At 44.8% G+C, this 288,358-nt stretch overlaps 1 protein-coding gene across 1 annotated transcript; it reads left to right on the top strand.

The window, feature by feature from the left end:
* The first annotated feature begins 104,593 nt into the window (after positions 1 to 104,593).
* Positions 104,594 to 283,434, top strand: PAPPA (pappalysin 1). Its single transcript, XM_005145618.3, has 22 exons — positions 104,594 to 104,990; positions 130,889 to 131,957; positions 158,549 to 158,694; positions 163,074 to 163,367; positions 167,342 to 167,534; positions 174,259 to 174,380; positions 180,123 to 180,630; positions 197,133 to 197,261; positions 198,846 to 198,937; positions 211,208 to 211,404; positions 230,181 to 230,294; positions 230,664 to 230,799; positions 234,342 to 234,555; positions 244,321 to 244,489; positions 251,082 to 251,265; positions 253,831 to 254,041; positions 254,832 to 255,003; positions 258,300 to 258,447; positions 261,053 to 261,162; positions 267,780 to 267,851; positions 271,668 to 271,766; positions 283,181 to 283,434. The coding sequence occupies exons 1-22, from the start codon at positions 104,594 to 104,596 to the stop codon at positions 283,286 to 283,288; spliced, it is 4,884 nt and encodes a 1,627-aa protein (XP_005145675.2). The 3' UTR covers positions 283,289 to 283,434.
* Positions 283,435 to 288,358: the final 4,924 nt, after the last annotated feature.

Here is a 288,358-nt window from a genome sequence, read left to right as displayed (position 1 = left end):
TTGTAGGGCTCTTTCAGTCGCGTTTCCTAACGAGCAGCGCGAAGGCAAAGGGTGCAAGTGATTCTGAATTGACCCTGTTGGCCTGCGTTCACGTTAGCTGGAGATGCTGGAGCAGCCCAGTCCTCTGTTTCATTTCAGGAACTGCTCAAGAACAGTTTTAGTCATTCGCTGCTGTGAAAAGATGATTTAGTGTTTCAAATCTAAACACTTTGTCCTTAAAATGCATTGGATGCCTGTTTTTTTTGGACAGTGTGTGATTCCAGGGCTCAAGGGCCTGCTTCAGGAAGCAAGGGATTTTTACACAAGGGATTACATACCTAAAAGACCTTATGTCTTGAGAGTCTCAGCTCAGACATCTGCTGGCATTCATATATAGCCAGGAGAAAATGTATTCTGTTCTGCCTAGCCTAGCTTACATGTGAGCCTGAAGCACAGCCAGTGGACAACTTGGATAGGAGATGTTTGCAAAATAAACTATGGGTGGGATGATGGGAGCAGAAGTTAATGAGCAGCAGGACAGTCTTCTATCATGGCTTGCTGCTGCTTGATTCCCCATTCCTGGCAGCATTCAAGGCCACGTTGGATGGGGCTTGGAGCAATCTGGTCTAGTGGAAGGTGTCTCTGCCCGTGGCAGGGGATTGGAACTGGATGAGCCTTAAGGTCCCTCCCAACCTAAACCATTCTATGGACAGTACATGATGCTGTTTCTCAGGAGAGATCTCATGGTAGGAGTTATACTGGAAATCTTGTAGATAAAAGTTCTACCTCTGGGTTGCAAAAAAGTCTTTACAAATATTAAAGACCTAGTCCCAGTGTCCTGGCTAAATTCCAGAAGGCATAAACTCTATTTGTACTATTCTTCCTTTGTGCAAGTTCCAATGGATGCAATAAACTTGATCTATTTTGCTGTACCTGAGGAGCTGCTATGCTCGACCTTTGTGGTGACTATGTTTTGATGGCAGGTAAAGTGCTGAGTATGTTCCATTGGGGTCCTTCCAGATAAGAATGCCATGCAAATTTATTCTTTACATTAGATTTATTTATATCCCAGCTGACATAATAGCAAAGGAGAAGTGGATCCTCAGGAGATGTAAATTAGTGACTGCACCTTTCTTTTTGCCAAGAACCTGTCTAGGATGTCCTCAATCATACTGTTCAAGCTGTAATCAGATGGGGCATATCTCCATCTTCCAAGGTCTCTTCATCAAGCACTTAGTTCTTCATTTAAACCATCTTCTGAGTCTGGAAAGGGTTTTCTTTGCTGGCCTGAGAGCTCCCCATTCTCCTCCACCTGCCCTTGAGTGCTCTTCCTATCCCCCCTGCTACTGCTGTGTGCTATTCCACCAGGCACAGAGTGTGTGCTGTGTGGGGAAGCTGAGACATCCTTGTGTTAGGAGACAGCCTGGCAGCATCCCACAGCAAAGCTGTTTGTCATCCTTGTGAGACAGCAATAGAGGAATCAGCACTGGCTGGTTGGAGCTTTCCCAGTGTCAATGCACATCTCCACCCCTGCAGGTGAGCCTGCAAACAGGCCCTCCCCCACAATCCTTTGGGAATGTTTTATCGATAGGCTACTGGTTTACACTATTTGTATAACTTAATGCAAATACAAATCCATGAGAGCTGAAAGGTCATGTAGGCTACAAAACTGAAAGTAGGATCTGAAACAGAGGGAGAGCTTTCCCTCTGCATAAAGAGGCAGAGCTGGCTTGGAAAATATTCAGTAAAAATATTAATATCTTCATGGACAGAACTCATCTGGATTTTTCCAAATTTCTCATGAGAAAGGCTCTGTTTTCTTAGTAGCTATTCTTTTATCCACCAAGAAAGAATTCTGAATTGTATAACAGCTAAAATTAAGCTAAATTTAGAGGGAAAAAAAAAACAAAACATCAAATCAAGTCAATCTAAAGCAAAACAGGGTATCTTTAAAGTTTCAAAGGAGAGCATTCCACTTCACCCAAGCCATTTTTTCTCCCTGTCCTCATTGGCTCCAAACACAGTTTCTGTGACTTTTTTGTCTGGTTTGGCCGTAAAGGGAGGAAGAATCTTCAAAATCCTGGAAACCTTCTTTGCTTGGAGTTTAGCAGCTTAATAACCCTTTAGGCTACCAAGAAGAAGCAAATCCAATATGCCCACTACCGAAAGCACTCAACAAAGTCCAGCCTGTTTTGCATCAGTACAAAGGGAACAGCTTCCCTCTTTTACCCCTAATGCTGGTTCCTGGTGTGTATTTCTCACACCTGCTATTTAATTCACATTTTAGGGAGATGGAGTACCTTTACAATGAAGTTCTTAATGCTTCTTATGGCAGTTCCTTCATTCTGGGGTCAGGAGAGCTTCGCTGTGCTGCAAAGTATGAGGGAAGAGGAGGCAGCAGAGCAGGGAGCTTGTTAACAAAGCTGCTCTCTGCTTGGGATTGATTCTGGTGTCTCTAATGGCTTGATCTTAACAATTGCACTCTAATTTTTGTACGGGGTTGTGCACATTTCAAGCAATGTAAATATATACATTGGCATGCTTATTAGCTCTGCTGTTGAAGTTAGGGATATTTGATAGTGTATAATAAAACCAAGTGGTCCTGTATACCATTTGTCATGCTGAGCTTGGACTCATCCCTTTGTACTCCCACTCCACCCTTTCCAACTTCATTATATTCCTCCCTGCTTGGAGCAAAATCAATCCTCGTTTTGCATTGGGTGGAAGAGGGGGAATGTGTGCTGGGATCTCTCTCAATGCACAGAGCAGTGTGCAGACTTAATGCTTGCTTAAACGATAAGCATGGGGCTTCCCTGGGGGGGAACATTGTAAGACAGCTGAGGTCATGGTCAGAGCCTCAGCCCCTATGCATTAAACTGCAGAAACAAGTGGAAATATGAGAGGGCCCTTTCCACTTATCAGGAAGGAATACTACTGTGAATGCTGCTTCCTTGAGTCCCCATATGCTACAGGCAAAAGAGTGAGTTCCTGCAGCTCTGGGAAGTGATTTCTGTTTAATCATCTCTTCTTCTTGAAACCCTCTTTTCCCCCTATTAGCCCAGTCTGTGTTTCCTTTGCCAAGGGGCTCATGTCAATAGCTCAATGCATCAGGCCTGTGTGGAAGTGGTGTTAGAGGACTCAAGGCACTAGGTGAGGCTTAGGGGATGGTATTTATGCCTATAGGACCTCAGACAGGTTCAAAAATATGGGTTTCTAGTTCTGATTGGAGTCAGGTGTTGATCTACCTGTATAGCTTGCTATGGTGAGATGCCAGTGGTTAAGCAAAGAAAGACACAGGCTGAGAGCTGGGCTTGCTCAGCCTGGAGAAGAGAAGGGTCCAGGGACACCTTAGAGCAGCTCCAGTGCCTAAAGGGGCTGCAGGAAAGCTGGAGAGGGGCTTGGGACAAGGGCCTGTAGGGACAGGCCAAGGGGAATGGCTTGAACCTGCCCAAGGGGAGACTGAGATGAGCTCTTAGGCAGAAGCTCTTCCCTGGGAGGGTGCTGAGGCGCTGGCACAAGGTGCCCAGAGAAGCTGTGGCTGCCCCATCCCTAGCAGTGTTCAAGGCCAGGTTGGACACAGGGGCTTGGAGCAAGCTGCTCCAGTGGAAGGGGTCCCTGCCCATGGCAGGGGTTGGAGCTGGATGAGCTTTAAGGTCCCTTCCAACACAAACCATTCTATAATGCTATGATATGGTACAGTGTGAATGTCGGATGGTCCCTAGACTGTGTCCTGTCTTGCATGAGTCAATTCTCCACAGCTTATGTCAATCAGGGGGAAGAAAAGCCCTGGAGACCTTTTCCCTGCCATGGCACTCCCAGTGTGAGTAGGTGAGTGGGGTGTACATTGTTTTCAGGGATGTCCTTGGCACTCTCTCCCTTCTCTTCTCACAAAGACCAATAGCTGAGGCAAACCCTCAGAGTTTTATGCTGAAGCTCTTGAAATTATCCAGCATTGCCAAAAGGCAGGATTTGCTGACAGTCAGAATCCTATTGGCAAACCTGTGTGGATTTATGATCTTGGGTGGAAACCAATTTGAACTCTAATTTTACATGAATCTGATCCCTCTCCTGAGCCAGGCAAAACTTCATGATTCTGGCTGATTTTCACACTTGGGTTTTGAGCACTTCTGCTCACATTTGGGCTGAAGATAGAATCCTGGGCCTGTGATCGTGTGCAAACCAAGGAAACAGCTACAGCTCTGTTCCCTGCTTCTTGATGTCTTTAGCTGTAGGTTGCATTTCTTGATGTCTCCTGCTTGGTTGCTTTTTCCCCAGAGGAGTACATCAGGAGGTACACATGTGTTCCCGAATATAAACTGAGGAACATGTTGTAAGCATGTGCCACCATCTCATATTACTACAACAATCGTTATAATTATTACAAGCACTGCAGTGTTACCTAACCATCTCCTAGCTCCTTCCACTATTTACTCCTCACACAAACTCAGTGTTATTTGGAGAACAGCAGTTTTGGGTATTTGGGGTTTAGTTTCTGTTTCTGTTGCAGACACTTGGTGCGCACATGGGGAGTTATTTCAGGGTTGCCTCCATGCAGGCGTAAGGGTTAAATGGGTGCAGTCGAGTCCCCTGCAGATCTTCATGCTGCAGCCACTGTTTGTAAACAGAGAATAGGTTGAGAAATCAGCTCCAAAACAAGAGGCATTGTTTGTGTGCTGAGTAACTCGAGTGATCAGTTAGGATCTGGAGGAGACATGTTGTGTCCAGATGAATGTAAAATCGGAGTGCCAAAACCACCAACCAGTACCTTGGCAAGGTCTGGGAACCTTAGTTAAATAATGGACTAGCAAGGGAACTCTGGTGAGGTGCACCTCATCCTGCACCTCATCTCTCATGGCAGGGATGCACCAGAGTTGTGTTCGCACTCCTCAGAGTTGAAGCCTTCTGAGCTGAGCTGGTGACATTTACATTGAGCAAAGATGTGTTATGAAGGTGGTGTCATGATCCACCTGAATAAGTGGTGTTTTACCATCCTGTCAAGGTCTGTACTGTGTGAGCTGTGAAGATGTGTGTGAGGTGGAGTAGTGTTAGAAGATGAAAAAAGGACAATTTACAGCATGTCTCCTTATTAGCAGGTGATACATGTGTTCTGACTTTGAGACCCAGAAATAAGCAGTGATGACTGGGGGTGCAAGAGAAGCCTGCTAATGCCTTGTAGCTCTCTGGGCACTCATTGAAATGAGGCTTCAGTGAACCTGGCTGGGTACAGATCAGCTATGCTGAAAATGCAGGATCATACAAACCACTTGATTTTCATTTCTTTATTCCCTGTAATAAAAGGGAACAATAAGAGAACATGAGGGAGGAGAAGGGAAGGTTCCTGAAAGGATGACCTTAGAGCAGCTTCTGATGCCTTAAGGGACTGATAAGAAATCTGGAGAGGAGCTTTGGACAAGGGCCTGTAGGGACAGGCCAAGGGGAACGGCTTGAACCTGACAGAACAGGGGAGACTGAGATGAGCTCTTAGGCAGAAGCTCTTCCCTGGGAGGGTGCTGAGGCGCTGGCACAGGGTGCCCAGAGAAGCTGTGGCTGCCCCATCCCTGGCAGTGTTCAAGGCCAGGTTGGACACAGGGGCTTGGAGCAAGCTGCTCCAGTGGAAGGTGTCCCTGCCCGTGGCAGAGGTTGGAACTGGATGAGTTTTAAGGTCCTTTCCACCCAAACCAGTTTGTGATTCTTCCCTATCCATAACACCTGTGGGCATTAGGGCTCTGTCCATAACTTGCCCCCACTTTGCTTAACACAGCAGTTGTTTTCTGAGTTATACCTGTGACAGCTCTTTCCTAAGCTACACTGGTGACTTCAGAGCCACTCAAGGTCAGTGACCATGCAAGGACAGCAGCAGCATTGTTTGTGATCCGAGGAAAGTGCTTCAGTTGCTAAATGGATTTGCGTTGAATTTGGTTTCTATCATCCTGCAATAACCACTGCTCCGACAATTGTAACGCTTCTGATGTCTTTCTGGAAAACATTTGGCTTGTTTGGCAGTGCAGTGTTGTGTAAACAAATCTGTACCGAACATCAAAGTCAAGGAGGGGAGGGTGAGTTCTCAAATCATTATGTAAATAACTTCACAGAGTGTTCTCTAATATTGGCTACTACGTGCATTTATATTAATCAGCACGGACATTACTGACAAGTGAATCTCTTCTGCTTCCTTCTCCCCAAGGTTTCAAAATGAATGCTGCTTTTTGCTCCTTGTGTAGCTGCAGAGGATGCAGGGAATGCCAGGGCTGTCTCAGCATCCCCTTCAGGTGTCTCTGGGAGGCTGAGACCAATCAGACTTTGCATAAATAAGAGTACTCCTCATCAGAGTTTACAGCCTTGACCCAGCACTTAAAAATACATTGGGAAGAAACAAATCCACTCAGTAGCTGGAATGGCATTGATTTGTCAATCTCGACCTCTTCAGAGAGGCTAGAGGACATTCAGTGACTGTAAAGTGCAGACTTCTGTATCTATCCCCACATGAACTTTTTCGATGCTCCATTGACAACATCTGTAATGGAGCCAAGTTGAGTGGCTCTCCATTTTCCTTTACCCAAAGAACTCGTCTGTTTGTCCAGGATTTGGCACCCATGTGTAATCACGGAGTAAATGAGAAAAGGTAGTTGCTTTTACCACTTCAGTGATATTTTCTCCCTCAATTATTAAGCCACTGAGATTCTGGCTTGGTGGTACCACGGGCTACCTAAACTGTAAAGGTGGGTCCTGGGACTGGTAATTGGTTAGCCCTGTCCATAAGGAAAAAGAGGGCATGAAGGATGTGGCAGGAGGGGACTAAGGTAGAAAGCAGGAAAATAATGAATATAGTAGTTGGAAGTGATGTTTGCTGTTTGAGGTTTGAGTTAGGTGGCAATCAGCCTGCTTGTTATAGTGGTAAGGGGAGGAGTGAGCAAGAGGGGATGAAGGAAGAAAGGGTTGTTCCCATCTCTTAATTCAGCATTGAAGAAGATAGGAACTTAACTCATGACTAGGGCACAAAATCATGGCAAATGAGGAAAAAGCTTTTCAGTTCTTCAAGGTGATGTGCTGCTTTCTTGGAGCACCAGCTTTCTTGACTTCAGCACCAGAAGGGGTGAATGCCTGGGTGATGGCAGAGGGAGGAAATCCGTGGGCAGAGAAGGCACACTTGGGACCACAGAAGTCTCTGACCTGTTTGCTAGAATTTGCCAAGGTTTTACTTTTTCCTTTGCAGCTTTAAGGCAGGACCCAAGTAATGTGATTGCTGCTTACTGATGGCTACGAGCTTATTTGCATTAGGGTAGTGCAAGTGTAATGAGCCTTCACACCAGAACAGTATTGTGGCTGCTTGGGTTTCACTTCTTAATTAGTGCAGAGTAGTTTGAGAGAGCCCATATATTATTTTCAGTTCTTGGTGTGAAAGTATCATACAGATCTCACTGTATTGATGCTCTTGGCTTCTTTCATTGCTGTGGATGGGGAGCTGTGTTTCCATTGTACCCTGAAGGGGAGCAAACATGTGCTGCATGTACTGTTCAAACTCCCTGCAGCTCTAGCTGTGAAGATGCTCAGTGAGAGAAGCATTGGGAAATTGATTGATTAAATCAATTACTTAAGGTTTTCTTTCCCCCTTCTATGCTTGCACAGTTTGCTTCAAGTAGCAGTGTTCAAAATAGCTAGCTTCAGTTAAAGGTGTGAGTGATTACTTCTGCAGCTCTGTATCTCCTCTGGCCAAAACAGAGCTTGCTGTCAATGGGAAGCTGTTCAGTGTGTACTGCCTAATGAATGGCTTTGGCAAATATTGGCTTTGTACAGTGCAATATATTGGTAACTAAAGTCCTTGGGTGTTCACAGGATCTGCTCTTCCTCCAGCTCACTCCTATTTTTCTGCTACTTGCTGCATTTTATTAAGCCTGTGTTATGTGTCAATCGCTTGTTTATTGATGGGTTCATTGCCTGCCTTTTACTTAGACTGTAAAGGTAAAGTGAGTGTATTTTATACAATGAAAAACCACAGCAAAACTACAAATAGCTTTCAGGAAAGCAAGGTAACTGGAATAGACTTCCAGAATTGGGAGACAAGCTCTCCTGAGAGGCTGAGCTAAGGGAGAAGTGACTTAAGGAAAGCTGGAAGACCTTTAGGGAGTTTTAAGGCCACAAGTTCAAGCTATCCCATTCAGCAAGTATAGCAGGGGACTAAATTAGTTTAATCATGAGCTCATCGTTGACCTCAAATGCGAGAGAGAAATATGCAATAAGAGGAAAGTAGGTCAGGCTTCCGGAATGAGAACAGGAGTGGAGCGGGAGCAGAGACAAAATCAGAAAGGCCAAAGAACTAAATAAAGATGTAACGTTGAAGAGCCATTGGCAGTAACTAAATACCATTCTGTATGGCTGTTACAAGAGGTCCCCCTATACAATAGGGAAAGAAAGCTATCAACATACTAGCACTGAAGGTAATTGTGTAATGTCTTGTCTTCATATGATGTTCAACACTAATTAGGACCAGTTAGAAAGCAGTGAGGTCCCAACCTAGATATGTGAAAATGGGTTGGGGCCAACCTGGATAATTCAGGTGTTTTCAAATTAGTTGGAATTATTACTTCAACTTCAGAATACTAAATATATATGTGTTTAAGATCTGCAACTGGGGTTAACTTGCAAAGGAGAGAATCAGAAGCCTGCAAACAGAGTAGCACAGGGCATATTTTTAAAGAAGAAGAAAGAGGAGGAGTTGAGGTGCTAGAGATCCACCGACTTAACACTGACTTTTGGAAAAGTACATGAACAAGTGATCTAACAGCTGTTTTTAAACACCTACAAGATAACAGGAATAACATGCCAAAAGTGTCATCAAAGCTGCCCAACTTCTTTGTGCAGTGTGGCAATAAGTGTTGTGGATGGAGAAGCAGCAACAGGTTTGCGTATTCACATTTCAGTTGGATCTCTGGCTGTGTCTCAGGGACATTGTAAGTCATTGTCTTAGTCCATCTAAGATCTTCATTACTTTCAGGAGGGCAGTTGTTTCATGTAGAAGACCTACCCTAAGCTTTACCTCCTGCACTTCCTACTTAAAAGCTTCAGATGTGTAGAAAGTAAGGTGGGATAAATCTAGGCCAGCGTTCAGTGCTGTCACCTAAATGTACTCTGGCTCCATGGAGTTTCCAGCAGAGCCATGAATGGAGATTTTTCCATGCTCAATCCCATAGGTAATGTGCTGAACACCCCCCAAGGTGAGAGGACACCTCTCTGCAGGAGATCGATGTTTGCTTTGCTGAGAGGGATGGAGAAAGGCACCATGTAGAGTAGATTTCAGTGTATTACTATAAGCAGTCTGTACCAGCTTGTGCCTGGGTGCAAACAGCTCTACAGGGTGCAAGGAGCAGGGAATGAACCCACTGTTGTATTAGGGATTGGAGGTGACATCAAGTTGAGAACTCCTCCATCTAGCTTCAGCAAACACCCTGACTTACACTGTTGCTGGATTTAGCCTTGTACTACCTCTCGTGTCCCAGCAACCCAGAGCAATAGCCTGGTTATTCAGTCTTAAATTCAGGCCTAATTGCAAACCAGGCCCAGTGGCCAAAGGACAAGAGGATTCTAAATGCCAGATACTTGTGAACAGCCAGCATGACCCAGGGAGGCACAGCTGCTCCTAATTTGCCTGAGAAGCCTATTTTAATGCTTAAAAATACAATGATTTTTGTGCATAGCAGGGCAGCTACTCCCTACCCAGAAGGGTTTAGTATTTGTGTGCCTTGGCCTGCCAGCTGCGAGATGGGAAGAATACTTGTCTGCTCAAGGGGCGACTTGGAGACGTGCGAAATGATTTCAAAATACATCTTTTGAGATCTTCAGAAGAAAACTGCTGAATTGTAGGAAGCTTTTAGATACTGGACCTGAGCCAGGTTAAGTGTTCAACTTGAATTAAACATGGGCTTCCAGTCCAGAGGGACCTCAGTGCATCTCCAAAAGCACAAGAAGGTAAAGGGCCATGAGGATGATCAGGGGCTGGAGCACCTCCCCTATGGAGACAGGCTGAGAACATTGGGGCTGTTCAACCTGGAGAAGAGAAGCTGCGTGGAGACCTCAGAGCAGCTTCCAGTGTCTGAAGGGGGCCTACAGGGATGCTGGAGAGGGACTATTCATCAGGGACTGTAGTGACAGGACAAAGATTCAAACTGAAACAGGGGAAGTTCAGGTTAGAAATAAGGAAGAAGTTCTTTACTGTGGGGGTGGTGAGGCTCTGGCACAGGGTGCCAAAAGGAGTGATAAATGCCCCATTCCTGGTAGTGTTCAAGGCCAGGTTGGACAGAGCCTTGGGTGACATGGTGAGGCATGTGAGGTGAGGCATCCCTGCCTGTGGCAGGGGGTTGGAACTGGATGATATTGAGGTCTTTTCCAGCCCAAACCATTCTATGATTCTGTGACTGTGGATGTTTTGCTCAGTCTTGGACTAATGGAACTATTGCAGGCACATGTTTGTAAAGAATGAGCTTGTCTTGAAGAGGCAAGGGAGGAAGGATGGGTCCAATTGGCTGTTGATATAGCCTACATCCAGGAATGTTGGAAGGACCAGAACCTTTTTGTAGCGCACAGCTAAAAGCTATGGCTGCAGTTGCTTCTCTTACAAATGGGATATCCTCTCTCAGCATCAGTCTTTGTTCTACATGGGACAAAGCCCGTTTGCCTGAGGAAGTCATTGTCACTGCTGTTCTTGAGGGGTTGTAAATCCTTGGTAGGAAGGAGCCTCACTGTTGCAAGGAGTGACTAATGGGCAAGTTGGAAAGCGATAGCTGCACATGCCCAAGATATCAGGCAATGCCAGTGCTAGGGGCTGGGAATGTTGTTTATGGCTTGGCTGCACAGTCTGGCTGTGAGCTTCAGCTGCTGCTGCTTCACTGGTGGCATTAGAATCATAGAATCAACTAGGTTGGAAAAGACCTTTGAGATCATCGAGTCCAGCCTTTAACCCAGCACTGTTAATTCCACCACTAAACCATGCCACTATGTGATGTGTCTTGTATGAAAGGGTGGCAGGAGATCAGAGACAAGGGATCTGGAGAGAACCTCCATCCCTCTCGCAAGGAGACCCTTGATCCACCTGCCTCCTGACAGCAATAGGGAAGGGATACAGTGAAACTAGCTGCTGCTGGACCTATATAAGCTTCTTGCCCATGTTCTGCTTGTGGATTTGGATCACTGAAGCCCACACAAGCCCAAACACCAGCTTCAAGAAAATGCAAGCACCCCCACACACCTTTTGTCCTCTGGCATCAGCTTCCTCATGCAGGTGTGGTCCTTCCATCTCTGGCCAGCGACCTAGAATTTTGTTTTAAATGTTGGTGTCTTTTAAATGTCCTCATTGTTCATAGCCACAAGGTGGCATTGCAGATTAAAGGGAAAACAGCTCTTGTTCACTGAGAGATGAAGGAGGCTAGGCTGGAAAACAGTTGTCCAGCCACCCTGAAATTCCTTCCAAGTCTTGGAGATGCGAGGAAGCTTTTCCTGTCAGCTCACAGGCCCCCAGTTTAGCGAGAAGTGAGCATGATGCTAACTGTTTTATCATCATGGAGAGTTTCAACTGATTGAGCATCTGCAATTATGTTTGAGCTGTTCAGAGCTGCTGCTTTGCTCTCCTCCTGCCTTTGGGATGGGATGTAGTTTTAGAGCTGTGAGAAGGGTGATGGTGTCACCTCACAGGCTCTTCTGTTTCAGTTTGTGTTCACATCCTGAGGAAAACTTTCTTTCTCCCTGCTCCTACTTGTACCTTCCCCTCACATTTCCCTTGGTTTCTATGCAGGCTCAAACCTGGACTCTCTGAAAGGATGGTGAGCTTCAAGAGAAGCTAAACCCTCAAACAGAGGCTTGAGATGAAAGTCTTATTTGCTCACTTATAAAGAGGAAGGTGAATTGAACATGCTGTATCTGGACCTTCTCTGTATATGCCAGGTTTTACTGTGATCCAGGGCTCAGCTTTTTATGATAAAGGTAAGAAGGCTCACAGCAGGTTGCTCAAAGGTGTTTGTTTCTCTGTCATCTGGATGAAATAACAAGGCATTAGGGAGATCTGAGTGCATCTTTCAGACACCCAAAGAATGGTACCAAGTTTCTTACTCTGGAAATACTGACCAGTACCAGAATGTACTTCATTATTATTTCCTTCTCTTATTACAACGGGGTTATGGGGATGCTGGGAATGGACTATACATCAGGACTGTAGTGACAGGACAAGGGGTAACAGGTTAAAACTTAAACAGGGGAGGTTTAGATTGGATATAAGGAAGAAATTCTTTCCTGTGAGGGTGGTGAGGTACTGGAATGGGTTGCCCAGGGAGGTTGTGAAGGCTCCATCCCTGGCAGTGTTCAAGGCCAGGTTGGACAGAGCCTTGGGTGCCATGGTTTAGTGTGAGGTGTCCCTGTCCACGGCAGGGGGGTTGGAACTGGATGATCTTAAGGTCCTTTCCAACCCGGACTATTCTGTGACTCTATGATTACAAGTCCCTGTCCCAAGGAGTGTGTCATTCTTGTGTCTGAGTCCAGCTCTAATACAGTGAAGGGGCCTGATTTTTTCTTTGTCCCCACTATGTTGCTGTAATAAAACTGATGTGTTGCTTCTAGTCCTGACTGTTCTTATCGGTGCTTATTGCTTTTGTCTAGATATACTTTCCATGTAAACCAGGAAAAGCAGCTCTGCTGAAAGATGGATCTTCCCAGCAGTGGAAAGAAGTGCTAAATGGAGCTGGGGCAGCACCAGGCCAGGAAAGGAAAATCTTACCTGTTTTGGAAAGAAAGTGAAAATAGCTATATTTTTACCTCTGCTTGGGAGAAGGACTGAAAAGCAGATGAAATGAAGTGAGTTTTTGCTCAAAACCCACTGAAGGGGGTCTGTTAGGGATTTTTGCAGATAAATGAAAGATAACTGACAGTGTTTCAGCAGGCGAGAGAAATACCCTTGTTCTGCCTCTCTTTGGAGAAGGAGGAAAGCAGTGAAAATTCTTCATCAACATTAACAGGCACATGACAGCAGAGAAAAACATCATGTAGTTTTGCTTGGACAATTTTCACCTGGGTGAGAAAGCCAGGGCATATAAATCCTTACAGACCCACACTTAGAGATGTATTTATATACATGCACATATGGATAGGAGTTTCTTGATATATTGGACATGTCTGATTCCTTTTGTGACCACTTTTTTTTTTTCAGGATCATTGCTGAAAAATATTCCCTGTTTGCTTTACCAGTTGTCCATAAACTTATCCTGGTTTTCCCTGTGTGTCTGCCTTGAGGTTGCTGCTCTGACTGAGGAGACTCTTGAACAGACCAGTTGTCCCCCAGCTGTGAAACTGGCTTCCTCTATGATCCAAAAGACCATAGTGAGTCAGGCCTGGAAGCATGCAGGAGTATCATTCTAGGTACTGTGGGAAACACTGATTTTGCTCTATTTCTTTGTCCTTTTTGAGGGTGCTGAGGTGTTGACACAGGGTGCCCAGAGAAGCTGTGGTTGCCCCATCCTTGGCAGTGTTTAAAGGCCAAGTTGGAAGGGGCTTAGAGCAACCTGCTCTAGTAGAAGGTGTCCCTGCCTGTGGTAGGGAATTGGAACTGGATGAGCTTTAAGTTCCCTTCCAACACAAAACAGGCTGGGATTCTGGGTTTCTTTTACAGACTTCACAGCTAACTTTACCCAGCATTCAACTGCCTCTATTCAGAAGGGGTGATGCTGCCCAGCAGCTCGGGCTGAACAGTTTATATTCATGCTTGAGCAGGCACTGCCTCTTGCTATGTACAAAGCACGGTCAGACTTGGACCGGGAGGCCTGATGGAATATAAACATCAAGTATTTCTTAAATATTGTGACTATTCTGCTCCTGACATGTAAATAAGCAGTTGGCATTACAATTTATGGGATGCTTGACGATGGGTGAAATACGTAAAGCTGATGATAACATCCAATTATGTTAGGATCATTTAAAAAGGTCTATATGCATCCTTCTGGGTGCTGTGTACTTTTGGGTGTAAGCCAAGCTACTGACTGATAGGGGTTAGGATGAGGCTAGCAAGAAACCTCCTCTTACCAAGGTTATTTCATAAGTGCCTACTGCAGAGTTTCATATGTACCACTGGAGCAGCTGGTGCTGGCTCAACTCCTCTGTCAGGCAGGGTGCTGAAAGAGATGTATTGCTGGGCTGACCCGAATAGGGAATCTGATGTTCTTGGCTTTTTTTGCAGTCTCTGACCTGAAGGGAGAAGTGAACCTTTTGAAAGAGAAAAGTTAGACAGAAAGAATCCTGCCTGGTGCACATTTCCAGGTGAATGTTCAGGTCAGCATTACCTAATGCTGGAATCAAAGCTTTGGGGATTCATGGGCATTTCCAAAGCTGCTGTGATATCGCAACCCCTGTGTATGACCTGTGCTTAACACAGGCCTTTTATTCACCTTGAAAGTGTCTTCTGCTCTTCAGTCAGCTCTGATCTGGCAGGGAGAGTGGGAGAAGAAGTAATATGATTTAGCAGGATCTCTGGAGATGAGCAGATGCAAGTCCAGCTTCCCTGGAATAAAGAACTTTATTACAGTGATGGCTGTTGGTTGTGTTCCAGAGGAGTTTGTCAAAGAAAGTTTGGGACAGTATGAAGTTTTTTTCTGGGGAAAAGATGCAGTTTAAACTCCCACCTGTGTGTAACTGTTGAGTAGTATGCATCACAGTAGGAAAAAAAATCCCTATTTGCTGCATCTGGTAAAGCACTGTGTGCACATAGAATCATGCAATGGTTTGATACGGAAAGAACCTTAAAGCTCATACAGTTCCACCCCCCCTGCACGGTCCAACACCTTCCACTAGAGCAGCTTGCTCCAAGGCCCATCCAACCTTGTCTCGAACACTGCTGGGGATGTGGTCTAGTAAAGGTGGGATCTCTCTCGTGCCTATCGCTGCTGACCAATGAGCACTTTGGGGTGGTCTCAGCCTTGCTGAGTTCTCACCGAGTGTCCTGTTAATGGGAAAGTTGTGTTTCTGCCCGAGGGGCTTGCTGAGCCACTCATGGTCTAGCTTGGGGACACAGCTTCAGCCCTGTGTTCTGCTACAGAATGAAGTCACAAACCAGATTTCTTCTATGAAGAACCCCAACCCAATGAACTCCCTGGTGGGTTTGGGGGCATTTACATCATGTGGTGAGTACCTGACTCCAGGTGCTTTCTGTAAAGCAGACAGGTCTTCAACCTGCACAGATTTCAGTATCGTGTCACTTGGCTCTTGCTGCTTAGTTTGCATTAAGGGCAGGCAGTAACATCTCTCTGCTTTTGCTGAAACAAATGCATGTCTGCAGTGTACCTTTGTTTCTGACAAATCAGCATTTAAAGCATTTCTAGTGTGTGTTGCTGTGTTCAAATGCTGAGGCCTTCATTGGGAATGGCATTGAATTTGAAATACTTAATTTGGTCTTCAAGTCCATAATCTGACATGCTCCAAAGGTCTGAGATGGCTGCCAGCACCTAAGCACATTTTCAAAGCACAAGCAGTGGCTTTGGTAGTAGTTCAGTTGCATGAATCAGACAATGGTCTTGGACAGTCCTTCTGAAGAGGAAATCTGTTTAAATTTGTCTATTGTGCATCTGCACTTCATGCTTTCATATGGGAACAATTTTTTGGTGTGCCTCAGGGAGGGATGAGTAAGGAAACAGCGAAACACTGACCTCAGAAGCCCTCAGAGAACTTTCTAGAGCCTTGTGCTATCTGTCTGGAGGTGTGGATGTGCTTACTCCAGTCTGTCCTTGTTCCTCTGGTTATCCTGCGTACACCTCCCACTGATGCACATCCCTGCCAGGGGGTGTGAAGACACCAACAAGCAGCAAAAAGCCCACAGGTATATTGAAGGTGGGTGCTGAGAAGTGAGTTGGTGAGAAGTTGTTCATACTACTCCTATTTTTTGCTACCCACTGTGTAGATGCAGAGGAATATACTCTCATCAACTGCCAAGTTAGCAACTTGTATTCTCGGTGGATTCATTTCAAGGTTAGAGGAGGAGCAACTATTGCCCTTGATTTCCATATCATGAAACCAGAAGTCTCAAAGGCCTTGCTGATGCCCACTTGAGAAAGTTCTATTTCTATGGTTTGAAATTACACCAAGGCATGTGGGCATCAGTGAGCAAGGGATGCTGGCATTTCAGAGGTGTCTCTGATCAGGCACTTGTTCTTAACACAGATATATCATCCTTTCTGTGCAAGATTCAGGGGGCTAAGAAGACTTTATTCCCATTTGTTCTTGTGGAAATTAGGGCAGAACCAGACCAGGGCAGATCCATGTGTGCACGCATCTGGCTGTGAAAACATTCAGGAATGGGGATGAGGGGAGCATGTATAAGCAGCTCTCTTTGAGTAACAGCAGGTTAGGTTCCAGAACCTGAGATTAAGGTTTATGGCTAAGAGTTACTCAGAGGTTAATATTTATGTTCTATGGAAAAGCCTTAGTGGAGGGGAAAAGGTTTTTGGCTGTTTTGGACCAAAAAATGAAATGTTCCATTGAAAAGAATTATTCCTTTTTTAAATTTCCCCCCACCCCTCCTAGTGCATGTAAATACTGGAATGAAATGGAAACAAGCTTGAAGATTCCTAACTGATCCTTGAAAAACTAACCAAGAAGCCGATAGCACAGGAATCATGGGGTGATAACAGAGTAGAAGACTAAAAGCAATTACTCTTGAGCTCAGCAATGTGCTCTGTGCTAAGCAGGACCCAGCTGTGGAGGAGCATGACATCTCTTCTTTGATGTTTACCTTGGTTTTTGACCATATCATTTAAAAGTTACTATTAGGAAACACAATAACAGTTCTCATGTACTTAACTGTGTTATTGCATTAGTTTAATATCACTCATTTGCTTTGTATTTTATGCACCACTCCTTTAGAGTGCCTTTCTGTGGAGACCTTTAAGCTCTCTTCCTTTTTCTCTTTCCATCCCTCTCCTACCTGCTATATTGTTGGTGGCTCATCTGGGACAGGCAGAAGCGTGTTGTCCTTTCTAGTCTCATAGCCCAGAAGCAGAATTTTTGGTGAGACAGTAACTCAAACCTTGAAACATCCAAATAACCCTATTTGTAGTCCAGGTCTGTTGTGTTCTCATAAATTCCTAGGCCATGAGACACCCAAATACATCCCTAACTTGATGACTGCCTGGTGGGTGGCTGCTGGTTGATAACCGAGTTCACCCTCACAGCTCTGCCTGTAGGAATATCGAGTTGTTCATATGTATGACTAGCTCTTGTGGTTGAGCAGGGCTCTGTCTGGGGTGGCCAATGCAGTAGAAGATGGTTTTCTCTCCTCTGTCTTCACTCCTACTGACCTTCCCCAATATGTCCTTGACTAAATATGTAGTTCTGCACACGAAAGGAAGGAATTTAGAAGTGTGTGAAGTACTTGCAATTAAATGTCATGCAAGCCACATGTGGTTTTGTTGCTCCAAATTCAGCTCAAATAAGTGGAAAGGATTACAAAATGAGGGAACAACTTGGGTCAACCTGGACTCTAAAACAAAATATGTTTTCCTTTGTAGCACCTAGGAGTACGTGATGCATTTTACCAAATGAAGACAGCAATGTGGAATCCAAGACAGGGGCTCAGGCAAGGTATAATTGTCACGAAGAATGCTGGACAGTGTTGCTTCATGAGCCTTCCTAGTGCTGGTGTTTGAAATATTTGCTGCTTGCTTTGCTTGGCTTGTGCCACTGCAGAGAGGGGAATCTTTTCCATGCCTACTGTGACAGGACAAGCAGGAATGAAGGTAGGAGTTGGATGTGAGGTCAAGGCTTTTGCTAACGGGAAATCACACAAAGGAGAGGTGGGAGCTGTTCATGTTGAGTGAGCCAAAGCTTAGGGGGCTCCCAGGTCCTTATGATTAACATAGTTTTCCCTTGCTGTACCATGCAATGAATGAGAGATCCCCATATGCGAGATGTTAGCACCCACCATTCATGTACAGTTTCTCACTGAACCCACTCAAATTTCTGCTATTCCTGTGATCAGGAGACCACTTTAACCTCGTGATTAGGAAATCTCACCCTGGTTTTAACTGAGATTTTCTCCGTCCTGCTAGAACAGCTCCACTCCTTTTGGGAACCAAAAGCCTACAGCCAACATGACACAGCCCTGCTGTCTCCTGTACCCCGGGCTCTGCAAGGTTTAGTAGCATTAGCTGATGGAGGAAGGATATGTGCCTCTTCCTGAAAAACTAAGGAGGATGATTTGCTGTATGTATCAGCAATGCCATTGTCTTCCCAGTCAACTGCTCCTGCTGGGGCGGTCACATTCCCTCCTGCCAGCCTTTCATTGTGCTTTTGCAGTAGGAAGAGGGGGATAGAAGAAGGGGGGATCTTAATTGAAAAAGTAGGCCTAGGGCTTGAGGGACATAACAAAGTCAGTGGGAGTGTGTGAACAGCAATTTATTTTGTCAGTTCAAGTTACAGTCACCCTGACATGTGAAAATTGCAGATGCCAGTTTCTCAACGTGTCACTGTGACACGCAGCATCCCAAATAATGAAACTCTGGACTTGGTTTGCAGAGCTTTGGAAAGCCTAAAGAAATGGCATCTAAAAATTACCAGATAAACTGAGTTTTCTTTGACATGAGGGGCATGATCTTAGCTCAGCCTTTCACAAAATGATCTTCATACCTTTTGTTGCTTCAATTGAGCGTTCCTGTCGTTATAGTGCTCACACTGTTTATGGCCTTCACAGTCTCTTTGGGCTTTGGAAATGGAGCTATTTTCATGAGGAATGAAGCAGACCTTTTCCCTTGAAAGTGTAAAGGATTGGAAGGAGTGTGGCTGAAGTGTTGATATGAGACTGAGGAGAGCTCCGAAGCCACTTGTTAAGGCTGGGATCCAGTTAGGAAATTACCCGTTTCCCTGACTGCTTTTTGAATGTTCCATTTCTATACCCTGTTCTTCGCATGTAAAATGGGAGTAATGCTGATATTTACCTCTCCTGTCTTTTCTGACTTAGTTCAGTAAACAGCAATACTTTCCATGTATTTCTGTGGCACTTAATACAGTTTGGCTCAGCCTTTATTATGGTACCTAGGTAGCTAAGCAATAGTATATCTTGTTTTGTGCAGATCAGTTCCAATAGCATTCTTACCAATGACTGTTTGTTCATTGGCCTTACAGAAGTGGACAAATAGCCACTAATGATCGTTAATGATCTTTATTAGAAAAATGAGGAGTTTATTGAAAGTTCCATCAGAAAGATGCTGTTCTGCAGTGACCCTTCGCAGGAGTTTGAGTAGCAGCAAAGATGTTCATTGCCTTTAAAAGAGAAGTCCTTAATAACATGTCAAAGATATGAAAGGTGCTCTCTCTGATTTCCTCATTTAATCCGGGTTAGGAGTCAACAGGGTGATCAGAATGTGTGACTTCTGAGGACATCCTGAATAACTAGACTCATTTTATCTTGGAAGAGTGAGAGAGGACATGGTAAGTCTTCAGATGCATAGAAGGCCTGTGCATGCAAAAAGCAGCATGTTATCTGTGGAGAAGAATAGGATGAGAAGCTGTGAATTAAATTGCAAGGAGGTCTGTGTCCAGAAGCTGAAGCAAGTGTCTACAAGGCCAGTGAGGTCAAGAGCTTTGTGCTGTCTCCTGCAGCACACAGTCCTAGCAAGCTGGGCATGGAAGGGAGTAAAAGATACTGTAGAACCAATCCTTGCTCTGAACCAGCATCTAGAAGATTTGGGAAGCTGAAAGTCAGTGGGGACAGGAAGGTTGATGTGGTTTTGTGACTTTGGAAGGGCTGCTAAGCTGACAGGAGGGCTGTGCCTGGGAGGGTTTCAGTAGTGTAAGAGGAACCTGTGTTTGCAGGACAGTACATCACCTTTGGCTGTACTGCTCTCTCTTTTCATATAAACTTAAAAATAGAGGATGGATTCTCAGAGACTCAAAGCCAAACTGTCCTTGTGCAGCCAGGGCCAAAAGTAATCTTGGTCACATGAGGCTGAAGACAGGGATGTGCAGTGAGCCAGAGTGGGATCAGCTCCTGCTGACAGACAAGCGAGCTCGATCTGTGTGCTTACCAGGGCATGGTTACAGCTGAAGTTGTTCTTTTGCATGGAAAAGCATCCATTGCTTTTGCATCAGTGCTCCAAGGGGAAGTGCTCACACTTCCAAGAAGACTATATCTGCTTCTTTGGAATTACAGAATGAAACTGTAAGAATTAGGCTACAAATCTATGTTGGGACTTTCACTGGTTGTTCTTCATCCGCAGCTACCCTGGGCACACTCTTGTGAGTACATCCCTAAATGGACAGACTGAGAGAGAGCTGATGCAGTTACTAGACAGACACTTCACGTGATATTAGCTCTGTGCTTGTCTGTGCTCTTAAAACATGCGTCATTGTACACTGCAATTATAAGGAGAGTGAACTGGCAAGGAAGGATGATTGCATCAGTAAGCCACTGGAACAAGAATAACTAATTCTGCTCTTAACTCCTCATTTAACCCTGGCTCTGACACTGAAGATCAGTGCTCTCATCTGATAGGAAAAAATATTCCCTACCTGTTTTATCTTATTTCCTTGCATAATATCATCATGTCTACGTCATATTTTGAAGGGACAGAGACATGAAGTTGTGTCTATGTGATGAGAATCAAATTATATGTGCCCTACAATAAGAATATTAATGTTAATAGTAGTAACTATAATAAAAACATTTACAAAGAGGTAGGAAGCACAATCATAACAGCAACAGCTAAAAGGAAAGTCTGTAGTATATAATAGAATCTGGTTAATTCTTTGTGTCAATTTGCAATCCTGACATCCCTCACCAAATGTTCTGGCAAGCTCATAGAGCTTTCAAGCAAAGCTTTAACAGCCAAGTTCCAGCACTGACATCTCATGTTGCTTTTAGTTTATTATTGTTGTAAAATGCACTACAGACCACTTCCGAGTGCATCGTGCAATCAAATGCTCTAGAATCACAAATGAATTTTGCTTGCAAGGTGAATGAGCCTGTGATTTGGAGTCTTTGGTATTTATATCAGTGATAGTTCATGGAAGATGAATGCAGTCACAAGGGTTTGGGTTTTAATTTGAGAAGTTTGACATAGTTGGAAAAAGGTTAATTTTGGTGGGATTCTTTGTAAGCCTTTATCCAAATTGTTCAGCCACCCTCTGAAATAAGAGTGGCTTTGGGGTTGGTTTTGTTTTTTCCTCCTGGTTTGCTGCTTTTTCCTCTTCTAGATCCAACATCTGTTATGAAGTCAACCTTTTTCTCCCTTTGCTCCTACCTTTCAACCCCTACAAGACCCCATTGTCCCATTGGGCAACGTTTATGGGTCGATGCTGTTTGCAAGAGGCTCCTCTGTGGTCCTCATGCCTCCTTTTTTGTGTGTGTCCCATTATAAACCCATGCAAAATTCTCCCAGCTGAGGAGCCAAGTCATCACTTTGAAATGCACAGTGCCAAGTAATACTTTCTTTCCCCCTAAATATTTTAGACAATGCTTTTAGCAAAATGGGTCATTCCTCTGTCTAGTCAGCGTGCAGCTGGCAGTGACCAGTTCTAGGTACAAGAGCTGCTGCAGTGGGCAGTAATGGATTAAAAATGTCCACTGTGAAAGATTTTTCCTTAATTGCATTAGGTTGAGGTTTATTTTATACCCTCATCCGTGGCATCAAGCCAAAGAGACCACAATACACCTTCCTTTCCAAGGTCCAAGTGCCGAAAAGTATCCCTTTACAAGAAGGGTGCTTAAGTGCTTTTCTGAATCAAAGCCTGAGTCAGTGCTTTAATGTACTCTGTTCATGCTTGGAAATGGCTTATACTCTTCTGAGCAAATTTCCTTTAAAGAAGCTAAGCCTACTACAGTGTCTGAAGAATTCAATGTCACACCGAAAACTTATCCCCCAGATCTGTGTCCAAAGAGATCCTGCTTAATGGATGCTACCTATTACTTACTGCCATGCACCATTCCTCTTTCAAGCACTGAAACAGTCTGTTCTCTCTCCAGGCAATGTGTCAAATTTTTGTCTGGTCGCCCATGGTGTTTTCCATTTATATTCAAGGTTCTGGGGAAGGTCACTTCAGTGCAGCATCAACAGCACCTCCGTACCCATGATCTCATAGAGATATTTGAGGCTGGCTCAAAGGCAAAAGTATGGTAGAACTCAGACTGCCCACTGGGAAGTTTAGGCAGCCATCTTGTGGAGGCATCAGGATATCTCAAGTGGGAAGAGATCCATAAGGATCATGGAGTCCATCTCTTGTTCCCTTGTAGGACTGCGTAACACTAAGCCGTATAACTAAGACCATCCTCCAAATGCTCCTTGACCTCCAGTAGGTTTGGTGCTGTGGGGAGCCTGTCCTGATCAACCACCCTTTCAGGGAAGAACCTTTCCTTGTGTCCAGTCTGAACTCCTCTGAATGCAGCTTCACTCTATTTCCTCATGTCCTATCACTGGTCACCAGTAAGTTCAGCACCAGCTCCTCTGTGTTGTAGCCACAGGCTTCTGTGGGCCATCCCTCAGCTCACCACAGCTTCTTCCAGCATGGTGGACCATGTTGTCCTCTTAGGAGGCCTGAAGCGAGAGCTTGACCTGCCTGGACATGCTTTATTGTGGCTCATTTCAAGCTTTACTGCTGACTGCTGGTCCCTTGTCTGTTGCAGTGCTTGAGAAGGATTCATCCCATAGTCTTGCTATTTTAAGGCAGTGCTTCCGAGTGTCCATGCGAGCCCATGTGCTCCAATTAGCCTTTGTCTGGCCTGAGCTGTTTTTGTTATCACCCTCTTTTTGCTGATAAAGCAGGAACATTTTTAGAGGTGTTCTCCCCCCCCCCCCCCCCGGCCTCTGGATGGATGGGAATGAACTTTGTTAGGTGCTTAGAGTAAAAGGAATTGTCAGGATACCTGGCTCCCTGGCACTCCTGACAAAACACTCCAGGGGCCTCGTGGCTCGGGTTGCTGGATCTGCAAAGCAAGGCTAATATTTACTTCCATTATATATATTAATAGCGCTTAGTAACTTTGAACAAGGTCAGGACTTCACTGCATTACCCACTGTGCTAAGACACGCATACATTAGTTTCTGCCTCATGCCTCCTGTAAAGAAGTGACGTAAGGATGCAGTGCCGGCGAGATGCAAGGGATGATCCATAATGCATGATGTATTCTGAGGTTCCGTCCTGTCAGTCTGGCTCATCTGATGGAGTGCATTATGGGTGGGAGATGACTTGAGCTGGCCTTTCCTAACTTGATTATCTTCTTTCAGCATTAATACCCATAATAAGGATCCATGACTAAAGGGAGGCAATATCTGAAAAGCCTCTGCAGAGTTCTGGTGCTGCTGCTGACATAAACCAGTGGGAATAAAGCAGCAGTGCCAAAGTATATGTGCCTCCACCAAAGCTGACGCATGCTTTGTTTAAAGCTAAGCCTCTCATTTCCATCATTGCCTTAGGTACTGGAGTCACTCTCTAGATGATTCCATGGTCCTTCCAATGACTCCCTGAATTAATAGATCAGTGGACAGCACTCTGTCAACCCACACTATGAATTAATAAATAGACTGTTTCCAACCCAGATTTAGGGCTGCCTGACAGGCAATGTTCTGTCATGGCCACTGTGCCTTTGTTCTATACTTCAAACTTAGAAGCTACAGTTAAAATAAAGAATAAAATGGAACCTCTGGATGTTAAGTTGCTGCAAGCTCCCATGGTGGCTGCTTAAGTCTAAACCTGCTTTATGGGACCAAATTATTCTGGTGGGACCCACACTATGTTAGCGCCTTTGCAGACAGGATGAGTGTACGTGCAAGTGATGTGTTGGGGTAACGTTGCTGAGGTTACAGAGATCTGAATGTGGATCTGTGATGGGATGTGGCTTTTTTGGGTCCTTCTATAAATAGATGATATTGATAGTGGTTCTTTCTCCTAGTACCTAGTACCATCATGCCCATTTGCTCTGGTTTCATATTTGGAGGCATTAGTGGTCAGGCTGGGAATAAAGGTGACTGGATCTGCTATTGATCATATAACTGCTGGTGACAAAGAGATTGCACTTGGTCCAGGGTTGGACTGAAATAGAGTGGGTGCTTGTCTCTGAAATAATCCCAGCCTGGTTTGGATGAAAGGGACTTTAAAGCTCATTTAGTTGAACCCTCTACCACAGGCAGGGACCCCTTCCACTGGAGCAGTTTGCTCCAAGCCCCTGTGTCCAACCTGGTCTTGAACACTGCCAGGGATGGGGCAGCCACAGCTTCTCTGGGCACCCTGTGCCAGCGCCTCAGCACCCTCACAGGGAAGAGCTTCTGCCTAAGAGCTCAGCTCAGTCTCCTCTCTATTTTCTTTAAGCAGGAGCTGTGCTAGCACTTGAGGAAGGAGTGAAGTTCATTTAAACAAGACTGTAGTAAATTGTCATCCTCTGTAAGGTATAGAACTGGATCTGCAAAGCCACTTCAGCAGCAGAGCTAAAGTTTTGTATCAGTAGGACTGCAGTGAGGTGATGTACTGATATAGATGTTAGCATTATATCCTGAACTTGAAATAGTTAGAATGGAGCAAAATCAGGGTGTGTGAGCTCTGAAAGTGGGATGAATCTGAGATTAGAAATGCTGTCTGTATAGTTACAGATTTACCTTGTATGAAAAGATACATAAAATAAATGATGACCTAGTTGTGAAGTGGTAATTGGTTGCTCTGTAGTTGCTCTATTGTGTAATGCAGGATAGGTTCATAAATCATTAAAATCAACAGTGATAAAAATATTCTTTTACTTATCCATTTATATATATTTATAATAATTCCCCTTTGCAGAGTATAAAAGTGAGATACAATTAATCAAAAGCACTGAATACAGTTTGTGGGATGCTGGCTCTTCCTGTCTCATAGTCACGCAGGGAAGTGCTTGGGGGAAAAAAGGAGAAGGATCCAGAGCTGTCATTCCAAGAAAGAGTCTAGACATTAAGCCACTGCATAAAAAGCTATTGGAAATTCAAGGATTTCCTTACAAGTACTTGCATCTTTCTTTCCTGGCTTCTTTTGGAAGCTGCGAAAGAGGTCCGTTGACTTCACTGAGATTCACAGTGCCACATAAATTAGGCAAAAAGACTCCATGGGAAGGGGGCCAAAGGAAAAGACAGTTCTTAAGTATATTATCTATTTCATTCTTCTCATTTATACACTTCTCTCTAACGGCAGCTCTTCCTCTGTACTTAGTGAAATATGTTTTGAGGCAAGTTGAATTGCCAAAAAAGCAAGATAACCTGCCAAAAATAGTGAAGTTATATCTTCGTTCTCCATTCTGTATGAAATAACACAGCAGAACTAGTAAATACAAGGGTCATGTTACACCCTGTGTTGATGCAGTGGCTTCAAAAGTCACCTCAAATTGTTCTGCTGTAAGTGATGAGGTGATGACAATACCAAAGAAAGCAGAAGGTCCTACAGAGCAGTTTGAACACTGGGTCTTTTTTAGGTGGTTGGTTGGGTAAAGGAACTCATGACAATAAGCCGCAGCCATATAGCTGGTACCCACCGCCAGGCCTTTGGAGCTTGGCTAGGTGTCCATTCCTGGTAGAAGTGTCAGTGGATAGGTGACATTTTCTATCTCCTGTTTTAGGGTACAGGGTATGGAGTGTGGTTGTCTTCCAATTACTTGTGTTCCCAATTCTCAGCTGCTTTTTGAAGACACTAATTTTTGTGACTGCTGTGTTTATCAGGGTGGATTATCCAACTCTGTTGACTTCAGTGCTTTGGCAGAGGCTATAAGGAATTATTTCAGCAGTGCTGTGCCCCAGACAAAGTGCATCTAGTTTTCAAACTCTGCTCTCACTTCCAAGCAATAAGCTACTGAGGGTTTCATTTACAGTCAGACATTCAGGGGAGTTCCTATTTGCAGCTTGTTGCTGTACATTGGATTTTCCTTTGTTAAGGGACCATCTCCACCTAATGGTTTCTGGCTACCAGTAAATGGTGGCTATTCCACAAGGAGGTATAAAGCACAGTAGGATGTTTTCAGAGGAGGTAATAAATCTGCTGGGATTATCACGAGGTGTGCCAGCATCGTTTGAGAGAGAGGAACTTGTGGCATTTCCTTTGCTTCATCTCAGGCGTCATCTCCATGAAGGCTGGAATACATAGGCCAAATTCTCTGCTCAGCAGATCTATCATTTCCCAGCACCAAAAGGGCTGGGCCAATCCCTTGCAAATTGTTTAGGGTAATACCAGGCTTTATTTTCACTCTCAGTGCTTTAGGGGAACTGAAAACCCAGCCTTCTTCTTGGGTGAGCTGATTGCCCTTTGATAGTACCTTCAGGGCTGCGAAGAAGTTTGTAATGGAACATACTCACTGTAATGGTGCTCAAGGTAAGGAAGAATTTAATCTGAAGGCTGATCGTTTGAGACCTGGAAATTGAATATCCTCTCCATGCCATTATCTCCAGCAAAAAGTTCACTGATTTCCTCTCACATGACTCAGATCAATCTTTACATTCCTACGTACCTTAAAGTAAATGCGACTACTTGCTCCAGAAGGGTTCCTCACTCTGGTGAATTAGCTCCTTCTCATCATCATTCCACTTGCCTCCCCTGCGGATGAATGTCACCACAACCTCTGTGCTTCCACACTAAAACCTGATCTCGTCACTCACTTCAAAGATGCAATTCACTGCCAAATACCTCACCTTCATCCATCTCAATCTAAACTCAGTAAAATGACCTCTCAAAAAGTACTCTACAGAGGCACTCTTTAATCAACATCTGTTTAGAGCTTTCCCCCGTTAACTTCACGTAGGCAGATTGTTTTCCATAATTAGACACAGATAGGCTTTGATATAACCAGCTGACATATAGAATACATATTCATTTCTCCCTCTGACTGCTTGAAGGATCTGAGTAATGCAGAAGAAACACCTAGTGCATTTAATACTAGTCTCAAGAGCTTCAGACTTGTCTAAGAGAGTCAGTGAGGCACTTCAGGTAAAACTCAGCTCTCGTTAAAATGAGAGGCTTAGGACAGTGTGATGCTCTTGAGGAACTAAGAGGCTGATTTAGATACGAAATAGAGAAGAACTTGGAGTCCGTGTCTCTTATTTTCCTTTGCTAGATGGGATATAGGGGGCAGAGGTGTTCCCGAGGAGCAAGAAAATTATGACATTACTAAAGCTATCACTGCAAAGTTTATGGGTTTGCAATTATAGCCGTGAACAGCTACTTGGGGCTCACTGATACTCGCTGTGGTGGACTTTGCTAGATCTGGATTGTCTGGGGCCATTTGTAGAGACTTTAGTTCAGACAAACACTTCAACATATGCTTATTCATATGTAAAATACCCCTTAAGCGCTTTCTACTAAACATGACCTTGATCTCTTGGTGCTGCAGTTCCCCAGTGAAAAACAGAAATACGATAACAGCTTAATCAGGCTGAAAACTCCCAGCAGTCCCATGCTACTATTTCTCATGTAACATAACAAAACATATCTATAAACGTGATAGTATTTACTGGCTTGATTCTGCCCTTTCCCTGCAGTGAAATTAAATAACAGCTGACTCCAGAGGCAGGCTGATTGATTTCAGTGAAACTAATGCTACTGCTCAACAGGAGTAAAGGCACAAGTAGCGGAGTCAGGCACCGAGCAGGGTCTGTTACTCCCCTGTTAGTGCCACAGAGCTCTGGTTATTTTGAGAAAGCCTGTTCCTGTTTCCTCTTTCTGTCTCCTCCTGATCTTTTCTTTTTGCCTTTTCTCAGCTTCATAGAAGAGTCTCAGAAATTATCAGTTGTCTGTCAGCTTGAAAATCGCCTATTTCTGGGACTTTCAGGTTCCTCAAGTGAGTGTTTAGAGCCACTGTATCTCCGAACCATCTGCTATTATTGGAAAAAACCCCAAAACCACTTTAGAAGCTGACAGCTGACTTTGAGAAGTCTTTAGTAATTGCAGCTCCAGTTGAAATTATTGAGGACTAATAGGCTGAGATGTTCTGGAAAGTCAGGGTAAGGGAGGGTTCACTTTCTGCTGCCTCCAGCACCATCATTTTCTGCTGTGTTTCAATGTGTGATCGTTGAAGGTATCCAGGTTTGGAGGTGATTAAAACTCATAAAGTTCATTCAGTCTATAGCATATTGATTTTAAACATTACCAACAGAAGTAAATGCTTAAATCCCACTAAATTAGAGTCTAAATGCCTTAGGTTTCTTTATAAATCCTTCTGGCAGGCATTGGATATCAAACAGACAAACCAAAAAAAATTAAGCTGAAGCCAGGGTATTTTTCTTTCCCTATGGGGAAAAGGGCACCCATTATGCAATGAATCTTCTTTTGTAATGGCTTGGTGGCTTTGTCTAAATCCATTTTATTTCATTGTCCTTTTACTTTACATAATGTCTATAAAATGGCAAAACACAGGAGGTTACTGCTGATCAGAACAACTAATAGAATGTTCTTTAGTAGAATAATGTTGCAGAAAAAGCCACTTTTGAGGCCAGAGCAACGTTCTTAGGAGCCGTATTTTTGCATGAAGCTTTGTCTTGCAGTCCCCCCAGAGAAGTTAACATCTCTCGTCTTCAGATCAGGGCAACAAAAACAGGGAACGAAAGAGCTGGCTTAGTTACCCTCACATTGTAACATCCAGCACATTGTACGATACCAGAATAAATGTCACAAGACAGGTAAAGCTTAATTCTATCACAATGCCAGGGGATGCTGAAAACTAGGAAAATAGATTCTATGAAAATGACACAAATAAGCTTTTTTAATATTGGGATGGGGAAGACCTGAAACGGGATCTGTTTGGGAGCCCCTCTTCTCATATGGGCACCTCTGGAATTCAGAGAGGAGTTCTAGCTGGGTGTAGGGATGATTTTAACTGGGAGTCCATCTCTTGTTACTCTGTGTTTGAATTCTTTACTGTTAGGGTGCTGAGGCACTGGCACAGGTTGCCCAAACAAGTGGTAAATGCTCCATTCCCAGCAGTGCTCAAGGCCGGGTTGGACAGAGCCTTGGGTAACATGGTCTGGTGTGAAGTGTCCCTGCCCATGGCAGGTGACTGGAACTGGATGACCTTGAGATCCTTTCCAACCCTAACCATCCTGTTTTATTGCCATTATTGGCCCCAGTTTTCCACAACCCTATTTCCATATGCACCCTGTTATGTTCACCTGCAGGCTGTCCTCCTCTGCAATGAACCCTCATAGCAGACTTTGAGGAGCTGTGCCCAAAGCCCAGGGACAGCGGTGATGGGAAGGAGAAGAACCTTTGCCTGGCTTAATGTGGGAAACTCCAGGAGCACAGGAGGAGAGGCTAAAACTGTGATGGGAGTCCTTGTAATTGGAATACAGTTCCGTGGATGGTTATTTCAGTGGAGAGTATTCCTTAATATGGAGTCTCCAGAGCACACTTCCTCAGCTCTTTCTTCCCATTCGTCCCCTCACGTATACGTCTGTGTGCATTAATCACATCACTCTTGTGTTCTGTCTCTAAGCTGAACGCAGGGACTTGAGTTTCTTGCCAGCTTCTGCCTAAGTGAAAGCTGAGGTGTTTGATCTGTCAAAGCCGACTGAGCTGCGGCGTGCAGCGAGCAGGTCTCGCTCTCCATCCCTGATCCTTCATTTCCTCTGATGTCATCACCCCAATTTAAACAGAGGGGCCAGGCTAAAAAGGCAGAAATCTGTGTCTGGCTTCAACCTCCAGCAAGTTCGGGCCTGTTCAGACATGTCCATGGACTTGTTTCAACAAGTGGGTGTGTTCCTGCCCCCCTCCCTGGTACAAAGCTGTTGGCCATAAGTTCGTGCTTCTGAAACCTCAGTGTTTACATGGGCCCTGTGCCTGTGATTCACTTGGGCTCCAGCTGCTGATCCTGACCTTCACTTCTGTGGAGTAAAGAGTAGAAATCCAAAGCTACATGAGAGTGCTTCTGCTTGTCATGTAGTTCACAGAATCACAAACTGGTTTGGGTTGAAGGGACCTTAAAACTCACCAAGTTCCAACCTCTGTCACAGACAGGGACCCCTTCCACTGGAGCAGCTTGCTCCAAGCCCCTGTGTCCAACCTGGCCTTCAACACTGCCAGGGATGGGGCAGCCACAGCTTCTCTGGGCACCCTGTGCCAGCGCCTCAGCACCCTCCCAGGGAAGAGCTTCTGCCTAAGAGCTCAGCTCAGTCTCCCCTCAGGCAGGTTCAAGCCATTCCCCTTGGCCTGTCCCTACAGGCCCTTGTCCCAAGCCCCTCTCCAGGTTTCCTGGAGCCCTTTTAGGCATTGGGAGGTGCTCTAAAGTGTCCCCTTAAAAAGCTTTCTGTTCTCCAGTTCATCCAGCTCCATGTTAGCCTGTCTGTAGCCAGTGGGGTCTCCCAAGCTCACATCCAGCACCTTGGCATGGGATAACATCCAAAAGAGGGAAACAAAGGTGTTTGGAAGGTGTGCCACCATCCGTGTTAAAGCAGACCTCCTCTTCTCTGGAGAACTTTTGCACACAGGCATTTGGACACTGAACTTCTCTTCAGGACTGTACTTTGTGTTCAGAGAAAGCTACTGCAGTTGGCACACGTGTCCCGATGCTTTATAGGAGTGGTGGAGAGGTTCATAAGATACAGCAGGACCTGAATAGCACCGAGAGCAGCTCTTCAGTGAGAAATGAGCAAATAATTGTCATTAATGTTTCTGGTAGAAGCAGCACTGTTCTAGGTCTGTTACATTTATGAGGTCTTCTACCAACTTAAATGGAGTCTACAACCTTAAATTTTTAAGATTTTTTGTGTTTCAGCTTGGGGTGTAGAACAAGAATCACCCTCGTCACAGGTAGAGATTTTAGAAGTTGGGATTTCTTGGAAATGTAGAGTTCTAACCAAAACTCTTGAGGGATTTTCTCCAGAACAGGAAGACTTAAATAATAATGTTAATCTTCCAGATAAAAAATACATACGATTTTCAAGGAATACAATGAAAACTCTCACTGAGATGCAGAAGATTTCAGTAGTTTGGATGTCTGGTATAGTTGCTGATCTGCTCATGTTCAGTGGTCTGGTTCACCCTAAATCACAGTATATTCTGTGTGTGTTGTTGCAGACAGACTACATCCCAAAATACTTTGTACACTTAATGAAATGCAGCCTGAAATTCAAAGGAAAGAGAACAGTGAGCATGTATATGCAAGAGAGAAATGTTTTGCTTTCAGGGACAGCTTGGAAATAGATGAAAAGCCTCAGGTGTGTCAGGGAACTTTCTCAGAGCACACTCGGTACCTCCTGTAAGCACATGAGGATTGCAGCAATTTGAGGTGCTTCGCAGCTTGGTTTCTATATCTGGGGTCTGAAAGTTAATAAAGAGGAGACAGAAGGTGTTCCATCACCTTGCTATGGGCAAGCAAAGTTCAGTAATCAGATTTCTTTGGTGCTTATAGGATGATTCTTTAGTACTTACAGGAAAAATTTATTCCCTGTGAGGGTGCTGAGGCGCTGGCACAGGGTGCCCAGAGAAGCTGTAGCTGCCCCATCCCTGGCAGTGTTCAAGGCCAGGTTGGACACAGGGGCTTGGAGCAAGTTGCTCCAGTGGAAGGTGTCCCTGCCTGTGGCAGGGGATGGAGCTGGATGAGCTTTAAGGTCCCTTCCACTGCAAACCAGTTTGGGATTCTATGATGCAGCTTGTCTGATGGAATGAGCAATGCTGCCTTGGAAATCAGCAGTGTCTCCATTGTGTTCGCTCCAGCAGTGTTCATTTGCAGCAGTTAAGTTTAGGCTGAGACCTCCAAAGACATGCACTGAGCTTGCTTTGGAAATATGAGATTTTTTTTTTCCCAGATGCTTTTCAGGGATTTTGTGATTGCAGAAATCTTTCCATTTCTCAAATTCCATTTATTTTTTTTTCCTCTGTTCTTTTCTGACCTAGCCTTATCCTTTTTCTCTCTCTTGATGCCTCTAAACAGCTCCTGAACCATTTACCTGTTTCTCTGATCAAGGTATAATTTGGCCTGAGTTTGGAATGAAATTCTTCTTAATCAGCAACACTTGGCCCTGTGCTACTGGGCCACTTGGGCATTATGGTTTTTAGCCAGGTCTGTATGAATTTGCACAGAAGTCTGGTTTAAGTAGGAAATTGAGCAGAGGGAAGCCTCTGTTTCCATTCAGACCCAGCATTCCAAAGTCCTCAGTTCAAATTTCAGCCATTTCTAATTAAGAGCTTGTCAAACCTCATAAACCCCACATTAGATTTCACATTAGATTTCTTCTAATGGCTACACTTGAGGAGTAAAAGCATTTATTTTGCTTTCCAAGCGCTCTATGTTCTTTTGTCATCATCTTTGTTTTCATTCTGTGACATCTGTGGACAAACTGGATTTGGAGATGATTTGGTCAGTTAGATGAGAAATCATGTACTGAGCATTAAAAAGTTTGCTTTTCAGGATGCTTTTGCTTATCAGCCCATACACAGAGGTACGAGCATGCACACATGGTCCCATGTATACAGGTTACCTGATAAACTTTCCTAAAGGAAAGCGGAAGCATTTGCATAGGTATTGATACAATTTAGACTTCTGTTCCTTTCTCAGGGAATGTTGTCCTTTTATTTAGACGGCTCAGAGTTATTTTTGAAGCAAAAAATTATGCATAAACTTATCTGCTCAGTCTGAGTTTATAGGTAATACGGATCCTGCTCTTGCATGTACTTTACCCCCCATAAATTAGTTCATGAGTCAAATCCCCTCAAAAACATAAATGCAAACATAAACCCAGCAAGTGCTACGATAGTTAATCCATTACTTAAAAAGGAAGGAGAAGAAATAACAAATGATACAGAGAATGAAGTATTCAATGCCTTTTTCATTTGGGTCTCCCAAAAAAGGTTAGTTGTGGTTGTATACTAACACAGTAAGTTTTAACAAGGGGATCATCTGAAATAGCAAAAGACTATGCTGGCTAACATTGAGGTAATTCAGATGTTCTGCAATTCAGCAGGACCTGATGAAATCCACCCTGGAGTACTTTGGGATTGAGCTGAAACAATCCCAGAGGGATTAGAGATTATCTTTCAGAGTTCACAGATGACTGAGGTAGAGTCAGAGGCCCGGGGAAGGGTAAATGTAAGGTTTATTTTTAAATAGGGGGAAAATGAGAACCATGGGGCTTATGGAACAGTAAAACTGACTTCAATACCCCAAAAGTTTCTAGAATTAGCTGTTACAAGCACTCAGAGAATAAGAAGTTAATAAGAAACAGCAAATATGGATTTACCAAGAGCAAATCATGTCAAACCAGTGCAGTTTCTTTGCAGGGTAGATGAACTAGTAAATAAAACCCAAAAACGGAATATGACATTTGTTGATTTTTAGTAATGAATGCTGTCACTCTTGGCATTCTCATAACCAAAGAGGAGAGATGTGCTCCATTTTCATATCTCCATATTATGGGAGCACAGGTAAATTAAGGCTTAAAGAGCACATGTCTGTAGTTTGCTCTCTGGGTGGGAAAAGCATGTCAAATGGGTGCCTAAGGATTTGCCTGGCATCAGGAATTGCTCAGTGCTTGAGTGCCTGACAGTATAAAGTACATACAAATAAAACATCCTGAGGTCACATTGGGTGGGATTGCAGCATTTTGGAACAGAGAAGCAGAAGTCTGAATTATTTTTATACCTGGTAATGCAAAATTAGCCACTTGAAATGCGATAAAACCACATCAGAATGGCTAATGAGATAAATGCAAGTACAAAATGCAGAGCAGAGAATACTTTGCAAGAGAAGCAGTATTTAAAAGTTAAGACAATTAAGGATGCAGCAGGCTGGGAAATCCTACACTGAATGTGATATAACATCAGTGATACATAACTGAATGTGATATAAAAGTGCTTCAGAAAGGACAGCTCGGGCAATGGAAGGTTTTAGTGCTACTTGTGGGTGAAAAACAAGGGGTAAATTTTGGCTTTCAGGCAACCTTCGTACAGCCTTGGCTGTGTTCCGCTTCAGTTGAGCAGTTCAAGCAAAGTCTTGATAAATTGGAGAGGGACTAAAGGAGAGCTCTAGGAATGATAAGAGGTTTGGAAAACGCAGCCTATGAGGAAAGATTGAAAGAATTGGATTTGTTTAGTCTAGAGAAGGGAAGAGTGACAGGATGTGATAACATTCCTCCAATATGTAAAGCATTGCTAGAAAGAGAATGGTGATGAATTGTTCTTCAAGCAGCAGTGAGCAGGAGAAAAATAATTGGGGTAATTTTTAGCAGAGAAGGTTCAGCTTAGATATTGGAAAAAGCTTTTTAGCTTCAAGGCTCTTTCAGTATTAAAATAAGCTGTCTGAGAAGGTTACTGATCTGTTTCCTTGGAGGTCTTTAAAAACAAGTTAGTCATTTGTCAGGGATGGTCTCAGAGTGTTTTGTATTGTCCAGTGTAGGAGGGAACAGGCTAACCTACAGCTTTTGGTATCTTCTGTTTCTTGTATCTTAGTTGTAATTGTAAGTGTATTTAAAGATTAGGCTGAAACCAGCAGTGGTCAGGTAGAGGAGTTGGATTTCTGGTGTCCACTGTGGTTTTGGGATGATGCTGTTGATGCATCTAAGCTCTTACACTCATGAAAGATTTTACTCATCCAGCACATGTGTGAAGTAAGTGACTATTGCACGTCTTACAGCAGGTGAGGAGAAAGGCAGAGTAAGTAACTTCATCAAGGTCATTTGGTATACTACAAGCTGACCAGTTTAGATAACTGGACTGGGTGCCCTTTCAGCTGAAACATGCTTTAGGTTTTGAGGGAAGCATTATGTCTGTCTCATCTCCAGTTATTTGGACAGTAGACAACTGGGAAGAGTTGTTCCATAGGATCATAGTCTTCCTCGGCAGTTGTGTTGTGGTTCCACACATTTCTCTACCTTCGTTTTACTTCTTAATTGTTCTGTGATTAGTAATTAATGTGCTTAGGTTTTTAAAATGGCTTCATTTGTTACCTACATTTGACTGTGGGATAAGTGTGACTGAGTGGAAACAGTGCAATGGTACATAGACAACATTCCATTCCCACTATCAGGTGAACACTGCTTCCTGGAAACAGGGGCTCCTCTCCTTTTAAATCGCAGATGACTGTTTAATACAAAGGTCCATGGAGGCTGGGATCTTCAAAGGGCCAAAGGGGTCCAGACACCTACAGTGATCTGAGAATGATGAACATCTCATTGTTGAAACAAGGATACTTGAGGATGCAATCCCGTCTTCCCTCTTTCTTTCTAGAATTGTGACTAGAAGACTAGAAATGGTATTGTATGCTATTTGTTTTTCATACATGGACCCAGAAAAAGAGACATAAAGGTAGTGTAAGCACAGTTGATGTACGTGAGCTTTGAATAAGTGGAAGTGACCTCTGGAAAGGCCAAATGTCTAAAACCATCAGCATTTAAAATTTCATGATGCTGTTCATTAAAAAAAAAACAACCAAGAACAGAAAACCCACATTTCTGCCTTTTCAACCTGCAATGAGCAACCTGCTCTAGTGGAAGGTGTCCCTGCCCATGACAGGGGATTAGAACTGGATGAGGTTTAAGGTCCATTCCAACCCAAACCACTCTGTAATTCTATTACTGCCTTTGTAGTGTTCTCCCAGCATGTCTCTGCACTGACTTCATGGGGAGGCTCTTCCAGGTGAGGTCCAGCCGAGCAGGGGCTGGTGGTCCAGCACTGTGTTATCCCACTCCAAATTGCCTTTCCCAAGGGATCTCATGGCCTCTGTGAAGTTGTACAGTTACAGGAAACAGACACAGCAAGGCTGCCATCCCCACTAAATGCCCGTGGCCGTTTTGGCACAGCAGCATGAGTTATGCTGCATACCTGCATGTTGGAGGTTGAGTGATTTAGTTAAGAGATCACCCTGATGATGACAAGTTGAGGGAAGAAGCAGAGCTTGGCAGCTTTTCTGCCTACACAGCACCCTGTCTTCCCTTACACCACATTGCTTTGTGTGTCTGAACAGCAGGAAGTAATTGTCCAAGTAACAAGAACCGAGTCCTCACCACTGGTGTGTGTGTTTAGCATTGGGATTGCTGTTTTTCCATGCCTTGGGAGTTGTGATGCAGAATTAGGTAGCCTGATGGTAGGTTGGAGGGAGGTTGTGCAGTGGAGCTGGCTGCCCCAGTGCATGACCCTCGCTAGGGCTGGACTGATCCAGATGGGATGTTTTCCAGCTGCACTGACCGCTTCCCAAATTCCAGTTTTAAACCTGGGACTAAATAAAGCAATATCCAGAAGATTTCTTGTTTGGGGGCGGGGGGTGTATGTGTTGATGTGTGTTGTTTTTGCTGCACAGCTGCATCATCCCTGAATAAACTACCCCAACTAGAGATGGGCTGGACCAAGGAGACCTCTGGGTGCTTACAAGCAGAAAGCCTCTGTAAAATCCCATCTTCATGCTTTGCTTGGGGAACACAAAAGGTTAAAAGCCAAAGCTGGGACCCACTTTCCTGCAGTGGATTTACTTCTTTCCTGGTAAAGATAGCAGGTGAGATGTTCCCCTTTTGCACACACCTTTTGCTTTTGACTCCTTGCTGCTCCCTTCTCACCCCGCCGCTGCACACACCATTCCTCTGTGCTACATATTAGAAGTGGGGGAGATTTCTTGAACCAGGGGCCTCCTGCTTAATGCACTAAGGATTCAGTCAGGCCAAAAATGCCTGTAGCATATGGGGAGGGAAAGGGCCAGCAGTGAGCAAGCTTGGACAGATGTGCTATAGAGGGAGCGTGGTGTTGGTGGGGGTGGAGAGAGCTCCCCCCCTCATCCCAACCCATTCGGAGGGTGGCCAATCCAGAGCAACGGACCCTTTTTAGGACCCCAACAGTTAGGGAGAGCCCCCGAGGCAGTTTTGGCCAGGAGGTTGTGCACACACACACACGGAACAGTTCAGCAGCAGTCCAATCCCCAGTGACATGGAGCTTGTTCTTAATTCAGAGCATATTTCAGGCTTCAGTTTAAGGAAGGGGGTGGTGGTGGGGGAACCCCCAACAGCAAAAACCAACTCATAAACCATAAAGAATCTATTGAAACAATTGTAAAGAGAGAAAAAATATAATGTGGCTGCAGCCGAAGTTTTCTGGGAGGAGATGTCGGGGAGAGATGAAAAATAAAAGGAACAATTCCCATTTTCCTCACTGGTCAGCCTCGCAAAGCATAGATCTATTCAGGCACTTTCCCAAAACCCAAAGAGGTGTCTCCCCCCAAAACACTGCCCTCAGTTGGGCTTCTGGTGGATCTGAGCTTTGTGATAGGTGCACTCTGCTCATTCACACTTGTTTGCATGGCAGCATCTCTTGTGTTTCTTGGGTTGTTTCCAAACAGAAGCTTAAAGCTGAGTGATCACTAGTTTGTCTTCTGGGTTATTTGGTCTGATTGAACACCTTCACCTGTGAATCTTCCAGCACATTGGAAGCAAGATGCTCACAAGCTTCCTGGTGAGATGAGGTCATCTGATGAGACTCCACTTCATAGGTGCAGAAACAGCCTCTTCAAAGTGTTCCAGTGATGTTTAAAAGTGCCTGACGGGACTGGGAATGGCACCTTCATAACTCTAACCCTCCTGCTGGTATCTCTTTACAGGGTGATCTTCCCTGACACCAGTTTTCCTATTTTGTTTGTGATTAGGAATTACATGCCAAGATCTGGGCACGTAATTCCTAATAGCAGTTGAGTTGGTCCCTGCCCCAAATACCTTCCAGCCTTTGTGCTTAAGGGCAGTTTTCCTCTAAATGCAATTTAGATGCACAAGTCTCTTGGTGCAGTTTGTTCACTGCTGCCAAAGACCTGCAGTGCAGGACGCGTCTCCTCACTTAACATCTGTGTTTTTGACCAAATTGCCTCAGTTTCTGCCTAGGCCCACAGCTGATATAAAATGCTGAGAAATTACAGCTATTTCTGTTGTTTGGGTGTTTTAGTTTATTTATTTGTTTCAAATCTGCAGTTCATTTTGGCACACTGAGCTGGATTGACTTACCCGGGTGATTCTCATGTTAAAGGCAGTCACTCCCAACTTATCCCAGTGCTGGGAGGTGGGAAACCAGGGGAGGTTCGTGCATGTCTCATGAAGGGGATCTTTGTCATCAGACCAACAGAAGCAATTGGTATTTGGAGGGAAAAGATGCAACTATGTATTAAGAGGCTTGAATCTGCTGCTCCAAAAGACAAATGATGCTTTGGCAGGGTCATTCTGTGTGTGGTACTAATCTCTGTGTGCGGAGGGGTTGGGGCTGAGCAAGGTGTCTGGGAGGGAGGTTTAGCCATGCTAGCCCAGGTTTTTAGTTGGTTTTCTCTGTCAAGTGAGTCAAGAAGAAAGGCAGGCAAACAAAGTCCAATTTCAGAAGGGAACTGAGCACCTGAGCTATTTTTCACCCTCTTTCAAAATGTTTCTTATGCACTTAAAAGCTTAAGGGATTGTGTCAGTGATTTTTGACTGCTGCCTGGGATCTAATTCCAATTCAAATCAGTAAGGAGTCAATAGGAGTTGGATGCCTGGCAATTGCTTTCCTGTTGAGGACTGGAAATGGGTGGAGCAATGCTCCTGTGTGTGACAATGAAGCAGCACTTTGTCACCCAACAGTAATTGTTCCATCAGCCCTCTCTGATCCAAGGGGTTCCTGTTAAGGTTATTTCTGAGCATGGTTTATTGCTTTGCTCTTCCAGGACTATATCTATGCTCCCCAGAGTTGTCCAAGGCAGATAGGAAGACTTTGAACTAAAAGCAGTAGCAGCAACTTCCTTGGCTTTAGCGGCAGGCTTTGGGGAATCCAACACTGGTTGTTTCATCTGCAATTAAACTTTGGATCTGATAGCTTGATTTCGGAATCTAGATTCAGCTTTGTGTCACCTAAGGCAATAAACTGCCTGGCAGCCTTGAGGACTAATTATTGAGATTAAAAGGAGACAATGTGGCTTGCTGCCTTTTCCAGGGCAGGTAAGATGTGCAGCCTCGAACCCAACGTCCTTTATTGTCAGGCTCTCCAGAGAGTTTAGAAAGCTTGAATACAGGGCAGAAAGAAACTAAAGTGCAAGAGTAGGGGATCTCTTTCCCTTGTCCCTTACTTGATATTAGAGAATGAGTTGTTAATTTTTATACTCTGCATTTCCTCACACCTTTGGGCATATTACGCTTCTTTGTGTAACTCCCTTTGGCCCAACTCTGGGTTACCTGCCAGACCTCCTTGGTTTGCATTTAACTCTGTGTTGTGTGTGTATTGTGCTGAGCTCTCACTTTGCTTCAGGCCTGCCTTCCATTTGCGCACAGAAATCCAGACCATGAGGTGAGCAGAGCTGGCAGCTGAAGCCATCTGGATGATGCTGCCATATGAAGACAGGCTGAGAAAGTTGAGACTGTTCAGCCTGGAGAAGAGAAGGCTGCATGGAGACCTCATGGCAGCCTTCCACTATCTGAAGGGGGACTACAGGGATGCTGGGGAGGGACTGTTCATTAGGGACTGTAGTGATAGGACAAGGGGTAATGGGTTGAAACTTAAACAGCAGAGGTTTAGACTGGATATAAGGAAGAAATTATTTACTGTGAGGGTGGTGAGGCACTGGAACGGGTTGCCCAGGGAGGTTGTGAATGCTCCATCCCTGGCAGTGTTCAAGACCAGGTTGGATGAAGCCTTGGGTGATATGGTTTAGTGTGAGTTGTCTCTGCCCATGGCAGGGGGGAAGGAACTAGATGTTCTTGAGGTCCTTTCCAATCCTAATTATTCTATGAGTCTATGCTGGATGCAGAAAGGTTGAAGATATGCAGGAGGGAGCAGGAAGACAGCGTAGTGTGGAGAAAACAACTCAGAGGATGGCCAGCATCTTGTAGTGCTGAAGGGATGTTGTTGTGCAGTGAGGCCATCCTTACCCAAGCAGCTCATTGTGACCTAGCTGTAGTAGAGCCTAGTCTGTAGGGAAGTGGTGCTTCTCTCCATCACCTCGTGCTCCAGCCCCACATCTTCTTTGGCAGGGATAGAAGCCGAGCACATCTCTGGTGCCGGCCAGGCGCCTCAGCTCTCGGGGGCTGTGGTCATAGTGCTCTCTACAAGAGTATCTCCGTTTTCTTGGCCAAATATCGATGTGGGTAACTCCATACTTCCCTGTGAAATTCCTCTTGGAGTTTGATTTGATTTGTGTCTGTTCCTTGTGCAATATAAGGTTTTACTTTGTCTTACCTAGCACTTGCTGTAAATGCAGTTTTGTTCCCCAATAGTGGTAAAAGCCTGAGTTTGGAAAGTGAGAGCTTTTGGGAAGGTGTTGCAGAATGTTACCTTTTCCCCAGTGCTCTTAATTTTCATCTACTGTCAGGGAAGGAGATGGTGAGTAGACTAAAGAGGCCCAAAGGAGTTTAGTGAATGCAAAAGGAGTTAAAAAGCCAACGTTTTTGCAGGTTAAGGGCTGAATTTGGGATCCTCTGGGTATCCAGATATCTGGATATGCTGGTGAAATCAAAGGACTGTAAGTTCAAGTGAGTGTTTACAGGCTCCCAAATTCAGTTAATTTATGACATGTTTAATATGTTTTTACGAATGTTTGCTGTACTCAAGTAGTGACGATGCTTTATTTGGTCAGTAAAATTCCATCCTGCTTCCAGTATGCAAAGACATGAATGTTGCAAGGATATTCTGTGTCTAAGGAGAAATATTCACTCTTATTTTAAACAAATAGCCCCAATACTTCTTCTTTTTCTTTATTAGAAACTTAAACCTGTCTTTGAAACCACCAACAGGACTTTCTAATTCTCACTAATATTAAGGGATATTTCTGGGTTTTCTGGTTTTCATTCTTCCTCTTTTCCTTTTTTTTCCTCCTTTTTATTCCCTTCACCCTCTTTCCTCAGCATAACAAGATTGGAAATGAGTGCTGGCTTGAGGCCATGGCTGCATCTATGAGGCCATTTAAAGTTATTGCTCTCTATTCCCTGTGGGCCAGTAGGAAGTTCAGCTGTGATCACAGAGAGAAAAACCACCCCAAAATGCTAAAAATAATTAATAAAAATCAGCAGAATATGGAGTTGCTTTTATGCACTCAGAGCTTTGGGTGAAAGACATTGGGAAAGCAGCTGGGAATACTGAAAAGCAGCTTTTTGTGCTGAGGGGCTGTGATTGCTTGGGTGAGATATGTGGTCATGGACAGAGGAGAGAGTCTGTTCTACTTTGGGCTGGGTTTGGGCTTTTGGCCTCTGGCTTTTACAAAGGTATAATCAGGAATAGTCCTACTGAAGCTGGTGGGGTTCAGTTGCTGTGAGACTGGAGTGAGGGAAAGTTCTGAGCATCCAGGCTCAGGTGGAAAAGGAATTTGCAGCCTTATTAATGAAAGAGCCTGGCTTGGTCAACCTGGAGTAAGAGAGGCTTTGGGGAGACCTTAGAGCAGCTCCCAGTGCCTAAAGGGGCTACAAGAAACCTGTAGAGGGGCTTTGGACAAGGACCTGTAGGGAAAGGCCAAGGGGAATGGCTTTAACCTACCAGAGGGGAGACCGAGATGAGCTCTTAGGCACAAGTTCTTCCCTGTGAGGGTGCTGAGGCGCTGGCACAGGGTGCCCAGAGAAGCTGTGGCTGCCCCATCCATGGCAGTGTTGAAGGCCAGGTTGGACACAGGGGCTTGGAGCAAGCTGCTCCAGTGGAAGGTGTCCCTGCCCATGGCAAGGGTTGGAGCTGGAGGAGCTTTAAGGTCCCTTCAATACAAACCATTCTGAGTCTATGATATTGCTGGTTTACATGGGCTGGTATTTTAGCGAAAGTACCTACCTGCTTAGAAGGTATCCTTTCTTGTTAATAGAAGATGCTTTGGTCACAAACAGGGAGCTAAATGTGAAGAACTGGCCTGTACCTGTTCACACAGATAACCTTTTTGCAGGGAGAAGTCAGTAGCTTTTCAAATGGTGTGCACACATCTGAAAGCATCTGGCTTGGTCTTGTTGGTAAGAAAAGAGCATCCTGGCCTACGTGAGTGAATGGATATCCCTGAGCCCTCACCCTCTTTTTGCCTGAAATTGAACGATCTTGTCTGAAACCATGGAATGGTTTCACACATGAGGTTGATGTTCCTCCTCCCTCCCAAATGTGCAGTCAATATAGGTGAGGCAAAGAGAGTCTTACATTGCATCCTTACTTAATAGCAAATCCAGACCATTCTACTTGAAGACCATTTATCCTGAAGACCATCCCAATTCAGTGCCATTTCCGTTTCTCAGACTACTTTAAATGCATGCAGCCTCTCTCTTCACTAACTCAGATTTTACCATACATTTTAAAGTTTAGAAGAATTCCTAAAATTTCTCCCCTTGGATTTCCCATTTCTCCCATGCTCATCAGTTGGCCGATCCTGTGTAAGAAACCCCTTGATTTTTGTTTGCCAGGAAGGGTTAAAAACTAAATAGCGGCATGTGTTCTGGGGTGCCAAACTTCTTGTGCTCTGTCTTCTTTTGATTTAAAAGCTTTGTTTATCTCTCTGTAAAGTCACTGGCAGGCCATAAAGAGATATATTGCCTTGGTGCAGACAGCACAGACTCGGCTCCTGGGAAAGCAATGGACTGTGAAGTTGAGTGTGTGTGTGTGTGGGCCCGCTCATAATTCAGGAAGGGTTCTCTTTTGGGAAGCTCCCAATGGATGCTGCCTGCAGCCACTTGCGGCTTCTCATAGGAGAAGCGTGCATGTATCCGGGAGGGTTGGTCGGGCTCACTGTGTTTGATGTTCTCATAAAGCCATCACTCCAAAGCTTGGAATCACAAGGGTATTGAACTCGGTCATAATAGAGTAGATAAAGTACTCCAAATGGCTTTGTTTTAGTTGGGTTTTTTTGATAAAGGAACAGTACCATGTCAGAACATGGCTTACTGGGGCACTCCCTGTTTAGCCAGCATTGCGTAGTGAGGTTCAACATCACTACTACTGCTTTGCTTCATAGGCACTGCCATCAGCTGGACCCAGGAGCTGTGCTGTGTTGGGTGTCTGCAGACTGCACATCCCCACTGCTCCCATGGATGCTTCTGCAGGCTCAGGGAGTTGCGCTGGGATGAAAGGGAGGGTGGTTTAGTAGAAGAGATGGAGTAGGTGAGTTATTTCTATCTGGAGAAACTGCTTATTTAGCTGAGCAGAGGACACTGGGATTCAATCTTCAGTGGAATTGATTTGTAATGTCCCTTTTGCTTATCACTAGAAGAGGAATCTATGGAAAGAGAGGGCAGAGCACCAAATGCAGCTGAACCACTGCCAAAAGAAAGGTTATTGATTCCCTGCAAGGGGAGATAAGAAGCTGCCTCTATCCCCTTCTAACAGCAAGTTGTGTTTGTGGGAATCCCCTATGTGGAGTCACGGCTTTCCAAAGATCTGAATCATCTTTGTTTTGAGTCTTGAGAAAGTCTTGAGGGAGGGAGCTGGGAAGAAGCAGCCCCTGTTGTTGGAGAATTTCCTCCGTGCAGAAGCTTAGCATGAGAACAGCAGATCATTTCAGTCCCACTGCCTTTCTCAATACATTAAGTGACACCTACCCTAGAGGAGGCCCCTGAAGATTAATGCTTTCTACAGATTTAGTTTATCTTTGGAAACTCTACCAACATACGTAGCACATAGGCCATCAGCCTGCCACCTCCTCATCTCCATCAGGCCATACCCACCCCTGTCTTACCTTGTGGCTGACACAAAGGGGCTTCCAGATTCACCTTCAGTCTTGTGGCTATTAATCGCAGCCTCTGCGTAAGCTTGTCTGCCTGGGGAGAAATCATCAGTACCTTTTTATAGGATAAATCTGAGAATGGCCTGAAAATCTGCAGGAAATTACTTTTCCAGTGACCGATGATGTGACCTCTAATTTCCTAATGATCTAGGAAGAGTTCAAGTCCAAGTGCTTGTATATGCAGAATGCCAAATTTCTATATACAAAGCATCATAATTACTGTAATAGAGATTTACGGTGCTTTACAAATCATTAATAATCATAATAATAATATTTACCATAACTCTTTCTGGCAGATGAATTGCAATTTTCTTTGACCATCCTCGAATGACTTTTCTTACAACATCTTTCCCATTGGCATGATAATGAAGTACACAAAACATAATTTATTGACATAAAGAGTGGCTTTATTTGCATGTGTTTGTTTGAGACAAACCCAGATATTTGCTAGTGAAGTGAAAGCAGAAGCACCAATGAAGCAGCAGATCTTGTAAGATGCTGCTGCCTTTCAATCTGTGCTGGATTTCAGTCTGGCATTAGCAAGTGATGTGCTCTTCTGTGTTAGTGCAGGAAGGTGTGATTCTTACTGCCCATTTAAGGTCCCATTTGTGCAATAAGTGTATAAAAGACACATGTAGTCATTTGCACAAGGATCTTCTAGGTCTTTCATGCTTGTTTTGGAGGGGATTATCCACAGATGATAAATGTCATGTTAGGCTACGCTGACTGGTGTATAGTTGATGGCTGGGCTGATAGAAATTTCTCATCCTAAATACTGTCAAAGCATGAGATTTGGAGAAAGGAAAGCAAGAAAATGTTTTTCCACTTCCTTTGCTTTCCTATCCTTCAGTATTCAAACCTTGCAAGCGGTTTCAGGTGGGATAGAAATCGTTGGCGTGAGGTAGCATCTTTTAGCTTGAAATTTTGTATGTTAATGTATCTTCTTACATTGTTAGAGCAGTCTTTATAAGTTATTTTATTGTAGCAATTTTATGACTTTTCCTGCCATTTTTTGACAGCACATATTATTCCTGCCAGTGCCACTGGTATTTTTTCTCTTGTATGAATTATTCTATCTATGACTAGAAATCTGGTGCTAATAGATCTTTATCCTATGGCAGATTGATTATGTTGAAAGGGCAGTTAAATTATTGCTCATGCTTTGTGACAGCGCTCTGTTAAGTATTAAAAAAGTCAGGCAGTATGAACATTTTATATCTCATTTTCATGCTTCTCTTTGTTTATTCATTCAAAGCACATTTTGGGTGTAAAACAGTCATTCCACTTGCTGTGGCAGGCCAGCGATGGGGTAGAAGGAACCATCTGTTTAATTGTTTGTGGGAATAGTACCCACTGGTTGGTGGTGAAAGAAAGTCTGGCTCCAAGATGTACCAACAGCTCACATCATGGCTTGAAATCCTGGAGACCTGCGAGCAGCATGTATGAGTCTAAGTTGCAGAACCATTTAACCTTATATTGAAATGCTGCTTCAAATATATAATATGGTAATTTAATCATTTGTCAGACCAACAAAACCTTGAACTGCGTTCGGTGTTGCAGACTCCCTGCCAAGGTATAATAACGTGGAGATGAGGGAAACTTCCCCAGGATGACAGACAGAAATCTCTGCCACCCCTGACCTCAGCTCTGCCTCATCAAACTTTCATCTCTGTGAGACAATTACAAAAGCTCGTGTGTTAGAATGCAAAACGGTGAAGTATTAGTGCCTGCTGACATGGAGAAAGATGGTAATGGCATTTCTTCCCCACCTGCCTGTCCTTCAATTGAATTTTATGGCAGTTGTCTCATCGTTTTTTCAAGGTTCCAAAAAAAGACTTAAAGACTCTTTTTGAGAAGCAAGTGCCAAGCAAGCTGGATTGCAGGAGCTGCTGCCAGCTCTGCCTTTAATACTTTCAAAACAAATACAAATTTACAGGCACACTCATACCATAGTTCTGTGCCAAAACCCAACAGAACTAAAGACATTTAGAATATATAACATAAAGCGGGTCTGGTGATTCACCTCATTTGATGCCTGGAATCAGAATGCATTTACATGATGTTCTTCAATCTATTTCTAATTTATATGATGTTCCTTGTCTAATCTGTTGGTTCCCTGTTTCATATGTCCAGCAATAGATGGTGTTTGTGCTCACTGAGCAAGAACTGTTCTATGTTTATTTATGCATCCTCCGTTCAGTGTAATTCCAGAGACATAATTACCCATGAATGCATCCTCCTTTCTCCACTAAATTAAAGGCTTTCCCATACCACAAGGAGTTTTCTGAGAATCTTCAACAGTTCAGGTACAAGGAGACTCCCAGCTTAGCTGTAACCTTTGAGGCCCTTCCTATTTTCATCCTGACACCTACGTCATCAATCCCATTACAGAGAAATTCCCCTAATCCGAAAACCCTGCCGGTGGAAAACCTGTCCTCATCCTATGAAAAGTCCGAGGTACGGTGGGGATGTTGCTGTTGTCAGTGAATCATATCTGGTGGGAGTTTTTTCTTGTCCTTGGGCCACACCTCCAGCCCCCTCCGAGCCATTTAGCCAATTGCTCTGGCTCAAGCAGCCCATGGAAGTTACAGCGTACAGTAATTGCTTCATTTTGTTGCTTTAAGAGGAAAGGAAAACAGCTATTACTGGGAGCAAGTGCTGCTGGTGTTTTTCCCCTAGTGCTGCTGCTTTGGTTACAAAGTGAATCCTATTCTGAAACTGGTGGTTTTGAGACTTTCTCTTGCTCTGATGGAAGGCTGAGAATGGGCATCATGTGGTCAAGGAGGAAACATGGGTTTAGAGCAGTACTCTTCAGTTATGAAAAGGGAGTGAAAGTATTGCTGGTTAATTTTCCTCCTGATCTCTTTATGGAAGGTAGCAAGCAGTATAGTGTTATTCCTGGAAAGCACAGCCAGGCTAGGCATGACGCCTGTGGACTTTCATCTCATTTCCAGTTACATAAAAGTTAATGGAGATTTGACTTTTTACAGTTGCTCTCTTTACTTGTTTACCCATTTAGCTATAGATGTAAATATGGAATTTAATGGTCACTTGGTGGCTGAGATAAAACTCTTTAAGTTCAAGGTGCTGCCTGGAAAGAAGCTGTTCTTCCCTAAGGCTGTTCTGAGAAAAAACAGCCCAAAAAGCCTAGTTCCAGTAAACCCCAGATCAAACCTGCTACTAGAGATAGAGAGAGATTGAGGAGTGGAAAAATTATTAGGTTGTGACCTGGTGGTCTCCTGCTGCTGAGCCTTCAGTGGTGATTAGGAAGAAGTGATTTCATCACCATATGAAGGCTGCTGCCCTCATCTCTGGGTTTTTTCCTCATTGAGAAACTGGATGTGGTATTCAGGGCTAAGAGGAAAAAATGCCTCCCCACACATACACACGAAGCGTTATCACTGCCAGCTCCTCTCTTCAAAGACCTCTGACTACAGCTCTGTGTGACTAAGTGCACTTTAATTCCCCACCTAAGAGAAAAAAAGTAGAGTTCAGAAGTTCGGGGAACTCTTTTGCTAACCACACGCTTGTGGTTGTCTGGGCTAGGTAAGGTGTAAGGCTGTCAGGGTAAGGAGTTCGGCTGAATCACTACTCAGTGTTCTGGGTGTTCCAGACCTGCTCATGGCCATGGATCATGGTCTTTTGAGGCAATGAATGACCAAAAAGGTAAAAAGTTTCACATTCTGCTAGTGGGACTGAGAACTCTTGGAGATGTAGCCTTAGATGTCACCTTGGGAGCTGTTCGATATGAAGTATCTGGAAGTGTCATCCTAAGTTCTGGGAATGTTTAGCATATGATTGTGTATTCATAGCCTTGACAGGCTCATATATAACCCTGTACAGCATCCCCCTTTCCTTCTGACTCAAGTAACTGTTAACAGTAGTAGTCTCCTATAAAGCTTAAAGTGCAGAGACCATTTAAAGCTTGTAACATTTATAGATTGCTACAGCAGCAGGAGAATCAAGCTAATGAAAGGATTGGGTGGATGCCCTGAATTAATACAACCATAATCTAATTCATTTTAGCTTCTTTGCTGCTGCATATAAACCCTGCCTCTCTCCCCCAGCAGCACACTTGGAGCCCAATTCACAGGCTCATGGCAGATAATGGGAAGTTTCCTCCTTGGGTCTTAAACAAGAGGCCCTTCGCCAGGATAGAGCAGTGATGGTGAAGATGGCAGAGGTCTTCATGGAGGGCAGCAGGGCACCTCGGTAAAGGGGATTGGGAGTTTGAGCCTATTTGCAGCCAGAGATTATTTTACAGGCTGTTTCTTTCCATTTATGACCATTTAACACTTTACCCTCCCTTCTCTGCCCTTGCCATTCCCTGGAGAACTTGTGTTTGGAGAAAACTTCTTGTTACAGCTCCTGAGTGCAGTGCAATGAATTTGATTTTGCTGCCTACTTGTATTCTTTGTTTCATCTCCATCTCCCATCTGTTTTGTGTCGGCCAAAATGGAAGGATTACTGAGTGCTGTATAGACTATTTCTTGGAAGGATGGAAAGTGAGGACGTAGCTCAGGACCTGCAAGCAGTCAGGTTGAGGAGCTGGAGGGGAAAGAAGTGAGTTTGAGAGTGAACAAGGCATTCTGGCTTGCTCTGACAGCAATCAGAACTGTGTTGCTGGATCACTGAGTCCAAGAAACTATTACAGCCCATGTCCATGTAACAGCCAGTTCATGCTTCTGACCTTTTCACGTTCTTCTCAGAAGCTATGTATTGTGCTGCTTTCTGTGTGCATGCTTTGACAGCCTCTCCTTTCTACTGGAAAGTTGTTGAAAGCAATATAAGAAGAATATATAATGGCATAATAAAGGAATATCAAATTCTTTTTCTCAAACCTGAAACCATACATACTGTGCTAGGGCTTCACTAGCTTCTATGTGCTCATACGCTAAGGGATGGACCTGTTCTAGGATGTGGAAAATTCAGTGAAACCCAAAGCATTAAAGAAAGTAATAGCTGGAAGTGATTGAATGGGGAGCACTTTTCTTCGTGGACCTGTCCTGAACTCACACCCCAGCACAATTTGAGGACTGGTGTTGTGTTTGGAGTAAACCTAAAACCAAAGCTGAAGCCACTTGTGCCATTAAAGCACCCGTTGCAGCTTTCACTGTGCTGGGTGAGCAACACCTTGTCCTGGTAAGACACGTATTCCAGTGAGTCTTTTCTGTGTGTTGATTGTGGCTATTTACAACACCTTATTTAGGAGGCTGTCTCCATCACTTTGTTTTTCCATTGAGTCAATGAAGGAGAGTACTTCTGATTTGAATTTCTTCTCTTACTTGCCTCTGGAAGTGTGCTTTCTTCCCCTCACAAAGTATATAAAAAGTCTAGAGAGATTGATCTCATAATGTAGGCTAAGATAGGTATCTAAAAGTAAGTGGTGTTTATCCCTTCATTCTCTAAGTGTGTCCTGCATCCTCATTCAGATAAGATACACCTTGTTCCTTCCTCCTAAATTGTTATGTCATGTTAAAATGTTTCCAGGGTGGCTGCCCATTCATCCTGATCTCATGTGCTTCTGTGAACACCCAGATATATATGGGGGTGATAAAATCTATTTTATCTGAAGGGACTTGCTAGCAGCAACATACTGCTTTAAGTAGAGAAATGTTTGCCAGGATTTGCATGTAGTAAGGGAGGAGAAATACATGTAGCTGAGGAGAATCATGGTTCCTCCCTGGTAATACAAATTTTAAGTGGATGAATGTAGAGTTGCAGTACCTAGAGCTGTGGATGATGGGTTCTGCAGGGTCAGAGGTTTTTCCCTTCAAGCAAGGACCCTACAGACATGCAGTTCTCAGCAACTTCTTTAGTGTCAGGCTCCATCTGCTCCATCCTGAATCCTGCTGTGATGCTCTCGTGACAGCATCCATATCTCCTGGAGGGCTCTCAGTGCTGCCTCAAGTGCTGGTGGTTCTTCTGTAAGCCAGCCTGCAGAGCTGTGGTGCTCCCATGCACATTTGATTGACAAAGATGTGGTCCAGTCCTTCAGATCTAGGATGCAAGTCGTGAATGCCCATAATTTGTATTTGCTTTGTTAATTCCTTGTGTAATCCTACAGATAATGCAGAGACCTGACTTGCTGTCTACAGGGGGAGAGGAAATCACAGCTCTCAAAGGGTGGTGTCAGGATTCATGGCATAGTTGCCAAAAAGATGCAACATGGCATGGTGAAATATGCTCGTGCTAGGCTGAAACTTGCTCAGGTTCTTTGAGGATGAGCCAGATGAGTCTTCCCTTAAATAAAATATCTCCAGGCGAAGCCAATGAGATCCTACCCGAGGAGCACCTGCGGGGCCAGGCCCGTGTGTACTCGAAGCCATTTGAAAATGCATGGCAAAGCCGGCCAGCTTGTAAATGCAATTATTAGTTTATATACACAGAAAATCCCTCCTGTTCCTTGCACAGCCCTGAAGCCAGAGCTTCAGTGGGGAGTGCGTACAGGTATGGGAAGGCAGCATAGCCCAGAGGTACCTGACCTGGGTGAAAGGCTCTGTCTGCCTCGTCAGCTGGAAGCAGAAAGAGCTGCATGTATTTAAAGCAAAGCTCTACTTTAAAAATTAATGATCTGCAAGGGAGAGAGGAGAAACTGCTTCTCTGTAATGCAGAAAAAGGCCCTGATGACCAGAGCCTGGGTCCCTTTCCAGATGATGTCATCATCAGTCTAAATAATAAATTTTTAATGATGTGGAAAAAAGAGGAGGAGGAAATAAAAGAGGGACCTGTGTTCCAATGAGAAGCAAAAGGAGCTGGTGGCAACAGGGTCTGAGGAAAATACATGCTTGGGTGAGGTTTCTGCCCTGTGTAATTAGATTATCCCAAGTGTGGGAGTGTGCTGCAAAAGGCACATTGAAATGCCAGTAATGGACTGCTCTGTGCCTTCCTCTGCCACACAGCTGTGTAGGGTGGAAAATTGGGGTGCTGGGATACAGGAGGCAGAGGGGGCATTCTCTAAAGGGGGTGGTTAATAATAGGCAGTTAGGATTAGAAGGGAAAGGGTGGGCTCTCAGCAGCCCAGAGACTGGAGGATATTTTCCCCTCATAAATAACAGGCCATGACAAATGTATTTCAGCTCCGTGTTTGGTTGAGACATGCGTGTGGTGTATTACCCATGGAGTGCTCACCCTGGCTGTGTAATGCAGCTGAAATGAATAGCAATAGGTCCATGTTTAAATGCACTCAGTTTTATTTCATAGGAGCCCCCCTCTAGAAATGTGTTGCCTGTTACTGTGTGTTGTGAGGGTGAGGAGGGCCCAGGTAGAGCTGGGTAGGGACCAGCATGGGCTGAATGATTTTGTTTCTTCACCGGGACTTTGGGCATTCTCTGTGAGATTCCAGGATGAATTTCCACCAAAACCCCCCTCAAACAACCCAAACCTTACTTAACAGTGGAATTGTGTAGGACATCATACTGTACCTGATGTCATTATAAGCTGTATGTTAAGTCACCTGGCTTCCAGATCAGATTCAGTGCTTGAGCTCCAGTGCACTGTGCATTGGTGTAAGGATGACCCTCTCCATGAAGAACTTTCTGAGCTAAGGAGACAAGACGGCAGCAATTCCAACCTGGCAGCCTAGGGGGCTTGGGTGGCCAAAAGCAGCAAAATATTCATGTCAAACCTATGGACCAAAACTGTGTTTCTTGAGTCTCAATCTTGTAATTTCTTGACTAAATGTACTAACCCAAATCACCGTTTTCATGGACCTCAGCTACCTGAGCATCAGGCCCTGAAAGGTACAGATGTGTTTCCTGAAGTTTGGGGTTTATAATGGGAAATATCTGTGGTTTTAATACCCAAATCTACACCTTTTCAACCTGTGAGGGACAGATTTATGTCATGTTTCATAGTGGGCTGATTCTAATACCTTTGTTGTGAGACAGATTTACTGGCGGTGTCCAGACTGATTTGCTGTAGACGTCAATACCTCAGCCTGCCCGTGCCTTAAGGAAGAAATGCTTGGATGTTTAGTGCTGGAAATGTTTTATTCTTGCTCTGCTATACAAACCTTGTGTGGCCTTTCAAAAACAACCTCTATTATGCCCCACTTTCTCATAAGTTGAATAGGGATAACAGTGCTTCTGAGAGTGGAGTAAATAAAGCTGGTGAAATAAGGAAGCTTCTGACCAGGAAAAGATAAGTCTGTGCTAGGCCTTATTATTTTGTTTAGAAGAATTCCTTCCTTCTTGCTGTTTTCATTGCTTCCTACATAGTCATTTTAATCCTTCCCGTTTTCATGGTATCATAGAATGAGAGGTTGAAAGGGACCTCGAGGATCACCTGGTCCAACCTTTCTTGGACTAGATGTCCCAGCACCCTGCTGCATCTTACAAGTGTCCAACATTTAGGAATCCACCATTTCTGTGTGAGGTCATTCCAATGGCTGACTGATCTCACTGGGAAAAATATTTCCCTATGTGTCCAATGAGACTCTCCCCACAAGTAACTTGTGTCTACCATCCTTCATTCTTCCCATATGACTCCATGTAAAAAGGCAGTCTCCATCTGTCTTTGTCTCCACCATACTTTAAACACTGATGTACTTTTTTTCTGGTGCACAAAATCACACCCTTCAGCTTCCTGGGTCATTTGGTGTCTTTCCATTTTACTGCTTCCATTCCCTTAGCAGGGAAAAAGGCACCTTGGAAAGTATTGGTTTGGTTTGAGGGTGACAGTCACAGTCCCAGAGGAGATGCTGAAGTCAGCAAATTTGACATGTCTTTCTGCAGTTACCTGGTGGTGATGCAGAGGCACACAACAAATCTTGACTCTTGACTGTCAAGTACTTTTACCTGCTCTGGGTCCCCTGTGAGAATTGCTGATGCTGCTGCACTCACAGATGGGTTTCTCTTTTCTGCTGGCCAGTCAGGAGAGGACCAAACAAGACTAAAATCCTCATCTCACTGATACATCCTTTGTATTCACATCTGTCTTCCAGCACTGTAAATTATACACTGAGTTTTGTGCTGGGTTAAAGTCACTGTCATCCGTCTGAGACTGCTACAGTCTAAACTACAACTCACATTTCACTGGTCTAATGCAGACACTTACAGACCTCTGTGTGCTGTGTTGTTATATTGCCTGTTTTGGCTGTTCTTTATGAGTGAAGAGCATAGAGGGTAAACATGTGTCTGTCTCTGCAGGGTGACAGGGTCACTTGATGAACAAGATGAGCAGTTTGGACAGAGAAAGGACACCAAGTCGACAGTGAAAACTCCTAATACAAACTGACCCTCTGTGATGGAAACAATGCTGGTGAGAGGACTGGAGTCTCCTCACTGTTCCTTGCGTGTGTTGCACCGGCTGCAGCGGAGTTTTCTTGCCAGCATACTGGATGCAGACAGGGGAGCAAAAGCGATGGAGTTGCCAGGGGCTGTCTGGATGGGATGCATGTGCAGAGGAAGCAGACCCATCACGCCAGCTACTTGGCAGTGGAGGACCCCGTCTGCAGAAACCAGGCCTCCTCTGAAATGTGAGTTATACCATTTCTCAATACTGAAATGACTGGGAGGCCAGTGATTCATTCTGGGTTAATGTAAAGGTACCAGAGGGGCTAATATAAAGGAAGAAAACTGATACTGGCTTTGCAGTGGTTGTGGTGCAGAAATGTGTACAAATGTTTCCCAGGGAAAGAATGGAGTAGTCTGATGCAATATTAAAAACCAAAAAATACCCACCCAACAACAAACAAACAGCCATAGGGATGTAGGGACTGGAAACAACATTTGGATATCTGTAAACCAGCCCAGAGTGTACAGGTATTTGCTTACTGCTATAACATTTCACTGCATGGAAAGGAAAGGGCCCTTGTGAGGTGGTGGAAATTGTATGTGAAAGGTTTGCTTGGATTGTAGCGCTGTGATTATTGTGTTGAAAACACTTTGGTGTGTATCCATGGGAGTTACATGAGGGGCAGACTTTGACCCTTTGGAATAAATACTCTGGGGAAATTAAAACTAGCTATAAAAGCTATATATAGTTGAAAAGGCTATGGTAATGTTTTATATGGTATGAGCCATGTTCTATTCTTTACAGAAACCCCTATCTGTAAAAAAGCAATTATAAGTGCTTCCCTGAAAAAAAAGGCAATTGAAGGCAGTGAATGAACTGCAGGAATTGTACAGCTTCCAGAAAATGGTGGTAGTGAAGCATTTGTGGGATCCATAAAGTCACCATAAATTCCTAACTGAATATGGATTCACTCTCCAACTCTAAAACCACAAGATTTATTTCCTGCTGGCAGGGGAGGTGATGTTGGCGGAGCTGGATGCGCCTGGAGCTTGCCAGCAGGTGGTGAAAGCACCAGTACCTTCCCCAGTGGGTCATGTTCCCACCAGCACCTTCATCAGCCATGTTCTCTCAAGGTGAAAAGACAGAAGTGGGGTTGTTTCTTTGTTGAAGGCCTGTATGTGCTTTCAGCACATGTAATTGTATCTGGATAGGAAGTTTACCAGCACGCAACATGTCCTGTTGGAAAAGAAGGATAAGGTAGTGGGTACACTACTGGTTTCACTCAGGAAGATCTAGTTTTGGCTCAAGCACTGACTTTGAAGTCGCACGAGCTCTGTGTGTGTGGTGGGGATGCTGCTGGAGATACACGTGTTTTGTGGTACAGACCTAAACAATGTGGTCAAAGCTCTTTTGTTTCCGTGACAGTCGTTCCCCAGACTGCAGATGTTTCATGGACACGAGCTTGTAGGAGGTGTTGCTGGGGATGGTAGAGGGATTTGTTGGGTATTATTCCTTCTGTGCATATTCCCATTAATCTGTTCCTATGGGCCCTGGTTCCAGTGCAGTTCGCCTTCAATCACCTTCTTTTATCCATGCTGTGTTTCTGCTGCCTAACATAAGGAGGACACCACCTCCAGCAGCCAAAATTTATAGTCACTGATTGCCTGCAAGAGTGATGGAAATACACATATTAATGTGGATTTGGGGTGGGAAAACAGAAAGATAAATCACAACTTCAGGTGGGATGGAGTAAGACAGGGAGATCTGGACCAACAGCTGCTATACAAGGAAGTAGAAGTGCGTGGCTGCAGAAATGTGTAGTTATTTGACTATGTCTCCTTCCAAAGTCATCTGCATGGCTTCGTAAATGTGATTGCATTCGTTTAGTGTATCTTCATGAGTCTTTTTACAACCACAGGAGCTAGGAATGCCTTTGGTTGTTCTTGCTGTTTGAAATGAAAGCTGATGTTCTGCAGCACAAGTCAGCAGGAAGTGGGGGGGAGGTGGTTTATTGGCTGTTTTGGTGGGGCCTGGAGAATAATTCTGCCTTTCTCCTGCCTTTTGTCTATTCAGACTGTAAATTCGTTGAAGCAAGGAGTGCTTTCTACTGTATGTCTTTATAGCATTTACTGCGATGGATCTGAGCTCTCTGCTACATCCCTTAAGGCTTAACAAATTAGAAATTAGGGTAATGGTATAATACATGTTAAATGGTTGGGGAGGATGGTTTATTTACATGAATTATCACCCTAAAAAAAAATGCAAACAAAAAAATACAACAGAAAAAGTCCTGAAATGCCCTGGGAATTTTAGCTTTGTGGCAGAAACTGCATTACAGAATGGTGTTAAGAAGACAGGGCAGTCATACAGTGGTTGTACCCTGTTTTGATGGAGACAGTATGCGATGGTTTCTTATACAGCCTCCTTGTACCTAAAGGGGCTGCAGGAAACCTGGAGAGGGGCTTTGGACAAGCCTGTAGGGACAGGCCAAGGGGAATGGCTTGAACCTGCCCGAGGGGAGCCTGAGATGAGCTCTTAGGCAGAAGCTCTTCCCTGTGAGGGTGCTGAGGCGCTGGCACAGGGTGCCCAGAGAAGCTGTGGCTGCCCTTTCCCTGGCAGAGTTCAAGGCCAGGTTGGACACAGGGGTTGGAACAAGCTGCTCCAGTGGAAGGTGTCCCTGCCTGTGGCAGGAGTTGGAACTGGATGAGGTTTAATCCCTTTCAACCCAGACTGGTCTGGTATTCTATGATGGCTTCAGACTTCCTGTACCCAAAACCTCTCTAAGCTGAGTTTGCTGCTAGCAGTGGGAAATTACTCCCGGTAATTCCTTTCCACAGATGTCAGTGATAACTTTGTGTTGCACAATGCCTTGGGCAGAGCTTCAACACCCAGGGATATATCCTGGAAAGATAAAATAATTTCTCTCTCCTTCAGCTCCTGCACAGAGGGATCTTCAACATGTTCCCTGTCTGTTTTGTTAAGAGAAAATGTCGTTTAGCTGGACAGATATAACAGTGTAACAGAGCTGCAGCAAGCCAGATGTGGGGCCATGCTGGTGTAGGATTTGTCTTTCCTTCATTATGTGTGCAAGTAAGACCACAAATAGTAAGACCTTGGGATCCAGGCTGTTGTGCATGTGTGAGCTCAGGAAAGACGTGTAGAATGGTGAGATTCCTCAGAAATCCAAAAATTTGCTCATCTATATTAGTGAAAAATTGTAATCTTATTCCCACTCAGTTTCTGCTGAATCCAAGCCCTCGCCAGTATCTCATTCTGCTGCAAACCCACAGCCCATCATCTGCCTCCTTTTAGGTATTTACCTGTGGTTCTATCCATAGTTCAAGCTGATAGAAAGCTGGTCTCTAGCTCTTGTTCTTAGTGTACTAGCAGCAGAACTCTCTATTGCTCGGATACCAGAAGCCTTCATCAAAGCCAGTGGCCAGTCTATCTGTCAGTCAGTGCTGCTCTGCCTGCTCTGGGGTGACCTGCCAGCTGTATTGTCAGGTCAGCTGGAGACATCATGCTTCAGGCTTTGCAGTCTGAAGCAGCCCTGAGGCTGGCAAATTTTACTACCACCTATTTACATATTTACTACAAACCTGTTTGCAGGTTGCTCAGTGCAGGGATGTGGCGCACATTCCGCACTTGATAGTTCTTGGAGGCCAGAATACCCCAGCTGTATTCTAGCACTGTTTGAGTCAAACATTTGAATACCTGTCTCTCTGAAGCACCCGCTTCTGTGATAGATCACCCTTGTTTTTCCACGTTCAGAGCAGACAGCACAGCTCAGACACACCAGAGAGCCTTGTTCCAAACTTAGAGCAGTGTAAGAGAGCCAAGCTGAGGCCAGTGGTCTGTCAGCAGCTAGTCCAGCTCAGGAGGAGGCAGGAACAGGATTTGCTGTCAGCTTCGTGCCAGTGACAGCACCACGATGTTTCTTGCTCTAGATTAATGTGGGAGAAGGTCCTTGCCGACAACCCCTGCAAAACAGTTCAGCTTCAAGTGGAATTACAGTGGTCCTTTCAGATAAGTATATTTTTGCCAGCTGATCCCCAACAGCACTCCCAGTGGTGGGGAAAGCTGAAACTATTACTGTAAATACAAAAGGGAAGACATACTTGGCATCCCTTTACATTTGAGCTGGCTCAGAAGAACGTCTGCGTAGCTGTTCTACTGCCAAGATGGATTGTAGTCAGATAGTACACATTGCAAAGGAACCAGAGCACACACTGAGATCTGTTGGGGTTTTTTTAACAATAGTTTATTTGTGTTTCAAAGGGATAGTTACAGGAATCCAGATCAATATGCTTGTCCAGAACTGTGCCTTCCTATTTTAGGGCCTGGATGAATAGGAGGTTACTTGAGTTCACATGCATATTGAGGGATCGGGGCCGGCGGTATTGCAGCCTCTCAGGCTTGTTACTTTTCCTTTTGAAAATGAACGTGAAAGAGCTGCAGGACTGAAGTTGCCATTGTCCTGGTTCGGGGAGGTTTATTTTTCCCCAACAAAGTCCATGTGGCGTTGCCCGTTGTGAGGCTCTTTATGGACGATGAGGTCGTGTCTCAAAAGGAGAAGGGAGCATTTTCTATCCAAGGTGTTTAAATAGACTTTGGTTGAACCATTTTAGATGCGTATCTCGAGAACGTTAAGGTTTGGACCGAATCAAACCCTTCTGAACGGGAAGGAAGATTGTGTCTTTCAGTTAAATGTTCTGATTTTCTAAATGGAAGATTATAAAAGTGCAACTTTGCTTTGATAAAGTATGGTCAGCGTTTCCCAATCCGCAGTGTGGAAATCACCTGCATATTTTCATGGTCTTATGTTGGGACCAGAAAAAGTTGGATTTGGTTGCATGGGACCAAAAAAAAAGGACATCTGGTTGTTTCTCTTTGTGACATCTTCTGAAATGCTCTTTCAGACAGTAAGTGCTCAAGAATAAGACTTGTAATTGCTTAGAAAATCTTGGTTGATTACCTGTTTTTTTCTCTGTTGATCTTTGTATTTTTAAGGCACACAGGCAAAACAGGAGTTTGAATAGACATGGGTACTTAGATGCTTAGGGTAAGAGTAAGATCTTTTCCTCTATAGAATTTTAAGCCCTGATTTATAGCAAGTGATAGACTTCTGAAAGCTTTGAACAAGCGTGTACCACTGCAGCACTTGGACTTTGAGGGCAAAATTGTCCATTACTTGAGCATTTACGGTATCCAGCTGATGATGGATTGTGCTGCTCATGCTTTGAATGGTGCCACTGCATTTTTTGTGGAGTGTAGACTCAACAAAGTATATCAGCAGACAGATCCAGTTTCTTCTGAGTTTCAACCTATGACAACTCTCTCAACACACACTGGTCTCCGTTGATCCAAGGGGCTATCTTGACAGGCGCGTTCCAGAGCAGCAGTGCTTCAGAGTTCAGATTCCGGTGTCATCTGGCACATTTCTGATGTCTCTGGCTTTAGTGATGACATCCTGTTACATGAAGAATTTTGGCTGGTGCATGGTGTTCTCCTTTGAGCTGTTTCGCATAGCTGAGGAAGACACCATCCTGGCTGCGTCAGTGTAATTTGCAGCAGTGTGTCTGGTCTTTGCTGAGAGAAGGGCTTCTTTCATCTTGGCTTATTTTTATCCCTCTTTTTATTCCTTCCACCATGTGTTTGTGCAGTCGCCCAGCGCGGAAGGTGGGGAAGTCACTGATGGTGGCACTGTTGGAGGAGCAATAAGCACAACCGCTATCCCAGTGTAAGGCAAGAGAAAGAGTTGTGGTTCAGCATGGGTTTCACAGCCCTTGCTCTTAGTCACGTTAGAAGGTATATGATCTGGAAGGTTCTGAACAGGATGTGGGACATCATCTGTTTGCCACTGATTTAGTTAGTTTGTTTTTGCCTGAGCTGATGCGATGGGGGAAGACTCCTCCTGGACACCCCAGCATTACAAGGGGAAGAAATGGGTTTTACAGCCTTTCAGGCAAGATTTCCACAAATGCAGGAATTAGGAGCCAGGCATAACTGTGGGGGATGTTTTGAGAGCAGAGCTTTTCCCAGACCCAGGCCCCTTTAAAGCATGTATCTGGCCCCACAGAATGAGGGGACTGGTCCGCCACTGCTGTGATGAGAGGGACTATGAGAGTACAGTCCAGAAGACGTTTGCACAATCCTTCCTGGCCCTGGCTAGGACTTGAAGTCCCTTGTTGTCCTGAGCACAGTAGAAGACTCTGCACACTGACTTTGCTTTGCAGATAACTGGCTGGGAATGGATTTCTTCAGGGCTTACACTCCACCTCCACCCACACTTGCATTCCCAGAGTCACCAAAGAAAGTTTAAAAATATTCTGCCAAATGTTTGCTCAGTTAATTTTTGAAGCCTTTTTTCTGTTTAACCCCTGTTTTGATTCTTGATTTTGTTTTGTCTGTCATCCCTTCAGAAAGATTTCCCTTCTGGGAGATGATCCATAGGAGCTGGATATGTAGGAGACTCATACAGAGACTGCCTTAGCAGTAGTCACCTTGCAAGTACTCCCATGCAATGTTTTTCTCTGCACACATTGGTGATTTGGGAGTTTTATTTAGCACTGTTTGATGGAAATCGAATCAGGGCTGGATTTTAACGTCTCTTGTAGAGAGGGAATGCACGGCACAGACTGCATTGCAGGGGAAAACACCCAGCACATCATGTGCCTGCTTGCTCCAGGTTCTTCACTTGGTTCTTATGTTGCTCGAGTCAAGGGACCAACCTCTGTTTGCCTCTGTTGAAGAGTAAAGTCACTCAGCCCCAGTCGGGGGTGACTGAAAGTCAGAGGAGTTCTTGTTTTGGCATAGCAAGACTTACGCTTTGTACAGCTTTTGGAAGAAACAGTGGGCTTCCATGTTTATCATCTCTGCAGCATGATGCCATGAAATCCATGTGTCAAGTCTGACTACACTGCCAGTTGAAGAGTAGAAGAATGGAGGGTACAGCTTCCAGTGCAGCCCAAGTCACTTAATCAACGCCCCACCTTCAGGGGCCGAGAAACTTGGGACAAGCTTTTAGGTCAGGCTGGATGGAGCCTTGAGCAACCCGGTGTAGTAGAAAGTGTCCCTGCTCATGGCAGGGGGTTGGAACTGTATGAGCTTTAAGGTTCCTGTGAGGTCCCTTTCAACCCTAAGTATTCTATGATTTCAGCTCCCGTTAGCTCTTGGATGTAGAGGATCACAGTCTGTCCCAGCAGTGGTCCCCCACCACCAGAGTGGTGGAAATACAATAACTTTGATGTACAGTCAGCATTTCTCTTAGGAAGTTTATAACCTGTTCATTTATCAAGAATTTCAATGTGTGCACGGCTGGAGAGGAATCAAAGCAACAGATTTATTCCTTCAGGAGGTGGGTTAATCCTGTTTCAGCAGTTCCTGGGGCAGGGGTGGATACAGGAGAGCTGTTTCTGTACATCCAAAGCAGCAGCACACTGTGAGGTGCATTCAGAGGAGTTTCACCTCAGCACGCGTAGCTTCCTTAGCAGTTCTGCTCTTCAGCATCCCAGGAGAACCCCCAAACAAATTACCAATTACACTTTGTGCTTTAATTAAACAGAAAGGTGGGCATGTGCTCCAGCGGCGCTGTGAGCCACAGCGTTAAATAATGTTTTCAGTGAGTCAGTGAATTGGGGTACTGCTTGCTGCTTTTCTGCACGTTGGTGATTCCTGTGGGAAAGGTGGGCTTGGTGTTCTCCTAACCTGCTCCAAGAGAGGTTTTGAGTCTTGGGGATGGTGTGAAGAGCCTTGAGTATCTGTTGAAGTCAGAGGGAGCCCCATGCTGTTACGGGTTTGCTAGGAGATGCTCAGAATCCTACAGCATCTGAGTCCTGTGTGTAAGACCTGATATTAAAGCAAGGAGCGTATCCAAGATTTGTGCCACAGAGGGAAGCATTGGCAACATGACAGGAGCCCAAAGGTTGTGCTTCATTTGCATATGTATTTGCATAATTGCAAATGCATGAGATGCACGTTAATAATCACTCTTGCATCTTTATCATTCTCAATGAGTACAGAGACAATTTCTTGCTCTCTGAGTTCATCAGCAATAAAAACCTGCAGTGTCCTCATTCCGTAATCTTTGGGAATTAGGGACACCTTGGGAGGGATGTGGGTTTTCATTTGCTTGGATGTGCCTGCCCTTAAATCTGTAATTGATAAAATTTAACTCTGGACTAGTTCTAGGCAAGAGAAATTACCTGAAGGGAAAAGTTCTTTGACACTTTTGTACTGGTGGGGATACTAGGAGGACCTAGAAAAGCTGGCATTTGGATCCCATTGAATTTCACTGGACATTCAACTGCCTCTTTCTCTGTCCAAAGCCTCAGCAAGACCCTATGGGGCATGACCAAGGATGAGTGCAGTTCTGTTTGTGTGTTCTGTGTAAGGTCTTAGTGGGACTGACTTAGTGTGGTGTGTCAGATGAAGCTGGTTGCTCTAGATGTACAGTCAGATATTGTCCCTGCCACAAAGACTACTTCTCAAGTAGGCAGAACATAAAAGGTCTGGAAGACAGAATGCAGAATCACAGAGGTTTGCACATCAAAAAAAAAGACCAGCTTGTCTTTTTGTACCCTTATCAGCTAAAATTCTCTCATTCTCAAGCTTGTATTTGTTTTCCGGAGTCATTCCTTCTGACACCATTATGATGGCATTATTTAATCACTGAAAATTGCAGTGGTTTTAGGATGGACAGTGATGAGATTTCTGCAAGTGATTAAGGGATGCAGCTGTCTGTTGCAGGAGGAACCTGACTGTGATGGCCTTGATTTGATGGACCAGTGCTGTGTTCCAGCCTGGAAAGTCTGGGCTTTGCTCATGTTCTTCTTCAATGTTTTTGTTACAGTTGGCCTGAAAATGAGAACTCAATTCAACAGAAAACATTTTTTGACTTTCTAATGTTTGTTTTCATTTTTTCTCAGATTTAAAACTTCTAACATTTTTCAGGATGGGGGAGATGGAGGGATATGGTTACATCCATCCGAAACCATCACTGTCCAGTGGCTTGGACTGAGATGACTCAAATTCAGAGTCTTCTTTATTCAGGCTTTGAGTCAAATCTAGGTGGGTACCTCAGTCATGTTAGAGGACGTTCTGGAATAGATGATGAATCCCATCTTGATCTTCTTTTTAAACAATAGTGTGACTGAAACTCCACAGTGCTTGGGTCAACAAATCAGCATTTTCTCTAAAGCCAAATAAATATCAATAGGGATCATAGCTGTTGTTCCGTTGTCTTCTCTGCTGTATGTGAAGTAATTATGGAATATGACCGGAATTGGTAAAGACAGGATAAGATTATGTATTTTTGCTGCAGCATCTCAGTCTAATGTCTGTCTTGGGCTACTGGCTCTAGAGTTTTCTAAGTGGAAAAGGAAATCTTCATTAATTTGTCTAAGGAAAAAGGGGACAAGCTATTCACAAGCTTTGCTCTGTGTGCTGGAAGCTGTATGGCTTTGCAACAAGCGATACCATGTTCCAAGCACCTTTGCTTCATCAGCAGGATGGAATTGCCGCTGGTGATTCTGTTCTACTGTCCAGTTTCTCAGGGATCTGGGAAACTGCTGTGTTTTTCCGTAATTCCCTTTACACTTCTATTTCAGCTGTCTCCAAATGTTTCCAAACTTAACACACAGGAGGCTGAGCAGGCATCGATTGCTTTCTCTAAAGCAGAGATCTCATGTTTTTCTTCCATAGGATTTTGCTTTACCCTTCAAATAATGTCTGTGCCCTCAGAGTCATTGTGGCTTCTGCAACTCACTTTGAAATTGTATTGATCATGTAATTAAAGTGTCTTCTGACCGCCTCAGGAATCTATCAAGATTGAGACCTAGACTTTCTCAGCTGGTTTCTGAAACCTCAATCTGTCCTTCATTTTAATCTGAACTCCCAATGTGATTCTTGCAGTTACTGACAGATGTTGCAAAACTGTCTTCAGCTGCGAGGGTTTTAGTCAACTAAAAGACTCGTAAGTCCTGCACTCTGTTAATTCCAGTCTTGTGTTGCAACTGTCTCATTTTTAGTGGTAGTAAGTACCAAGGAGGACACAAGGAATTGCTGTGCAAACACATGGAAATAGGTTCCCTTGCCCTTTGATTTCCAGCAAAGCAACAGGAATGATTCTAGTAGTTTTTATTTAAACTGATGCATCTGATGGAAAGATTAATGCAATAATCACCATTCACTGTTCAAAACCATCACTTCTTCACTGTATGTTGGCTATGAATAATGACAAAGGTGCTTGCACAGAAAAAAAACACTTTGGAAAGATAAATGATGTGGATCATTTAGTTGATTGACTAAATTAAGTGCTACTACAGAGGGAGCCAATAAAAAGAAGCAAGACTGACAAAGCATTCAGTCCCTTTAAACTTCTGCAGTATCTTTCTCAGCTGCTACTTCAGAGCCCTTCAGAGCATTATCAATACCTCTAAAATATTGGGATAACTAATACAATTCCAGCTAAATTGTTTTGGGAAAGAAAGGGTTTTAAAAAGTTGTGTTAAGGAATTAAATACACGCTAGTAACAAAAGGAGTCAAGTCAGGAGTGAATGTGAGTACACTCTGGCAGAGAGCTTCCCAACTGAGGAATATAATGCAAAAAGCCTATTGGCCAAAAAGTTTTTGTCCAAGACTTCCAAAGTCCAACATACTACCTATAATCATGTCCAATTGCTTACTGGTCCAAAAGCCAATTTTTCAACTCAATTCCGGCTGAAATTAGAAACCCATGTAGAGATCTCAGATCGGTGCAAAAAGCCTGTTATCGTGCATGCCAGAGATCATTCCTGCTGCAACATTCTGGACCAAGTGCAATTTCTTCTAATAAAAACATTTCTGGCAAAGCTGTACATTAAGAGTTAGTGTAATCGAATCTGGATGTGAGGAAAGCATGCAAACTTGCTTCCAAGTCAGCAAGAGCTAGGCAGGATTTAATCCTCCATGTATTTTTATTATGATATAAAAAGCTGTTATATTGGTATTTTTAATACATTTATCAAAAGGAAACTGCAAATCCAAAGTCACTTCCAAATTTCCCACTGATATAGGAATGAGTAGCTGAGACAATTCTGAAGTGAACTAAGGCAATGGGATTTTGTAATAGGGGTTTAGCTGCCAGGAGACCAGACTCTGAGTTGACTTTTAACCACTTCACACTAGACATCCACAAGCATTTTCCCTGGACATTTGCTGTAGCATGAAGCTGAGTTTTGTTCTTTTCTCTCTGTTTGCGCACATTTTTCTGTTGGCTTCTCATGAACATTTGAGCAACCCAGAGGATCTCCTGGGATGACAAAGCCAGTCACCAGCCGTGCACCAGCAGCTCCCACCACAGCCAGCACCACTTACTTAGGGGCCTAAGAATAGGAGGCGGCAGACATTTCTATTAAACCCTGGGTTTTAAAGAGAGCTTGGCTCTCATTTACTTGCCTAAATAAGGTCCAGATTTTCAGAAGAGCTCCATAGATTGCGTGTTGAACACTTGTGAAAATAGAGTCTACATTTCACATCTACTCTGGGGCTCAAGGGTTTCAGAAAGCTGGCCTCAAATTTCTTGTTCTTGGACAAACAAGGAATGTTTGGGGATACCTTGGGGTTGATTCTGCCTTCCTTGCCTTGGGGTTTCCAGTGGTGTGATGCCATCCGGTGTGAGTGCCTGAGCTGGCGTTGACATCCTTTGTGATGTTACTGGGAGGAAGTGGTGAAAGGCCTCCTAATATGGCTCCACCGTGGATGTCCTTCAGGGTCTTTGACTAAGATTTTCAGACTCTTGAATGGATATTTGAGGGTCAAAAGGAAGTGATTCAGTTCTTGAGTTCTAAAACCAAGATACTTTGAAAGGAACTGATCTTGAGGTCTTCTACCTCTGCTCTTTAATACATATCCAAATTAGGCAGTGAGAATGGAGGCACGAGCAGTCAGCGCTCAGTTTCCTTCTCAGTTGGTATTCTCCAACTTCTTGGTTTGTTTGTTTGCTTTATAAAACTCTTGCTTCCTAGGGATTTGTGAGGACAAATGTATTAATGCTATAAAAAGCGTTCGGGAGCTAAGCTAAAAGAGGCAGTGTAAATCCCATGTACTGCTTCTGAAGCCCAAGTGAGAGCAGCCTAGAGGCACTTCACCATCTTTTTGCTCCTCAGTTGGATGCTAAACAACCTGTCCTGAAGCCTGGCTGTACTACAGAATCTCTCATCCTGAAAAACCCTAAAACTACACAGCAAATATATTGCATAAACCATACAGGGATTATTTTACCCATCTTTAGTAAGCAGCCTTTGTGGGTTTGGAAAGTGTGAGAACAGCAGTGTTATGCAGGAAGCATAATTTTTAATCAGGATGCTTTCATCTGCGCAGTGAAGGTCCCTTGCCAAAAGCTCTCTCATCTTTGACCCCTTATGCAGTGATATAATGTGGTTCCTCCTGAGGCATGAGAGATGCTGAGGTCAGCTTTGCCGTGTGGCCTGAATTGCTGATATTAAAGAGGATTAATTGGCATTTCTACTACCTGGTACAGTTAATAAGACAGCATCCAGATCAACTGCCTAGAGCCCTGTAAAATAATCATAAGGAGAATACAGTTCTTTAATAGCAATAAAAGTATAATAACGTCCTTTAAATAGAGTAACAAAAGTTGAACACTAAATGCTATATAGTATTAGAGGGTTTTTTTTTTTAAGCCCATAACAAGGAGATCCTTTGGCACACAAGTACAAAATCAAATTTAACAAGTGGGTTAAGTAAGCAATTAGAAATGGGGATTTTAAACTTCTTTCCAGCCCCAACTGCTCTGATTTAGCACAAGTAGAGATCTGCCTTGAGTATAGCTCCCTGGTGACAACCGTACCTATACACTGGTGTTACTGACATTTTTAGAAGAAGATTGAAGACCTGATTCTTATGGTGGGTCAGATTCCCCAGAGTGACCCATTCTTCTGTGATGGCCTTGTGTTTGAATGGATGAACGCTCACCCAGGATGCTGGAGACCTGGATTTAGTTTTCTGCCTGGGAGAATTCAGACTGAAACCTCCTCTTATCCATAAAGATCTCTGTCCAGGGAGTTGGTTGCTCTGCACTGGGTGCATTTTCCAGTACTGCAGTTAGTTTTACTGGTCACTTAGTAAGAATGCAGGAGTCACTGGATGAGAAGGGAAAAAACAATCCAAGTCCTTGTAAGAGTTCCTGTGTCAGTGGTAGGAGACCTGAGTTCCAGCTGTAACTCCAAGCCTGTTTAAGGGTTTTTCATGGAACAGCTAAGCTAGCTAAGGAGCAAAACCAGAGGAGGTTGGGAAGCTCAAAGGAGCTGAATGAAGTGCCTTTAGGATTGGTGGAAGTTTTCAGGTTGCCATTTTGAGCATAGGAATCTAAATTGAGAATCTAAATCTGAAGATCCAAGTTCTATTTTGGCCTCATCTTGATGCACTCTCACAAAAATAATATCTTTATCTTAAAATATGTGTATACACCAAGCAACATGCATATTTTCTGTTGGATGAACACTCCCAGGAAACCATAGTATCTTTCTAGCTCAGCCACCGGGGTTTTACTGGCAAACTGTATGTCAATGTGTGAGGTCCTTAGATGCTGTATGTTGGAGGAGCTCCATGACTGATACTGCTGGTATTCATATTTGCATCAGTGCCATTGGAAGAATCTGGTCACTTATAGCCATAAAGAAGACAAGCTGTCCTATCTGCTTGTCTAACTGATGAATCTGTTGCAGACGTCCTTAAAATAAGGTGGGATTTTTAAGCCATTCTCTTCAAGTGTTGTTACAAGAGGGATTTTGCAAAGCTGGGCTGGTGTGTTGCCATCCCTGGCAATTCTTTGTTGATAATGGACTCCATCACCTTCCAAGTCTCTGTTTCTGTAATTATTGGAAATGTCATGGATGGTAACTGACCGACAAAGTAAAGACAACCAACTGTTTGGAGGAGTGCAGTGTTTCAGCTGCATTTTGCTTTGCCATTTCCATATAGCATCTGTCTTGCTCAGGAGCGTGTCCTGGTTTAACTCTCTGCTCAACAGCGGCAGAGCAGCAGCATTGGCCCTGCAGCCAGCACTAGACATGTCCCTTTTCACTCTCCTTTGTATGACCGAATATTTCCCTTCAGCTATTTTATTTCTTACAAAGGAACTTTTATCTGTAGCCACATGTGCAAAACTCTCAAATGGGCTGTTTCAAATCTAGTCAAGGTCATTGAAAAAAGATATTTTTAAAGTGGCTAGGGCTCTTAAAAGTCCTTTTGGATTCCCCAGAAGCAAGAAAGCAGCATTTACCCTGTAAGCCTTATAGATCAAGGACTTTGAGTATCTTTCAACATCCTAAAGCCCGTGCAGACTTTAAACTGGTATTCCCAGCTCATTTGCCAAAAAGAAGAGGAGGAAAATGAAATGAGCTAAAAGCTTTTGCCTTGAGTTCTGGTGCAACGGGCCTTCTGAAGTCTGGAGTCAGAATTGTTTCAATCTATGTAAATATCGGGAAATTAAAATCCATATGTCCCATGCCAGATGCTCCCAGCTGCTGCTGCTGTGTGGGGAACAGCAATGAGACAGTTTAGCCCTGTCAGGTTGGGGAGTGGGGGGGAGAGAATAAAAATAGAAGGGGTGGGAGGGGGTTGGATTGTCATTTTAGGGTCAGGAGGGTAATGTGCACAAGTGCCTATGCCAGTGAGCTGACAAGCCAAATCACCAGACAGTTGTAAGTGGGAGACCCCAATGAGAGCATCACGGGACTTGCGTGAGAGCTTGACTCTAATACATATAGAAATTGTGCGCATATGGGAAGTAGTCAGGTTTGGACCATGAGTGGTCCAACTGGGTAAATCTGTCTTTGCTATAGCCTGAGAAAACCAGCCCAGAGCAGAGAATGGCCATCGCTGAACCAGCCATTGCCAGTGACTGCCCGGTGACTTTGCTGCTCTACTCCTGTGCTGGGCCATAGCCCACCATTGCCTTTGGTCATCACCCTGGCTCCAGCCTTGTGGTGGGACCCCACTGAGGTCTTAAGGCAGGCTCAGAGCTCTCTTTAATAGGTTTGTTATTTATATCGTGAGCCGTGCGCTGTGGAAGGGAAAGCAGCGGAGCGATGCAAACACAATTTGAAATGACCTGTTCCTTAAAAAAGCACACACGCCCTAATGAAACCAGAGAGGTAGGAATCCTCGTGGAAACTCCAGCTGCCTAAAAATAGGCAATGTCCCTCTTGCATCTGCATGGATCAGTGTTCATGCTCCCAGCCTGGCTGGAGGTTGGTGGAAGTGCCGCCGGCCTGGCTTGGAGCAGCCCTTTGCCTGCCCCAACCCACGCTCCTGCTTCCCTCCTCCTTCTTATATCCCTGGTTTTTTCTATCCTGGTGACAAGTGGAACAGGCTCCTTGTGGCTTGCCCCGACCTCGCTGCAGACGTTCAGTAAACACAAGGGAAGCCGGAGCCCCGTGGCCAGGCTGAGGAGGGCCCCGGCGGTTACTCAGCATTTACTGTCTGAGGAGGTGAGAGTTACTGTGGAAAAACCCTGCAGCTTTATTGTTCTAACCTTTATTTAAACATAGAATCTATAACCTGTTTTTCCAGCGAATTTAAAATAGCGGGTTTTGTGCTTGCAAAACCAACCCTATCCAGCTTCTGAGGGATTGCATCCTGATGTATTATTTTATGGAGCCAACAGAAAGGGGGTGGAAATAGCTGCGACAGTTGACGGCAGCGTGTGGAATAAACCCATGTGCATGCACATGTCTGGGGTGAGAGGTCGGCTGCCACCAGCCTGCCAAAGACTGTTTCTGCTTAGCATTAGCACAGCATCTTCCTGCCATAGCTCCCCGGCACAAAGGGCTCGGAGTGCCAAGTAAAGCCCCCGTGTCCCCACACAGTGCCCATGAGAAGGGCTCAGGTGGGTGCCCTCATCCCCTTGTCAACCTGGAAGAACTGTTGGTAAACTTCAGTGGAGGGATATCATTAGAAGGGCTGTTTTCTAGTGGCATGCCTGGAAAAAGAAGGGGATGTGTGTGGGGAGAGGGTGTCAAATGAGTGTAAGTTTCCTTGGTGCTGCTGGAGCTGCTTAGTCTGGTGTGGTTGTGATGCTCTGCAGTGGGGTTTGCCTGGTTTTGGGACACAGGGACCCCCGCACTGCTGCCCCATCCAAGACTGGCACCAGTGTTTTGGTTTCTTGGTGTCATAGGAAACGTAGAATCCCAGACTGGTTTGTGTTGGAAGGGACCTTAAAGCTCATCCAGTTCCAACCCCTGCCACAGGCAGAGACCCCTTCCACTGGAGCAGCTTGCTCCAAGCCCCTGTGTCCAACCTGGCCTTGAACACTGCCAGGGATGGGGCAGCCACAGCTTCTCTGGGCTAAAGTGTCTTAAATTCCCTGTGGATGTCTTGGGCCTTGGGTAGGTTGCATTTTGCTTTGCTGACACCTACATCTGCATGGGCAAGACAGAGAAACTGTAGTGCCCAGGGGCTGCACGTTCACTGTTTACTGTGTGGTTGTTTCTGCCCCATTCTCACACTGAGCGCTTGGTTCTGCAGAAGACATGATATTTTTCCTCTTGAAAGTGTATATTTTAGGGTCTTAAACTGTATTAAAGCAGTTAAGTTGTGTATGTGGATATGCCAGCAGAGTCTCAACAGATGTACTTATCACTCATGTATCTGTTTCTGTGGTGCTTCCCTCCCGTCTCTCTGTCAGGGGCTTCCCTGATGTCACAGGATTTAATACTCAATTCCCTGCATGTTTGAATGAACTCAAAGTGTTTGACAAGCATGGATCCAGGGCCAGGATATATAAAGTTAATGTAAGTATCAGAAGTTGTTTGCCAAATCAGAATGGATTGAAGATGGTGGCTGGGTGTGCATCCATCTCATGAGAGCGGGATTCAGGAAGGTAAGGGGTGTTTATGGGGAAGTTTTGTACTATTTTAGTTTTAAAAGGAATTATTTTACATAGAGTTGCTTATATCAAGGTGACACTGTAGTGACACCTGTAGTGACACTGTCCATTGGTTCTTCGCAGTGAGCCGAGTGGATATGGAATCCATAATCTTCCATGTCCACTCAGTGTTTTATATGGTAATAGTTGTCTTGGTGTAAAATTCCAAAGGAATTTTCTATATTTTTTCTGTTTTAACCCCCACCCAGGGAAAAGAAGGACCCTGTGGTCTTTTGCCAGCCCGTTTGATGGGCCAAGTTGAGGTTGAGGGCTGTTCATGTTTACTATTCATTAAATAACTTGGCTTGCATATTAAGGTACTTAAATCTCTTCAGTGCTCCCAGAATAAACTCCCAAACCATTTTAAATGAGGACCACAGCAGCAGGTCTTAATCAGTGACTCAACCAATATCTTCTGGTACTAGTTCTAACTTAGATCAGTTATGATTTATTATGTAGATGTGGCACTTGGGGACATGATTTAGTGGTGGACTTGGCAGCGCTGGGTTAATGGTTGGACTTGATGAACGTAACGGTCTTTTCCAACCTAAATGATTCTATGGTTCTGTTATGGAAATACACAATAGTGCTAAGAGAGTATCATGTGTATTATCACGGACAACATGCAAATAGTAAATCAAAGGAGGCTGCCAAGGATCTGGACTGAACAGAAAGTGCAGAGGTAGGAACGGGGCTGAAAGGTTTTTGAAGAGCTCTATCTCTGTGTTTCTTCTCCTGCTGTTCAATGTGGCATAACAGGAAAAAGTGACTGTTTTGGGGAGTCCTTGCATGAGCACAAGTTGCTCATAATGTGAGTGTGTCTCGGACCATTGTCTCTAAACATGTGGCATGCTCATGGAACTTTTTTCACCTTCTCTACTCACATAGTATTTAGGTTCCCTTTGAAGTCCTCAGTGAAAGTTCAGGTTGGTTTGTATTTACCATAATTTATTTACTTACTTTTAACAGTGAAAAAAGGGCACTTCTACCATGATGTCAGGGGCCAGCCTTCCTCACTGCTCCCCTCCCACAATGTGACCATTATATCAACATATGGCAAACATTTCTCCTATTCTGTGTTTACTCCCAGCAGTAAAACTTCAGTAAAAAGCCAAGGGCCTTCCATAGAGAAAGGAAAACTTAGCTACAACCTTCAGGACAGGAAAAGCAAATACACTTTTAACAAGAAAGTTATTGGGACATTGCTAAATATTTCCAAGAAATAAAATAACAAAGGAGCTTGTATCCAAGAGGAGTCACATATCTTCAGAAAGTATAAGCATCATGGAAAAAAAATCCTGAAGGATTATTATTGAAAGTGTAGCTGAAATTAAAAGCACGTTTATGCAGCCAAAGGAGGTTTTGGGGCTTTAATTCATTAGCTCAGGTTTCATCTACCAGGATTCCGCCCCAGGCACGTGTAATAAGATTAGTTCATTAATCGTCAAGTCCTTGGGAATTAACATACTGGAGGTGCTTTTCTCCCCCTCTCAACAGTCCCCCTGGATATATAAACACAGCAGTCATTTTGTTGAACGTGGGATCAGAGTCAGTCCTGCCAGGTTTGGCTTGATGAGAATGACTGAATCCTATAAACAAGTGAACAGTGGGGAGAAATGTATTAAGAAATAAACCCTTGTTTTGTCTTTTGGAGTTGTACTGCAATGTTTGGCTGACTGAGAACGGAAATCCAGCGTATTAACTCTTTTAAAGAAGGAAATACAGAGTGGTTTGTTTTACAGAGTAATGACCCTGGGAACTCTGCTCCCTACCTGCCATACCATTAGGAAAGGGAGGATGGAAAGTCAGAAGGGGACCCAAGGAGCAGCTGGGCAAGTGTGTGGTGTGGATATATGCACATCCCTGGGGGCCAGCCATGGGCAGAGTGATGCAGAAGCATTTTTGCCTCCCAAAGACACATGTTGTACATCCATGGAAGGGATTGCAGCACTGGGCGATCTGGTTGCTACTACAGCAAATATCTTGGAGGGGAGCACAGGGTCAGCAACATGAGAAAATGGATTTGGGACTTCTGACTTTCTTTCCCTCACTCAGAGCCTACCCAAGGTCAAGGCAAGACGTGGCCCAATGCTTTTCACTGACCGAGTGGGAAAGAATCACCTTTGTAATAAGGTCTTTTAAAAATCCCCTGGGCCCTGCGCCCATTTGCCTTGTGCCATGTTGTCATGCAATTTAAGCAGATTAAAAACACATTTAACAAAGTGCAAGGAAGGAAATGCCCTGCCCTCAAGTGGCAAGGGTCAGAAGTGACATGAATGATTAGGTGTGTTATCGGGTATTTTGGTACGCCGTTGCGAGTTCTGAGGTTCTTTAAGGATTTTGAAGCAGGGAACATTAAGGCATGAGGCTATGGACTCATGGGGATTTTACCTGCCAGGGCATATTCGACTTTCCTTGTCTTGTAATTTCTGATTCCATTTTTTCTTCTCTCTGCAATCAGACACAAGCTATTTTGTAACAGAGGCATATTGCATGTTTGGAGCTATAGGAAAACAGTCCTGACATTGGCAAAGCAGAGCAGGGCAGGATGATTTACGAGTGAAAGATTAAAAAGAGCTAAATACGGCTGCTTAGTTTAAAATGACTAAGTAGGTATATGATAACTATCTTCAAACACATAAATACTGAAGAGGAACAGAAATGTCTAGTTGGAGCCAAGAGGGGTAAACCTGGAGATGGTGTAAGGAAAGTAAGTAGAAGTCAGGCTGAATATCAAGAGAAAGTTCCTGGTGGTGAGACCTCTCTAAAACTCTCAAGATACAACATTCCTCGGGTTGTAATAATGTTGTAAATGCATCCCAGTGCTGCAAATACTAAAGACTGCTGGGGATTTCCCATTTATTGTGCCTGGTGGGATTAAATAACCCAGGCAAAGGAAGGCTTCATTCACTCCTTACCCCTGCAAGGATCTGGAAGGAGCACAGGAGCCATCTGGGTAAACCACTCAGTGCCAATAAGCAGAGGGAGATGATGAACAAGAGGAAGGTGAATGTGAAATTATCCTATTTGGGCTCCAAGTGTGATGTGAATGGTGAATGCTCTTAATGAAAGCATGGCTGCTTTAGTAACCCAATACCTCCATTACTATTTTAGGCTGTAATTGTAGCTAATAGAAGGAAATGGATTTATATTTTGCTAGAAATGCATTATTTATCAGTTAGAGTTTTAGGATTCAGACAGTGTTGTGGTGAGAGCTGCTTGATAAAGAAAACTTAAATAGACTGAGGCAGCTACACTATACACACTGTTTCTTTGTGTTTAAACCCTAAGTCTGAAACCAAACAAAGAAAAGGTCTGTATTGATATGGCCAAATGAGACTTTGTGTAAAGGCAGCAACAAATACAAGGTGAGGGTGTAATGTCACTGTGGGTTATAGAGCCTGCAAATAAGGGAGAGAGGGAGCTGGGCAAGGGCAGAATCTCCCAAATTCAAGAGGGAAATGTGTAGAGGAGGACTGAAAAAAACACCAAATGCAGGGACCCTTCCCAACTCTGCTGAGCTGATGATCAAGCCCTCCTATGATCCTAAAGATCCAGGGGCCATCCAGTTTCCTGGAGCAAAATCCTGTACTTACTTCCTCAACAGGGAAACTTGGTGACCCCAGGATAAGCCGCTGCAATTCCAACAAGGTAAATCCTGCTACGTTAATTCTGTGCCATTCCCTTGTCAGAGAGGGAGTAGTGAGGGGCTATGAAGAGTGGAGTCACATAGGAAAGAAGCACAATAAATGTGGTTATCAGGAAACGTTCGCAAGCGAAGGGCTATGAAGCAGTCCCTGCAGCACACTGGTGGAATCCCATTCTTTAGGGCTTTTTTCAAGGAGTCTGGATGAGCTCCTAGAAAACGTCTTTGAAGACAAACCTGCTCTGGCAGGGAAACGAGCTGGATGATCTAAATGGCCGTCTCCACCTCCAGCTCTGGTGATCCAAGCACAGTGTCCCAGCATGAAAGCTGAGCCCTGCTGCCTGAATCACTCTAACCCTGCTCAGACCCACCACCCCTCACACCGGGCGTCTCCCAGCTCTGCCTACACCGGTGGGAATGCTGTGCCGGTAATTCTTCCCTGTGTAAGGAGTTGTTGCACAACCTGGCCCTTCCATTAGGAAGTGAGCCATCCTAATGAACAATTGCCCATGCACAGCCTAGACGTGATTTCTACACAATCACTGCTGGTTTATCACCCCTACTTACGTCTTTGTGGCTGCTGCTGCTTCAGAAACCAAAGGAAACAAAGTGAGCTATTCTATATTTTGTTTTTCTTTGTAATTTGTGATTAATGGGCTAAATCTTGGAATCCTTACTCAGAGATTTTCACTTTGTGTTACCCAGACCTTCTGTTTATTCATGTTTTGTAACAGAAATAAGAAGTACTTCCTTTTAGCCCAAGGCACCTAATCAGGATTAGGCCTGGAGCAGAATGTTTTGCATTCTTGCGTTCCAGGAGTACCTTGATGTGGAGTTATCTTCTGTCAACTGTAGATTGAATATTCAATTACACCATTCTCTATTTAAAAAGGTATTTTAGGGCCTATCTGATCAACTAATACTGAATACAGTTATTCTCTGCACAGCATTTCATGGATGTAGGTCTTCTTACAAGTTCATTAGCTGAAAGTTGATAGTTGAATAAGAATCTAGTTTGTGGAGCTACCTCTCCGTGGGATGGAGGGACTGGTGCCACTCATTGTTGTCTAAGGTGTGCACACCAACTATGGTCTAAGTCCTACACTGAGCCTAGCCTAGCAAATCGTGCTTTAGTCCCTGGTTTATGTAGTACATGTGGCACAGGCGTCACCCTATCTCCTACCTGTTGTCAGTGCCTCCTCTCTTCAGACCAATGAGCACTATAATGTTTACAACAAGCATGATTTATGTATAAAATCAAAGTGCTTTTGAAACAGCATCTAATTTGCAGTTGCTTGAAATAACAGCCTTGTCCTCGTATCTCCAGTGGGTGACGATGAGTGACTGGGAGGGAGACAGATGTCAAATCAAGGCAGAGTCATGCTGGATGCTGCTCAGTCAATGCCTCATTATCAAAGCCAAACTGAATTGCAGAGCTTTGCTGCAATTACAGTAATAAGCAGCTTTATTTAAATGTAATTGCCTTAACTGAAAATATCCTAATGCGGGTTTTTTTGTTCTGTCTGGTGTTTGGAAAAGTCTCCATAGCTTTGAGTCACCTATTTTGAGTTTTTAAAAGGGCTATGTCTAGTTACGGTACAGACATATTATTACACATCGAAATCTTAGTCATTTGGTTCTGCTCTTCCCTCCTGGTGTGCTTATTCAATTCGGTTTAGCTGAATAGGGAGGGAGGGAACCTGGAGGGAGTGGAAAGGGTGCAGAGATTGGAGGAAAGGTCCCCAGTCACATTTAGAAACAGTTGGACTTTATTTTGGTTTAGATTATTTTTATTTCATTGACTTTAAATAGTGACACAACTGTGAAAGAGTCAGAAGTCCAGAAAAACACTGGGTTTGTTCAGCTTATTGAGTTCTACACTGTATTGGAGAAGCCCTTTGAGTTGAGACATCAGGTGTCACCTCTCCAAATAACTTTTATATTTATAGTGCATTAATTTCTTTTGTTTTTCTACAAAGGGATTACTTGTTCTTTTTTATTATCTTCATTTTTCCTTTTGCATTACTGTGCCTGCAATGTGCTCAGAAGGATGGGTTGTTACAGTAGTGCTTGGCAGACCTCCCCAGGAACTGAGCAAAACTTCCAATTCCTAGGCCTTTGCTATCCCTGAATTCAGATCTGCAGCATAAGTGTGTACATTAGGCTTTGTACATTAGGTTTATCACCTGAATACCCCAGCTGGTGCTGTGGGGTTTGGGTTGCAGGGTACCTTGTTCTTCCCTGTTCCATTGCTTTTGCTCCCCACCCTTCCTGTTGGAGCTGTGGTCTGTTCAGCCACGCAAGAGAGCTTGAATCAGGGCTCCTGAACCTCCTCCCTGTCCCACGCAGGACTCTCTGTACAATGTGAGTCACTGAAGTTTAGCCTCATCTTGTCTGAATGTTGGGCAAATGACATCACTGGGCTCTTGCTGTGGTCTCTGGGTCTTCTGGGTGGGAGAAGCAGGGAGATGACATGGAGTTGATGCTGCACAGCAGGAACTGCCCCAACAGCAGTGTCCCTGAGACAAAACCAGTAAATGCAAAAAAAGAGGATTGTTAAAACTAATGTGGCAAAGCTACTTCAGTGCACTATGCAGAGAAAAAGCATTGGCCAGGTACAAGGATAGGGCACAGCATATGCGGAAGAGCACCTCTGTAAATGAATATGGAGAAAGGAAGCACATTTCCTTCCAGCCTGTCCTGAACACAGCTCTCTGTTTGCTTGTTGTTGCTTTTACCAACAGGGAAGTCAGCCTTTGAAACCCCTCTCCAGCTGCGCAGGTGGCAGTGCAAGTAGCATAAACCAGAACTTGTCAAATCCAGGAATCTGGCTTGGGGAGAGCAAATCCCAGAAAGAGGTGGGGGGGGAACCCACCCTCAACCCCAAACCAAAACAAAAACACAATACCTAAACCAGACTTCCACTTCTGGGATCAGATCAAAACAGCAAAAAAGCCCTGAAAGATTAAACTAAGCTCAGCTCCAATTAGTTTATTGTGTTGCATGTTTCTCGAGGCGAAAGAGTTTACTTTGGAATTAAAGCACACACACACACATAGTGTAGCCCTCGACTGGACATTCAGTGCGCTAATAGCTTGCAGAGGAGTTCAGGGAAGTTGACTCTAAAAACCAGATGGGTGTCGAGAGGCACTGTTGAGGTCTCCGCATTCCTCGCTGTGTATCGACATGGGGTTGTTGTACTGGGATGGTCAGAAACTCTGCAGCTGTTTGATTCATCTGCTTAAGCAGCTCTGCATGCGTACAGCACAACACCCCATAGGGCCCATATCCCCTACAACGCAGCTGCTGCCAGGGACTGGTCCTGCTTGAGCACAGGGAAGGGGTGGAGGAGACAGAGGGCACTATAGGCTGGAGACCTGCCTGGGGGAAGCATTGAGGGAGTGCTCTGGGTGGCTGTTTTGGCATGTATCTGCCTCCAACATTTCTTGTGGCTGTGGGGCTGTTGTGTGAGAATTGTCCCCAGAAGATTTCATAAATTCGTGGAATAGTTGGAAGGGAGCTCAAAGCTCATCCAGGTCCAACCCCTGCCATGGGCAGGGACACCTTCCACTAGAACAGCTTGCTCGAAGCCCTGTCCAACCTGGCCTTGAGCATTGTCAGGGTCAGGACAGCTTCACTGGGCATTTATCTTACACTGGTTGATAGCATTATGTAACATTTTGGCAGGAAGGATCCTGGTTGCAAATAGTCCAGAGGTGGCATGAAATTGGACAATGAATAATGAAAATATTTGCTTTGTACCTTTCAGTAAGAGCTTTGGTGTCATGTCTGGGAATAGCTCCTGGATTATTCCACCTGGGTTGAAGTTTTTGTGCGTTTCTGGTTCATTTATCACTTGAGGTGAGGGAAGGGCATCTCTTTATGCTGGGGGTGTCCTCACATGTCCTTACTGAATGGGCAAAACAGACTCACAGAATAGTTTGGGTTGGAAGAGACATTCAAAGTTCATCCAATCCAACCTCCTGTAATGACCAGGGACATTTTCAGCTAGACCAGGTTGCCCAGAACCACATTCAGCCTGGACTTGAATGTCTCAAGGGATGATGCATCCACAGCCTCTCTGGGCAAACTGTGCCAGGATTTTACCATGGTATTAAAGGGTCCCATTGAACCCCGGGTCCTCTGGTCCTTAAGGAAACTGCCATGTTCTCGGTGGATCCAGCAAAGTGGTGGCTTACCAGCCTGTGACAAGTTCCCAGGAAATGGTGCTTCCAGGTGGAAGTGAGGCCAATGGGAAACCAGGTGGAAAGTACTGCCCCAGTGACCCTCTTCTACAGTAGCAGAGGGTGCAGCCCTCTCCGTTGCGCTGAGGATTGGCAAGGGCATGAATATGATGCCAGTCTAAGGTGTCTGTTTATTTACTCATTTTTAAGGCTACAGTGTTGGCAATAGGAAAATGCCAATGGCTATTTGTGCAAGAGCTGCTAAGCTCCTTCCATAGCACCCCTGGGCTGCCTGCCCTGGGAAGGGCATTTCTTTCAAGGTCATCTCCTGAGGACCAAGGATTGCTGTGCTTGGATGAGGGACAGTTTCTCCTCTGCTGGCCTCCAAGGTTGCTCAGCTGGAAGCAGTGCACTGAGAGCTTCTTAGTCTGACTGGGGTATGACAGATGTGAATGCAAGGACACTATGGAGAGCAGGAAGAGTGGCTGAGATGGAGAACCAGCTGCTCTTCTATTCTACTTGTACTGGCCTAACTCCAGCCTCCTCCTTTACTCTCTAATATCACCTAAGATGCAACTCTGGTCCATTTGGAGAAGGCACAGGTAGGACTACAGGGCTCTTAGGGAGCAATTATGGCTGTGAGGCCTCTGGGAACACCTCCCAGTCACCCATAGCAGCAAATGTCCTTGCTGTCCCATCCTCTCCAGGTCAGGGGAGTGCCTGGGCAGGTGCCCGTTAGAAAGAAGGTAAGAAGCAGGGGGTGAAGTTGCTTTAAGATGAGCAAGAGAGCACTTTAGAGTCCAAGGACAAGATGTCAGAGCAGTGCAGTGCATGAGGAAAGGACAACCTGGTTTTCCTTGGTTTATTTTCACGTTTGACCTTTTGGTTTAAGAGTCCACTCAGTCCAACTCCTTCCAGCATAAAGAAAAGACACTGAACTTAATTGGTGGCTGGCAGTAGAAGGTTGTATTTTTGGACTAGGGATGTATACTTGAGGGAACCTATTTATTAGCTTTCCTAATATTCTGAATATTAGTTGCTACTACTGCTTTATGCTCTTGGCTCCATGTGAGCAGTGTTTATGCTAGCACACTGCTTTGATGGCATTGGCTGGCTTCCCCAGCAGCAGCTCCTAAGGTATGGTAAAACAAGGTGGAACTAGCACATGATAAATAGAACCACCTGACTTTGCTATGGCCTCACATGCCCTTGACTCTCTCTGCAGCCTGTTGAGGTGGGGTTTCCCTAGCACTAAATCTTTGTGATTTTATACTGAGTTTGAGCCAAGAGGAGGGGAACCTAATTGGTTGGTTTTGTTTGTGGGTTTATTTTCTAAAGGTCTGACTCTTGAAATAGCACCTAAGAGTCGATAGGGTTTCTGGGAGCTACAGAGGGGATTATTAATCCCACCTTTGCAGCTGGGTGATGACTGTTAAGGATTGATGCATGGTTAGATGCTCTGTAAACCACAGCTGGGATAATATGAAAATTTCAATCCTAACTGGTGGTTTCCAGGTTTGGTGTTTGCTCCATGGCTGTGCTCCTTGTGCTAGGGACTTGGCCACAGAACGGGCTGTATTTATTGACTCTTACATCCAGCCTCACTGAAAACAGGAAATCCTCAGGAATCAAAAGAATTCCATCCAAATCTCAGCCTTTAAATGAGAATCAAGATAGAGAATCACAGAATCACAGAGTGGTTTGTGTTGGAGGCGACCTTAAGGCTCATCCAGCTCCAACCCCTGCCACAGGCAGGGACACCTTCCACTGGAGCAGCTTGCTCCAAGCCCCTGTGTCCAAACTGGCCTTCAACACTGCCAGGGATGGGGCAGCCACAGCTTCTCTGGGCACCCTGTGCCAGCGCCTCAGCACTCTCACAGAGAAGAACTTGTGCCTGATGAGGAACCAGCTTGCTGAGTCTTCCTAATATAACATAACTGCTGAGAGCTGGTCCCTGAAATCAGCAAGTTGGTAGAAACTGGTGGCCTTGAAGGTGAAAACTGGCTTTAGTAGGGCTGCAGGGAGTAAGGATGAAATGTTTCTTTCTCCTTTATAAATCTGTTTGCTTCACATTCAGACTATCTCCATGTGCCACATTGTGGCATTGGGTTTTTAAATCCCTCATCGATTTGAGAGAGGATTTCTGTTTAAAAAGCAATGGCTCAGGGTGGCTTGTGAGGAACAGGGGAGGGAAGCCCGGTTTGTGTTTGTGTAACATTTGCTAGAATTGGTTAAACAGACACACATCAAAATAAATGCTGTAACCTTTCAATAATGTTTAGACTCCCTGAGAATGAACATACTGTAAGTGTGTGTGTTAAGCATACACCATTAATAGTTTCAGTGACATTTGGGCTGGCTCCACAGGGGAGATGAAGGGCATGCACTGAAAATGGTATCAAAAGGGAAAAATAATCACCTCAAGTCACAGAAATAAAATTTACCAGAAGTTGCAGGAATAGAAATAGGTTATTTGGGTTCCTTTGATTGAATTTGATCTCTGTGATGTTGCCATCAGAGGACACGACTTAGGTCCTTTCATAGCCCAGGATTCTCCTCTGAAGTTGTGACAGGAATGGGGCCAGAATTCCTGGAGAAGTGACACAGGTGATGGATAATTTTGGTATAAGTTACTTAAAGCAGTGATTTTGTCTTTAATTCTGTCTCTCCCTGTTGGTCTTTTCTGTCTGTTTGGAATGATATAACTGTAAACATGAATACCTAAGAACAAATTCCCACTGTGATGGACTTTGTCCCCAGCTGGTTCACTGTGTCAGAGCAACCTGATGGTCTGCCAGTGGAAGCAGTTTTCTGCTTCTGGAAGCATTCTGCCCTGAAATGAAGATGAAGCAGAGAGATGAAGCTGGTCTAGGTGTCCATTAAATAACTCCATGAAGGAAGAGCAATTTTAACAGAGAAGACAATAAACTCAGTGAAGAGTTCTGTTAACATCAGTGGCCTTGATACAGTCTTGGAGGAGTACAAACAGAATTTCTTGTTGTGATTGGTTTTTCTTCTTTAAGAATCATGCTTTACCAGCTCAGTGTTGTGTGCCAGACAGCCTCTACCTAATGCTCTGTTGGAGCTAGCGATGTGGGTTTATTTCCACTAAGACTGAAGCTGAAGAAGACCATGACTCTGAGCTGTATCAAGTCTTGCTTAGGCTCCAGAAAGCTTGGTTATTCTCTCTTTGTTAACTTTTCTTGTCTCCCTTTATCTCTCGATGATAAGAATGGTTATTATTCCTGGACCATTGAGCTAAGACTATTTAAATTGTTTATTGGTGTAAGAAGGCTGATGTGATTTTTGGGGTGGATCATCTCTTCCTACAATAAACACTTAGATAAAGGGAGATGGAATGCCTCAACCTGGTGGATTAATGATGAGTTTTAACAGAACAAGAGTTCCATGTGATGTTCTGAAGGCTCTGAGTTCAGCCAGACCTGGCCACAGATGCCTTTTAAGGCTTAGGATGGTTTCTAGAGATAAGTCACCACAGATCGTTGCGGAGCATGGAACTTGCTCTTAACAGAGGACATGTGTTCAGTCTTGTGCAAACCTGTTCCTCCTGTGGTGCATTGCCCAGCTCTGGGTTGTAGTTTATGTGAGTGTAGTTGCTTTGAGTACATATAACCACCAGATCAACCATGTACATCTTGCATTAGCTACAAGGTTTGATTCAATGTTTTTCTGTGGCTCTTAACATAAAGCAACCTGACAGAGAGGTGCTGCAGGTGAAATCTTGGGGCCTTTCTGGAATACCACTACTTGTAGGAGCACTGAGGAGTCAAATGCAGATCTATCCATTTTGTAACACCTTTGCGTCAGCCATGGCCTTGGGGAATGTTCCAAGATGGGCTGGAATAGGCTGAGATGGGGGCAAATCAGGGCATGGCTCAGACAGACAGATTAAACTGGTTTTCCAAAAGATGCTATCATTGATGTGACTCAGCATATAGCAATAGCCAAATTGGTGATCAGAAAGAGAACTTGGGGCTCATCACTCCAGGTTTGATGGCCTATAATAAGTCAGAGTGGCATCCAGATGACTCATGTTCTTGCTAGTCTCTAAGCCAATGTTTTTTAAACACAAAAGGGGCTTGGATATGCTGCTGAACTGAACCCAACCTTCCAATGGTTTGAGGTTCACCTCTTACTATTTTCTGTCTAACTTAGGCAAAGACTTATATTTAGAAAAAGAACTGAGTGTGTAAACACAAAGCACTTTGTTTAAATATTAAGCAGGTCAGGTTTTTTCACTTGAGCATGGAAATATGTAACCTAATTTGCAGAGGTGTGGAAGCCAAATCAATTTTGGGACTGGAGTGAGCTCTGCTCATTGCGCTTATGATGTGTGGGTTGCTTAAAGCTATAACCAAGATGTTTGCAATTTCACTCTCTGCCCTGGAATAGTCACTATTTAGGATAAAAGAGGAATTATTTCCAATTGTAATATTCCAGTGGTAGGAAATTAAATTGATAATGTCTGATTGCATTTGAATAAGCATCTAAGAGGACAAACTCTGAATTCTGTATAGGCTTTTATGTATAAACAAAACTTTGCATCCTGGGATAGCTGCACGGAACAGCAATCATAAGGTATATATTAATCATGTGCATATGTCCTTAGAGGATTGGGGATGTAGATGTTCTCTCTCGGAGAGCCAAACCAGAATGAAATAGAAGTATAGAATTTGCCACTGTGATGTTTGTTTGGGGAAATTTGGGAAAACAAGGAACTATTGTGTAAAACTATTCTCCTTGTTGAGGCTTGTGGTTTGTCCTCCTCCCTCCTCCAACAATTACAGTTTGTCAAGAGCAACCTAAGAGTTGTTGAGTAAAGGTCATTTATCTAGCATGATTTTCCCTTGGATTGCTTTTTACTCTGGCTGTCACAAAGATTTGATGCTGGAAGCTGCCCCAGTTCGTTAGAGAGGGAAGCTTGCTAATACAGAATGTGCCTGTTTGGAGACAGTTGGCTGGAGAAAGGTCTTGTCCACTATGAAGAAGTAATAGCCTGTTCTAGTTTGTTACCTCCTTGCTTGCCATATTGGTATCCAGAGAGCAATAACATCCCTACAAATGAAAACAGGAATGACATCCAAATGTAAAATCCTCATTTATTGAAAATAGCATCCAGATCTACCCACTTTGGTTAGATTTGCTGCTTTGTTTTTTTTTTTTACCTGTTTGCTCCATGCACTGCATGGATTTAGTATGATTTTCCAAAGCAGACCTTCAAGTGCTGCCAGCAGAAGAAAATCTGACAGTGCAATATGTAAAGTACTCAGGAGGACTTCTCTAGCTCACACTATCCAGAGGCGCCTTGCCTACCTTGCATCCTCAACAACGCACATTCCCACCAGCTGGCATATCTCCTGCAGTATGGTATTCCTGTAAATGCCTATATCTTTCGGTATGTGGGAATGCCTAGCAAAGAGAGCTGAATGGAGAGTGAAGTGAGTCAAGGACTTGGATGGCTTTAATACCATGTATCATTAGGTTTCCTGAAACTAGATTGTCATTCCAATGCATCTCGGGCTGTTAGTGTCTGAACGTTGTTGCCAGCTGATGGTTGTCCAGGCATCCAGGTGGTTTAGCTCTGTATATGTCGGAAACAAACAAACAAATCCTCTGCAGTTTGCCTGGCTCTGGCTGTTGCACTTTTAGGCAGATTCAGCCTATTTTCCATATCTTTGCCAGTTCTCAGCTGCGGGCATTTCTTCAAGTCTCTTTTGAGGCCGAGGGTGTTTGCTGCATGCAGTGAAAGGCACCCACACAAAAGCTGTCACTTCCCAGGAGATCAGTGAGCCACACAGACTCCTCATTAACTGCAGAAGTCCCAGGGCTCCCTTCTTAGTCAAAAGGAGTTAGATAGTCATAGAATGGTTTGTGTTGGAAGGGACCTTAAAGCTCCTCCAGCTCCAACCCCTGCCACGGGCAGGGACACCTTCCACTGGAGCAGCTTGCTCCAAGCCCCTGTGTCCAACCTGACCTTGAACACTGCCAGGGATGGGGCAGCCACAGCTTCTCTGGGCACCCTGTGCCAGTGCCTCAGCACCCTCCCAGGGAAGAGCTTCTGCCTAAGAGTTCATCTCAGTCTCTCCTCAGGAAGGTTAAAGCCATTCCCCTTGGCCTGTCCCTACAGGCCCTTGTCCCAAGCCCCTCTTCAGGTTTCCTGCAGCCCCTTTAGGCACTGGAGCTGCTCTCAGGTTTCCCCTTCAGGAGCCTTCTCTTGTCCAGGCTGCCCCAGCCCAGCTCTCTCAGCCTGGCTCCAGAGCAGAGCTGCTCCAGCCCTCGCAGCATCTCCGTGGCCTCCTCTGGCCTCGCTCCAACAGCTCCATGTCTCTCTTGTGCTGCTGCCCCACAGATGGGTCAGGATTGCCCCGGGGGTCTCTGCAGAGCGCAGCAGAGGTGGAGAATCCCCTCCCTGGACCTGCTGACCATGGCGCTTTTCATAAGGGAAAGGTAGGCTCCTGCTGCTTTTTCTGGAGTATATTTCACTATGGACTCCTCTCTAGCTACAACGGGAACCTGAGGAGGTTAATCCTGTGTGGGTGCCCACCACCATCACACATGCAGAGGAACCTTGCAGCCCCACGCCACAGTGTTCAGGGTGACAGTGCAAAGTGCAGGACCTAGCCTGGTGCCACAGTACAAGCACTCCAGCTGTCGGGAATGGACCTGTTCTGTGGCTAAGCAATCAGCTCCTGTCTCCAGGGCTGTCAATCTGGAACCTTTCACCAGCACTAAATTCACTTTAGGAAAATAAAATAGAGAGACAGAGAGATTAGTCAGACCTCTAAAATGCTTCAAGAAACTTTAATGTTATTATCTAAGCACAAAGTTATCCAGCAATTCCTCAGCTATTTAACCTAATAGGCAGTTGCTGACAAACGACGTTATCGAGCATCCATTCATGAGCGAGGGGGAATGATATGATCTTGCTTAAATTGTATTTTAACAAACATGCCTATCTAACAATTAAGCTGGAGTAATTTTACTCTAATAGATGCTTTTGCTGCTTAATATAGATATTTACGTATTCATTTGTAGCCCCCAGAGATTCCACAGCTGCCAGAATCCCAGCTGCCACCACCCCGGTCCTCCCCCTCAGATTTGCTCTCAGCTTTGGCTATGAGCACTTGATCTAAGGAAGCACTTTAAAACACAAATCCCACTGTTTTCTTGGCCGTGGAGCTGGGCTGCATTGGAAATAGGCTGCCTGCCAGCCAGACACCCTTACTCACCTAAGCTAATTTTACTCCATCTGATGGTAAAATTAGTTGTTCCCCCTCCCTCCTTATCAGAATCCGGTTGCACTCTATGCAATGCTACGAAAGCCTGGCAAGGGCAATCCCCCTCTGTGCACTTAGCCATGCAGCCTAGCCCTCGTCCTGTGCTGTGGGACAAGGGCTGTGCTGCTGGGGACCAGCAGCTTTGGGCAGGATGGGCACCAGAAGGGGCAGCATTGGTTGAAACTCTGCCATCCGATTCACGAGGCATTTCCCAGATAAGGAGCTTATAGTGGGAGGTGGCAACAGGCAACTTGGGCCCTGGCAGCGTTTTTCCATTCTCCAGTTACTGTGTAGTTCAGCTTGGGACAGGCACGAGCCTGATGTAATACGTTGTGTGCTATTTCAAGGCAATGGATCCCATGTCCTTCAGGCCAGCCCTCGGAAAGCTTAGGAGATAAGAAATCCCACTCTGAATGTTTCTTACAGTCTCAGATAAGCGAAATAGGAAATGCTTTCTTTTAACTCTGCCAGTGGAATATAGTTTGTTTCATCTGAAATCCCAGGAGCAGGGTGCCTGTAGCTCAGCATTTCATGTGCACACATGCTTTAAGCATTGATCTAGCAGGAGGTGGCAGGTAGAAATGAATGCATGGCTAGCAAATGGAAAGTTGTTAGGGAAATATGACATTAGTTACCTGTGGACTAAGTACCAAAAGCCACACAGTGATGGACGTACTCCTTTTTCCTCTGGGATAAGAAACAGAGGGCTTTGGTTTACCTTCAGGTCTTAACTGTTGTTCTGTCACATGGATGAAGGATCTTCTGGTCCCAGTGCTTCCTTTTGCCCCCTGGACACAGTTGGAGGCAGAATATTGAGCTAGATGGAACCTGGCTCTGATCATAAGGCTGTTCTTATGAAGGAACCAGCAAAACTGTTTCCCTAAGTAACTTGTCCATCAACAAGAACAAAGCCCAAACTTCTGTATACACTGATTTGGCATGAATAATTCTGTAGGCTATAGACAGAGGGGCATATTCTCCAGTAAAAACTGCTTTCTGTTTTCTAGGGATTTGGCCTAGAGCTTTTTTCTCTGATGCACATACCAGTGTGACAGCTTTGTAAAACATTGTCAAAACCAATTCATTGTGTATTATCTTGCATTACAATCAGCTGTCCATATCAGAACAAGGGGCGTCCAAAAGAGTTATTTCCTCCCCTTCCCCCTTGCTGGGTGATAAGCGCCATACCAAAGGTGCCTGCAAGGGTTGGAAGGCCAGAGAATCTGTTCCATTTGTTTTCCCATTTAAAACAAAATTTAACCATAATCAAGGAGGGAGGAGACATCTCTCCTCTTGGCAAACAACCTCAGAATAAGTGAACTTGCTGGAAAAAGTTATAGTTTGTTCCTGCAGAATAGTCTGAGAGTATCGATAGCATAGCACAATCTGACTTGTGCTTCCTGCGTGGCACAGGGAGTGAGCATCCTCCCTGCATCTCAAGCTGACCCCTCTTTGCAAGGTGACAGATGCCTTCATTTATGAATAGGCTCAATTAGAATCGGGTTGATAGCGCTATCAAATGAATTTGGGAAATTCCTCCTCTTCCAGAGGGTGGGAATGCATCTTCTGAAGTGTCTTGAGGATAAGTGGTTACCCATGGAAATAGTGATCCTTTGGAGGCTCCAAGGACAGGCAAAGCACTGCATTGAAAGATTTTTCCCAGTCTTCTGTAAGTTTTCCAGAGATCAACCAAAATGCCCTTGCAGGGAAGTGTCCCAGCTAATAGAGCACTGCAAGTGGAGGTCATCATTGACAGCTTCCTACCAGAAGGTACCTTGAACCAATAAGTTAGCCAAATGTAGAGGTGTTAACGCAGAGGGTGTTTCTGGAGAGCATCTCCCAAACCAGACCCTGAGAGGGAAAGCAATGTCTTAGTAACCAGTCATGGAAACGTTTTCCTCTGCCTATCCTGTATTTGAAAACTCCTGGAAGGAGACTCCTTCACATCTTGTGTAGAAAAGCTTTTAGCCTGCAGTAAACCCCTGTTGGCATTTGTCCCATGGCCTCTTGTCACTGCCACCTCCTGAAGTACCTTCCCCTTAAGACATGGAGGGTGTCAGATTAGACACCAATTTTGGTGGAGCTCAAAATAAAGCCTTGGATGTTGGCGTTCAGTGCTTGAAAGTGAAATGGAGGTGGATTTAGTGTCAAAACTTCACGTGGAGTGAAAAGTTGAATCCTATTGTTTTGAAAAGTTGGAACTGAAACACTTGGACTTTTTCAGAAGCTTTTGTTTTCCGTTTGTTTTCCTTTCTTTCAGCCAAAACTATCAGCTTAATTTCATATAGCTTAAAGAGCAATTGTGAATGGGCCAGAATTACACTTACAGCTTCAAAAACCCCAAAGCCAAAACCCAAACCTACCTTAAAACAAATGCCCTCAGGTGCAACTGCTTCGAGAAGAGGCCATGTGACAAGATAACAGCCAGGCTTATGATTTTGTAGTGCTTTCAACCTAAAAGTATGACTTTGTTTCAGTTACTCATACAGGCTGAAGTTTTTCCTGCTGGTTCATCTCTTCAGATGCTTGAGCCAAAGTTGTCTTCTCTTTCCAGGAACAAATTGGGAGGAAATTGTTTTGTATTGCCCATTAAAAACCCTGAACAAGCTCACAGCTGTTTCAATGCGAACCTCTCCAAACATCCACACAGAAAGACTTGACTTTTGTTGTAGGGTGAAGGGGCTCACTCTGCTGATGCGCATCTTTCTGGTCCTAAATCTGCAGCTAATTCTGTCTCCAGCTGTGCATGTTGCATGGTTCTGGAGACGCTGCTCCTCAGCTCTATCAATGGATAGGAATTGAAGAGACTGCTGTCCATGCTCACATAGCTTCATTTGCTCTCCATCCCAGCTCATACCTGAAGGAAGTATCAGTGCCCTGAGTGAGGCAGCCCTGAGGAGCATGTGGTGGTTGTACTGGGGACATTGCACATGGGGAACACAGTTTGATTGCACAGGCAAGCATAACTCAGGGATTTCCTAATCGCTGAATCTTGACTCTGCAACCTTATGAGTTTTCCTCCATCTGTGGTGCTGTAATTCACTGCTATAATTGCAACAGATGGCTGGGTGGTTTTTATAAACCATGATACAGCAGAAAGCTGAAATAGGAAGAAATGGAGAGTCTTGGGGTGTCTGACGTGTGAAGTGTCAGGTTCTGATGCAAATATACGTTAGGCATTACCTGGCTATAAAATGGAGTTTTCCTAATCAATGGTTTCCTGCAGCCCCTTTAGGCACTGGAGCTTCTCTCAGGTCTCCCTTTCAGGAGCCTTCTCTTGTCCAGGCTGCCCCAGCCCAGCTCTCACAAAATTCTCTGTATATTTTGCTGGTCAGTTACCTTTTCTCTTGTCTGAAAGCTTTTGAGAATTGTCACATAGAGTTAAGAGAAGCTTTGGGCCAACATTACCCACCTTCTGCTGCAGGGTTTATAGCAGATTCCCCTTCCTGCTTGAGGAGCATGCTGCTACTGCAGAGAGAAGTGTCATAAGGTAACATAATTATTTTCAGGAGATTTTTTTCACTTAATACAATCACTTGAATTTCTAATTGAAGCTGCCTGTGACATCCTTTTAATCTAGTAATGGTATAACTCCATAACCGTCTATTTGAAATGTCAGCATTAGGGAGGGAGGATGAGCTGGGTAGCCGGGAAATGTGCTCATCCCTAATGCAATTATTAATACTCTTAAATAACTTGCTCAGAAAGAGGGAGAGTGAGCTGCTGACTGCATGTTCAAAGATCTTTCCCCACCTTGGGATCCATTTTCATCCCTGGTGGAGGTGTGGAAGAAGGCAAGCCAAAGCAATGACATAGCTTCTGCCTTTAGCCCCTGCTAGGAAAACATCCTGTTACACCTAATATCCACCTCAGCGATCGCTTGGCTGGCCACAGCCCAGAAACCTTCCTGCTAATGCCAGAGCCTCCTGCAGCACAGCAGCAGACACTGGTGACAGCCACTTGTGAGGTGTGGTTCTGACTCACGCTTCATCCTGCCTATCCACCCCAAAACACGTCCATGGAGCAGGGCCCGTGCTGCCTTCATCCACATGGTCCTGCAGCCAAGCCCAGCTCCCATTCCACTACTGCTTCCAAGGCTGCCTCTTGTACTTTTTCCCTTTCTGGTTTCTTCCATCCCTTCTGGAGACCTCGATATCCCTCTGGTTAAAAAACTAGACTGATGACACTCAAAGTGTCCTAATGGGTAGGAGAGGTGTGACTTGGTGCCTCCGTGCTCCATAGCTGGGAGTGTTGCATCTGCTCTCTGTTCTGTGATTAGCATGGATACAGCAGGAGCTGCCCTGCGTCTTCTCTCTTCCCCTTGTCTCTCATTTGGGCACTGCTCTGAAAACCTGGAGACAGAGTGCTTTTAATATGTTGATTCTTTTAATTGGTGAAGAAGTGCAGGAAGGATTCAGTCGTGGTAGACTGTTGGGCTTATTTTTGAACCAGGTTTTATTCTCTTAGTCAACTATAATGGGACCGCAGGAGGCTTTATGATGAGCTGTAAAAACTTACCGCTGAGTGTGGTGGTTTAATGGTCACAGGGACTTTCAAACAAGAATATAGTTTATTTTTATGTCATACCCTTTTGAAAAGAAGGGGGGAGTCAGGATGTACTTTGCAGGGAGGAGGAAAAGTAGGCAATGAATGCTTCCAGGAGCTGGGTGCTGCTTTGGAGGGAGAAAGGGCGAAGTGGTATATAAAGAAGGACAGGTACCATTTACACGTGGGAGGGGTGAGGGGAGAGAATGGAAAATGAGAGTAATGGGAGAAAGAAAATGAATGTGGAGGAGTTGGACAGTACGAGACGGGAAGGAGGCAATTATGGAAAGGGAAAGTAGAGGGGAGGTGAAGGTTACATTGAGAGGAAAAGGTTTTGGCAGGAGGGAAGAGTGATGGCCTTAACGGGAGGTGGCTACTGAGAGAGGAGGGAGGGATGGTGGCTGGGTGAGACCTTGGTGAGACTGCTGGGTTTCTGTGCTGCTCCTGGAGTGCTGGTTGGATCCTGATATATGATTTCTGGGAATTCAAGGAAACACAATTCCAGTGTTGTCTTCACTGCTCATGCTACTAGTTTGTGCACAGGAGCACTCTTTCCAAAGATGGTCTGTTTTGGGGATTTGCATAGAAAGCAAGATTGCTAAGCAGAAACACACTCAGGTAGACCAAGTGTCCAAACTCCTCCCTCAGTGATGAGTCCCCAGTTAGCACTGTCAAAGACAGGCCTTTGTGGTTTTAATCCTGAGTGATTATATGGCTTCTACTACATGCTCTGCCCTGGCAAACCTCAAAGAAAGGCAAGAGCCCATTGGAGCTAACAGATTCTCTTGTACTCAGAGTAAACTGAGAAAGTAGCTCTCATAATCCCATTGAGCCCTCAGGCCATGAATACCCAGACACAAAGGCTTGGCATGTAGCAGGATTAGAAGGGCATAAAGAGGTGTCACCTCCTGCTTTTCCTGTTAAGGAAGGAATCTCACAACATCATTTTAAAGTCAGCCTCCACCAACCAGCCTGAAAGCCAGCACCAGTGTATTTCAGTTGCAACCTGTGCCCACTCCCTGTTAGAACCTCATTCTTGAGCCTTGATAATGTTATCCCTGTCTCAAAGACCTCCCAGGCCTTTATGAGATGTAGAGATAAGGAGGTCTGGAGCCATTGGCAAATTGAGACAAGAAAGAATTTCCCTTCCCCTGAAGAATGCCAGTGAATTAATTTTATGCAGATGAAATACTTGGCTTAAAAACCCAACGTACACCCCCCCCCAAACAAACAAATCCCCAAACAGAAAACAGGATGTCTCATGACTGGAGAAGGAAATAGTGAAAGTATCAAAGAGCCCTAAGGACAAAAAGCATTTATTCCTCACTCTGAAGAAGAGCAGCATAGATTTAATGGTCTCTGGAGGAGGGATAAGGAAACTACAAGCAACAGAAGTAATTATAGTAAACTGTTGTTGTGGTTTAACCCCACCTGGCAACTGAGCCCCACAGAGCTGCTCACTGCCCCTCCAGTGGGGTGGGGAGAGAATCAGAAGGGTAACAGTGAGAAAACTTGGGCATTGGGCTAAAGGCAGTTTAATAGGTAAAGGAAAATCCACATGTGCAAGCAATGCAAACCAAGGAATTGGTTCACCACTTCTCATGGGCAGGCAGGTGCTCAGCCATCCCCAGGACACCGGGGCTCCATCACACATAATGGTGACTTGGAAAGGCAAACACCATCACCCCCAGTATCCCCTCTTCCTATTTCTTCCCCAGTTCTATACACTGAGCACAATGTTACACTGTCTGGAATACCCTTTGGGTCAGCTGGGAGCAGCTGTCCTGGCTGTGTCATCTCTGAATCCCTTATACACCCTGAGCCTACTCATCCGTGGAGGGTGAGGAGCAGAAAAGATCTTGACTTAATATAACTGCTGCTCAGCAGTACCTGAAGCTAACCAGTGGCTATGAAGAAAGTTAACTGTACCCCAACCCAACTGTGCAGAATATCAGCCTTTCTGAATGGGATTATGTCTTGACCATTTGTCAGTGAATAATCATAGCTTTTCCTTTGGATCCTCCCAACCAGACTTTCCTACAAAGTGGAACCCTGGAAGATCTGAAGCTTTCCTTAAGGTGCTGCAGGTTCCCTGGCTCGGTACCTGCAGGGAGCCTCATGTGGGGACACCTGACAGCAGCCAGATGGATAAGCAGACATGTAAGATACTTCGTGCAAGCCTTAGATGTTGAGCTGTGGTACAGCAGTAGAGATGCCACTGTGGATTTCCATTCAGTGCCTTATTGCCTGAGATGAACCCCTAAAAACAAAGGAGATAACCAGGAGAGAAATGCTCTACTCCTCTGACCTGCTTCCCACCCGGGTATGTGCGTGCTGCCTGCTGTAGACATTAAGGCTGTAAAAAGCTCATTGTCAAATCAATTCTGCTCTTACTGAGACTGGAGAGACCAGGAGTGCGCCTTGAAAGACTTTAAATCTTGCCCCTCCCTGACGATTTGCAAAATTTAATTTCTGTAATGGGCTCTGGTGACAGAGGCATTCACTGTTTTTCCAACAGGAATTACTGAATGGATGAATGAGTCATTCTGTAGGCGGGAGATATAATGGCAGCTTTCGATATTCCTGATCTAAGGGTGGGGAGGTTGTGTGGGAGGGGAGGAATGGGGTACACTTGAAGTGAAATTATCTACCTTGCTTCCCCTTCATCATGCAGCCTCTCCTTCCCTCCAAGTCCCTTCCTGGCCCTGGTATCAGGATAATGCTGGAAGAGGGAAAGGGAAGGCTGAGGGACCTCCTGTGGGAGATGAAGTTTATAATATATGCATTTGCCTGGAAATGCCATAAGAAATTAATATTACAGAAACAGTGGATCTGCATTAATATTTTAATCTGAAATTAATATTTAATTTGAAAGCTTTGATTTGAAAGTGAATGAGACAGCCGTGACACAAATGCTTGTTCTCTTCCTGTTAAGAAATGTTAATGATTTATTGACAATGTCGGTAGCAATAACTTTACACTGCTTCAGTTACATAATGCCTTTGAAATATTGAGAAAGTGATTACTGGGAACAAAAAGCAGGTCTGGCTTCAGCAGCCCAAAGGGGAAGGAGTTTTCATAGAGAAAAGAGGGATTTCCTTCAGGAAGAGGATCTCACCCACATGGCTGAGGCATTGTATTGGGTGGCCACCTTCTCCCTGGCATCAGCATCTTACCCCAGTACCAGCCATCTCTCTTGCCTGAAGTGCCCCAAGGCCAACACCTTGCTCTTCAGTAGCTCCTGAAGAGTAAGGCTGAGCCTGAAAGGCCTGAGAGCTTCCCAGAGCCAGGCTTCTCAGCTGGCTTCCCATAGCGACTCCTGCCATGGACCTCAGCACCACAAATGGCTTGCTCCAGGGTTTCTTACAGCTTATCTGGCTGAAGGTGACTCAGGGGCATGTGTTACTTCTCATGCATTTGGTAATCTTAAACATCAAAACCATCTTAATCGCTCAACCAGGTTTATTTTGTGCATTTTTTAAGAGTTGTTGAAGCTGAACCTGTAGTTTCTGGAAGCTCTTGTAGGGTTTTACTCTGGAGTGTGAAGGCAGTGAGGGAAAGGGGGAAAGCAAATGGGTCTGTTGCCTCATGAGCATCCTGAGTTTAATCTTACATTGCAGCTGAAACTGGAAGTCCTTGGCTGAGTGTGGCTCCAGTGAACCTGACCTGGATGCCCACAGACTATAGGTGTTGGGTCTGAGGACTCTCCGCTTATAGTTTTTAAACCCCTTAAAAACTCATAGGAAAAAAGCTCTTCCCTGCTGAATAAATCCGGATGTGGAATATTTTTGTGACATGGCCTGTTCCCCATTAGATTAGAACAAGGAAAATTCATCTAAAAAATAATTAAAGAGACACTTTGGCATGGTGTCTTGAAAGCGGTACCATGCTGTAGGTTCCCAATTCCAGAAATGTGTTTCTTCTTAAGGCCAATCTTTGCACAAGATGAAGAGAAAAATGAAACCTAAATTCACAATGTGACCCAATCTAAACAAACAAAGAGTGTTTTTCTTCTTTTTTTTTCATCCCTCTCCTTTTCCCCTTTCCCCTCTTTTTTAATTTCATGCCACTGTTACAATCAGCCTTAGTAAATGTAAGTTAGTGAAATGAGGTAACACAAACCCAATATAGAATGTGGTTTAAAGTACTGGTTCTTGAGCATGACGAGCTTTCTTATTTTTAAATTGCATTTTTCTGATGGCAGTCTTCGTGAATTTAGTGTTGGCAGAAGATGATAGACATAGGAAAGATAGAGGCTTGAACCTGAGCAGTGAACGTCAGCATGTGTTTTTGTCTGCTGCATCTCTGCCCTGGTCCCTCTGGTACATTTGGGTGGGTTCTAGGTGAGGTTTTCAGGAATTAAAGTTCATAGAATCCCAGACTGGTTTCTGTTGGAAGGGATCTTAAAGCTCATCCAGTCCCAAACCCCTGCCATGGGCAAGGACACCTTCCACTAGAGCAGCTTGCTCCAAGCCCCTGTGTCCAACCTGGCCTTGAACACTGTCAGGGATGGGGCAGCCACAGCTTCTCTGGGCACCCTGTGCCAGCGCCTCAGCACCCTCACAGGGAAGAGCTTCTGCCTTAGATCTAACCTGAACTTCCCCTGTTTGAGTTTAACTCAAATATCCCCTGAGCTTAACCTAAATCTCCCTTGCTTAAGTCAGGATGTTCTCCACCAAATCACATCAGAGAAGGCAAGCAGAAGGGATCAGATCAACTTGATAACCTCATCCTGACCTGACAAGGTTAGAAAAAGAACAGTTATCACTGCAACATGGTAGAAACTTAGCAGTGGAATATGTAAACATCAACTCTTATTTAAACCCTTCACTTCCACTGACACAATTGGAAAGGTGGGCTCCAATATACCTGTATATAGCTCTTTATTTTGGATTCTTTGCCTCAGTCTATGCCATGGGGCTCATCACTCTACTCACCTTTAGCAAGAGCTGTCTGTGCTCCCCATGAGGTCATTGCTGTAAATTCCATGTACAGCTTTTCCAACTAAAAGCTGGCAATCCATTATTTGCCACAAAGCATGCACTGTTTTGGAGCACGTGGCATTTGAAGGGCTGAAATATTGTGAATGCTCCTAACAAAGGTGATTTCATTTGTTGTGAACAAAAAGCCTCTTTTATTTGTCATCATTTAGCAAACTATTCTGACAACAACTCGAATCTGATCACATTAAAATCACTCCAGTGTTGTTTTAGTGATGAATTGAATTGAAAAGAGTTTGGTATCCTAGAAAGAGTTGCTAACCTTTCTGGGCAGGTCCTATCACTTTTAATAGCAAAGGGAACCTTCCTGTATAAATATTGTGAACTCTAGAATTTAAGGAGATTTGTATTGTGCTATAGAAATGTCCTTTAGAGAATTAATTTTGAAGGCCGTAGGTTTAAATGTTTTCCAAAAATATCATTGAACATACACAGGGCTTTGTGCTTCTGTGCCTATTTAGTTTTGGAGAATGTTTTCATGTATTATTTGGTGCACTTTTCTTTCTCCTCGTCCTTTTTTAAAGCATCAGTGGCAAAGGAATGAAAGGAGGCTATTTTTTGCTACAGGATAAATTTTGATACTTCAATTCCAGGTTTTTTTGCCTCCTGAGGAATTTTCTATTTTGCTGAGATTCTTAACCAGGTCATTCCCGTATTCATTAGTTTAATTACCTGTCTTAGCAGTGGATCCGAGCTGCCATTTCAGCAGTCCAGTTCAGTTAGTGTGTCCAATTCTGTGCACAGATGTACTCCTGCAATAGCAAGCAGCTTTCAAGCGAGCATGTATGAAATATCCTCCAATACAAACAAGGTTATAGTTTTCTCAGATCCAATTCTCTGCAGCTTTTCTAGCTGTCCATATGATGTTTTCTGTTTCTCGATGCTCGTGGGCAAACAGGGTCCGACACTCGATAGCAAGCTGTACTGCATCACAGGGATCTGCTACCTATCACTGGAGAACAGGGTATCACCTCAAAGAGCAAAGGGAAGGTTTGAAAACCCTGTTAAATGCATTAACAACGAGCTGGGGATAAAGTCAAAACCCTGCTTAGACATTTCAATTGAGAGTTGCCATACAACTATAGCCAGTGGTGGGTCTTGGCTGAAAATGTATTTACACATTAAGACAGATAGAGATGGATTTCACTAGTTTAAATGCAGCTTTAGTGCAGACGAAAGCAATAGGGGGTGGCGGGGGAAGCACAGGCTGCCACTACCCTCACATATGGCAGTTGTTTCCTCTAATGCTTGCTATATTATATTTATTTCACGCAGTGACATACCACAGAAAGCCAAAAAAACCCCCAACCTGCAGCTTTTAGTGAGGGCTGTCCTCCAATTTCATTGTGTTTTGCGTCGGTTTTCTTTTTCCTTCTGCTTTTTATCTGTCTGGTTTCTATTTTCCACTCTTTCTGTTCTTTCCTTCTTTGTTTTGTTTTGTCTTGTTTTGTTTCTTTTTTGCCGTTTTTGAGGAATCTCAGTTGCACTGAGAAGCCTGGGAGGTATGAGTGGAATGTTTTGATTTAATACATCCTTGCCTGAACTTTCCTTTGACAAATCAATTAATATCTGTGGATTCTGGGGGCAGAGGACTGCTGGGCACAGGGAGATGAGGCTGCTGTGAGGATGGGGAAGCTTGGCAGCACAGCTGGGATGAGGAAGGGAGGGCTCTGGAGTGCTTACTTCAGGTGTAAGGGGATGAGAGGTAAAGTTATGAGATTCTTTCAGATTCTGAGCTGAGCACCTGACTGGAAAGCCTGGATACATTGTCCAGGTAGGCAGGAGCTCACCTTGCTCTGAGATGCCAAGTCGGAACTCCAGGTTTAAGCTACAATCTGCAGTTAGGCAGAGGTTTGTTCCGATGCTGGTCTCATATTTGGACTGATGTAGTCTGGGGCAGGACTTAGCCTTTGACTGTTAATGTATGGGTGATCCCAAGGATCCAAGAAGAGATGAGGATCAGGTACCTGCTGAGGCTAAGGAGCACTTGAGTCAAGGACCCTGCTTGCTGTTAAGACAGGACAAAGTGCTAAACTCAGATCTGCTGCTGAAGGCTGTGACGGCTCCTGTATGGAGCCCCACTTGGCTCCATACCTTGTGCGCATGGGGCTCTGCAGCTGTGTTTTTCAAATGCCATTCAAATGAAAGCAAAAAGGGGAAATCCCATTTCACTGGGAATCACTCTCAAATGCACAGAGAAGCTTTTCCTCCGAATCCTGTTTTTTGGCTTTCTTGCTGCAGAATGTCACGCGGCATCTTTCTCTTGATCAATTTGTTTATTGTTTCCTTGATGATCTTCTTCAATAGCAAGACATGACAGGTTTCTGTTGTTAATCCTGTTAGGGCTGGCATTGAAGCAGATATTCAGTTTAGGAAAAACATTTGGGTTTGCTAAACTTTCTTGTAGATGATGCCCGTGAATACCAAAACATGGTCTGATATGTTTGCATTTTCTAGACTATTCCCAAGCCGTGTATTTCCATCTGTCTGAGTCCTGCTGCTTGTCTCTCCGCATAAACATGTGCCAGCACCAGACTTCCCTTCTGGCTTTCTCTTCCCTGACTGTGCACTGGGGTTGCTGAGCAAGCAGAGCCCTCTTCTCCATGCCCACCTCCTGGACCCACCTCTCCACAGGTGGCTGATTCCACCCTCCCCAAGGGAGCCCACTCTGCTGCATGGAGCTGGAGCTGCTTCTGCTGTGCTCCTCCTCTAGGACAGCAGATAATGATCTCTCTTCTCTGTAATGTTTTAAAAGTGATGTATGACTAGAGGAAAATGTCAGAGCAGAGCACTGGAGGACTGATGACCTCCCATGTATCTTCTGAACAGGTACCCAGCTAGCAGGGGCCCCATATGCAGCCTCCTTCCCCTCTCTGCACTCATGCATGCTATTTATCTTGTGGGAAAAACATTAGTAGGTCTAAGAGGGTAGTTCAGGCTCCAGAGCTCACCCAGTCCTTGACCTCTGGACTGAGACTGGGCTGTGGAGTAGTGACTAATGAACAGCAATTGCAGGGATGTGTTTTGTGTTGTGGCTACATGCCTCTGGGTGGAATGTATCTGCTAATGTACTGTATGGTTACAAGGGCAGGGGACCCCTCTGTAACAAGCAAGTCCCCATCTTTGCTGTCTTTGAGTTCTATGATTCTCTGGTCCTGTTGGATAAGTTTTGGTTCAGGGAGAGAGGCTTGTCATCTTCCTCTGTCACCCTCCCAACTTGGTCTTGGCTGTTTTGGCAGCCTGAGTGCTTCTGTGCATCCCAGTGATAGGTTTGAGGTGGCCTCAGTGGATGTCAGGGTGGGCTTGCGGATTCTATCATGGATGCAGCTCTTGGATTCCAGACTACAGCAAGGCAGCTCAAACAAACTGAAAGTGCTCAGGGGTGAATAAAGCAATGGCCCCATTGTCCTCCTGCAGGTCATAAACCAACTACCAGTAACTGCAGATCAGTAGGAGGTGCAGATCATAAGGAATATTTCCCCTCCTAGTCAGTTGACTGCATGTCTTGCTCCCTTTTCCCTCCCAGACAGATCCAGTTTTCTATTTGACCCTGAAGTACTAGAGAGTGTATTTGGGTGAGCTGGTTTGGAAACCACATCACACATCTTGCACTCTGGAAAATCAAGGGATCTCCCTGTGCACTTTCCTGGGTTTTACCTGTTTTTTCCAAGATCATCATTTGGTGTCCCCTCTTTCCTCCTTGGGCAAACAGTGCAGAAGCATTAAAACCGTTGTTCTGCAGTTCTGGGTTTCACCATCATGATTTCATTGGAACATCTCAAATCTCTGGGTGAACAGACTTTTAAAATAGGCAGTATTTTAACCTCCTCAAAGGAAAGGGGAAAGTGAGGCAAAGAGGTTTTGTGTTCTTGTAGGGGTTTTAAACCTATGCAAGAGGGGGCAATAGGCTCCAGGCATTGCTTTTGATATAGAGGCAATGCCTGGAGGCCCTGGGGAGGGTACTGGGAGCTCACTCCTGCCAAGGACACTCAGGAATGCCCCTCAGTTATCTGGGTGGTGTGGGTCTCTCTCGGTCTGGTGCTATGGGCACTTGCTGAGACCCAGGATGTCCTTCCTCCTCTCAGGATCCTTCTCTTTTAGGCTGTGAGTTTGCTGCCCCCATCAGTCTGCTGATTCAGGAACCTGCCTCCTTCGCCTGTGTGATGCTCTCCTGTAGCAACTGTGGCCCTGCAGAGGTGAGAGTAGAGGGTCTGACCCCAAAGTTACCCCATGGGACCTGCTGGGGCTGCTCACATAAGCCCTGTGCACCCTCACATATGCCCCTTGGGTCACAGGGATATGACCTTGGAGTGGTGACTGGGCACTACGAAGGTGAAGTATGTGGCGGTTCTTCTCTTCATGCCCAAGAAGGATTTAATCCAGGCAGACCATCCTGTACCCCCATTATTGAGTGTACCACCCAAATTAAAGCAGCCCCACCAAATCAATCAGCATTTACATGGTTTAATTGACGAGGAAGAATGTGCCCCATCACTTACATCATCTACCGTCTCTTTTTGCTCTCACCACAACGGTGTAGAATAGAGATTATTATCCCACCCCCAATAATGTATTTCAAGAATGTGATGAGAAAAAAAATACAAAGAATATGTAACTTTTTCTAGAAATACGATATTTCATGAGGGAAATTTGAAGGATAAAGTAACCAAATTCCAGGCAAACAGGCAACAGTATTGTTAGGAAAAACAGCTCTCTGCAGGGCAAAAGAGAGTGGCATGCCAGGTTTAAAGAGGAATTTACAGCCACTGACTGCAAATTACCTTATAAAATTCCTGATACCTTCATGAAGTCATCAATTATGTGTTTAGTCTTGATTGTCATTTATTGCACTTCCTAATTGTTCAGTAAACTTTTCTGGCTTAAATGCTGTATTTCAAACTGACATGAAGCTGGTTTATTGATGTAGATTACCAGAGTGTGTGGTTTATGTGTGGGACAATGGGAGAACCAGCAGTAGAAGAGTCTCTTATCCTCTCATAAAGGCAACATAGTGCTTGTGATCGGAATTCTGGTCAAGTTAGTGTAGCTGTATGGAATTATGAGTATGCAGGGAATAGTTCTAAAGGACCCTTAAAATCAGGGTTGTTCTTAGTGTGGAGTGTGACAGTAAAGGCAGAACACAGGCTTTGAATCATTTGTCCTTTTTTAAATGGGTGGAGGAAGGACAGATAGAGAAAACATGTAAAAAACTGGGGAATTTATACCGAGTCCAAATGAGGTCTTCTGTTAAATCCTTTCCAAGGCACAACATGTTTGGCATTTTTGGATTGTTGGGTTTTCAGTTATTGGCATTTCTGCATTTTCTTGGGCTTACAAGGAGCTGCAGCCAAGTTCCACCTAATGCAGTCCCTGTCTTGGTTGTGACACCAACCGAGTGGCTCTGTCAGTCTCCTAAGTGAAATTGGACAACCCAGAATGCCCGAATCCCTTTTTCTTTGAAGCTATCCTCGGCTCTTTGGGTTTCATTCCTCACTATCCTGTGGAGGCAGCGTGATTCCTATCATACCATTGTTGATTGCATAAAATATTCCCTGAATCCAACACATTGCCTTAAAATCTGGTGTCTGGGCCCTGTCTGATTCTGAGCAGAGTAGCTCTTGGATTGCATTTCCATCCTCAACCCAAGCCAAGTTCAGGGAGACTTGATTGGGATATCGGTGAGGGGTAAGAGCCATGCAAATCTCTGCTGTGATTGATGGAGTGGTGCTCAGTGAAGACAAATATGTACAAATACTTGCCCAAAATAGTAGGGCCTTGATTCAGCTGTAACTGGCAGAGTTTTCAGCTTGACTTTCAAGAAACATTGTTTTTGATTGACCTTCATGTGAGTAAGCTGAAGAGCCAACGCTGCTTTTCACAAGGAGAGTTTCAAGCAGTGGAGAATCTCCCCCTTGTATGTAAAATTAGGAACTTTACTATATCATGAGTGATTAAACCCAACCCCCAGGGAGCCCAAAAGAATGTTGTGTGACTTCCTTGCCTAATGAACACAGAACAAATGTGAGAATGTGTACATTCCAGCAAATTGCGTGCTAATTGGCCTTAGAGAAATGCTAAATATGAGGAAGAAATGGGAATATAATTTCAAACATATTTGAGAGGTTTTGCAGCCTCCTTGCAAATAAGAGGGAAAAAAAAGAGTCAAAATTTGACAAAACCATTATTTGTTATGATTTATTCACTCAGCTCTAGTCTTGAACCTGGGAGTTATTGGCAGCTTCAGCTAAGATTCCTGCTGAGTATTTCTAGTTACAATGACTGTATGCAGCATGTAGCTCAACACTGTTTTTCTGGCATCATATCATAAATATCTATTTTGATTCTTGTCTCTATATGTGTATCTAGGGTTTGGTGGTTTTTTCCTTTTTCTTGTGAAAATGACTCTAGATGTAGGACAATATCCTGCTCCCTTTACTTAAGAGAATACTCCACTCAAGTTCAACAGTAGGATTATTCTCCTTGGGTAGAAACCCCTCTGCCAGAAGGCCAGTACATCACTTAAGTACTGGCTTAAGCAGAGAATAAGTGTCCATCTGTGCAGGGTAGAATTTCAGCTGTTGTCAAGGAAGTTAGATCTGACCCATGGACTTAAGGAATCGCAGATTTACTCCCTATTCCTCTCTTCCACTCTCTGTTCTTTACCACTCAGGATTCAAGAGTTTATGCATCAATTATTGCATTTTCTTTATGTTTTTGTTATGTTTTAGAAATAAAAGTAATTGAACATGTGATTTGTGCACTTGAGGTGAATTCCAGCTTTTTGTACTCTGTGCTGTGAGTACGAGAAGCTGCGCTTTGGGCTTTTCCTTTGTAACAAGAACACCCCGGAACTTGTTACTAGAGTTGCAGTCTGATGCATTGAAGTGTTGCATTTTAGTCACAGTGGAACTCTTTCTTTTCCCAGTAATATCTTAAGAAGAGATAGAAGGCCAAATCTGCTCAAAATGAAATGGTGCAGTGCCATCAAATGGAAATGTTTCAGTCCTTTTCTTTAATGATTTCAGCCTAATCATAATGTCCTGAAGAAGGGTTGTGATTTCACAGGATTAGCTTTTCCTACTGGGAAAACTGGAACCTGCATTATTTAAGTTGAAGTGCCTGCTAATCCAGACTTGATGTGGGCAACATTCCTTAGGACTTTGGGGGAGTTGCTGAGTGGAGAAGCACTTCCCCAGCAGTTGGTCTCATCCTGCTTTACCTCTTATTTGAATAGGTTCACTTTAAACTTCTGGAGTTGTTGTTTGATTTGCACTGTTCTCGATGGGCTGAACTGGAAGAGCAAAGTGCAGTACTTCAGCTATGATCTTAACTTGTCCCTCCCAAGCAGGCACGTACACAGAAGCATCCTTTTTGCATCCCCCTGACTTCTTCAGGACACTTATGGGAGTTTGTACCACAGAGTTTGTTTCCTAACTAACAACTTCCTCTTGGTTGTTGAGAGGCTTAATTGCTTTGAGGTCTCCTATTATAAACTGTGTAGATGTTGCCAGTATTTTGTCGTGTAAGTAGAGCTGTTGTGGAGGGAAGGTATGTGTGCTTGGAGAGGGGCTGCTCAGCTGTCGTTCCTGTTGGTTTCTGGTGGGATGTTATGGATATACCAAACGTCTCTGAAAATGCCACTTGTACATTCTTGGGTGTTTGTAAATTAGTGTAAAACTGAAAAAATACCTCTTGGAAGCCTTACAAACATGCAGCAGCTCTTTCGTAGACTCACAGATTGGTTTGTGGTGAAAAGTACCTTAAAGTTCATCCAGTTCCAAACCCCTGCCACGGGCAGGGACCCCTTCCACTGCAGCAGCTGCTCCAAGCCCCTGTGTCCAACCTGGCCTTGAACACTGCCAGGGATGGGGCAGCTACAGCTTCTCTGGGCACCCTGTGCCAGCGCCTCAGCACCCTCACAGGGAAGAGCTTCTGCCTAAGAGCTCATCTCAGTCTTCTCTCTGGCAGGTTAAAACCATCCTCCCTTGTCCTATTAATTTTCTCTCAGTGAAAAAATTACTTTCATTAATTTTATCATGTATATTTTAAGTGTGAACAGTCATAAATAGCTCATCTTAAAAGGGTAATCTGCGAAAGCAGGAAGATTACAGTCCCAGGGAAAGTGGCTTGTATGATTGCTGTTTATAAAGTTTATAGGAAAGCAAGATGTACCAGTTGTCGCTTCTAAGATGGAAGAAGAGCACGATGTGGGCTACTGGATCTGTGGATGGATTTGGTGGCACATGACTTGGTTCTTCTGGACTTCTAAGTGGCCCGTGGCCCGTGAATTCAGACCATGCTGCTGCTAAATCATTTCCACTTACTAAGTACTTGGAAAAATCCTTTTTGTTGCCATCAGGGGGAGCCTTTGAGACCTTTCAAGAGGGGAAAAAATGTATTAAAAAAAAAAAAGAGGAAAAAAAAAAAGAACCGTCCCAGCTCAGAACCAGAGATCTCCAAAGCAGCAGAACCTTACCTGTGGCTCCAACTCAGCCAAGGAAACCCAGGGAGCTGAAGTCCTTAAACTGAAACATTAGCAATATTGAGAGAGGATTTTTTGACTCAAGCCACCAATAAAATTAATGATTTATTTTTTTTAATATGATTTAAAACAAAACAAAAACAAAACAAAAAAAAACCCCAAACTTAAATCCAGGAGTCTCTGGAGCATTCAAAAGCCAAATCCTGCTCTGTGGCTCCAGCTTCTGGAAGGCAAAATGCTCTTCAAAAAGCTTCGCTTTCCTTTTAGCTCCTGATGGTTCGATGGGGACCTTTTTGATGCAACATTTGGATTAGCTGCACACAACTGCACTGAGGGGGACCACAAAAGGGGGAGCCTGGCTGATTGCATAACTTTAGGAAAATACTAAAAGAGCAAAAGAAATATATGGGGGGGGGGGGGGGGGGGGGGGGGGGGGGGGGGGGGGGGGGGGGGGGGGGGGAAGGAGAAAGAGTGAAAAAAAATAAAGGGGAGAAAGAAAGCAAGTGAGCAATTAAAAAAATATCTGAGACTCAAGTTTCAAGACTCTTTATGTGCTGCAGAGGAGCATAAGGTTTACCAGCAAAGTGCAACGGGGAGTCTGAGAGGAGAAATAGCTCTCTTTTGCCAAGAAAGAAAAAAATAGGAATGTGTGTTTTGGACTGGACTGAGCAAGAAAGCTGGGGAGCTGGTGGGAAGCGGGGTGCAGGATTCCGGTCACATTGATCCATTCATCTTGATTGTCTTCTTTAAAAGATAAATAAAGGGGTGGTGGGGTGGTGGTGGAGGGAAGTGATAGGGGAAACAAGAGGAAAAGAAGGGGGGAAAAAGCAAACAGCAAAAGTGTTTGAACCTCTGGAGCTATCTGCTCCTTCAAGCTGATTGATTAGTCATGATCCCTGCAGTTTTAATGGGAATCATTCAATTGGGAAGGTGGAGCACCCTAGAGTAGATTAGCATATTCTTGTTTACTCATCTTCTGAGGGGCTTTTTTCTCTTTTCTTTCATTTTGTGGAGAAGAAGGGAGGGGGGGGGGGGGGAGGTTGGGGGGAAGGAGGGGGCTGTGCCTTATGTTATAAAGGAGGCCAAAAAAATAAATAGATTAGAGCATCTTTTGGGGGGAGGGCAATCAGTGGGGCTGAGTCTTGGAGGAAGCTGGGGGGGTTGTTTTGGGGGTTGTTTTGGTTTGTGTGTGTTTGAGTGAGTGTGTTGGGTTGTTGGGGTTTTGGGGTTTTTTTAGTGTGTTTTTGTTTTTTTGGGTTTTTTTGGTTGTTTTTTTTTTTTTTTTTTTTTAAGAAGGAAGGGAAAAAAAATAAAGGGAAGAAAATCCAGCAGAGAAAAGAAGAGAGAGGAATTCCAGCTGTGGAGGAATAGAGGAGAAGAAGAGAGATAGAGGAGGAAGAAGAGAGGAATACATTTCAAGCAAGAAGGAGTTTTATTTTATTTGCATTTGTTCTAAGGGTAAAAAAAAAAAGGAAAAAAAATAATAAAAAAAATCTATAAGCAGGAAAAAGAAAGAAAGAAAGAAGAAAAAAAAAGAAAAAAAGAAAAGAAAAAGCAACTGAGAAGGGTTATAAAAAGAGCAAATACCAAGAAGGGTGAACAAGAGAAGAAAGTCAAGGCAAGGAGGAGCCCAAAGCTGGCAGATCGGGAGGATTTGCAGGGGAGAAGGGGGGGGAAGATTGGAAATGCAGCTCTGGAGTTTGCTGCTGCCTCTTGCGCTTCTCTGTACAGCCCTAGCGAGTGGACCCGAATGTGGGATGGACGAGCGCTCCCGCAGGGCGCGGAGGGACACCAGGCAGAGCCTCCCGCCCCACCACACTGCCCCGGGCACCTGTGCCACCAGGTTAGCCCGGGGCAGGCGCTCCCCGGCCGGGCTGGAGCCCGGGCATGGCCCCCGCAGGAGGCAACAGCGGGAGGTGAAGGACGCCGAGGAGTCCCTCACCCCGAGCAGGGCGCTCTATTTCAGTGGACAAGGTGATCAGCTGCGGTTGAAAGCAGATATTGAGCTGCCCCGAGATGCCTTCACTTTGCAAGTGTGGCTGAAAGCCGAAGGAGGACAGAGATCTCCGGCTGTCATTGCAGGTAGGGAGTTGGTCGTTCCTGTAGCTGCAGCATCCCTTGTAGGTTTGGGGAACCGGAGCAGCCAGCTGTAGGCGTGCATGTGTGTGTGTGCAGTGTGTGTGTTGTGTGCGTTTGGATGTGCCTCGGACACACACACAGGGATGGGAATGCCTGTGCGGACACGCTCGGCTGCGTTGGGTATCTGTGTCTTTGGTGGAACACTGGAGCTCTGCAAAGTGTCTGGAAGTCTGTGCTGGCAGGAAAAGTTATGTAAACTTTTGCATAGGGAAATGGCAGTATCCTGGGTTGTTCCTTTACTCTGTGTGTATGGAATAAGACGCGGATGGGTGAGAGCGCTCTTACGGTGGGTTTTTACCTGATTTTCACGTTGGAAAACTAAAACAGAGCATTTGAAAGTAGCTTGTGTTGTATGTATGGAAAGAAACGTGTGTGTCTGGTGTGTGGCTGCAGAGAAATGCATATCTAAGGTCCCTATATGATTTCCTTAGTTTTATTAGCTTTTTAGTGTACTTCCCTGTTGCCCTTTCGGAGGCAATGTTAGCGTGTGGTTTCCAGAAAGCTGTAAAGGAACTTTTGGCTATTGTGAAACCTACACTGAATGGAATGAGTTTATAAAGTTCCCAAGCCCTGGACACTGAGTGAGGGCTGGGACCAGCACTGCAGCGAGAGGATGTGTGGAGTGTTTTTGTCTCTCCTTAGAAATGGCAAGTGTAACACAAATGATTGTAAGGTCAAATAGCCCTATAAAATCATTTAGTACTCAAAGCAGCTACCAGCCTGGGCTGGCTGAGCTGAGCAATCATGAGGAATAGTGCACTTTTCTTATTTCAATTTTATGAGCCCATCATGACGTTGGGTCCTTCTCCACCCCCCCCCCCCCCCCCCCCCCCCCCCCGTCCTCTCTCCGCTTTAGTGATAAAGTGCAGCAAAGTTGTCCTGAAATTGGATACTTTTTGGGGGGTTACCAACCCTTATAAATGTCGCCACATCCATCTTTGCAGTGAAGGAAGTCATAGAAAATGGAAATGCCCTTAGAAGAAAGAAGTCAGAAAGAGAAAGGAAGGGGGGGGGGGAGGAAGACATGTTTTACAGTTCTTTTGGCAAGGAGATTCCCTGAGAGTACGAAGTTTCCATGTCCTAGGATGCCTTAAAGAGACAGGGAGGATTTCCCCTTTCCCTTTAACTGGAGTCACTTCCTACCAGAAGGCAGTGGATGCTTGTGCTGTGGTACTGGCTGTCCCATCCCTGTCCCATGCCACCCTCCTCCTGCCATCCCATCACCCTGTCCCTGTCCCACGCGACTGTCCTCTTGCTGGAAAGTTGCTTTGTCCTAAGGAAAACACAAACTGAGATGAACTCGGCAGCACGTTCCCTTTGCTTTCCCCAATCCCAGCTGCTGGGCTTACTGTGAAGAGGGGCACACAGGGTATGTGGGGCTGCTGGGGTGGGCAGGGGGTGCCCCGAATGGGCTGGTCCCTCTTGCCTTCAGTAGGACAGGCAGATGAGTGATTTCATAGGTGAAATAGCTTATCACTCGCTTTATTTCCCCTGGTTTTCTCATACTCCACTCTTCTGCTTCCCAGTCTTAAGCCCCAGGGCTTCAAGTGCTTCCCTTTCAAGTTAGGAAAGACAGAATTTGGGTTTACACAGATCTCATCAGTGGCGAGACACAGTCAGTGTAATTCTTAATGTGTTTAATCCAACACCTAAGACCCCACGTCTGCCTTCGGTGCGAGTATCTCTTAATTCACACAATAGGGAGCCTAGACAAACACACACACACACACAAAGATCATTTGTAGTAAAATACTTTAATTGGATGGGGAGGTTGGGTTGTTGCCTGTATAAAACACTTGACCCATTTTATGCATGGAAATAACATTCCACTGTGAAAAATGAAAAGAAATGCCCCAGTTTTGCACGGCGGAGCCTGCAGCTCAGCCCGGGAGGACTTTGGGATTCTATTTGATTTCCAAGCTGCCCCTGCCCCCCTCGCAGGCACTCTTGAAGAGCAGCCAGGTTTGGCTCTGTGTGTAAACACCTGGAAGTGCTCCAAGAGGAACTCGCTTGGAGTATCCTCCGCACACCACAGCCTCCCAGACCTGCAGCAAGCTTAGGGAGAGATTACGCTTCCCTCAATGAGGAAATCAAGGGTTCTGGCTGCCAAAACTCTTGGCTTTCTCATTTTCACTGTTTTGGGATGTGACAGGCTCTGGAGCCTTGTTCTGCTGTTGAAGTCGCATCTGTAGGACCTCACTGGAAGCAAGAGCCCTTCTGGGTGTTTGGCAGGGGATAGGGAATGGGTCAAATTTGCTGTCAGTGCCAGAAGTGATTTTCTCCCCAGTTTCCATCCCTGTTGCAGAGTGGGGAGCTAAAACTCTGCAGCCCTGAGGGACAGGGCAGAACTGACTTTAGGACACCCCTTTTTCAGAGTCCTCCTTGTACCTCCATCTGCTTTTTGCCCCCAGCCTTCTCCCTGTGTCAACTGCTCCCCTTCCACCCCCCTTCCTGGCACTGCAAGTTGTATAGGAGCCCCACGTGCTATAGGGGAAAGCCTGTTGTGTCTGTTCAAAATTTCCTGTAGGACCCAAGTTGTTATCAGCTCCTACGCCTGAGCCCTGATATAACGGAGCTCTTCTGCTAATCCAGGCTACAGGAGTTTCTGTCTGGAGCCAACTCTCCTTACGTCACCCTCTGCTGCAGTATTCAATTTGTTTTCATAAATGGCTAATTTTACAGCGCTGTTAAGTTGGTTCGTCATCGTGCCGGGCCATGCCCCGTCTCTGATGATAGGCAGCCCTCGGTGCCAGGCTCTGCCAATTTTCACGCCAGTTGGCAGCAATGTTATTGCTGCCCTGGTTGACTTCCCTGCTATCTGTTCTGGCATTTGTCAGGGAAAGCTGTTGGGAAACTGAAAGTCTGACCCATTGATCTGCGTTATGCAAAAGCTCGGCAGCGTGTTCGTGTCCACGCTGTGCTCCGCCGGTGCTGCTCTCCCAGCTCTGTGTGTATTCTCCTCCCTCCCCAGGCCACATAGTTCTTGGACAAACACTCCTTGGATGTGCGTACCTACCACCCAGCACAGTACATCCCTCTTGTAAACACACACATGTGCACATGGTATTAATCATGCGAGTTTGCTCGCTTTCCCCTCTGCAGAGCCTTTGAACGCGCCTGTGGTTGTGGAGGAAGGAGTTAAGGGCTGGACTGTGCCCCGTTAGGTAACACACACGCCGTGCAAAATAAGAGGCTTCAAAGCACCGTTGACCTTGCTTCTGTTGTAATCAAAGAGATTTCAGTTCTACTGGGGAAATGCAACTCCATCCTAAGAAACAGGATCCTCCCGAGTCCCTGTCAGTGTGTTTGCTGCTATACGGCTCAGGGGCGGGAGAGCTCATGTTTTCATAGGAATGAGATGTTGACTCTTTACTGGCTGGGAGCTGAGGAGCGGGATGAATGATCTGGAGTAAGAAGGCGTGTCTGCCCTGAAGAGTGAAAGCTGTTTGTGTTTTGGTTGGGCTTTTCTTTTCCCCCTTCTCATTTTCATTCTCCTCTGTCTCTCTGCTCCTGTGCCTGCCAACAGAGATGATGATCCCAAGTTAATAAAGCTTCATATGCAAGGGAGTGCCTGTGTTTTCCCAACTTCAGTCCTTGATGAACATAAAACTGCAGCAGAATCTAGAGGGAAAGAAAGACTAAAATCAGCACAGAGGAGCTCACTGAAAGCGTGTCAGGGTCTTAGAAACATCTGTGCCAGGTCCGATAACTGGGCAGTTATAAAGATACGTAATTGAAACTGTGTAAGTCTGTTCCCTCCACAGGGTATAAGAATATATGTTTGCTTTTGGGGGTTAATTTGGTTTCATTATGAAGTTTAGGAGTCTCATACTGATTTAATACATTTCAGGAGAAGCAGTGAGCTGGGTCCTGTCCCCAGAGCTGATCCTTGTAGCGAGTCTGTTGGGAACTTGAGGTTGTTTTCAGTAGAGAGTTTACTCTGAGTTTCACTGGCATTAAAATAACAGGTAGGTAAACGATGCAGCATTACTCAACTCCAACAGCCTGTTGGTTTTTATAGCCTGAATTTCCTCAGTTTGATCTGTAGTGAAGTATTAGAAAGAAGGACTAATAAGTAAGTCAATGTAAAGCTTGTATTTCTGTCATGTAAATAGTGCTGGCATTAGCAGGGTGATGGGCATGATGGGTGCAGTGGTTGGACCAAAGTGACAGGAACTTGGACACCTGCCCAGCTGTTCCTTCAGGGTGACAAGCCTCCAACACATCATGGCTGAAGGCTGCAGGTAGCGCTGTGGTTTTGGCTTCCTTGTAGACAGGGTCAAATGAGTGCCTACTTCAGGACTGTAGATCTGAATGAGGCTTGACTAATAGGCCACGATAAAAACATGGCATAGCTTGTCATTCACTGAGTATTTGCATTTGAAACAGCACATTTCCTGCAGGCTGCAGAAGCCAGGACAAGAGTCAGAAACTGGAAAAGAAAGAGAAATTTTTCTTTCCATAAGAGATCCAATTTTAACCACTCTCATTCTTCTGACACACAAGAGGCAGAACAGCACAGTTAGAAGAAAGTTGTGTTTGTTTTTCTTATAGCACTTACATGTAGACTGCTGTAATTATCAAGATGGTAATGAAAGAGGGAAATACGACTGTGTGCATGAAGAATGGCGCATTCAGATTCCTAAATGATGTATGGCTGTCTTCTGTAGGCACAGAGGTGTGTCCCAGGCTGAGCTTGCCTCTCCAAGCTTCATTTGGGCCTGATTTATTTCAAGCCAGCCTGTTTCAGTTAGAAAAACTCGTGCAAGGCATAAAGCAAGCTGAGGGGATGGTGCTTGGAAAGAGAGTGGGAGCAGGGCTGTCCCTAGGGATTCATGGAGATGTTTGGAGAAGCACGGAGCTGAGCTGTGGTAGTGAAGGCGTGAAGAAGCCCTTGGAGAGCCTTTGCATGCTACACCATTGCAGAAAGACTGACTTGGTCAGTGATGCAGGTACCTGAAAGTTAACACATCAGGTTGAAGCTGCTGTCTGGGTCTCCACATCACCTCCCACCTGGAGTGCTGTACGTGTCCAAGGGAATCCTGAGGCTGTGTTCATGCTGAGCAGAGGCAGAGGTCTCAACCATCAGCCCCAGCCACGTGCAGCTGTGCTTAAATCCCAAATCCTAGAGAGCACTGCAGCAGCTGGGAGGGAATCCTGACCCAGACCCTCCTGGCCCAAGGTAGGTGCCACTCACCTTTGTCATGAAGAACAGGATCCAGGAGTTTGCTGATGCTACTCCATTAGTTTAATACATTCATTAACCTTTGCCATGGGTGGCAGAGATCCTTGGCCAGGTACCTTGCACAGTGAAGCATGCCCAGGTCACTGGGGCATGCCAGTGGGTGGAGAAATGCTTTCTTTGGAGCTTGGGTCTGGCTCCATCAGGACATAAAAGAGATGCAGCCTCAGTGTCTGCCTGAGCAGCTTTAATACAAAAGTGCAGCAGGACCAATGGGATTTAGGGGCTCTCAAGACCCCGGGAGTAAGTGAGGGCCTTGGATTGTCATTGCTTGTGCTGGCCTGAGCCAGAAAAAAGAGCCAGAATATATTGGCTTTTTACAAAAAGGCATATTGAAAAAAACAAAAATAAGCCCTTTGGTGGCTGGGGTCAGCTGAAATGTTCCCATGTAATAGTTTTGCTTCCCATTTTAGCTGTTGTTTTTTTCTCAGCTTCTCTTTTCCTTTCCCTGATAGAAATTATAGGAGCAGAAGCAGAGAAGGGACCACCTGGGTTGCCAAATTCAGTCCCCTGCAGTGTCAGGGATATAACAGCAGATAATTAGTCCAAACATTCACAGAATATCCACTTTGTAGGTTGTGATATAGCACAGGCCACAGAAAATTTCCTGGTGCTCTATTATAAACCAAAGGTCTTTAGCTAAGACTAAGAGTCACCACTATAATGTAAGACAGGAAGAGAGAAGGGCAGATTGACAACATCTTAAGTACCTCAAATCCAAAGCATTGGCTTACAAAAGTGTTAAGTATGGGAAAGAAAAACATTTGCTGGTAGAAGATATCGTCTTTCTTATTTTCAGAAAGTGCAAAAAGAATCAGGTGTTTTGACAGTTATGAAACCTGCATTGGAATTGGAAGTTAGAATATTTCCCAGAGATAGTCTGTTTGGATTAATTCCCCTTTTTGCTGAGAAAAATATTGTATCAAACATTTCCCACCCTTCTCTGCCTGGGTGGCAGCTCCTACATCCCGACACAGTAAGAACAAACACATTCACTTCATTATGTTTTTACTTCTTAAAATCTTGTATTCCAGGCTCTTCTGAAAATGCATCAGAAAAGTCATGTTTGATCAAAACCCTTTACAGTTTTCCCTCAACTACATCAGCAGGTTTAATATCGTCTTTTTCATCTTTAACCTCCTCTGTCAATACTACCAAACGTTTCCTCTAATACCATCTTTACATGATCAGGGTAGATTACACTTTCTATTTCAAATATGCGAAGTATCTTTTCTACTTCCTAGGTTCTGGGCATGTGCTTCATGTGATGTTCTGGACACAGAGTAATTGCCTGTGCTGTCCTTTTTGGGTGTTTATTTTCCCCAAAAATGAGACTTCTAAAAATGAAGGTTTTCCTTCTTTCTGACCATATCCTTTCATTGCTCTGTGGGCATTGCACCCCCCTTGGGGTAGCTGATTCATAGAATCCCAGACTGGTTTGTGTTGGAAGGGACCTCAAAGCTCATCCAGTTCCAATCCCTGTCACAAGCAGAGACACCTTTGACTAGACCAGGTTCATCTGGTGTGATTCTTAGTTCCATTGCAGTTTTCTGTGGAGAAGAAATGCTTGATTGTTGTTCTGCTAATTTCTGCTCGTCCCTACCTTTCCCTTCATTTTCTCCGGTGTGAGCATGCATGCACAAACACTCACAATTTCCAAAGCACCTTTGATTTTTTCCCAGATCAATAGAGCATTTAAACTCCACTGATCAAGGAAGAGCAGCTTGTTTATTTCCCCACATATCCTGACACAAGTGGCAGATCTTGTAAACTGCTTTGATTTGATGTTAGTGCCTATTATAAAGTTTACTCTCCCCAAAGCCATCCATGAAGTCAAAGTACTTTTACTCTGAACAGGAGCAGAGCAGAACTCAAAAAGATGTATTTAAAAGAGTTCAGGAGTGAATTTCTATAATATTTATGACATTATCCCAGAATTTTGCTTTCTCCTTCCCTTGTGCATAGTGACCACAGCAGTTCACTTAACTGAGCACTGTTCAGCACCCATGAGGTTGTCAGCACCGAGTGAGAATGCAGTATGTATCATAGAGTTGTGAACAAATATAGATTCAAGTCAGGTTATCCCTTGGTGAGCATGAGGCTGGATTAATGATGTTAGATTTCTGCAGGCAGCATGGATTTGATCCTAAACCTGTTCAAGAGCATGATAAAATACCATTGACCTTGGCTAACTCTGGCTCAAGCTCTGATTTCAGTCTTCTGCATCCCTCCCCTGCAGCCTGGACCCTTCCATGGTCCTTGCTTTACCATCCTTTATTTTGCTGTGCTTTCTTGCTTTGGAGACAAGAGATATAAAAATGCAAAGCCTTACTTAACATCAGAGGAATTGGCCAGGGGAAGGGGCCATGTTTGGTTTGGTTGGTTTTGCTGTACTCCAAACCCCACTCTGGCCTCTGTGTCTTTCAACCTTTCTCTTCTTTTTTTTTTCTCCATTTTCTATTTTTTCAGTGTCAAAAAGAACACTTATTCAAAACACACTGACTGCGTTTCTGTTTTGCTGGGTGATGTAAGTGTGGAACTTTCCTGTCCAATCTCTCCACCCTCTCTTATCATCATCATAGTCTCAGTTCTTTCTCTACTATCTGGTGTCCTTGATTCCCCCGTCTTTCCCTTCTTCCTGCTCCACACAGTTGCTGGCTCCCTCCTCCCTAACAAGCATGTGCTGTGGATAACCCCGTGCTCTCTGCAGTTCTCATCTTCTTTCACCATGGGAAGGTGGTTATCCCCTGCTGGCAGACCAAGGGTGGCCACCAGGTTGGTGGCTTCAGCCAACTGGTGTTGGAAGTGCTGTGGGAACAGAGGGTAAGCAGGCTGCGTGTTTGTGTGCTTAGTTAGGCATATGTTCGTGCATATTTTCCAGGAATTATTGATACTGTTCTGTTTAATATCCATCCTAGTGGTACACAAACAAGGAGCAAGCGGTTGTTCTCACAAAGAGGGAGTGAGGGTGAAGTGAAACTGAGAAGCATCTGGAACTGGCCTGGTGAAGCAGCATCTAAGCGATATGATACCAGCTCATGAAAGCAAAACAATTGCTGTGTTAGAGAAGAAAACCACTCTGTTCTTTGCTGATCACCTCCTGGGGTCTGGTAGGCTTTCCTTGACTCTTCCTTCTGACTCTTTTATCCCTTCTCTTTCCTCCCTTCCGCTGTGTTTTTCCTCCTTTTCCTTATGTAATTTATTGTCTCTCTGTTTGCTTTAAATCACTTTCCCATATGGGTTTCTCTCTTCTGACCCATCTTCCCCTTCCTCATCTGATTCCCAGGAGTCTTGTGTCGTCATGGAATTGGGAGAAGAGCAGCAGCCCTGTTCCCGACACCGAACATCAACTGCAGGCTCTTTTCCTCCCTCGTTTTCTTCCTTGCCTGTTCTCTGCTGTTAGTGTTGGAAGCACATTCACAAAGATCATCCATTGGATTAAGGAAACAGATCTTATCACCATTATTTTGTTTGTTTTATTTAAGACAGGGAAAATAAATGGCAAAAAAAAAGCCTTCCCTGTTACCCCTATTACTTAATTTTCAACATACGGGTTTTGCTCCTGTACTAATGTATCCTAGTGTTGTTATTTTCCTTTCTCTTTGCAGCAAGACAGTGGTTTTGTCATCCCGATAACTGACTCAAAACATCCTCCTGATGGTGGTGATAAGTTTCTCAGGGGTGAGAGAACATTGCCCTTAAAACCAAGGAAACTGAGGAACAGAGGGATGCTCTGGTCTGACCAAGAGGTGTGCTGCTGACAAGAGCTAGGAACAGAGCCCAGCAGGGTTGGCCTTTTGTTAAACCTTTGTTGGGTTTTTCAGGATCAACGGCAGTTATTCCCTAGCCTAACTAGTTCTCCATGTGAAGCCAACACACCCTAATTCCTTTAGGATGTTTCCTTGTGATGGCTCTTCACTGAGTAATGGCTGTACTGGGCTAATGGTGGTGATGAAGTCTTTGAGCTGGTGCTGCACTGCTGACAGAACTGGCAACACAGGGAATGGGAAAGGAAGGCAGCTGGCATTTGTGACATGAGCTCTGTGGAGATGGCAGAAAATCAGATGGTCTGGAATTAATATCTCTGAACCAGACATGCTGGTGATGTCTGAATCAGCATGAGTTATTGTATTTCTCAAATGGAAAAGCGTATGCTGCCCATGATGGGAGAGAAAAGCAAATATCAGCAAAGCCCCTTAGTTCAGAGGACTCTTATTTAAATTAGAATACTTTGATATTCTTTATACATCTGTGCATTGATTAATATATTGACTTGCTGAAACACTTTGTAAAATACGTAAATGCATGTCTTCCCGGGAAATGCTGAAAAATCCGCCTCTGGACATAACAGCTTACCAATGGAAGGCAAAAGCAACTCACAGTTGAGGAACCTGCTCTAGTGGGAGGTGTCCCTGCCCATGGCAGGGGGTTGGAACAGGGTGAGTTTGAAGACCTCACACTTTATGGTTTAGTGTGAGGTGTCCCTGCCCATGGCAGGGGGGGTTGGAACTAGATGATCTTGAGGTCCTTTCCAATCCTAACTATTCTATGATTCTATGATTCTATGATCCCTTCCAACCCAAACCGTTCTACAGCAGTTAAATACAGATCAAGCGAGAGGTTGCAGAAGGGGCTTTGCATGCAGTGTGTTAGTGCCCCAGACTGTTTTGGGGAGGGATCATCACCTAGTGCACACCTTCATGGCTAAATGACCCATATTTCTGTTGAGAGCATCACCAGTGAGGCTGTACATCGTACAATCAGCACAATTTTGTTCTGAATTCAGCAGCATCTGTGCTTGTAAAGTCTGAGGTGCTAAGGTTGAAATCTGGAGCTTGTATCACTACTGTCTTACATTGCATCTGTCTGTGGATAAACAGAGCAGCCTCTCTGAGGTCAAAACAGCACCCTTCACCAGTGATAATTTAATGGGAATTATTTTCAGCATGAACTAGACAAGAATTGGAAGCCTGCAGTGCTGTAGCTCATGAATGGAGATGTTCAGGGAGAAAAGGAGTGCTGGGAGAAAAAGCAAATGTTAACTAAATTCATTACGCACATGATTTTGAAACATGTACTTGGCAGAGAGAAGGGTGAGCGGTACAAGCCAGATACTGCTGTTAAACACACCAATGTAAACCTAGAGTAACTCCTTTGGAGAGGAAATCGGGGGGGCTGCTCCAGACCAATGAACATGTAGATTCTGGGGCAGAGACAGGGTGCGTGCAATGGGGAAAGTGAACAAGCTGAGAAGTGGATGTCATGGAGAATAACCTCCAACCACTATCACCGCTGTTGATGGTTTCATTTGGGTGTGTAATGGTTACGGTGATGCAGCGGGAAACATTTGTACAATGTGGGGCTGTTTCTAGTGTTTGGAGCATTTGCTGTATATACCTATCATAATCCCTTCAGGCTGTGAAATTAGACGATAGACCAGTTGTACAGCGAGACCTTTGTGTTTTCCAGCAACAAACACCCTCTGAACTCTGCCCTCCAGTCTTGCGGCCCTAAACTCCTTCACCCCCTCCCATACTGTCCCATCTCCAGCAATAATTTCCCCTCCTCTGTTTATAAACAAACACCCTCAGAGGAAGGTCACAGGAAGAACAGTTAGTTAATGAAAATGAACCATGCACGCAGGTTCAGGCTGCGGGTTGGAGCCAGCGGGGTTGCTGGATGTTTCCTGCTCTGCATCTGCTTGTAGGAGTTTCTTTGCTGAGATGTTTGCCTGTCTGTCTCACTGTGCCTCTTTCTCTTCCCTTCATCACAGAAAACGTGAAGAAAAAGGGAGTAACATTATAGTGTGAATAGAACGTGGACAGTATTCAGGAACCCTGAGCAGGAGGCTGGCGTCAGTGAACTTGTAGAAGTTTTTCTTGATAAACCTACAGATTTTGTCTTTTTCTCTAAAGCTTGAAATCCTGGCTCCTGGCAAAACTCTTGCTCATGGGTTATGCAAAGGCTGTAAAAGGACTAAAATAGCCCAAAGGGTAATTTTCCTACTATAGCCTGAGAACAAGGGTGGTAAGTCTTGGGTTCATCACTCCCGCAGAACCATCAGCTTAAGGAAGTGGGAGAGAGTAGGACCCAAGGAAATAGGTACAATGATGTGACTTGTGTAGTCACCACGAACTCTGGAACAAAAGATGGATAGGTGTGGTAATGATGCTGGGAAACATGGAATGCTTTAACTTTCTCCATAGGTCCCCCAGACCGTTTACAGCACAGGGGGAATTCAAGAAAAACTCAATTTTTCTGTGATGCTTCTGGGTTATACCCTTAATACCACACCTTGGTGGTCGCAGGTATGAGTTTAAGGAATTATGTGGGGTTTTCCTTCCAGGAGACACTGGGATCCTCTAAAAAGCCTTTCTGGCAACTCAAAATGTGTGGAGAAATCACCAGATAAAGAAAAGCTCAGGGGGCAGCACTGGGCAGGGCTGTGGCTTCTCACTTGTGCAGAGGTGTGGTATTGATGCATTGCTCATGTCACCATCCCAGGCTCCCCCTTTTCTACTGGGAATGTCTTTAGAAACTGAGATTACAGGAGTTTTAACAGATAAAATAGATGTGAAAGTTGTGGTCCCACTTGTTAGTCCTAAGAACCTTGAAGTTTTAGATGTATTCCGAGAGGTCTCCAGTCCTGGCAGAATGGCCATACCTTAAAATGTGACAGCTTCAAATAGTCTTATCTGTTGCTTTTTGTTGAAAGAGCAGTTTCTCTTATTGTACAAATATTTTCTGTCAAGTCTTATCTGTAAGACTATACCAGTGTGGTCTCTCCACCTCCCACCCCAAGGAGGGGGAAGACAATCAGGAATGAGCGTTTCGTAGCGCAGCATGGACAAAGTTTATCAATTGCTGCACAATTCCTTTGCCTGTGAACAGATTGAATAAAGAAGGGGGATGGGGGTGGTAGAAATGATCCTGATTTATACAGGCGAGCTTCCTCCAAGAATTCCAGGATTAACTATCAACAGTTTCTCCTAGGAGGAGGTTCATTCTTGCCCTTTGAAGAGCTCTGAATTAATGAAGAGCAGAGGATCTTCTGCTCTGTGCTGGGAAAGGCTGGAATTCCCCAAAGCCCTCTTGCTTGAGATGGTTTAATCAAACAGACTGTTTACATAGTGTGTCTCACCAGAGGCTATGCTCAAGCAGTGGTGGGCTTCAGCTATATGCTGTAATACCAGGAGTTTAGTTTAGTTTAGTTTAGTTTAGTTTGTTTTAAACATCAACATACAGCCAGTTTGACTTGGAAATAGCTGTATCCAAACACCTGCAGGCTCCATGGAGCAGGCCAGAGAGGGAAGTAACAGCAGCTGCATCCCACAGAGGCAGAATGATACCGTGAAGGGTCTGTGTTTCTTCTCCAATGGTTTCTGCAGGGTTCAGATTTAGCAGCAGAGGTGGGCTTGGGAGCACTTGCACTCATGGGGGAAGACACCTTGCAGTGGTGGAAGGCTGAGCACTGGACCAAACTCTTTCTTCCGCCTCAAGTGCTGATGGAGAGGCAGAGAAGCAAGGGCCCTTCTGCCCCATTCATATGTTCTGTCTCATACTGAGAAGGCCAAACTGTTTTGGTGGAAAGTTTCTGTGCTTTGGTAACTTAAGAAGGCACTAAATAAAATGGGAGCTATGTATTTAGTAAGAGAGAGGGAGAAGGAAGCGAGCTTAGGATAGTTCTTTCTACCATCACCCATCTCTCCCTTTCCCTCCCTCAGGATGAATGTTTCTTGTACCTATACCAAGAAACTCAACGCTTTATTGAACATCTGTATGTCTGAAACTGGCCATAAACCTTGAGTCAGGATCTAAACTTGCTCAGATAATTTATTCTTTCTTTTAAATACTTTGGTATCTTCTGGAAGTGATGTATTTCCGCTCCCCATGCACAGGATCTTCTGTGCATCATTGAGGAGTATGCACGTAAGTAGGCAATGTGGCCAACATTCTTCCCAACCCAAGCAATCCACCCAGCTGTTCAGCAGGGATGTTATTTATTGGGAACTGTCAATGTGTTCAACACATGGTGTCCTCTGCACTGACGAACTCCCAGCCTGGCTTTTATGGGGTTTGCCTGACACTTGTCAAACACTGGTGATAGGGCAAGCTTGACGAGGCACACTTTTGATTGTGAAAGTTATTATGGAAGGGCACTGCAACAAGATGTTCTGTGACGAAAAGAGAGACAGAGACTAGTTGGCAGACAAGAAAACAGCCAGTTGCAAAGGGTAGAGGTTTCTTTTTGGCTGGTGGTTTTGGGAAGAGAACAGAGATTTCCTTCAGCGATAAATGAGATGCTTTAGGAGAAAGAAAGAGTGTTTGTTTCAGCAGGGATGAAACTGCTGTGTGAGAGAAGCAGGCTCCCTCTTCTGTGAATCCAGGCTGCTGACTCTGTGACGGTGGTTGGAGGTGCACAGGTTGCTCTGGGGTTTTAGCTGTCACTTTTGTAATTGCTCTTATGTGCTTCAGCACTGTCCTTTCTGCCTGTGAATGTGGGACAACGGTTCTCAGTATTATTGATGTTGCATCTCAGCAACCTCAGAGAGATGTTGTTTGTAAGGATAAGGTGATACCACCAGTGCAGCCCTTTACTCATGCGTGATGCTGTAAATGGCAAATGCCACCCTGTTGTGGAAGAGGAAATCCTCAGCCAAGAGGCCCCATTACTCAGGGTCCTGCTGGGTCCCTGCAGTGTTGTGCTGCTGTACAGAGAAGGCTGAGCTTGTGGAATGCCAAAGAGACAAAAAGACATGAAAATAGGCATATCTTGCCAATCTCCTACTTATCTATTTGTCCCATCTTTTTTCTCTTGACTTGTGTAAGCTCGTATTCATGAGCATCACAGGTATTTATTTTCCCCTACTGAAAAACAGCACTGTTGCCTGAACAGTGCGACTCTGGCCACATTCCCTCCTATTTGGCACAATGTAAACTTGGCTCTTTACAAGTTAATATTTTCTGTCAACAACCTGCAAGAAAATATAAAAATCCGTGCTGATAAAATTTGCAGATGTTGCAGAGTTGAGGGAGTGGTAAACAATGACCAAAACAGGACTCTCAGTTGGGTGGTTTCAGAAACTGAGAACATGCAAACAGTATGCATTAGAATAAAGCCAAATGTGAAGTCATCTATATAGGAAGAGGGATGGCAGGTCCTACATAAAGGATGGATGGTGGGGAAAGGGTCTTTCACCTAGAAGCTAAACAAGTAGGAGTAGGAGTAACAGCCTGTTGGAATAGATAAAGAGTGCAAATGGGAGCTGCCAGTGTGATGCTGTGGCCAAAGGTTTGGAGTTATCGTTGGCTATGTAAACAGGGAAGCATTGAATGGGATAGGGGAGGTTGTGTTATCCCTGTTGCTGACACTGCTGCTGCAGTACTTTGTACAGCTCCGGTATCCACAGTTTAAGAAGATTGTTGGATAAAAGAGGATTTAGACAGAATAATTAACAATGACAATAATTACGTGATTAGCAGCAAGTCTTAAAGTATTTGATTCCAGAAGATTAAGAAATGACATGATCATCGTGATCTTTAAGCATATGTTTTGGGGAATATTAATCTGATAATTGGAGGTTAGAAATCTAATAATAGAGGATAAGAGTAAATGCAATGTATGTACATGGAGACTAAGCAACTTCAAACAGAGAAAATGCTGTATTTTAGCACTGGGAGTAGTCAATCACTGAAAATCCTTTCTGAGTAGAATGGTGGAGTAAGTCACCATAACTTTCAAAGTAAAGTTCAGTGGTTTTCCAAATCACAAGGTGTTTAATAGGAGTTAATTCAGTCGTCACTCGTATTGTGTCTGTGTGCTTCTAACGTCAGAGTAGTGTGGGTTTTTCAGCTATTACTGCAAAAACGTATTTGAAGCCAACAGTAATTAGCACTAGGTGGTAATTTCCAATCTTCACTTTTTCCAATATTTCTATGGATTCTCCTTGACACTGGTAGGATATTTTTAATCATCATAAGATTTCCAGCTCTTAGGATTTCCCCAGCATCGCTACATTGAATTGTCAGGCTCAGTGTCATATGTGCTGAGCAGGGACTTGACTTTTCCCCTTCAAAGCAGGCCAGTGTGCTAATCTGAAAACAAGCTGAAAAACAAGACTGGAATCTTTTCTCATTGAAGATAATAAGAGTTTTACTGTTGACTTCAATGAAGCCAAGAATTTACCTCCGGGATACAAACTTTGGGGAGCAAAATCAAGGTTTCCCTCTGGAAGCTGGAGCATTGGCAATGTCAGGACTGTTAAGCTAACACAGCAGACTTCGTTAAAAACAAAGAAGTTGAATGAGAAAGCAGAGAATGAGCCTGGGGTGACTTTTGCTTGTTGTCTCCTTGCTGGGTGGTCTGTGTCTCAGGCTCAGGGCATAACAGCAGTCCGGAGTGTATTAGGCTGTGTGCTGAAATGACCTATTCCTGTGACTTCAGCTAAGTTGCACACAGAAAATATAGACCAAAGACCTCTCAAAGGTAATTAGAGTTCTGAGACAGGATTTTGTTCCATTTGAGCCATCCCCAGCTGGAGACTGTTCCTCAAAACTCAAGTGCTCAGAATACCCCGGTCTGCTCCCTCAGACCCTTGTGCACGTGTATATCTAGATCCATGCACAGGGAAAGTGGTACATGTACATGCTATGTTGTTATTCTTCATTTCTTTGGTTCCAAATTTAACCAGAAGTGGAAGGGCTGAAATAACACAAGAAAGGTTGGACATACGATATTTCCTGCTACTCAGCTAAACACAAGAATTGCCAAAAATCTTCCAAGGTAGCTTGTTTCTTTTACATTTTTCTCCCAGTTCTGTAGACTTGAGAAGGTCAATTACTTTTGAGAAGCATTTAACTTTGGCAACCCTTATGGAAAGTGAAGTAGAATTATGACCTTTTGGAGGTTTGCCCATTGCTGTCCCATCTTGTCCTTTCAGAACCAAAGGCTGAATTTTCAGCTACAGCCTTTGGCTTAATAGGTGTGAATTTGTTTCTAGACACTTGTTAAGACATGGTTAGGATCTGTGTGAGAACTCTCATTTAGATGTCTGTTTAATTGCGCTCACAGATCAAGTGATCACTGATATTTGTAGAGCAGAAACAGAGGCTCAGGTATTTCCAGGAGGAAAATCATACCAAAACAAATGAGATTGGATTCAAACAGAGCAGAAAAAAAAATAGAGCTCTAAAATTATATACTTAGGTTAGTATGTGGTGAATGCAGCCTATCTGGAATGCATACTAGAATAGTTATGTTAGAGAGGCAGGTTTTTACAGCAGGATGTTTCCTAGAAAGCAGAAATATCTCTGTGGTTTTTGTATGGGTTTGGAACTTGTATGCAAGTATGGAGCAGGGAATTTAAGGCATGAAATAGTCATGACTAGAGAAGGCCCAGATCCCTTTCAGAAGCGACAGCAGAGGAACAGGCACAACCAGCTCCATCCCGCCTGCTGCTGTTCACGCTGCTCTGGGCGTTGCTTTTAAGGTCGGTAAATTCCTTGGTTGTTTCTATTAGGACAGGAAAGATGCAGTCATATGGGAAAGCCAGATGCAAAAGAGAGATTTGAGTCTGGATAAGATCTAAGATATTTTTACAATAAGATATTTAATTCTCACAGAGGCAAAGAGCTTGTATGGTATAAATCAGTGTAAATGTGCTGGAACTACTCAAGTTTTGCACTCACCAAGTCTCTGCCCAAGAATGTTCTCAAAATCCAATTAAATAACTAGAAGTGTTTCATGTGGAAATGCCCCTCAATTACAAAGACAAGTCTTAAGCTATCATGATGTGATTTTTACAGTCTCCTCGCAGGGTGCCCTAGTTTGCATTCATGGAATTTTTTGTTTTTGTTTTGGTTTTGTAATCCTGTGGATGTTGGCCATCTGTCTGATCCTGGAAAAGTTGGAAGGTTGTCCCTGTTCCCCAGGTCCTCTTCCCACTCCCTCATTGATCATAATGTTTGATTTAGGTGCCACTAGATTTCCTCCTTTGTTCTTCAGCCCTAACTTCTCTCCCCCTCCCCAACACACACACATTGTGCAATGGTGTAAAAGCTCTTCTCCCTGCAGCTGGGAGTAGTAACTGCTCAGCTGGTTCCAGAGCTGCCCTAAAGCTGCTGTAAAGGTCAGAGATGAGGGAATTCTAAAGAGCAAAACAAGCTATGTTGTTGTCCCCCTTTCAATCCTGGCTGTGTATTTTGATCAGCACCACAAGCAGTCTCATGCACAGACCTCCCCTGCTCGCTTCTCCATGTTTCTAGCCATCGAAGGGGTTCTGCAGGGCAGCACTGGGCATTTTTCCAGCACAAGGATGGGCTTGGTCGCTGCTGCAGCTGATTAACTTGCAGTGCTTGTCAGGCACAAAGCACATTTTGAAAGGAAATGCCATATTGAACTCCCAGTGAGCTGATGGGTATTGTGCACAGTCATCTGATGGCACAGATGTGCCCCTAATAATCCTTCCAGGAGAACCTTTCCTCCTGGGATGCTCTGGCCATCTGATCTGCTCTGAGGTACTCTGACCTATCTTGACCCAGTTTATGATCAATTCTCTCTGCTCTTTTCTAAAAGAAGCCCAGAAATACCACTTTATCATTTAGATTGCCTGGAAGTTATAGTACATACATGTCTGTTCCTTCCAGAGAAGATACTCTCTGTGTTTGCACTCAAGTATTAACTGTAACAAAAGAGAGGAAAGCCACTCTGTATTAGCATGCACAAGAGTATATTTCTCTGTAGACCTTTGATATCTAATCTGTATTTGACTAATAATGCAGGGAGGAGGAGACATGAAAGTAGAGGTAGCGGATGTTCCACCAAGCACATTGCTGAGTACGTTCATCTGTGCGTGTAGAGCAACCCTTCTGCTTATGAGCCATTGTATTTGTGTCCTGCTTTGCAAGTCTGTGTCTCCTTCCAGGTTTGTGTGTTGTGCATGGGTCAGCGGAAGGTGCCTCTTGATATGTATCCATGGGCTTTGCAACATCTGCTTTTCAAGTTAGAATGGCGTTAATGTTGGGTTTCTCTAAAGGGGAATACATTGCTTCAGCTACAATAGGATGGTTAATTCGTAACCTGGTCCTGCTGATCAGTCAGCATAGATAAGCTTGGAAGGTGAGAGGTGTGTTAAGGTCCCTTTGATCCAAACCAACAAATTTATTGAGAGCTTTGCATTCCCTGTGTTTGAAGGATATCTGTGTTTTCATAAACTCTGAACTCTGCTTTATCATCAGTGGGCAACAGTAGAGTGTCTAAAACTGGCAGCCACCAACCTGAATTCTTGTCTGAATCAAGCCAAATGCAAAGATTCCCATATTTATTACATACACCAGTGGTTCTCTGAAGGAGCATGCTGATGGCTGCAGAGTTTGACTTTTAAGTTAAGTAGTATCCAAACAAAGCCTGCCCGTACTGTTAATTCTGTTCTTATGGCTGCACGCATTATGATCATATCTAACAACATGGACACACACTGTTTTTTCAAGCTTCAATCAAAAATAGCCAGTTGTTTCCAAGAACAAAGCAGGAGGAATAAATTGTTGTGTAGATATTAGAATATTCTTACTCCGGTTGTTTGTTCCTATGGTCCTAGACTTTATAGCAGGGACTGAAGTCTGATCCTTGCAAAGGATGTGTTTTTTGCTCTCCATCTAAAAGCCTGGCTAAACCTAGTTATTAGATCATAAACAGCCACAGTTTGTTAACCAAGTACCAGCCTCCACTGGTTCTGCAGCTTTATTGTGAAATGCTTAAGGAGATCTAGATAAGAAGCCAACCTTCCCACTAATACTTGTTTACGCTGACACTGTATGGAGGAGCCCTTGTAAAAGCAATACCCAATCCAAGGATGACCCTGTTACAATGCTGCAAGGACTGAAGCTGGCTCTTCTGTGCCATCTGCTTATGCAGTGTTGTCTGTTCACTTACACCCCAAAGTCCTCACAATCTAATGAGTTTTCACTGACCCTAGCCAACCAGATCTATTTGCAGTAAGCTCTTCTATACTGTTAGTGGGTATATTCTCACAATAGGCTCAGTGAAGTGTCACTAATATGATTGTCCATGCCAGTGGCTGCTCTGTTGCAGCCTGCATGATTTTGTTATCAGAAGGGAAGGATTAATGTAATGTTCATAACTAACCAGGCACTACAAATGCATGTTTTTTGCTGGTTTAGATGCTCTCACCTCCTTTCTTTCAGGCTTTAAGGTATCTCACTGAGCGTATGAGTGACCGGGAATTTGAGAAACAGTACAGAACAGATGCTTAATTTAATGCTAACTGGAAATTATGTAAAAATTTTTCTATTGCAAATAGCCTTGGGACAAATTCTCAACATTAAATAGGCATGGCTCTATTTCTAGTTGCTGAAGTTCTTGTCTTTCACTGCGAAGCAAAAAGAACTTTGTCCGTTGGTCTCAGCTCTGACTCCTATCTCATAGTTTGTAAAGGATAATATATGGTGTGACTTCAGCTAGGTTGGTGGCAGCAGCAAACATCCCCTTTTTGCTCTCTGGAGTCTCATGTTGCCACCTGAAATGGGTCTCAGGTGGTTTTGCTTGAGCTACTCTTCATCTCAGGGGGCAACCTCAGGAGGCCTCTGAGCTGTGTTGGAAATGGTATAGACAAAGATGTTGCCTTAAGTACTCTCTACTTTGAATTATTTAACTGTTGTGGAAGGAAGTGGGGGCTGGGGCAAGTATGGCAGAGGAAAGGAGAGATTATTTCTCCCCTTTGTAAAACTAGATGGAGTTCAACATCATACCATGAAATATCCAGTGCAGAACTCAAGAACTGCTCCAGTGGATCTTCCCTGACTTATCCAATTGCATGGAACGTGGGGATACTTAACCCAAATCTGTCGGGTTTAATTATTTTCCTCTGGACAGATAAAAGCTTTCTATAGGTTCCTGTAGAATATTTGCTCTTTCAAGCGTTCTTCTGTGCTTTGATACTAAACGATTAAAGCATGCTACAGAAAAAAAACAGCCCCAACCTTTAGCTCCCTGTTCTTGGGCCCCCTGACTGCAGCTTTGATTGTTGACCTAAATTCCCCTTTCATAACTGAGTCCTGTCACCTTTGGTTGGAGTCTCCCAGCAAAACAGGCACGGCCAACTTTCAGAAGTGCAGGGCACTGTTTTCCGTTCTGCCTTGCACAGCTGTGACGGGCTCCAAGCACACCTGATGTGTTCAAAGTCAAACTGACCTCCTTCCTCCCCTTCCCCCATCCTCCCTGCTCCTGGAAAAGCATAACAAGTCTCTTTTTTTCCTTCTTTTTCCTTTTTTTTATCTTTTTTTTTTCTTTTGTTTTTGCTTCCCATTGCTCAGCAAAGTGGGGAAACCTTTTGCCTGCATAAAGAATTAAATTCTTAGGTAATTCTATGGCTAGGGTGATTACCAGGAAGATTGCTGTTAGCAAGATGCATGAAATGACACTGAAGTGAAGGAGGGAGGCTTGGAGTCTGTTACTGATAATATTAAAGTGGATTAGAGCAGCTTGCATGGGCGACTTCTGCCTCTCTTCTTTTGTACTCTGCCCACAGAGTGCTACTTACGACTCCAGCAGCCACAGCCTCTAGCTGTGAGTTCCCGTTTTTCTGTGGCTACTGCTGATAAACATCTGGTCCAGTCTCTGCATCACAGGCTTGGTTACAGCAATGCCTCGCGTCCTCACCCAGGACTTTGGTCCAGAAGTTCAGCAGCTGATGCTACCTGCTGTGCTTGTGCTGCGAAATCCTGCCCAGCACACAGGGCCCACGCAAGGATGTGGCTCTATTTATGTCCCCAGCAAAGTCCTGCAAACAAATTAGGTTATAAATCATACACTGGCCTTTGGTTAAGGCTTGCTGCAAGAGGTCAGATGGACAGTTGGGTGCTGGAGCCGTTGTGGGTTGGTAGACAGAGAACTGAGATTTCATTGGCAAGAAAAAGGGAGAGATTGTATTTTGGTTTGCCATGTTCGGCTTTGGGCCTTTGGAGTTTAATTTTTCAGCTTTCCCTGTTCTAGATCCCTAGGAATTTACTTTTCCTATAAGGGACAAACAGCATGGGACTGGAAGGAACTCCATGGGCTATTGTAGTCTGCATGTGGCAAAGCAAACAGGAATGTAGTATCTTAACTCTGTTCATGCACTTCTGAAGAGTTGTCTGAAAAGTGACTCACTGCTTAGTGGGGAAGGAAGGTTACCGATGCCTCTTACTGGAAAGCTGGACTACCACCTCTTTTTTTTCTTCTAATAAAAGATAAAACTCAGTTTTAATCCCTTTGGCTTCAGAAACAGGAGCTTTACAGGGAACAAATCACTCAGACTATGGACTTCGAAGGGCTGTCAGTGTTCTTCTCAGATGTAACTCCATGCCTTTCTAGCAACTCGGAGCAAGCAGAAGTGAAGAAAACTGTTTGCTGCTGTATGAGACTTGTACATATTTTTTTAATCTAATTGCTGTGGGGAAAACAAACATCAGTTTTATTTCGCACCATTTCTTGGCTCAGAAAACTGGGGCATATTCACCAGATTGTGGTTTTGCAGTCATTGGCTTGAGTCTCCTTTACCATGAGGCCTCTTTACACCACTCTTGGTTTGTAAAGGGATATTAAGTAGCTAAAAACATCCCTTACCACATTATTGTAAAGAGTTCTCAGTGTAAATGAGACTCTAACCTCTGTATGTTTTTCATGTAAATGTTGGTTGTGGTCACAGCTGAATTCTGAAATTTCAAGTGTCAACCATTGTGAGGGGTGATTTTGCTCAAAACCAGCCTTGTTTGGGGTAAAAGAGGCCTCTCCTTGTTTAAAATGTTCTTAATTATGTCTGAGAAATAACTCATGGCTATGGAACCTTTTACTGAATTGAAATAAATTGTGAAAACATCAAATTATTCAGTTTTCAGAAGTTCTGGCAATTATTTCACATGTCCCTCTTCCAATGGCTTTGCCCTTATTAGTTGTCATAGAAGAAGTAATAAATTCTTGCATTATGACATCCAAAGTCCCAGCTGAAATGAGTTTCATTGTGCTGGGGACAAAACGGAAAAGTGACACTCCCTTAGCCGGAGGATTCTTAGTCTAAAGCCAAAAAGTAAGTGAAGGGTTGGGAAAGTAGGTACAGCGTACGAGCAAAAGAAGGTCATGAAGAACTGGTACAACTTGCAAGTTATAGGGAGTGTGGGTTTCTTATACTTTCGTACTCTTTTTCCTTCCTCTTAAGAATAAAACAACTCTTGCTGCTGAAGGGATTGTGCTCAATCCGTCTTTTCATCAAGAGTTGGTTGTCTGTAATAGTAAAAGTTTAAGGAAAGAATACTGTACGTGGCATATGGATTCAGCAAGGACCTTTGCCCTAAACTGGAAAATGTAAGGAACTGGAATAGTAGACTGTTTTAGTCAAGCAGCTTTCATACTGGCATGTTCAGTGGTGTCCCTATTGTCACTGGGTTTTTTCTTTCTCTGCCCTCCTTTGGCTCCCTGTAAATCTTGAATTGATGGCAGCTGTTTGAGCCAAACTCAAGACACGTTGCATCACATCAGGGTTTAAATGCTCAAAGGCAAGGGAGGATTGCTACTATTCTGTAGTATTCCTCCAGCAGCTCCATCTGTTCAGCTGAGGTCAATCACTAGCATCATGCAGCACTGGAAAGAGAGAGGAAGATGTTCTTTAATGCTGGCTAGGAAACTGAATTTCCATTCCACAGTTATTTATTAGTTCTTTTGGGGGAATATTCCTAGCCCCATTCAGTACAAAAAGCCAAAAAAATTGGCCCCTAAAGACTGTATGGTGGACTTTCTTAGAGCTGGAAAACCCAGAAGTGTGTTCCAGAGCTTCCAGCTGTCCATCCAACAGCAGGGATCTTGGATGTCTTACAGGTGGAGCTGCTATTGCATGTGCAATAGCACATGTCCTCAGGCCTGGAGACTTTGGTCACTGTGAGGAGAAGGTGGCAGGAGATGATGGGGAGCATGACTGGGATGGGTTGACCTTCTCTGCTTGCAGTCAGAACAGCCAAGGGAGTCCCTGATGTTCCCTTGGCCACAGTGAAGGCTCACAACTTCTCATGGAGACTTATAGGGGCTAGCCCATTTGTGCTTCTTTTTTTCTGTTTTCTTCATGTTGGCATTTTTGGGCAGGCAAAAACCCTCTTACAAAATATCTGACCAGCTCTAATGGTCTATTACAATAAGTTGGGATTTTTTAGAACTTATTTTATTGCTTCTTTGGAAGAAGGACTTGTCTAGCCAGCTGTCTTCTCATTCGTTGCAGCATTATCCACCCACTAGCACTGGACAATACCTTCATCTGAGATTCATAAAAATGCAGACTTTTATGGGCTCTCATACATCTAAAAATTAATGCTTTGTGAAAGTGTTTATTCCAGGTCGAAGGAGGTGATCCTGCCCCTCTACTCTGCTCTCGTGACACCTCGCTTGAAGTACTGTGTGCAGTTCTGGTGTCCTCAACATAGAAAAGACATGGTACTGTTAGAACAAGTCCAGAGGAGGGCCACGAGGATGATCAGGGGACTGGAGCACCTCCCATATGAAGACAGGCTGAGAAAGCTGGGGCTGTTCAGCCTGGAGAAGAGAAGGCTGCATGGAGACCTCATAGCAGCCTTCCAGTATCTGAAGGGGGCCTACAGGGATGCTGGTGAGGGACTATTCATTAGGGACTGTAGTGATAGGACAAGGGGTAATGGGTTGAAACTTAAACAGCAGAGGTTTAGACTGGATATAAGGAAGAAATTCTTTCCTGTTAAGGTGGTGAGGTACTGGAACAGGTTGCCCAGGGAGGTTGTGAATGCTCCATCCCTGGCAGTGTTCAAGACCAGGTTGGATGAAGCCTTGGGCGATATGGTTTAGTGTGAGGTGTCTCTGCCCATGGCAGGGGGGTTGGAACTAGATGTTCTTGAGGTCCTTTCCAATCCTAACTATTCTATGATTCTATGATTCCATAAAGAAAAATCAAAACCCACTTAAAAACCAGCCTCCAGAAGGTCATTGGTACCTTTGGCTTTCCTACCATGAATTTCTCGGGTAAATATCCATCCCAGCAAATGTCATTCTTTATTTTAAGCATATTTGTTTTTTCCTTCCCTGGTTCTCCTCCTCTCCTTTCTTGTGATCAGAAGTAGCAGCATAAACTAGAGACTGGTCTTGCAAAGGTTTTGAACTGAGTGCGCCCTACAGATGAATAAACACATTACCTTCCGAACCCTGGGATCTCTCTTCCAAAGGCAACAGGAAAAGGGGGAGCTCAGAGTCCCTAGCAAAATACCAGCCTGCATAAAAAAAAAAAAAAAAGGCCTGTTTAAATGTTCTAGCTTTCCCATCAGAAGATTTTAAAGGGGGAGGAGGAGGAGGAGGAGAGAGGAAGGGTGTGAGGAGAGAGGGGGGAAGGTAGGTGCTGGGAGAGGGGAGGAAAAGTACAGTGAATGCTCCTGTAACCTTTGCTCTGTTGATACTAGACAAGACTGCACTGTTAATGAGTGATTGTTAACAGATGGCTGTTGAGCAACTTAGAAGCAGAAGATGTTATTTGGTTGTAGTGCTGGAAGGGTTAGGGTGCAGGGGTGAGGTAAGGGGATATTTAGTCTTTTCATGAGGACTGAACGGTCAGAGATTTATGATTTTCGGTTAGGCTTTTGGAAGTGGAGGCCTGGGGGAAGGATTGTTTCCCATGTGCTGATAGGAGAATGGCCGTTTGGTGCTGAAGGCTGGGTTGAGGGCTGTCCCTGCAGCCCTTGGCCTTTGAGAACTGAAAGGTGGAAATGTATGCCTTTAACTTGCCAAACCTCATATCCCAAAGTGAGGAGTGGGTTCTTCCCACTGCTTGGAGCTGTCTGAAAGCAGGTTGAGAGAGCTTTAGGCGTGGATCCACACTTTGTCCGCAAGATAAATCATTAGTGCTTATCCCCTGTGGTGCACCAAGTTGTGAGTAAATGTGTATGTAAGGGGGCAGGAATCTTTCTGAACATGAATGTCCATCTGTATATGTTTGTTGCCCTTTCCTGGTGTGGTATATACCATGTTCAGCACATCAGCATGCCAGTGTGTGTGCCACTTCCTCACTGGCTTTTATTTAGTATGAATTTGAGGGTAGCTTCAACACATCCCATTCACTTTCTGTAGGATTTGGATGATTGAACCTATCACAATTCTTACAGCTGCTCAGTGTTTCTCAAGCTGCAGTACTTTGCTTTTGTGCTTGTTTCTCCTCTGGACCTCATTAGATAGCAGGGTTCAGTGGTAGGAGGTGTGAGTGAGATCAACACTGCTTCTCAAGGCTGTTATTTTCAACCAGTGGTGTATGGCTTGAGTGAAGGCAAGAACCAAATGCACAGAGCATCATTTTGCTGTTAGGAATTTGCAGAAGAGGTTTGGCCTTTGGTCAGGAAAGGGGATTTCCATTTATACATGAAACAAGTAACAACAAGTGTACCACAGTCATGTACTAGATGATTTTATGTCTTTCTTGTACATGAACATTTTAACGTATGTAGGTGAGTATGTGTATATACATAGATATTTATAGACTAATTTAAAGACTAATTTCTTTATCCTGTCATCCTTATTTATTCATATTTCTTTTTTGGGGGCACATAGGACTATATGACAAATGTTCTTACACCTCTCGTGACCGAGGATGGGTCCTGGGGATTAACACCGTCAGTGACCAGGGGAATAGAGACCCCCGCTATTTCTTCTCTCTGAAGACGGACCGTGCTCGCAAAGTAACCACCATTGCAGCACATCGCAGCTACCTCCCCAACCAGTGGGTGCATCTGGCTGCCACGTACGATGGGCACCTGATGAAACTCTATGTGAATGGTGCCCAGGTAGCCACAAGTGGAGAGCAAGTGGGCAGCATCTTCAGTCTTCTGACCTTGAAGTGCAAGGTGCTCATGGTTGGAGGAAATGCGCTGAACCAGAACTATCGGGGTTACGTAGAGCACTTCAGTCTCTGGAGGACAGCCCGGTCTCAGAAGGAGATCTTGTTGGACATGGGCCAGGCAATTCACAGACAAGACACCCCTCTACCTCAGCTAGTTCTTCAAGACAGTTTACTGAATGTGAAAAACACCTGGTCCCCCATGAAGGATGGCAGCAGCCCCCAGAGCAAGTTCAGCTATCACCATGGCTATTTGCTGGATACCAGCCTAGACCCTCCTCTCTGTGGACAGACTGTCTGTGACAACACAGATGTAATCGCCAGCTACAACAAGCTCCCCAGCTTCCGCCGCAACAAAATCGTGCGCTACCGTGTGGTAAACCTCTACGATGACAAACACCAGAACCCCACTGTCAGCCAGCAGCAGATCGAGTTCCAGCATCAGCATTTAAATGAGGCTTTCAGCCGCTACAACATCACCTGGGAGCTGGAGGTGCTGGAGGTGAAGAACTCTTCCCTTCGCCACCGACTCATCCTGGCCAACTGTGATATCAGCAAGATCGGGGATGAGAACTGTGATCCGGAGTGCAACCACACCTTGACTGGGTACGATGGTGGGGACTGCCGGCACGTGCGCCACACGCTCTTCAACAAGAAGAAGCAGAACGGGGTGTGTGACATGGATTGTAATTATGAGAGATACAACTTCGATGGTGGAGAATGCTGTAACCCAGAGATAACAGAAGTCACCAAGACGTGCTTTGACCCTTATTCTCCTTACAGGTAGGCATTTTCTTAAACAAGCTTTTTATGATCATATTGGTGACTATCTGTCTAGGTATTGATCAGCCTGCTGGGGTTTGAAAGCTTGTTTTGTTGCCATTAGAGGCTTTGGAGTTTGTAATTAATCAGTTTTTTTTCTTAGTGTTTGGCTCACGTTGTAGTTATTCAAATGCAATCTCAATAAAGGTTACACCAGCATCTTAACTGTTGAATTGGTATTCTCCATCTAGGCTAAAGAAAGTTCAGTGCTGAAAACTGAAGCAGCCAACTTTGGTCGATCCATTAGCTGTTGGTTATGAGCAGTGTATTGTAGCATTGCACAGTTTATTTTAACTGCAGACTCTTAGCAGTGGGAATTGGATGTCATACAAAGATCATGTGTATATGGAGAGGGGAGAGCCCTTCAGGCATGGAACTGAACATAAATACTCTCAGGTAGACTTTAATTCTCTAGGACTTCTTTGAAGGTAGGTAGGTTATTCTGTATCCTTATTCTCTGAGTACTGTTTTCTGTAAACCCTGCTGTGGTGAGACAGCTGAGTCTGCGGGCTGTGAGGAGGGAGGTGGATACTAGGTTCCTGGCAGTGCTGTTGCACACAGTGAGCTCTTCTGTGCCTCTTGTTATATAGATGAAAATTGGGTCAGTGCCACTTCATTGCAAATGGCAGGGCAACTTTCTGTGGGTGGATATGAGCTTAGAAAATCCTGAGATCCTCAGCTAAAACTGTGTTGTAGTTTGAAGAGGGACATCCTTGAGTAACTTGCATCAGTTGATTACCACATACCTACAATTACTCCAACTTGCTTTTGGTCATCTTTAGATAAGAGTTAGTTTGTTTAAGGAAAAAAGTGTTTGCTGTGAAGGACTTAGAAATATAAACACACAGAAGATGAAGGTTGAAGCTGAGATTCTGTTGTCTGCATCCTATGTTACAGTTTCTGTAGGGCAATTCGTGCAGTCATGGGGAAAAACCTCTAGATGGTCAGAATACCCTGTGTTGTTACCACTAAAGCTCAGGTTAAGAGAGGAAGTGCGAGCTGCTCTGGAATCCCTTCCATTACAGCAATTCAGGCTATCTTTGCAACTTCCTCCATAGAGAGAAGGTTTTACACAACATTATCAGCTCTACTGGAGCTTTAAATACACATAATTAAGCTGCTAAGAAATGTTTCCTTTCCATTTTTGTTTTTAACTCCAATGAGGTTGTTTTTGAAAAACTCCTTACAGCTCAGCATGACTTCAGTGAGCTCCCAGTGAACAGAGCTCACATGAGGAAATACTTGAAATGCTAATGATTGAAAATATCAGAAGGAAAAATAGACCAATCTCTTAATACTGTTCAACTGGAGAGGAACACAACGAAGCAAATATCATCAAAGGCATAATGCAAATTGGATTGTTTTAACACTGGAGTTCTGAGAAGTCGAGGTGTTAGTTCTAACAGCTATGACAATTTTTAGCAAAATACATTATTTTTAATATGATAGTTCCCTTTTATCACTTGTTCTGTGACCAGCATAATACCCATACAAAATGAAACTAGAAGTCTTGTAAATTTTAGTTGGCAGATTTAAGACTGTGCCTTAATGCTATTCTGATGCTCAGAGATGTTTCTATTTCAAATGAAGTCTTTTTTTCTTTTTTGATGCAAAGATTGCACTTGCAGAAGCCCAAGCAATAATTATAGTTCCCAAATCTGAAGCTACATTAATGCGGTGTAGTTGCTTTTCATACGCAGTTGCATGTTCATTTTGGAGACACAACCTCGCTGAACTTGCCTGGAGGCTTTGCATTTCATGGCTTTGAGCTTACAGATCTTCTGCTTGTTCTTTTTGGCTTGAGAAGCACCTCTTCTTGTCTGTGATCAGTGAGGGAGGCCTGAAGGTCCTCTTCCAAAGTGCAGAGCCTGTGAAAATCCATAGCTCCTCCACAGACTTTTTTGTACCAGTTAGATTTCATGTATTTGCCTTTGCACAGACATTGCAATGCACTGTTGATCATTGGCTGTGATCAACATCTTGTCTATGAAAACAAGAAGGACAGTAGAAGACATTCCATCTCTCTGGGGAGTTTATTTGGTGGCTGATATGCTTAGAATGAGCTCATACCCACCACTCTGATGGGTGTTGCACTCAGTATGGCAAAACAGAGCACTTAGGGTTGTGGGCTTGGCCATGAGGTTTGTAAGGCTGAAGTATTTAGGCTAACAAATACAGGTCTGGGGCAGTGGCTTTGGCAGCAGAGCCTTCATTGACTAAAGAGTGGGGATTCAAACCCCATATTTGGCTTTGGCATTGCCCTCAGCATCATTCCCTGAGAGAGATTACCATGCCAGTTAGTGACTAAGTCAAAATCTGTGACTCAGTTGGCACCATCTGGGCCCATTTTGCATCACCAGCCCCTCTTGTCATCACTTTCATTGGCAAAGAGTCTTCAGTCCCCTCTAGTGCAGGCCTTGCACCACATCAATGAAGGCATCTCCACAGCCACTGAGAGCTCACATCTAATTCCAGGTATTTCCTCTGCCAAAGTTCAGTCTAAAAATAGCAGAAGAAAGAGAAGTGAGCCTTCCAACTGGTGAGGAAAAGGGAGGAGAGAAAGATGAAATGGTACCAATAAAAAGTTTCCTGAGCTTTGTGCTATAAAGACTCTTCACAGTCTTCCTTGGTACTGGAGAGGCTGTCAGATGCTACTGGGTTTTGCTCCTTCTACATCATTGTGTCAGGAGTTTTAGTCAGTTCTTCACCATGCAGAGGTTATTTCTATAATACGTTTGTCCCTTGGAACCAACCAAAAAGTGCTGATGCTTGACTAATGCCATTTTAAGCAGGAACTTCCTTAAGTGCGTCTTCATCCCAAAAGAAGATGTATCCATTTCCAGTCCCTTTTTTTCTGACTGTCTCAGTCCCACGCCTCCATTCTGGGACAAAGCTGTTACGAGTCTTGTTACAACAAACTCTGTGGATGCTCCTTGGCTATGTGCAACCACAGATGTGAGATCACTGGAACCATTTCAAGACAATTTTGATCTGCATTGTACGTTTCTTGTGATCCTTTTGACACCTTGGACAAAATGCTCAGGCACTTGGATGCTGTCATTCAGTCACAGTTGTGGTACAACTGTGGTGGCTTTAGAGCTGATCCCAGCAGCAGGAATGGGTTTTTCGTCTGTTTGCTTCCAACTCCTGGTTCTTCTCCACAAACATCTTCCTCTAAAGAGCTAAGATCCTGTGCCATAGGTAGTGGGGATGTTGATGCATAGAGATTTAAATACTATGACATAAACAAGTTTGCCAGAGGGACAATGCGGGTAGATGGGGACTCTGCTCTCAGAGCTGCTCAGCAATAAACATTGTGGTACCAACTAGATCATCTTTCCTCTTTTTTATTAGCCTGCAGGGAAAAAACAAAGGACTGGTTAGCATTAGTCAACACAGCAGGCTTTATCCAAGAATATCTGCCTCACTTCTTTTTATTAATTTCATGAGAGTGGGACAAAATGTATTCAGTCCCAGCACAAGATTTGCAAATGTTGGTCAGCTTTTCTTTATTTCTGCAATTCTGGGAAATTAGAACATGCTAAGATCATACAGTCTGGCCCAATACAAAGGGCCACAAAGACACATTCCCTGTGTTATTTGGGATATTGCTGCTTACAAAATAGGGAAGATTTTGAGCTCATGACACCTACCATGGCTCCTTTTCAGAAAAACTTGAAACAAACAGTGAGGGATCATAGGAAATCATGCTTTGTAAGTGCTATTTGATGTGGCAAGTTCTTGCACCATACTATGGTTAACTGAGCCCTTCCTTTTATGTAGTATTGGGCTTGCACATCAGGCTTCACCACAGGATCGCATGGGCAGATAAGAAAGCATTCCCCTTGAAGCCTTCTTAGGAAAACGCTGATGAAATTCCTGAAGCAGGAAGAGCTACTGGAGCTTTCAGACTCCCTTGATTCATACAACCTACTGAATGCTTGCTGGAAATCCCCTCAGAAGAAGTGACCCTGGGGACAGTCTTTCTCAACATCCACGTGTGCCATGAAGGCTCCTGCAGCCCATCAGTTCTGCCCAAACAAGGGGTAGAGATGAGTTGTACAAGCTCCAGAGTCTATTTTGCAGCACCTGACTGCAAATGCAAGGGTGACCCCAAGCCAAGGCGCTGGAGCATCCAGTGCCCTGCTGATCCCACCCTTCTCCCTGGCCTTTTCCAACACTTGTATTGTGCAGTCAAGCAGAGCTTAGTGTTGTGTCACTGCAGCTTGCTCAAGATTAAGGGCACTGGCACGTTGCAGGTATATGTAATTAGACTCTGAATGCATGCTTAAACAGTCTGTAGAAATCTCCATGTGGTTTTGATCAGCAATAAGTATGACAGAGCCCCACATGAAGAGCACACTGTGCTCTGCCACATGGACCACAGCAGTAGCATTAGAAGGAGGTAGCTGGCTAATCCACAGCCTAGGTCTGTGGCTGCACTTCAGGACTCCCCCATGGGATTTCTGATCAGATCAGCCTCTTATTCTTTATCCTTCTTTTCCACTGGAAGTCTTTTCATGAGGCTTCTTTACAAAATATGGTCAGCTTACTCTGGAGGAGGGAGGCATACTTAATGCCCTTTTCTAGGCGCTAGAAGAGTTCTAAGAAATACTCCTTGGTTCCTAACAAAAGACTAATTTCCATCTAATCCTAAACACTAAAAAGAACAGAAGAAATTCATCAAAGCTCTTCAATTCAGGGAGCTTGAGAACTTAATCCCCTGCCTCGAAGAGACCATTGTGTAGCTCTTGACATCAAGGATTCCTGCATTCATACAGGTATCAGGCAGACATATAGGAAATACATGACTTTTTGTCTAAGGATTCAGCATTAAATGCCCAGTTCTTTAATTACCAGCCCCAGGGCTGTTGAGAAGGTGGAGAGTATCATGCTCAAGAACAGAGCTGCTGTCTTTTGGTAGTTGTCACCCAAAAGCCATGTCCCAACAGGAAATCCTCTGTTCTCTCTGTTTATTCTGTCCTCTGTTCCAGATGTCAGGGATGTTAATCAGCTGGGAGGAATTGCATCTGTTCCCATGCTAGCAACTGACATTTATAAGTCTATTATTGAATTCTGATATAGACAGGACTTGGGTACTAAAGAAACTATTTCTATGTACAGGATTGCACATCCTAGAAGTAGTGGGATTTTGCTCGCTTTAGCTTGACCCACAGTCATCTTTTCCAACAGTATTTTTTCTTCAAGGAACATTTTTTCCCCAAGACTCATAGGACTCATGGTTTCTTTCATGGACATTATCCATTATGTAGAAAGATCACTGTCTGGTCAAACTGCAGGATGCTTGGAATGAAGACAGCCTGTAAAATCTACTGAGCAAACTATTGGAGATCATTAAGAATCCTTGTAGGAGACAATAGATTAAAGTCTTATTATACTCTCTGGTGCTAATGCACCCCACAATAAAGGTCTGCAAGCACAGTGTCTGGATTTGCCCCTCACAGCTGTGCAGCGCTGTATCCTCCAGAACCAGGCACCCCAGTAATGCTCAACCCCTTCTCAGCCTCTTGTGGAGCTCATCCCCTCCCATAGTCTGAAAAGAAGCAGGATACAGAAGTGATTTTCTTCTCATTGCTGATCAATTCAGATATACATACATATTTGAAGACATGCATATATATATATATAGGACTATACATGCACAGTGTGAGACCTATATGTATATATAGGCATAAAATCCCAGACTGTTTTGGGTTGGAAGGGACCTTAAGGCTCATCCATTTCCAACCCCCTGCCATGGGCAGGGACACTTTCCACTAGAGCAGATTGTGCCAGCTAAAACCTTCTGTAAAGTAAAGGAAGTTGGACCTTTCACACAGAGAAGGATGCAAAGCACAGGGTATTTTAACCAGGTGCAACACTTGCCTTTGCCATTGACATTCTTTCAGGCTCCTTTTCTGATAGGAATTTAAGCTCAGTTCTTGCAAGCAATAGCTGCCCCTCAGGGAAATACAGGGCAGCCACCTCCACCAAGCTCCATTTACATCATCAATGAACGCGATGCATTTGACTTTGCCTCTCACATGGATTGCTGGATGTGGGCAAACAGTACTTCAGTTGGTTGGGTTTTTTCCTAACAATCCCTTCACTATTGCTGCCAGTGGAAATGTACAGAAATCTTTCAGCTGAGATGGTGCTGCCTTGTGCTACATCCTGGGGGAGTTTGCTCTGTGCAGCCACACTTCAAACCCTCAGCATTACTGATGCCTTCACATAGTGGGTTCACAGGGTTCAGGAGAAGGGGTGAGGATGATAAGGTGAATTTTCTTTATATAGTCGCAGCTGAAAATGTCAATGTGAGCAGAGGCATGAATGCTGGCCTAGCAGCTCTGCCTTTGCCCGGTATCTGTGAACTTAATGCTGGGGGAGAAAGCCAACCCAAAAGTGTGATTACTCAGAAAATAACAGTTTTTATAAGTAGGTTATATTTTTTGGGTAGAAAAATACCTTTATGCCACAGAGGATTTGCCTGCAGCCTCAGTACATGTGGTGGAAAGGCTGGAAAGAAATGCAAGTTCTGAACAGAAGCAGATAATAGTCACAGACTTGTGTAATGATTTGAGTTGGAAGGGACCTTAAAGCTCCTCCAGCTCCAACACCTGCCACAGGCAGGGAGACCTTCCACTAGAGCAGCTTGCTCCAAGCCCCTGTGTCCAACCTGGCCTTGAGCACTGCCAGGGATGGGGCAGCCACAGCTTCTCTGGGCACCCTGTGCCAGCGCCTCAGCACCCTCACAGGGAAGAGCTTCTGCCTAAGAGCTCATCTCAGTCTCCCCCCGGGCAGGTTCAAGCCATTCCCCTTGGCCTGTCCCTACAGGCCCTTGTCCCAAGCCCCTCTCTAGCTTTTCTGCAGCCCCTTTAGGCACTGGAGCTGCTCTCAGGTCTCCCCAGAACACAGCAGAGGGGCAGGATCCCCTCCCTGAGCTGCTGCTCACGCTCTATGGGTGCAGCCCAGCACACAGTGGAATTCTGGGCTCAAGCACACACTGAAGCCAGGCCATAGGGAGGTTCTCCTCATCCAGCACCCCCAAGTCATTCTCCTCAAGGCTGCTCAATCCAGTCTCTGCCCAGCCTGTAGTTTTGCTTGGGATTGCCCCAATCCAGGTGTAGGACCCTGCGCTTGGCCTTCTTGAACTCCATGAGGTTTGCACTGACCCATTTTCCAGCCTGTCCAGATCCCCCTGGATCCCATCCCTTCCCCCCATTATGTCAGCCATACCACACAGCTTAGTGTCATTGGCAGACTTGCTGAGGGTGCTCCATCCCACCATCCATGTTGCCAACAAAGGTGTTGGTGTGCCAGTGCTATGATTTTCAGGGCGATGATGTTCTTGATGTAGCTGAGAGAGCTGAAGATTATAAGTCAGGTTTCAGCAGCAGGAGGAATATCTTTTCTTAAGCCAATGAATAGTGTTAAGGGAAAACATAAGATCAATATAAAGAAGGGTTTATGAGCTTGGAAGTTCTTTTCCTCAAACCATTGACTTGATTTGATAAGAGAAAAAAGTTTATCCTGAGAAATCATTGCTTGTGATTTTTTGCAGTCTTTCTTTTGTACGTTTGTTGGTCTGTTGGGGATTTCAGAGTGTGAAGAATGTATGTCAGGGACTGGTGTATATATGTATGTATGTTTAAATGTGATAGCTGGAACAGAGTGAGGACAGGAGATGAAATACATGGAAAGGTGATGGAAAGTGGAAGGAGAAAGGATGCAGAGATAGGTCTATAAGCAACAGTAAAGCGCAATCTGTGTCTATTGGCCATGTGTTTGGACTTATTTGGAACCAGTTCCTGGTGTTTCAAGTCCTGGTTTGCCTCCTCCCTATTCTGTCTTCCTTCTTACCCCAAAACAGCTTCTCCATTCAGTGTTGGCTCCCTCCTCTGCACAGGTCAGGGCGAGGGGAAACCCAAGACGTGCATATCTCAATTTATCTTCTTTTAACTGCAGTGAGAATCATTCGTTGTTCCTGACACCCCAGAATCAGGAGAGTGTGGAGCTGTCCCATCACTTTTGCAGCTGTCCACCACTAAGATACACTTGTGCAGAGTGATTGATGAGGCCAATTTCAAAGTATGTGTGATATCTTCTCTGTTAGCTATTTGTCAGGACACCCACTGAAATCATCAGATAGTCTATGTCAAGACACCCATCATCAGATAGTCATAAAACTTTCTGTGCCTGCTGGAGAAGGATGAAAGGTGTGGGTGATTAGAGGGGCTACAGAGTTGTTGGTTATAATTTCCTTAGAGCTATCATGAAATGCAATGATGTGGAGCCTCACAACAGATCTTTTAGGGTTACTGAGATACTCTGGAATCACTTCAACATTTGAAATGTATTCATGAAAGCTTTGTTGTAGAAAAAAAAGTGATGCTGATAGTCATTTTGAATCCATTAGAGCTAAATCCATTGAGGAATAAGATGGATATAGCCCCATCCCACAGCCAGGTAGAGTGTTTAGACCAGGAATTCAAACCACTACTGTCAAAAGCAATTCTGAGTTTCCTTGCTTGCAGCCTGGGCTGAAGCAGAGTTACTTTGCCACACATAGTGTGGAGGAAGATATGGGGCTCATGCTCTGCTGGGGTCAATGAAATCCCGTCTTTCAGTTTTGTTCGGAGTAGATTTGCAATTTTGGAGTTTCTCCGGGTAACTTAACAGAAACTACCCAGTTAGCACATCATTTCAGTGCTCGAAATTACCATAAATTTGCAAGAAAGTGTTTTCAGGTTCATTAATAATGGATGGGTAGCTACAGCATCGGAGTGCTTGTTCTCAGCTTCCAAAAGGATCAGCGTAAGCCGCGCTGAGGAAACTTCTTGGACTACTTAAATGCTTGGGGTATGAAACTCTAATAAGCCTCCCAAAAGCCAGGAAATTTGGAGTGAAGGCTGAAACTCCATACCTAGTGCACCCTACTGGGTCTCTATTTCAGAACACATTGTGTTTGTTCACTGAAGTATCTCTATTCTGGAGTTCTTCTGGGTGGAGTTTCACCTTTAACTCTAAATTTCCTGGCATGTGTGAGTTTGAAGCATACACTTCACTTTCCTCCAGTGCTGTTTTCCAGCTTTAATTTCCTTTGGCTTTTAAAGGAGGGACTCTGGTAGAAGGACCCCTGCTAAAAAAGGGACCCCACTGAAACCAAGATCAGAGTTTGGGGCTTAATTTGATCTTTCTGAAATTCTTCAGGAGTACAAGTTTCAGCAGGTTTGTTTTTTTGTACCACTCTTTTAAAGACTCTTGTGGCCAATCCACCCCAGTAAAAAAGATGATAAAACCTGCACCCTGCAGACCAATTACTTTAGGAGTTACCCAGATGTTTGAAGTAGTTTATAGCAAACCTTAGAATCAGAATCATCAATGGTTTGGGTTGGAAGGGACCTTCAAGGGTCATCTGGTCCAATCCCCTGCAATGAGCAGAGACATCTTCAGCTAGATCAGGTGCCTAGAACCATATCCAGCCTGGCCTTGAATGTCTCCAGGGATGGGACATCCAACACCTCTCTGGGCAACCTGTGCCAGTGTTTCACCACCCTAATTGTAAAGAATTTCTTCCTCACATCCAGCCTTAATCTCCCTCTTTTAGATTAAAACCAGTAGCCTGTGTTCTGCCACCACAGGCCCTGCTAAAAAGTCTCTCCCCATCTTATAGTCCCCTTTTAAGCACAGAAGGCTGCAATAAGATCTCTCCAGACTCTTCTCCAGGATGAACAACCCCAACTCTCTCAGCCATTCCTCATAGCAGAGGTGCTTCACTCCTCTGATCATTTTTGTGGCCTCCTCTTGACCCTCGCAAACAGGTCCATGTCTTTCCTGTACTGAGGACTCCAGAGATGGATGCAGGGCTGCAAGGGGGGTGTCACCAAGAACAGAGGGGCAGAATCACCTCCCTTGATCTGCCGGCCATGCTCCTTTGGATGCAGCCCAAGATACAATTGGCTTTCTGGGCTGCACACAACATAGAACATCTCACATAGATTGTAGTTAAGGATCTGGTGATGGCCATTGATATGTGTGAGCTGTTTGTTGTGAAATGCATTATTGTGTTCATTCCCTAATTGCAGAAGCAGCCCATGTTTGCTGTTGGCACTTGTTGGGTTACATCAATGATGGTAAAATAGTGGAAACAGCAATAGTTTGGAATTACAACAGTGGCAATTACCTGCAATGCTTTTAACAATACTTTTGGCCTCAGACATTGAAAAGATGTGTCATCACTGGTTTGTGTAAGAGTGGCTCAGCTGCAGAGATTTGGAGAACAAAATTCTTTCTGCTGCCTCAAAATGCATCCTTTGAGCTATAGTACCAATAGATACCATGGAATAGATTTACTTCTTGCACTATAACCTTGTTGTGCCACTAAATTGAGGACTTCAGCAAGAAGTGAGGACTTATAGTGGAAGTTGTTCCTGCTCATTGCAGGGGTTTGGACTAGATGACCTTTGAAGGTCCCTTCCAACCCAAATTTTTCTAAGATTCTATAAGTGGTAGTTAGCATCCCTAGCACATCCTTCCTATCAGCTTTGCAAAGAGACTTTCTGAAATACCCCTAGGGAAGTTTGAAGTGTGCTGAAGTTACATGCTGTTGGCTTTGTAAGTGCAGCCTCAGCCCGGGTGTGCTGCAAGTGCAGGAGCCCCAGCCTGGTTTCCAGGGGACTTGATGATCCCGTTCCGTTTCCCTACCGACCCTTGTGATGGCTGTGACATCCCACACTTTGTATGGGAGTCCCTGAAATTCAGCAATTCAGAGCTATAGTCCATGCAGATGAAGACTCAAAGTGAAATCTGGAAGGATTCCTGCTGCCTGAAGCCAGGTACTTTGTCACCGATCAGCCCCTGTGTGATGGAGCTGGTACCCTGGAGTGGTATGATGAGGAACTGTGTCCTCTGCTAAGCTGAATATTTCTCATTCTCTCACTAAAAAGCACTTTGTCACTTTGCTAGCAGACCGTATTCCTCTCCTTTCACCCTTTCCAGTATGGCCCCATCAACATCCTTGTGTTGTATTTCCAGCCTTGACTTTGTAATACAGATCACAGCTGGTTGGTTTGAATTTCCCCTGAGTTACCCAGGATGCTGCTGAAAGCACAGGAAGAGCAGAAACGCTTTAATCAGTTAAATCAATCAAACAACAACCAAAAAAAAAGTAGACCAGACCTTCAAATCTACCCCGTGACCTTTGATACTCGCTGTCGATGACGTCTTTGTCCTAGTTCTTTAAGTGCAAGGTTTTATTGGGACTTGGCAGAAGGGTGGATGGAGGGAGGAAGACACGGGAGGGGGGTTTGCTGAGTTAAAAAAGGAGCCAGAAAATGTCAGTGAGAAAATGGAAATACCCTGATGTTCCTCCAGCCTACTGCTGGAGTTGGGCGCTCTCTCCCTTTCAGGGAAGGGGCTCCTTTTCCGTTAGCTTGACTATGGCCTTATTTAATCGTTTTGCTCTGACATGGAGCCAAGAAAGGGCTTTGCTCTGGGATGCCGGGTCCTGCGTGCGTTCAGGCATCCACAGCTGTTCCCTAGCAAGGGTTGGCTTTTGACTACTGAGGTATTTTTTTATAGCCACAGAGGGCAACTATTAATAGATGAGATTTACCAAAACACAACGCTGTGCAGCGTGGTGTGAAGGGGAAGAGGGAAACCTGTGTGATTTATGCCAGGAAAATTCCATGTCAAAATTATACTGAAAGACACAGTAAAAATGAAGATGCCAAGAAGGTGATTTAATCACTTACTTGGGCCATGACAGCATTTCTTCTCCATGAAGGATCTGCCCCATCTCATGAAGTATGTTGCTGAATTGTTTCTTCAGCGCTAAACAGCCCAGATTACACAAAGGATAAAGATAAGACACATAGGCACAAAGTACCAGCTTTTTCTGAGATGCGGTTAGGCTGTGAAAGAAATACCAAAAGGAAGCAGAGGCATTCCTGACCCTGAAGACATTTCAGTTGATCAGACGTGGGATTAGGGGTAAAATGTGAAGAATTCCACATTGTGTGGTAGGAACAAGCCGATCGGGAGTTTGCCTCTTTGTTTATTGATTCATTTCTAATTTCCATGATATGATGTAATGAGGCTTGTTCCCATGTCAGACTCACAAAGTATATTTGTGTATCAAAGAAGATGTAAGATTATTTTCTTCATTTAGGGATATGGAACATTGAGCAGAAAGGAGTGTGTTAATTGAAGCTTCTTTTGCAGCCAAAGCTCAGACATTGATTAAATAACATAAAATCCAGATGATATCACGTAATAGACTCATCGCTGTAAACATCTACACATCTTTTGTGCACCTTCCAAAGGCCCAAAAGGGGGTTATATTCCCAAGTCAAGACCCACTGACTATCAGTAGCATGTCGGTATCAAAATCTCCTTTGAAAAGATTTGTTGAAGTTGTTTCATGTTTCCTCGATTCATTTATTTGTTTTGTTTCATTTGAAATGAGGCAGGGAGAGATTAACTGGTGAAAAGTTCTAAGTCAATACAGAAATATGTTACACTCCTTTAGAGAATGTGGGCAGATGTCACAAAGGCTGGAGCTTGGTTTGCTTCATGTGAGCACCAAGGGAGGATGGAAATATTTCCAGACCAACTGAACTGCTTAGGTTTGCAGAACTGGTTGAGAACAATTACAAAACAGCATTTTTCTGTGATCTTCTGATTTCCACGAGCTTGGTGATGCTCTATTCCTGTCTTCAGCCTCAGCAAGCACAAATGGAGACAAACATAGGCATGAGAAATATTAAGAAAATCACAAACTTTTATTGTTCAAAATACCTGAATGTATTTGTTCTTAGGGTTTTATTTTGCCTTCACATTTGACTTGCTTTCTGTTAAGGGCTAATTGTGAGAGCTGCTGATTCCTTCCCAAATGTGTAGTCTTGATGTTGTTATTGCACTAAGTGCTGAGGATAAGCATTGGTTATTTGTAGTCGTTGCTCAGTTCCTCAGGGGAACAGCCATGCCATCTGCTCACAGCAGGTATAGACACACAGCATAGGCATGATTTAGAGAATTGCATCTTCAAGTCTTTATAATTTCTGGGGAAAAGATAGGTGCTTCCAGTAGGATTCAGAACACCTAGGTTAGAGGCTGAAAATAGGTATGTAGATGCCATGCCCTGTTTACATCAGGCTTCCCCATCACTGCATTCCTTAACAGTCATTCTGTCTTTTCTATTTTTATGCATATAATGTTCCAAATATATGTTATGCTTTCTGTCTGGAGTAAGTCACATATCCCAAGCTCTTTGAAGTCTGTAGAAAGATTGAACTCCCAAAGACTTTGGGCTTTGGCTTGGATCTCTACATGCAGAGCATGAGTGAGGTCGAAAGCCTTCCTGAGATGAAGAGCGACAGCTAAGAGGAAAGCTCCTGCAGAACAGCACTGCACTAGAGTAAGTAGAAGAAATGTTTTGGGTAAGGACTGATGGCAACAGTTCACAGCATTATGAAAATTACTTCCCTTTTGCCTCCAGCCTTTTTACCACGACTGTGTCAGTGCCAAAAACCAGAACTCACTCACTAATTCTTCCAGAATTGATCGGTCATGATAAACTTCCAAACACAGAGTAAAATGCTTCCGTCAGACACATCAGAGTGTTTCTCCCAGTTTGCCTGAAGAAATCTGTGCTGTTTGATTTCCACCCCCTGCACCCAGTTGGATTCAGAAAAGGGCTCGGAGTTCCTGGCTTCCTTCTCATACACTCAGAGTTCCTCTAATGGTTTTACTTCTGGGGATAAATGTATTCATGTGTTTTTGCTTCAGAATGTCTTTAAAAGGCAGGCTCAAACCTTTAGCTATCCTCATCTAGATCAGACACAGAGTTCGTATTTTATCCATCTGGGAACAATACCTGAAGCACTTCCAGGTTTTGATCTAGAAAACCATTGGGGGAATTAGTCTAGGAGGTGGTTCCAAGACACCTTCTCTTCCCCCACAATTGAATAAGGCACAGTGTCAGGTTTTGTAAAGTTCTTGAGATGTATTTGAGCTGGCAGCAGAGGAGTTGTGGAAGAGAGGGAATTCATAACAGCCCTCCTCTGTCTTTGACAGGGAGCTGCAAGACATTTCACGTTCAAGTATGTTTTATAAATGTGGGTTTGTATAATTTGGGGTCTATCTGTGGGAGACTGGGCAAAAATACAACCTGCAATTTTTGCTGAATCCTCTGCAAAGCTGGTTTTGTAGTCATCGAGATCTTAAGGCCTGTAGTAGCTGTTAGTGACATGTTATCAATAAATCACTGCAGCAAACCAGAGTGAAAGTCGATGTGTGGTTGAGAGATGCAAAACAGAGTGGCAGAGGGTGCAAGTGTTAAGGGGAAATTAAACTACATGGCGTGTCTATAGCAGTCATACTCGTGATAAAAGTTGGTCAAGAGATTTGCCATAAAGGAAAATTAGAGTTTTCCCCCTCTTGTGTTAGTATTCCACAATGGGTAACAGATCTTTGCATTCTCGGAGCCCTTTGCTGGAGGGTCTGTGTTTGATTCAAGTGGATCCACAGGCTTATGGTGCCAAAACAGGCAATTTCTGCACTCATGTCTGAAGGCCAAATATATGGGTATGATTTCCTATAGTTTACTGTTACATGCTGGATCAGGATTGTATGTTTCATAAGCTGCCAGTCCAATTTTGTAGGGTCTTGGGAAATGTGTCCTCCAGGGAATGCTTACAATCAGCCTTATGTTTTGGACTGATAGTGCCTGTTTTCTAGTACACATGTTAGCAGATCCATATGTGAGGCAACCCAAATGTTCTTCCTTCCTTTATTTAAGGAATAGAGGACTACTTCTGCTTGATACATCCCTCAGTTCAAGACATGTCCACTCTCAGAGCACACATGTGCAATGGTATTTGTTTTAGCTTGTATTTAGAAGTTGCAGGTTCTGCATTGATTTTAAACCCAGAATGTCTGAAAGTTCTTGAGTGTTTGGAAAAGGGATGTTCACATCTTTCTTCCTGCTGCTTGTTTCTGACTCCAGAGAGAGAAGTGAGGGGCAGGATTTTGCTGTCAGGGAGTTGTGAAAGGAGGATCTGTTACAACCATTGCTACTGCGTTTCATGCCCCAACAGTACTTGCTTGACAAAATCCTATCTACAAAGTCCATGCTCCTGCTCTTTCTTTTCCTTTATTTCTGTCTTCCTAATGAACAGGAATATAATATTAATTAATAATAGTAATAATAAATAGCAATAATTATTGTTATTATTATTTAGAAAATACACTATCCACAGTATTTTCTTTCCGCAACCCTGAACTATTTCCATTGCAGGTATGTTGGTGTTTCTGGAAACTTCAAAGCTAAATGTTCTTATGTGGTATTTCTGTTTCAGTGGCTGATGTTTTCTGTTTCCTCATAATCTCTTCACTGCTGGGAAAGAACAAGAGCAAGCGGCTTTTGTAGATCTTGTAATACATAGTGGTTTTTTGGATCTGACTATTCCATTTGCTTTCCTTCCTTAAAAAACCTGTTCAAGACTTCACTGTTGAAGACTTATTTGTATGATCCATCAATACTCCTGAAAACAAACCAGCTTGATATTAGCCCTTTGTAGTAACAGGGAGAAAAATTCTCATGAACTTTGGAAATGTGAGGCTTCTAGTGCCAGGGCACAAGCTTTTCTTGGTTTCCTTGAATTGAAGCCTCCATCACCAGACTATGTTCTCTGTGATCTCACTTTGGTGTCTCCTACCCTTTCCTGCATAAAACCTAATAAAAGGAAATTTCAAACATTTGAACCAGATTTTCATTTCTTTCTCAGAAAAGAGGAAAATCAGGATTATCCTAACCATAAGGCATTGATGATCTGCCCACTGCAGCAGGACCAGCTTTCTGCACAGCCCTGCCAGGAGGTTAAGAAATGAGATTTGAAAGTCCATGAGTTGTAAAAACAAAACCAGAAAAGAAGCGGCATCTCCAAAGCACAAGTGATGTTTTGCAAGATGCATACTTGGAGTGGTTATTTTGGCCCATCAACTCCAAAAGTGTCTGTAATAAACATGCGAGGTCCTTTGTGGTTATATATGATTTTACTCTTTTTGCTGATGTCGGCCTGATTCCAAGTCGCTCTTCATTCCAATAGCAATGTATATCTCACTCTGTGGCACGGGGTTTATGTGCAGGGAGGATTAGTGTCAAAAAGTGAGATGAAAGGAGCAAAGAATTTGATCTTGTTCCTTTTTTCATCCTGCATTTTTTCACTGTGTGTTGATTAGGGAAGATGCTGAAGAACCAGCCCCTTAAAGTCCCAGCTGCACACCCCAACAGGGACCCTTCTGCAGGAGCTATGAGTAACTGCAACCTAACTGCGAGCACAAGGACACAGTGCTCCCTACCCTGATCTTTGTTTTGCTCCCTAAAAATCCCAGGTGTTCCCATAGTAGGTGACCCAGCAAAGCTAACCCAGTCAGGGTCTTGACCCATCCTGCCTGTGGATAGGGCAGGTGGATGGAGCCCAGGGCAGAGCAGTATCCATGCGGGTAATTTCATGGTGTCCATGGGCTCTAAAGAGGAGACACAAAATACTTCCCAATGTTCCAGAAGCACCCAAACCTTGACAGCAAGGTGCTAGTTTGGGCAGGCTGCAAGTGTGACCGCAAGCCTGACCCCTTAGCCAGTAGGATGGAGATGAGAAAGACGGGCTGGAGTTAAATATTAGCAGTGGAAATTGTTAGACAGCTTTAATATAGAGAGTTGCTGTGAGCTACTCCTATAATTAAAGAAAACTCTGTGTCAAAGCCTCAAGCTTCCTCTTGATCTCCAACTTCCAGCCTTATTAACAGAAGCTCTACCTAACTCTTGACCTGATTCAAGGGAGTGATGACAGGCTGCATTCCTACTTTTCCTTCAAAAAAGTCAGGTTTGTTCTGGTGACTGAAACTAAAATGCCCTTTACTTGAACTGTTGTGCAGTGTGCTACACACGTATCTGTTGGTTGTTCTTGGAAGCTTTGGGATGAGAGATGGTATGTAGATGCCAAATATTAGAATGGAAAGGAGAGCCCTGGTTCCACAGGAAAATCTGTTTCTGAAGTGAGTGCGGTGCATTGTCTTCAGGAAGAGTGAAGCTGAAGGGTTCAGGAAGGACCAGCTTCTTGTTGTAGGGAGCTCTGGCTTTTCATGTGCTGAGCATGAGATCTTTAGGACTTTTGTGGAGATTGTAAAATAAGAGTAAATGAGTGTAAAATATGAGTAAATGATTATAAAATATGAGTGAAGGCTTGTAAAATATGACGAGGAGCCACCAGTTAAAGGATCAGCAACACAAGCCACTGCTTATGTAGAAGAAAGATGATCCTTATTATCACAGGATATAGGCTCAAAAGATCAAGTTTCTAATCCTCGCTACCACACGGAATGTTTTTTTTCCTTTGGACAAATTACTGCAGTTCTCTACCTCAGTTTTCCCATTCAGAAGACAAGGAAAATTATTCCATTTCCCTATTCCATGGCATCTTCAGTCATGGTGAAACCTCTTCAGGGGAGGCCCAGTACAAGGGTTCTTGTTCCACTTTAGTATCACTTAAGCCCTTGGACAGGGTTTGGAGCGGTGCAGAGGGCTTGTGTCAGGGCTTTGACCAGAGTGGAATTTCTCTCTTCATGTTTAGGAAGCATTTTGAGGCCCAGAGGGAAAACACTGTGGAAGTGCCAAACAGTATAAGCGATGGTTAAAATAGCCTAAAATATATATATGTATATATATACACACACCTTCCTATACTGACTTAAATTCTCATGTCTACGTGAGTGAGGTTTGCTGCAGCCAAAAGAGGTTTTCCTAAAGTGGGAAAGGGAATCTGTTTTAACTGTATGGCCTCCTGAAAGTATCCTTATGCCTCTTTGTTCTTTATCGCTTGACTTTTCTCCTTGTTACAATGGTTCAGCCTGTAGAGTCTGGAAAAACATCAGGGTAACCAGGGCAGAGGGAATATCAGATGGAGATGAGGGATGGATAAGAGACAAATTACAGTACATTTCTCATGGGTCATTTGGCTCTAGTCTTGAAAAGGAGAGAGATTATAAAATCCCAAAGTAGTAAAAGAAAGAAAAAGAGACAAAACAAATAAACCTGCCAGTGTTGCTGATTTCAAAGGCCTGTGAAATGTGCATCTATGCTTCATAATGCTTTGCTGCTTGAAAGAGATGTGTCTCGAAATGTTCCGTTCTTTAATCCTACTCACTGTCTCAAAAGTTAATTGTACAGTAAGATTGCAGTTCTCCTTGCCAAGGCTTTCCCTTTGTTTTCCTTCTCCTTCCTGCATGTTGGCCAGCCAGCAGATCTTTTCCTCACTCTGTGTAGTTGGTTTGCTTAATTATCTTTAATGGTTGTATGAGGAAACAGAGCTTTTCAGTTCTTGTTGCACGAGTGAACTCAAGTGTTGCTCCACTCTTGGACATAGACCTTGCAAAGGGAGAAGGTTCAGTGCTCACGTAGTTATGGTCTGCAGCACTGCAAGTCTCCATAAATCTCCTAAAGGGTATATAAAGGTGGGGTCTCTGGTATAAAAAGTGGGCATTAATCCTTGGGAGGATCAAGGGAGAGAGGGAACAGATAATTTTCTGTATATTAGCAGCCTCCCCAGATTGTTGCCCAGAGCTCAGGCAGAACATGTGTGACATTTGAAGAGGTTTGCATCATCTTGTTCCCCATTCTTTTTCCCTCAGCCTCTGTTCTTCCTTATCCTGGCCAGAACCAGCAGCAAAAATGTCGGGGAAAAAAGAATCTGGTTTCACTGTCTTTCTGAATCTCAGCCCAGGTTTGTGAAGGATTTGGCAAGGATTTACAAACCTTTGAGAGAATCCGTGTGGAGATCTGAGGAAACCCGCCTCCCTCCTTTAAAAAGCAAGTTGCCGTGGCCAGAAATTGGGCAAAAATTGGTCATTTCAACTGAGGTTTCCTTTGAGATTTTGGATTTGAACCTGAAGCTGCACTTTGAGAATCAAATTTTGCTCTGGCTCCAGATTTACACTGGAGCAAATGCATCACAGTCAGCACCGATACTTGTGTGCAGCCCAGTGAGAACAGAACTTGGCTCAAAGTTCAAGCTCACATGAACCAAACCGAAAGAGGACTCGGAGCTGAGTTTGGAGAAGCCCAACCATCAGCTTTATTCCAAGCTGTTGATGCAGTTCAGCTTGTTAAGTAGCTGTTACATTTACAACATCCAGAAGTTATCTATAAGTAATTGCATAAAATAAAGCTGTATCCTTTGTTAGGTTGGATACCAGGTTGGATGGGGCTTGGGGTAACCTTCTCTAGTGGAAGGTGTCCCTGTGTATGGCAGGGGATTGAAACTGATGAGTTTTCATGTCCCAAACCATTCTGATTCCACAATTAGCAGTCTTTTGTGAGAAATTCAGATATGACCAAGCAGGGGTGTGCCATGAGAGTTCTATAGACGATAACACTGTATGTATGTGTGTATGTAATGTTCTTTTTTCCTTCCAGTCCTATAGATTTAGAGTGTAGAATGTTACAGTAGAAATATGCTTATGCCTAGGACTGTCCTGATGGAAAGCCAGCAATGGAATGAAAGTGATGATTTGATGATTGTAAAAATTCCCTGCTTTACAGCAAGAAGCTGCTGTCAGTCTCTGTTGCAGGATAAAGAAAAGCCAAGCCCAAATAATTCCCATGTTTTGCCCAGTAAAACTTTTCTTTCTGTTTTCTTTTATATATATGTATATATGTATATAATTTCTTGACATAGAGTGAATAAAGCCTGAATCAGTAGCATAATGGTAGAGTTTGGAAAAGATGGCACCGTAGGATCACTGACACCCATCCTTCTGTAGCCATGTGTGGTTTTACATGGTTGCTCAATGTCAGTCTTAACTATAGGACCTGCTTCTGGTGTAGAAAACCCTCATCCAGATTTAACCAGCTAACCCAAATGCATTAGCAGAGACCCAGAGAGTTCAGCACAATCTTCCAAGCCTACTCAGGAAGCTGGGTGTATATTTGAACACTCATTCTAAGTGTCTTCTCTTGGATCCTTATCATTATTAAGTTTTTCCTTTGCCAAAACATTCCTCCTTTCTTGTAACAGGAAATCAGATTTGGGGGCTATAGACTAGGACATTTTGTTGCAGTGGATAAACCAGAATGGTTTAAAAGCTGCCAAACCTGCATGTGCTGACAGTGCTTGCAATTTATGCTTGTGGACATGACCTAGTGACTGCCTGGTTTGGATGCGGTCGGAATTACAGTTACACAGTTGGATTTCAGTGTGAACACAGGCAGTGATCTGGATCTAAATTGGGACCTGAAGCCTTTCACTTGTAATATTCTGGCTCCGTTCTATTTCAGGCTCTGTCCCAATCACTGAAAGATTTATACCTTTATCAATAAATTATCATGACTTTTACTACACTTACACCAGTGTCTTAAATTAACACTAAACTAAATGTAGATGAGGCACGCTTCCTGCTTCACATGATTTATGGCAATCTGTCTGAAATGAGCAAAATTAAATTTGCCAGCAAAGGCAGATCTTTAACATTAGGTCAGACGAAAGCTTTATTGCAAATCCACTGTTGAAGAGGGTCTGGAGATTGCCTTTTTTCAGGTTTTTGATAAACCTGTAGCACTTTAGGCAAAAAAAAAAAAAAGAAGAAGAAGAATGAGTATTAGGAGTGTTTGTGAGGTCTGAAATCTCTGCTGTGTGCTTTATGTCAGGTTGGAGGTGATAGCCAGGACAAAGGTACAGTGACATGGCACTGATAAGCTCTCAGCTTGAGGACTGTGTCCTCTTTTGCTGACCTGCCTTTGAGAAAGATGTTGAGAGTGCAAATGAGAGCATCAGAAATGACTAGAGGTCTTACAAACACAACCAGTGTGGAGAGGCTGAAAAATAAGGTAGAGGAGTCATTTAATGTCCCTTTCTGCAGGAAATGGCATAAACAGGCTGCCCAGTGCAGTGCTGAAATCACTGTCCCTGCAAATGTTCACAAACTGTGTAGATGAGGCCCTCAGTGCCGTGAGTTAGTGGTGACCTTGGCAGTGCTGGGGTAATGGTTGGACCTGGTGATCTTTAAGGTCTTTTCCAACCTGGTTGATTCTGTAATTCTAAATACTCATGTGCATCTGTTGCAGAAGGAGAAGATTCAGGTAGACCTTCAGTAAAGTTTCTGACTGTAAAGGTATTGAAACATGGGCTGCAGGTTGCTGGGGCAGAGTCCTTGTCATGCCTGGTCTTAAGTATGAGCTAGATAACAAGTTGCTTGGTGTGACATAGATATGCCCTTGCCTTGGGGTGGAGTCTGGCAGCGATGGTCTTTGGGCATCCTTTCCAGCTCTGTTTTCCTGTGGCTCTATGACAGGAGACAAAAGGTAGCTTATATACTGGCATCAACACTGCATCTCCAAAGAGAGTTCCATGTCAAACCACCCAAGACAGAGAAATCACAAGGGGAAAAGCTCAATTACAATTGTGCATGTCTGCCAAATGGCCTCATTTCAAGGTCAACTTTCTGTGCTGTTAGAGTCATAGCTCGTACTGTTATCTTCAGGAAGAGCATCATATATCTCAAAGCTGTTCTTGCTGTTCACTGGAGATATGGAAAATCTCTAGGGGGACGCTGCATCCTAAAACCTTGGGTCCCCCATGTTGCTTGAACAAAAAGGGCTGCTGGTGAGTGCCTGTCCACATCCTGACTGCTGTGGTCTTTACTGCTCTAACGTGTTAGTGTCAGTCCTGGGACCAGGGCTGAAGCTGGAGGGATGAGGGGGAGCACCACTGAGACACATCAGCCACACTGTGGTGGAAACCATAGCTGGATCTGCCACAGGCTGTTGGTGAGCATTGCAGGGCTGTCCAAAAAAGCCTCTTCTTTGTCTGTTGAACTGTCTTGTATGGTTTAAAGTGGGCTTACAGCTCTTTAGAGAGCATCAAATGAAAGCAGAAACAAGGAGTCTTGGGAAGGAGAGGAATATACTGGTCCCTAATTCCAGCAGATTAACTCTGTCCTACAGTATGCTGAACTCGCTACCTAAAGGGTAGGATATTGTATGTCAAGACATAAATGGAGACATTCTGAGGCTGACTTCCCAATTCAGACGATGCTGTGGGGCTTTGTTTTGTGTTGGTTTGAGTGTTTTGTTTTCAAATTGTGAAATGCAGTGCCTTTTATTCCTAACAAACTCATCAGGCAGTTGGAGACCATACTCCATAGTGAGCAGATAGCAAAGTTCCTACTCAGTGCTTGGGTGGGGTCTTGCAAACAATCCCTTAAGTACCCTGTTTGTTTTCTTGCTGTAAAGCCACACTTGTCTTTGAAGGAAAAAAAAAAAACAAAACAAAGTCAAATAGGGAATAGCAAACAGTAGAAAACATTTCCTAACAATAAGGGCTGGAAAACTCTGTTCCTTGCAAAAACAACCACAAGTGCAAGAGGCTACACCCCAGGCACACTGGGGAAACACGGGAAAGACACTCTCTGACCTGGAAGAAAATGGGGAGGAAAAGTTTCCAACCCAGTTACAAAACTGCTCGATTCTAGCCACCAAGGCCGGATTTAATATGATTAGACTTGATACCCACTGAGTTTAAAAGCCATTGTTGAATGTGTTTGTAGTGAAGTGGCAGAGATTCATAGCTGGGCTAGGCTTTGGAGCTGAAGATCCAGCAGAAGGGAGCTTCATGGAACCATGGGGCTAAAGCCTGTGGGCTTCACCTCCCTGCCTGGGGATGAGTCCTGCTCCAGCAAAGCCACAGCCCAAATGGGCAGGAAATGGGCTTGACAGATGAGACAGGCATGGGGCTAATGGCTCCTGTGACTGATGGGGCAGGCTGTGTGGCGAGACACTGCTGGATGAGCTGAAGGCTCCATTAGACTGAAACTGGAGCACTGCATGGGATGCATATTACTGATTGAGGTCTGGGGCTTACTAGATGAAGGCGAGCTGCTGTAGAGTTCCAAGGCACCGTTTACACTGCAGTGGAGGGAAAAAAGCAAAGTGAAGCTGTGCATTGGACAAAAAAGTTGATGAAAAGATCTGGGTGGGAATGTGCACATTGCCTGATATGATTTGGTGTCCCAAATGGCCTTAAACAGCCTATAGAATTTCTATGTCTAAACCAGATTCCAGCAAAGGAGACCTTTTATGATGCACTAATAGGCTCATTAGGCTTTCTTGAGCGAGGCACGCTCACAGCATCGTATGTTTTTTCCATTACAGGAATTACACGTGTTTTGTTGTGCTTTGGGTTCTGTTTTGTTTTCCACATAGGCTTGCCCTGACAGTTTCCCCCATTCAGGTTTATATTGGAGGTACCATCTCAAGCCAATGAGTTTTATGAAATATGTTGCTGGCACTCACGGAGAGATGCATAAAGGAAATATTCTAATGACAGTTGGGAAGGCTTTGATCCCTTTCCAAGACTGCACTCATGTCTTTGAAATGCGAGTTTGGCAGTGCTGGAAAGGCTGGGCTCTTTGGCTCTCTTTGGCACGAGCCCATGTGACAGACATTATGTCCTCTATCAGGGGACCCACATAACCTTGAGAAGTGTAAGCAGCACTCGCAGATTGCATTGGGTCTGATAGTCTGGGCTGATAACAAAGCAGCCGCAGCAGCAGGGGGGAGGCAGCCTCATCCAATGCAATAACTGAAAGCTATTTTGACCTGGTAACTGTTGGGTCTCCTGCCTGCGGCTACGTAGTTGGACATGAACTGCAGAAGTAGTTAATTTATGCCTCCTTGAGTGTAGGAATGTGGTGATGATGGATAGGGATGGGAGGTTATTAGAAACATGGGGAGGAAGGAGAGGATGGAATTCCAGCTCGTGTTTTTATCTCTTACACACACACACACGCTGGTTCCTTTGCATGCATACTCTTGGCTGTCTCGCATGTGTGCACAATCCAAAGCCTTGCTTACACACTCACACCTCAGCTCATGCACGCACATGCAGGCACATGTCCACACACTTACAAGGGATTTGCCTGAGCTAAGTGCTGGAGCATGTTTATGTGTTGGGGGTTGCTGACTGCTTTTATTGTGTTTTCTTCCTCCCAAACACGATCTGCTTACACTTAGTCCTGTGCAGACCCTTTGCTAAAAGTCCTCTGGATGGTCTGTTCTTACACCTTCTGAATATATTCTGCTCATTTGCAGACTTGTATTGGTTAGCAGAGAAATGGTGGTCAGAGAAATGCCATAAAACCAAGTCCAGTTGAGTTGGTGGATTTATGTAAGACAGGAGTTCAGTCTCAGTGATGCACTGACATCATTTAACAATTATTAAATGCTGCCTGCTCTGGATGTTGTCTGCAGTAATAATCCATGCACCTAGATGCTGAAGCACAGAGCCTGTGTGCAAGTGAGGGAGCACTTGTGGCCATGTACCGAGGCTATAAATGGGGATTGGATTTTGTAAACAATAAGCAAAGAGACAGCTGAGAATAAAGAAATGTTAGTTTAGATTATTTGAAACCATAAGAGAAGAGCGGGGATAAAAATGGTAATCTCAGGAGGGGAGTCTGATTATAGTAACTCCTACAGGGATTTGCATAGGCCGTGGAGTGTCTGCATCCAGAGTCAACAACCGCAGTCTCAATACAGGCCTTTCTTTCCCACTGTGATACAAAACACACAAATGTTTTTCTAGTTAGAGGTACACAGTGCTTCTGTTTCTGTCCTTTTCTCTCTTGCACAAAGCATCACACCACTCAGACATTGTCTCTTACGCTTTTGCTCACTGTCTTCTACTAATGCTACCATACACATATACATCCTCCCCTTCCCATGCACGCATCCTCCATCAGGTATTGTCCCAATGAACTTATGCTTTCATTTGGAAATGTACGTTAGTTCTCATGGAATTTCAAACTGTTGCTTGGGGACACATGTAAGCATGAGCCCATGTTTAGAAGAGATGTTTTCAAAAGCACAAAGAAGATCATGGACATAGGTTATGCACAGCCTCAGAAGGCTCTGCAGGTACATGCAGAACAGGCTTGAGGAGCTAAGGGGAAGATGTGTGTATTTTCCATAGATGCATTGGGAACAGTGGAGAGATGAGAAATGTGTAAGGGGTCACAGTGCTGACCTGTCCTTCAGGATGTCATTCACATCTGATCAGAAGATAAACACTGTATGGAATGGAAACATACCCTTCCACTGGTGTCCCCAAAGAGCACATCTTCCTCCATGAGTCAGCGAGGGCCTGGGGACACCCAGCCATGTGCTATTTTGGAGTCAATGACTTCAGCAAGTGGCAGGGGAAGCTATTGTGGAAATATGAATGTGTTTTCCATTGGGGAGTCCTCCAGGGAAGGACAGAAAGATCTTGGTGCTGATCCAAGTCCCCTATTTTTTTCTTCACCCTTCTGGGAACGAAAGCCTTGCAAAGTATGTAAGGAACCCTATTCACTGAATATGTGTGTTTGGTTTGTGAGCGCTATGTGAGCCCCATGCATACCCATACACAGATGGAGAAGGGGACTTTAGGAAGCAGAAAACAACCTGTTCAAGACCATCATGGTGTCCTTTCCTTACAAGCTAGACAGCCATGCTTGACTCAGTGTGATCTCTCTCTCTTGTTTCCACCTGTCAAGTGAAGACAGTGCAACTTGCCTGTGCTTGAGATCTTGTGTTAGCATGCTTCATATCAAGACTGTGAGCTAGAAACAGAAGAACCAGTGGGTTACTCTCATGCTTCACGTTCTCCAGCTTTACTCTGTGTGCACCACAGTTCCAATGGAAGCAGTGTGGTACCGTGGTACATGCCCTGTGAGTAGCTCCTCTATTCCAGTATTTACAAAGTCTCCTCCTTTAAAAGAGTGCAAAGAGTGCTTCCAATGGCCATTGGGCTTAAGGGATTGGCTTATCTGCAAGCAGATTGCTCTGTAACCTCCAGACATACCAAAAGCTAAAAAAAAAAACACAGCTCACCGAGGAGGGGAACACCTAAGGAGCCTTAGAAATTGATGTCACAGTATGGTAACACTCCTGCAGAGATGTCTGGCAAGGAGACCTTTTGGCACAACTTGGCTTACTGGAAATAGCAATTCCCAACCATCCAGTGTCAAGGTTAGACCATCTGCATCTTCTCACATGTGGCTGGTGCTGGTGCTAGAGGAGGAACTCTGTGAGCTGGTGTGTGTTGCACCAGCCTGAAGATGTGAAACTTGTTGTGAAGGAAAATTAGAGGTAACAATAATAAACAGCCTAGAGGGAATGTGCAAGGTAACTGCTGATATAAGAGATTTACTGACCGTAATATGTGGTTAATTACATTCATAATAAGTAGATGCTTATATTTATCTTTGGAATGTGTACAGCTTTATGTATTTAGCTTGGATTTTGTGGCCTCAGTTAATCAATAGCCTGATATCCTTATATAAGATTCACTGTATGAATGCAACGTAATCAAAGTTAGGGAGTGAGTTATTAAAATATTTCAGGTGACTGTTATGCAGGATATTATAAGATCTTTGCCTGGATTGTAGCACTTCTTCTATACTTTGTGGCTTTTCATGTCACCTTTAGAAAACAAAATGCTTTTCTTCTCCTACAGAGCATACTTGGATGTCAATGAACTGAAGAACATCCTCAAACTGGATGGATCCACACACCTCAACATCTTCTTTGCCAATTCCTCCGAGGAAGAGCTGGCTGGAGTGGCAACTTGGCCCTGGGACAAGGAAGCCTTGATGCATCTAGGTGAGCAATAAAGACGTTTCTACTTTGTAAAGCATTCTTTTGAGGCACTAAGAAGGAAAGACAAATATGCTTTAAGCTCTGTTCTGATTTCTTATCATTCCTCTAATATATAGTCAGGGGAAAAAAAGTATTTCACGATTCCCAGATACTGGCTCACAACCAGGAAAATATTAGGTTATAAACCCAAAGCATATTATGGTATTTGTAGATGATGTCAAGCTGAAAGTATTTCACCTTTTAAGTGAAGCTACTTTACAGGGCATTCACTCCATGGGAGCACTTTGCAAAGAAGATTTGGGGAGATAGGTGTGGGGATGCTAGACAGAAGTGAATTTTTAACCTCAGCCTATTATGTTCTGATCCTTAGTTCATTCCTTAGTAAGTGTTCAATTAATTTCCCTCGCAGCTAAAATTTGTAGCTGTTTTTCTCTACCAATGTGCAAAAGAGCAAACTGCTGAGAGATTGTATTTCTAATGTTCATTTGAGTGGAACTAGAAGGAGTTCACAACCCTGTGGATTGCCTTGCATGTTTCATAACAAGGTTGCTGGGTATGGCTGCTGGAACCCAGGGATCCAGACAAAGCTGTACAACCTCCCAAATGACTCATTGCCCTGACACCCGCAGTGCCACTGGACCTGTGTTCCTTGCAAAGTGCCAGATGAGCCTGGTTCAGAAGGCACCTACTGTGTGTGTAGGTACTTCTCTGAACTGCACAAACCTCCCTCGGGCTGCAAACCTCATCTGGTCATCTTATAAGAGCAGGGATTGTCACAGATTTCCCAGCTGTTTCTCTAGCTTGCCCAGACCTTCCTAAGCTGGAAGTGAAGTCCAGTTTCTGCCAAGTTCAGGCTTTATGAAAGGCTGTTTCAGCCAGTTTTTATATTACCCAGCCCCATCTTGAGCAAAACAGAAAAGCTGTGGCAAATGTAAAGTTGGATGAGGGGACTAAAATATGACATTTATTATTCTAAAGCATATTGTGAGAGCTGAGCTACAACTCGAGCCGTCAGTCAGGGAGGCTTTTCCACACTCAAAATTGTATTACCCCAAATCCTAGATGTTAACATCTCCTTATAGTCACCATAGCTGAGAGAAGCTCCATGGATCAAGCAGTTACCCTACCTCAGTTAGTGAATTCTTTATTGTGACATCCAACTTTGCCACTGCTCTGGCAGAAGTGGGAGCAAACTTCTCAAGGACTGGCACTGACACTCATCCAGTCTCCTGCTGAGGTAGGCTGGAATTGAAGCCACTTCCACTCTGACTTGCCTTCAGCCCCATCTCCATGGCCTGCTGCTTGAAGCACCAAGAATAGAAGATACTGTGAATAAATGCCTGCCAGTGAGCATTCCCCACAGCAACATCTGGCAAAACCAGAGATAGATATTAACCCCAGCCTCAACTAGAACCCACATTGATGTGATTTCCGTCACTTTGGAGTACCACAACTCCCTTCTCCTGCACTAGACCTATAGTAACTGCTTCTGACTGTGCAACAAGGATGGGTTTGCTGGTGGGAAACATTAGCCCTAATGCCACTGCTGGAGTGAGCTAAGGCTGCAATGTAGCTGATCCTGCCCTAAATGAGTAGTTTCACAGCTTCCCTTGGTGTTGGTATGGGAGGGAGAAGAGAACAAGAAGAGAGCTCCAGAGTGCCAAGAAGAACCTTCTGCAAGAGGGCAGGGGCCTCCCCAAAGCCCTGATGAGTTCTTCTCTCACTTTGTTAAGCTAATTGTCACCATCATGCCCAGCAAAACAGTTTCAACTCAGCTCCTACAGTGTGTTGCCAGAATCCATTGACCAAGACAAGATTTCATGGGAGAAAAAAGACATTAACCAACAGTTTGAGGTTGATTTGAAGTGGGGAAAAAGTAGAATAAATAAATAATGGTCATAATTTCCTGTCCAAATGGCCCTCCCGGACCTGTGCTTGCTCTGTAAGAATTCAGCTTGAATCTTTTTTCACTCTGTTCTATAAATCCAATATGTCCTTAATAAAAAAATATGAAATATGTCCTGTGGTGCAGATCTAAAGGCTGGAATAGAGATTGGCTGGGTGAGGGAGTTTATCTTTTCTGTAAAACTGCACTTGATTTAGATTCTTGACAGCTGTGAAAAATATAACTTTCCAACAAAGGCAAAAAGCAAATCTCTGTCTCCAGCTGCCTCAGGACTGTCCAGAGCCAGAACCATTTACCCAGCCTGTGCTTTCAGAGGCACATCCTGCTGAGGAATTCCACCAATACTCCTGCTGTTGGAAAACAAACTCTGGAATTATCATTGGGAAAGAGACCCTCACAAAATGTAGTCTCTGGATTGAAATATCTGGGTAGAGAGCAAGCACTGGAGGAATCAGAGCATGGATTGTATAAAGGAGGATGGCAGTGGTTATGTACTGATAGGCTGTATATAATTTGGATGGATGAAAACTAGTGTTAAGGAGCATTTCAGTGCTGTGGAAAGGATGTGCAGATGCTACATGTGGCATAGTTCTTGCAGCATGATTGATTTTATTCACTCTTTTAAATCTGTATTTAAACTTTCAATTCACTTTTTAAAGACTATATATGTATTCATACATGTCCACATGACTTCTTTGCACTGTCCATGTAGTCACACATACTCATACGCAGTCTTTTTCCTATTTATGTATGTGTCCATGCAGAACATCGGAAGGGGTTCTGCCTCTGTCTTCAGCACTGATAAGATTTCAGCTGTATTGTCTTTAGACACTTGGAGGAAAATGTGAGATAACTGCGAAAACCAGTGGAGAACCACAGTCAGAGAGGACTAAAGAAAGGGTTGAGCCACATGGAAAGGTTGAATGGATTATTTATTTAGACTGAAGAAAAAGAGTCTAAAGTGGGGATGATGACAATCTCATAAAATCTGATGAAAGGGGAGGAGAATCTTTTGTTCTTTGTACCTGTGGGAGGCAGGACTTGAAGTCGTGAAATTAAATTGCCAACAAATCAATTCAGATTAGGTGTGAGTTAAATCCTTGCAGCCCAGTTGTAAGGATACTGAGTGCTGAAATGGATTGCTGGGGCAGTCATGTCATCAGGGGTTGTAAAGAGATGTTAGGGCAGTATCTGTGAGGGATGGTATAGACCTAAGTGGCCCTGTGTTGTTTGAGAGTGGAGTTTAGGTGACTTATTAAGGTCTTCTCAGTCTTATTTTCCTCTGATTCTATGATTATTGCAACCAAGTGTCCAGGTAGATGAGAAGGAAGAGTCAGGACTCAATGATCTCATCTTCCCTGCACTGCAGTCACTGATAGAACTCCTCCTGCCAGAACCTTTTCTCTCCTCATTGTCACTAAATTAGTAGTGTATCATATCCAGGATTTATTGTCCCACTTTTACAGAGCAGTGTCCTGTTCTCATGGAAGGCAGTATACACAAACAGTTTTAAATAAAGGGCTTGGAAAAGGTGAGCTCAACAAGCTAAATAAAGAAAATCTGAAGCATGTCGTAAATCCAAAGGTACATCTAACTGAGCTAAAAATATAATTATGATTAATTCAATGTACTGTCAAGCCTCACTAATTTACCATTTGCTTATCTACATATCCCATAATTCATACAACAAAAACAAGCACCCTTGATTTTCTTTGCGCACATTTAACAACTACGAAGTTTAGAATTAGCACATTCCAGGATTCCATAGTTTTTGACACATTAGACTGATGCATATTCATTAGTGGACTGTGCAGTTCACATCAAACCAGCCTTGTCTGGGTGTATGAGCAGAGTGTGTTTGTGACAGTTACTTCAAAGCTGTCTGTCTGATCAGAGCACACCCTGCAAAAACTGTTCCAGCCTTGGGTGCATTCTATTTTCTTTGTCCAGCTCTTAGTTTGCAAACATTGGTACAACTTACTGCATTTTTTAGGGTGTTTCAGAATTAATAGGCTTCTATTATACCTTTACCCTGTAATACGCATATAATATGCAGAGAGTGCTTCAGGTATGCTTTGTTTGACTGTTGGTATCAATACATTGCTTACACTTATCTGGGCAGAATCATTCTCTTTAAGCACATTGAACTATTTGAAATTGCATAGTAATTGCATGTAGGATTTCTCTTGAAGTTAACACAAACCAAACTAAGTGTATTCAGTTGAAAGTCTAATTGTCACTGTGGTTTTGGTTTAGGATGTTGGGTTTGTCCCATCACTCCTCCTCCTTAGAGCCCCAGTCTAAAGGTGAGATTAAACCTTGCTGTGAAGTTTCTGAGCAGGCAATGTGCCTGATGGTGCAAAATGCAGCCCATGCTATAGAGGATCCGATGAACTGCCAGTGGATATGCCCTTTGAATTGTTTTTCTTTGCTGTTCTGTGTAAGACAAGGCAAATGTTCTCTTTTCCCTTTCCAGGTGGCATTGTGCTGAATCCTTCCTTCTATGGAATCCCTGGCCACACACACACAATGATCCATGAAATTGGGCACAGCCTGGGGCTCTATCACGTCTTCCGGGGAATCTCAGAAATCCTCTCCTGCAGCGATCCGTGCATGGAAACAGAGCCCTCCTTCGAGACTGGGGACCTCTGCAGTGACACCAACCCTGCTCCCAAGCACAAGCAGTGTGGGGATCCTGGCCCTGGCAATGACACGTGTGGTTTTCATAGCTTCCTAAACACTCCTTTCAGTAACTTCATGAGCTATGCAGGTACTTGGGTTTCCTCAGTTTGCTGGTGGTTGGGCATGAGCAAAGAATACAAGTGTTATCTCTAATTTCTGCAGTCCATTTCATGTGGGGCTCCAAGCTGCCTCCTGTGTTCATTGGTCTAGGAGCAGGCTTGATGAAGGATCAGATTTGATGGCCTCGGGACTCTCTTCCAGTTCTCCTATTCTTTTTTTTTTCCCCAGCTTTCCCCAGTTTCATGTGAAGCCCAGGCAGAAAGATTTGGGGAGGGAAGAAATGAGATAAGCATCAAGAAAACAGTTTCTAAAGGCTCTACAGCAAATCTGACACCGTATTTCCCTGGGATCTGGATGCCTCATCTATGAGGTCTTCTTTGAAAACCCCAAATGCAGAGATTTACCCTCTCCCAAGTTGATACTGAGTGTCAGATGAATATTGATGCCACCAAGGCTGTAGGATAAATCTGTGATAGCTATCCAATGAGACAGTGCTCGTGCCTCCAGGTGTCTGCTCATACACCATGTTTATTGTTTGATTTGGAATCACTGTGATTCAGTTAGAATTGTTCACTTCAGTTTCATCATTAGAGTGGGATATACTGGGATAGTACCTGGTCAAGAATGCCCTTCTGGTCAAAGACCACCAATATGCTGTGCTGGTTTGTGCTGAGAGTGCAGCTTACAAAGGCTCCATTTTGACTGGGTAGAGCCACCCCTCCAAGAGGAATAAGCTGCTCAAGCAAAAGCCTGATGTTGAGGTCATAGCTTCCCTAAGCACAGCTGTGTTTTTTCAGGGGTGCTGGTTCATGGCACTTCTACCAACAGAGCATAAAACAAAGAATCCATGAGTTCCTGTGATGCTTCCTATTGGACAGGGGTGGGCTGGGCACCTTACTGCACCCCTGCAAGTTCAAGGGGAGTTGAATGATCCTCTGTTATTTCCCAGAAAGAACCAGGGATACCTTGGCTTGTATTTCCCCTTATTTTGGGTCATGGGGCTCAAGCCATGCTGAAGGTCTGTGACACTGAGCTGACAGTATTTTAAAAGTGACCAATATCCTTATAGCCACTGAAGGGCACCTTTATACACCAGACAAAAACACAGATTGCCCACTCAAAAGGTCATAGGAGTGCTTATTCTGCAATAAAAGTGTAGAGAAGCAAAGTGTTTAATGTCATCTGGGGCACAGATTGAAATGATTTATAACAGCAATGCCTTTATGCTCTCCATGGCCCCAGCTAAAAGCGATGCTCAGTTTTCTCTTTATTTTCCTATTTGTTTAGAGGGTGTTTTCAGGGACAAGCATAGGCACCCTGAGACAGCTCCCCAGTGTGCTGTGAGCTTTATTGTGGGGCAGAGCCTTAGAGCTTGATGCAGCCTCCTGTAACATGGCACAAAGAACTCTTGATATGACAATCCCCATCCACCAGATCTGCTGGGGTGTGTGCTGAGGGGTGGAGCATGCTTGTTGCAAAACACTGAGGTCTCTTCTTCCAAAGAGATCTTGCTTTCCCAATTCTCTCAAGAGCTGAGACAGAGACAGACCACAGAGATACCGATCTGCTCTTGGGAGCTACATATGTGCTGGTGTTCTGAGCAGAAACCTGCTTTATTTGTCTTGAAAAATGAAGTGAAGCAACATGATAGGTATCTCTAGAGCTCATGCATGAATCGGGTTGTTTTCTGTTGTTGCCAGTGGAATAAAAATATACCAGGATATCAAATTGCCGTAGAAATACCTTTGAAACACTTAGTTGAGGTCATGCAGCTCTAAGCATCACCTTGCCTTTCTGTTTGGCTGCTTGTATGCAGCTCGGTCATATTGTGTTTGTCTAATGTGCATCTGTCCAGTTATCCCCAGCTGTGTAGTAAAGCAGTGACTTAAAGGGTAACTTTTCTTTCCCTAAATAACAAGTTATGATGTCCAGAAGACTGAGAGTGTAAGAAATTGGGCTTGTAAATTATTTTTACAAGTCCAAATAGGCATGGTGTTCCCAAATAAAAAGATAAGTCTTTTAGATGATCTTTCGTGAAGTCGGCAGGAATTCTGCCTCTGAATTCTGTTGGAACAATCATCCCAGCAAAGATTCCTGAATTTCTCTAATTGTTACTTCATCTGAGGATCTTGAACCTTTCTTGACACAGAGGGGTTCATTGAAATACCTTCCTCCCTCACCTATCCTCCCTTCCCTCCCCCAGGACACAGCCTTTGTTGATGGGGAAGCAGATTGGGAATGCAGGTCATCGTTCTCCCATGCCGTTGTCTCACTGTTTTGTCCTATATATACTTTATTGTTCCTTTATGATGGCTATTAAGGGCTTTTGTCTCCTTCTGTGCTTCAGTGAAGAATATTTATGGCTTTTACAGCATTCTCAGGGATAGACCATAGATAATTATTGAGGAAATCCAAGGATGTCAGATTAAAGCAGCCTTTTGCATCCCCATAGGGATTTGTAGATATTTTCAAGCTGGTGGTGGCTGTCTACCTACTGGGTATGTTTGAGGTTCACTGCTCAGTGGAATTGGGAGGGATGCAGGAGAACATGCAAACAGACGTGTCCTTCCCGTGGTAGGGCTGCATTTGAGGCTGTAGTTTGAGCAGGATCCCAGCCGAAGCTGTCTCCTTTTGCTTGCATCTCTAGGAAGATGTGGCAAGGTTTTAAATTAGCCAGCAAATTCACACTTCTCTTTAGAACAAATTCATGGGGTTTTGTGCCTCTTGAGTTGCACAGGGCACGGACTTGAAGAAATCAGAGCATCTAGTAACGCTATTACAATATTGAGCTGCCAATTTACACTCAGGCAAACAACCCTGAGCAGCCCCCAGTGACCTGTATCTTCCCAGAAAAGTGTATTGCTTGACCTGTGCCAAACTGTCATTGTTGTTTGTGTCACAGCAGCATGCAGAGGTCCCATCTGGGACTGAACGTTACTGGGCTAGGAACTCTGCAGGCACATTGGAAGAAACACTCCATGTTTTCAAGAGCTTTTCATCAGATGGGAAGAGAAGCAGAGAAATGGTTCAAGTGCAAGCATCAAGTTCTTCAGCACAGCATCTTTGAGTGACTTTGCACAACCTATTTATTCCTTCTGTGATCTACACAATAGAGAAATAGTAATTTGCTGCTTCTCCGGGGCATTGTAGTTGTAAAGTTGCATGGTGTGCAGAGGGCACTAGATGTGTTCTTGTTGCCAAATCATGTTTGGGGAAAAACAGTTGAAATGAGAAACGGGAATTTGTGGTAAATTATCCAGCAAAATCGTTTCTTCATTTTGAATGAGAAAGAAATTGGAAATATCAAAAAAAAAAAAAAAGGGTTATGGAAAGATCAGAAAGGGCTTGAATCTTAATGGTAATGGGGGAGATTTTTAATAGAAATAGCATTATTCTCCTGCCCCAAAATTTGCATTTTTAATAGTGATTTTTTAAAAAATTGATCTTTCAGAACATTTTTATTTGTTCATTAAAAAATTGAAGAACTTTATTAAAGTGATGTATTTTCAAATTCTGTGTTCTTTTAATCTAAGAAAGGTGTTAAAATCTATTGCATTCATTTGCATGAGTCTCAGTCAGTGCTTTATCCTACCACCAGCCATCCTTCATCCTTTTATCCTCTCCCTGAGGTATTTTGGATGTGAAACTTTTAAGCCCAGAAGTCCACTGGTATCCCCCATTCTGACCAGAAGGTGCTGCACTGAGGCTTTTTCTGTCTCTTCACCTCCATGTCTCTGTCTCATCTATGATGATCTCTAGGTGTTTCCTACATATCCCGGACCTAAGGGAGGGCACGTGTATTGATTTATGTTCTCCTTTTTAACTCTTGTTTCCTTTCACCTGCCTCCACAAGTGATGTCTGCACTAATTTGTTCACAGACCATTAACTCCTGAGTGCTAGGAGAACCCATCCTGGCCCTTGCAAGAAGCTGCCATTCACCAGGTTGTAATTCTCTCCCCTTATCTGCTGTGTGGGTAATGTGGTTTCTGTTTTCATTTCAGATGACGACTGCACCAACTCCTTCACGCCCAACCAAGTGGCCAGGATGCATTGCTACTTGGACCTCGTCTATCAGAGCTGGCAGCCTGCGAAGAAACCAGCTCCTATTGCAATTGCCCCACAGATTGTGGCTCGGAGCTCCACCTCTGTCACCCTGGAGTGGTTCCCACCCATTGATGGCCACTTCTTTGAAAGGTGATCACGCGCTGCTCCGTACTCTTGAACTGAATTGAATGGGAAGGGGAGAAGGAGGGAAACAACCCAGGACCCCCATCCAGGAGCACAGCTTTATCGTGTTCTGTGCTCAGTCTGGATTAAGGCTTCATTCTAAATTGTTTTATATAGAGGAAGTTATTGATCTGTTTTCTGCTCTTCCTTTCTCAGCCTGTAGCACTCGGTTGAGGGCCATTGATTTGCCATGTAAAGGGCAAATCTTTTCTTCCTTCTTATGTTGTGGGAGGAATTTTCAATCAAGGATTCAGGCCCTGTGATTCCCACTGTTATTGCTGTTCACAAATACCTGTGGGCTTCAGCTCTGCCTGCACATCTTCCCCCCTCCTCCTCTTGCACGTTTCCTTTCCAAGGACAAATTGAATCCTGTTTCTACTCCTGTGACAACAGAGAGCTCACAGGCAGTGGTGTCTCACAGGGTAAGGAAGTGGATGTCTAGGAAGGGGGACAAATGCTGCCCCCTTGCCTGAGCTGCAGGTCTTAGATGGGAATTGAGCAAGGCACAGTCAAAAACCTACAACCTTGAGTATCATGTGAGTGTCACCTTCCTGCAGCCCAAGTTGAGCATGTAAGTGTGGGTATGCATGTGTGTGTGTTCATGTCTGATAGGCATGCAGCTATGTGCTACCAATAATGAAGAATTAAATGAATGTAAGGGCTCTGGACAAGAGTTGCACCATGCTGAGCAGCCCTACCCTAGGATGACCTGAGCAACTGCATAGTTCATCTAAATACTCTCAGGCAATGTTTGCCTGAGCCACAGGAGCCATGGGAATGCTAGGAGAGAACTTCCTAAATTACTGACCTTCTTGTGTTACCATTGACTCACCTGCCCTGTTTGAGTTTCTCCTCTGCTTTTTGCTTTGTTATTTTGTAGAGAACAAACTCTGAGTGTCCTTCAGCAGTTCCTATCGCAGGAGGCTGAATTTACAAGTGTATTAGCACCCAAAGAGCTGTCTCAGCACTGCTGCTCCCTTCGGTGAGAGCACCTTGAAAGCCACTGCCTCCATCAGGGATGAACCCTTCCACTGCTTAGGACACCGTGGCCAGCTCAGTGGCCAGCTTGCGCTTTACCTGAGCAGGCAGATAGCTGTTCTTTTCTGCTCAGATGGGGTTTTCCACCTTTACTGCAGGTCCACACAGGGAAAGGCAATTAAATCGTATTAGGAGTTGCTAAAGAGAGGTCTTATGCTCTGAGCAGTGTTTGCCTTAATTGCAGTTTTGCAACTGAAGCCCTTTATTCCCTACGTGTGAAAAAGGCCTTATGTGAAGCTCTGAAAATTAATGCAGAATTGTTTAGCCCATAACCATTTTTAGGTAAATTAAGTTTCTCCAATTTAATTTAGATTTCAGAAGATGCTTATTGTGTGTTAAATAAATACCATCTGCCTCTTAAGACACATTGATGCAGAGTTAATTGTTATGTAACCAAATATGTCTTTATTACATATTTCTTATAACTCAATCAATATGTTCTTAATAACCCCTAGTTAGTTGCTTCTTAAATAACACTCAGTGGATAGCCTGCAAAATCTAAAATTTCATAACAGAGTTATCATATGTTAAATAAATAGTGATTTTCGAGAGAAAAAAAGGTCCTTTGGGTTTTCAAATCTGTGTGCTCAGTATTACTGAACAGATTTAAAGAGACAGCCTCGAATACTTTGAGTCCAGTTCCTTGTTACACTGAGATTTCCAGTGCCAACAGATATAGAAATGCTGTGACCATTTAAAAATGTCACCAAAATATATAAATGATTCTGTCTAAAACATATCCAAGTTTCTGTTATATTAAGCAAAACAAGGACGATGGTAGTATTATAGTGGTTAATACAGAAGAGCTCATGTGCTGTACTTCCAGTCCCACTGTGTCCAGCGCTGCTCAGTTAGAGATATGTGCCTGTATCAATTTGTAGAATTGGGTCACTGTGCAAGACAAGTAGGAGGTAAAATTGGCCAAGTATAATCTTATCTGTGTGTGGGAATACTGTAAATCTTTGCAGATATTTTTACACAAAGTGCACACCATGGCCCAAATTTTACTTGCCTCACTTGAATGAATAAACTCATTCACTTCAATGGGACTATTCATGTAAAAAACAGAAGACTGATACTCAACTACTGAGTGCCTTGGGCCTGATTTCTAATGCACAGAGGCCCTTTCCATGCAGTTTTGACAGTGTAAAAGGGCCTTAAAAGGCTGAATGGCTCTGGCTACATTAGCAAGTATTGTGGCCCAATATAAGTAGCGCAAAGCAGTTGTTAATGAAGACCTGACGTCAGCATTGCTGTGTTTCTGGGGGATGGTTTTAGCCTAGCTCTAGCCTGGCCCATGGCATCAGCAGTTGGAGCACATCAGGTGTGGTCCTGGAGCACATCAAGTGTGGTCCTGGAGCATGTCTCAACTCTGGTTTCAGGCAAAACTGGGTCCAGCTTCCACGCTCCAGGACTGCTCCGAGTGCTCTAAGTGGGGAAGATGAAGAGTTTCACTTCAAAAGCTTCCTCCTGATCCAAATTACCATGCTACTGTAGGCGCACTCAGCGTAACTGAAGTTGCTTTTATGTCCCTTTTATTCTCTAGAGCTGTGCATAGGCAGTGACCTCTGCTTAATTAAAGTCAGGAAGGGAAAATTCAGGCTTGTGTTTAAAAATGTAGTACTGGGCTGGCTGTAACCATGGCTGAGGTCCTGACAGGTCTGAAGTTCAATGTAGATGAAGCATGGAAGTAAAAATCATCTGCTGTTTCTCTGTTTAAATACAGCTTTATCACTGGTGCCACAGTATTAGGTAGTATTCTTTCTTTTAGGGACCTCAGTTCTAGGAATTATATGATTAATTGTGTGTATTTGGAGAGAGAGAGCAATACTAACTCTTAGTTCATGTCAATCTGGGGTTGGCTATCTCCACGCCTTGTCAAGAGTAGCCCTAGGAGCTGTGCGCAGGAGCAGATTCTTCTCCCTGACAGCCCCTCTTTACCTGTTCAGAGTGTTCAGTTGGGGGCTTCTATATTACACTACGGAGTCATTTACCTGCACATAAATTTGCCAGCGTGTGTTTGACCCTGAACTGCAGCAACTGGTTGGGCTTCTAAACATCTCTTAATACTCCAATATATCAAGAAACAACATTTCCTCTTGTAGCTACTACACAGAGGACTGGAATACTTACCATTCTCCATCCTCCTCCATGAAAACCCTCACATGCACATAAAATAATGTGTGATAATCAAATAATAATAGAGCCAACAAAACAAGTGAAAACAAGTGAGAAGAAGAAAACTCTCTTCATTTCCTGGCTGCATCTATTAGATGCGTTCATCTGCTGTCGCTAAGCATCCATTCATGTGTCTCCTGTTTGATATGCATAGGCAGGATGTAAACAGTTATTGTAATAGGGCTCGGCAGCAAATTCTGCTTGGACAGAAAACTTTGAATGCATCTGCTCTTCCAAGTTTTCATTGAGGTGACTGCATTAATTTCCATGAATCTGATGCTATCTTGTTCTTAGCAAGCAAATATTTTGGTCAGCATGGCGTCCCAGATCTAGATGGCTGGGTTTGATATTCACTTGTTTAAACCTTGCTGGGAAGTTTCAGTGCCTTAAAGGAGGGGAGAGCACCAATTCTGAATTCCAAGTAAGCAGGTACAACTCGATCTGAAAGCATACACTTTTTCCTTGAAAAGAATGACAGACTTTAGCTGGGTTTGAGTTGCACATTGAACTGGTGCTGGCCCTGCAGAGAATTGTCAGGTTTTCAGTAGTAATCTTTAGATTTGGAATCCACTTCCCTGGGATATCATGCTGTAGGAATGAATTCCTCCTGTGCTCTGAACTTTATAAGCTGGAATTTCCCCAGTACTTGTCTTATTAGAAAACAGAAAAGTCTAGATTTTCCATTACCCTGCACTTCGGGGAGTCATGTGCATCAGTGTCTAAGGTGTCAGATATGCTATCGTTCCTAATTAATAGTGTTTTGAACCAATTCACGCTCATTTTGTCTTGATGTCAGGGGCTGCATAAGGTGTAAGGATCTGGCTTAGATTTTCACGAGCCTGTAAATGTGATTCCATAATTAGTTTTGACGTTCATGGCTCTTTGTAGGATTTGTGTTCAAGAGTCTGCAGACCAAAAGCTTTAACCCAAGAGTCATCCCCTGTGTAACTCCTTTCAGCCAGTGGCGTTACATCAGGGTTGCGTTTGGCTCCCAGATTGGAAAAGTAAAAAGAGAAAGTTTGCTCATAGCCTTTCCCACATGATGCTCCTTGTGATTCCTCTTACCTCCAAGTCCTTGCTGGTAAAAGGAAATGTTTGTCCATAAGCCTACAGTATTTTCCATCATGGCAGCCTGTGATGAAATTGTATAGCTGCTAATTTGAGTAAAAAGCAGTCCTAATTGTGGAAACTTGGCTTTCACAGTCCTGTCCTCATCCAGGCCCAAGTGCTAATGCAGAAGTAGAGAACTGAAAGATTATTATTGCAGGGACTTCTATCCTGACTGTTGGTGGATGTGTCTGAAAAGCAACTGCACAGTAAGAATTGTACATTTTGATTTCCCTGTACCTTTTATTCTGGATTCTTGATTTTTATATGCATATTTATATATAATATTTAGGCAAGCTGAGTAAGACCCTTCAGCCACTGTTAAATAGGCTGACAAATGAAGTAGGGAGGTAGTGTCATACCAATAGTGCAGGTGGGTGAAGTGAGACAGAGAGGGAAGTTATTCACAACATGCCCAAATTTATTCTTTACAGTGCTACAGATCATGCAAGGAAGAGGAGGGCAGCTCTACCTCCCTCTTCTGTATTCCACCCCATTGCCATATTTCACTCTTCAGATGTTTTCAGCAGGTGCATCCCTTTCTGTATGGTCTACGAGTTCAGTCATTCACTGTCTCTTCGTAGGGGTGGCTCTGGGCCATATTGAAATGGATACGAGTTTTACCAGCGATGTCATTCCCAGTCCCCCCTGCTGACAATCCCTGCTTCCACCTAATTAAGCCAACAGAAAGTTGACTTTCAAATAGATCCCTGCCAACAAACAGGAGATGCTAAGCTGCGGAGCAGCTGAGCGTGTGTCATCCCTACCACCAACAGTCTGGGAGGGCTGTGAGAGTAAATTTACAGTCCCAGTGTCCTCACTGAGGATCCAAAATAGCTTCTGCCTGAGGAACACAGTGCCCTTCGCAGAGCAGTGCTGAAATAACCCGCACGATGGGGGATGGGTAACATTCGTGTAGCTGATTATAATAATTGATGTTAATCATAATAATTGACTCAATCCATACTTACCTGGGTAGCTTAAAGAGTGCACTGGGTGTTTCACACAGGTTTGCCTAAAACTTTAGGCCTTTCCTAGGTGCATTTAATCATTAAGCTTATTAATTCCTTTCATTTTGAGTGGGCAGATTCCTTAAATCAGAACAATGAACTCTGAATCACAAACACAACTTACCGGGATGCATAACCACAGTTTCTAGGTTGAACACGGTTCCACATGTTGTGACCCTGAGGAATGTAGGGCTGAACTGTGTGAGATGCAGCCTCAGCTGATAGAAATCAGCTTAATGTTATGGAAGATCTTGAAGTTACTCCAGTCTACATCAGCTTAAACCCTGATCTTGGGAATGCATTAGCAAAAATATTTGTGAATCAGTGTTTAACTGGGCTTTCCTGTTTAACTGCTTCTGCTGAGAGTACTTGATTGACAGTAGCTGGTATTAGATGTATTGTGTAGGTGAAGTAATGCTGGTGTTGGGCAGTGAAGTGCCTTTCTTAATGCCATGTCATGCCATATGATGGCGTGGAGCCATAAGTTGTTCCACTTCAGAAGGATCCATGCAGTGGTGCCAAAGCCACCAGGTATCTAATCCAGGATTAAGGACATGTTCTTTTCTGTATGTTCATAACCCACCCCTTTTCCAGGCTTGCAATGATCTGGGCTGTGATGCACCTCCGAAAGCAGGTCCTTGCATACAGAGCTGCGCTTCATGAAGCAGTTCTACCTGGAGTTCTCAGAGCCTGGGGCTTTGCCCTCTCCTCTGATCACCAGTAAGCCCACAACCTTCACAGTCACAGAATCCCAGACTGGTTTGTATTGGAAGGGACCTTACAGCTCATCCAGTTCCAATCCCCTGCCACAGGCAGGGACACTTTCCACTGGAGCAGGTTACTCCAAGCCCCATTCAGCCTGGCCTTGAGCAGTGCCAGGGATGGGGCAGCCACAGCTTCTCTGGGGACCCTGTGCCAGCACCTCACCACCCTCACAAGGAAGATACAACCCTGGAGATGCTACAAGTTCCAGCAATAGATCCATGGCAGGAGCAGAAATAGATCTGAAATCTCCTGAGGCCAGTTTCCCTGCTCTAACCACTAAGCAATATGTATTTTCTTTTGTCATGGTTTGATCCAGTTGTAGTGCAGGAGGAAAAAAAAGAAATCTAGCTGAGCATGTTTTCACAGGTTGCTGTTGTTTTGTGTTGGATGGAGGACTCACAGATGCCATCTACATAGGCTGTTAGCCCAAACCTACAGAAGGTCAGCGTCAGAAAACACTGTTGTCAGTGCCTTGAGAAAAGAGGGTTAAGTGGATCTGAATTCTAAGTTTTATTGCTTTTAATATAGTTGAATAAGCAGCTCATTCAGCTGTTACTAAGTTGGTGTGTTTTCCTGTTTTCCTGGCCTCCTAGAGAAGTGGGATCAGCATGTGATCTTTGCGTGGAAGGAAGAGTCCTGGTGCAATACGCCTTCAGCGCCTCCTCTCCGATGCCCTGCGATCCCTCCGGACACTGGAGCCCTCGGGAAGCAGAAGGTGAGTCACAGGGCTGGGGACAAAGATGTGGTGGAGGAGAAGATGGGACTGAACAAAAGGAGACCCCCAAAGATAGTGGGAAAATCTGGGAGAGAGTGACTGTTTATGGAGAACCAGAGGATGGATGACTGTGCTGTGCCCTGAGGTAATGCTGCTGGCTGAAATACCTGTGTTTTGGCTCCCATGTTCTGACCCTGCCCATGAATTAAATGAATTCCGGGAGCTGAACCTGAATTTCAGAAAGCAGCACAGTGCCAAGAAGTGCTGACCATTTACAGCTGCCAGCTGAATCCCTCAGGGGAGCCTTTTACTCCTACTCCAACTCCAAAAGTGAAGAATTGCAAGAAATGCATTGCACTAGGTCTGATTTCTGCTGCCTTCATTTGCGTTCAATAGCAGTGGCTGCACCAGCAGACAGGCTGAATGGAGCTTGCCCTTTGGGCAAGTACTCTACAGCACCAACACAGGTGGCTGTATCAAGCCCTGTCTAGTTCAGGGTGTTTTATGAGTTATTCTTACTGTGTTGGAGGGAGAACAGTCTGCAGGGCTGGTTGTACAATGCCATTAGATGTCCATCATGAAGTCTTCTTCCATTATGTAAGCAGGTGGATGTGGTAGATGTCGTAGTTTAAACCAAGTGCCCCTACTCCTGGAGAGTTAGGAAGGAAAATCCAAAGAATGTAGCCCTCACGGATTGAGATAAGAACGGTTTAATAGCTAAGGCATAACACAAAACCCCTACTGCCATTTACTACTACAAATAATAATGATACAGCAAACAGCAAGTGAAAAGAACACAACACCCCACCAGCCACCGACCCATAAACTCACTCCACCCTGCCTGGCCGAGCACCATGTGCTCCCTCCTCCATTTTACTCCAGAGCTCACCCCTCCAGTTTTCTCTTTCCCAGTATGCATCCTGGGCATCATGTGCTATGGTATGGAATACCTCATTGACTAGCTTGGGTCAGGTGTCCTGTCTCTCCTTCCTTCCGGACTCCCCTCCTCCACCTGGCTGGAAAAAACCTTGAACAAAAACACCCTCAAAACATGCTCAAACCATGACAGTAGAGCATGCTTAAGATTATACCAGGTAGAGATCAGTAATCACAGATTATGGTTTGAAAAGAGCATAGTGTTATTTCAATCTGTCCATCACAAGCTCTTCCCTTTGGGAGCAGCACACTTCACTGTAAACGCACAGGTGGGCTCACTGAACTCAAAGACCAATCCCTGGATTTTGAAAACTCATTATACAAATACCTCCTTACATTAAGGGCTTTTCTGTTCTGCAGCTGGAGTCGTTGGGAGTTATTCTATAAGGACAATTATTTGTAGGCTAATATGGTGATAGATGTAGTGATGGCTCTCAGGAGCCGTCCCTAAGGGTCCTAAGGTCAGCATCTGCAGCAAGCTGCGTCCCTGCCACCTGATGGGACAAGATGTGTGGGCAAGTGTCCTCTTCCCTGCACTCCCATCTCCCAGGGTGTGAACTCAACAGAGGTTTCAGTTCACTCCAACGTTTAGAGAGGGACTTTTGACAAGGGCATGTAGGGACAGGACAACGGGGGATGGCTTTAAAATGAATGAATGTAGATTTAGATAGGATATAAGGCAGAAGCTCTTCCATGTGAGGGTGCTGAGGTGCTGGCACAGCGTGCCAGGTGCCCAGAGAAGCTGTAGCTGCCCCATTCCTGGCAGTGTTCAAGGTCAGGTTGGACACAGGGGCTTGGAGCAAGCTGCTCCAGTGGAAGGTGTCCCTGCCTGTGGCAGGGGTTGGAGCTGGAGGAGCTTTAAAGTCCCTTCCAACCCAAACTGTTCTATGAGTCTATGACATCCAAGGGGCAGGAGTACCAGGTATGGCACAGAGCACACCTGCCCCTTGGGTGAATGTTGTTCAAGAGCTCCATCCTGGGAAGCAGTGCTGTGGCTATAAGTGTGACTGGATTAAGAAGTAAACAGGATTAGCTAAATTTGGATCACTCACAGTAGTAGCGCAGGGTGGAAGGTGGAATTTCCACTTAGCCAAGGATTACAAGACTTTGAAACCTGGTTTCATTTGGAACAAAACCTGAAACTTTTGAAAGTCTCCATGAAGGAAAATTAAAAACAAAAAGTGTTTGAGGCTGGCCAAAATGTTTTGTTTAGCTCATAAAATTCCTCTTTCATGAACTTTGGTTAAATTATGACATTTTAAAATATTCCTTTTTAGTATGTAATCTAGGGCAAAAGCAACTTTTAATATCCAACTGAAAAGTGTTTCAAAGGGCAAAAGTGAAACAATTTCTTCCCAAAATGTCAAAACACAATATTCCAATATTGTTAGAACTTTCTTCCCGTTTTCCCAAAATAAAATTTTTGCCAGATAACCCAAATTTGTCAGTGTGTTTCGCTTTTGAGAGAACTTCATATTCCATTGAGATACGCAGTTCTGTCAAAGTCTCTCTGATGCGCTCTGATTTGAAACCTTCCACATTTCACATGTCTTGCCAGCAGCATCATTCCGAGAGAAACTGAGCTGCTCTAAGATTTATTACTCAGCTGCATTTTGCATTTAATTTCCTCTTCTTACAGTGTGTGCCTGCATGTTCCTAACTCTGAAGGGTGCAGCCTGATCCTTATCTGTCTCCCACAGTTGTTGTGGTGCCATTGTTCTGGAAAGAAAATTTGGGAACCCTATCCCCTTACTACGCTAATAGTTGTCTCAACTCTAGTGTAGAAAAAGTACCAAGTGTATGGTATCTGTTGCTCTCTAATTTTCTGTCATCACTACCACACTCCCTGACATTCAGGATCTTTGCCTATTCACACTTGGTCTGAGTTACAAATAGCACAGTTAGATCATTGTCTGGCTTCTTTAATTGTCTATCTGTGAGTACTCAAGCATGCAAGCTTTAAATCCACTTTCTGCAAGCGTTCATGTGTGTAAATCTCCACTGCTTGAGTGTTCATGGAAAGTGAATACAAAAGAGGCATGAGCATGGCCAAAATGAACTCATTTTACAATTTGAGACGACACTCATGGAAAATGTTTCATAGTACTCCAGGTTCTTACCAGAAATCCACACTTCTCATATGTTTCTGGAGCAGCTCTGAACCTGGTTGCTCTGATTTCATTTTCCTGAGGCCTCACAGTGGTGGTGCTGCTCAGTTACTGCAGGTAGCTGACACCAGCTGTGGTCTGGGCTACGTGTGAGCCATGCCCATTGCAGAATGCATCCTTCCTGATGTCCAGCTTCCGCCTGAGCACGATGGTGTTGAACCCTCTGGGATGAGATATTTTATGACTCTTTCTCAGCCAGTCGTGCCCCTCATATGGGAGATGTTTGCTCCTTGGCAGTGGTTGTGGGAAGGCACTGGAGATGAGGTGATTCTGGTTTACTCTTTACCTTCACATGGAGCAAGAAAGCTGTAACCTACCTGTATTCTCACCAGTAGCATTGGCTAGGCAAACATTACAACACTGCCACAATGCAGTCAAAAGGGATTTTTAGATAAGAAAGGTGGTTCTGGCTCCAACCCAAGTAAGTGCCTTTGCTTTCTGTGCAGTATATTTATATATCTGTCAATTCCTACTGCCTGGTTCACTAAGAGAAGGGTGATAATGTAATGCAAAATGTTGGTCCCTTAGGCTGCTCTAGTGTCCTGCCTTTCCCAGTAGCCAATGCTTCACTTTAGAGTGATTCATTCTGTATTTGCAAGTGGAATTGTCTCAGTTGGATGTTAGAGTCCTGCTCTCTAACCAGGAGATGGGGTTTGGCTTCTCCTCACAAATCTCACATTCACGTGTTGTGTTAGGCAAGGCATGATGTTGCATGAGATGCTCTTCTATGACTGGTCTTGGTGGCAACCTCATAAGCCAAAGGATTTTCAGAACCTACTCTTTTTGCAAACAATTTTTTTTGTAATATTCATAGTATTTACCAATCTCTAGGAATCCGAAATTACATGGAACAAGTTGCCATCCTCTTCCACAACTAAATGGATGTTTCTTACTCAGGTCCAAGTGTTTGGTGATAGTTAAGAAAGAGTCTCTCAACTTCATTGAGGTTTTTAATCTATGGATAGCTCCAATCAAGCTCCCATTTTGGGTTGTTAAACACGCTGGAGGCTGAGTCCAGCTCATGTAACTCCAGTGATCACAGCCTGATCTACCAGGATGTGTAGGTTCGTTCACTATGTAAGTCTTACACAAACATTGAACCTGCAGAGGTGAAATTGCAGGAACTCTGGTGGTTCAGAAACAAACTGGGCTGTGGGTCATCAACTAGCTCCATTTTGCCATCTGCAAGATGGCAGCGATAAGATTCATGAATATTTCCAAAGCCTTCTGAGATACGAGGGTTATAAAACACCTTCTGATTATACAGTGTGTGCCAGGGGGAAAGCTTGAGTTGAAATGGACCTCTGGCTTTCTTAATAATATATCGCTGCTGAGATCTCTCCAGATCCTGAGGTTAGTGACAGTCCCAATGCTCTGTGGCATGTGCAGAGAAGAGGAGGGTGATGGGATAAGCGAGGGTGAGGGAGAAGCATTAAAAGCTGTGCATCTGCAGGACAACTGGTTGGATCACTGGGATGACTGCCTGACACACCAGGAAATCTATTCTGCATCTGGGTTCATTTGGTCTGAACAGGAGAATTCCCTGTGCCATTTATCCTTGACAAAAGAGGCATATTTCTAGCACTTCATTGGATCACTGACAATAAGAATAACCTTCGCACATTGCCCTTTTCTCTTCAAATTAGTAGTGATGTCCTATTTGTTCGTGTTTGCCCAGTGCTTTCTTCCTCAGTTGCAAACAGCTATGCTCTCTTTTTTTCCCCTCTGCCTTCTCCATTTCTCCCTTCTCATTACCTTTCTTTATCTTTACTTTTCCCTTTCTTCTTTTCTGTACTTTGCCTTCTCCCTCTCCTGCTTGCTCCCTTTTTGTGTGATTATTTGGGAAGGAAGAGGGAATTCATAGCTCTCACTGGATTCTGTTACCAACTGTTCCACCCATCTGACCCCTCTGGATCTTGCAATCCATGACTCCGTGCCAAATTGTAATGTTATCATAGTATTTGGGAGCCCAGCAAGCATTGTGGCTTTCATTAGTTTTTAGTAATACCTCCCATGCATTTGAACATAGCCAATGGTGAGAAAGTGCTTGTTTCATTACACCGAGTGCAAAGAGACAGCTCAGTCCTGTGTTCCATGTCCCTCCAAAAAAAGGGGTCTTACACAACATGACAGATGAGCCTGTAAATGGCATAGGAGTTGTCCCTCAACAGCACAGTGCAACAGCTGCTTGGAATCAACAAAAGCTCTTTTCTTGTCTTTGTTATAGAGAACAAGGTTGTATTTTAGAGGGAGAGGCAAGGGAATAAGTAGGAGCACCGAGGTGAACTGAAGGCAAAGTGACTCTATTTATCAGGTAAAGTACCAAGTAGAAGGAGTAGAAAATATTGTTTGGCACAGGAGAAAGCACTAGAAATAGCAAATACAGGACCAGATGCACTGGCACAATGTGTTGTGGGGTGTCCAGTCCAGCTGGGCACTTAAGCTGGGTTTGCATCTCTCACCCACCCAGGAGATATTGGAGTTATATTCCTCCTCTCCCTGCTGGCCATGCCTATTCTGCTCAAGTAAATGGTTTTCTTGACAGATTTGCTCTTCTGCCACCAGTCTGTCTTTGAAAACTGATACCAATGGTAAACCCATAGGTTTTAAAGCCCTGTCTTTGCTTCTTTCTTTCCAGGGCATCCTGATGTTGAACAGCCTTGTAAATCCAGTGTTAGAACATGGAGTCCCAACTCAGCAGTCAACCAACACACGGTGCCCCCAGCCTGTCCTGAGCCTCAGGGCTGCTACCTGCAGCTGGAATTCCGCTATCCCCTAACTCCAGAGTCCCTCACAGTCTGGGTGACATTTGTTTCCCCGGACTGGGACTCCAGTGGGGCAGTGAATGACATCAAGTTGCTCACCATCAGTGGCAAGAACATTTCTCTTGGGCCACAGAACGTCTTCTGTGACATCCCATTGACCATAAAGCTGGATGCGGGACAAGTGGGAGAGGAGGTGTATGGGATCCAGATCTACACCCTGGATGAACACCTGGAAATTGATGCTGCCATGCTAAGCTCTGTCCCCCAGAGCACGCTGTGTGCGGACTGCAGACCCATCCAGTACAAAGTGGTTCGGGACCCTCCTTTCCAGTCTGGATCTCCAGTTGTCATCTCAAACCTCAGCAGGAGATTTGTTGACACGTAAGTACTGCTTCCCAGAGACCTGAATAGACTTGTTCAGGGAAAAACAGTAACCTCTTCTGCTCATTCTTCTAATGCCCAGCACTGACGGTTGCATAGACATACTAAGTGTCACCAAGAGAGGATGTTCTCATAGTTTCTCTGTGGAAACAGGATCATCACACTCAGGTGAAATAGCCTGAGATTTCAGATAGTTTTTGAGATATTTCTGTGCAGAGACATAAAATTCAGGCTTTCCTTAACTGGAAGAGATATTGCAAACTCCCTAAGCTATGATAAGTTAGATGTTTAAGATAACCTAAATGAGGACCTCTGGAATAACATAGAATCATTTCCTTAGAAATCTTTTGAAAATAATACTGTGATGGAGAAGGAGAGAGGATGTCTCTCAGTGCTGGAGCACCAATTTACTGCTAAAGAAAGAGGGCAACAAAGTACACTTTCAGTTCCAGTGTATAAATGTATTTAATCCGCTTTCAATTTCTGCTTTCATGTGTCACTAAAACAAATCGTGTTGGAGTGAGATCATTCTAACCTAGTAAACATGCCAAATACACTAGTTTGTTGCAGTAGGAATGGAGTTTCATCCCAGATGCAGTCATGCATCAAGGAATGCATGGTTGTTGAGGAAAGTCCAGCTTCCAAATATTTACTGATTTTAAGGAGATCCATGATCTCCTCCTAAGCGTTCTACAGCAGCAAGAAAAAACATCCTTTGCTTAACATGATTCCCTGGAAATGATTCACTCATCTGTGGGAACAACATGAAACTCTCTTGAAAAATGAACCCCAGATAAAAGGAAACCTGCTAAGAAAACTGCACTCTAATTTAGAGAAGATGATCTAATTAGTAGAACTAATACCAAGGAAGCATACATCATTATGGCCTTCTAAAGCATATTTAAATATAATAAAAATGAGTAATTAACAATTCAGTAATCATGAGCTCCCAGCCCTTTCATGGCCCAATTATACAGCTCAGAAGATGCAAATTGCCCCTATGGATTTAAAAATGCAAGGTAGTTAACAATAGAGAATATAAAAACAGAAACCCAGGACATCACTGAGATTACTCATGTGCTGAAAGTTAAGCATGTGCTGAAGTGCTTTCTTGGGTTGTAGCCTTGTTCCAACAATTGCTGGCACTCAACATGAGATGAATATTGGCATTTTGGAAACGCTGAAAATGGTGAATTTTCTCATGGTTTTGCTGTGAAAGCATCTTTGCCTGAAACCTGGCCCACTCTCCTTGGAAAATGGAACTGGTTTGGGTTGAAATATTTGCATACCTTAGCACAAGTTCCCACAGAAACAGGTCCAATTTCCAGTTCATAACAAAATGTGAGAGAAAAGAAAAAGCCCAAAATATAGCCTGTGTTCTGAGTTCTGTTTCTTGGGCTTTTGTTATGATTTTGTGTGTCACTTACAAGTAGCTGAAGTGAAAGGGTGCTCTAATAGTTAAACCAGTAGCCAGGGAGTAATGACAGTTTTCATTGGATAAATCACAAGGGGTAACAATACTGTACTTGTCATATGTCTCACCTAGTTACATAGCCAGCTAAAAATCACACATAACATTAAAGTTAGTCTTTCTGGGCTCCACCTGTGATCGGTAGCTCCAGTCTAGCTGGCCTCAGGTCATCTGTGTCTTTCCAGGGACAACAGGGAAAATCCTGCCAGTAAGCTTCAATAAGACACATGGAAAGTGAAATCTTGATTTAGTCACAGGGTAAAGAGATGCAGATTCTTAAGTGCTTGTGATTGGTTTTTGGTTCAGAACTTATGCACGCATTGGAAAGTTTGAAAGGTGAGATGAGTTTTGGCATCCTAATACACAGATGTGTCCAACACTGATCCAGATCCTGTGGGTTAGGGGGTGTCATGCAGATTCATAGGTTGATGATGTATGTCCAGGCTGCTGCTGGGCCATACCTTGAGATTCAGTAAACTCATTGAATCTCTGTGTGGAGTTGTAATTCTATGGTAGAGGCAAAATGCCCCATCCCTGGCAGTGTTCAGGGCCAGGCTGGACACAGGGGCTTGGAGCAAGCTGCTCTAGTGTAAGGTGCCCCTGCCCATGGCAGGGGTTTGGAACTGGATGAGTTTTAAGGTCCCTTCCAACCCAAGCCATTCTATGAATTTTCATTAGCATCTTGTGCAAAAAGTAGCTATAGTCCTTATACTTTGTAAGCAGGAAGGAAGGGAAGATGCTTCAGGGGAGTCAGGGCCAGAGGTGTTGGGCTGTGTTCCTATGTATGTATAATGCAGTCTGCCTGTTTGTCTCATTCTGTACAACTGGAATTCAGCATATCTGTGCAACCAGACTTTTCAGCCCCTTTATCTCTCTGTAAACTCCAAGCTTGTTATCCCTCCTTTATGCTTTTTCATGTTTTCCATGTTAAATGGCACCCCCACATGTTCTATGGAAGATTATTTTGAAGGCAGTCACATATCTTTACTCTTGCCTCCTCTGACCTTGATCTTCACTTTTCTTTTTCTCCCAAAGAAAATATTCGCTTGCTCTGTTATCTGTGAGCAAGATCCTTTCCCCAGGTGTGGAATGCTGAAAGAAAAATTAATTTCTCCTACCTTTCTTCCCATCAAAGAAAAGGAACTTCTCTTTAAGCTGTGAGACAGCCTTTAATGGTTAGCCCTTGCCTAGTCAGCACTGGGCGCTCCACAGAGGAGAGTAAATAACTATAATAGCGGAAACCTGTTTATTAAGAAATACAAAATAATGCCAGACCTTCTGTTCTCAAGCTGAATTTTCTTCCCAGCTCTTGGCTGAAGCTAAGGGACAGGACCGTATCCTTGGCCCTTACAGGAACCAGGCAAGATAGACTCAATTCCACTGCGTACAATTAACCAGAATTGCTGGTATCTATGATACAAAATGAGAGTCAGAGCCTAGGAAGAAGAGCAGAAAGCTAAATAAATCGGGGGGGGGGGGGAAGAGGTCAGGCCAGGTGCAGCACAGAACTGCTGAGTCTTCACACCACAGTGAGTGATAAGGAGGGAGCCTCATCTGCAAGTCTCAAAGTCTCAGCTCACAATTTAATCCCAAGTGTGGGTTGTGCTCATACGTAGAGGGTTGCACTCTGGCTGTTCTCTAGAAATAATGTGCAAGATAGTCACAATGGTGAATGTGGTAATGGCTTTGCCCTCCCTTTGCCCTTACTGTAGCGCTTTTACACTCAGATGGCTGCAGTTGGAAGGTAATCACTGCTCTTGCATTCGTTTGTTGCAAACACTGATTTTTTTTCAAGAGCTCAGTGGGAAGTGAGTGCCCACAATGAGATGCTGTGCTGAGGACGTCACAGGTCAGTCCCACACTGGGGGAGTAGCCCGTGTTCCCTATTGCACTGTCGGTAGCCAAATATGCAAGGTGTGAGCAGCCGGGTTTGCTGGTGAGATCTGTGCTCTCCCCTCCGGCAGGCCAAGCCAAGAGACACTGAGGTTGGGTTTGGAAAGTTGTCAGAATAACTGGAAAAGTTTCTAAGAATTGGAAATTTTCCCAACTATTTTGCCACAGACTTTGTAGGAAGCCTTAAAATGTAGTGGACGATGATGGATCAGGTCATCTTTGTGGCGTTAACCTGTAGGCTTTTTTCAAGACAAAGAGATGGACTGGAATGACCTTAGAAGGAATCCCAGCATGAAGCCCTGGTATGGATTTGGGTTTTGCAGAGTTGAGCATCGCTGAGACACAGTTATGCTGTTCTGTGCTATATTCATCTGAGCTATTCCTACACTGACTAGAGCTTTAGTACCTAAGTGGCACCTAGAGATATTGCTTGAAAAGAAAGAAAAAAGAGAGGCTGAGAGAAAAACTTGATTTTCTCATGCAGGGAATATGCTTTTCTTCTCAGTTTTGGGGTATTTTAAATCTGTTTTCTATGGCAGGACCTTTTCTGTTGCTTGATAATGGTTGGAAGGGACTGGTTGTCATCTGTGTCCAGTTTAATTAAATACAATATTTTCATGTATTTTATTAGAATCAGGAGTTCCATTTCTGTTAAACTGTGGTTTAACTGTACCCAAGAGTGCAGATATCACTTGAACTTCTTGGAGTGATTGCAGAATGACTGAGAGATTGCCATCATCAAGTTTGTAGGTAGTTGGAGAGTGGTTGTGGCATGTTTAGGGGTCCTTAGCACATCGTGTACTTCATCTGAAACAACTGTTTGTTTCAAAGTTTGCTTTGATGCTGCTGCCCTTGTTACTGGTCTCCAATCAGAAGGGCATATAATGAGTGACTTGTCAGAAACTCCAGATGATGAGTGGTTAAAGAAGATGGCAAACGGTTCTTAGTCTGAAGGCTACTACAAACATGAACAAGCAGAAAAGCTGGAGAGTCAGTGGTGGCTATTTATAATGAGCAGTAATTCATTACAGCCGAATATTGGTGTGCCTTTCAGCCCCTGAACTCAATAGGAAGATAGAGGTTACAGAATAGGGGCCCAGCTGAAAAGAGGACTGGGAAAATATGATCATCAGAATGATGGTGGGTAAACCTAAGTCCCTGCTGAATGCAACAGTAAAATTTCATGGTGACATCTGTCCTTATTATGGCATTCCTTCCTTCATCTTGAAGATCTATTTCTCTATTTTCTGAAGATCTACCAGCCAGAGGAATGTATGATCTAAAGCAGCTGAAATGAATTGCCAGATCCATCTGTCATGAAGATAATTAACACCATATTTCCACCCAAACAAGATACAGATCACTGGGTGGATGTTCTCCCAACACCAAAAGCTAAATCCCATATTATCACCATCTTATGCTCACCCCTCCTCCATGGTTACCATGCCAAGCCTCTCTTGATATGCCAGGAAATATTGGGGAGTATCAAAGATAGCCCTGAAATGTTAAGAAAGCACTTTTCATATCCAGATTTATCTGCAAGAGCTGCTAGGTTGTCCGTGCGATAACAGCATGCTGCACATCTGGATTCCCAACAGGCTTCAGAACTGTATACGGTATTCCAGATGTCCTTGTGCACGAATACTTACCCAGCTACCCTGGAAATGCCTTGCCTTGATGCGTGCAAGGACCTCATGTGCTTTTCTTGTGCATACATCCCACTGATGGTTCATAGTTGTCTTCCAGTTGATAAATACTACCAACTGCTGCTTCCCCTCTCACTTGCAAGGAAGAGCTCCAGGCTTAATCTGAATGTATTGATCCTAACACACATAGTATTGTCTTATACCAACATATGAACCATTTTGAGACATCCAGTCCTGAAAATTAATCATTTCTACATTATAACTACATCCTTCTCTGCATTGACTGAGCTTATTTACTTGGACTTTTGAGGATTGGATCTTTATTTGCAGGAAATGTTTGTGAGTTGAGCTCAAAGTGATAACTGAAAGACAATTATCTGTTTTCATTCAAATTTCTCTTTCAATTCAATCTATTACAGCTGCTAGAAATAAGTGCAAAATAGTGTTATCACTTGTTGAGTCCCTGTGGATGTCTGCTCTCATACCTGGCACCAGAGACCTGCCATTATGAAAGGCATTTGTTCTCTCATTTGCATCTAGGAGTTTTCTTTCCCATAATTACACAATTCTCTGTCTTATTTCTCTTTAGTAATGTATTAGAGATCCCCATCTGTATCCGTATGAAAGTTCCCAGCTCATCTCCATTCAAAACACTTCTACCAAAATTGAACAGGAACGGATTTAATTCTTATTAACTCTTTCTTGCTCTTGCCTACAAGCTTTCCTACCATTAGTTTGCGGTGCTGCATGGCCAAAGCTATTTTGAGCTTTCCCAAGAAGCAATAACCCTTCTGTCCCGCCAGGTTTCTCTTACCGCTATAATTTCCCATTTCAGGTACACTGCTAGCTCTTGCCTACATCTTCATCCAGAGTCCTTGCACTAAGGAGTAAATGTTTCAGCTGTTCCTCTTTAACTCTGGTTTCCCAGCTGGATTAGTGGCTGTGCTGTCCCTGTCTAAAAGCCTCCATGTGTCAGTGGAGCTTTGAGTGTATTGGAGCTGCCTGTGGTTGGTTTGGGCAAAGTTTACTATTCAGGCAATGTAGGACAGTGTAGCAGTCCCAGAGCTCAGTGGAGGTGCTGGCGATCCCCTGCAAAGCAGCACTTCATATCTCTCTGAGGCCGTGTCTGGCCTTGGATGCATTGTCAGCTCTTTCCAGCCAGTATTGATTGCCCTGTTTCTGCTTAATGACCCAGGGAATTTCCCATGATGAAAGAACAGAAAAATATGGGATGATTGCTTGTCCCTCGTCTTCCCTTCCAACAGTGGGAAACCGGTCATAGGCTCATTTGACACCAGCAGAGGTGAAATGCTGGTAGGAGGAGAGTCATCCCCTCAGCACCATCTTCTCTGCCAACTTTCCCTTGAGGCTTGTGTGGCAGTGGGGATGACTGCTTCTGCTTCCTGTGCCAGAGCATGTTCCCCTGCTCTACTCCAAGGGCTGGGAAGAGGAACACTGCTTCTTTTCCATCTGCTCTTCTTCCATCTTTCCTTCACATACCTTGTGCTGCTAAATACTAGCTAGCAGTTGTTATTTACAGTGGTCAGTAGCTTGCTGGGCATTTTACAGGAGAAATACTTCAGGTGCCTTCCTTCAGAATTACATGTTAGAGGCTAGCAGTGCCGCTGCTCTCATGGGTTATACATCTCCACTTGGCTGATGTGCCTTAACAGCTGGAAGCCACATTCTGATGGCTTTCCTTCTTTCTTGCTTTCTTCATTAAAGGTGCCAGGTTATCTCTGCGAGAGAATAAAACCTGCTTCCTGGCCCCACACGCTGAACAGATAGAGCAATTCTCTCCCTCACCACCCTCTGCCAAATTGCCTTAACCCTGCCCTGGAGAAGAGAAAGAACAATTTGTCTGTCTGTGCCCATTCAGTAGGCAGCTTTTCTGCCCAGCCTGTGCAGAGATGCCATTTGGTGCCAGCTGTAGTGATAGATTTGTGATCCCTCGCTGTTGCGGCTCCTTATGTAATGCTGTAACTATAGCTGGCACTTGACACAGTCTGTAGCTCCTGTTCTGGCTCGGCTGCACATGATGCAAGAAGAAGGTAGTAAGGGCGGGTTTGTATCTTTATGGCTTTGTGATCCTGAGACAGGGCAGCCGTTTTCAGCCTGGGTGTAGCTTTGAAGGCTGGGATTGCTCTGAATAACCCCCAGCTGCCTCTCAATGAAATGACTCGAGAGCATGGGAAGAGCCAGGAAAGAGGAACTGCCCCATTTGGGGAATGACACTTGGCTTCGGCTCTGCCAGCTCTGCTCCAGCCAGGGACTCCCTCAGGACTGCTGCTGCATTGGATTCATTTCTCCAGTGCACCTCTTGGGCAATACACAGAGAGATCACACCCATAGACTACAACTCAGCCACATGCAAGCGTCCCTAAAAAGTGAATATTTACAGCTCTCCTATTATTAACCAAATAGATACTATTAGAAATTGATATATTTAATCACTCCCAGCCAGGGTGGAATTTGAACTCATGACCTAGAAGCAGTAGCAGAGTTTTCAGCTGCAGGGGAAAAGATAGAAGGTCAAACAGGACTTTTCCTGCTGGGCAAAATAATTTATTGCAGGTGAAACAGTCTCAGCTATGTGGTAAATTAGGCTGTGCATTATCTCATGGATAATAATTTCTCTCTGATGTTTTGCCTTCTTGTGTGCATCTCTATTTGGGGCTCTAAATAAGATAAGAAGCCCCAGAAATCTCCCAGGGATAACAAATGCATTTTCTTTGCTTGATTGAGGAAAGAAATATTGGACAGACATGTGTTATGCAACAGCTTAAAAATAACTCTCTTGTAAGACTTGGAGTGAGCCTCAAATACCACAGGAGCAGCAGAAATGTGTTACCTACCTTTTTATCAGCAGCGTCAGCCAGCACAGCTTTTTTCAGCTACTTTTACTAAACTATTGGCCTGATCATTTCCTGGGCATTGTCTTTTAATATCTTTTCCTAGGAAATAAATTCCAAGCCTCTGTTAAATTTGCTCTAACAGGCAAGGAGTTGAAAACAACGCTGCAGGAAGACTGAAATACCTGTGCTGTCCTTAATACCTTGTTTGGGTACAGCAACAGTAAGCAGAAGCCTCTTAGGTATATCATTGCATGGCATACAGTGTGCTGAGCCCTTCATGTTATTGCTTTACCAGACTTGATCATAGTCTTTCTGGCCAGAATCTTCTTAAATGTATGGTGGTATTGAGCATCTCCATACTGATGCCCCGATTCCAGCATCTTCTTGGAGCTTAATGTGATAGGAGGGGAAAGGTGGAAATAAAGCTCAAATTGTACCCCAGGGAGGGTGCCTGGAATTGGATACCCCAAATGATCAGACACTACTAAAATTACTGGCTCGGAGAGCTCAGTGCAGCGAACCAGATCATTTACTCACAGTGGTACAGGGTTTTACAAAATGTAAGACCAGTTGCAGATGTAATGACAATAGAGGAAATTAGCTCATGATGGGATTTTAGCAAGAGGCTAGTGGAAATATATTCAGTAATGTTCAGTTATTAAACCATTAAAGATCCCACCGGAGACCAGCGAGTAGGATTTCTCATAATCTGAAGTGGCTTAAGGCAAAACACAGAGCCCCTAAGGAGGGAAATGACAAAATGTTCCTTTGGAACAGTCACCTCACCTCTTTGCCCATCTCTGTGGGCTCTGCTGGGTGGCGTGTACAATGGCACATACATTTCTCACACATACGTGTAACCATACAGGCCCTCCCCTCTGAGAAGCCGCTCCTCAGGATGCCACATTCCCCATGCCCTCACCCTCCATAGTGGACTTCTGGCAAGGAGGGATGGTGGAGGTGAAACCAGAGAAAACTGCAAACATCTGTGTTCGCTTGGGGCCCAACCTAAGCCCTACTGAAAATGCACATAATAACTTCCACTGGCTGCAGGAGCCTTTGGATCAGGCACTGCGAGCGTCCGCTCCCATGGCTCTGTTTACCATTTTGGTGGGATTACATGGAAATGGGAGGGGTTTAAGTTCTGCAAATCAGGTCTTGGCTCAGGCCCATTGAAGGGAAATCCTAGAGGTCAGGTCTGGATTCGAAGCTGAAGAACATTATTCTGCCAAGCTGATGACATTGGGCAGAGCCTTCTACCCATGGGGAGAGCTGAACCTGATGAATGGTAGAGGGTAACAACCAAAGTGCTCCCAGCCCCAGTGATAAACAATCAACATCCAAACTCTGAGAGGTGGTTGTTGGGGTCTCAGCCCCTGTGTAGGGTGTGCATCAGGCACTTTTCCTGCAGCATGGATTAAAACACCATCAGTGCCTGCATGGATGCTGACGCTGCTGTTCCTTCACGGCGCAACTGGGATGTTGTTAATGGTGTGAGTAATCAGACAGTGCTCACTGAGAGGCACGATGCAACAGGCAAAGGTTCACCAGTGACAATGATGGCCTTTAAAGCAACTAACCTGTCCTAACCTGCCTGTCAGTCGCAATACCATTTCCTCCCTGGCATACCAGTATGCCAAAGCATCGTCCTCATGGGGTGGATACTGGCAGTGTTCCCTTGAAATCATTAGAGAAATGCTGACTTTACTGGTAGGAAATCAGCCTTTCTGCATTTTCCTCCTCAGTCAAAACATAATAGGCTTCCCTGTGTGGTGGCTGAATCTGAGGCTCATGTTAAGAAGCACTCCCGTCTCAGCTTAGGGTCTGATCGCAGTGGCAAAGAAGTAAACACAACAGATTTCCCCCCTCCTTCTTTGCTTCTAATAGCAACCAGGTGCTCTGACACTTAACCTGTGTGCTGCCGTGAAATTGCCTGTCTAGTACAGACACCCATGTGAGGCCCTGGGCCTCCAGGATTTACTTTATCCTGGGATTTTTAACCCAGTCTCATTTAGATCCTGTGTTTTTATCATACACCTTAAAAACTGGTAATCGTTGTTGCTTAAACATCAAAGTACAAAACTGTCTCTTGACATTTAATTTATTTTCTTTTGAGAGAAAAAAGCCCCAAGAAATATCTTTAAGGTCTTAGCTGCAAAATTTGTTTTTTATTAAATGTGCTACTGTGTCTTAAATTGGTACCAGGGCAAATACTTGGATGATTATATCAAATGCTGGAGTTAATCAGTTGCATATATACCTAGATGTTTGCTGCTTTAAAGGCTTACGGTTGCAGCACGAAGGACATGAGAGCAGTCTGTGTGGAAGCCAAATGTTCAAAGCCAAATGTGTGTCAGCTCCTAAACAGGACCTGGGTTTCAGAGCAGAGTGCTCCAGGCAGCCATGTGGTCCTGTGCCACAGCATCTTGTGCAGGTAAGGAAGCTGATCTGAGCAGCAAATACAGACATTTGCAACTCAGAGGAATAGGTGAGCAGCTGAGCTGCAGTGGTTTAAACCTGGAGTGTTTTGCTGAGGTTTCTAAAGTTACATGAGGTTCATACCAGCCAAGTGAGAGCAGAGTTGCAGACTAATTGCCTGTCTTGATTTTGTGGTGATTATGACACTTGGTGGTGATTGGTTCATAGTATTTCATGGAGCAAAGCTTATTTTCCTTTTTCTAATAGATTGGATCCCCAAGCCTTTGACTTCAGTTTCACATATGTGGGGCCTCCATGGTATTGTGTGAGTGGGTAAGGTGGTTGCTTTAAGTGTTAGCAGAAATACAGTCAGAAATAAAAGTTGAGTTTGGGCATTATCTTAAAGCCACTGCTTTAAATGATGAGCCTCTGGGCTTCAGAAAGCCCAGACACCTGATGGCACAAAACCCACCAAGTGTTCAGTTGAGTTTATCTATTTGGGTCATTGGTGGCTCCAGTGTTCCTCCTTGGAAACACTCGGTTCAGGTTTAAGCTGGTTTTGGGAGCAGAAATCCACTGTAGAGTCCCCACTCCCCCTTCCAGCCCATGAGAGGTCATTTAGTACTTCACCTACCTGATTCTGATTTACTTGTAACCAAATACATCATAAAAAAGTACAGAGCAAACCCACCCCCCAGGTGGGACCTATTTCATCATGGATAGAGGGAAAAGCCTCTGCAAGGCTGCTTGCTTGGCATTTATGTCTTGAGTCAGCTTGGAGTCCAGGACAGAGGCAGGAGACTTGTTTTGAGGCCTTTGCACCTGCTATGGTGCTGGGCTTATCCAAACAGCCAGAGATTGGACCGCAGCTGGAAAAACAGCCCATCGCATGAGGCTGGGATTTTGATGTCATTCTGTTTACAGCATCCCACCCCTCCTCTCTCCTGAGTGCAGAGCTGGGCAGGAATTCTCTTCATTATCTTCTGCCGTGCTTCTCATGCCATTTTTATTAAAAGAAGGAAAAGCAAGGCAAAGGCGTGTGTGTGCAACTGGAGATGAAAGGAGAATCCCGGCATACTTGTACAGTCAGTGGCAGTGCTGGAAAAAGGATGAGAGTTGGGGAGCAGATCTATTCGGTTGTCCCAAAGTAGCCTCATTCTCTGGGTTACTCTTCATCAATGGCTTTTGGAGCACCTGAGCCTGCAGACACCATGGTGGCATTACTGAGGGGTAAATCCCAGTGCAGTTGAATGACCCACTCCCTAAGTAGCAGAGTTAGATCCTCCAATGTGGAAGCATTGAGCACCACTTTGGTGCCCAGGACTGGGAGGCTCTAAACATGTCTGTTTCACTGACTTAGTTGATATTTGGGATAGTTCAGGACCTCTGCAAATGGTGTTGGGTGTCTAGGTCATTGTGGGCAGCACATGAAGATGGATTGGACAGCTCCAGGTTGCAAAAGAGGGGACAGGAGATGATGAGACCTTCAGCATGTGGTTGTATTCAGATCACCTTGAGCAGCTGATTCAAAGCATTGCAGCAAGTGAAGATTTGGGGGTCATTGGTTTATGATGCCAGCAGATTTCCTGTTTTGCTCCACATGGTTTCCTTGCTGGAGAAGAAGAGCAAAGGTGACAGTGTTAGAGGGAAGCAAGGACATTGCTGGCAGATGAGGCTTATTCTGGGCTGCAGAGAGCTGTCCAGGAAACATCTTTTGGCTCAAGAGTTTGGTGACTATTTAAGATCAAAGAAATATGGTTTCTTCATGAGGACATTGAGGTGTGGAATTTGCCTGTTTTACATGATTCTGCCTGTGACAGCTATAATTTAATAGGTGATGCCTAGGGTCATGTCCTCTTATGCTTAAGAAACAGGATTGCTTTCTGACAGTTCATGTTTTCCTGGGGCAGAAACTGGGATCAGCCTTAAGGATATTTTCAATTTTGTTGGAAACAAGTCTTTGCTGTATAAACCGCCTCCCTGCTGTTATCTGTAGTAAGAAAAACATCTATATGCTATTGTAGTAGGGAAAGAGGCGTGGGATGTTTGCTTTCCCTTGGTGCTTCCACTGCATCTCAGCTGTGCTGCATCCTCAGATGCTGAAGCTCTGTAGTGAGCACAGAGCAGATGTGGTTGCAGGTCTGCTGGCACTCGAGGGCATGAGTGTTGCTTCTGTAAACTCAATGATCCTTTAAACTCACCTCGGTCTGAATAGAAAACAACTTCCCAGAGGTATAATTCTTCCCATAAGTTTTACAGGAACACCCAAACTGAAAGCAGAGAGCCCTTGCCCAGGGGACTCTGCAAGATGAACTCAACTGCTCAGCTCCTCCAGTAAAACCAGGAAAAGAATCAGAGATTTTTATATATCTGACCCTGGATCTGCCACTTGCTACAACAAACAGGGAAGTTGCCCCTTGGTGTTCCACATGGCACATCCTAATTCCCCATCTACATGGAGGACTTGAGTCATTGCTTTTTAATATGACCACACCCCCACAGCGGAAGCTGCTGCTATCAATGTGGCTTACTCAGTTCTCAGAAAGGTCATTAAAAGACCATAGATACAAATTTAAAAGAGTATTTGTCCACATCCATAATGTTAAAGATGCTCTTCTCCCCCAGTCCTTAAGAAGCATTGTGTGAAGCTGCTGTGCATCCAACCTGCCTGACAGCAGAGTGGAAAGAACAGGTTATTGTTGTTAATGTGCCCTCAGCTCCAAGAAAAGGCAGGAGAGAAAACAAATGGTCAAAAATGCCACTTTTATCATCATTTGGAGCACAGCTGGACTTGCTGACATCTCCAGATACAGTCTGTAATATCTACCTCGGTGCCCTATAACTATATAAGAAAGAATAAATTCTTTTGTTGTTTTTTTTCCATCCCTTCATTCCTGCATTCCTTCCTCCCTCCCTCACTATGGTACTGGATTACCGCCCGAAGTATTGTGTGCATCATCCCTTTAGCAGCTATATTTTTCCGAAATGTGGGTACTGTGAAGGAATGCTAAAGCTCTCTGTGTCTGCCGATATGATACGTTAAACAGTTCAGGAGGATAGAAGTATCTCAGGTTCCAGTTGTTGGGATGTGAAATGCCACATCCAGCTCAGTCAGCTTTTCGCCATTAGTTGCATCAGGCCAAGGTGAACTGGAAATGTGGTGGCTTGAGTTTTTAGTGTCTAGGGTGGCTTTCTGGGGCTCCAGTCCAGGGACATCTCCAGCTACGTGAAGGGCACATGTTCCATCTTCTCCAGGCATGGCTGGTGCTGCCCTGGGTGTGACAGCCTCTGGGGCTTCTGTGCCATCCCCAGCATGGGGAACATTGTAAAGCTCCAGGTAGCTGCTGACTGAAAGGGGATCTGGGATGAGGATGGGGAGGATTTGCCCTGTGGACTGGAGATCTGGCTCACAGTCCTACCATTGCTTTTTAGGGACAATACGCCTCCAGGCATTTGTCTTCCCTTTCTCTGTATTTTACCCAAGACAAGGATATTCCATTCATAGCTCATGGGGTACTGTGAGCATAAATAACTTAATAGCTATTTCATACCCAGACTGTGTAGAAGTAAGGGAAGCCAAGCTGTACAAATACCTAAATGTATGTGTAAGGAGTCAGATATTGAGTTCACCTTCTTTTTTTTGGAGAAGAAATTGCCTTTTTCTTGTGTGTCTAAACTGTAAGTATCAATTGCCTGTCATGACATACCCATTTCCATTTCTGAGCAGCAGGCTGCAGTTGGAAATCTCGCCTCCCCAGCATATGGCAGGTGACAGGATTAGACCAAAGCCCAGAGCTGCACAGCCAGCAGTCATCCTTCGGTGTCCACAGGGTCCTCTCCCCATATGAAGTTTTTCCTTCACAACCCATACAATTAAACAGACCAGAGTTCTCCCCACCTAATAACTTTCATTTCCAGTCTTCTGTCTTATTCACCCACATACACATTCATCTCCAGTCACCTAATAATTCATAAACACCATATGCTCTCCCGTTCTTTATTTAGTACTATGTCTTCTTCCATTATGTTCTGCCAAATTCCCGCCCTGTACATAAACAAATGTGAACTTTTCCTGTTTTCCATTTGCTTACATGTACACACAGGCATACACAAACACTCCCACAGACTGAAGCACACTCGCAGAGGCACACTCTGCTGTGAGCTCAGTTCCTGCCCATCACCTGTGGGTATCGCTGGAAATCACGCCAAATATCAGGATCTGAACACTACTGTTTTGCCCTCACACGTGTCATCTCAGCACATCACAAAGCAGCAGGGATTGATTGATTTTGTAGCTGTTACAGCTGCCTGAGCTGTTCCTTTGTTAACAGCCTTTTCTAAGAATTGAACCTTTTTGTGGTTAGCAGATTCCCCAGTGACAAAATCCGTGTTTCTGCAAGGAGATTTGTTAATCTGAAATATTCCAACCCTAACCATTCTATGATTTTATGAATGGTTTTGAGAAAGAATTTGAGAAATAACTCTTGAATAATCAAAGCTTGCCTCTGCTTTGATTTCATGAGGTTAGAGCAGAAATTTGAAATCTTCCTAAGTGGATGTATCAGGGTGTGAAGTCTTGGTATTGTGCATCAGTGGGTGTCCAGCCACTTAAGTGACTTCCTATAATTTTATATTTTTTTTTTGTCTAAACCAGTTGTTTTGAACAGGTCTCAAGGGCAGAAGTTTGACATTTTTCACTGAATACATTCTCTTAACCAATATCTGGGTAGAAGTCTCCCCAGTCTGTGGGTGAATTAAGATGCTGTTTGTGCTACGTGAACTCTCCAATTTAGCTAATAGGAGCCACAGACTATTGCTGACAGGAATCAGGTGAAGCAGCAATGAGAAAGCCAGTTCTGGTTTTATTCCACTGCATTTCTCTCCCCATTTCACTACCATGTGTGGTAACACACAATCAAATCCCAGTGCTGTTCATGTGCAGTTCATTCAATGACAGTTATTTTGCAGGCGCAGTATCCATGAGGAATGGCTCTGTTGTGAAATATCACGTGTGATATGGGACTTTAAGTCATGCTTGTTAATTTAATGAATGTTGTAAGGAGATCCTTATTTCCCAAACTTGAAGGTTTCAGTAACTACAGTCCATTGATACCTACTTCAGTGGCTTTGTTGCTGGGTGTAGTAGATACATCTCTTCATAGCACACACTTCATTAATACGTGCTTTTTGACCAAGTTCCTGTGACAAAAAGACTTGTATATTGCTGTCAGTAATTGGGGCAATATGAGCGTGGTAAGTGGAGGACTGGCGTGGGTTGGGAAAGAGCTGGGTTGTGTTATGGGCTCTGCAATTAGCCTGATTGATGACTCTGAGCAAATCATTTTGCCTTCACCACTCCATAGCTTTACAAATCGCCACAATGGGGATGATGGTAATGAGCTTCTTTGTGGAACGTTTTGAGTTCTGGTAATGTAAAAGGCATTGCAAAAGAGCTAAACATTTATATTAGGCTTATATTATTTCTGTATTGCGCATATAAAAATTATTCCTCATTTACAGATGCACAGGATTTAGGTAATTACGGCTTTGCATAAATATGTAACAGTTTGCTAATTCTTTCTGTGAATATTTCAGTGTTAATCCCAGGATCCAGTGCTGTGGTGTGGATCCTGTTTTTTGCACTCTCCTGGAGAGGAAGAAAGTTGTTTAACTCTATTGTTCCAATGCCTGTATGCAAAGTGGATATCTTACTTATCACTGAAACATCCCCAGTCCAGTTCTGACTTAAATCAATAGGCAACTTCCCACTGACTCCAGCTGCAGTTGGACTGAGCTCAGGGCTGTTCAGGAAGTAATCAGTGTTCATGGGGTATTTTAAGTCCCTTAACTAAACTATGCAGACTTGCAGGTAAGGCTGTCCCTGATGTGGAGAGGTGGGAGCAGAAGTATCCAAGGCTAAACACATTGAAGCTCAGGGCTGGTTTCTCAAATCCTGTTACTGTTTCCCACTGTGTGTGGTGAGGACTGATGTGCTGCCATGCTATCAGTGCAGCACCATCTCTATAGTGGGTATAGATGTAAGCAGCAACACCCAACCCAAAATTAATCCTCTTGAAACGAGATAGGAACATTCTGAAGACCTGATTGAAACTAAACTTGCTTCTTTTGGCAGCCAACCCCCATTTCAGTACCTCCCTCCCTGCCCTTTTCTACCGCCTTTGTTGTCCCTATCACTTAATGTTTCCTTTTGTTCTGCAGGGAGCTGAGCGATAGGACCATGTACATGTACCAGGTCATCATTGTTTCTGGGAGGGAGGAGAGCGAGCCTTCCCCAGAGCTTGTCTATATCTCTGGAAGTGGGTACTGTGGAGACGGGATTATCCAAATGTAAGTCTGGACCGAGCAAACAGATAAATCTGGGCACATCTACTCAGCCAGAATCTGAGACTAGAAAGGAATTGACAACCTCTGATGTCTTCTCAGTTGAGGCCAGCTCTCATCTGTACATAATGACTCATGTGCCTGATGATTACCAGGATGATGACACTTAATTGGAACTTAGGCCCTGCTATGCTGGCACCAGGAGATACAGACAGAGATAGAGATAATGGAGTCCAGACAGCAGGATCGATATGGACATAACACTATATGCTGTTTATGCTGTTTGTTCGTGTATCTCTATCTTTATACATGCATATGACATTTCCTATACAGAGTTGAAGTAAGCACTGGAAAAAATCACATAGCCTTTAATGCTGTCCTTACCAATGGAGTCCCACGTGTCTGACAGCTGTTGGAGAGGGTAAAACCCTGCCCTGTGTTGGTCCAGGTTCCTGGTGCAACCTCTTCTTTGAGCACCAGAGGTGGGATGCATTTGGAGGTGTCAGATTTGGCCTCTGAGGGAGAGTGATGGGAATTGCATGTTCTCAACCAGCTCCTCCCTCTTACCACTGCCAGGCCCCAGACCACTGAAAACATAAAAGAAAATCATTCACAACTGTGTTAGGGCTTTTTCTTTTGCTGTGTTGGCCCTGAAGGCACCTGCTGCAAAGCTTCCTGGCATTAGGCAATTCAATTATTTAAACTATGGAACTAACAACAAGCAAGTACTCAATCCAGCCATTGCTTTAAATAATGCCGATCAGCAATCACGTAGTACCACTCTGTCAGAGGATATACCTGGCAGCAAGTGTTTGCAGGATGAGGCCCAACAGGCAGGGAAATCAAAGGGAATAACCAAACAACATATGAATCCAGTGCAGTCTTGGAGAAAGAGGTGGAGAAAGACAGATTAATTTTTCTTTCCATAACTTTTCTCCTACTGTTATGTTTGCACATTACTCAAACATCGCTTGTGGCTTTGCAGCAAGTGTTGAACAATAGCTGAGCTGCCTCAGGAGCGAGCAGGAACCAGACTGTGTCACAGCTTGGTTGGTTGTGGCCCCACTTACAGCTGTGGCAGCCCCTTTCTCATCTGGTTTGCACTCATCTCCCTGCATGCTGCTGCAACTGTGCGGGCTGGCGTGAAGCAGGATCCCATTCCCAACACCACCTACTCTCCTCTGAATGCTGTCACCTGGAATAGCCTGGCACCAGGCTTTATGCCTTGCTGGGGTCACAGTCTGGCCCTTCCAGATTTAATACAAAGAGTTTCACAGATTCCTGCTCTCTTTTTTTCCCCACCTGCTGAGTTGCAGCCACACCAGCTATGAAGGAAGTTGCTCATATCCTCATCAGAGAACAGCAAGTGGTATCCACATGTGTAGGAGAGAAGTGGCCAGGCAAGCCTGTGAACCAGGAATGATGAAAGTCAGGGTTAGAGGAGGAAGGGAGAGGTATTTTAAGGGTCAGCACACAAAGTACTGTACTAGATTGGAGGGCTTTGGGGTTCTGCAGAGGGGTTGCAGTGATTGTTGGGATGATGCCATTTGCCATCTGACTCATTTTTACATGTGTGTGCCCTGCCTACAGAGACTTGGGGGAAGAATGTGATGACATGAACAAGATCAACGGTGATGGCTGCTCCCTGTTCTGCCTGCAGGAGTTGTCCTTTAATTGCATCGGTAAGTCTGCTCACAGTGGGCAACAACTCTACGTAGAGTGCAAGGGGAAAAACTCAACAGCATTTTCAGTATTTCCAGCTGAAGAATTTTCATGGAAGAGTGAAAAAAAGGTGGAATTTGTAGGTTTGAAAGGCGAACATATCTTCCCAGCTTCTGGTCATTTTGATGGGAAATTGGTTCTGCTGGCTTTGAAACAGCCTAGGACTTAGGGCTAAGTCAGCCATTGTGGGACTGATCCAAAGCCCATTGAAGTCAGTGGGTGGTTTTCCACTGCCTTCAATAGGCTTTAGATCTGGCTATGTGAGAAGACATGAACTGATTTTTTTTTTCCTGGTAAACAGAAGGAGAAGTGAAAGGGGAAGGGACTGAGACCAGAAGCAAGTCCAGCTGAGGTCACACCTCCTTTGAGTTGCAAATCAATATCTGAGGATCAAAGGTCTAGCTAATCCCCTTTTTCAGAGGTGAAAACTACTTAATCAGATTTCATTTGCAAGCCTGGTTTGCTCTGATTAGCAAAACCTGTAAGGACAATGGCCGGAAGATGCTGGAGCTATCGGGGATAGCTGGGCTGCAGTTGTGAGCTTTACATATTCATTAAACTCTCTAGGAATGCTGGGGGCAGAGGAGGGAAATGGAGATCAATTTGCACTGCACCTTTTGTGGGGTGGCCCTATGCTGTGGGATTGCATTTCCCAACCAGGGCTCGGTGAGGGCTGGGGAAGGATGGAACATGCAGAGCTTCTGCAACCAAAGTGAGTGTTTATAAAGAGTCATCTTCTCCTCAAGATGTTCTATGAGATTCCTTATCTGGATTGACCAAGTGAATACTCAGTCCCATCTAGTGATCCTTCAGTCCTAAGCAGATAATGCAATGTTGGCAAGACTGAAATGTACTCTTTTTGGCAATCTGATGATTACCTCTTGTGCCTGGAGCAACGTAGAGAGGACCTCACAGGCACCATGTTTCCCTTGGGTGGTAAGCTGGGGACTGCTTGTCTCGTCGTAACGGCTACAGTTTTATTTCAGCATCCCACACTGTGAGACTTGAGGCCCAATTTGGTGATGTTCTTATTTACATATTTACATATGTAAATATCTCTTTTGAAATCTGAGCATATTTATGGTGCAGGCTAATTGTGACTATTGGTGGTCTTGAAGTTAGGTTTGTTTCAAGTCACTTGCTGCATTAGAGCCTCAAGCACTGAAAAAGGTTAGTCATAATATTTTGAAAGTGAGATAAACACTTATGCAAATGTTTTGGGTTCTCCAAAAGTCAGGCAGAGTGCGAGGTTCCAGCAAGGGGTCAGGTTGGAGCTGTGTGGTTGCATCCGTATCACCCTGCTCAGCAGCAGGTCTAGGTCTGTACTTTGACCACATCCCAGCGTTACGTTAGGACATGACCCAGGTCCTCCCCTTTGTATACTGGTTCTTAAGGAAACTTGGTCGTGTGGGCTGAGCAGGAGCTGTATCATGCTCCAAATGATGGATGGGATGTCCCAAGCCTTGGACCACACAGCATTGTCCTGCTAGGTGAGTGCAGGAGCCTGCTCTGTACCTGCGTACATGTTCATCTCCAGCACTAGCAACAGGGCTGGTTCAGAATGTGATAAAAACCTGTCTGACAGCAATACGATTGGAACACAAAGCAATGAAAACATACACACAGCTATTTCTGTGCCATTACAGAGGAAGTGATGTTCAGGTTGCTTGTGTTGAAAAGGAAAGGGGAATTCCAGAGGTAAAACGTTTGTTTGTCATGGCCTCTGGAAGGTTGTGGTTTTGCACAGGTCCTGGATTTCAAAAGGGAATGAAATCAACCTGCTTTGTGATATACAGAATATGTGGATGAAGGTAAATCAGAGTACCTGAATCACTGGAAAGGTGCATGGATACACACCTTGCAAATGTTTTGTTGAGTGGCTTTACAGCTGTGGTGCTGAGACTGCTGTGGTGCTGATGGGCTTGGTGTGTGTGCATAACGGTAGACCAGATGCTGCTGTTTTGGGGCAACCACTGCCTTCATCGAGTCCCTAAGAAAGGTTCAGAGAAGATAATACCCGTGAAACAGGTCCTGTTGTCATTTGTGGGTGCTGGACCACCATGAATTAGGATATCAAGAGCTAAAGATAAATGGCTGGCTCATCTTTCAGACAAATGAACAGTGCTGATTTGTATTCTGTTTTAACATGCCGAACATTCAGATCTCACCAGAAAACATAAAGGTGTTGAGGAAGAGAATGGCTTTGCATATTGCATAATAAATACTAACCAGAAAGTGCAAATATTCAGCACTCTCCACAATATAAGACTGGATCTTCTGCCTTCAGCCAAACAAAAGTCCTCTTTGAAACTGGTGACGGGTTTTCTTGGGATGCTTGAGTCCCTGTCTAAGGAGCACAGAAAAATAAGGGTAATTCATTTCCATATTTACAAGGCCAACACATGTTATAATCCTGTAGGACAAGAAGTAATTATTTCAGACAGTGTTATTTTTGCAGTGATGTTCTTATTGTATTATGTAGCTCTTTAGAGCCAGGGGAATCACTCCCCTTCACCGAAGAATGCCGTTAGCCTCAAACACATGTTCAGAGGCTTTGCTGAACTGGGGGCCTCAGGGTTTGATCTTGCAAATGTTTCCTTCCAGGCATGTTTCTGAACTACCACAAGGCATTCTTTAGACTCCAGCAACTCTAACCGCAGCGGTGAATGCAGTGCTTGTCACAAATTGTCTACAGGATTGGGTCCCACGTGGCTGAGAATGATCACTAAACATTTTGTTTGCAAAAGCAGGGCTGAAGGGGCATCACGACAGAAACTTTCATAGCAGGAGGGTTGATAGCCAAGCCCAAGGGAACTTCTTCCTTCCAAAGCAGAGACCAAGCAAGTCACCTCATTTGGTAGAAGAGAGATGCAACAGAGCCCTCAAACACCAGCAAACTTTAGATTTAGAGCCATGACTCACAGAATAATTTAGGTTTGAAGGAGTCCCTGGAGTTCACTGGTCCAAGGAGGACCAACCTTAAAGTTAGATCCAGCTTCAATTTGGAGCATGTTGCTCAGGGTCATGTTCAGCTGCGCACGAGGTATCTCCAAAGATGGAGGCAGCCTGTTTGCAGGTGTCCCTTTGCCTCTCCTGCTCCCTTTGCCTTTTAGGATCATGAGGCTTATGGGGTTTTTTAATTGCCCAACTTCTCTTTGTCTGAACAGCATGAGGCTCTCAAGATACTTTGCACTAGTGCCTGTAATAAAATTAGAGAGTTTTTTCCTCTCAGTGTTGTTTTCCTTCCTCCTTTCCTCTCTAATCAGATAACAGTGGATCAATCTGCTCTGCCACGGGAGGAGGGGTGTGGGGGAAGGAAGGAGGGAGGCAGGGAAGAAAACTGTGTGGTCTTACTATCAGGCTGTCCTGGCCTTCTCTGAGCACAAAGGCAAGTAACAGAAAACAGATAAGATGAATAGCGTTTTCTCCCTGCAACATGCTGAAGAGTGGCAGCAAGATTAATTCATTAATTAATGGCAACATCAGGCAGTACTCCTCCTTTAAGTTCTGTGGCACATTCACCCTTCCTCATCCTGATATCTATCATCTCTACTTATTCCCCTCCTCCCCTTCGCCTAGTGTGTTTTGCACATTTTATCTCCTTCCCTGCACAGAATCAGGTCCCAGTGGAGAAGTTTTGCTTGGCCTTTGGATATGTAGGAGCCAAGCAAGCTGCAGTCATGTCCGCTGTGACTGATGCACCCCTCTCCTACCTCTTGGCTGCTTTTCTTTCACCTTGCTCTTGATTCCTCTCGGGATAAGTGATTTCTGCGATTACTGCAGATCTCAGCCAAGTTCAAGCCCTGTGTAAAACAGGCCCCATTTGTAAGAGTTATGATTTGCAGTTGTGGGAACCCAGAGCTTTTTTGCACTTGATCCATTGAGAAATGGGTGTCTAACAAGCAGCTGAGCACCTTGTCCTTGGCGTGCACTCTCCCACACACCAAGGTTGTACACATGCATCTAGATATATGTGCGAACATTGAAAAAGAGCGCTGCTTTCATTTGCATTCCTTTTGTTGAGTGTGATGTGCATTATGCATTGATTTAGCTCACCAGAGCTGAAGAAAGAGAAGGATATGATAAAAAAAAAGATTCAGAGATCAATAAAAAAGAAGGGAGGGGGAGAGAAAGTAATATGAAAAGAGATTAGTAAAGGCTGATAGACACATTGAACCACAGCTGGGAAGTTGCTGCAGACCTTCTATCTACCCTGAAGTTTGCCAGGTAATTTATGGGGTTTTCAATCGCATCTTATTGGTGTTGTTATTGCTACACTTTATCTCCATTGCTTATAAGGGACTCTTCCTAAAGCCTTTTTACAGCAAAACAGGGCAGTGTTTCCTCTTACTTCCACATGTGAGTGGTCCGGCTGCAGAATGTGAGTGTTTCAAGTTAGACACACATCTCCCTGCTTTGTTGGATCAGGGCCTCAGGGATGTATAATGCAAAGAAAAGGCACAGGGTAGAGGAAAAGAGAAAATAAATACACCTAGCTTTAGAATTTACCTCCAGTTTCTGGCATCTTGAAGCATTAGACTTCAGTTCAGGGAAAAGTATGATTTTAATTTGACAATGATCCTTAAACACCTTGTCTCTCGCTCCTGCTTGGCCTCAAGTGGTTTTTTGCTACCTTACAAATCTGGATCTGTCCTTCTCCTCCTCAGAGGCCTCTCCCTCCAGCTGTGAGCCTTACCTTTGTGGGAGCTCTATCCTTTACCTCTCCCATTATCCATAAATTAAGCATAGCACTTTCCCCTAATCTTATTGTTTGGTGGGCTGCATTGCATTCAGGGAAGTGATTAATATTCATGAGCTTGCTATCTCTGTTTGGTGCATAATCCTCTAGGGAAATTGCAGTGTTAAATGAGTGACACAAACCTAATTTTATATGTCTTTTCTTTCCTTTCTTTCTTTTTCCTTCCCTTTCTGACAGAGGAGTAATGTGCTTAAAATAAATTGATGGATGACCATCCATATTCATTGTGGGCATGCTTTGAGAGCACTCCTTGCTCTCATCCTCTCTCCCTCCCTTCCTCATACCCCTGCACAGGAACACGGCTTTGACTGCCGAAACTCTGGACGCACACAGCAGCTAATGGTGATTTTGCCTTCTTTCATGAACATTAAATAGGCCTTGGCTGACCCTGCTCAGGGCTTTCAGTAGAAAAACAGCATGGGAGAAACTGAGCCACCTTGCAAGAGAAACTCAGAGTCTCGCAGGGCATCAATAAGACTAAAGCATTGACCAAGGAGCTTGGGAAAGAGTATTGCTGTTGATTCAGAAGCTGAGGTTCTATAGCAGAATTTATGGCAAGTAGCAATGATTTTACTGACTGGGGCCATTCAGATGATATTTGTGTGAATCAGTCAGCTTAAGGCAAATGCTTTGAAGCTGATGGTTTCCTGCAGCTCGTGGGAGTGTGGCTACATGTTCTAAAATGTCTAAGCACTCATTTGGCAAGTTAGTAATCACAACATAGTCATAAAGTCTCTCAAAGTGATTTTCAGACTGTCATCATTAATAGTGCAATGTTAGCAGGGCCAGCTGAGCCACAGAGCAGAGAGAGCAGGCATCCCAGGCAGCAAAACACAAAGGACAGATGCTTTTTTGTGGGGGAGAATGTGGGATGGAGTGGTATTTGCCTGCATTTTTCCCTAGGCCAGTGACTCCAGCCCAGTTCATTCCAGCTTTGGTTTTTAGGACACAGCTACAATGAGAGCCCAACAGAAGGATTACTCCGTTGCTTGCTGTGTCCCTCACGCGTTGCTCTCTGTGGATCGGTGCTTCCATGGCTGGCCATGCTTCCCTCCTTAGAGCATCCTCTGTGACTCAACAGCAACTTGCTGTGTTTAGAGGATGATGCTAAGCACAAGACCTTCCTTTGCAATAACATAATAACATCAAACCACACTCACAGACAACCAGTTTGTTCTCCCTGGTGACTGGCACCACTGTTTTGTTTTTTTTCTCCTGGGCTTCTTCCCAGCTTCCCAAGGAAATGGGCCAGGTGTCAGGAAGGGCCACATTGGCCAGTCTGCTTGCCTTCATAGTGGCTGCTGCCATGTGTGACAGAAGCCTCAAGATTTTCGGTCAGACAGTCTCCAAGTTTAGCTAATAAATCTGTGTAAGTCTGAGGAAATACTGAAACATTCCCAGCCCTGCTTTTCAGATTTATCCAACCACCCAGGGAAGGAAACAAGATTAGGAGTGACCAGAACGTGTACTGTAGTGCTTTTAGAACATGCATGGTTGGTGGAAGGCCACACTGGCTCCCTCTGGCAAGCCACAGAGCTGATAAGGTCTTACTACCACTGCCAGTGATGGGAAATATCCTTTCCCTTAAGTGACAGAGGCTCGTGTTCTTGGAGGTGAAATATCCAATTTCAGTGCCGGGCTCTGCGAGAGAGTTGTAATTGTATCTGTCTGCAGCATGCAGATCAATTGCATAATTATTGTGTCCCAACCACTATATCATACCGAGGAGCCGGCTCACACCAGACAAAGGACAAGCCCAGGAATGTATTTCCACGAAGCAGCTGAGTTACCAGGGAGCCCCATTCTGCGTTCTGCCCTGCTCGGTTCAGGAGATGCTCAGACATGATTGTCTTGTTGTGCAGGGGGAAAAAAGCCTCCTGCAAAGCCCCAGGATGTGCTGCAGTAGATTGCAACACCCTTGTTGCCTTCATTTCCAAGGTGTCTGTTTTATTTCATGGAAGGAAAACGTCACCATTTATTGATACGCAACTTTATTCGGTAAGGTCTGCCCAAGCTCTGTGTAATGGTTTTTCCTCTTCTCAAACCCAAACATCCAGGAAGGAAAATAACTCTTGAATATTTTATTGTAGCAGGAAATCTCTCTCTGTCTCTGGCTTCTTCAGTATTAAAGAAGAGATTAGCAGATATCCTGGAAGCAGGCCAGGTTATTCACTCTCTTCCCACTGAAGCCAAAGGTGAAACTCTCATAGAAATAGATGGAGCAGGTTCTGCTATCACTCAGCTGCCGGGTTCTTGTGATCTGCAGTGGAATTATTTCTCCTTTAGTGATAGAAACCTCTGGATATGTTTCTTCTCATCTGTAAACTTAAACAACAGTGCTGGAGATAGAATCATATAATAGTTACGGTTGGAAAGGACCTTACAGTTAAGTGATGTGGTGGCAAAATCCTGCTTCTGCACAAGTTGTTGCTTTGGGTGAGCCTGTGATTCATCCCTCATTGTGTCTGAAAAGGGCTGGACACCTTTGGACAGACCTCCCAGGGGTTAAAATTAAGCTTGCTCTGTTCCAAGATCTTGTTACTTTGAGACAATGCTTCTGCATTTTTGTACCCCTCTTCCCCCTCTTTTTTTTGTCTTTCGGACCAATAGTTATGTGATGTGAGGCTTGTTAGAGTTGGAAACATCCCCAAGTAAACAGCTGAGCTTAAAAATACTTTTTTTTTTGTCTGGCCTTTAGAAAAAATAGTAGTTATTGCACAAAAGAAGACTATGCTGATGCCAATCACTGCGTTCCAGCTGAAAACAGGAAGCTGCCCTGAGTGTCTCTCCCCAGCACTTTGACTATGCGGCTCGGACATTCAAAGCCTCAAGGAGGATGTGCCCTGTGCTATGAATTGGATCCCTTGATCTCTTTTTTTTCTTTCTAATGAGGTGGAAGGCTGCCTATGACAGATAAGTGTGTATCCTGCATGTCTGCTTCCTGATCTGTACCAGACTTCATTCATTTTGCTGGGGATTTTCCAGCCTTGCTTCAAATAGGTAACTGTGATGCAGAGATACCTGCTCATCCAGACCTGGGCTGGCAGGTGCCTGCAAGCACTGGCTAAACCCTCTGCCTTGCCTTGTTCATCCTTTTATCTCTAAACCCCACATGAGGGGCTTGTATTTAATTCCAAAATCTGTCTTTTACACTGTGTACAGGCAGCTGAAGAAGTAAGGAGATACGCAGATCACACGGTGCACAGGAGCCCTAAGATAAGTCTAGATCTTGCAGCCCAATGCAGTAGGGAGCAGGCCAAGTCTTGCTAGTCTGTCTTTCCAACAAGTCTCCCTCTCTGGGTTGGTGTCTGCCATGGAGCATTCAGGGATTCCCAGATGTTGCTGAACTGGAGACTGCCTTTTCTCCAAGCAAGAGCAACTTTGGTGTGGCCCCAACATTTTTGTGCCTTCAGTGAGAACATTGTCAGGGAAAAAGAGCTCAAGCTGCTTGAATGAATACGTGTTCTCTGAGTTCAGCTCAGGATCCTTTAGCATCTGTTGTCAATCCCCAGAGGTGCTGTCTCTTGCCAGGTGCTGTGCCTGCAGACATTTTGCTGTTCTAGATTTAAGCTGGATTTCCAGGCAACTGCTTTGTAATTTTTTCCTTGAGGACAAATCAGATTTCCTTCATGTTCCCTTCCTCCATATCTTCTTCAAATCAGATTGAACTTCGAAATGAGAAGTCCGCAGCGTTGATGAACCAAGTCTGTGATGCAGGCCATATGTGACCACTACAGCACTGTGACCTTCAAAAGGTCTTGGGAGCTTGTAGGTCTCTATGGAGGCAAAAGTTAGCTCATATTACCCAGTAATGCATTTCATGTCACAGTAGTTGAGAATAGAACATAAAAGGCATTTTGCACCATGATGGAAATAAAGATGTTAGCTACTGCTTCTTAGAAAAACACCACTCCTGACACTGCCCTCCCTGGCTTTGATCCTGTAGGACTCTGTGGATTTAACTGAGCTGTCTTCACACCACTGTGGAAAGGGAAGAAGACTGTTAGCTTTTATTTTATGAGGACAATCGTAGGAAGAAACAATCTGGTTGCTCTTTACTTTGCTCATGAAAATGTGAAGCCCAACATGTAACCTACCAAGCATCCAAGACCACAGTAAGAATCAGGAGTCAGAGCTGGTGCTCAGCACATGTGGAAGGAAGAGCCTCTGCTTTTTGGCAGCCTACCCAGTGATTCACCACCTTTGGCTGCCGTAGATTGATGCCTTCATCAATGCTCTCATGATTTAAAGAAGTCCCCCTCTTTGCTGTCACTCAGTTGTAGAACCTCATGGGCAGGCAACACCTGCTCTTCTCACCAATGCTCCCCTCAAAGCATGACAGTGCATGCTTCAGGATGGTGTGTTAATAGTAGGACTTACTATTTCTTTCCTTCCTTTCTTTTTCTTTCCTTAAAAGAAAGCAAAGTTGTAAAGCCACTTTCACCATCATTTTTCAAAGCACATAAAAGCAAGCAGGTACCTGATCTCTCAGCTCTTATGTCATCCAGTCCCATGCTGTGATGGAGAGCAAGGTGCAGCCATTCTCCAGGACCAGCACAGCTGAAGGGCTCATGACAGTGCAGTTCAGTGAGACTTGGTTAATCATTTAGGCAGTCTCCATTTAATTCAGACATCCCAACCTCTCCATTTGGTTCCTCCCTCGGGTTTTGCAGACTCCAAGCAGACAGATTTATTGGGGTCTTAAGCATAATCAGGAACAAATTAGCCTCTGTGAGGATCACACGCTGGCCTGGATCACAGCTATTCAAAGGCTGCCTTCCCATCCATGTGAGTATGAATTAAGTCATCGGGTTGGAGTAGGTCTTGAGTATTCTTTTAACCCAAACACATGATCTTATCAGAAGCCCATTGCGTTTATCATCACATTAGGAGGGAACGTTTGGAGCCAGTGCAGGAGTATGCTGCTATATAAATGTTGTGCTTGCTTCAGTGCCTGTCATGAAAAGAAGTCAGTGCTTCAGGAAGGCCAGGGAAATGCTGTATAATGCCTAAAATGAGGCTGTGAGTTTCTGGGGATGTGTTTGCATCACTGGGGTGGCTGCTCTGGGGATGTGTAAAGAGAGCGTCCATGTGTTTGTGTGTCAGTGCTTCTGTCAGTGTGGGTGTGTAGCAGGGTGCTCTTGGGTGCTGGTATTTCACTGTAAGCGTATATCTGACTGTGCATATGGCAACAGGCTGAAGGCTGGGTCTTTTTAATAGGGTGGGTGTTTTCCTTTCTTTTTTTTCTTTTGCTTTTTACAGAAATAAGCCTCTTTTCCTAAAATGACAAAGAAACTCTTTTTCCAAAAAAAATCCATGTTTTCATATGTTTGGGATTTGTTTCTGAGGATTTTTGATTGCTGACCACAGGTTTTCCAGAGCTGAATGTTTCTCAGGGATTTCTGCTGAGACTCTCACTCAAACTGGGACATGGTGCTCCAAGGCGGGCAAGCTGCTTAGCTTTATCCTGCTGCTCTTGGGTACAGCAGAGATCTGGCCTATGCTTTGCTATTGCCCTGCAGAGAGAGGAGCAGAACAAGAGATGCAGAAGGATCAGGTGAAGGGAAACAAGGATTTGCCTCCATGGCCATCACAATGTGAATGAGCCACACTTGTGCAGCACTGTGCCAGCACTGATAAGCCCTACAGAGAAACAAGGTATGTCACAGGGATGTCCAAACTGTGGCTCTCAGGGCACATATTGTTCATGACCAGTTCAAATTCACATTCCCAGCTGGGTCAATATCAGACGAGGACTAGCATGGCCCTTCTGGCATCAGTGCTGTTGGGCAATAGGCCCTGGGAAAGGCAAGACAGTGGCTGCTGGGGCCAGTACTGCTGAGTTGCCTTAGGGTCCATCTGCACATCCATCGAGCCCCTTCCCACCACGGAGCAATGGGACACCCTGGGGAGCCATTGTCATCTCTTCCCTGTGAAGCACTCTCCCAAGCCTCCTCCTCCCAGCCATTCGAGGTGTGTGGTATATGTTTGGTGGCTCTCAGCCATATGAAGATTTTAAGATGTGACATGTAGGGTCAAAGAGTTTGGCCACCCCAGCTCATGCGCAGGGTTGCACTCATGCAGCTGAACAGCTTCCAGATTCATGCTGGCTCCTTTTCACCAGCTCACAGCACTGGCCCAGCAGATACACAGTTCCCAATACTTACCCATGTACATGAGCTGTCCGCAGAGGTCATGATGAAATGAAACCATAATGACATTCTTCCCTGACTCACTTCTCCATTCTTTCAAACTCACACTCTCAGAAGGACCTGGAATTTTTCACATGGGACTGGGAGGAAGGGAGGGGAAAAGGAGTGAAAGTCATTAAATAATTGACTTGCAATAAACTGATTTTTTTCTGGCTCATGGTGGTATTTCACTGTGTAAACTAGGAGGGAAAATAAACAGGGGATTTAGTAGGTTGGAAGTAGCTCAAAATTGAGCAGCCGTTGGATTTTTTGACACCTAGCTCAAGATAGTCCAATGCTACCGGCAGGACTCTCCTTAGGGATCACTTCCATCAGTCCAGCTAGCAGCTCTGGCTAATTTCCTACCAGTTTTCTTTTTTTTCAGCAGGCTTATTTGCCAGACAAAAATACAACAGGCTGTCAGAACTGGATACCTCTGGGGACTGGCAATGATAATACAATACAAAATAGGATACCAACAGGTCAAAGGTTTCCATTTCAGAGAGTACTCTAATGACTGAAAGTCATTATTGCTATGCAGTCTGTTTGAAAAGAGTAGATGGATCTCAGTTCAGTTTTTAATGGGCCAGTGTTACAGAAACAACCTCAAAAATTTGGCATCTTTGTTGGCAGTCTCATTAGAGAAGCCACAGAATAAATGGACGAGGATAATAAAGTCTCCTGCTGCTTTTGATCCTTTCAGGTCAAATCTGAGTCATGTTGGTTGAAGCCGTGTGTGTATGTGGCAAGCTTACCCTTGTACATTGTATACTGTGTCTGCTCTGTGGATAAACAGATCTGTTGGGCCCTTCGGTCACTACAACTGTGAACTTGGCAGTTTTCACCATCCTGAAATTCACAGTTGCTGCTGCTGCTGCTGTGGTTGTTTTGCAGATATCTTTTAGAAACAAAAAAGGAAATGTTGCAGACCAGCCCCTCTGCTGGCGTTTTTCCACCCAAGTTGGTGGAATTACGCCAACACCCACATTGTCTCTCTATGTATTTTCTGTCTCTGCTTTCTTCTGTCTCCATCCTTTCAAATGGAGGTAGATGAAAATAAGCAGAAATCCCCTTACATTAGGAAATGTCATGGGGGAATTGCCCAATATAAAAGTTGACTATTGTTGCTTGTTTTTTTTAATTCACCTTGCTGTTGCCTAGGAGTGCTTTCACTTCCCAGAGACCTGGTCCAGCAGATACATGACAATGATGTTATCAGGTCCGAGCTCTTACATTGCTACCTGTAACCAGCGCTTTGTGATTTCTCTTCCTCCTGGCAGATGAACCCAGCAGGTGTTATTTCCACGATGGTGATGGAGTATGTGAGGAATTTGAGCAAATGACCAGCATCAAAGACTGCGGTGTTTACACTCCCAAAGGCTTCCTGGATCAGTGGGCTTCCAACGTCTCTGTCTCACATCACAGTGACCAGCAGTGTCCAGGATGGGTGGTCATTGGTCAGCCAGCAGCAACCCAGGTAAGAAAGCATGTGTTCTTTCCTGTCCTGGCAAGCAAAGTCCAGGAAGAAGCAACAGTCATGAATGTAGCTCAACATTCGTGTGTGATGTTTTCTCTGCCCGTTAACTTGCTGCTTCACCAAGGAAGGCCCCTGACAGCAGTTTCCCTCTTTCTGAGCCTGATAAGTAGTGAAAAGCTGAAATTCAGTCCCAATCATGCATTCTATATGCTGTGTAGGAGCCACCTCGAGCAACTACCACCACTAAAAAGCCTAGACAGGCTCTCTGCAGCTAGCACAGGCTACTGTCTTGTGGCGATGAGTTCTGAAGGCTAATGCTGAATAATACAAAAGAGCGTTCTTTCTTTTTAATAGTTTTGTGTTTTCTGTCTCCCAGTTTCATAAAAGCACCCTATTGTTCTATTCTGAGAAAGGTCCCGTCCATTCCCAAAGCCATTCATTAGCTTTAACCCCCGTCTTACATGTCTCCTTTGTAATATAAATAGCTCCAGTTACCATAACTTTACCTTTTGTCTCCCTGAGAGAATTAGATCTAAATGAGTTCAAAAAGACATTAGACAAATGCCTGGAAAACAGAGCTGTACATGATGCAGATGCAACAATCCAGATGCAACCTGACTCAGGAAAGCCCATGTTGCTTATTGATGTTTTTTAGAGGATGCAAGTTATAGATAGAGGATATAGATACAGGAGCTGCTTTGTGTGTTCCTTCTTGAGCATCCACTGCTGTCCTTGCTAGAGATAGAGCAGTGAATTACATGAACTTTTGGGTTGAGGCAGTAAAGTTGTTCCAACAGTCTAATTACTGGGGGGGTGTCTTATGGGCAGCGCAGAGAGGGATGTCACAGATAGGACAAGCAGATTTCTCCGTGTATAGTAAACATGAAGTATTTCTAGTTGGCTTGCAAAAGAAAACATCTTTATGCAAGAGATTTGGCCTTGTCCACATTGCACAAGTCTGTAACAAATTAATTACCAGGTCAGTTTTAAACGCACAAAGCTTGGATAGTACCACGGAACAATCCAGAGCCCAGTATTGCCTCTTTGTCATGGTCTCCTTTATTATCTCACACTGTAAAAAGAACTTTTACCTGGACCCCTACCAGTGCCTTCATAACTTCTTTCTCATTTCATCTCCCTGTAGGACAGCCCAAAGCCCACTGTCTCTAGTTCAGGTGCTGCTTTATGTGCATGTCCCCAAGCACTCTGTGCCCATGCAGCTGCTGTGGAAGGCTGCCCTGTTTTTTCTCCTAAGGCACTGGTAGAGATGCAGCCACCCCATGCAGTAGGTAACATATGGTCCTGCGGTGGAATAACCACCACCACGTGCACATGCAAAGCCCTGCTGTGTAGCCACAACTCAGGCTTGTATGTTGTACCTGATGAGATGAAGTTGTCACAGTCTTGTTAAAACAAAAAAGAAGGGGGTTGGAAGAAAGTGCTGTTGTATTTATAGGCAGAGCACTGGCATATCACACACTGCCAGAGTGAATGGGAGCATGCCTCCTGTTATTGCCTGGCCCCTGGGGAGATAACAGTGTGCTATTTACTTCCAGCAAAAGGAATTTTTGCTTTAGCTCAGCTGGTCCTGTTACCAGTTTGAGTACATGGGTTCATTGACCTTTTTAATCATATATGTTGAGAAAGTCTTTGTTTTCCGCAGGAACAAGACAGGCTTGTGGGCTTGTGAAAGCACCTGACTTGTCACTGCAAAGAGGTTAGGTGGGGCAGCAGGTCATCAGTGTTAGAGAGCGGAGATGAAAATTAACCTAAAAGCTCTTCTAATCACTGCATGTAATGATCACTGGTGTGTAAACATGTTTGGCGTCATTATCTGTACAAGCATTGAGCCTTCGGGGGGTTTTGTATTGATGAAAGGAGTACCTTTCCTCACCCAGATATCTTTTGGAGTAGGTTGTGTGCTTGCTGGTCTTGTGCAAACTTTTCATGTTGTTGCTGGGTAGTTTCCTGATTAATCAGAGTGGTATTTCTGTTGGCTTCTCATCAAGAATGCCATGAAAGATATGTTTGAGTGCAGTGAACAGCAATATACAGAATACATAATCTGCCTGTTTGTTAGCCATCCCATTTCTCATAATTGCCCTGGTGCTCTCAAGGTGCTTTAAAGCATTTTAAGCATGTCCTTCATGATTTAAAATGTTTCTCATCCTTAGATATCTCAAGACCTGTTTCTCTGCTTGACTGTCATGGTTTTGCTTGGGCTGTTTCTGAGGAGTTTGGGTGGTTTTGGGGTATTTCTCAGCAATATCTGCCTGCATGCACTTGTTCACTGCTGGAGGATTGTTTATGAGCACAAGCAGGAGAACACTTCCTTATTATTGTAGGGTTGCCTCTGCAGACTGAGCACCCCACACCCCTTTGCTCAGTTCATTTCAGACAGTGCCTGTTTCTGAGTTGGTTGTTCCTTACAAGTAGGGTTGCCCTCACTTGCTTGTTATTTTGAGCTGGATCTGACATGCTGGTTGCTTCCTTGTGAGTACGAGGCCGCTGAATGGCAACATACGAAGGGAGGGGAAAAAAGAAGTTCACAGTATAAGATTTGTTTTGAACAACAAAATGCTTACAAAGAATGACACAGTCTTGGCGAAGAGATACACATTTGAGAAATGGAAAGGTCAAACAGCCCCCCCTTGAAACAATTGCTCTTTCTGCAGAAGCAAGACTGAGAGACAGCCACTTCTACTTTCCTGGCAGCCACTCTTCAGTGCTGATTAAGAAATATTCTCAGTACTGACAGCATCCTATTTAGAGCCAAAGGGGACCAGTCAGCAACATTGCACCAGCACAGAAATGCAATGTAGGGTGTTTGTACAGTTGGGTTTCTGATCCAGCATCCTCCTGCGTGCAGACACTGCTCAGTACCTGTTGTCGACTGCAGGAGGAATTCAGCAGTAAGGGCTTTGCACACTCTTGGGCTGCTTTTTTTCCCTCCTGCTCTTGCTGTGAGTCTGTAAACAGCCTCTCCTTGCCATCCACTGTGTGTGAAATATTATCAGTGTTGATGGACTGCTTGTGTGGAGTTTTCTACAGCACTGCTTATTTCTCGGGGCCTTTCTTGTGCTAAAGATTATTGATGCTAGCATTAAGTCATCAGCTGGTGTGTGTTGGCAAAGACTACAGAAAGGCAGTAGCACTAGGCAGATTTATACTGGCTGAAGGACAGATCCAGTAGGCATAAACCCAAAGGGTGCTTCGTCTGATCTGTTTGGTGAATAGCTGCAATTTTGCTGTGTTGGAAGTCCCCAGTGACTTATTTCCCTGCCTGGTTTGTACCCAGCTCAGGTCAGCCTCCTCTTTACCAGCAGGAGGGGGTAGGACATGGCCTCCTGACACCACATTAAGCAAACCTAGGCTTGACAAGACAAGAGTTTAAAAAGCCAGACCATGGCCTACCCAGACAATTTCCATTGTAGCATCACTGGTAAAGCTGCGTCAACAAAGTGTGCAAAGTAGGAATGTGCAGTGTGGATCAGGTCACTGTAAAAGCTTTGCTGTCCTTCAGGGTTCAAGAAACCAGGGTCTTGCAATGGCCTTCATAGATTCAGCCTCCTTTCTCTCGTTGCCAGTTTGGTTTGGCAATGGTGCATTAACTGTGTTAGTCTCTCTTTCGACAGTAGGTTGTACTGAGCAGGAAGGATTTGGATCTTCTGCTGTGTCTTTTTTATACAGACATGTCTTTGGAGGAAGCCTCTGACAGGTCCGTCTCAAGGGGTTGCTCCATGGTTTGAGTGAGAGGACCAGAGGCAGGTTTGTGCAGGCCAGCCACAGGAGGCTGGAGCTGCTGTTTCTCCTTCCATCTTGCTGGTGGCACTCCTGGTTTTGGAGCACTGATTCATCTGCAGTTTCTCTTTGGGCTATTATAATAGAGAATTATAAGAAAGGACTAATGGATGTTTAGGTGGCTTATTGCTGATCTTGTTCCTCCTGTCACAGCAATGTGTGCTCAAGACTTGGAAGTTGGGGGGTGCGTGTTGGTGATTTAGGGGGCCAGTCTCCCAGTAACTGTGTCTTTCATCTGGTTTCCTCCCAGTTGTGCAGAAGTTGTTTAGACCAAGTAACCCTATATGTATATATATAAATTTATTTTCTTTCTCCCTGTGTCATTGTTTGGGCTTGGGTTTTCCATGTATGGAAAAACCACACAGCCCAGCACAGCTAACCAAAAGGAGACTCTTTCCCAAGGCTGCTGGGCACACACAGATCCTGCTCATTCCCGGACTGATGAACACACTCTGTTCTCATCTGGGTACCCCACAGGGGCTGCTATGGAGTAACATGTTGTGGAAGAGGATTCTTATTACATCTTTCCCACAAACAGCGGCCCCCTCCTGCCCCTATTCCAGTTCCCACAATTGCACTCGTCCAGATTCATGCCACGAACCTATCCTTCCACCAGCAGCAGGAAGATGTCTAGAATTGCAGTATGTCTGAAATTGCCCACAAAAGGAGAAGACAGGAGCACAGAAATACTCTGAGTACTGGAAGAAACAACATGGTAGAGCAAGGGCTCCAAGAGTGGTAAGAAAATACTGTAAGAAAATGGGAGAGAAAGATGATCTCTGCCACACAGTTTTATTCTGTCTAATAAATATAACACTGAAGATAATTCCCCAAAGATCCAACAAAGCCAACTAATAGAGTAATGTTGAACAGGAATGGGAAGAGAGGAAACCTGCAACTTTTAATGGAGAAGCCATTCTTTTCCTTTGGGGTGATCTTGCTGAGATCTGCTTGTCGGCTCTGCAAGCGGGCCTTTTTGAACTCCCCAGTTCACAGCCAAGTCCTGTTGCTCTTCAACGGTCAGAGGTTTGTTGTGGTTGGAGGGATAGAAGAATCCCCATTTTTAATAAGATGATTTGCTTTGCAAATGTCTTTATTATTTATAGCTGAGCCAGGCTTCGAACCACTAATCTCTGGAGGATGAGGGCAGAATCCCACTAAGAAAAACCAGTAATGGAGGAACCATGAGTGATGAGAGGTTAGTTCTGGAAAAAGATGAAGTGGACACTGGGCACAGGGTGTTGTAAGAGGAATGTAGGTTTGCTGTATGCATCTGAGCTCATTTCCAGAACTGGCTGATTCACCACAAGGATTCAGCTTTAGTTACAGAGCCTCCAAATCTAAAGTTGGGGTCCAAGGGGAGCTCCAACACTTTGTCTTTATCTCAGCCTTTCCCTGGATACTACAGAACAGCCAATTTGGTCTTTTGCCTGAAGGCTGGACAGTTGCATCACGAGCCTGGCCCTGACCATCAGGCAAATTCAGGCTGGAATTCTCCTTCCTTGGCTTAACTGATGATAGTTTTCAATGTACAGGGATTAGTTAAACCTTATCAGAGCCACACTGCTTGGTTTCTGCTCCTTTTAATAGAGGTGGAAACCGGAGCACAGAAAGGTAAAGCTACTGTTTGAGGATTAAGCCTCAATATCCTTCAGAGCTGTTGCAGGCACTGGGATTTTTGAGCCTAGACCTCCCTAAGAGCAGGAAGTTCAGGAAGTCTTGAAAGGGAAAAGTTCATATCTTGGATGAAAAGAAAGCTACTCAAGGCTTACTGAGAGTCAGTGTCTGAAAGCAGAGACCTGGAAGGGGTTTGGGGTCATTAAATCTACATTTTAGATTTGTCAGCCACCTCACATCATCCTGTTTATGAATTAATCAGTCTTTAGCCAAACACAGTTTGGCTGTTCATTCCCAGTACAAAAGGACTGGAAAACTGTCCCGCCAACAGCTTGCTTTAATGGCTGGAAACCTTGTTTCCCACCTGTCTAGCTGGGAAAGATGGATATTGCAACCCTTCTGCCAAAGGAACTCCACTGGTCCTCACTTGTGTGATTGTGTTGTTGCTTTGTCTCATTAGAGGAGGAAGCCCATGTGAAGGGTCCACACCAAGGTGAGGGATGCTCCAAAGATGTGTGCTAACATCAGTGCCATGGCTCCTGCTCAGGAATGATCTCAGTGTCCTGGGGAGGTCTCTGAAGTGCAATAAAATGGGATTTCTAGGTAAGCTGTCTTGAAAAAGACTCAGCTGCAGGGAGATGGCTGGAAAAGAGCATTACCCTTAAATTCAATCCAGAGCTGGCTGAAGAAAAGGAGATGCTGCCCATCACCTGGCTGCTTGCTCCCTGCTAGGACAGAGATTCCCTCCCTCTCACCCCTCCATTCCCACGTCTTCCAGTGTTCCTTTGCTCCTGGCAGTAGTAAACCAGTAGACCCCATAGCTGATGTCGTAGCCTCTGGCTGATTTGTGTTAGGGGAGGACAGAGAGAACACAATGAGATGTCAGAGGAGATTCCAAGCAATTTTGCCAGACACTCAAGGGATATTTTCTTCTTTCCATTCCCCTCCCCCCTTAGTTTTTAGAATAATTTTTCAAGAGCACATATGCAAGTCATCTAAGGGAAACGGAACAGTGAGTACCAGGGGCTGGTACACTGTGTTCCCTTTGTGTACTGTGGAGAAAATAGATAAAAGAAACAAAGGATGATGCAGAGCGCAAAGCAGCCATCGGTACTCTCAGAGAGGTTCAGTCTGACCTTTGCAGAGATGAAGGTCAAACCAAAAATCCTCAGGTGCCGGAAATTGGTCCCTTCTTCCTCGGACCAGGAGACATTTACCGCTAACGAAATGAGAGCAGAATTCCACGCCGTTTGTTGTTGCTGGAAGTGAGAAGAAAGGCAAGAAAGGAATATTGTCTTGGGTAATAATAAGGATTATGTGCTTCTTTAAGGAAGTAATGTAGCATTTTATGATCATATCTGCTGTACACCCAGCCACCCACCATGATTACACATGCTAATAGAAAACAGCTTGGACCCCCCCGACCCAGCATCAGGGAGCTGAAAGCCGGACCCCACGACAGTGGTGGTACTTGTTAGCATGAAAGGAGACCCCCCTCCTCGGCCCTTGCCCCTCAACCTGCCATTCTCTCTGTCTGCTGCTGCTGCTCACGAGCCTTTAGATGCAGAGCATGTCCAGTGCGAGCGTGGGATAGCTCTCCTGCATCCCATCCGGGTTGTTTGTCTTGGGTCCCTCTCCATTCAGAGCAGACTGATTCTTGCATAAATGCATTGACACGTCTGCTTTGTTCATGCATGAAGGGTTCTCAGCATTTCTCATCCCACCCCCAGCCCTGGCTATCTTCTCCCTACCCCCCTGGCATGTAGCTTCACCAGCTTTTGCATGATTCTCCCTGTGCTATAGTAAAGAAACTTGCCTGAAACATTGCCCTTCAGTCAAGCCCTGTTCGAAATATCCAGTCGATGATTTTGGATAGAATTAAAACAAGTGATAGGAAGGAGGCGATGGAAAAGGGTGCAAGAGCAAAGCCATAATAGCCTTTACTATGTAATTTGGTTTCATGTTCTGCACAAGAAACCATGTAAAATATGTAAACAGAGCTCTCCAGGATTGTAATGTAGCTACAAAGCCACAGATATAGAGGCAGGCAGGGTGCTGTTCTTTAGCAGAACGGAATGCCATCCCCAAAACCACACAATCATTTCTTTAAGCTGAAAGTAAACTTTCTCATGCCAGGAGCAGAGAATTTATTTTTCCTTTGAAGTGCAGGATTGTCTGCACTGCTCATTCAGAGTCCCAGAGGCATTTTAGCCCACTTTGTCATAAAAGACCTCGTATTTTGAATGCCAGTGAATTTTAGGGGGTTCATCTTGAGATGGCTGTAAAAGGCCTGGTTTTGAGAAGGATGATGCTTACCCAGAATTGTCTTGGAGGTCTCTTGAGTCAGTCCCTCTACCCCCACCTGCAAATAAGTGTATGCTTTAAAAAGAAAAAAGGAAAAGGACAAAATTGGGACCATTTGTATAAACTCTTGGGCAGCTCTAAATCTCTCCTGCATTGTGGGTTGCTCCTGATGAGGTTGCCAAGAGATGAACATCCACAAGATTTCTTCCATGTGAGGGTGCTGAGGCGCTGGCACAGGGTGTGCAGGGAATCTGTGGCTGCCCCATCCCTGACAGTGTTCAGGGCCATGTTGAACAGGGCTTGAAGCATCCTGCTCTAGTAGAAGATGTCCCTACCCATGGCAGGGGATGGAACTGGATGAGTTCTAAGGTCCCTTCCAACCCAGACCATGCTGTGATGCTGTGCTACCTTACCTGGAGCCGTAACTGTTGAGGAACCCCAAATCCATGCTCAGTTTGGGAAATAGTGCCTACAGATTTGAAGCATCACTGTTTCCTCTGAGGTAATTTCATTGGTGAATCTGATAAGAAGCCATGATTCACCTGTCTGGTAAATGGGCCCAGCTCCCTCTGCTATCAGCAGGAGCCTCCACCAGGCCTGGGTTTCCACTGTAGCCTCAGGGTCTGGCTGTGAACTGTAATTCATGCCAGGAAATGATTATTTGCATGATCAATGCTATTATCTGTGTGTGCATGTACCTCCTCACTGGGAGAAGCCCTCATTTCAGAAGAACATCAAGATCTCTTTACCCATGTTCGTCATTGGACCAAAATCCTTATGCTCAGCACTTTGGGCAGTGGATTTCATTTTCCTGTTTTTTTGGTAATTAACCCTTGCATCATCACTCTCAGAGAAGTCTCTTTTCAAAGAGGGAAAGCTGAAACACAGCATAAACATGCTCTTCCTGCACCTCTCCTATGGAGCTGGACTGAGAGAGCTGGGCTTGTTCAGCCTGGAGAGGAGAAGGCTCCTTAAGGGGGGACCTTAGAGCAGCTCCAGTGCCTAAAGGGGCTGCAGGGAACCTGGAGAGGGGCTTGGGACAAGTACCTGTAGGGACAGGCCAAGGGGAATAGCTTTAACCTGCGCGAGGGGAGACTGAGATGAGCTCTTAGGCAGAAGCTCTTCCCTGTGGGGGTGGTTTCTTGTGGGAATGGCCAAGCTTCAGTTTCTCTATTCGCTGTGCTTCCAGTCTGTTCTCCCAGAGCCTGCTCCTGGGAGGCAATGAGGCTGAAGGAGCCCTGAGCTTCCTCTTACAGATGATGCTTGTACCTTAACCCACTCAGTAACAAAGAAGATTTTCTGTGAACCTCCCCTACTAACCTGGGACATCAAGGATGAAATGCTCCAAGTGGTCTTTAAGCTTCATATGTTGGAGTTTGAAGTTTATCAAGAGCAACTGGGGCTGTTTGGAGGTCAGAGGGAAGACACCTGCAGCCGAACCTTTTCTTGGGTAAAGATGTACATTGGCTGGTGGAAGCAACTGTCTGCTGCTCTATGGACTATCCCTGAATGGTCCAGCTCTTTCAGAGGTATTTGCATGGCAGTGGTTTTGTTATTTTACAGTTTCAGTGGGAAAAGACCAGTGAAGCAAGGGGAAACCTTCTGATTCACATACCAGCCACAATGACTGCCTTCAGGTATTAAGAAAACCAGGCCACAGGGTTTAGTCATAGACTCACAGACTGGTTTGTGTTGGAAGGGACCTTAAAGCTCCTCCAGCTCCAACCCCTGCCACAGGCAGGGACCCCTTCCACTGGAGCAGCTGCTCCAAGCCCCTGTGTCCAACCTGGCCTTGAGCACTGCCAGGGATGGGGCAGCCACAGCTCCTCTGGGCACTCTGCACCAGTGCCTCAGCACCCTCCCAGGGAAGAGCTTCTTCCTTATATCTAATCTAAATCTCCCCTATTTCAGTCTGAACCCATTCCCCCTTGTCCTACCACTATAGTCCCTGCTGAAGAGTCCCTCATCCCACTCCAGTCCTAATTAACACACACTGATGTAGGGCTGACAAGTTGGATGGAAACCCCAAGGCTTTGCTTGCTGAGGTGTCACTGTCAGCAGCTCCCTGGACAGCACATGGTAGCTCTTCTCCATACTTCCCCTCCACTCTCCCTGGGAGCCCTGCCACAGCCTTCCCTCTCACTATTAAATTCAGGGCCTCTTCCCAATGCATCATCTCCCTGGATGTATCCAATTAAGGCTTGTTGACAGCCCAAAGCAGACTTATACCCTTAGGATTAGAGGCATGTGTATGTCTTCATATAGGGAAGGACAACAATCGGGTGTCTGGCTGGCTCGCTCAGAGTGCTCTGTGGGAAGCTGAGCAGCTCGGAGGGGGAAGAGGAGCCCCGGGGCGGGGGGAGAGATTTGCACCCCCAATTATCCTTGCATGTGGAATCACTGTGTGCTGAGGGTTGCGTGTAGTTTACACAGCATGTTTACATGGTCCATAACCCCAAACAAAGCTGAAAAGTATGACTTTAACTCTGGAAATAAAAGCGCTGGAAACCCCTGGTTTTCTGCACATGAGAAAGTTTTGTTCTTTAAACACACAGATGTTTTTAAATGAAAAATCACTCTTTTGACCTTTCCTGAACGTGATCATGTGGTCAGAGCTGACATTAACCACTCTGTTGCTGTTTGCCTCCGCCACAGGCGAAGCTTCATGAACCAGCTTCATTACTGGTGGTAGCACCTGCATTGTCCTCACATCTCTTGGAAGATGCTCCTGTGCCCTGTGTGCACTTGGGGCAGTCCAGAGGAGGTGGGGTTAGGTATGAGGGTATTCAGGGTCTATTCCTACTGTGCTGGGAATGAAAGCGTTGTGGTTCTTTCCTCCTTGATAGCTGACAAAATGAAGCTTCATTTTTCTTTCCCTATTTGTCTCACCAGAAATGTAGCAGAAGCGCTTCTAAGCATCTTTGTGCCCCTCAGCCACCTGTGTTGTTCTGATGGAGAACTCCTGGTTGAGCTGAAGTTCATTAGGGATTTATCATAGAATAATAAAACAGGGTTGGAAAGAACCTAAATATCATTTAGTTCCTACCCCCTTCCCATGGACAAGGACACCTTCCACTACTTTTATTGTTGTTGCTTTCTCTCTCTAGCTGTATGCCTTCTTCATCCAAGCAAATCTATAGGACCAGCTTTAGGAAGGAAGGAGGGGATGTTACCAACTGGACTGTAACAAGCCCAATCTGCTTTGCCTCGCGGGAGTGCCAGACCAGCAAAACTCCAGTGAATCATAGAATCATAGAATGGTTTGGGTTGGAAAAGGACCTTAAGATCATGTAGTTCCACACTCCTGCCATGGGCAGGGACGCCTCAGCTGGATCCACTAATAGAATAACAAAGATACCTTTAAGACCCTGCCTTTGACAGCTTGATTTTGGATGCCAGCTGCTCCCAACTGTAACGTTCCAGTCAAAGGAACAACAAAGCTTTTGCTGTCATCGGTGTAAAAGTTTATGGGATGGGATTGTTTTCCCTCACCGCAGCACCCCCCACCCAGCCTTGGCCTGCAGTTCTAGTTAAGCTCTGCTGCAGTGGCCCTAACTGGTTCCAGTTGGAGACGGGCAGTTTGGGAACTTGAGTGTGCAGCCAACAACAATGTTCTGGCTACTGTGTTTGTTTAACCTCTCTCTCCAGTGGATGGATATACAGTCTGTTAAAGCACTCATCAGTCTATAATGCCTTCACACTTCGTGAACAGCAGTGTGGAAGCTGTAGACAGGAGCTTCTGCTGCAGATTGAAAATGTCTTTTTAGGTTTAATGAGACTGGTGTTTGAAAACAAGAGGTATAAGGTCTTGTTTGGGTGCTGTTTCTCTCTGCTGCCTGTCTAGTGGGTTGCGTTTGGCTGCTGTGAATTTGAACATATAGCAGAATGTAATTCAGGGCTAATTCTAAGAATTATGCCTCCTAGGTGAGATGCCAGCAGTGCTAGGGGGGTTGTTTAAGAGCAGCATCTTCATGTTCACTGCTGTGTTGAAGAAACAGCAAATGTCTGATAGGAAAAAACAGGAGCACATGGCAAATTGCTTAGTTACACTTTCATGTGCTTCATTCATCTGAGGCTGTATTCTGCATTGCTGTGCCATTCGAGCTGTCTCTTGATTTCACATCCTTTCAGTGTGCGTTACGGAACGCAAAAGAAGCAGGTACAAATTGCACTTCTGAGCTCCAACTGCTGGTGTTTACCTGTGAGCTTGTGTAAAAGTTCATTATTAAACCCCAACAGAAGAATTATTTCTTCTTTTTCTCATTCTTATTCTTTAGTTTCTGGCCCTGGCTCAACTGATGTCTTTGGGGCAATCCTTTGAACCATGCAAAAATCATCTGGTTTAGGGTTTTGTTGTAAAAAATCACAACTCCACGCTGTTTTTTCCACAGGTCCAGCTCGCATCCTAGATATTTGGATTGCACCTGGCTGGATGTCAAAGCCGGTGTGGGTTTGGGATAGGGCCAGTCAGAAGTGATTTATGGTTTTTTCAGGTATAGCATGTGAAGTTTATGGTTTTATGTGATTTCGATTTGAACTCACCGGTTTTAAATGAAGTTTGCTTTGAATCTGGAGATAACAAAAATTCAAAGGAAAGCTCAAAGAATGCAGGTCTGCATGATTTAAGAATTGAAATATATTGTTCGGGCAGACTCTTTGGAATTGAAATAACTGCATTTTTGGAGAAAGCTAAAGTTAATAACACACATTGAATACACATGCAATCTGGGCCATCATCTAATGGAAATCCCTGTAGCTCCTATTCGCTTTCCTGAAACTAAACCAACTTCTGTGATAAAACAGAATAGCCTTTGCATCTCCCACTCATTTCTGAATCCCTGTGTTCCATGCAAAAGTCTACCCGAGGAAACGTCCCCTTGGAAAGGAGCACTCTCATTTTTGTTGTGAAGCAGAGGAATTTATCATCATGTCACATCACAAACAAACTATCGATGCCATGTCACATTGACTGCAGTGTTTTCATACACATAAAGGTCACTTTCCAATTACTAAGAAATCCAGCCAGACCTTCAGCTGAAAACTGAGGCTCTGTGCTAAGAAAGTTGGAGTAACATGCTATTGAATACTAAGTCTGCAAGGTCCAGACACCCTCGGCTGCTCCAGATTCAAAGGGGAAGTGGCTGTACTGAGGCTGGACATAGCAACTGGCAGTGGGCTTTACTTAGAAGACGTAATCTGCTTCCCAATCCCACAGCCAAATGCTGTTCTTCATTACACGGGTAAAACTGACGGATGAGATTTCCTCTTACTTCTGAGCCAAGTGAATCTGGGAGTAATATAGCATCAGTGTGTTACCCCAGGAGTTTTATCAACTTCCAGTTGATAAAGCTTTTCTGTTGCTCACCTGCCTGCATGCTTTTGTCCTGGAACAGGACATGCTGCAGCTTTTCATCTTTTGCCATCAGACCTTTTAAGTACTCCAGCAAAAACAGGCAAAAGCAGACAAAAAAAATGAAACTTGGTAAAACTGTGTTATCAGACACAGAGGACAAGGAGAGGTTTGGAGTAGGAGCTGCAGTTCCTGAGCATCAGAGATAAGGGAAAGGTGCTGCTGAGGAAGGAGCAGCAGATGAGAAAGGAAGAAGGCTGTTGAAAGAGGGAGGACACAGCTTTCTCTCATCATCTGATGCTTATAATCTGTGCTGCTGAATCTCAGACTTGAGTTTGGGGTTTTTAGTTTTTTTACAATAACAACAACAAAAAAAGGGTATTTTAAACTCATTGTTACTGCCCATAAAAATTTAATATATGTACCAGTCTGGAAAAAGTAACTTTGAATGCGTTTTTTTGCATCTTAGAGGCCAACCTGGAATGACCCAGTGCTGACTTTCATCGTTGGACAGACAACTGTTGACTCAAATCTTCTGATGGGACAAATCCAGAACACTAATAAAACAGATTAGTCCTAAAGCATTTCGGACCAGAACCTAGATGAAAACCCAGAGCAAAATTCCTGATGCCTCTTGAGTAAGGCTGTGTGTACGGTTTCCACCTGAGCTCTGTGGGTTCCTGAGGCTTGAAATGGTTGTAGAAATTGGCTGATTTTTGAGGTGTTTGCAGGAGCCCAAATGGTGGCTTTTTTAATGGTTCGGTGCTCATGAATGTGGGCAGTTTCATTCCTCTGTAGTTCCAGCCCAGTTCTAAATGAGGAGAACAGTGCAACAGCTTTCAGAACAGATTGGAGGTCTGTGCTGCAGTCGGCAAACTGGGTGGTGTCCATGTGGCAGTCAAGCTGCCTTATAATATTGGGCAATAAACAAGCAGGAACCTTTCTGATATTTAGCAACTGCACCACAGTTTCTCATCCTTGGGTAAGATTAACCTTAGGTCTGCAAAAACAATAACATATTGAAGAGGAAAAGCTCTGGGTGACTGCCAGCCCCCTTGTCTGGCAATAGAGAGAGAAAGTTTTCATCTGTAAGGGATGTGTTAAAATGCTGCTTGTGTCGTGGTTGGGATTCTCTGGCATGTGTTGAGTTAAATATAAATAACATTCTGCAGAGCAGTCAGCTGAAAACTGGAGATTAATTAGGTTTCAGCATTAGGGTTGAAATCTGTTCTTTAGCTGGATCTGCAGACAATAGACTGTGTTGCTTGTGCCTCCATGGGTTTCCGATCAGTCCATGAGCTTTTCCATGCACTTGTACAACTTCACTCAGGATGCTGGGTGCTCCACAAATAGATGGTGTTGTAGGATTTACCAATAGGTCCTGCTCCTGCTTGTTCTGTGGTTGCTGTCGTGCAAATGGGACAAGTTCTAGTCCTGTTCATCCCAGAAACCTGCAGCATTGCCTGTCTCGGTGCAGAAGGGGCAGCAGTTTGGTGCCTGTTAACCACCTCCACCCTTTGCCCCCAGGAGGTTGCTCTCCACTGCCTGATGCACAAGTGCTTGGCTATGGCCCTTCACAACCATACATAGCTTGAAGACGTGATCTGGAGGAAGCCCCACCATGGGACAACAGATGGGATTTTGGGAGCAGACAGATCTGCACAATGGAGAGTTGCTCTCTTTAGAGCCGCCTGTGGGCATGCAGACAGGCATGTCCACTGCAACCGCAGCGCCAGCCGTATGCCAGAGCTTAGGGCAGCATCCCTGCTCAAATAGCAGCTCTGCCTGTGTGCAAGTAGAATTATTTTGATGTTACAGTGTGAGAAACAAGAGCCATCAGTGTGTGCAAAGCCTGTGGTGGCTGGCTGTGCTTGCTCAATGGGAAGGACAGGGTAGGGAGGCATCTCTGTATCTAACCACCTCATATGGGGAGAAATATCCTTTACACATCTATGTGCTTGTTTGTCCCTTCTCTTTGTAATGTCTGAGCACCTTTTTGTGGCTAACGGCTTTTACCCTGAAGATACATGTGTGATATGTGGGAATATCATCCTCGTCTTACAGTCAGGGGGCTTGCAGGCTTGGAGAAGCCAAGTGCTGCCCAAAAGGTTGTAATGGGGCTTTGCACTGGGTACAGTCAGGTTGAAACCTACTCCAATGCCCACTCCATAGGATCAGTGATCCTTACCCTATAGTTCATCTGCAACAGGAGCCCATCAACATAATGCTACCCAAAGCCATGGGATGGCTGGGAATCATTCACAGGGGTGCCTTCCAAAATTTGCTCTTCAGCAAATTTTCCCATATTCCTTTGAAGGAAATCCTTATGAGGAAATTGAGTTGATTGCAATAGTAAATGAGTTTGAGATGTGGCAATGAACTAAGTGCTCCCGATGTATCACTTTTCGCTTTCTGCTGACACGTTCCTCGGTCCCCTGGAGTAAGAGAAGGAAAACAGGAGAGGCGGTTTGAAGAACATGTTGTCCCTGTGATTGACAAGGGGTTGTATAAATCAGTCAAAGGGAATCCTCCAGGCATTCCCTCTTGTGGGAAGATCCCACAGTGCTCCTTGGCCTTGTTCATTCTGTCTCTCGATGTTTGTGTACAAAATGTGTGGGTGGGAGACGAGCTGGATTAGAACCTCCGAGAGGAACAGACATCAGCTCCTTTAATTGAAAGCAGCTTCCTAGGGAGGGGTATGACATGGGCTTCCAGTAACTAGACACAAATAGTCCCTGCATACTTTGGAGCAGATACTAAAGCTCCTGTGGATCCCCAGTTGGTGTGTGGGTCTGAGAACCTGGATAAGCCCCAGTGAGTGAAGTTTTGAGTCCTGCATGATGCCGTCATCCTTCAAAGCAAATACTTTAGTGTTTGGTAACACCCTGAAGTGAAAAGTACATCTATTCCTTTTTCCCTTCACAGCTGTCAGGTGCTTTAGCTGCTGCTCTGCATTACTGTAGCAAACTGGAGAATGATAGAAAATGATTTATTTCCCATAAGCATGAATTTCTAAGAACTTGTAGCCCTGAGGAGAGATGATGTTCTGTCTTCCAAGCCACTGGAACTCCCAGTACCATCTTAAAAGAGGTGGTACTGCAGTAATAAGCACCTTCACTCTGCTGCCATCTTCTAGGGGAACCTTAAAAGCAGAGGTTTGAAAGACCCTCCCAGCAAATGAGACTTTGCAGTTGCGGTGTGATGCTGAATAACTGGATAGAATTGAGAAGGGGATGTGCTTACCACGTGTGTTAGAGCCTGTTGAGATGGTGGAGTCTGTAGGTAGTAGATCTATCCAAGCAGATTGTTATTAAAAAATCTTAAAGAGCTTTTTGGCCATTAGCTGGGTTTAATAGAGAGCAGGTAGTACAGAAGAGGCTCTTGTAGTTACTCTTCATGTCATGTCTGTTAGACTTTTCCCACACTTCTCAATCAATACTCTTCTCCTAAAAGAACTTTTTACCCCAGTACCATTTTGAAACACTTGTCTGAGTAGTGATGGAGCAACCTAAGCAGGAGGATGCTTATCTAACCTGTTCAAAGCAGAAGAGCCTGTGGATGCTGCACACCTCAGCTGCACGTGTCTCAAACATAGGGTCTTTATGTGATGTTAAGGTTCTTGCTAATATTCCCAGGCAGAAGCAGAAAGTGCTTGGGTTCACATACGCACACAAATCAAACAAGGCATTTAAAAGTTATCAGAGATTTCCAGCCCCCCTCAGCAGGGGTTTATTTTGGGTTTGAGTCAAACTTTTGGTGAAGGTCTGGGTGATTTCTTAATACAGGTTTTCACTCATCCATTAAGTGGCGCTTAAAATACACCAAACGCCAGTACTTTTGTTTCTTACAGCCACCTTTTTGGACCAAGAGAGCAGGAGGAGATGTAAGAATAAGAGCAAAATCATATAAAAGTAATGAGACCTTTGTTCATGTCAAAGAGCTCTCTGACCATATAAATTGCAGATGTGGGTAAGATAAATTCCCTAGCTGGAGAGGTATGAAAATAAAAACCATGCTCCCAACACGAGACAGGCTGCTGAAAATGCAAGGAGGGAGGATTGCGAAATGGTACATGTCGAATTGCTGGCCTGGATTTCAGATGCCAAAGATAGTTTATGTAAAGCCTTGCTCTGCTGTAAAATGTAACACTATCCACTGGCTAGCCTCAATGAAGCTTGGTCCCAGTTGTTTCAAAAAATAAATAAACTCAAAATCTTCTTCCAGCCCATTAAAGCTGATTTATGTTTTGCCCATAGATTCCTCTGTGCTGGATCATGAGGGACTCAGATTATAGAGGTGATTACCTCACTTCTAACCAATCTGGTTTCTCATTCCCAGGCATCTCAGGCTTTCTTTGCATTGCCTGGACTTTGCCTGCAGACACCAACAGAGCAGTTCCATGCAGAACAACTGGGTGGGCACGGGATTTTAAATGGTTACAAGCATCTCTGTTAGCTCTCTTGTTTCATTTCAGGGTTTTCTTTTTGTTTTAATAATCAGGGGAATTGCTTATGAGAACAGCTTTGCTGACAGCACATCACCACCTGATTGCTCAGCTCAGGCTCTGGTCCTGGAAAGAAATCTAATAGCATCCCCAGGAGCACATAACTCCAGTTAGCACCTAGTGGAAGTGGTCAGTCCTTGGCTCTTCTGTGGCCAGCTCAACTTCTGGGGATGCTTTGGCCCCTTGGGTTACATTCTTAGCTCCGTTGCCACTAGCCTGTGTGACCACAAGGAACATCCTCTTTCGCCATGACTCTAGAAATGACAGTCACTGAGATCACCGAAGTGTTGTGAATCTTAACATGTACCCTTCAGATGCTCCAAACAGCCAAAAGCATCCTTCTAATGCAGTTGTAGTCTTTTACATGGTGAAAGGTTCCTTCCTTATGTTTACTGGAAGGATGAAGGCTGTGGTCATGCTTTTTTCTTTTTTGAAGCAGCTTCCCTGGGCAATGTGTTTTCAAGGTAAATCCTACCATTTCTTGCAGCTTGATTTGCACATCTTACATAAGATGGCACTGCGAGCCTCTCTGGTTCTTAGATTCTGACATTTTCTTTGAGCTTTTCATCCATGCCAGCATTTGGGATTCATCTAGTTGTTTTTTACTAATAATATCATTGCTGCCTGCCATAGAAGGTGCTCTACGTGTAGGAAGAAGGTGATTCCACTTGCAGAAACTAGTTGACAATACAGGGAACTACGTTTGCTTAAATTGGGTTGTAGAGACAGGACTTTCCTGGCTACACTTGCTTCCCAGTTTACACAGCCATCTGTGGCTTCCCTGGGGTAAAATGCAGGTTTAAATAGGGCATTGCTTGAGTACTGTGAAAAGCATCTGCAGGCTGTGTGCACTGTGAGTTAGTACATTCAGAAGCAATCATCACTTTGACTCCAGTGGGAAGAGTCGGGGTCCATTTGGGTGAGAGCAGAGTTGTCCTGAATGCTGTCAAAGACCTTGCACCGAGTTAAGAGGAAACTGTTGGCTTCCATCCAGCTGATGCGAGTCTTTAGCTCCTTTTTGATGTTTTAATTTTTCTTATTGAGGTGGAAATTCTAAAAACTTTTAACTCATCTCACAACACTTAGGAGCATCATTATTGGGTGTTATTTGATTCTAGCAGTGCACCTGGACTTTAAACACTCAGAATCCTTCCTTACTATCATCTACATCTGTTTTGGTGTTTCTCTTTTCTCCCACAGACGTGTCGAACCAAGGTGATTGACCTGAACGATGGTGTCTCTCAGTATGCCTGGTATCCCTGCACAGCCAACTTCCAGTACTCCCACATGGCACAGACCGTTTTCTGGCTGAAGGTAGGAAATGCACATGTCTTTCAGAAGTCTTCTCTTTGCCTCCTTAAACAAAGCTTCCCCAAAAGGCAAAATAACATGGGACAGCCTTCCCAGAGCCAAGCTGCTCCTTGCTTTGAAGTACAGTTGGTGCAAAACAGCAAAACAAAGTCTTTGAGCACTGTCATGAGGCTATTGTGACAGCCCTCCAGCTGCAGGGCTCTTTGACTTGAGTTTAGCATCTAGTTTGTGTAGGAGAGATTGGAAGTGAAGATTTCTGTGTGATTCAGGATGGGAATTGTGATGGGAATTGTTATATTACAAGTCGTGGGGGTTTCTTTAAGCCCACCACAGTTCTGCACCTCAGCCTTTGTGGGGCTTTTGTTTTCCCAGGCTTTTTTTTCCCAGCCTATGGTAGCTGCAGCAGTCCTGGTTCACTTGGTCACTGATGGGACCTATTACCTGGATCAGAAGCAGGAGACCATTGGTGTGCAGCTGTTTGACACCAAAGAGCAAAGCCATGATCTTGGTAAGACTGTATTTAATTAAACTCCGTCTCTATTGCTCGCTTAATCTGCTGGTACCTCTGTTTAAAACCTGATGCTTCTACCCAGTATTTCCAGGATCAGACTAAAGAGTAATTGCTTAATGCTCCAAGCCCTGAGTTTCACTCAAGTTTGTTGAAAATGATACATCATTTTATACAGATGTTTCTCCATACCTGTTCATTTTGTGTTCACTAAGTGATTAGTTCCTCCTTAGTCATTAAAATAAGCCCTATTTTAATGCTCCACACACAGTATCTCCCTTGGGAGGCATTGGCAGTGATGCAGATGAACTGCTGGTAGCAGGGAGTGAGGGGCCTGTACCAGCTGCTGCAGCAAACACATCACAAGGCATAGTTGGTAGATCTCTATTCCTGCTTGCAGAAGGCTTCCACAGGCATATAATGGCCAAAGTTTTTCATGCCAAGTGTTTAAGGTCTGATGAATGTCTAACACCAGGGCCCTTATGAGGGCCTCAAAGTGTGCCTGGTAGTGTCTGTGGATCTGACAGTTGTGCTGAAGTGCCAGGATAGACCATTTGTGTCCCTACTGTGGGCACAGGTCTCTGAACCTAGGAAAGTTGTGTCTGATTAATTGATTCTGGCTACGTTAAAGTTCTGGGACCAAGGAGTTCACCATAGCTTCCAACTCTATGTTAGGGCAGGATTCTCAAATCCCTTTCCAGCTGTTCCTTGCCCTTTTTTCCACTGGGAAGAAAACAGGTCATGTCACTTTGACAGGTTTTTAAGGAAAGATAACCCACCTCTCCCAGCTTTCTGTTTTACCATAACTTTGCAATTTTGACATGCTGAAACTCAAATGAACTTCCTGCTAGTGAGGAGAAGAAGGGACACACACAAGTGACAGGTATGGATAACTATCAAGGGTGAGATGTGTAGGAAAGGAAAGAAAGCATGTGTGGTGTTGAATTGACATTCATAGCAAGTTGTGCAGATTGAGTCAGGATACAGATCCCAATTTGCCAGAGGCTCCGGATTAGTCTCATCCTCCTCCTCCTTTCACAGAACAGTGGCGCATAGCTCTTTCCCTCTGAGAAATGAATGCTGGAGACACAAGCATGCCAACAAATACTTAATGCAACGTTTTATAGAGACAGACAGAGAGAAAGAGGAGCAAAGAGGAAACGGAGGGTTAGGTTTTGAAATCCGCAATGAAGTTGCAACATGAGTTTGGCATGGCTCAGCACGATGCCTGGAGATCTTCACAGCTGAAATGCTGGCTTCATCATAGAAAACCCCTCTGACCTTTTCCAGAGGCTGGCCTGGAGCAGAGGAGAGCTGTAGGTAGGCTAACCAGCACTTCTCACCCAAGCAGAACTCTCAGTCACTGTTTTGTCTGAGTTCTGGCTGTGGCATGAGGTCCTTCTCCTGGATATTGTGTTTGATGTGTTGGAATTATTGAGATGGTGAGCTAGAAACTGCAGCTGAGATGCAAACCTTGGTACGCCATGTGTGCAGGATTGACTGCAAACAGCCAGCCTTAAGCAGAAGTTAGTGGCAAATCAGAAGTACATTCAAAAGGAGCTAGCAATAATTTAAAGCTTCATCAGTCCTCAGAGTGCTGAAGACACCCCTATGAGCAAACTGTGGTCTATCCACAAGTGCAGTTTCCCACCTTGATCAGAGCAAGTTTGTATCAGAAGTGAGAAGCTTCTTCTGAGTCTTGATAGGAGATGGAGAGATTGAGGTGGCAAAGACCTCAGTACTGTTAGTTCAGAGCCATTGTGGACAATGAGGTTCATCTGCTTGGTGCTTGCAAGAGCTGTTGATCATTGAATAGGTGAATATAGAACTACAGAAAGAGGGGCAAACATGAAGACAGCTCTAACTCCATGGCACCTCTATATCCTGAGTGGTTGTTGCTGATGAAGGTAGGTTAACTAAATGAACCTGACCTGCATCCCCTGTTCACCTTGTTTGGGTCAGAAAGCGCTAGCAACTGCAGCACAGCTCTGAAGGTCTGTTTTGTTGTGGACACCACCTGAGCGCAAGGAATGAAATTGAAGTGAATAAACAGCCTCATACCATAAGGTCTTTCTTGGCTTCCCATCAGAGAAGGCAGAAACTTCCAAGGAATTTGGGAACCTGGGATTTCGAGTATTAACTGCACCTGTTTGTAAGTGAGAAACGTGCACTGTTCCACAAGGAGCTGATATCAAAAGGCCTGTGGGAGGCAAGCAGACAGGGAGGTTATTTCAGGGTCAGGTAAAGACCAAAACAAAAAGAAGTTTGCTTTCTTATTCTGTATTTTTTTTGCTTTTATTACAGGAAGATGTTTTTAAAGTAGAGGGTGGGAGACGGATCCTTAAAGAGAGTTCTCAAAGTCTGCCTTAATTCACAGGAAATCACTTTCTAAGGAGAAAGAGGAAAACTTTTTTATTCCTTCCTTTTCCAGTCAAGAAACCTGAACTGGGAGAAATTAATAATCATAATAATAGAACCCCCTGAGCCAGTTAAACATGCAAATAGAATTTAGTTTATTTTCACATTCACAAGTGTAGCTGGGAAGCCAAAGGGCCTGGGCCAAAGCCGTTGCTGGGAGCTCCAGTGAAGCGAAGGGAGCTGGAGCCAAGTTGATCCTCGGAGTGATGCCATGGAGCTGTGGAGGCAGGGCTGTGCAGGCAGCCGTCAGGCTGTGAATCTCAATGACTCTTGAGGCCAGCTGACAGCTCTCTGTCCTTTGAGGTACCCCTGAGATGGCTTCAGCCTGTTTGAATTCAGGGTGTCTCTACTTGAAGGTAGGGATTTCTTCCCAGCTATCACTAGTTGTCTTGTCTGATGAAGAGAAGGAATCATGAAGACTCCTTGTTACCTCTATGGTGCTTCTTTGCACCTCAGCCTCTTGAGACACTTCTATTTTCCTGAGAAACTGTTATTTTCTTCCCAAATGAGATCATCTGTAAAGTCCTCAATGGGTCCATCACCCTCGTGTCTCTCTCCGAGAGCATCTTTGCCTTTGTTAGCAAAGAGCAAGATACCCTAAGGCTGAAAACCATCAAACAAATCAAAACTGGGCACACAGTGTAGAGCTCATGAAAAAGAAGTTTTGAGTGCTAATGACACATACAGCTACAAGCAGGCCACTGGTGCCCTGCCCATGGTACATTGAAGCCACCCAGCCTGCTGGTACCATTTGATGCATGGTATAAAGCCTCCAACTGCCCTCTCAGGATGGGTTTTACAATAGTGTGACTCCGCTTCCTCCATGCTGGTTGCTCCTGGTTTAACAGAGCACAATAGAAACAGAGCTGTGGTCTAAAGAAACTGCTCTGAGAACTTGCTGTGCTTGTGGAGAGAATGGCAGCCTTTCTTCAGCTGTCTGGAGGGATATACTTCCCTGCTAAGCTCTCCAGAGCCATTTGGGAAGCCCCTCCAGGCAGCTTACCATAACTTTTCAGTTCTATAGGGCCATTCCTATGGGTGAAATGCTTCTGAAGTGCCCATGGCTCTGGGAAGCAATTGTGTTAAGCCTGACCCTTCCTCTGATCTTGTTTCTCCTCTGGCAGGTGTCCACGTCCTGAGCTGCAGGAACAATCCCCTGATTATCCCCGTCATCCATGACCTCAGTCACCCTTTTTATCACACCCAGGCTGTCCTCATTAGCTTCAGCTCCCAGTTTGTGGCCATCTCCGGGGTGGCCCTGCGTTCCTTCCACAACTTCGACCCCATCACCATCAGCAGCTGCCAGCGAGGACAGACCTACAGCCCAGCAGAGCAGAGGTGAGCCTGTCAGTGAGCTTCCCCCTGCCCCACACCGCCTGTGCCGGGGGTTAGGAGGAGGCAGGAGGGGCACAGGAGCTGAACCCTGCTGACCCTTTTGTGTGCCTGCTAAAAACCCGGCTGTGTTCTCATTGATCAGGATGGATGGGACATTTAACCCACATGGGATACTGTTAGTGAATTATTTCCTCTTCCTTTCTCCTCCCTCCTTTATCCCAAGCTTGGAATTGGGGCCAGTTAACTCTCCATACATTCCCCATCACAGCATCATTTTCACCACTCGCACACATCGGCTTCAATCTAAACCTCTTTGTGCTGCTGAAGTGCTGCAGGGACCTCCCAGGGGACACGAAGTGATGCTTGTGCCCTGGCAGGGATGGATCGGGCGAGGTGCTCGGCCCCCATACAGCGGGTGCTCGGCCATCAGAATTTGTGGTGCTTTTATGGCTGGGGACAGGCCCTCAGAACCTCTCCGGATCCATCCCACATACTGAAAAGCTCTGTGGGACCCCCCAGGATGAAAGGTTTATGGCTACTGTTTTATTCTTGTTGTTATTACAGACACATCAATAGATCACCACCAACCCTTCTCAGTCTCTGCTTTACAGCATCCCACAGAGATTGTGACCTTTCATGGCCTCTGGTGCGGCAGCTTCATGGAGCCTTTCAGCGAGGCTGTGAAAAGAAGAGGGGAGAATTTAGCAAAACCCCTGAAAGAATCTTTTTTGTGGTCCTTTGTCCATTCAAAGTTGTGAGCAGTCGTCATACCACAGCAGCAGCAATAGTAAAACACATTGCATATCCCAGCAAACCTCTGCTCAGCCCTCCAAAGCAAGCGGTCAGGCTTTTTGATAATGTTCTGGCTTGGGTTTAGGACCTGCTTTTATTCCACGAAAAGCAGGAGGGGGAGAAAAGAGGGAGAGGGAAGGGAAAATAAAATTAAAAGACCCTAAAAGAAGAGTCTATCTATAGTTAAATCAATCCAGTCAGTGCGTTCTGACCTAGATTTGAGGAGGCTGATCAGTCTGTGCAATAGGTTGTATAAATTCAGAGGCCCAAAGACAGCAGGATCAGGTTTCAGAGGAAAAGCCCAACTTGTGGAAGTTTGGCCAAATCCCAGTGCAAGAGCAGGAAAGACCCACTGGAAGGAGACGGTGAGAAGCACCCGGGTGCTCCAGAGGGCTGAGGCGCAGGACCACATTCCTCCCTCTCAATTGTTCAGTAGGAATTGAACCATTTGTTCACTTATGAAATTAGAAGTGCTCTGTGTTTAGAAAGTTATTTCCTTCATAAGAAATGCATTCCCCTAAGGCAAAGCTTCAGTGAGCCTCTGCAGTCCAGCACACTAACCTTTAAAAACCTCTCGAAGAAGAATCACCCCCCCCTTTGCCTCTGCTTTTTCTTCCTGATGTTTTTCATCGGGCTTGTTTTGTTTTCAGGATGCACTGAACCCTTGCAGCCCCTTTGCTCCCAAAATTATCCCTTAGAGCCTTGCTCCTTCAAAGGAACATTTTGGGTCTTGCAGGTTGTAACGCTGGACTGATCATAAAGTTTTCCAGGTCAGTCCAGGAATTAGAAACTCTCTGAAATAAAGCCCTGATCCAAAGCCAACTGGAACTAGTGGGATTTCTTCCGTTGATGACAGTGCTGTAGTGGAAAACCTCCAGTTTGCCTTGTGATGGAATCATTTTGGGGGATCATATATGCTTTTGTCTGTACAAGAAACTGTTATGCAGTTCAGGTACCCGAGATGTAGGGAAAGCTGTGCCTTAAGTTGTGCAGCCCGGAAATAGGTGACATCTTTGCTATCACCTCCCATCTTTTCCCATTGTTATTTTTCCCAATCCACGAAGGACTTAGAAAGAGGGATTTTGTCAAATTTATTCTTAACCAGTTCAGAAGCTGGATACAGGTTTTCTGCCTCCTTTGCTCATGGTCCCCCCATCATATTCTCCTTGAGTGCAGTCCCAGCCTTCACTTCTCCCCTTTCCCCAATGTTATTTTTAAGATATTGAATTTTAAAAGGAGCTTTCCTTCCTCTATGTAAGCATCAATTTTACCTCTTTCATTTTCCTTAGGTCAACATGGATGTTTTTCCTACTTTTGGGCTTTACTCTACTAGAGATATGATTTCTGTCTGTTCAAGGAGAATTATTTTGGTTGGACAGGATTTATAGCCAGATACAGACACTTCAAGGCAAGGGTGCAGGTTTTAAATGTGAGGGAAAAGAAATATATCAGCCCTTAAGAGTTAACAGAGCTTTATTTTGAGGGTGAATGGATCGCTCCCATGGGTTAGTGACAACTTAATAACTGAAAATAAAGCATGTGCTCATTCTTCTTTCTTAAACTAAGTACTACAGTATTTTAGAAGAGGAAAAGGAGCCTAAATGCAAAAGGTATTTGATAGGTTGCTGTCCTCAGCCATCGTTAGCCCTTTTGAAAATCCATTCCATCCTTCTGAAGGCATTTATAGAGGGTTTGGATAAAAACCCCAACAAAACTCTACTTTCCAGTTGTATTTTCCCAGTTGTTGGGTTCTCTCCTGCAGCTGTCCACAAACAGCAGAAGTTTACCTCACTGCTGGAGATGTGCTGCAAAACAACATGCTTTACTTTCACATCACATCATTAGATATAATGTCTCCGTTAGTTCTTTTGCACTTTATAGCTCGAGTTATTATACCTTTATTATTTCCTATTTAGCCTCATGAAGTGCAGGGTGAAATTGGGTGTGTAGAAGCAGAGGTATAACTTCCCCCTCACTGCAGTCACTCAAGCAGCAAGGAAGGCTCATGCCTTGGGGCTGCCTTTGACAGCAATTCCTTAGAAATCAGAGTTTTGTCCTATTTGCTGCATAGGAAACATCAGCTGGGGGGTCCCATCCCTGCAAGGCAGTTCTTGTGAAGTGCTGCTTTCCCTGGGTGGAATTTCCCTGCTGTGTTCACCATGTATGTCTCCTCCTGGAAACTGCAGGTGGAAGGTGTGAAAACCCAGGGAGACATTCCCAAATCGCAGTTGTGGATTGCAGGAGTTTCCAGCTTTCTAATCCACCAATAATTCCGTGCTCATAATGAAGATAAGCCTCCCTGCCCCTGAAGCAGGCTCTGGCTGACCACAGCCCTCCTGTGTGCATATCCCAACATTGTGCAGCTCCCTATGCTTTCTAGTTAGTGTAACCAAAAGGTTTCACTTTGCTTTGGTTAAATCTTGGCATGAACTCACTGTTATTGCTTCAGCAGGGGAGATTTGGGGTTTACCTTCCTCCCTAAGCGTGCACATCTGGGCACTTGACAGCTGGAGGGACCAGCAGTGTAGACCAAGACCCACTCTTGGCCAACATGCCATTACCTACCCTCACCCTGGCATCAATGGGACAGGGATGCTGGTGAGGGACTATTCATTAGAGACTGTCGTGATAGGACAAGGGGTAATGGGTTGAAACTTAAACAGCAGAGATTTAGATTGGATATAAGGAAGAAATTCTTTACTGTAAGTGTGGTGAGGCACTGGAATGGGTTGCCCAGGGAGGTTATGAATGCTCCATCCCTGGCAGTGTTCAAGGCCAGGTTTGACAGAGCCTTGGGTGATATGGTTTAGTGTGAGGTGTCCCTGCCCATGGCAGGGTGTTTGGAACTGGATAATCGTAAAGTCCTTTCTAACCCGAACTATTCTACAATTCTATGATTCCATGCTTCATCCTTTGCTGCCCCAAACAAGCCTTAGGCAGAGGTAGCCCACTCCAGTTCTTCTCTTTGTCCTGTTCCCTCCTGCTGTCAGCTTCCCCAACAAGAAATGATGAAGATAAATCTTCAGCAGTGGAACAAATGCAACTGCCCTTTGTAACTGTGGTTATTTTTTTCTTTTCATAAAGGGGAGGGAAAGGGTTTCCTCATCTCTGGGGTTTTTTTTGGTGAATTAATGCAGCTTTCCCTTTCCTGATCCCACTGCCTTTCCCCTGCCCTGTGTTCTGTCATTAAGCGCAATCTCTGTCAGCTTGCTCCTGGTGAAATTAATGAATTTCTCACAGAACTGTTAATCATAGAAGCTTTGGTCCGTGACATGTGTTATAATTCAATGGGCTTTTTAACCTTCGCCCCAGTTTGGTAATTGGCAAACGGCATCATTTGGCTTTTATTAAAGTGGAAGGCTATGTGTTCTCTTTGTTTGCCTGGACAGACTCTGGCAGGGAGACCTGCAGGGCTGCTAACACCCGGGCACACACAGTCCTGCTTCCAGGCTGGAAGGGTGAAGGCGCTTTGGGAGCTTTATCAGTTCAATATGGACCCCCCCAGGCAGGAATATGGCCCACAGCAGGGTGCAGGCAGGCTGAAGGCAGAGCCAGTCCCTGGGAGAATGTTGTTGAGCTGGTGGTGGGGATATCCTGGTTTGTGCCTCTCCTTCCCTCACAGTTTACTTTGTGTTAGATCAAGTGTTTTCTGTAAATCTCTGGGTTTATGCTCATTCCTGACCCTATCAGTTTGAATTAGGGTTTTGCTGTGGTTGCTGGCAGAATCAGACCCAATGCTACAGCTGTGAGATCACTGAAGGGACCAGAAAAGGGACCATCACTACTCTTTTGGTCATTCTAATGGACCAAATTGGAAGAAAAATACCTAAAAAGGGCTTGATCCTTCTTCGAGTGGCGCAGTCAGCAACAGGTCCACCAGTCCCCATCCAGCCCCAAGGATCCAGGTGGATGTTCTTTGAGGTTTCGTGTTAGTACAAGGGGACCAATGGGTTTTAGCAGAAGACTGAGGAAGAGAAATTCATTGCACCCTTTGTAGTTCAGATTTCTTTCCTTTCTACAACAAGGAATGTGGCTAGCAGCCTTTGCTTTTCAAAATGCTGCATACATGTTTGGATTAGAGCTAGAACCTGCTCTTGCCTTTAGAGAAATCTCTACAGAGGAAAAGACAAACCCATTGTAAGGATAGATCTGTTAGATAAACCCTCAGAAGGCTACGTGTGTGTGAGTTGTATGTATGGTGGCACAGAACAAAACCAAGGTGTGCTTCAGATCTGCAGCCCAGCCTAGCCTGGCCTGTGCAAAAAGGAAGCTTTTCCTGTGTACAGTAGATAAGGGTGTGGCAATTCTCGTAACAGCTCTATGCTATGGGTTTTCAGTCTCTCCTATGCATATATGCTCCTTGTGAAGGAAGCAAACAATTAGGGCTTTATGTTAAGATGAGTTCTTGGAAAAGTGCTTGACCCCAGGGGTAGGAAAAGAAAACTTGGCTGCTGTAAGCTTTTCGAAAGAGGAAGTCCTGGCTTGGTTTTATGTGAGGAAGGAAGAGTTCCACTTAATTGTTATAATTCTCTATAAACATGTTAAAATACAAATGTTTCTAGGATTGTGTCACTAAGACCCCAATTTAGCAAAGCCTTTAGCTATTTGTTTACATCCCCTTGTAGCCAAATCTATCAGTGGGACTTAGCTGTGCTTTTGAAGTTAAGCACATATTTAAGTGCCTTGCTGAATTAAAGCCAATATTGGCACAGAGAAATAAAGATTTAGAGGCTAATGACTGAGCTCATTTAGATTAGGGATGGGCAGGATGGATGTGAATAAAGTAAGAACTGGCTCAGAACCTTAGCCTACATGTGAAGCTAACTCAGTTGAGGGTTTTTTTACCTCATGGAAACCCTCTGCCTTGATCTGTAAGCAGTAGAATGCATGCAAGAAATCCACTACTCCTTGCACTCACCTTGGTGTGAAAATGTTGCTTTAGGCAATCATACACTACCAGGGCAAGAACAGGAATAGGTGAATCCTGAGGTGGAACTCATATAATGAACACTGTCAAAGAATATCCCAGGCTCCAACACTAGCTTGTTACATATATATCAGCAAATCATTAAGGTGGTCCTTGGGTCCCTTATATTGCTTTCATCCACACCAGATCATACACAGGGAATCAATTCCCAGAGACATTTGGGAAGTTAGGATAAATCAGGGATGGTTTGAAATAGGCAGTTTAGATGAAGTCACCCAATTTTGATTGCAAGAAAATGGGATAAGCTGTCCCATGCCAAGAATCAGCATGAGTTAAAGTAGAAGTGATTTAATTCTCAGATACTCTATATTTTTTCTCTCTCGAGGAATGCATAGCTTCTGGAGCATGTGACGATTAACCACTGTTCAATGGCAGTACCCATGCACGAGCTTCTGTAACCCACAATTCTTCAATATGGATGTGAGACGGGTCCTTTGTCTAAACTTCCTACTTGGAGATATTCATTTCTCATTGGTCATTCTGTGTTTGCAGAACTCAATTCAAGATCGTGACTTCAAACTTCATTGGGATTTGCAGCTGACAGTAGCTGATACCAAATTGGAAGCAGTAGCTAGAGAACCAGAAGTATTTAAATTGGAACCATTTGGTGGCAGTGGTTGTTTTTTTACTAAAAGTGAATGGTTGTATTGTTTGTCACTGAAGTCATTCATATAGAGTTACAGACAGAGAGAGCTGCCCAGATGATCTGCTAACCAAGGCATAATCTGGAGCCTGGAGGGGGTGGCTAAAAATGTTCCCTGGCCATTTAAGAAGACCACAAGGGGACTTGTAAACAGAGAGAAGAACATCACAATAAGTGTTTCTTAATGCCTTTGTCTGTGGCATTTCAGTTCTGTAGGACTTTTAAGACCAAGCTTGCTCATCTGGTGTCCTGATATGAACTCAAAAAACCAGATTCTTTTTCTCCTTTACATTGATGGCAATGAAAAGCAATGCCACTGACTGCGGTGACGTTGCTCCACATCTCCCTTTGTGCAAATCGCAAAGGTTTCCTTAGGCTTATCTGACCCTCTGAAGCCATTCAAGGCTGAATTCAGTGCTACATCAATGTGTAGCGCATTGATTCACATCAGTATTAAATTAAATAGGTCTGCTATTATTTTATTTTTCCAACTTTAGTGCAAAAAGGTTTTCAGATTTTGCGGGAGTTTTGCAATGGGCAGTCAAGGTTCGCAATATGTACTTCTGAGAATGGCTTGGCAATTGTCCTTGCTTTTTTTCCTCAATGAGTCAACTTCCTCATCACTGGAGCCCTGGCACGGGAGCAACTCATATTGCAGCCTCACCATCTGAAAAACATAGGGGAGCAAAGTGGCAACCTTCATGGGGAGGTGTAACTGGAACACATAGGGAAGGTTCAACAAGACATCATTCATGGCTTATGCTCTCATTCAACATCTGTGTTCAGATATTCCTGCTGATGTTGATTGGTGACTTACTCAATAGCAGTGCTTTAAGGTGAGTGGTAGGGTTCCCTTTACATGTGCTTTGCTCAGGGAGCCACAGCACATAAGGCTGCCTGGGGGGCTGCTGCCCAAATCAAGTCTGTGGTTCACACTCCTGAGTGATTAATGTTGAGCATTTAAAGACAGTTGCAAATGGGTGTTCTCATCTCACTTCTCTGCAACAGACTACCTGGGCACTAGCACATGCTGTCCTCTTGTTCTTCTTTAGGACAAGAGGTAACTGCCTCAAGCTGCACCAGGGCAGGTTTAGATGGAGCTGAGGAACAATTCCTTGCCCAGAGGGTGCTCAGGCATTGGAACAGGCTGCCCAGGGCAGGGCTTCAGGCACTGTCCCTGCAAGTGCTCACACAGTGTGGAGATGAGGCCTCAGTGCTATGGGTTAGGCGTGGCCTTGGCAGTGCTGGAATGGTTGGACTGGATGAGCTTAAAGGGCTTTTCTAACCTGGTTGATTCTATGATTTCACCATCTCATCCACAGTCTTACAGGTCAGTGTGAAGTGAGATCCATGGCAGTGTAAATTCTTATGTCAGTCAGTTGCAGTGTCTGGAAAGCATGCATGAAACCCTTGGTATGGGGCAGGGGTGATCCTGCTGACAGCAGCATCACTGTGTAGGTCAGCTCCGGCAGAGGATCATCTGTCCTACAGAAGTAATGAGCATCACAGTTGCAGTGCTGATAGATGGGGAACTGTTTGTTGCATAGAAAGGTATCAAGTTGGCCAACACCGAAGTGGAATTCTCCTGCCTCAGGTCTGTCAGCAGCAATACTTTGTGCACAGTGAAGAAATAAGATCTTTCTGAATGTAGAAATTGTTTATGGCTCATCACACTCCAGGGAAGGGCTACAGTGAACAAGCAACCTTAAATTACAAGCAGCGGGCATTTCCCGTATAGCACTAGTCTGGGACAGAGCAATGAGTTGTGGAGGTACATAATACTGTCGTTTAATCTGATCTAGGGCTCAGTGGAGACATGTGCAGATGTGCTTCTCTATCAGTAACATGGGGATAACAATGCCATCCCAGGTGTCTCACTGGGGTGTAATGAAAATTAATTAGATAATGTCTGCACAATGCTTTGAACACAGCAAAACATCATGGACACGCTAAGTCCTGTGCTTACTAAGGTGGATGGGGTTTTTACAGCTGTTAATGCTTTTTCTAGGAGACAGGAATAGCTTGCTTGTAATCCATTTCAGAATATGTGTATTGATGCATTGCTTTCCCTTCTTTCTATAACTTTCTGTGTTCCAGGTTCTTCCCTATCCATGCAGAAATTAAATAAGTTGAAGTTTTCCCTCCTCCAAATTAATTTAGCTGTATTTAAATCAAACCCATTTTAATTTTCAGGAGAGGCAAATAATCTTGTAGAAATTCTTATCCCAGTGATTTTGTCTCTAATCAAGCAAAACATCCTTGCATATAGAATCATAGATTAGTTTGGGTGAAAGGGACTCTTAAAAGCCAGTTAGTCCAACCCTCTACCATAAATAGGGACATCTTCAACTAGATCAGGTTGCTAAGAGCCTAGTCCAACCTGACCTTGAAGGTTCCCAGGGATGGGGCATCCACCAGCTCTCTGGGCAACCTGTGCTGGTGTCTTACCACCCTCATTGTAAAAAGTATCTTCCTTGTATCTACTCTGAATCTACCTGTAAATGTTTTAGGACTCTCAGCATTTCCATTGCCCTTTAGCTGAGGGACATGTGCTGCAATGTTCGACTCAGGTCATCAGAGACGGTGAAAGATTTTGTGTCAATCAGACATTTCTGTGTATACAAAAATAAAACCACAACCTCTTTTTACAACTTGTGCCAAATGTTACAATAATTAACTGTAGGGAGAGCAGTTTCCATACAGGAAAACATTTTATGGATGTCAGGACAGCAACTGGAGAGATATGAAGTGACAGCTCGCTGCTGAGCTTGATAAGAGCTTATCAACACAGCTACACAGCTGATGTTTGGTGCTCCTCGTGAAGTGGAATGAAATGAATGTGTTGATTTCAATCGAGTTTCTCAAAGATAAGAGTGTCTATCACAAACCCCCTCCTCATACGTACACACATGCACGCTTATCACTAGAACTATCAGGCAGTCCTGAATTCAGCTGAGATTTAAAATTGGATGGGGCATAAGGACTGTTCTTGGAGGGAGAGTGTTTTTGTGGGATGGATGGATGGATGGATGGATGGATGGTGGTACAGGAGTAGGAAAGCCACAGTGCACTTGAATATTTCAGAACAGAAGGTAACTGTGCAAAACTGTCAGACTTTTCCCTTTTGCCACAATACCTGTAATTTGCTTCATTATCATCACCATTACCACTGTCCCTGTCCTTCTGAACACGTAACTAGAGAGCTGCTCCTTGGTGAGCCAGGTTCAATATGCAGCCTGTGTACATGCTGTGGGACAAGTGATGAGTTTGTCAGTCAGAGACGCTTGCTTTTATGGGATGAATGAAATGAACTGACTGAAAATACCGCTTCTTGCCTTCCCTTCAGCTGTGTCCACTACTCCTGCGAAGCCACCGACTGCCAGAAGCTGGAGATTGAACATGCGCTGCTGGACTGCTCCGGCGGTGGGTGGTACAATGGGGCTCAATGCAACGTGAGCTGCAAGGCAGGCTACACTCTGCAGGTCCAGCGGGACGATGATCTCAGCAAGAACCAGGTTTGTTCTGTTGGTTTTGTGTGACCCACAAGGAAGGGATGAGCAAAGAGATGTGAAGAGATTGAGAAATAATTGAGTCTAACCCCCAAAATCTCAGCTCAGCCTTTGGGATGGGGCCATACCCATGTACTTCCCATCAGAATAGCAGCCTTCTGACTGTGTAGAAAGAGGGACTGGCAGTGAGGAAAGCTCAGATGTTCCCCAAATTTAGAAGTTTTCAACCCAAAAGGTTTAAATATGTGTTCAGGTCTTCTTTGATCTCACTGGTTTTACTCAGCCAAACAGTGTTTCTTAGGTTGGTTTTTGGGGGATGGGGTGTTCGTGGTTTTGCACAACCAGTTTCTGGGCAAAATAACTCATTTTATCCCTCGGGTTGAGGCTAACAATGTCCTAACTCCTTTGCAGGGTTTCAGTCCATCTGATCCCAACCACACCCTGACACTGCAGAAATGCATGGGAGCAAGGGTGTTGAAAAAGCACCCAGACCCCTTTGCTTCCAAACAAAGCACCAAAAACCTGCCTGCAGTGAGCTAGGGAGTGCTCCCCAACTTCTCCAAGCCATGCATTAGTAATCCAGTCCTACCAAAGCAGCATGTCTTGATGCTGTGAGTGGGGTGTTGAGGAAAACTATCAATTTCTTCAAACCTGAATAAAAAATGCAGGTCCCTTGTACTGGGGGAGGTGAATGAGGTGTATGTGATGAATGGCCCACCCTTGGTATGTCACTGGGAGCAGGGTTCAGGGCAGACACCCCAGTCTATGAGCAGGACAAGGGGGTGGTTTCCCTCATCTTCTCACATGTTGTCTGGGCAGCACACACACATGTAGGGCTGGGAGGGCTGGGGCAGGCAGTGTGCTCAGCAGCCTGTCTGTATTTGTGTTCTTCATGAGCTCACAGAGGGGGGAGCCAGAGTGGAGGGGAATGAGTCAGCCCTTTCAACTCAATTACAAAACAAATACAGGACCCCGCAAGCTGGGCCTCTTCCATCCTAATTGGCATCAGCACCAGAACCCCAGCTCCAGCTGAGCATTTTTACACAACAGAAAACAAGTTCTCAAATGAGCCTGAATGGCTGAACCAGGAAACAGTTGGAAGGGATCTGTACATTGAGCACACAGGAGTCCCAACCCAAATAAAACAGCCTAAACATGTTACTTGCATTCAGAAAGTACCTTTTGGAGATGCTCAGCCAACTGTATATGGTTTTGCTCTGAGAAGTTTGGTTTCAGAGCCTTGATCAGACTCATATGACAGGAGTGGAGGATTTTAGCACCCCTAGCTAACGTGATTCACTGCTTATTACAACATGCTTCTTCTCACCCTGGTCTACTATTGCACTTCATCGTCTTTTTTCCACCGATAAAACCCCTGAGGCCAATGCTTTTGTTTTGCAAGTGGAGCATCTTAAAGACATCCGTGTTCAGCTGAGCACATTAAACACATGCTTTAAAAGTATCCTCATGTGCTTTGGAGATCTGTTGAAAAGGAACAGACAGTTTCTTTCACTATTGTCTTTTTTTTATGTCTTTGTGTCAGGTGCTTCAAATCAGAACTTCTGGAACATGTAGGCAAGCAATTAATTATCCAAGAAAGTCCAGAATCCATGGCTTGGATTCCTCATATTTTGTTGTATAGAATTGCATTGTGCTCCTTCCACAATTGCTTCGCATTGTGCTCCTTCCACAATTGCTTCAGCTCCTCTTCTGATCGCAGGCATTTGGAGATGAGATAGGGCATTGTGGGTTGTTATCTATGGTCAGAGGGACCTTCTGCTGTGATTGAGGGACCTTATGCTGATCGTTGGTTGTTTCATTGTTGTCATTTAGTTGGGTAGTTTGGTTGTTTGACTGATTTGAGGATCTAGAGCTCGTTTTGTCTCATTTAAATGGCAGCGTGGGAGGCTACATGAGGAAGAGGAGGAAGGAAAGTAGTTCTGCTGATGTTTCACACTCTTGGGTAGGAAGGAGGCTGAGGTGAGGTGCAATGTCTCAACGAGCAGACTGAACATCAGCAGTCCATGACCACCACATGCTGATGAAGTTGACACCCTGGTTTAGCACCTGAACTGCATTTGTCTTCTGTATTTCACCGAAAGGCAGAAAAAAAAGGGGTTAAGAGAGAATTAAAAGCAAAAGCTTAAAAGCACCTCAGAGATGCAGGGGCACAAGTCATATTTCAAATCAGTCTTTTACATCTGAAGGGGCTTTGAAAATCTTCTTAACAGTTTCTGCACTTTCTGGCCTCTGTGTCTTCTGAAGCCACCATTTTAATCAGGCTTAGGGCAAGAAATTCATTCATCTCTGCTCTCTGAGAAGCTCCCATTCCAAATTCTATTCGAACTCCATAAAATCACCAAACCCTAAAACCCATCAGCACCATGCGCTGGAGAAATTGTTTGAAAATACAAAAAAGCTGAGCTGTTTGCAGGCTCTTGGGCTCTCTCATCCCCACTGAGGGACTTCTGCAACAACACCAGCAAAAAGGGTTTTCATAGCAATGGAGCAAAAGCCTTCATGTGCCTTTCTCACAAAGATCTCGGGATGTTTTAATTTCCCCCTGATTTCTTCCCACCCCCCCGACAACTCCAGTGCTCTTTCTTCTCCCCTTTTTCCCTCTTTGTCTTTCACTGCTCTCCTCTTGTCCTTCACTGAAAGCCCTGCTCATTCAGTTACTTGTTGTCATCTCTCCTTGAAGCCACCACCACTGCTGCTCTGGTCAAGAGGTGTTATTTAAAACCCAGCAGCTCCCTAATGTTGTGCAAAGGCATCATCAATCATGCCAGGAAAAGAAAGCGCGGTTCATGTGGGTTCAATTAGAGGCACAGTAGTGGGCAGAAGTGGAAGAATACTTAGAGGGGAGGGCACAGCTGTTCATTTTTAAGGAGAGGAAACTTCACACGTGAAGCATCGCTGGAAGAAGGAGCCGGCTGGGATTTTGGGCAGCAGGAAGGAGACACAAATTCTCCCAGGCTGTTAAAAGTCCCAAGGAACAAGTCTTTCTGGCACCAGATTAGTTTAAGTTTGCATCCTCTTCGCTGTATCTTTGGAGGCCCTTTTTTGTCCTCTTTTTCTCCTCCTCGCCCACCCTCCCTCCTTGTGTAATGCTCCTTTGGAAGGCAGAACATGAAGGGAAGCGGTTGCTGTGATGCCAGTCAAAGCAGCACAAAGTGCCCAAAGTGACAGCTAATAAACCAGATGAGAAAGCCAAGTGCTTCATGTGGACTGCTGTGAGCTGGGTGACCTTGTCAGATCAGACAGGCGAAACAGGCACGTGCCTGCTCAGGCTTCGGGTGGGAGATCTGCAAAGGCAGATGCAGACGCTGCTTCTAACACCCAGTGTTGGAGCTGAAGGCAGCACTACTCAGGCCAAGTCAACTGGAAATACCCCTGAGGTTCAGTGTGGTGTTAGGGAGAGATGAGCTCTGGCTCAGTAGCCTGGGGTCCTGCCCCTGGGTACTGCAGTGATCCCACCTTCAAGTGGGACATCACAACAGGGACAAGATGAAGGCTGGTGAGTACCATCTGCAATGATTTCTGTGGTAGGGTTGTCCCCTGTGCTTTCAATCGAAGCCACTGGTCTTTGTCTCCATTGAGGGGAATGTTCTATTACATTCTGCCACAGAAGTGCATGTGCTTCTATTGCTTGAAGTGATGACATGATAGACATGCTCTAAAATGTGTCATTATTATGTCTGACCTTGAAAACCTCAGCTTCCATCATACAAAGTGTGGAACAAATTACTGGAAAAAGCTGAGAAGCCAGGATCTTACCCACACGGGCACAGCTCCTCTGTGTGGGAATGGCCTTGCCAGTGTGCCAGAAAGAGGAAAAGCCATATGGGTTTGGAAGGAGGGGACTCCTCCAGATTTGGTTTAGTGTTTTTGTTGGGAAAGTACCATAGGGCAAAACCCCATGTTAGCTTTCTGCTAACAAAGACTGCGGCTGCAGCTGAAACAGTCTCACAAATGTTAACTTGGCCCATTTTCCATGAGCTGTAACTGTCATGCACAGATATTGCTTCTGTTTAAATGGTTATGTCGTCTTCCAGATCCTGAATTTGTACCTTTTATTTGGTGTTCTGTAGAGGTGCATCTGATGTGCAACCCCATCATCAGAGAAACTCCCTTGTGCACCATAGTGTGTCTCAGCAGCCAGTATCAGCTAGCAGGAACTATCACTTATTCCTAAACTAGATCACACCAACACCAATAACTGAAATCTCCTATCACTTCCTTGTGCTTAGTGTGGATTCAGCATCCAGCATGATCCAGTGCAAGACCCATGTCTTTTCCATAACGTTTAGATAGCCCCTGACATCAATAGCTTGGGTTTACATTTTAACCTCCTGCTGTTGAGGTGCTGGAGTGTTATTTGGTAATAGCATCTCTGAAGGGAAATGGAGGCTTTGCTGAATGCTGGGGCAGCCAAGGGTAGTGATGCTGTGCCTATGCATTATGAAGACATGGAAATGCGCTGTATCATCCCTTCTGCTGTGGCCATCACACCACAACTTCCTGGAAGCACAATCGTCTTCCAGTTATCAACTGGCTACAGATTATAATGGTGCAGGTGTTCTGATTGGCAGCAAAGGCAGAACTAATAGCCACTGGGGAGCAAAATGAGTGGGAATGAGAGCACAGAGTGTCCCTTCACCTGAGCACTCCGGGAATCCCAGAATGTGCTACTCTGAGTTTGCAGAAACATTTTTTTCCATCAGCAGTGCTCCCTGTTTAAATAAACTCCATGGCCTAGAAAAGGGGGTTTGTGCCCACTGGGGAAGTGTCCAGTTTCTCAGCTCTGGGACTGTTTTTTCCATTCTGCATGCAACCATATATCAAAGGGAGACAGGTCTGAACTTCTGTTGGAACCATTAGGGTGTTTTTGCAAAAAAGGAATCCAGGTCCCTTTGATGTGTGCTAGAAAAATTCCCCTTCCTTTTATAAACCCAGATCAATGGTCAGCAGTGCAAATCTCCCGTGAGCCTACCAGCCCTGAATAAGATATTCCCTGGAGGCAGAGCAGTGCTGCCATACGGCTCGGTCAGTTTCCTCGATGGTAACTTCCCTTTCTTGTGTTTGGGTTTCTCACATCCTTTTTTCTTCTGTCCTTCTCTTTATTCTGGTATAGAATCAAGGGTCTTGCTTTGAGATTCTTCACTTCTAGTTGTTAATTTTCCCTTTTTAATTAGGAAATGGATATGTTGTTTAGTCTCTTTGTCAACATCTGTTTGTCCTTTGGTCACCCAGTAAATTCTTCATCTTAGCTTTAGGTGGCTCCTTTATTACCACACACACAAACACCCACCCTTATTTTCTCTCTCCCTTGCACTTCAGGATTTCAATCTGCTGCATTAGAATCATAGAATAGTTAGGGTTGGAAAGGACCTTAAGATCATCTAGTTCCAAACCCCCTGCCATGGGCAGGGACACCTCACACTGAACCATGGCACCCAAGGCTCTGCCCAACCTGGCCTTAAACACTGCCAGGGATGGAACATTCACAACCTCCCTGGGCAACCCATTCCAGTGCTTCACCACCCTCACAGTAAAGAATTTCTTCCTTATATCCAATCTAAACCTCTGCTGTTTAAGTTTGAACCCATTACCCCTTGTCCTGTCACTACAGTCCCTAACAAAACGTCCCTCCCCAGCATCCTTATCAGGCAATTCCACTGGTACAAATCATCCTCTGTAATAAATAACAACACATTTGGTTCTTTATTAGCTTTTCTAATCCTACAAGCCTGTTAGGGAAGATTAACAAAGCATAATAATGTTTGGATTATTCCTTAAATCCATAGAAATGTAGCCTCTGTGTAGCTATGGTGTAGAGGGACTTTAGGGAAGTCACAGCACAGGCACTGGCTCTGTATTTGATCTCTGAAGTGCCAGGTAAATATATGGGCAGAATGCTTTTGGGTCTCCCCATTGCAGGTCTCTCCAGGGAAAAGCCTGTTTCCTCAGGTATTTGGATCCTCAGTGCCAGGACAGCAGGGTCCTGGTTTCGTTTGGAGCCTTGGGGCACTCTGACAGTAGAAGCCATAGCAGCTGTCAGTATATGAACACAATGTTGACATGTCTCTGGCCACCTCCCTTGGTAGCCCAGTCCAAGGGTGGCTGACACCTTCTGGGAGAGCCTCAGATGGGAGTCCCACATGGGTTCATGTCAGGTTGGCTTTTACTTCAAACCCAAGAGCAAGTCCAACTTCCTGAGAAGTACACAGGGGTCCCCTCAGTATGGCTGTGTCACTGCACAGTGACAGGGACCAGGGATGGTTGTCAGCTCCAAACAGCTCATCCAGCTTCCTGGCTTGTCTCAGGAGGCAATGCAGACAAGAGTTCTGATTATTTGTAGTGCTCTGCTGTTTATATTGAAGCACTTGCTTTCTCACCCCCAGTGTGACAGAAATCCATCCTGGTTCTCTGACACTCTTGTAGGACCTTGTATTTAGTAGCTGCTGTCCAAGTGGTGATGGTAGAGGTCAGGCTCAGTGTTGCTTAACTTGTGGCCACCTTAATGGCTGTTACTAGGCTTGGAATCCTTTTGGTCTCGCTGGCTCTGGTGGCTGTAGGCATATACGTCTTTTTCCAGATGGAGTCCAGCATCACCATGACTTGCACGGATGGGAAGTGGAACAAACAGGTGACGTGTGAGCCTGTGGATTGTGGTGTCCCAGACCAGTACCATGTCTACCCAGCCACCTTCAACTGCAGCGAGGGGACCACCTTTGGCAAGAAGTGCTCCTTCAGTTGCCGACCTCCTGCTCTTCTGAAAGGTATCAGAGGCTGTCTATGCCGTGACCTGGGGAGAACACTGTTAACACAGACTGCTCCTAGTAATCTATGCAACTTCTGCTGTTGGTTTAGAATTATTTGTGATATTTTAACTATGAAGAATTATGAGACTCTATGGGAAGGTTTATTTATATTAGAAGTTAAGTTCTTTTGCATCTCTCTATTACCTTCCTTTGACCTTTCCTTGATCACAGCTGGCCAGGCAGTAATGACAGTGAATATTACTTCCATACAACCAAAACATGGAAAAGTCATGGGGATAAATCAAACTGAACTCTCTCATCTTCTTTCCCATGCCTTCTGTCTTCTGTTTCTGTCTCTCTCCTATGTATTTGGAAAAGCAGAAGATTGAAAAGTCCCATGTCCCAGCAGCACCATCACTGTTTTTCCTAATCTGCCCCATCACTTCTCTCCTTTTCCACACTCATTTTGCTCTTCCTCTGACCTTCCTCTTCTCTTCTTGTTTGGAACTCCACAATTGTTTATTACTTAAAAATAACACTCTCTGCTGCCTTCTTTCCTTTCCTCCCTTACCTTCTTCCCTGCTGCTTTTCTGCGAGCATCCCCATCATCTTCTCAGCACTATCAACTCTTCTGCTCACTGGCACATTACCCTTTTTGATCTGGTCCTCAGGAAACACAAAAAGATATCATTGCTCATTTGAAGAAACTTCATGGCCAAATGAACTTGTCATTTTGCACTAGAGTAATCTCAACTGCTGTTGCCAACTCGGGTACAAAGGCTGTGTAAGCTGTTCTGTACACGTGGTATCACCTTTTCTGCTAGGATTCATTGTAAATCTCCAAAGAGGCATGGCAAGTATTTTTCATTTCAGTGAAGGGCTATGTTGATTTCTTCATATATAACTAAATTGCTTAATTCTTTTACCTCTGATTTAGGAGGGTAACCACAAGCAGCCAACACACAGTGAAACTTAAAACTACTTAAGTGGAGATTTTTATCAAAGAATTCACTTTTCCTGTTCATAAAGGTCATTTTCAACAAGGGGTGTTTTTTCACTGAAAATGCCTGGAATTTTTTGAGGGCAGCAGTGCAAACAATGACACTCATCATGACCAACAACAGCTTTATCTGATGACTCTGATGGGGGGAGCTGAAGGGATGATAACCAACCCCCTGGTGAGGGTGTGCAGCTCCAGTGTGTAGGATCACTACCCTTTTGTCCTGAAACCCCGTGAGCTGTGAGGCAAAGGCACCATTTGGTGTAGAGCCATCGGTGATGACTAATAGATGTTGCCACTAAGCTTCTGGAGAATGGCGTTGGAGTGACTCATACCTAATTCAATCACTGACGTCATGACAGCCACTGTTGGTAATGTCACAGCTTATCACTTTGCAGTGGCAAGTATGATATCACCATGGCTGGTCTGCAGAGCTGCTGCATGAGTCAGAGCAGAGGAGCACGCTGGTGCTCTAGAAAAGAGATGCCTTCAGCACAGAGTGCCTCTGCAATCATCTGCAGTTGGGGAGGGGATAGAGAAAGCCAGGCCTGATTGAATGCAGCTTCTCTTATCTTTGTGGGTAGGGCAGGAGGGTTCCTCTACATACCTTCCTGAGCCCTCCAGAGCCTTTTGTTTTCTTCTTCTTTGAATTCCAGTCTTTTCCTTTCCTCTCAGAGTGATGGCATGGCTCTGGGGTTAGCAGTTTGTCAGTATTATTTGGGATAACTCCCGAAGTTGGCTTAGTGTTGAAAATATGCCTTGTGGGTTGAGAAGAGTTCCTGCAGCAATGCTTGGGGATTTCAATAGAGTATTAGGGATTTTTGAAGGGTTAGTGGCTCATAGCTGTGCTTTGTTTCTTAGGAAAAGCTTATTCCTTTTCAACATACAATAAAAAATAACAAAGAATGTAAAATATACTGAGACTAGACTACTTTTAGCTTAACCTTCTGAAGTCAAGTAGGTCATAGCAGAGGCAAATAGATCTATTGTAGCTTTTACCTTTGAGGTGCTGGCCAAGAAAGCTTCCTAAGGAAAATGAGTCTCTAATGAGTATTATGAATTGTATTTATCACAGTAGTCCCCAAGGACCGACTGTCCCCAGCTGAGAATGGCTCCTCATTGTGTTGGAGTAGTGACTCTAATACTAACAGATGCTGCTCAAAAAGGCTCAAAATTGAAATAAAAAGGACAGATCCAGGGAAGAGATAGAACACAGAAGTAGAATGAAGAATGTAATGGAACCAAGCGCTCTGTTAATGCCATGACTTTGGAAAGGAGGGGGTTGATGTAAGAAGCAAGCTTCATTGCAGAGAAGAACAAAAATAAGGAAGAGAAACACAAAAGATTACAAAGCCGGTGTGGTTTCCCCTGTCCTGTAGTGTTTCCTGAAATAAGCACTGTCTACCTGTCATCTGAAAACAGAGTCCTTAATGATTTAATGCCATCACAGAGAAAATGCTTGACATACACAGTTGAATTTGTCAAGCCAACCAAGGTGTCTTTTGATGTATTATGGGTGTAACGACATGTCAGAAAGAATGGTCCTGCTGGACGTTGTTCACTTTGCTCTCTGCTCTTCTCAGGAAACAACAGCAACTTGACCTGCATGGAGGATGGGCTGTGGTCCTTTCCGGAGGCCCTCTGTGAGCTGATGTGTCGAGCACCCTCCATTGTCCCTAATGCAGATCTCCAGACAAGTCGCTGTCGAGAGGATAAGCACAAAGTGGGCTCGTTTTGCAAGTACAAATGCAAACCAGGTTACCATGTCCCTGGATCCTCCAGAAAAGCAAGAAAGTACGTGCAGGAGTAAAGCCATGCCATCAGCATGATTCAGAAAGCCATGAGCTAAAATTATTCTGAGAAAGGGATGGGCTGTTTTAAACAGACTATGTGTGCTGTAGGGAATATCACTGAATATTTGGTGAGGCGCTGGCACAGGGTGCCCAGAGAAGCTGTGGCTGCCCCATCCTTGGCAGTGTTCAAGGCCAGGTTGGACACAGGGGCTTGGAGCAGCTGCTCCAGTGGAAGGTGTCCCTGCTCATGGCAGGAGGGTGGAACTGGATAAGCTTTAAGGTCCCTTCCAACACAAACCATCCTGTGATTCTATGAGCCATTCTTTCATGCAGTTTCAAGGGGATTTAGACACCTTCCTCACTTAAGCTTCTTTGAAAATCCTAACCACTGCTCAAAAACAGACCTTACCGTAGTAATACCCCTTTGATATGCAGTCTGGGGAGTCCCCTCTGAAGCTCAACAGGAAAGGGTTAGTGCTATCGTATGCTTCTGACTTTGCACAAACCCACTTCAAACCAACCACAGCCCACAAGCCTCTGAAGCCGAGTTTTGGGGAGATGTGTCCAAGGCCAAAAGAGGAGTTTAAGCTGGCCAGCTCAATATTGGCTTTGCAAATAATCATTATTTTTGCTCAGAGACTTCATGACGCAGATTCACAACTTGTTCCCCAAGTGTTAAAAGCTGAAGCACACCCATCCCCTGCAACCTGCTTGCAGAGTTGAGAGGTTTTAGAGGCTCTTAGCTGACTCAGCCACTCACTGAATGGTCTTGCTTCTTCCTGCACCAACAGGCGAGCCTTTAAGATCCAGTGCACACAGGATGGCACGTGGCTACCGGGCGCTTGTGTGCCCGTTACCTGTGACCCTCCTCCTTCCAAGTTTCATGGGCTCTACCAGTGCTCCAATGGCTTCCAGTTCAACAGCGAATGCCGGATCAAGTGTGAAGATGATGACAATCAGTCGGTGAGTTTCTCATGTCCGAGTTATCTCGGCACATATAAGCGTGGGTTTATCATATGTTCCGTAAGGACTCTGATCTTGGAGGGACTGAGTGCCATTGAGCTCTTCTGAGACTAGAGACAGAGGAATGAAGAAGGGAAATACGTCATTAAAGTAGAGGGTGAGAGAGCTACTGTGGAGAGCCTGGAAATAGGGTTTATGATAATAGTAGCCATTACCCATAAAGGACTAACAGTGAAACTACCGTTTCTGGACATTAAGGTGCTGAAAAACCTGCCACAGTGGCTCTATGATCTAGCCAGAAAATAAGGAGTAATGCATGAAAGTAGGATATGAGTTACCCACACTTGTCCTGGCTGGTCATTCTGGTTTACCTTGCTTTTCTCTCCCATTCTCTTTTCTCGTTATTATCATGTATATGTTTAATAATGTAATTTAACTCTATAGCAATTACAATGATTCAAGTGAGCTATCTCTAAATTTTCATGTTTTTTTTTCTGGCTGTGAAGGTGTCATTTGGCATCAGGGGTCAGATCCTCATCTGGCATTAATCAGTGTTGCCTTTGATTTCATAGAGCTATATTCACTGATGTGAGAAGGTCTGGCCTTTAGTATGTTATTTGAATTGTTTAGTTTTCCTCACCAGAGGTAATTACAGTTTGTGACATAAGTAACTTCTCCCAGAAGTTCTGCTGCTGCTTAATACACTTGAGAAGAGAAAGTGGGGATGTAGAAGCTGCTGCATTGCAGAGAGTAGGGAGTGCTGTGTTAAGGGCTTTTTAATACCTCAGGTTCTGAGGACGTATCAAAAATGGACCAACTATGCCCTAGTGCCAGTGAGGACACCTCTAATACCTGCTCCAAGCATTAAAAGCCTGTTGCTGCCCCTGTTCCCTGCTGGGTTGGCCTGTCCTCTTCATGGGGACACCAGGCAGAGCCCTGGGGTTTTGCATTAAATGTTTCCTTGTATAAAACTTAGGTGAGTTTATGTGAAATGAGAAGTTGCACATGTGAGTGCAGTTTGGGTGGGAGCTCTGGGATACAGCATCTGTGGCTTTGTGCATCTATCACTGGTCAGCATGGCTGGAGAGGTGTACCATTGCTGCTAGGGAAACTGGGGCACCAGTGTAATAACAGCTGGTATAATGGGTCTGTGTTTGCTGTTAAATGAACTGGACATGAAGAGGAGAAGCCAGTGGAATCAGAGTTACAGCAATAAGGAAGTGGCTCTGGAAAGTGAGAGATATGGCTATGTCTTTATTCACTGTAAGGAAGAGTGTAGTGACTGTTCAGCTGGGAAAGCACCTTGAGCAGGGGGAGCAGATAACATCTTGAGAAAGGGATTTGCAGAGAAAGGTATTTCCAGATATCCCAGAAAATAGACTACAGAAAGGGGGAGGGCTCCTGGCACAAGTCAGAACCACTTGAGAGGTGTTAATTATTTAAGGATTAAACCCCACTAAGTCTCTCTCAGCTATATAAGGTGATAATGCACATTGCATCCAAGTAAGAAACCCAGCAGGGATTTTCACAAGAGATTTTGCAGGTCAGGGAGTGATGGACAGGATGTTACTATAGCAATAGATATCCTGGGATCTCAGAGTATATTGCAGACACTGTACAATAGTACCTTTAAACACAACCAGTTCCAGGAACATAAATCAGGTTTCATGGCTCACCTTGAAAAACCATGCTTGAACCCTGGCATGCAGATTGCAATGGAAGTGCACCATGCTTGCTACCCCAGCAAACTGTGCTCAATTATCACTTAGCAATCTCTTCCTGAATTTGTCACCATGCTGAAAGATCATTACTCAGCTGTACATATGGTAGCTCTTAATCACCAGCACCATAACGGTCATTTACTCAGGTACCTCCCTTGGCACCCAGGGCAAGGGTCTTCCATTGACGAGTATGGTGCACAAATCATATGAACAGTCAGATCTAAATGAATCAGTCTCTGCCAAACTGGCCCTTAGGTGAGAATCACCAAGCTGGATCACACCCTGAGTCCATCTGGTCCATTATCCTTTCATATGATTTTCTTATTACTGGTGGCAATGGCCAGATGTCTAGAGAAGGGGAAACAGGTTCCACGCAGTAGTCTGCTGATGATACCACTTTGCATCTCACTGGACACTGTGCTCATCAGCAAAGCCGAGCAAAGAAAACATTGGGATATTAAGGACAAGACTAACATTGAAGGCTGCTCAATCCTCCATGCATGTTCCAGGGGCTTGTGCAGATCCCTGTGCAACAACGGGTGTGGGTCATGAGGAAGAGCTCCTGCAAAGAGTTCAGCAGCCCTGCTGGAATCCCAGCATAGAGAGAACACTAAAAGATCCCCAGATACCCAGCACAGTTTCCAAGAGCAGGGTGGGTAGGTTGCAGACAACATGCCTGACATAAAATGGGCAAGGAGAAGCAGAGACCCTGCATGGTTCTCCCACCCAGCAAGGCACCAGCGGGAGGTTTGGAGCCACACCAGACATCCTCCTGTTGAGTGTCCTGCATTACCCCGTGGCAGCTGGGCTCGCAGATCCTGCAGAATAGCTTGTGCAGAAATCCCCAATGCCATGAGGAGAGATCTGACAAAAGATTGTCTATGCACTCCTTTGTTGTTTCTAAAGGGCATGATATTTCCCCTTGGACTCTGGTATTCAATCTTCAGTATCATAAGGAGAATCTTCTCTGTAAGAGAAATGTCATATTGTATTCCTTGCCCATTCCCGCACCAGAGGATTTTTTCTCCTTTCCACCTGCCTCTGTGCGTGTTTGTCTCAGCCTCTTCTCTCGCTGTCACTCAAGGCAGCCAAGCTCTAAAGAGCACGTTCTGCCCTGCTAAGCATCCCTGCTCATGTCCCGCTTTCCTTCCTCCTTCAGACGGCCATTGGGGATTCTTTCATTTTTGAGACAAAGATGATGCAACTAGTTAGAAAATGGGAAGAGGGAAAAGGTTGTCTGCATTCAAAACAAACCTCTCAACCAGACAGAAGGCAAATGGAGTGGATACACCTTTATCACAAATAGAGTGGGTCTATTTTAAGGTAGAGACCTTGCAAAGGCCTTGTAAAGACACTGCATTGCACAGAAGAGGGGTTTGTGTGTATGAAGTGCAGGTTTCCTTCTTTTATTCCTTGGAAGAAGACTCCTTGTCCCCAGCACTGACATTCCCAACCAGGGATGCTTCCAGCTCCAGCAGAACTTTGTTCCTGGCTGAGCTTTGCCCGCTTCTCACTTCTCAGCCTGTCTTTGCTGTTTTTTTTTGTGGCCATTCACATAATCTCCTCTCATTCCAGGGCCGTGGAAGCAATGTAATTCACTGCCGAAAGGATGGCACCTGGAGCGGTTCCTTTCATCTCTGCAGGGAGATGCAGGGCCAGTGCACACTGCCCACACAGCTCAACAGCCACCTGAAGCTGCAGTGCGCTGGCGGCTACGGCATAGGTTTGTGAGCTCCAGCTCCTGCGGGATGCAGCTTGGGAGGGAGTGGGAAACACAGGGACAGGAGTCAAGGAAGAAGATGGGAATGAGAGGAAGGAAGGAAAGAGCCCGCAGTCCTTGAAGTCCTGTGGACCTGTTTGCCTGAGTGAGAGGCTGCTATGGGAGGCTTTACAGGGAAAAGCTTTTAGGAAACATGAAGCTTTGAAAGGCCAGGCATCATGTTAATATCATTGCCGGCTCCTTGCAATGCTTCCAGTTTCATCATGTCCCTTCTTGGCCAGCTGGTTTTAATGGGCAGCTAGCAGGCCAGACCATGCCAGAGACACATCCAGTCCTCAAAATACAGGCAGAGGTTGTACCTGTGTTTGCTCTTTTGTCTTGTCCCCCTCCTTCAACCACACACACACATAGACATGCCCCAGAGGCAGAAAGGCAGGAGGCTGGCAGGGAGGTGCAGCACCAGGGTAATTCATGTCTTTCCAGAAAGAATATGAGACCAGCTGAGCATCTCTTTTGTTATGACAGTTTTTAGGAGCTGCTGTAAGAGTATGTTTTCCCCCTTCTTTCTGGGATGCCTGCTCACCCTGCAAGGGGTCATGACTTCCTGCACTCAGCTTTGCTTTGTTTCACCCAGGCAGAGGAAGGGATAAGAGTCCACACTGTACACACTGTATCCTATTTTCAGCCCCTGTTTTTGAGGTCTCTGTGCTGTAAGGGCTGCAACCCACACAGACCTCTGAGGCCCCTTCCTGCAGCCCCTCTCCCAGCCCCTGCCAGCTCCCTCCTCCCTCTGCCTGTCCCTTTGAACCTGGAGACATTTCCTTCTTGTGCGGCTCCCTCATTATATCGCAGCCATGTGAAGGGACCACGAGCCTGCTTGTGTTCCCTCCCCGGGGAGGAGAACACGACCTGGATGAGATCACTGCTCTGTAATGATGCCAATTACAGATCATATATCAAAACAATTCCGACCTGCTCCTTTCCGAGAGCATAAGGAGCGTGGCAGGAGAGCAAGCAGTGAGCTCTGACTCTTAATGTAAACAGGTGTTTTATCCTCGAGATGAGGTTACCTCCAACCTGGGCAGGGTTTTCTAAGGAGAGGAATACCAGTTCCTCCTTTGGAGGGGAGCATCTTAGTGCTGGAAGAAGGAGGGTCTGCAGCTGCCCACCCAGTGGGTGCCTGACAGCCCTCGTTCCTCTTGCAAGGGTGGCTGCCAGTAGGTACCAGTCTTGCATGTAAGGTCTAGTTGCTTGATTCAGGGATGGGACCACACAGCCATCGTGGAGGTGGGTGTCTCATGGGCCAGATCCTCCATAGGAGTGTGGCTCTCACTGGAGAGGAAGAGCTCAGTGAGGGTACAGCCACCTTTGGCTCTTATCCTCAGCAGATGGGAACATACCAGACACTTTGATAGGTCACCCAGCACCACCTTTTGGGATCAGGTTGTTGGGTTTTCCTTCTCTTCTTTATCTTTTTGGAATCCTGGTCGATGTCATTCTGAGAAGCTGTTGTCTCACTTGCAATGGGGCTGGTGTCAATGGGACTCACCCAGCCAGTCCATGGAGCCACTGTCACATGCACTGGGAAAGCAAAACAAACCCCAAGTCCTCCCCATCTTCCTGGCTCAAAAGCCCAGGTCTGCTCTGCTCCCAGTGACTCCTCCATGTGGGAGTACATGAGGAGGCAGAAGCAGGTGGGAAAAGCAATAGCATCCAGTCGTGGTCACTATGAATCCCACACACCTTCAGTTATTCCTCAGACACCTAATCTGCCCTTCCAGGCTGAGGTGTGTGTTGAGCCAAAGGTTCAGCTCTCCAAACCAGTGTGGAGATTAATTCTTCCCCCAGCGCTGATTGGAGTGCAGAAATCCTAATGACATGTTTGCAGCAGCTGTGCCATTCAGGAGTGATTTTCCAGGGGGGAAATGTTAATGGTCCAACACACTAGGGCTTACGGTTGTGTCACCACAGGGCTCTGGGATATTGCTGGAGAATATCGCAGCATGTTTTAATAAAGAAAGGACAGGATTCCCACTGGGCATGACAGTTAATCAGGGAAAAAACAGGTTTATGTGTGAACAAAGCCATCATTACCTTTCCACGTACTCCTTATCGACTGTGGACTTAGGTGCTAGCTCGCCTGCAATATCGTTAGGCTTGGGCACCCTCTGCAAGATGATTATTAAAGGTCTGTAAATGTGACAGATCAAACAGTAAGTTTCTGTCATGTCATAGGTGAGATGAGTTCACCGGCCTCTGCTCAATCAATCCTATTGCTTGAAAGAGCAGTTGAAATGGAAAAACTTTCACATTTCCTTGATGATCTTGAAAGTGCAAAACCTGACCCCCTTCTTGGAGTTAATAGCCAGAGATATGCAGCTCATACATAAAGGCCCTGGAATATCTGCCACCCCCACGATCTGCTGAGGTGCAGGGCTGTATTCAGCATTTCATGTGTGCCTAGAAGATATGTGATAGTTCTGGTTGACTGCTAATTGCAAGTTAGGAAAAACGAGCTGTAATCCTGTCCTTCAGCTGGAGGGATGCTGAAAGGGTCAGGAGCTGCTTGCTTTATCCTTTAGCATTATCCTCGCTGTGTTTCCTGCAGGCACGGAGTGTACCACCTCATGTCTGGATCACAGTCATGAGCCCATTCTCCTGCGTGTGAACGAGACTGTGCAAGACATCCAGCACTGGATGAACCCTCAAAGAGTGAAGGTCAGTGCCTGGCAATTTCACTACCTACATCCATTGCTGTGTGTTGATGTGCAGGGAGTGAACAACATTACCTGTGGTTCATTCAGCAAGGGGAATACAGGGGGAATTCTGCCTTTTAGAAAAGAATTCCTGATATTTGTTGTGTCTTTACATGGTGTTCTGGTAATGCGATGGCTTCCTCTCCAAGTTGCTTTCCCTCTATGATTTCCCAATGAAAGTCAGTTCAAGGTAAAGGCCCCAGATCTGAGTGCTCACATCCACCTGGCACCTACAGTGGGTCTGATCTGGAAACATGATTCATGACACAGGAAGACAGACAGAGAAAGGGCACTGGCCAGGTTTTATTTGCTTCCTCCCGCTCAGTATTTTGCTTTCCTTGGGTGGCAGGGCTGGATTTTTCTGCACTGCTTTTGGATGACAAAGGAAGCTGATACAGAGGGTATTTCATTTCCCGAACCAGCAAAGCTGGCTGACTCCTTCCCCCCACCCCTTCACCCGCATGCAAGAGATGCCTGCTCAGCACAGCCCCATCCAGAGGTCACCACTTCTTCCTCCTGCCTGCAGCAAGCACTCAGGAAGCGTTAACCATTCATGGCACACCATCCTGTGCATCCTCCAGGTCTACCCTGATGGGGACATGCACACCAAGTACTGTGCCTTGCACACACGCTCAGCCTATACACACAGGCCACCTGAAGCAAAGAGCTGTTTGGTTTTGTGTCTACACTTGGATACTGGTGGGAGATACTTGGATACCGGTGGGAGACACTGGGGGACACACTCATCTACCTCCTTTTTAACCCCCTTCCTGTCATCTACACAAATCTGCCCTCCTGCCCCAAAATGCATGTAACCAGCACTTGTGCCTGCATGATGTAGATGTTTATCTGGCCATGCTCAAGTGCATGTCAGAAGACACCAGCACATCCCGTGTCACCAGGGTGCAGGTTGCTGGTGGTGCTTTAGCAAACACCGACTTTCATATACTTGGCCCTGGCTTTGCAGGAGTCTGTTTTACACACTGGAACTCTCCATTTAGGAGGTGAACAAGCAGCCAGCACAGCCCCAGCATGTTTTGAGCAGCTTTGACAGTCTATTTGCTTCTCTACATGCCTAAGTATGGACCCAGGGGTTGGGATTTTTGAAATCTGGCTTTGGCTGTGGATCGTGAGCTGCTCTGAAAAATCACCACTTTATACTTCCCTGTTTCACACAGAGCAATAGAATAAATCCTGGAAAGCAGTGGGGAACCTAAGTCCAGAGAACAGAACAAGTTTGCAGTGTCCTTCCCAGCTTCCCATTCACTCCAGATGTCGAGATTATAGTATTGCCTAAGCCTAGGCTTTGCCAAGTTTCAGGCATGAAGCATAAAGAAAACCCCTATCTCTGCATTCGGGGCAATTTCTCACTGGTCCTTTCCCGAGTGCTAGACTTTAAAGTGGTTTTGTAATTCATGGTGAAATAAAGTGACAGCTTCCCTCCTGTTCTCTGCTGTGCTCCCTCGTTTATTGATGCGGGTGCGCAGAGGGAGCTGTAACGAGTTTTATACCTGCAGGTCTCTGGAGGGCTCATTAGGCAGCAGGGAAAACATACAGTAGTAGAGGGGGAGATGAGGGGAGTGAGGGATGGAGGAGAAATCATGCTTTCCAATAGTACAGTGGTAAATAAGGCCTTTCTTGCCCTGATGGTGAGGATCTTGCAAGAGCTTTAGGCTGTGAGCAGGGACAAGTCTCACCCCACAGACAATTTGTAACTAGAGGGTGGGATTTGGGGTTGAAAACTTGTGTTGGGAGGTGAAGGGGAGCCTTTAGGAGACAAGTGGGATGGTGCTGAGACATGATGGAAGGGATATTTTGGTAGCTGTATATCATCCATCTTCTTCAGTTCTCCAGATAAGGGGATGTCACCCACAGAGAGTGGTACCTCATGGGGGAAATGTTGCTGATGGTGGGACTCAGGAGACCCCCCTAGAGAGACAGGACTGGGATGCCTTAGGGGAAGGTCCCCATGGCAATGTGTTATATACCAGTAATAATAGGTGTCTCTGTTTACGGTCAGTGACAGCTTGCTGCTGTGCCATATGAGTCGAGGGAGCAGCTGGTTGCATTTACACAGCAAGTCTTTGTGGATCTCCAAGTACTTGAATGACACAAAGGAAACGCTTCTAGTGACTTAATTCAGGAACAAGTAATGTACAAATGAGAAGCAGATAAAGGCAGAACTGACCTGTGGAGCTTACCTTTGAGAGGACAGGCACAGATAGAACCCAAGGAAAAAGAACAGCATCTGTGTAGTTGCTCAAGCAATAGCTGTTATGGAAGCAAATAGGGAAGAAGGAACCATCGCTCCTCTGGGGGCTGTTTAGAGAAGAGCTGTGCAAATCACTTGCTTTTTCGGTTCACTCGAAGTTGTGTCAGATGAAGAAACAAAATGTTTTCTCTTTAATCAAAGGGCCTGCTTTGTTGTTGTGATTTTCTAGTGAACCGAAAAATGGGAGGAAAAACCATCCTGGTTTGAACAGAACGTGGCAGTTCATTTCCAAGGACTTTGGAAAAGTTTTTGTTTAATGAAAATGACAAAGAAAAGAAAAATAATTAGAAATTAAGTGTCCTCTCAAAGGAACAACAACAACAGATATTTCATTCTGAAGAACATCTGACAAACACATACAACTCTCGTTGGCAGAATTGGTTTAGGCTGAGTTGCTTTGCTGGATCTGAAGGAGTTTGCTGAAATCAGTGTATGTTGGCAGTGTCTTCTCAATCAGTGCTTTCAGCAGGAAAAAAGAACCACCTGAAATCTGGTGGGTGTCTGTGCTTCTGCTGGAGGCCGTCTTCAGAGCAACCACTGCTGTTCCCATGATTTCCCATTAACCAAGGGGCAGTGAGCTGTTGAAGACACCTATAGATAGAGCTGCCAGGACTGACTGTGCAGTCAGTGGAGAGAAAAAAAGGAAACATCTCACAAAGACAGCTTGACAGCCCTTTCCTATTGACTGCAGAGGAGCGGAGCAGACACTTAATTTCTTAGGTTGTCTGAATTTGGGTCCTTGCCTTTGTGCTGAGCAGTAACACGCCAAAAACTACACAAGCATGTGCATGCCTGGGATGACCTGCAAAGGGTTGGCATGCCCCAGCTCTGCCTACTAGTAGGGCTGAGTGTGGCCATGGCCCCTCCACACTTCTGGGATGCTGCACTACTGATGGTGATGTGTTTTCCCATATGTACTGCAAGCCCTGGGATTTCTGGATGCCCATAAGTCATTAATAGGAATTCTCCTTAAATCCCCTCTATTCATTAAAGCTTTGCAGTTTTCCTCCTTCCTTTCCCTCTCCCCTTTCTGTGACTGTTGGGCTTATTTTGCAGGCAGGGAAACTGAGTCATGGAGCAGTGGAACAACTTACTGCAGCAGCTTAGTTCCTGGCATGTCAGGAGTTCCCACTCTGTCTGGAGCTACAAGAGGAAACAGCCACAAAGCTCTGTGTCTCTTCTCTCTTGGCAGCAGTAGCCAGTCCCCTCACCACCATCAGTCGGTTGTCATGTTCATTTAGTGGCTGAGGAGAGAGTTAGCTGAGACCAGTAGATACCAGTTACTGTGCATGAGCCCTGGGGGATACTTGACCCATCTAAGGTGGAGGAGAGCTCTCCACCAGCCTCTCTTGGGGAAACCTAATCCCCTCCACAGCCCGCAAATGGTTGACATCATTGTGTTAGTCCCACCATGGGAGGGAAGCGCCGTGACCGGAGGCACTAGGTCTTCCCTCACAAGGAGTAAATGACAGCTTGATTTGCTTTCTTGGCTCTTTGTTACCTACTGTGGGAGCGCATCCTGGCTTCCTCTCCCCTCGCAGCAGATGGAGTCACAGCCAGCAAACCACAGATGTGGCTGGATGGTGTTTCTGGGATGGGGACACAACCAAAGTCAATAGACCCGACTGCACAGCATGGCCGATGCAGCTGCTGAACTGCAGAAGCCGATGTACAAGGGGACCTGCGGCCATGAGGGTAGCAGATGTCACCACAGTGGCAGCAAGGGGAAGGGATGGGGCTGGCAGAGGAAGTGGCCAGATGGGCTTTATTCCCTGTGCACCTCCTGGCACATATCGGATGTGGTCCTTCCATCCACCTCCTTCCATCCAACATCCTTTGTTGACCTTGTGAGGTCAGCTTCCTTTCTGTGTGCACTGATACCATCACATCCTGGTCATGTCCCTCACAAGTGCCACCTGTACCCTTCCTTGCTTGCTCTGCATATGTTTATTTGCCTCAGTTGCCCCATCCAGCACCCTATAGCACTTTGTGTGCCTTTTTGCACTGCAAGAGGCAGAAACAATGCCCAACAACGTGAATAATCCCCAGTTTCTCAGTTTCCCAGCCCAGTCTCTCCCTCTACCCACATCCTTTACCATCCTGTTGCATTGCACACACCGCAGCAGCAGCCTGAGGGTACAAAAGGCTTGGTGTTGGGAATTTAGGGTTTGGGAAGCCAGCAAGAGGAGCTGGGACCATGGCCATTCCCTGAGCATACTCTGCTTCCAGCTCTATGAATTGGCATGAAGTTAGCAGGATTTGATTCAGCTGGAATAGCTGTAATGACCTCCATTAGCAAAGCATCATCCAAGGAGAAGGCAAAGTAACTGGGACTAAGCTGCTGGCAGGTACCACTCAAGAGCAACGTGAATGTCCCACTGATCCAGTAGTTAATCTACCATGAGGTCAGTTGGCTTTCCTGTGCTATGGAGAGCAACTTGGGGCTGCCTTCACATTCCCTGGGGGATGTTGAGCCTAGGGCTGTGCAGCCCTTGGGATTGAGGATAATCTTAAGCGAGATCGCTGTCCTAGCACAGACTTCACTTTCCATCCATTCCTCTAAGGGAGGATGCAGGGGTTTTAATACTGGGAGGGCATGGAAAGTAGTCAGTGCATCTTCTGCAAGGGATTGCTGGAAACCTCCTCTTCAGAGCCTGTTTCAGTGCTACCCAGCTGCTTTTGTTAACTCCACGTGCTCACACACATTCACACATATTGAGAGGTTCTGTAAATATTGATGCTTCTTACCAGGGGAATGTGAGATGCTCTTTGGATGTGCACGTCTTATTGTCTGCCTGGCCTTGGATATGGGAGGCGACCGCCTGAGTTTTTCCACTTTGTTTTAATTCCTGGTTTGAAATGCTCTTGAACTGCTTCCTTTACTCTTCCCCCCTCCCTGCCTGTTGACTTGCCCTGTTTATTTTGAAACCTAGAAAAGTTTCCTTTCTTTTCCCTGTGAAATGCAATAAACAGAAGAGGGGGGAAAAAATCAGACTAAAACCTTCACCATTTGTGGCAGGCAACAGCCTGGAAATCTCCAGCTGTCTGTCAGGAGCGTGCTGGGGGAAGGTCTGACACTGCAGGGCCCCCGCACCTTGCAGCCTGCTTCCCGAGGGATAAACAACATCCTCCCCCCATTCCTGGCCGCTTCTCCTCACACACAGACGGGCCCTGTTGCGAGGCAGGTGGGGCAACCCGGGCTTGACTAATAGTGGAAAATCCAAGAGCATCGGAAAGATAAACAGCCCCAGTCAGATAGTATAAAAGTCCTTTCTCTAACCCACGCCAGGTAAGCCTCAAATGACAGAAACTGTAAAAACATGCTGAGGTTCCCCTGCAGATGGATTAAATTAGACCTCAAATAAACAGGGGAAGGGATGGCTTGTGCGTCAGGTCTTCCCAAATGTTAATCCCTTTCCTTCCCCAGGCCTCCATCCAACCCTGACCCCTGGCTTTGGGTGAGCACCTATGTGTTCATCTTGTCCAAGTGGACCCTGTAGTGTTCCATCCGTGGATGGTAACCCAAAATGAACCTGTGATGATATCCCAGTGAACGGATGGGAGTCCTCTCTCCTAGACCTTATTGGTATAGAACCACCAGCTCCACTGTCACCCCAAACTTTTCATCCACTCTTAAAATTCAGTTTTCCACGTCTAAAGGCAAACAGTGGCTACCTGGGATATGCAATCATTTCAGTAGGTTGGTCACAATTGGAACCCCAAACTAAGCAACTCCAGCTTTCTTCTTCTAGAAAATCTATAAACAGAGTTTATACAGGAATGATAAAGCTCATGAAATGTAGCAGATGATGCTGTCCTATCTGGGAGTTATTCTGAAGGTGTGTAGTGGGAGGTGCTTTTATTGAAGATGGTGTGAAAATGTATCTGGAAGTTGACCTTTAGCTGTTTCCATCTTCAGGAAGCACAGGTCTGATGGGTGAAGGAGAGCAAGGCTTTGCAGCACCAAAGAATCCAAAGAAATACCCTGCTACCCAAGAGCAAGACAGCGGACCTGTGCCTTTGCCTTTCACTGCCACTTTCCCCCACCATGAGTGAAATATTGGACATGACATTTTCAGAGAACCTTAAATATTATTTCAATCTCGAATGTTCTGTTATTGCAAGTGTCAAGTCCAACACTTCTTGTAAATACCTGGAGGACAGCCAGGTCCTGAGAACACAAGAGGTGTTAGGAACTGAACTTCATTGGTTAAGTACAGGAGAGCCATAGGAGCCAGCGCACTGACTTTCTGTACACTGATTTCTTTGACTTAACCTGTTGGGGTTTTTTTTCTTCTTCCCTCCAGAGCGTTGTCTGCACGGCGGGACTCAAGTGGTACCCTCACCCTTCCCTGATCCATTGTGTCAAAGGCTGTGAGGTGAGTTTTCACGTTAGCTCAGATGGTCCATGCTTGCTCTCCCAAATGTTCTGGTAACCATCACTGCAGACACATGGTCTGTAAGTGCTGGTTTACAAGTGGGACAAACAGGCTTTTGCCTGACTATGTCAGACTGTGGTTGCCTGCATTAGTTTGTACACTCAGTGGTGAAATTGGTGGTTTTCCTAGAGCCAATGGTTGGGTGACTCTCGTGGGAGTTAAATGATCAAGGAGCTCAACAACATTGGTAGACCATCAAAATTACCCAGGATCAGGGAATTTCTGGGAAGTTGCAAAAATCTTCAGATGTTTTTCCTTGATTTTGACATCCTATTAGAGGGCTAATTCTTCCCAAGCCTATTTAGGCTTTGAGCATTGGTGATACCACTGGGTGGATGGTGAGCAAATCACACAACCCTCCACTGTGCACTTCCATCTGAACCAGAAAAGTCCCAGGCAAATGCAGTTACATTTGAGCTGTGATACATTTTGAGAGTCTTGTGTGTTATCTGAAAAAAGCAATTATGTTGAAGGATGTTGTTTCTGATGGTAACAAAGAAGTCTGAGAAGTGTTAAGATGCTTCCAGCGGTTAAATGGGGATAGAGCATCTCTCGCTGGGTTATGGTGCTCATGCATTTTCCATCATGCCCTTGAGTATCTCACCCATGTCAAGAAGTCAAATCATAGAATAGTTAGAGTTGGAAAGAACCTTAAGATCATCTAGTTCCAACCCCCATTGTAGTACCTCTGGAGGCTGGGAAGCTTCATGTCCATTGTAGAAGTGGGATAACTCATAAGCAGAGGGTAGATGGCTGCTTCAGTTCCATGGGCTGCTTCAGTTCCATGGGCTGTATCTTGACCTCCCACCTCTTGACTTTCTGCAGCACTGTGTTCTCAGCACCCAGTAACCCAATTTTACAAGCACTTTAAAGTTATTTGCCTGGAGTGGCAGAACATGGCACAGAATTCCTAAATGTGACACAAAACTCTAGACCACATTGCTGCGCAACGTGATTTGTCTTGAAGTGAAAGACAGGTTTCCTTCGCATACAAATGTTGGGCCCAAGAGGGTAATAACTCTCCAACAATGTAATAGTTTCTGTCGAGTTGTTCCCTAAATGAAAAGCATTCTGCTGTCAGTGCTTTGAATGTCATAAGCCATCTCACGCATTGCATTCATGCAGGCTGGCTAGGCGCCCCTATTCTCCAAAGAGAGCTAAAATAACATCCAGCAACCATTAAGAAATGCCATTCAGGTGCTGATGCACCACTGGGTAGCCATTCTCCTGCTGGTTAAGGATAGTTGTTACTGAGACAAAGTTTGCAATGATGTAATAATTTACCAGAAGCCATTATTACTGACATGCTTTTTCTCAGCATTTTCTTCCCTTCCATCATTGTTAATTGCCAGACCCCACTGCATCAATAGGAACTTTCTTCTTTTCATCATTCATTCAGCAGTGTCACTGCATCCCAATCTATCATCTTGGAAGGCTTTGCCCAGACAATTGATAATGGCTTCTAGCATCATTTTTAGAGCCTGATGCTTCCAGGAGCCACGAATGGGCCAGAGCTTGTTCTCTGGCATTGCAATACCATATTCATCAAGCCTTTTATTCATGACTATGGAAATAGGGACTAATAAGCCAGTAGGTCAATTATACTGGGCCATTAAGCTGATACAATCCCTAATGTATTAATATCCTCGGCATTAGGGAGGGTTCCGTGAACAGAAGGCTGTAAGCGGGGCATTACTTTACTCTTGGTGGTCACAGTGGTAACCTAGACTCCTGCTGCAATGTGATTTTTTGTCGCTCCCTAGCGGCAGGAATAGAGGTTTTTGAGTGAGCCCCGTGCTCCTCGGCAGCTAATTTGGTTGTTTCAGTAGAAAACCAGCCCCTCTGGACTACCTGTGTAGTCCTCCAAAAGTGTAGGAGCATTGTGGTAGGCATGAAACCCTATAAAGACTTCACCCTCCACAGCCTCCAAGGTCTCTCAAATGAGGGCTTTGGTACCACAGCAGAAGAGATGCTATTTGTCCCATTCTTCTCCTCCAAAAGACTCACTTGCCTACTCTGTGCCAGTGAAAGGCAAATTTTTCCACATATTTCTTTTACTGATTTTTCCAGTGTTCATAGGTGTAGGATATAGGCATGGAAAATTGAAGTCAAGCCTTTCTTGACAAGCAGGCAGAGCCAGGCAATACAAGGCAAACATGGAGAAACCTACACAATTTCCTGGGAGGTTGTACAAAGTTTGTATTTTTTACTATGACCAGGTTGGCATAAAAAAACCTCTCCATTTACTTATAAATCATTCCCTTTTAACTCTTAACATATGAATTAAATTGGAAGGATGTATGCAAGTCAAAGTCTTTGCCTGTATAAAGAAGTCAATCTCTGTGGAAGTCATAGTGGAGTTGAGCCAGGTTATAGGGATAGGAACCTCGCCTTGTAACTGAGTTCTTGGTCATCATCTGTAGTATTTGCACATCGCTAAACAAGTGACATGCAATGAGTCTGTCACCTCCTTGTAGTCCTTCTGTGGTCCATCATTGCCTGGATTTCATATACCCCAATAGGAACACTTAAACCTGCAAAACATGAGCAGTAATAGCATGCATTTACACCACTGCATAGGGTCCATTGCCCTACTGATGAGCACAGCCATGGCTCTATCTGGGGAGAGCATGGTTCTCATGGCTGGTTCTTTAGATGTCTATCATCAGAGAGACTTTGGTAGTACAATTGCTGCAGAATCCTCCCAGGAAGCCTCCAAAAGGCTCCCACTTGCTCTGCAATGATGCTTTCTTGTAGGAAAAGTCCCTGGTGTGCTTTTCTCAGTGCAGAATAAATGAATTTTCCAAAGAGCAGGTAAAATGTGAATGGCCCCATGAGCCCGTGCATGTAAGACGTATTACAGATATGACTGCGCTCTCTGCTGAGCATCCGTTCCTCTGAGCTTTCATTGCTTCCTGGGATTCTCATACCTGGCAAAGACCTTTTTGAGCATCACGCACAGTTTTGACACCCAGGAAAGACTTCTGTACTTGCTGACCAAAAGGGCTTCAAGCCTTTTTGTTAGAACTGTGATTATCATTCAGGTCCTGTGCAGCACACAGAACTAGTGATCACATTGCACACACTAGTGACCACATTTTCTTTTCCTAAGTGGTTTATGAATTTTATTTAATAGCTGTCCACAGCATCCCTCTGAATGATGGCCATTATCCTAGCTCTGAGCTGTGGAGCAGAGGAAGGTGACATGTCATAGCCAAGGTTATGCTGGGTTACCATTGGTCAGAGAATGAGAACACATGGTCCCTGTGCTGAGCTCAGACCACTTCCATTTCTCTTTGTGATATGTTTTGTGCCCTCATTGCTGACACATGTTGCATAGTTAGGAGAACTGTGGTGCAAAGTACAGCTATTAAAAGCAAGCCAGTTTTGCTGCTATACATAACCTTCTTCCTATCCCACATGGTTTTGGAAGGTTAGCTTAAAATTATCAAAAGGTGCCACAATTTTAGATGCCTTGATGCTGTCTCTGGGCCTAGTCACATTAATATTCCTGAAGCATCATCTTATGTGGGATGTGAAAAGCCAACAAGGGCTCATTTCCCTTCCATCTAGTGTCCCTTTTTTCCTCTCTGTCTGCTTTGAAGGGAGAGGGAAATAATTCTCTCTTGCTTTTCAGGGCAGTTGGTAATGTTACAAACTATAGCTCCTTCGAGTTGCTCCTTTTCCTTCTGACATATTGTTGCAGGGTTTATTCATGTCCACGCTCTCAGCCTTTTTCTGCTTTTTCCTTTTCAGCCTTTCATGGGGGACAATTACTGTGACTCCATCAACAACCGAGCCTTCTGCAACTATGATGGTGGGGACTGCTGCGCCTCAACAGTCAAGACCAAAAAGGTAGGGATGCCCTTTCTTTTTTCACTGGGAATTCCTTCCTGAGCGGTGCTTTGTGCTTGGAAAAGAATTAGTTTTGCTATGGCAAAGGAGGTCCAAGGTCTCAGAAGGATCTTCATCCAGGCATCAGCTCACTACAGGCGCTGGGTTCTTAGTTCATTTTGAAATCCTCTCTTGATGTACATGTGCATTTCTCATCATAACCCACCTTATACCTGAGCAAGGCAGGTTCTGAAATAGTCAGTGGCATTCATTCATTCTTGCTGTAAATAAACCTTAGCTTCCCTATAGACAAAGGCTGGTTCCCTCCAAAACCCTGGCACACATCCATCAGGAAAGCTACACCTACTGCTCAGGAGCCCTTCATAGAGAAACACTGACAAGGGTATATTTGCCTGTCCTGATATCCACTCTCAATGCTCAAAATGGAAACTAAAGGTTAGGAGTCATTAGGAAAAGAACAGAGAGCAAAATGAAAGCATCACTGTAGGTCTGTACTTTGATCTCTATGTACCCACATGCACATGGCTGATCATCCCATCTCCTAAAGGACAGAGTGGGACAGAGAATGATGTGGAGCAGGGCAGCAGGGCTGAGTAGAGACGTGTAATATCTTCTGCACAGAGACCACATACCAGGACCTGCTGCCCTTTCAGAAGAGACAGTGGCCATGATGAGTAGCAGAGATTCATAAAAACATCATCTAATGCAGGGAGGAAAATAAACCCCAGTGTTTCTTATCACACAGCAATGAGGGGGCGACCTAACACCTGGAAGCAGGATCTAAGCAAATGAAAGGCATTTCTTATTCGCACAATGTGCATTTGAATGGTGGGATGCATTGCCACTAAGTCACTAAGAACAAAATTGTATTTGAAATAAAAAAGAGAACAGGTATATTTGTGGAGGTTACCTCCTTCAGTGGCCATTAAATCCTCTGATCTGGATGCAGTTTCTGGCTCAGGACTATCTAAGCCATTGAATGCTTTAGCCTGGGGAAGGATACCTCCATGTATCCTTTGCTTTTGTGCTTCTTTAACACCCATTTCTGACTACTGTTAGAGGCAGTGACTGAAGCAGTGGAACCTGTAGTCTGAAGCAATACAACATTTCATGTGTTTCTAACCAAGATAGATTTTAAACTTGTTTCCCAAAGAAAGGAAAGAAAATCTTACCTTCTGTCATGTGAGATTTTTACCTTGTCTTCAAGACTTGAGTGTGCATCAGAGTGACAACCCAGCTATGTTAAGTATCTGATATATATGGCTAACACTTCAAATCGTCAGGGAGCTTGGGCTCAGCAGACATCATTCATTTCACTTATCTGAGGAAGATGCTCCTCTCTATCACAGATGTGGGAATGAAGATGTCTGCAGGGAACAGTCCTATCTAAGACAGCTTTAGCCTGAAGCTTCTTTTCCTTGGTTCCACCAAAGATCTCTTACCAATGGAGCTCTGTGGGCTATCTCTGGCCATGTGGGAATGCTGGGAAAGGGAAGTGGACACGTCTTGCAAGTGGAAGGAGTTAATTTCTCCACTGGGAAAGAAGTAGTTTTCCTAAATGTGCCTTTCTGGACAAATTTCCCCTGTATTGCTCTGTTTCTCTTGTGAGCCACATGCTGCAAGGAAAGCAGAGGCAGGTGAGCTTCTGTGTTCCCCAAGGATGTAGTAGAGCATAGAGATGCCACACAGGGCTCCCTGCTGAATCCACCACTGCAGAGACAAGCAGGGTGACAGGCAGCACATTGTCTTCAATGCCATCTCCAAGAAGAGATTCCCATCTCTGGCTGCTTTTCCACCTCCTTGGGAGGAGCAGCCCAAGGGCAAGCTCAGCTTGCTCACTGACCTCACAGGCCCACCAGCTAGGAGGGCAGAGCTGGAAGTGGCCGGTAGCTCAGCATGGGTAGGTCTTCTCCTCCAACAACAGCCTGCCTGGGAAACTTTATCTCTCTGCCTCCAGGCTTGAGGATGAAAAACCTCAAGAGGTGCCAGAGGAATGGAACTGAGGTGGCTGGGACGGGACCGACCCAAACCAGCCCCATCAAGACAAGAGCTGAGGGCACAGTGTATCAGTGGGGTGGGGATGGGACTGAAACACGAGAGATGTGAGTGCCGAATTGATGGGGAAACTGATAGGATTAGGGTTTGAGATTATTTATTACTGGGCAGGGAATTGAGACAGAGTGGGATCTGTACAGAGTTACGAGCACTTACCAGCCAGGCGAGTCACTCTCAAAGTATCTGGCTGCTTCACTGCCACCCAGAAACCGAGTGACCACCCAAGGGGGGGAAAGCACTTTGTAGCCCACTTGGTTACTGGTTTCTGTGCTAAACATGCCCAGTGCAAAGGGCAAGTGGTTCAGAGACAGACAGCTGGTCACACATCTGATAGGTTTCCTCATAGAGGGGGAGGTTTTGGAGGTAAGTCTTAGGTCTTCTTCCACTGACTTCACTGGGAGCTGTATCCTTGTGATCAGGGGAAATGGAGTGACCCTAGGCTGTCCTTTAGAAACACCCATCCCAGGGATCACATGGGTTGAGGGCTGAACCACAGAGCTCATCGCTTCCTTGGCATGTATTCAACTTTCCAAATCTCTCTCCCAAAACACCCAAGAGCATCCCAGGAGCTGAACAAAGCTCTTGGGAGAAGTGAGAAAACCACCTTCTCCTCAGACCTTCCATGCCAAAACCAAGATGTGAAGTCCCAGTTTATTACATTTATAGGGTAAAGGGGGGAATAATAACCCAAGCAGGGTCAGAGCAGAAGAGGCAGCACCTCTCTGCCTGCAAAGCGGCTGCCGCCACCTGCGGCAGCAGCCCTGGGGCTCAGCTCTGCGAGTGATTTTCCCGTCTGAGGCCTTTGACTGAGACCAGATTTCAGGCCAGGCTGTTCAAATACAGCCCTCCCTTTGAAGAGGTTTATGAGTGGAGTGTTACAGGAGATATTCCAAAGGGAAAAACAATGAAAGGTGAGAGAAAAGGGAGCTGAATAAAAATACTCCGCATACCAAATCCTTCCAGCACAGTTTGCCACCTACTTAAAAAGGCACAGTTTTAAAATACACGTTGGGTGTAAAAGCCAAAAAACCTGGAGGAGACGTAGGGAAGGGTGAGTCCAGCTCTCTTAATTCCAATACCAGATGAGGATGTATTTTCATTCGATTGTAGAAAGAGCGAGACACATGAAAGAGCCTGCTTTGCTCCTTTCCTTTCAGGGTTACATACTATGTGGCAGATGTGTCAGTCTTTTAAAGCCCCTGCAAGTTTACCCATAAATGTCTAACATTTATGCAACACCTGTTTTTCTCCCAAAATGTCACAGGACATTTTACAAGCTTGAGATTTATCATCTTTTCACCGTTGCAGCCATTGCTGAGGTGACACATGGTTCACATTTAAACAGAACATAGCAACTCCACACGTTATTTTAGGAAAGGGCTGAAGATTAACATTGCATCATGTGAAGATTCAGGAGTTAACAGTCAAGTAAAAGCTGGTTGCAGATCTTTAATGTCCGCGAACTGTCAAGACTGAGTTTCACTGCAATCCCACCACCCTCCCAAACGCACTCTCAGCTGCACACAATGCTGTGAACCAGGCTGTGTGAAAGCAAAATTACTCCTCAACCCATATTCACTTTCATGCTGAGCCTTCTTATTTCATGTGAGATTTTGCACGCTCCTGTTTTGCTGCCCTGAAAATGCACCAGGGACTTCCATGAGGCCGTCGCTTAGGCCATGTTTTCCCTTTGCATGTGAGCATTAGCAGCAAATGACCTTGTGTCTTTCTGCAGCAAGAGGGGAACAGAGCAGTGTGACTTATCTGACCAGCCGCAGACTAATCAGAGCTGCTGCTTAGATAGGGAATAATGAGTATTTGCCCTGTGCTATTCACAATCGGGCTAGGGAGCTTAAAAGAAATCATTAAAGCTCTCTTTTGAATGCTACAAATGGCAGCGAATAAATTCACTTACATTCTGGGCATAAATTGGAGGCAACCACAGTCAGCAAGCGGGAAAAAGAGGCATTCATCAGCTTAATTATTTGTTGGGCACTAATTTATCAGCATCTCCCTGCAGCGGGAGGGAAGCCAGGGCTGGCCCAGGGACAAGTGCCACCCAAGGAAGCGGGGATACGGGTCCTGCAGTGCCTCATGGGGCAGGTGGGGAACATGGGGCCAGTGTTTGGGTTTGCCGTTGGGACAGCAGACAGGGCTGCGCTGCTCACAGCTTGCCCTGTGCGTGACCCAGAAGCAGCTTTGAGAGACAGGAAGGCCATTGCCGGCCAACCTCCAAGGGAGAGAAAGCTTCTGTTGTGTATCTGGAGGGGATAAAGTCTTCCGTGAAGGACAAAGCATAATCCCATCTCCTTTTAATCTTCCTACCCTCCTGACCCAGCACAGGTTGCCAGCTCCCTTCTGCCTGGCTGCTCTAGGAAGCTGCTTCTTGCTTTGTATCCTGCCACAGATAAAAGAAGATGCTGCTTTTTAAAACATTAAATACGTGACACCGCTGAAGTGGGAAAAATAAATAATTTGGGCATAACTGGCTCTCTCTGGGCTGGCGGATGCCTGCGAGTTGCTCCTGGGGTGTGTGGTTGCAGGGAGAGAGGCTGTGGCTATTTCTTTCTGTTTCATTTCAGGAAATCTCTCCAGTCACTGTTCTCCTTCACTTCTTTTCTCTTCCCCTTCCTTTTTACAAGTTTTCCCTGGACAAAGCTGTCTAGAAAAGCCTTGCAGAAATGGAAATGTCTCTCTAAGTCCTGCTCACGTACATTGTTCCGGGCTTTAAGCCATTTGAAAAGGTGAACTTTCATCTGTCTTTCCTCTCTGCCTTCCCTTTTCGTCACAGAAGGGGTAAACCTACAGCTCCCATGAGAAAAACCTGCCTCAGTCAGTTATCACCCAGGTTTTCCCTCAACCACTTTGCCCCATAGCACTTAGAAAAGAGAAAGAAAAATCATCCCACCCCTTCAGCCTCTTGACATTTCTGTCCAACACCTTCTAGAGGAAAACCAGCAAGTGCCTCAGCGGGAAACAAATGAGGACTTGCGGTAGATAGGGGACCGTGTGGGATTCATCCCAAGCTTTGCTTATCTAAAAGATAGGCAAGTTATCAAAACCTCTTCAGAGACTTTATGGCCAAGAATTCAAGGCCTAAAGAAAGGAGCTTTGAACTAAGGGGCTGCTGCTGGCTCCAGCAGGGATTTCCCAAGACTGTCCCTGTCTCCTCAGAAAGGGGGGTCTGCTACACTCCTATCCCAAGAACAGAAATAACCACTTTTTGGTATTTTGGAGATGCAAGCACCTTTCCCCAGGTCTTTAACTGCAACACAAGCTGGTCTTGGGGAATCTCAGATCTTGCTCCATCAGCAGAACATGGTTTTGAATCACTTGGTGCAATTAGCAGCCTAAATGACCAGCTTGGCTGAAGAAATTCTGCTTATCCAGAAGAACTGATGATCCTGCCACGATGCTGCTCCCAACAACTTGAATGTCCCCAGCTGGGTGTGTTTGTCAGCTCTATAATTAGCTGGCAAGTTGCAATGAATGGTGGGTGAGCAACAGAGGAAGGAAGGATGCAATGTGGAGTGTTGCTTCATGCCTCTGGAAGCACTGCTGCATGCTCCAAGCACGCTGGGTCACCCAGGCCTGTGGGTGAACTCAATTCCCCAGGAGCTGCTGGTCGCAGCCTTGGTGGCTAGCTGTTTGCCATGTGAGGAGTGTTTTCAGTCATGGTTAGTTGGGATGGGAGCTTATTTTGGGGCTCAGAGCTATTGGTTTCATAATCATTCAGGGAGACTTTCCAGGCAGCGATAAATTAAAAGCAGTGATGGTAGTAGCACATGTTGCCTATCCTGCGAGAACGTTCTTGGCTTCAAAGGACATGGGGCTTCCCACAACATACAGCATTCCCAGGGGATGTGCTAGTAGAGGGTGTTTGCTTTGCTATCCAACCTCACTTCATTAGCAAGTGTTACAAGTACCAGCGAACAAACCTTCCCTACTCCACTGCCAGTTATTTGGCCTCTGGGTGGTCTGGCTCCTATTAAATCTTTGGTGATTATTTAGACTAATTACATTATGTTTGCATAATCAGTAGCACAAGGGTAGGAAGCGCAGCTGATTGCTGAGCAGCTGAGCTCCATGTGGTTTGACACCCGGGCTCCCTTGCTGCGGGCAGGCAGGGATGCGGGGATCCATGCGGGCAGGGCTTCCCTGGGAATCCCTGCTGGCTTTGGGCCATCCTGCTTCCACCAGTTCTGGTGAGGCTGCTCCCAGTTCACACCCGATAGAGACAGAGGAGGATCTGATGGGTTCAGCTGAGCTGTGTCTCATTCCACCACGTCTGTTGGCTTCAATGGGTGGAAGCCTGGTTTATGGCAGGGCAGTGAATAGAAGTTCAAGCCTTCAAGACTCTTTGTGCGGCACAGAGAAGAGAGCTTCATCTTTGCCTTTCCCAGGCTCTCCGGAGCAGTGCCCTAGGTGTGAACCTGCATACCAGCACCGAGTTAAAAGGGGGCTCGCTCTTGTTCGGTTATCTCCAAACAGCCCTGGTGACCTCAGCGCCGAAACCCACCAAGAAGACCCTCACAAGATGCATTTTTGTCCCACAAGGGCCTTGTCAGGGAACAGAACACTCCTGGTGTTTGAGCAGGGAGGGTCTCGGGAGGCGCGGGGCTGCGGCACTCGGCACAGCCTGCCATGCTTATCTCGGCACGCCGCGCTCGCCCGCAGCGCCTCTGTCTGCAGCGGGGCCTTCAGGTTCCCTGTTAGGCTTGTCTGGGACATTTCGCAAACACTTCAGGCCTGAAATCTAACAACAGGCTGTTTCCCAACACTTCGCAGCCCTCCTCCCCTGCTTCCCCCTTGCCTCCAACCCACCCCAGACCTGATTCTGCCTGCCCTGCTGCTGCTTTGATAGGGTCAGCCCGATACGAGCCTCTGTGAGGGATGAGCTCTGACCCTTTTCAGGACTCTTTCTCATCCCTCCCTGTACCTGTCTGGGATTTATCCTGTCAGCATTCCCACCAGTTCCCTATAGACTGGCCTTTCTCAGCTGGGATCTGCCTTGGGATGTCACCAGCCTCTTCAGATAGGTGCCATGTAGGGAGGATTTGTGGCCTCTCACTCATTTCATGACCTCGATCCTAGTTCTTCACTGGTCTGTTTTATCGTTGTCTTTGTTCCCATAGCTGGGAGCATGGCATCAAGGACAAATGCAGCCCAGTTTCCAAGAGGGAGCTTGGGTTTTATCGATGGTCTCATGGAAAGGATGCTTAGGGGTCTCATTCCTTTGCAGAGAGTGGAAGTGAGGGTTCATAGCACTTCACAGCATGCAGCATGTGTTGGTCAAGGTGGAGGTGTCTCAGATCTCCCGTGCATCACACCCTGGTGTCTGTGTTAGTCCTGCCTAGGCCACAACCCTATACCTGCTGCAATTGCTCCTTCAGGCTCCATCACACTTCTGCAGTGACAGACATGACTTAGGCTGTGTCTGTTGAAGATAGATGGGTCTATGGTTTAGATGACCCAGATCACCCTGAGTGCTGTTGATCCACAACTCTGTTCTGCATCATACACAGGAGATATGTGTGTATGTGTGTGTGCAGGTTGCATGTAGGTATGTGGAGCTGTGTTCTCCAGTTTTGCCTTTGCAACCCATTTTAGTTAGTCTAAGGAGGCAATACTGTGCATTACTTCCTCAATGACCAAGCCAGGCTCCAACTTTAATTCTTCGCCTTTTCTCCCTGCTCTCCTCAATAGTAGCCAGGTTTTGTAAGAGGGGAGATAGATGTAAGTGAAATGCAGGAAGGAAGAAGAGACAATTCTTTAATGCTGGCTTTACAATAGCTATCTCTGGAAATACCAATACAGGTCATATATTCTGTTAATGAGTTGGGCTTTCACAGACCTATTTAAAAAGAAAAGAAGCACTTCATCTTGGAGTATGTAGATCTGGGCTCCACACCTAAATGGGCTATCATTCAGATAAAGGTTCAGCATTTATTATTCCTAACACATCCAGCAGCTTTATTCATGTCTCTGTACTCCAGAGGGCTATCACTGTGTGAGCCCAAGGCCAGAGATACTCCTTCTTCTAAGGGGTTTTATGGTTTCTCTCGATTGGGTACTTGTGGCAATCCTGGTGGATGCTGTGTGGGGGTTAGATGCCCTAAATACCTGTGGAAGCCAGGTCCCTGGGGAACTCAAATGTGTATTGTAGATGTTGTTTCAAGTGGAAACCCTGTATTACTGCTAAGTGTTTGGAGAATTTTCTCTTGTCTAATATGACCATGGATGTGCTCATTACCCATAGAAATCTCTGCCTTTTCACATAATAGAAAACTGATCTCTGGAGCTCACTGCCATAAGACAAAACAATTCATCTATCTGGACAATAGCACTGTAAAAATCAGATTGCATAAAAAAGCTCTGTAAGGGACATAAAGTGAATAAGACTAATCTGATCAGGAAGGAACCCTCTTACACTGGGGCTACCCACTGCTGTGAGCTGCTGCTGAGCCATGAAACTGCCTGCTCTCATCTGCCCCAGAGAGAAAGCTTCTGCTCTTCTGTCCATGACACTACTAGGAGACTGGAGGATTTCTAGAGGACACCACACAGCAGGACATTTCTTCTCTGGTGGCTCCTTCTCACCAGAAATTGGCTGCAATGTAGTGGTAATGTGTAGTGTTTTATGTGCACCTTTTGTTCTGGTGCTCCAGTGCTGAGCACACGCTTTTCAGTGACCTGTAAGGAATCAAAAGGGTGAAATGGGAGACTTGCAAGGAGAAATGGGAGGACAGAGGATGAAGAAGGTAGATCATTTCAAGGCAACACCAAACTCATGCCAGTTCAAGTTTCTAAGGCCACTGCTTCAGCACAGCCCTCAGGGCAGGTTTGGGGAGTGTGAGATTGTAGTTTGGAGACATAGCTGTGCAGGCTCCGATGTTCCTATAAGTGAAATGTCCCTGCACGTCCCACCATTTCTGGGATCTCCATGCCTGCAACATGTTTTACTGCCCCACTTGTGCATGGACAGCAGCAAAGTGCAGCAGGATGTGATAGCTAATTTCAGCCACTACTGAGATGCCTGAGCTGGGTGTGTGGTTGTCCAGTGCTCAATGCAAGATCCACCTTCTCTGCAAGCCTGTCGCTGCTTTGAATACCTTTGTTAGGCTGTTGCAGACAAACACAGTGAATCCAAGGGAGGGAGAGGAAAAAGCTTGATCAAGACAAATGAGAGAAGGAGGTTCCCAACTCTCTCCTCCAAACAGTAACTTTGTTGTACAAAAAGGGGTTTTAAAGTCAAAATCAATACCAAATCCAGATCAACCTGAATGATTTAGGATAAAAAATAAGAACAGGGGAAAACTCCAGACTTATTTAAATGGTTTTGTTTGAGCATTTTCTAAGTGAAATATGTTTTTATTTCAAGACATAATTGTTGCTCTGAAATAGTCTTTTTATTTGTATTATGTATTTGGAGGGAAAGGTCAAACCTGAACTGTTGCAGAGATTTGAAACCAAAATGTTTCCTTCTACACTGAGCAGGAAAAGTCAGTGTTTTCTTCATGTATCTTTCTTTTTTTCAACATTTTAATTTAGTCATTAAAAAATCCCTCCTCAGCCTCCTCCCCAAGCCCCATTGTTTTCAGACTTCTCTGTTTTCCTATCTAAGAATATTCATAACACTGTGATATGAGACAGTCTTGCTCTGGCTGGCTGCTGTTGGATGAAGTGTCCCTTAAGCTCCTATTGTTTTCTGCAGTTTATAAACTTCTTCAGTTTCTAATTATTTCAATTCATTTGCTTTTGACTCTTTTGGATTATCTCTTCTCTTTGCAGCATTTGCACAATTGCAGATTCAAATCATTCACTGGTTGGTTATTTAGCACGCAAGCCACCAAGGCCATGACTTGAATAAGAGTCATCACCCTGTTCTACCTGGTCTTCTGGCAATGAAGTCAAAAGTAAGGGGGGGAGGCTCTCTAAACCCTAATTTGGTGATGAGCCTTGGCTATCTAATGTCTCTGTCAGTATGCCCCTGCCTTAGGCTCCCCAGTTGTGAAATAAAGATCCACACCCCTCCATCCCGTTCTTGCGTGCGTCAGGAGAAAGGCACACTAGAGATGGACATGTAGGGACATGTATGGAAGGTCTAGGTGGAAATGACAGCTCTGTGCTCACACACGGTGCTAGCTCCACATTCCTAGATGTGCTGTTGATGATACGTAGGTAACAGGCAGACTCAGGATTCATAGCCTGGAGAAAAGTGTTTATGAAAGAGAGAGCAAACATGTGACAGCACAGCCAAGAGAGGCAGAAGGAGAGTGCGTGCAGTCCTCGCCGGGAATGTTGGAACAGGTTGTGGCACTGCCTTGGAAGGGGTGTAAAGGAGAGGAATGAGGTCACTGCTCAGTCTGTGCAGATGGGAGTTCTTGGGAATTCACTTCAGGGCAAGAGGGGCACTGTTCCACTGCCACACCCCTTTCTTTATGTAAAGGCTGTGATGTGAAAAGCCAAAATCACCTCCACTAGCCAGGTCTGCAGGCGGTTGTTTCAGCTCTTTCCCACTCCAGGGAGATCGTGGACAGATGACAACTCATGCATGCAGAAGCCTCTTACTTGCATTCCTTTGCCATCCCTCAGTGCCCGTTATGTGAATCTCTTGACCTTAAAACACAACAGGTATTTAGAGAAGTCTCTGCTGGACTGCAGCTTCCCTGATGTGCCAGGTAGTGTTGGGTTCAGCTCCTAAGGAACTGGAACCAAGAACATTCATACGTTAATGCATAGATAGATTGGCACTCAAGCAGCACCCCAAGCCACGGGGTAAAATGCTACCCTACAGCAGTGAATGATGGCCTAGGTTCACCAAACCCCCCCAAGCTGGGTAGAAGTGCATGGGGAGGCTGGATTTTGGACCTGCTGTGGTGTTTGGTGAGCATTTGAGTTGCCCATGGGAGATGAGGGGTCAACTTTGCTGTCATTTAGTGTTTGTAACCTTTGGAGTAAGGATAGCTTTCCAGAGGAGGCTGGAGGTGTAATAGAATCCAAGCTTTGTGGTAAGTACCCCAAAAAAACCTTGAATTGCCTGAGAAGCACATGCTCCCAGCCAGCTACATTCGTGCGCTTAATATGAACTGTTAAGGGAGTATCTGCTGACCAGTAACTGCATGAGTGAGTTGAACAGGTTCTTCTTTACACTTCTTGCAGCCTTTTTTATGGACAGGTAACTCACCTGAGGCCTCAGTGCACCACCACCTCAGCACTAAAATCACTGTAGAAATAACATAGCTGAAGGCTGCGTCTGATCTCTGAAGATACCCCTCCAGAGGTCTCATTTGTTTTCCAGGGTGCTGTACGTGTAATTCCCTCCTTCATGTCTTTGTGTCTTTGGTTTCTTTCCCCAGGTTACTCCCTTCCCCATGTCCTGTGACCTACAAGGAGAATGCGCTTGCCGGGACCCCAATGCCCAAGAGCACAATCAGAAAGACCTCCGTGGCTTCAGTCTTGGGTAATGCCAAGTGACATGGAAAGGAGGACCACACTGCTCAAGGCAGGCTAGAAGAGACACCACATCCCTTTTGGTATCGTTTTTAACATTTAGCTGCTCAACTGGATGGCATTTCTGCACCAGGGACCCTTAGAATTCAACCAGTCTGCCTTTAATTTTTGTCCAAGGAGAACTCAAAAGTAGGGGTTTATGTATTAACTATATCTTAAATAGTGATGACAAGAAACAAACAACCAAGAGTCAAGTCGAGAAGACTTTTCATGTATCAAAACAGCATGTTATGCCCACCTAATTTGAACAGTTCATATTTAGATTCAAGGCGAGAAACAAGCTATTTATGTACACATATTTATAGAAATAAGTAGAGAAAGAGAGAAAGAGTGAGAGATGATGATCAACGCAAAAACACTTTCCCCTCCCCAGCACTCACAACTCAGACCGTTCATGGAAGAGGCTGTGCTCTTGGAGGCCTCCAAGCTGAGCCTTTTCTGATGCTGAATGCCAAGGTATCGCATGCTCGGGGCACTGAGATTGGGGTGGGATCTCCACAGGGCTGTGCCTCTTGGCAAGTGACTTGCCAGACACCCGGCCAGTTCGAGATGTGGGATGCTTCTGCTCCTCACAGGAATGCTAATTCCAGCTAGGGAGCTCAGCAGACTGCAGTGGCCTTTCTGTACAGCTCCTCCTTCTCCCCCTGCCCTCAAAAAGCCAACAAAAAAGTCCCCTTGTAGCCTGCAAGGCTGCTGGGATGTTTCTGTGTGGGGATGGGCAAGTGGTGCCATGGTGGAGTCAGGGAGTGGGGAGTCTAAGGAAGGTGGATGATTGCTTCTGAGGAGCAGAGAGGGTAACTCGTGCCCGCATTTGTCATTTGAGCATGTCTGCTGCTGCTACTCCTGCTGCTATGTCCCATACAACTAGTTTCCTTACTGTGTCAGGACAGGGTGAAAAACAACCCCATGCAACCAAACAGTCTGCCTTAAAGCTTACCTACAACCTGCCTTTCAAACCCTCTGGTCTCTTCCTCAGCATTGGGGCAAGAAAACAGGACACCAGCCAGCCAAAGGAGTCTGCTTTCTGGTCTCCATCCAGCCAAGTGGTTCTCTAGACCTTCTCCACCTCCTTCTTGTGGTGGTCTATATTTAACAACCGCTTCATGCTCCTGTTTTCTCAGAAGAGGGGAAGAGCAGGAAGAGGCATGTGCTGTGGGGAAAGGACTGTAGGAGACAGTATTAGAATTTGGGCTGTATTTGTCAGTATTAAGCTGCCAGGCCAATGGGCTGAACACTTTTGATAGACCAGGAGTTTAGCTGCTTGTAATCTTCCAGAAGGAAAGGGCATTAGCTGCAGCAGACCTCACCCTTCCCTATTGTATAGCTTCATCCATGTTGTGCCAGACCCTTGGCTTATTTCATTATAGGGTTCATCATGTTGAGTCACTGAGATGCCCAGTGCATCTAGTGCTGCCTCTGCTGCTACAACCCATCCCATGGGAATCCCACAGATCTTTCCAGTGTGGCTTGGGCTTGTTTTCTGCTGCTTCAGGCTCCTGCTAGGAAGGACATATATCCAAAGAGTCTCCTTCTATTCCTTGGGGCTTTTATGACTTGTACAATCATAGAATGGTTGGGTTGAAAGGGACCTTAAAGATCATCTAGTTCTAACCACATCTATTGGGTAAAGACAGGTTGGAAAGATTTTTTCCTACTCCTCTTTGGTTGAACATTTAGGCACTGGAGCAAGGCAGAAAGGTAAGGAAAGCGGTCATGGAGGTGGATGTAAAAATGTGTAGGAGAACTAGACATGGAAAACTGACAGAGTTGTAGGTGCAAGGAGACAGGCTCTTGTCACCCAATATTGGGGTTATTTTCATCTGAATAAATCAGAGATGAATCTCAAGGACTAAAATGTAGAGGCCTGGAGAGGTGATTGTCATAAGAATGTAAGGAACTCTTTTGTGAAGCTCCCAGCTATTCTTGCAGAAGGTTTGGCCATGGGAGCTGTGCGGATGGCTCTGCGCCATGGAAGAGGGTTGCACAGGAAAGGGAGGTGTGGTGGAATCAGAGCTTCTTCATGGTATTAGGGTGAACATCCACCAGTGTGGAGAGCAGTGACAAAAACTGGGCCTGGGCAAAATGTCCACTTTTGCCCCTTGCCATGCCATTAACAATGGAAGTTGATCGTGAAGAAGTTGCTTCCTTTTGGTCCCTTTGACCTCTTGGTTTGTGCTGGCAGGTTATTCATGTGCCATCCATCAGAAGAGCTCACAACCTTTCAGACTGCCAATGCATCAGGTCCTCAATGAGGCATCTTAATGTGATCTCTCCCCTCTACCCCATCCCTAGCAGCAGGGACCCTTAGTTCAGGTCCCATGTGCATCCTGATGGCAACTTGGTTTCCAAAACCCCCTTCTCAATGAAGCAGCTCAGCATGGAGGAGATTTTCCATCTGCTTGTCCCACCTAAGACATTGCCCACAAGGGACAGGTCTGTGTAAACGTTATTGCCACTTGCTGCTGTGGGCTTCAGGAGCTCAGGGCCTGATGAGCTCCTCTGCCCAGCCAGGGCCAGCCCCTGATGACTGAGTTGGAGTCCTTCAAGCTCAAGGGAGATGGTGGCTTCTTGCCAGCAGTCTCACACCTCAGCTTCACTCCTGCAGTCCAGGGATGACCCAACTCCCTTTCCCATGGGCTTTCGATGCTGCTATTTGATTTTTATTTTCCAACTATTATGTTGGCATTGTCCATCTCCTCCAATGGGAGCAGAAGTTCTGCTCTGAGTCATGTCAAATCCAGTAATCCAATGGCATTTTTTTTTTCTTTGGGAAAAGATACCATTGGGGCAAAGCTTTGCCCTCTGCATTTCAAGTGCTGTACTGTGCATCCAGGGGGATGTGGAGAGGGGAGCCATAGGGCATGGATTCAGCTCTTGTTCCATGTGTTCCCATGCTGGGGCAAGGCCAGCTCAATGACCTTGCAACATCTACCACTGTAAGGGCCTTGAATGCCCTGTGGAGTCTATAGTAAAGACCCTCCATGGCTATGATGGCCATTGGGTTGGGGGTGAGAGGGACATTTCCCACCATGTCCACCCACTGACCCAGTGGCGTAGGGTCAACATCAAACAAGAATTTGGGAGGATCAGGAGAAGGTGCTCATGCTGATGACATTTAGCTGCTCATGAAGTCCAGGTCACATTAGTGCCAAGATCTTCTCTGTCACAGACAGTGAGCCAAGGCTGCACCCTACCTGGGGCCACCAGCCAGCATTCTAGCTATTGGGGTTGTCCATGGCCAGCGGTAGGGAAAGCTGGAGCAGAAAGCGGTCAATGGTGCATGGTGGGGGGGGAAACTCCTATCAGCTGCTACCCCAATCCCTCCCCACCCTCTTGCAGATGGGCTGAGCTGGTGTCCTCCTGCTTTTCTTGCATCTTTCGCTGTCCCCACCCCAGGCTGAGAAAGGAGGATGGCACCAGAGGACTCTTGGAGTCGGGTTCCAGCTACCTCCCTTCCGGTTTCGGTTTCACTTGGTTGTAACTGTCGGTTTGTTCTAGGTTTTACCTGTGTTTAAGAAAAAATAACAAAAAAAAGACAAAAAAAGGGAAAAACCAAAAAGAGATGACAAAAAAAAAAACCAACAAAACACACAAAAAGCAAGCCCAATAGCCAACAGAAGTTTCTTGCTGTAACTGATTCAAGTGGGGGAATAAAATAACAACTGAGGCTTTAGAGAGAGGAAGACAAAGAAAACCAACCCACACACACAAAAAGAGAAAAGAAAACCCGCATAATCCAAACCCAAGAAGAGCAAAGCCCATTTTTGTGTGTTTGAAAGGAAAACAGTGATTCTGCCAGCTGAGTAGAGAGCTAGATACTGAAGTGTAGATTTCCCTAGAAGTACCGTGAGGTTTTATAACATGGTCTGGTTTTGTTTTCCTTGTGCTTTGTGAGAAGTCCAGGAACTATGGCTAAGGTGATTTTTTTTCCCTGGTCTGTTGTTATTTGGGGGTGGGAAGGGGATGGAGTTTATGAGAGGTTTTTTTTGTTTGGTTTTCCAGATTATTTTTTTAAGTGTGTATTTGTGCTTATTTTTACGTTATCCAACTGTACATACGCATTTAACCAGTATTTCACTGTGCTCTAATTACTGCACTCAGAAGCATTGCACAGTCTGAATCCCGGAGAGCTGCGAGGGATGGGGAGTGAAAAAGGGAAGGAGAAAGCTGCTACGTGAGCAGACAGGTGATTCCCATCAGTGGGAAGTGGGATGCGACTGTCCCCTTCCCATGCTCCAGCCCGTTGTTTCCATTTGAGGCCAAGCTAGAAGATAGAAGGGGTTGGGGTTAAGTCAGCCAAGGCTGGGATGCTCAGAGGGGTTTCAGAGCTGGTGATTTGGCCTTTGAACTATCAGAATGCTGTGGAAATTCACAGCTTTTTGGCATCCTGCTCTCCCCTGCCCAATCCCTGGATGCCCCAGTGAGAATTAATGGGCACGTTCATCTTACTGGAAGAGGACTATATGCCCGGCTTAGATACACTCTTCATGATTGTGGGCCCCATTTTGGTCTCAGTGGTGCAACTGAGCAGATTTACTTTGTGTTTCTTCCACATCAGCCCGTCCTCTGGGGAAAGCCATCTCCCTGCTGGGGATGTGGAAGTGTCCCTGCCTCCAACTGACCTTGGGCACAGGACAGTCCCCTTTCCAATGGAGGACCTTGACCACTGAATTCAGTGGGAGCATGACCAAAACATCAGCAGGAGCCAGGTCCAGGTGCCATGGTCACCCTGGGCAACCCCACAACCAAACTCCATGGACTGTTCCTGCCACCCGGGGAACCTGTGTCCAAAACCCCGGTTCAGCAGGAGCAAGGTGGGACTTAACATTTTGTTTCTATCTTAGTCTGGCAAACTGAATTTTCCATGTTTTGCCTGATCTACACATCCAAGATTCATTCAGAATAATAATTCCTTCCTCTGAAGCCAGAAACAAGAGCTTGGGTTGGCTTCAGTTGTTAGATGAGGAGTCTTGGTGCTACTTGGTAGTCCTGTTAGGTTGAGATGTGGAGCTCACGAGTCCAAG

The sequence above is a fragment of the Melopsittacus undulatus genome, chromosome 11 (assembly GCF_012275295.1).
Source record: "Melopsittacus undulatus isolate bMelUnd1 chromosome 11, bMelUnd1.mat.Z, whole genome shotgun sequence".
Lineage (NCBI taxonomy): Eukaryota > Metazoa > Chordata > Aves > Psittaciformes > Psittaculidae > Melopsittacus > Melopsittacus undulatus.
The sequence above is the reverse complement of the archived record's forward strand: the minus strand, read 5'-3'. Positions and strand labels throughout refer to the sequence as shown.

What these genes read in the sequence shown, in the direction of transcription:
- PAPPA (XM_005145618.3), top strand. Translation starts at nt 104,594, where the DNA reads ATGCAGCTCTGGAGTTTGCTGCTGCCTCTTGCGCTTCTCTGTACAGCC. An exon ending in GGAGACGGGATTATCCAAAT is followed by an intron (nt 197,262 to 198,845) that starts GTAAGTCTGGAC and finishes CCCTGCCTACAG; the next exon opens with AGACTTGGGGGAAGAATGTG. An exon ending in ATGATCTCAGCAAGAACCAG is followed by an intron (nt 244,490 to 251,081) that starts GTTTGTTCTGTT and finishes GTCTTTTTCCAG; the next exon opens with ATGGAGTCCAGCATCACCAT.